This window comes from Ammospiza caudacuta, chromosome 1 (genome assembly GCF_027887145.1).
Source record: "Ammospiza caudacuta isolate bAmmCau1 chromosome 1, bAmmCau1.pri, whole genome shotgun sequence".
In the NCBI taxonomy this organism is placed as follows: Eukaryota; Metazoa; Chordata; class Aves; order Passeriformes; family Passerellidae; genus Ammospiza; species Ammospiza caudacuta.
The window spans coordinates 37,390,599-37,654,234 of record NC_080593.1 but is presented as its reverse complement, the minus strand read 5'-3'; the positions used below and the strand labels follow the sequence as shown (position 1 = coordinate 37,654,234).

At 36.6% G+C, this 263,636-nt stretch overlaps 1 protein-coding gene across 1 annotated transcript; it reads right to left on the bottom strand.

Moving 5' to 3' along the window:
• Positions 1 to 77,290: 77,290 nt before the first annotated feature.
• On the bottom strand, positions 77,291 to 252,977 carry KCNH8 (potassium voltage-gated channel subfamily H member 8). Its single transcript, XM_058809446.1, has 16 exons — positions 252,902 to 252,977; positions 196,904 to 197,137; positions 182,339 to 182,470; positions 167,372 to 167,499; positions 164,941 to 165,181; positions 149,748 to 149,905; positions 144,415 to 144,622; positions 122,156 to 122,353; positions 117,249 to 117,448; positions 115,252 to 115,501; positions 110,723 to 110,937; positions 95,972 to 96,010; positions 93,911 to 94,266; positions 89,888 to 89,994; positions 88,718 to 88,794; positions 77,291 to 78,001 (listed from the first exon to the last, which is right to left on the bottom strand). Exons 1-16 carry the CDS (start codon positions 252,975 to 252,977, stop codon positions 77,291 to 77,293), a joined length of 3,330 nt encoding a protein of 1,109 aa, XP_058665429.1.
• Positions 252,978 to 263,636: the final 10,659 nt, after the last annotated feature.

Genomic DNA, 263,636 nt, shown 5'->3' with positions numbered 1-263,636 from the left:
AGATATTCACGGCCTGTCAAAGATTATTATCATATCATGGCATTTTTCCTTTCTTCTCACGTTCCATAATTCTTGTCAACAGAGATCTGGTTGTGGCAAAGTATTTGAGATGTTTGACCGTTCATGTGAGAAAGTGCTTTACAGTCCAATAGTAAGAAAGGTAAATAGCAATAGGTGTGGGTTCTCAAGTGTTGTCATGAAATAGACTCCATAAAAACCTATAGGTTAAGAAGTGCTAGAAATGAATGTCCAGTTTGTGGTAGAGGGCTCCTATTCTTTATGCAACCTTATGACTCTTACTTAATAGTATTCAGCTTTCACAATGAGGAAAAAAGTATGGATATTGAGAGGTGTTTATGTAATAAACATTACATTGCTGAGTAGTCAGAAAAGTTTGTGAGGGCTTTCAGAGAGCCCTCATTTAATTTCATTTGTGACCAGTGTGGTTTCTTGGAAAGAGGGAGAGTTGTTAATAGGAAACCCTTAACGATTATTATGCAAATCTCAATGAATAGATGTAAAGTCCAATAAGAATAAATAATGGAAAGAAAATAATATGAAAACATGCAACTGTGAGTGGGAATGTTCACTCTTCTTCTACAGTACTGAACTTTGATGTAAAACAGATGGAAATTTCTCACTATTAACAGTGAGAAATATTACTTCTAGGCTTTCAAATGCAAATGAAAGATCCTTGTCCAATGTAATCTTAATATACAGGATTTAAAGAAGGATGCTATTTTGTCACCTATTAGTGTTTTAAATACCTTAGTAAGATTTGGAGAATGTTGCCAGCCAAAAGCATTACTGAGTTTTACAACGCAAGTAAAGGTTTCTTTTGTTAAATTCTAGAAATGCACATGTAATGCCAGTTTAATGTTTTAGTTCCTTCTTCTGTTGCGTTTAAGATTCCTCTTTTGCCTATGTTCTAGGAGCTGTCATTTACATGTAACTTGCTTGTTACATGAGATCTGCAAGCCAGACCCTTTTGTACATTTTTTTTTTGTAGCATTAACAGGAGCTGTCTTACATCAAGTAGGAAGAATTTGCTTTGTGGTATCTCCAAGGAGCAGGTGGTGGAAATGCTGCTTGATGAAGGCAACTTCTTTCCTGCTGTGAATGAATGTTCTGCACTGTTGCTGCCTTGCCTCCCCATCCTTCTAGAACTCTCTGCATCCTTCTAGAACTCAGAAGCATGCAGGAAGCAGACTGACTGTCCCAAGTGGAACCATGGAAGAAAGATAAATGTCCAGCTGATTACAATTGAATTTACAATGTTAGAATTTTACCACCTTCAGTGAAACCCTCCAAAGCTTATTTTCTGCTCATATTATGTGGGAAGGAAGAATCCTTTACCTTTGTGGCAGTGAACTTTCAAAAGCACTGGAGAGAATTACTTTAGAAAAAACAAAATATTTTTCCTCTTCAATAGAAGATTGTAGATGAAATACTCAAGCTCATGTCAGGGGAAAATGGAAAAAAACTTACTGTATCTGTGTGTATGTATTTATGTATGTGTATACATATGAGATCTGTTCTGTTTGTTCAGCAGCTTGAAATTCTGTGAACTTTTTTTTATTCTACCATAAAGTACTCACTTGCACTCCTCTTTCAGTAGAATCCTTTCCTTTGTCAGTGAAATTGAGTTAATGTTGTTCTTGGTCAGTCTGCTAAATAAGTTTTGAGTAAAGAAGACTGCTAAATCATGGTTTCATTTTTTGTGAGTATGTTTGTAACCACAGGCTAAAGATTTTTTTTTCAGGTTTGGGTTTGAAATTACCCCTCTGAAGCTTGAAAAAATAAATTACTGAAAAGACCTATAAATTCTGCTTGTAGATACTTGTTTTGCATCGCCATACTGACTAAGAAGCCCCTGAAAGATTTAATCACTATGACACAGTGACTTCTCAGGAGTTCCCCAATTCTTTTGCTTCCTTTTGTGAAACAGTTTGTGTACACAGAGCTTTGGTGCAGGTTTTTCTGTTTCATGTCTGTCTGACTTTCCAATATGTGAATTCAATGACATGTTTTTAGACTTTAAAGCTGCAAGTTGTGTTCTGTAATTTTTGTGGGTCCCTCAATATATTCCAAGAGACAGAAAATACAAGGTTTGCTTTCGTTTCAGTGTGATTCTAGGTATGGAGCTTGTGTAACTAGGACAGCACACTACCTTGCACTAACCCAGGGGCTGTATCCAAAGTAAAGTTTTTGGAAAGAGATGTGAAAACAACTCAAAAGCCATGTGTCCTAAGAGTAAATGTGTAAATTTAGTGGTTGAGGCAATTTATTCTGTTAACCGTTATGTTAAAAAATCACATGTTGTCTGAGATGGTGGACAAAACTAATGAACAATAAATTGTGGCAAAGGTAAATATTTTGTCAAAAATTGGTGAGTTCTAGACATTTTGTGTCAAATTTTCTTAATAGAATTTTCATAAAAATAGACACTGGATAAAAGAGACAGCACATTCAGATACTTGTGCATTATTTCTCCATTAATCTGTTTCACTGTAATGAGTATTCCAAATAATAATATTTTTAGTAATGATGCACCTTTAATTAGTTGTGTCAAGTAAACAAAGTTCATTTTGGAGCAGATGTATTGGTTTTCAGGAGCCAAGCAGGGAGCTCTTCCTATATACAGAGATAGAGACCGGTGTTTGCTAGTCCCCAAAAGCCATGACAGGGAAACTGACTTTCAGTACCTAAAGACACCTGTAAAAGATAAGGTTGAAGATTTGAATGTGTAAAATTACTTTTCATTCATTCTGTATTTCTGGCACTTTGGAATATGAATGTACACAACTATTATGCCTTACTTGGCAGTGACTTGTGCTAAGTAAAGCAGATGTTGGACTAGATCATTCAGTTATTATTACTGTTATTATTTCAGTTCTCTAATGAAAAAATAATCATCTGTGCATTGACTTTTGTTTGACATGCTGGATGATCCAGCCCGCTGTCTTCCATAGAAATGTATGTACAGATAAATGTAGGCCTTTTCCTAGATATTATTAATAGCTAACATTATTGTATCTGTCTTAAAAAGATGTAGTGTTTTTGTTCTGTACATCAAGAGCTATTGTTTTTCAGTGATTTATCTGATCAAGTAAATTTCCTGGTCCTTTATTACCGCGACCTGTGTGGGTCGCAGTTGGTGAGAGAGAGACGGTGAATCTTGTATCTTGATCAGAAGGCTGAATTTATTAATATATGATATAATACATTATAATTATACTAAAAAGAATATAGAGAGAGGTTTGCAGAGCAGCTAGCTAAGCTGAGAAGAGATAGAAAAGAACCCACAACAAAGTTGTGGCCAAGGACTCAGTCCCCTGGCTTGAACTGGTGATTGGCTCTTAATTATAAACATAGAAAATGAGCCAATCAAGGTGAATCCTATTGCATTCCACAGCAGCTGATAATAATTGTTTACCTTCTCTTCGGGGGCCTCTGGCTCCCGAAGACGCAGAAATATGAAAGGAAGGATTTCTGTGGAGAAATGTCTGCGACAGTCCTTGAACTCATTCCTTGAAGTGAATGGCCAGTTTTGTTTGTTTACTTGATTTGTTTCTAAACAGCTGTATATAATTATTTGTGTGCTAAATAGAATGTTAATAATCTTTTATACTAAGAAGAGTACTTCAAATGGATGCCTAAGCAGAAAAGGTACTGGGGAAAAGTGTCTAGAAAGATGGCGAAAGTCTTTGTGTTGCCAACAGATGGGAGCAGGTATGATGTTTTTGGAATGACTTACACAGCCTAATTAGTTGATGTTTGCTATTAGGATGCATTTCTTTGGACAGTAGTTATTTGCATTTGACAGTCTGTCACACTGCACTATCTGCCTGAGTGGCTTCTCCTTGCTGGATGGCCAGAGTGCTTTTCTGGCAGCTAGGTACAGGTTTAGGCGTGCCAGAGAAACACTAAATGCTACCATTGTTAAATAGTTCCAATAGGATCTTTATTTCTTTACCACTCTTTAATACCTTACTAATTTTGGAGATGTCATCATAGATGATTCAAACCCATAGGAAAGATTTTGAAGTCTTTGATCAGGACTAATCTGCAAGGAGAAAGGTAGTTAAAACAGTTGCCAGTAGGTTCTGATTTCCTAAGACGGGTGCTTGCTGATTTCTGCCAGATGTGTGTGGCTTCTCTGAGGCCTGGAGGATGTAGAGAACTTGTGCATCCTGGGTCCACATGCTTAGTTCCAAATGTGGATATTTATATTCCTGGTGACACAGGTATGCGCAGCTGTGTTCTGAGATTATACCCTAAGAGATGAAGTGTTAAACTCTGTAATAAAACTAAAGAGTAAATCTGCTGTGTTCTGTGTGTTTTTGAAGGTGACTTCTTATTCCAGGGCCTATGCGTAGATGAAAATGGCAAAACTAAGACTTAATCTGAAAGAAAAGAGGACCTGAGTACCACTGACAGGTTTTAGTCATGGTGTTTGTGAAGGTTCTCTTCCTTTAGTAATAAGGATCATATGTTCTGTATCCTAAAAAAAAAATCCTGTGTGTGGTGTATATTCACTACATAAGATTCTACCACACAATCAAATCAGAAGTAGACAGAGGAGTTTAAGAACGTGTCCTTCTAGAAATAGCTTTCCTATAAGCCTTGATGTTTTCTGCAGATTCTAGAAATTGTCAAGTATTTCTTTGAATCTGGAGTGGTACAAAGGACTGAAATGAGAGTGAAGAGTTTTCAAATGGTACCAGTTAATCACAGGGTTATGATTTCTTTTTTTTTCAGTAGTTTTCAACAGATTTCAAAGACAGACATACAGAATCCCAGAAGACTGCTTTAGTAAAAATGTGTTCCTCAGTGCATGACAAAATGTAGAGTTTTCTGCTTGTGAGCAATGAATATGACATGAGAATATAATGAACATCTGCATAGGGCAGCTCAGGGGTTCTATCTAGCCCAGTGTACCGGCTGACAGTGGTCAAAAACATGTTTATGGAGAAGTAGCCCACCAGGGCAAATGCTTCAATGTTTGTTCCAAGCAGTTCACAGTGCTCCAACTACCTGAGCCTCAAGTGGTTGAAAGGCAGGAAGAACTTTTCTGAGAAGCATTCTTAACATTCAATGAATTTAAACACATTTCTCTTCATGAGCTTCCCCAGTGCAACCTTGAAACTTTGGGATGCTCTACCTTCTGCAACATCTTTTGTCATGGATTTCCATAGTTTTAGCAATACGTTGAACAGAAAACCCAGCTCTTTTGCTTATTTTAAACCTCCTTTCTAAGGTCTTAGTATGATGTAAGATGAGCAGAAACAACAAACAAATCAATTGCCAAATGCTGTCAGTGATACAGGTGTTTATAAACCTTTGTCACATCCTTCCTAAGTCGGGACTGGGGACTGCTTGCTTACCTGTTGCCTGCATAGAAATGATTTTTAAGTCTTCTTTTGACAGGTTATCTTTTTCTGAGATGTTTCTGATTCTGCAGCACATTTTCTGAGGTACCATGAGCATGGATTTAAAAGTGGCAGACAGGAGCTTTCTCTGTGCTGTCAGTTGATTTCCCCCAGTAACAGTATTGGGAATAGCCACTGTATTTCAAACATGGAAGCAGGGGCAGTTTCAAAGGAGTGCAGTGATTTTGCGCTGAGTCAGAGGTCATTGCTGAGGGCAATAACCATGTAATACACTGGTGTATGCTTACTGCAAACATAGTTCCCCATGACCTGCTTTGCTCTTATGTACTGAGTCAAGTAGGTTTGCTTCTAGATTGCATGTTGCTTGGAGAACAGAATTTGGTTCCCTTTATACACCTGGAGATGATGATACATGATTTCTTTAATAAATAAAATACTTTGGATGTGTAGGATGGAAGATGAAACCTAAAATTAAATGGCTTTGCTTTAATAAATACTCTGTTGTCCAGTTGCAGTGGGAATATATACTCGTGCTATATCTGTATTTCTTTATCTTATCCAGTGGACTTATACCAATAACAAAAGGTCACTCATACAGTGTTTCATTCAAAGGACAGTCCAGCTGAAAGCCAAATGTAAATGGGTTCCAGACTTCTGATGTTTCAATAAGAATGCCTTTTGAAGTCCTTATTTGCACGAACTTTAGAATGGAAAGCATTACAAAGAATTTCTGAGAGAAAAAACAAGCTGGTGATTAATGACTTCATTTGAGCTGGACTTAAATTGCAGTTAAAATAATAACATGATGAATAGGGATGTAGGATTGGAGGGGTTTTTGTTGGTTTGTTTTGGTTTTGTTTTTTTTCAAATCTTCTCTTCTTATTCTACAGATGGGGAAACAAAGACTCATATAACCATTTTTTTGAGAAGTGCTAAAAGCATTTGTAGCTGTGCAGCCATCTACTGAAGACAGTAGGCAATTGTCTCTGTGTACATGCAGGCATGTAATTGTCTGTCACAGACCTGGTTTTCTTTTCTAATTCAATCACACAGGCGGCTAAGTCAGGCCTTGTTAAACCACTGCAAACCCTTATTAAACCACCATCATCAATGATTAATACATCCTTGCTTGAGAGAGCCCACAGTTCACCTCCCAAGTTGCTTTGATGTGAAACCTACTGCCAGTAGCAGAGATAAGATTGAGACCAAAAGCTTAGATATCATGCCAAATATTTCTCTTCTGAATAATAGCTGTTGTTCTTAAAATTGTTTGTTTGCGTTGGGTTTGTTGTTGTTTTGTTATTTTGTATTGCTGGAAACACTATCAGTAGCCTGGGTATGTTGTCACAGAAAGTGCTGGTACTTTGTTACTGACTCATTTTTTGCTTCATTTCCCACCATTTATTGTGTTTGTCAGCTTTTCTGTTCAGACAATTTACTTCGGGCTTGTGAGATTGACATCGCTGGAGCACACAGCCTAATGGTGTTTGCAGGTGGTCAGAGATGTGCTAACAATGTTCCAGTGTCATGATTACTGGTCTTATTATTTGAGAACAAAAAGAACTGAGAGATTACTCAGTAAAATTCTGCATAACAAACATTTGTTTGTAAAACTAGGCATGGTTCAGATGAGTGGTGAGTGCTTCCCTTTCCACTGCTGCTTCACTAGAGAATTAGGGAAGCAGATTGCTATCCTGGAAAGAGCTTTGCATGAATTGAAGATTTTCTGGCCCTGGGACTTGAAAGATGTCAAGTGCCATGTCCAATTCTCCCTCCAGTTAACAGTTAACAGAATTGGTAGGGAAAACTGACTCTGTTTGGAATGAAAGGAAAAGAAATTAATGTATTGTATGCTGTTACACAGTTTTTGTGGGTTATTTCCTTCTTAAATGCAAAACCAAACCAACCAATCAAAAAAAGAATGTAGGGGGAAAGAGTGTCTCCTTTTCTATTTTGTTCCACTGAACAAGTAGAAAAAAACACAATAAGAAAAAAAAATAGGAGAATATTGGGAAATTGGAAATGAGTAATGTATAAAAAGGCCCATTTTTCTTTTCAAGAGAGATGTGCATCAAAAGGAGTTTGCTTGGTGACTTTTTTTGTGGTTGTTTTTTTGGTTTTTTTTTTTTTTTTTTTTTTTTTGATAAGAAGTACAAAAGTATGAAAATTCTTTTTGGTCAACTCCGTCCATTTCTGCCAAAGAGTCTACATGGAAGAAAGCTGTAATTCCCTAAAGGGAAATTCCTGAAAGGACATTGAACCTTTCTTGGAGTATAGCAAGGGGTTTGAGAGAAAAACACACTGTAGCTGTCAGTAGAGTGGCAGTTGTTCTGCAGTATTAAAAGATGTTTTGAAACATTGAGAGGAATATCGTGTATTGCATTGTATGACAGCAGTGTGTCAGTACAGTGTGTTCCTGATTCTTTGTTTTGAATGACTCTATAAATATAATAATAAATCACCATTCTTCCCTAAGTTGTTAGTCACGCAATAGAAGTACAGTACTTTCTTATTATCTTTAATTTCCTTGGAAACTGTAGGAATATTGATAATTATCACTTTATTGAGTGACTACTGTTAGGATGATGTAGAAAATATACTTGCCTAAATATTTTGTAGTGTTTCATACAAGTGGGAGGATATGTTGTATTACTTCAAATCCATTTTCCTGTCAGAACTGAGAGCTGCAACCACTGCATTTCTGACAAGCAAGCCGTTTGTTTGAATTTCTAGATGTCATTCACATCTTTAATTCCAGGATTCCTGGCTAGTAATCATATTCTGGAATGGTGAATCATACAAAATGGTTTTACCCAGCATTTAATAATATATTTAATTTTAAACATAAATATTATGGTAATTGAGATGTGTATTTGTGAGATAGACAGAGGGATCTTGTGCTTAATATCACCAATGGCCCTTTCTCCTTAACTGCAGGCAAACTATTGAAGCATCAACTTTCCTAAAGGTTTCTTCACATTAAAGAGAAGGAAAGATGTGAGTTTTGTGGCAGTTGAGTTTCTCAAATATTTTTCTTACTATTCAAAGACTAAGAGGAGATTTAGAATCTCTTTAAATTAAGCACATGAGCTTGGTGAATGTTTGGTGTGAGGAAGAGAAGGCTCCAGGGATACCTTAAAGTGTCCTTCCACTACTTAATGGGGGCCTACAAGAGCTGGAGAGGGACTTTTTACAAGTGCATAAAATAAAAAGATAAGGGGTGCTGGCTATAAACTGAAAGAAGGTAGCTTTGGATCAACTATTGGGAGGAAATTCTTTACTGTGAGGGTGTTGAGGCACTGGAACAGATTGCCCAGCAAAGCTGTGGATTCCCCATCACTGGGAGTGTTTGAGACCAGGCTGGATGAGATTTTGAACAACCTGGTATAATGGATGATGTCCCTGCCCATGGCAGAGAGATTGGGACTGGATGCTCTTTAGGGTCTCTTCCAAGCCAAACCGTGTTTCTATGATGTCTCTGGGCTCAGCACCTGATTTACCTTCCTCAGTCCATGGGCTGCATTTGCGCCTTCCATTTCCATGTACATTATATTATCATGTGGAAGAGAGTATTTTTCCTTAAAATTTTTTGTGAGTTTGGCCTACGACATTATTAAAAAAAAAAAAAAAACCCAAAAAACCGAAATCTTCTCTTGTAGCACGATGCTGCCTCAGCATGTGCTTTTAGTGACTGGTGCGATTTAAATCTATTGACTTATTTCTCGATGGCAGCGAAAGGAGCGAAGGGAAGCCCTTGTCCTTGATGCTGTTCAGCAGTTGGAGCTCGGCCGCGCCAGCGGCAGGCGGCGCTCCAGGATTTCCAGAGGATCCGCGGGGATGTGGGATGCTCCCGGCGGCAGGAATCGCCTGACGCCGTGTTCTCCAAGGCCAGCACCGTCACACGGGGATTCCCTCTCTGTCGAAGCCCGCAGTAATGTCATCCCTTCCTCCGCATTGAATTCTAAGGAGGGGACAGTAATTTGAGGATATTTAATGTTGCATGTTCACTCTGGTCTGTGTAACCTTGCCTGGGAGAAATGTGATTCAATAATACTGAAGAATTGTGATGTGTAAATAAATGCACTATCTTGCTTCCTCCCCTGCTATACATCTATGTAAGTAATCACGGTGGTTTTTGTAGTATATATATGACAGGATTTCAACATAATAGGCTTATACAGGTAGAAGATTTTCAGTCAAGTTCAATAAGTATTATACCAACACACAGATGTCCAGAATATTTTTGTCTGTTAGGGTTAGCATAGCTACTCTCTGCAGTAGACTTTGTTCATAGCTCAGAGATCCTCCAGAAACGTCACATTTTGTCATTGATGAAAGCAACAATGCAAATTCTATAAAAATCTATAAATATATACTTTAATATCTATGAAATATAAGCTATGTGAAAAGTTATTTTTCCTTTAATGGCAAGTTTTTTATTTGATATATATAGCAGCCACAGTGAGTGACAATTAGAATGGGAAAAAGGAAAACTCCAGAAAAGATTCTTCAAAATCAACTGCAGGTTTTTGGGTAGTATTGCAATAACAATTTACAATAACCTAATAAACATGGAAAAAGATTCATTAGTAAGTGCATGTATTAGGGAAAAACTTATGTCTTCAGTGTTAATATACAGGGTTTGATTAATCAAAAGACAAAAAATGTTGGGTTTTTTTGGTTTTGTTGTTATTATTTTGTTAAGCATTGATAATTTAAAATACTCTTGAAGTAAAATAATGGAAAAAATACTTTAAAATTACTATTTCTATTTTATTTCCAACAAACTCCCAGACTCTAAGCCAAAAGTTATCTTTCTGTAAGGTTACAGAGAAATGGAGAAAGAAAACCCATCTGAGTCTAGCAGGAGTTCTTTTACAAAAGGGTTTTTTAAGTACTGGAGATTTAACCTGCTTTCAAATTTTTTTTTTCTGGGACTACTTGAATTACTCTTCAGAAGTCTGGTATTTGAAATTGTAGGTTACCAGTGTTTTATAAAATTAAAGGCCATTAAAATTCCTCACAGAGTAACAAGATATGCTGTCACTCATAGGCAGGAGATGTTACAAGCAAAGCAATATGTCTTAACATTACTTCATCCATAATCTTCCAGTGATTCATACTCTAAATTTGTTAAAGGGATCCTGAATTTAAATTCTGCTTTTAAAGAAGTGAATATAAAGCAATAATAAAATTATGATACTTGTTTAATGACAGAGGAATTGAACCAACATCACAATTCTCTACTTGTGTATTAATAAATGATATTAATAATTTCCTGATTAATGTAGGGAAAAAAAATCAAGTCCTAGTCCTGATGTTGTCAGGTTGCCTGATATTTTAAATTTTTTTCCTTAAAAGTTGGTGAAAATTCTAAAATTTTAGCTGAAAGAGCAAACACAGCTGTAAGTGTATTTGGACTAAGTTTGAATCTACCCTTAGGGTTGAATGGGAATCATGCTTTGCTTGCAAAAGCATATCCTCTCCAGTGCCATCCAGCAAAGCACAGCACTGCCAGCACAACATTGTGGCCCTTGCAGAGAAGTGTCGGTGCTAGCAGGAGCTCTTGCCGCCGGCGGTGCTGCAGAAGGCGATGCCGGTGACACGCAGGCTGCTGACAGGCTGACACTGTGCATTAGCCTGTGGGCTAATGCTTACACATGGCCAGACCAGTGTACAAGTCACTCCAGCCACGTCGCATCCTTTGTTCGATGTGTGGGCTTGTACATGAAGTGAAAGTATTTAATTAAGGGTTATGTACCTGCCCACTGTTTTCCTAGGGTTGTTGAAAATTCAGATGCCTTCCTAAGTATAATTGATGGGGTTAACTGGAACTATTCTCTTGGAACTAGCCAAATGATGCCTTCCATTAATTTTTGCTGTTAAGTATTTGCTGCCAAGGCTGGCATCTTTAACTGTAATCTTAGACTCCCAAACTGATGCTTAATTTTAGTTCTTCCCCTTTTCTGTAAATTCTTGATTCCTGACATCTATCCCAAAGCTATGGTCTCAGGATGAAGACTTGTCTTTACAAGTCTTCCCTCTCAAACTACTCTTGTACTTTCACTTTGCTTTCTCTCCTGGGAGCACAAATTTACCAACTTACTGAGGACTTTTCTTCTTCCTTCCTTGAGCCTGTCTTGCATCAGAGTCCTTTATATGGTCCTCAGAAAATTTTGTAAAGCCTCTCTTCCCTACTTCCTGTGGCTTTTGGACAATACGTGATGAAGATGAATAAAATATGTTGAAATTTTGGGCTTAAACTAGTTACTTATAATGGAGTAATTAAGTAGTTGAGCTCATGCTTTTGTAGGATTGCTGGAGTGACCAAAGCCTCTCTGTCTTGAGGGTGAACTGTAGGACATGTGAGACCCTTGTCACAGACATCTTTTCATAAAAATCCTTTCTTTAGGATTTTCCCTTCTGGGAAGCTGAGGCCCCAGAAGAAGAATGTAAACAATGGTTATCTGCTGCTGTGGAATGCAACAGGTGCACCTGTGATTGGCCCATGTTGAATGTGTATAATTAATGGCCAACCAAGGACTGAGCTCTCTCTGGGACAGAGTCGGAGAGAGCTCCTTTGTTATTCATTCTTTTCTATTCTTAGCTTAGCTAGCCTTCTGAGAACTTTTCCTTCTATTTCTTTTAGTATAGTAATAATGTAGTATATATATAATAAAATAATAAATGAAGCCTTCTGAACATGAGATCAACATTCTCACCTCTCTCTTCACCCGCAACCCTTGTGACCACTGTCACAGACCCTCACCGATCTTCTTTTGTGAAAAATGGGTCTGCTTTGTCAAATACTTAAATGTATATTTTGTATGTGTTTTGACAGACAGAAAGAAAGTGAATAAGTCAGGTATCTGTGCTCAAGAAAATGAGGGAGAAAATATTATTTCAAAATAATTTGTGGTTAGTTTCCCCAAAGAAAAAAATGCCAAAAACATAAAGAAACCTCAGAAACTCAGGGAAAGTTGCTGGATTTCTTTGGTTGTTTGTTTCATTTCCATTGAAATGCTTTAAAGCAACATTTGCTATTGACATCTCTGAATGTCACTTCCTTTAGGTTTTAACTACCCAGGCACATGAAGCAACATCAACAGATGCAGTGGACTAAGATTAGTATTAATTCACAGGTGTAAATATTGTAAATGTCGAGACTAATAAGAAGAAAATTCTATTTTAATTTTTTAATACTCATTGTGTTTTACATGTGGCTTCTACAATGCTTTTTTATTTGTTATTTTCCTATCAACTTTTTCTAATTTTATTTTAGAAATCCATGGTAACCAAACTTGTGCTCTAAGTGCAATATTTCATGCTGTGTCCAGCCACCTCTTTTTTTATTGTATTCACCTTATTTACTTTCTCTGTTCTTCAGAACAACATGCTTTAATTCAAATACATGTTTTTGTACTTTAATTACTCATTCACTAAATCCCTAGATTAGTTGAAATCGTCAGTAAGTCTGTGTTAGTATGATTTCTGTATCCTTAAAGACAAATGTGATCCTTATATACTTTTGTAATTTTAAGTGAGGAACAAAGCTATATTTTCAACTTACATCATTGCTTTAAAGACTGAAGAAAAATAGGTTTATTGATCTACATGGCTAGGCTTGATGTGTGCCTGAGAGATGAAAAAACCTTTAAAGTAAACAATGAAGTTTTACTACTTCAAATATACAAAGGTATTGTGGGTTCATGTTCTAGTTACTAAAATTTCATAAATTGTAGTAAAATTCATAAATTTCATTTTAGTAAATTTCATGAATTTCATAAAATTCACAAAAATTAACAACATAGAGAAATCAGTAATTTTCAGCCTCTTCTGCTGTTTTACTGCAATCCTACTGAGTCCTCACTAAGACTCAGTTCCCTGATATTCCCCTGCAATCTGTTTTATTCCTTGTGCCAGGTATGTGTGCTTTAATTGCCCTGGGATGGGGTTTTAGTTTGAATAGCCTGCCCTCAGCCAGAAAGAAAATATGGTAATGTCTTTCACATGGGAAGAGTCACAGTATTAAATGTAAATAACACTCAGGTGAGAAGATGGAAACAAGAAAAAGGTTTTCTCTCCCCACAACCCCTTGTTTATCTTCAATTAGGTGGTTGGGATCTTATTCAGCTGATGTTGCTTTTATCTCCTAGTCTTGTTCATAGTGGGGGAAGAGGTAGAGATTTCTCCATCTTTGTGGTCTGGCAGAACTAGGCTTCTGCTTTCCCTTGCTCTGATGATTTTGCCTTTTTGTGGGGGGATTCCAGCTAATGCTGCAATGTTTTCATGTTAGATGGAATGAAAAGAGGTATGGGATGGTCTTTTTGTTAATTCTTGTGGTATCTATGTGGTTTATTTACTTATGTTTAAGCTACAGCTCTAGAGGTAAATGGAAGTTTTACATCTGACCTTTTTTTTCATATAAATAAAGACATTTCAAATTCTTATAGCTGTAAAGAAAAACTTGAAAGGACTACTGCAATATGCTATATGAATACTGCATTGTAGAGCTATTTTCCGAAGACTAATTGATGATGTTTTTACAAAATATGCTATGAAATGCATCAAATTCACACGCAGAATCACAGAATATTCTGAGTTATGTAAACAACCCTTGAAACTGGGACATAGGCCTGGAACTTCAGGTTCAAGATTACATATTTCCTTGTTTCTGCTTTCCCACTGGGACCCGAGAAGTTGCCTTAACAAATGTCAAAACAGACTTCATCAAAATTTATTTCTGTTGTTTCTCCTAAGCAGTTTTGTTTGTTTACTGTCATTGTTTCTGAAACTCTCAGCTGCCTATTCTCTGCAACCTCACACCACAAGTGGCACTACAGAACGCTGCCATCTGGATTTCAGAGGGCCTTCAAAACTGCTGAGTTATGAATCCTCTCCACTTCAGTGCTGCCCAGGTCAAGAACTTGGTTCTGCCTCCAGCAATGCTGGTTATAAACTGGTTGTAAACTATACGAAGCTAAATAATTTAAGGAAGTTGTCAAAAATATGAGAGCAGGGCTAATCCTTAAGTCTAGCTAAGACCAAGTGCATGATAAAAGTGGTGCCAATGCTGAGTATGTCTTGATTGGTGCAGAACCAGAGAGTGCTGCTGTCCTCAGTGGTGTCCTAGATGAGGAGTTCAGCTGCTCAGAATGAGGACATTTTATGATTTTCTGCGTGATCCTGGGAGATAGAGGATGCCCAAAATCATTATTTAGTGCCTCTGAGCTCAGTGTCTGGTCCCCATATGTTTAGGAGATTTGAGCACTGGTTATTCAGTTTAAGAGAAGGGACTATAATTCTTTAACTGAGTGGCTGCCCTGGCTTTTTATAAACTGTTGAAAACATTCATATCAGGAAAACAGTGAATCTGTTATGAATAAATGTAAAATGAACAGAAGGTGCTCAGACTTTTTTAGCTGGTAATGATGAGAAATCAGTAAACACATGGATAAAGTGATTGCAGAGCATGCTGTAGATGAGGTTGCAGAAATCCAGCTGACATGTTCCCAAAATATTCCTTAATTATTTTAATTTTTTCCTGTTACACCAAATATTTCTCACCAAGGGTAAATGTTTTAGTTAATGTCATTAATCGCCTTAGGTTTTAAATCCACATTTATGTAATATTTTCCCCTCTTTCTATCTAAATGAAAAAAAAAGTATGAATATTGGCCTTCTCTACATAAGAAAAGTACAGAGGCGTTACTTTTTGTGCCTCCTTCCCCTAAAGGAAGGGGGTGGAAAGAATGAAATTGATTCCAAATACTCTGTCTGAAACGCTGCACCTGTTCTTGCAACAAGCTTCCTAAAATGAACTATTGTAGCTATAACTTTTGTATATTGTTATTCTCTCTCAGAAGGAAAAGATTAGGAGCCCTTTTATGTAATTTTGCTTTGTTTAGTTCTGTTCTCAAGGTTTTTGCTATTACTATGGGTTTTTTGATGCTTCAGAGGGAAAGTGATGTCACACTGCTGTGATAAAACGTGTGATTTGGCAATTCTTCCCTTGTGCCCCATGAGGCAGAAGAGAACAGAATGAAAGTGCTTACTCCCATTTCATTGCAGGTAGGTGCACAGGAAAGGCAAGCAGCCATTGCTTCCTGCAAAGCAATCTGCTGCACCTTGCCCATCCAGGAATCATCTCTGCATCCTCCTTGCAGGTTCTGCTGATGTTACTTATGCACAATGGCTCCTCAGCCTCCTTACTTTGTACCCAATTCAATGCCTAGGGGCTGACTCTTATGTTTCAGAAATATTTCCTGCATGAATGATAATGTGAAGAGGACACTGTGATTACTTAATTTTTCCCTTGTACTTTCTTTCCCTAGTACTTAACTTTTCCCATATACTTAAGTCCCTTAGAAAATTAACTCTGAGGAAATGAACCAAAGTTTACTTAATGGAAGGAGCAAAAGACACTGCTCTTCTAAAATAGAGATTGTATGGATGGGAAGCAGTGTTGATTAATTCACTGCTTAAATAGGATTGTGAGCTGTGCTCCTTTTTTTTTTTCTTTTTTCACTAGATATGTTTTGGATATTTCTGAACTGATATTTACTGAACTTTTAACATTTCTTGAAGTATTTAACCTGTCTTATAGCCTGGAGTCAGAGTGCATGTATCTGTTGCCTACATCTCTCTGGACCTTTATTCCCTTAGTGACTTTTAAGGGGTCTCACTGAATAATGGGTGATAACTTGGGATTTCTTTCTGGGATCTTCTAAACTACCGGTCAGAGTCCAGCTTGCTGAACTATTCATCTTTCTGTAGTAAGAGGGGAATACTGAGAATACAATTATTGAAACAGTCCTAAAACTAAACGTCAATGTTTTAAAATTCCTACTCAAAAAAGAAAATCTACCTGATATTTCAGAGGTGGAAATGGTTGGTGTGTTGGGTGTGCATGGCCAAGCTTGTGTAGCTGGAAAGGCTACAGGGATGGCTTCTTTGAAAAGCTGCCAGAAGCTTCCTGCATGGAACAGCTCTGCAGACTAAGGTCAGTGGAGGAGAAGGTGCCAAAGGTGCTCCAGGCACTGGAGCTGAGGTTCCTCTGCAGGCTGTGGTGCAGCTGTGCCCCTGCAGTGCATGGAGATCAGTGGGCATGCAGAGATCCACCTGCAGCCCATGAGGAGCCCATGCTAGAGCAGGTGGATGCCTGAGAGGAGGCTGTGAGCCCATGGCAAGGGAGCCCGTGCTGGACCAGGGTCCTGGCAGGGATCTGCAGACCTGTGGAGAGATGAGCCCACACTTGAGCAGGTTTTCTGGAGGGACTGGTGACCCCATGCTGAAGCAGCCTGTGCCTAAAGAAAGGTCTGCACCCCATGGAAAAGGGATCCATGTTGGAGCAGTTTATTTGGAGCTGTTGCTGATGAGATGAGCTCACATTGGAGCAGTTCATGGAGAACTGTCTCCCATGGGAGGGACCCCATGCTGAAGCAGGGGAAAGACTCCTTTCCCTGAGCAGTGGGAAAACCAACATGGAATGGATTGACCATAACCCCCATTCCCCATCTCCCTGCTCTGCTGGAGGGGAGGAGGTAGAACTGGGAAGGAGCAGGGGGTGGGGGAGAATGTGTTTTTAAGGGTTTATTTTATTTCTCATTATCCTGTTCTGATGTTGTCAGTACTAAATTCAGTTAATATCCCAAATTCAAGGCTGTTTTGCCTGTGGTGGCATTTGGTGGGTGATCTTTCTTGGTCCTTAAGTCAAGAATCTTTTATTTTCTCTTCTATTCTGCCATGGAGGAGAGCGATAGAGAGGCTTTGGTGGGTCTGGCATCCAGCCAGGGTCAGCCCACTACAGTTGGAAAAGACCTTTAAGATCAGCAAATCTAGCTGGAAGACTAACTGCTTATCCAAGAGAATAAAGATGCTAGAAATGACAAGACATTAGTGAGACTGGGATTGTCTGTCTCTAGTTTATATTAAATTTTTCTCTTTCTTTCATCTAGTGTTATCTGTCACTGAGAAATAACTTGCACAAACAGAAACAAATGTAATTTTTGCCAGAGTTTTCAGCAGCCTGCCACAAATTTTGTAAAAAAGAAAAAAAGGCAGCTGTGACTAAAGCACGTGCAAGCAATTTGCATTTGCTTAGTGATGCTCTTTTTCAAGGCAGAGAAGTGGTGTTTGGGTTCTTGAACACACAATTCACCTGTAGTATTAATGAAATTATTTAAGTTCCCTTAAGAGTTTGGCATTTTAACTTGCCTGTTCAATTCCTCAGGCCAATATGGGATATAGACGAAATTTGTAAAATTCTCAGACTCTTTTGTAATAATACTTTGATTCCCCACTAAAGTCAAAACACAGACTGAAAATTTTATAATAGGAAAAAAAAAAGTGTTTCACTGAAAACATTTGCAATCAGGCAAACCCAAATTAAAATATCCAAATCTAAACAGGAGACAACTTATAGAACAACTTTCAGGGAGTAAAAGGGGACCAAAAAGCTCTTTGGCCACATGTAGCAGCTAGTGGTTTCCAAACACCATTTCTCTATTAGGCCTCTTGGAAATGTCTCACAAAGTGAGCATCTGTAGCAGTTGTGTTCCTCCAGCAATTCCCATGCCCTCTGCAGTGTAAGAGGATAAACTTGTGCAGTTGTGACTCCAGTGTTGCACTCAGTGTAAATGGATGTGAACTGCCTAAGACAATATGCTGTGGACTGTGACAGCTGGGCTCTGGGTGCTGCTTCTGGTTTTTTGAGTTTTTTAGCTCCTGCTTTGAGGGCTGCAACTGCAAGGAGCAAAATACAGAATGAAGAGCTGCAGAGAGCAACACAACAAACTACCACAACCATATTTACCAGCTTGCTGCATCTGTAATGCTCATACTTCTACTATTCAGGAGTAAGGGTAGATGCCTGTCAATGTATATCAAACTGAGATATTCACAGGGCTGTGAGAACTTTTCATTTACTATTATTAAAACCTTTCTGAATGTTCACAGCGAAGTTTTACTAAGAACTGCTGCAAAAATTAATATTGGTTGTGATTTTCTTTTATATAAAAGTCTTGCAAGTCTGGAGAATTTCCAGGAAATGGGAAGATCTCATCAGCACTTAAACAAAATAGACAAAATAACCTCGGTAACTGGGCTGGTTGCCTGGACACCGCCACTAGACAAGATGATTGAGACTGATACAGGAGGCAATCAGAGAGTAATGTTAGCGCAGCTAATGCCAATCAGCATGGTCTTATGGAAAGCAGGTTGCCTGTTGTATTTTCTGTTGAGCTGGATTGGAGGTGCTAAGTGAGACAGTCTTTGCTTACATTCATGTGTGAAATGGAGCTTGCATGCGATGTGAATTTATTGAAGCAACATATGTGCTGACAGCAGATATGAAACAGAATTATGTCAATGTATAGAAAAATAAGATGTGGAGGCATCCAGTAATGTGGATATTTTTCATATTAGAGTTTTCAAGCAGGACTTGTTCCTTTAGTTTTAATGGGTATTTTGTTGTGGAAGCATAAAGTCATTGCTGGTTTAAAGGGGGCAGGGAGAAAATGACAAAATCTGGCCCTGTGTGCTTCTGAAATGGACAGTGAAGTGAACTTGAAAGCAGTGAGGTTTTGGGATGCAGTGTATTAGCAATAATAATTACTTAAGAGACTATTTTTGGAGACTAAATACATAAATGTGCTTCACTGAAATAGAAGTCTCCAGGTACACCTATAAACATGTTTATCAAAGCACCAGTGGCAAATACTTGATAAAAGTTTCTCCTTATAAAGACATCACTGTGTTATTACTGCATGCAATGTGATTTTAATTTTCTCATTTGTATGGGCATGCAAGTCACAGAACACCAGCAGTATTAAGAATGCCTGTGTTCATTAGACAGTAATTAGTAGGTAACTCTAAACTCACTCACACCTTCTCTCTAGTACCCTTTGTGGGCTAACCCAAGCTGGATGCCCAGAGGCTGACAGATTCCAGAGATCTTGTTTCTAGCAGGCACACAAATATCCCTGTGGCTTTATCTGCTTTGCACAGCTCCTTGCTGATGCTGGTGTGTGCTGGTGGCCTTGTACAGGTTGGGCTGAGCCTTGTGGCCTGATTTCTCCAGTCATTCCAGATCCAATGGGACCATCAGTCTCTAAAGCTTATCAGTCTTTGGGAGATGGTCACACACTATCTTCCAGCAGACGCCATGGAAACATGAGCTGTTTTTCAGAGCCTTCAGCTGTACCATGTGTTTTGTCTCTTTCTGAAAACATAACACTATTTTTCACGACAATTTTTATTGTGTTTAGTAAGACTCAAAACCAAACACCTCTGCTGCCCAAAGCTTAACTGATGCTTTTCCAAAAAAACCCCCATAAAACTACAGTTTTGTTGTGATTTTTGCTAAACAACAACAAAAATCACGTATGCTGCTGACAAATTGAAGATCTAATTTATATAGTTACATTTGTGCAAGAAGGTAAAAAAGTTTTCAGATATATTGAAGCCATAGTAGAGACATTTTTCCATTTCAGAGAATGAATAAAAACTTTGGAGAAAGAAAAGCTGTGTGCTTACTGAAACTGTTGACTCATTCTTTAAGGGAAAACATCTCTGTTATAAGTTACCTGTTAGTCCTTCCACTCTGTGGTTTGTTGGTTTGGGGTTTTTTTAATGTTTAAACTTTGCTTCAGATTCTCAGTCTCATCTCAAAATTGGGATTTGAGTGGTTACTAGTTGTAGACTGCCAAATCATGATAATCCATCAAAAGCCATGTGGAAAAGGTTGGTAGTACCCTAAATGGGATGCCTGAAACAAATCTCTTCAAATTCTACAGTAGATGCTTCAAGTAGGAGCAGTTTCCTCAGATCTTTGTGGACTGAGTAAACCCATCCCAAAGGCGGTGTCGTGACTGGTCATGAAGAGGTTAAACCCTTTTTGAGCAGTCTGAGTTACTTTGTTCTAAATATATTGTCAGACAAAGGGCACTGAGACCCTGGCCAGAAAGAGACCTGTAAGGAGACATATATATATATATATATATATATATATATATATATATATATATATATATATATATGCACACACACAGATAGATAGATATAGCACAGAGGAGCTACAGAAAACAAAATGTTTGGTCAAAACAAAAGCTGTAGAAATGGCCTTTGGGGAAAAAAATTCAGAATGTCATTGGAGTAAGTGCTGCCTGAGAAGGTCCTTGGAGTAAGGAAAACTAAATTATAGTATGCCTCTTTTCCATGAATGTGGAAGAATTTGGACTAAGGTACTTTTTTTTTTTAAATGAATGCACTGAATGTAGGAAATTACTACATAAATATCTTCATTTTGAGAGTGCTTTGAGGGAGTTAGGAATTCTTTTCTGAAAACAATAGAAATAACTTTTTCTGTGGCTCTTAAATGGATCAGATAGGCCAGAGCTTTTCAAAAATTGTGGAGAAAAGGTGAATGAGATTGTGTTACATATCTGAATTTATTCATTATATAATGTCCATAAACATCTTCAACTAAGCATTGATGTTTTAAGCTTTCATAGGGATCAGGGAAGTTTAATTATATATTTCTGAGATGTGGAGCCATGCTATAAAAGTGAGCCACAAGAGTCAGCTTAAAATATAGACAGCTTGCTAAAAAAGTGGGCATCACAAAGCATGATTTAACCTAGCTTGAAAATCCTTACTTTGTTATAGCTGTAAGGAGATGGCAAACTTTAAAGGTTAAAAACTGGATCTTACAGAAAATAATTTTTCCCCAGTAAAGCTGATGTGGAAAATTCTGGTATTAATTGTTGTTGGTTTAATGCATCTTTGGTTATTTATGATTACTGTTATCAATAGCATTTCTAGAAGTATTTGCATATGATAGGGTTCATAACAATAAATTGCAGACACCAGTCTTCAGAGCAATGTGAAACCACTTGAACACTTGTAAAGTTTACTACGGCCTGGAGAAGCTGTGGTTGAAGAAAATGATCCCAGGGCTGTTTGTTGCCTTGAGAAAGGCTGTGCTTTGTTTGCTGGGTCTGTCACCTCTAAAGATCTGTAGCCTTCAGATGGCAGCAAGAGCTGCTGCAGCATCAGTCACTGTCTTTCCACACCCCTTCTGGCCTAGTCCTGCAGTAGGAGAGAACACAACCCATCCCAGTGCCAGCTGCTGCTGTGACTGAAGGACAGCTGGCAGTCACAACCAGGGGACAAATGGGAGCTGCTGCTGGTGAGGAGCAGTTCTCTGAGGCAGGTGGGGTGCAGCAGAAGACAGGTCTGCCCTAATATGAAACTCCCTAGAAAATGGGCTTATGTCACTTTTCCAAAATCAATCTCTAAAACAATACAAAAAACACCCCCAAACCAAACAGCAAACCCTCATTTAAAGGCAAACATCTGCCTTTATCAACTACTGTAACGAGATTGATTATATTATCTTCTACTGTTCCTTGTAGAAAGTGCCCAACTTTAAGCCTCTGTTCTCCTTTTTCCTGAACTTAAATGTAAACCTAAATGACGTTTTGCTTCAGAAATGTGGTACTAATCTGAATAGAATCTTTCATAGAAACTGGACCATATGTCTTCCTCTAGACAACTAGGTATTAGGTGTTTAATTGAGAAAAATCCCTGAAATCTCAGCTGCATTCAACTACATTTCCAAAAAAAGTCTCTAAAAACCCTCAACATTTAATATGAATGTTTTGTTTCCTTTTGTGATTTTATTCTGCCTTTTTTTTAAATAAAAAATTTAAAAAGTGGCATAAAGAGTGGGAGATTTTGAGGAAGTGATTCATATCTAAATGACACTGATGCAGATTAAATACCTGCAGGAGTTCTTGCAGCTCAGGTTTTGTGCAAATAGCAGAGGTCAAACTTGTTGGAAGGAAAAATGTGAGACCTCCATGGCAATCACTTAGTTATCACATGGTTATCACTTGTAGTGTCCAGGATGGATTTAACTGCTAAGTGCAAGAAGGCAAGGCTCTGTTACCCCCTGTTATCCCACACTGGGGGTGTTAGTCATTCTGAGAAGAGTGGATGGCTTTAGATTTTTGATGAAATGAGACGGGTGAGGGGACAGCTGTGGTTTGACCGCGGCACGGAAGCGTTCGTGCACAGCATCAAGCAGGACCAATGAGTAGGGGTGAGGCAAAGGGCCAGATCTATATTCCTCAGTAAATCCATGTCCGCATAAAAGAAATTCTCTGAAATCCTGTGGACTGGAACTGCTGCCAACAGGCAAGAGCTGGTGATTAAAGAAAATAATCCTTGTCTTTTGATGGCTTGTTCAGAATTTGTGCAGAGGATGAAGCAGAGCATCAAGTGCACCTAAAAGGCAAAATAGATATTTTCTGTTGGCTGACATTTGTTCTTATTTTCTTTCATTAGAATGGCTTTAAACATCCATTTGCTCAGGATTTTGTGTGATATTATGTGTGTGCTTCACATGTCTGTAAAAAGAGAGGTAACCTTTAAATCCACCACTTTTGCACAATATTAACTCAGCAATGTCCTCAAGGGGGTAAAGGCCCTGGAACTTGTAAATGAAAGGGTTGTTGAAACTCCATATGCTCTGACTTAATTCCTTCTGCATTGGAATTACGTATGTTCCTAGCTTAAACCATACTTTTATAGTGGCTTAGAATGCTCTAGCTGAATTTAATAATTCATTGAACTGAAATGTGGATGTATAGCTAAAAAATTAGCAGTATAGTAGACTTTTCCATTTTTTTTTTCCATTGGGAATGTGGCTATTTTCTACCATATTAGATGTTGCTGCTACCTTACCTGAGGTGACACATTCTGTGTTTAATAAATGGTAGTTAGGTATTGAAAGAATCATTAATTTTTTGTAATTGTTCTTATGATATTTATAACCAGGGTGATTTTTGTCTGCCTTTTGCTCTTGGTAATTTGGAAGTCGTAGTGTGGGGTTAAGGTTCTGAGGCTACTGCTCCCTATAGATGTCAAGAAATCACCACTGGAGATACCCAATTCTACTAAAGAATGCTGCTTCTCTTGCGTTGTGCTGTGGTTCAGATCACTGAACCTTTGTTGAGATCCATGCCAGCCAGAAAACAAGCAGTCTCCATGATATTATGCTACAAGACTTGCGGGGACATGAGAGCATCTTTATTACCTGTCAGCTGGCTTGGTAGGGAGTCCACTCAAATTAGCAGATTGATTTTATGCAGAGGAAGATTGAAAAAAATCTGGCTCTCTGTTTTGACATCCTCTACCCCTCAGGTGGGCTGAGTTGGCCCTACTTCATGTTTTGTTTTTCTGTGTGGCTTGGGAGTGTGGGAGTGTTTGTTGTTGTTGTTTTGGAGTTTTTTTGGTTTTTCTTTTGTTTTTTAGCATTTTCAGACAACAGTTTTGAATAGAATTTGGCTGTCTCCCAGCCCAGACTGTATGAGGACTGTAAAAACACCCTACTTGCCATTTGAAAGATTTTTACTCTATTCAGAAAAATTTTCAAGCTAAAAAGTTTCACTGCAATGACAATGCGTGAAAATCAAGAAAATGGTGGGCTCATACTGTACAGGACTGTTCCTGCATCCTGTTGCTGGTGATCTGAATCCTGCTGCACATCTCAGGACAAACTGCATTTCAATCTCTTTTCAGGCACTGCAACATAAGCCTCAGCTGTCTCAGTAGGGGTTGAGCCCTGAAAGGACTCTGCCTCCTAAGATCAGGGTCCTGGGGGGCCTGTTTGTAGTCAAAGGCTTTCTGCAACAAAGGCGGCTGATCTTTGCAAATGTGCAGCAGGATTTCCCTCCCCTGCCCCTCCTTTTGAGAATGATGATTCCCTACAATTAAAGGTCTTGCTTTCTGGTGTGCTTCAGAGAGCTAATGTTGATTTGTTTGTTTTTGTGTTAGGTTTGTTTTGTTTGTTTTTTTTCCTTGGTTTTGTTTTTTAATTCCATCTCCTCCACTCCCAGCTGTTTCCTCAGTTTGGAAAATAAAGGAGTGGATGACTCATCATTTCAGCTTTCCAATCCTTGTTTTATCTGTGATTTTTACAGCTCCTAATAAGCTGTAGGACTAAACTGTTGAGATTCCTAATAAGAAGACAAGACATTGGTATGACAAAGCAAATCAGTGGTGCTGTCTCTCATGGGGAAGGTTTCACTGACTCTAACTCCCAGAATAAGCATCAGTAATTTTATTGATACTGGCAATCAATAACTTAATTGGATTTAACTGCATACCAGTTAAATCCACTGCTATGTGCTTGCTGTTTTTCATAGTATGTCTTGTTCAAAACAGCATCGTTAGCTGTACAAATTCAATTTATGTTAAATTATATTTCAGCCTTGTGAAGAGTTGCCTACAGGAAATATCCGAGCAATTTTTTCCTTCTTTCTGTAAGAATGGAGCAGCAGTGTGGGTGCTAATGAATATTTAGAATGCTTTTATAAAAAAAAGAACAAAAGAAACAGCACCACAACCAGACACACTTTCTGACAGCATTCATTAGAATTTAATTGGAATTTTATCAAGATGAATGTGGTTAAGCACTACATTGCACTAAAGGCAAGGGGGAGCTTCCAATGGACTGTGGAACAATACCAAGAATGGGTTTGGCATGTTTTCCATATATTTACTTGAGACTGTTTGGGGCAAGGATACTCAAGAGTTAAAGGCATGAGTTTAGACAGCATAATGGAGGGAAAAGTACATCTGTGGTCCTTGTGACACTTTACAGAATTCTTAGGATCCATTTTGCATTTGTTTTGTGAATACACATGTAAATAAGCAAGTTCTTTTCTGGAAGCATTTTATAGGCAAGGAAAACCTTAGAGCAGCTGTGAAGGGACTGCACATAACCCTGGAGCAGTCATTCTGTACCAAGAAATCAACTGTAGGGGAAGTGGTCTCCTAAGACTGTGAATCCACAGAAAAATTCCTTTGTGTTTAACCTTTGAAACAAATAATGGTTCTCCACATAGCAATAATATGCTCAGCAAAATTTTGATTTACATTCACAACTTTTATTCTTACCTGTAAAGCCGTGGGAGCCTTGTGAGGGGTGTAAGGGATCTAATGAAAGGCTGGAACTGTTTAGACAAAGCAGATCCTGTTCTTGTCAAGCAGTATGGTCTCAAAGTAGGGCACTTGGCTGCAGTGCAGAAAAGTTTGGTTTTTTGCCATGCAGCAATTCTGTGATGTTTGGGAAATCTCTCCTTCCTGTATGCTTTGTTTACCTTTCTGAAAATTTGTAATGATCTCTCTTGCATGAGCATGAGCTGCACAGCTTAAAATCTAGGTAAAACAGAATATATTCTTGAGAAAACCTGCTTACAGGATTTCATGGAGCAAAGGACTTTATGCCTGACAGCCTGTTGCTTTGGAGACATGCATACATGTTCTGTATCCTGCTCAGTTTCTTGACTTAGTAGAGTCAAATATTCTTATGGTTAAGAATCAATATTGTACATGTTTGAGCAAAACACTCTGATTTAAGGCTTGCAGGCTCTATGGCTTGTCTAAAATTTTATTTTGAATGATTTTGGACAGTTTCTTTTCACTGCCTGGGACTCTGCTTCTGAAAGATGCATTTTCTGACGCCTCTGGAAATTTAATTCTCAATCATAGTTGCCTACAGAAGAAGTTAAACTTTCATTCCAGAGCATCACAAATTCTAATGTTTAGCAAGGCCACCTTCCCTCCTGTCTACCTAACCCTAAAAAGCCCTTGTTGTGCAAGTCCTTTTAACATTGCCTTTTAACATCCACTGATTTGAGGAGGTCCCAGAGACACCTTTTGTTCCCCTTCCCCAGCTAAGCCACCTGCTATTTTTTTTTGAGACTATCTTGTCTTACCTTATTATCAGGAGCCTTCCTGAGCAAATGTTTAGCTAATGAGGCTCTGGCACTGCACAACAAAAAGGGGCTACTTAAATGTTTTTAAACAAATGTTCAGGTTTTAGTAACTCCACAAAAAAACCTAGTTTTCAATGGAAGCAAATTCATATCTTTTCGAGGAGGAGAGAATTAAAATATGACACTAAAACAAGTAAAAGTCCTTTATGACATTATGGATGGACTACAGCACCAGAATACTAGAAACATCTGTATGATTATTGATAACTTATTTTTGTGCTAGATGCTACATGTGCCAGTAAACTTTTAAGCTTTTCAATCACATAAATATTGTCTGGGTTACATCTGGAAGAAGGGTAGCAGGAGGTTGATTCTTAGAGCTTACCTTATTTCCTCAAAAGTAACAACTCATAAGGAAAAACTCTTGCAAAATTCAGATTTTCTTAGCTGAATTGCTCAGCTACCCTTTAATAGAATAAAGTCTCTGAGTCATGGTTGTCCTCGGGATTGCACTCAGCAGCTGTGTGCATATGTAATAGGTTGAGGAATTCCTCCCTCTTGAAAAGTCAAATTGCTCAATTTTTTCATGAAACAAAATTAATTCTGTGAGTTTTAAATAAAATGCAGTGAATACACTCATACTGCAGTGGCAGTAGTGGTGTTGTACCCTCCCTTTTAGCCAGTGTTGGAGGACACTCAAGATTAAGAGCAGATCAGCTTGGTTCACAGATTTTTGTTGTCTAAGTCAGAACCCAGACCAAAATGCCAGTTTACTCAGATAAATGGGGACTAAAACCCCACATTCTCTTCCTGAATTTGCCAAATATTTGATTCAAAATGAACTAGAGGGAGTTCAACACAGGAATAGCATGTGTTTCATGGCAGGGATATGTGCAGAGCTAGAGAGAGGTTAGTGAATTTCTCAGCTAAATTCTGTGAGTTTTGTATGTGTTGCATGAAAGGATATCAGAAGCCATCTCTACAGCACTGCATTTCTATTCAACCAAAGTATTCCTGAGCTGGACTTGACAATTATTCTTGCAAAAAATCTGGATCAGCTATTTGTCATTTTTAATTGATAAACTATTTGCTAAAACAGGATGTCTATTCCTCAGTATCCTAATTTACAATCTAAACAGTTCTGTGCTAAGTAATAATGCTTGTATAACGTTTTACCACAGTTGAACATGATTTTTTGGACTGATGTCACCATGACATTGTGATTGATCAAGTTGGTGATATTATAATTTTTTAAGCTTTTGTGAAGTTTGTGGTTTCTCTTCAAACTAATCAACTTTTCTCTTTTTTTTTTGAGCTGTCAAAAACACTTGCAACCAAAATTGGATCCTTTTTATGATACTAATTTTGTATTGCAGAAAACTACTACTCTTTAATAAGGTCTAAGGTTTACTGAAATATAATCCTACTGTAGAATAATACAGAATCAGATATTAATACTTCCTTGTTACATATTACTTCCAAAAATACACCACTGGAGAAAAGAGAATGCTCTACTCTCTGAAAATCAACAGATTTGTGGTAGTTTAACACAGGCCAGAAATTAAATTCCAAATAAGCCATGTCTCTTTACTCTGCTCCTTCTGGTAAGAGCGGGACAAAGGTAGACTGCTGGTTGAGATAACAATTTACTGAATGTAAAACAGCAATGGAGTAAGAACCACACTCTCAGACCCCCACTGCAACCAGGATAAGCTTGTAATGCAGTTTCAGTCCTACACAGTGGCACAAAATCCCTTGCGGATAAGCCAACATCCCTTTATGTGGTCAGAGTCACCTAAGCAAGTTTACTGTTATCTCAGTTTTGCATATTCTATCATCTCCCCTGGTTTAATAATGATCAAAACCATAAAGTTTTCGCACATCATGTTATACATGGACAGAGTCCTGTGAGGCAAAGCTACTTGGCACATAATATCTTAAAAAAAGAAAATAAAAAAATAGGAAATACCAAATCAAGGCTCTGGGAAATGCATGTTCAGTAGAGATATCAAAATAACTGTAAAGGGAGACTATCAGAGTAAAGTCTATTTATAGAAAGTATGTGTCAGGAGCACAATGCACTGAATAGAAGAAGAAATCTTTGAGTTAGCAATGTGCACAGTGGCAGATATATATGTATATATAGCAGTCTTCTGTGCTCTGCAGAGGTTTTGTGATTTTTTTAAAAGTGAATATATTTTTTGAGAAAGTTGGTATAATAACACCATTAGAAAGAAAATTCCTTTGGCTACCTGCAAACAGGGGAAAGTATGAAGAAATGTCATGTTCAAGCTTTCTCTGTTAGTATTTGTTAATCCTTTTTTAAAGGTGCAGTGTAACAGATGAAACCTTGTGAGTTTTACACAATCATTTTACAATTCTAGCATTTCAGGGTGCCCATGGAGAATGTACTTGACCCAATGCCCTTCTATTTTCTTCACTAGTGCCCATGGCCTTGGAGGAGGAACATCTTAGAGCATTTATATTGGTGACTGAAAAGAACTTCAAATTTAAAGTTTGTGTGTAATGATAATGATGCTGTGAAGCAAGCATCTAAACAAGAAAAAACGTGTTAGGGGAATTGTGATGTCTCCAGTTTACCAGGTGTATTCTTGCTTTTGAAGATATTGAAAGGCTTAAAAAAAGCTAAATTTGATAATAAGTGTCTCTTTCTTCAAAGGTCCTAATAAAAGAAAGAGACAGAGGGGCAGAGTCACTATGTCCTGTCTCTAAAATAACTTGGAGGTATCCCCATCCTGAAATGTTGCTACAAAAGACTAAGTCTCCAAATATTTTGGTGCATTGACAAAATGACTAGGAGTGATCAAATTGAGGTCTTGGAGTAGTGTATGGTCTGACTATTTCTGCTGGTTTGCCAAACTTCTTCAGTCCCTAACCTGACGGCTGTCATCTGCTAGGAACTGGATTATTTCTGAAACATTGTACTATGGAAACAACTGGGTTTGGCTTCAATGAAAAAACAAAACTTTTGCATTTAAAAGAAGCCACAAAGCATTTTTCTTTCACAGCTCTCTCCTCGTATGTGGACTACATCTTTGCATATTGGTTTGGTTACAAAATATAATTCCTAGTTTTTCTTCTCTCTCTTTCAGCCAGGTTAGTGCTTATGTCTGTCTTTTTGCTGTATTTGCTTTTAATTACTGCAGTTGCACAAATTAGTCTTAACATTATATTTTTTACTATGCCTATTGTGATAAACTAGTACAGAGAATTGTAGATCAGTGCTCTGCACTGCAGTCAATTTTGCAGTGAGTGGGTTTCAGCAGCAGTAGTACATCTGTGCTCTAGAAGAGGGCAGTGGAGCTGTTTAACAGCTGCAATTGCCAATTAAGTATGAAACTTACCTGTGCAGGCATCTGATAACACCTGGATCCAGATGTTCATTTCCTGCTTTTCGCATCCTTCCCTTCAAAGATGAAGTTTCAGTGTCTGTAGTGCACGAACTGTGTGGGAAATTCTTGATCCAAACAGCAGCCTTTGTTCAAATTATTAATGAAACTGGGCTTTAGCCTATGAACATAGCAAAGTAGAGGTTTCAACATATTGCAACCCAATATGTTCTTAATTTTTATGTTCAGGATATTCATCAGCAAGTGAAGGAATCAAAAGGCTGTGTTGCAGACATATTTTCATTAAAATCCTTTCTTAGGATTTTTTCCTGCTGAAGCTGAGAAGTTTCAGCAACGAAGCATAAACAATGGTTATCTGCTGCTGTGGAATGCACCAGGTGTTTCCGTGATTGTTCTCCTGTGGAGGTTTGGATTTACCTACCACTCATGGCAGAGCTGCTCTCGCTCTCTGCCGGGACACAGATCTTTGTTATATATTCTTTTCTATTCTTAGCTTAGCTAGCCTTCTGAGAACTTTCCTTCTATCTCTTTTAGTATAGTTATAATGTAGTATATATATAATAAAATAATAAATGAAGCCTTCTGATCATGGAATCAACATTCTCGCCTCTCTTCACCTCAAAACCCTTGTGACCACCGTCATGAGGCTGGTTTTTGTAGCAAGTTCATTTGGAATATTTACATTTCCATTGGGGAAAGTTGTTCCTGCACAAGCATTTTCAGACAATCAGGAAAGATTAGTAAGTAGGAGCATTAAGACAGCAGCTGAAGAAAGAACAGCTTCTAAAAGCTAGAGGAATAATTGAAAGTGGCTGAGCAAAGTTCAATTTCAAGCCTATTGGTGCCCAAGTCCTTTGAGATACAGTTTGAAAGGAAGAAAATGTAGCTGAAGAGCTCTAAGTCAAGAGCTCAGGACTGTTAAGAGTCTAGGTGACTTGGGGTGCTGGCAGTGGAGCCCAAAACAAACCACTCAAACTGACTTTCCACAAATGCAAGGAAGGCTTGGTCTCCTTGGTTCCTTGTCTATAAACTACAAATATCTAGAATTTGAGAGGACAGTAGAGATGGGTTCTTTAAAGTTGGATAATGTAATATTTATATTCTATGAATGTTGTAATTATAAATATGTAATGTAAACTAGAAATCTGGTAGAAATGGAACGGTAAGTCTGGCCTGGGACTGAATCTCTTGAATATATGAAGTAAAGGAAATCTAGGGCTTCACATTAACCAAACAACAAGAGAACAAAATATTGCAATGAACAGGTGTCCATCTGTTTCGCAGAATAATGTGTGGAGGCTGTAGGGAGAAAAGAGAAAAATGTGGTTTTGCCAGACACTGGGATTCAGGATTCCTTTCATTCTCGTCTTTCCCCAGTTCCCTTTCAGCTTCAGACTGCTTCTGAACATAAGCAATTCAATTAATTTTTCTGGAATTGACACTCTTCAGTCTTTGCTTTCAGAGGGAGGTCATTATATGAGGATAAAGGCTACAGTTCAGTTGTCATAAGGGATGCACAGGTTCCCAGGATTCCTTGGTTTTAAACAGTTGAGTGAATTGTGCAGGTATTGTGGAAACATGTTTTGAAGGGAATTTGCATCTCATTGTCATGTGAGTCAGCCAAGTAGTAAAACCTGATAAATGGAACCTTAACAGGAAAAGAAAATTTTCTAAGAGCAAGAATAAAACCAAAACTGTCGGGAAATAGGAGACAAATGTAAAGGAAGTTTTGAGAAGCTGATGAAAATGAACCAAAGGAGAGAAGTATAGGAGGAGCGAGCTTTAGGTTAAGTTTATCGGATTGTCAGAGAGTGCAGGTAAAGGGATCAGTACTAAGTAAGCAGGCACAAAGCTTGTTTGACATGATCAGAAGTAACAAGAAAAAGGTATGAAGGGGAAAACAGGTCAATTTAATCATCAGGTACTTTTTACCACTGTCCAAATACCAGGGAAATACCATTGTAGAATCCTTCAAAAAGACATAATTTGGTATAGCTTATAGCAATACTAAATTATATTATTTGAGTACCATTGGTTGTATTTGAATTGTCAAGTCAAAAACGGTAAAAATTGTTAAGCATCAGTACTGCTATAGTGTTTATATTGTCCTCTCACCCACAATGTCAGGTCAGATGTCAAGCAGGGCATTTGAAGTCACAAAAGGAAAAGCTTGCATTTTTATCTTCTTCCAACCTTCAGTTATGCCAAATGTTAAATTGTATTACAAAAGGAGTTTTTTGGTATCCATGTAGCAGGAGATTTAAGTGTTGGTCTTGGGCAACAGCCTCGATGAACTGAGACTCTTGGAATGAATACCTTCTTGTCCATGTTAATTTTCCTTGTGTATCATTTGTATGAGCAATGCATATCTCTCATAAACGGACCTCTTTCTGACTGGGGAATGTAGAGGAAATGCTGGATTGGCAGGATAGGGAACAAATGAGACAGAGTGATGGGTAGGAGCCTTGTGTCCTGCTGCTAACAACTGTTTTCTACTGTGTGTTTTTGGCCGTTGTCTGTCCTATCCTTCGTTCTTCCTTTCAGGCCAATGGAGCAGAAGTGAGGGAAAGAAATACATGTGCAGCTCAGAAAACGACATTAAAAATAAAGAGGTTGAAATGAAAGAATGTTGAAGTTATCTCCTTTTTTATTTGCTGAGCTAATAACTTTCTTGAGCAAAGTTACTTGAATAACCAATATAAAAGATAGACATGAGCACTAAATCTAAGCTCCTATAAAAAACTGAAATGCTTAGTGACTGGAAAATATCTTTTGATTTACCTAGGGTATTTTACTTCTATAAAATTCCTTGCCTTCTCTTGGTTTCCATGGGTGTTGGATTGTTTCTCTCTTTTGTTTTTGTAGAAAACCTGACTTTTAAACTTCCATAAAGAGGAAATCAAAATTAATTCAAGCTTCCAGGCTGATACTGTCCACTTGTTCTCATACAAGCACTATAATTTATACATATCAAAGCAGTTCAGCTCATAGGTGAAAAAAATGGGATTACAGCTGCAGAGTGTTTTATGACAATATGGAAAGCTCATTTTATTGCCATCTCTTTTGTTTTTTTCTTAATATTTTTTGAAATTTAATTTCGGGTACTCTTTTTTTCCTTTCCCTTAAAGAGAATGTAATAGGTATTCGTCAACATTTGATGCTGGCATTAGAAAAGCACAGACAATTGCATGTCTATCTCAGACCTCCGGCTTCATCTGAATAAGACACATTGATTACACTAAAATATTTATCTGTCTCATGTAAAGCATGATAAACTCCCTGGGAATCTGAGCTGTAGGATGTGGTATGAGACATGAGGAGCTATCTGCTCCTTTGCTCTTAAACAGCTTTTCTCTTCCAGTACATTGCTAGTTTCATATGGGAAATCTGCTTTAGGTGTTGGATGATGAAATTTCAGGTGCTCAGGTTGGTGAGGATTCATTTTTTTTTTTGGCCAGTTCACAAAGAAATGCGGATGTATACATATAGATGAGTCAAATTAGTCTCCTAAAAACTATTGATGTAAGGTGTGTACAATCAAACCACTATGAATTTGCTGATCCAGGCTAATGTGTTTCACATTTCTTTTTAATCTGTGACTTTCTATCATACAATCAGGCAGACAGGAAACATGGTCATTTTGACTGGCAAAATCAAATGGGATTTTTCCTAACTGTGAGTTAGAGAAATTTCTAGTTGTGAGTTTCAGTAGATTTTCTGTTTGGATCGTATTAAATAGCATGCAGTGATAACAAGGTAAAAGAATGTCTTAAATGTTTTATTAGTTTGGGGGTTAATTTTGGTTATTTAAAAGTGTGCTTCAACCACCCTATTCTCTTTCCTGGTACCTCAGAAACTGCACCTACTGTGGCCTTCAAACTCTGATGTGGACAGTGACAAAAAATAGATAAAGTTTGTTGGTATTTGTTTGGTTTTATGGTTTGGGGTTCCTTTTTAGAGTGACCAGGTAAAAAGGTACTGAATCCTGAATAGAGTTGAGATCACAGCTTTCCCCATAGTGGGCCACACATACGTTGCTTTTATGGGATGGTTGCTGTCAGACAGAGTTGGGATGTTCCTAGAGTAGGAGCTGGGTTCCAGCAGAGAATTGCAAAGGTTCCTCTGGAGGAAAAAGTAGAGACACTGATGGTGGCCAGTGGGTGTTCCACCAGCCAGTCAGTACCAGATCTCCCTTTCTGTGACTCTTGTAAGCTTTGCAGTGAGTGGGGGAAAATGAGATGGATGGGATAGGCCCAGGCAGGAAAACTGTCTCCAGTGCTATCACACAGCATGCCTGGGTCTGCTGCTGACACACCAGACCTTTGATCTCCAGAGTAAGGCTGCTTTGCTCTTCATTCTTATTAGAGCCATTCTTGAGCCTGGATATGGCTCAAATGCTTCTGATCTTACTTGGATAGAAGGGGATTAAATGGCATCCAGGCAAATGGTTTGGTTTTAGAGCCCCATGTCTGTGTACTTCAGTATTTAAGCAGGTATTAGCTAAGTATTCCTCTAAAGCCCTGAGACAGTGACGTACAATTTCCTAAATGTATACAGTTTTGGAATGTCACATTATTCTGTGTGGTCTGTTCAACTCTCGTTGTGCTGTGTGGGAGTGGTACAGATGGAACTAGATTAAGATCTTGCTTTTTATTTTATGGGCTCTTCCATCTGAAACACACAACTTTATTTTTTTTCTTCCTGTTTGTGTGAATTATTAAACTACTCTTAGAAAAGTTTGTTGGTTTTTGACTTATGACATGACAGATTCTGTGTGTGTATTTTTTGTTCCTTTTTTCCTTTACTGAAATAAAAACCTGTTGTCAGAATTTTATATTCTGAAAAGTAATTTTGTGTTTCTTAAGAACATAAACATTTACTCTATTATTTTGTGAGTTGTTATGATGGATATATCAAATTCTTTTTGGGGAAAGTCTTATATTTCAATGTACATATCAGACTTCAACACAGAGTAAATAATCTGTTCTGATCTGTACTTTATGAGGCTTTTGCCACTAAAAAAATCTAGTCCTATACATTTTTGGGAGGAAGTTAAAATATTTATGTTTTCTGAAATAATACGTCTTTCAAGTATTTGCAGTTTTATTGCTAAAGCGTTCAAATAATAGTAATGCAAATGGCTCAACAGGATTTATATTTTGAAGCTGCTTCCAAGGTAGACATTGTATCCTTATTATTAATATTTCAGCCTTGTTTTTAAAAAGTCTCTTCTGCATTTTTTTCCCTAAGAAGCATAAAATATTATTTTCATACTCTCAAAATATAAAAAAATCACCCCCCTCAACCCCTTTCAATCTTCAGAGTTTTTTATTTTATTTTTAATGCATTTCTTTGAATGCTTCACAGGATAAAGAATTAAGATAGAATTTTTCATTGCTAGGATTGTGAAGCTATCCAGCATTTTAACAAAGCAATTGTTAGTGCTTTGGAAAGGCTTTTCTTTAATCAGATATTTAATGCTGCAGCAATCAGAAATCAGGATAATAGCAAGTCTTTAGCAGCTTGGAAAATTGGGACAATGGCTATTGTAGTGTGTAGCAGTGGTTCTTAACTGTCTGTCTAACACAGCTAAACACCTATTGGGAGCAAAGGAAGATGTGTTTTTCTCCCATTTTGAAGAGTTTCCATCCTCTATTACTTTTTGATGTAATACATGACAAGAATTTACTTGTTATTGCAATGATGAATATCTTATCTTGCTGTGATGGCTGAAATCTTTCCTATTTAATGGGGTAAAACCTAGAAGGGCTGTGAAAATCACCAAATCCTTTTATGACTTAGGACCATATGCCCTTTTTCTTTTAATAACTACATATTGAATGCTCTCTTCAAACTGCTTAGCTATTTAAACTACAGGTTGCAGTCTGACCCTAGAATTTTGCCAGGGAAATGTGATTAAAGTGATTTCTACATTTTCTGATTTATGTAATATGTCCTTTGTTTATAACTTAGGAAGTAACAGAGTACTGCCAAAATTTTTGCCTTCAGCAAGCACATTACAGAAGATCTTCACTGAAATCTTGTACTTTTGTCTGAAGTTTTACCTTTCTATGGCTCTATGAATAGCCACAGAAATAAGACGCCTGTGGCCACGAGGGACATAGTGAATACAGGTCTCTAAGTATTATTAACTGCATAGAAAGGAACAAATTGAAAACATGTTGTTGAAGGAGATACACCACAGAATATTTTCTAGCCAAATCAGGAAAAGAATTTCTTCTGAGAGAAGTATATTAATTTTCAAAAGCTTAGGCTAAATAAAACTTGAACTCTGGGGACCTAATTTAGATTTTTAACTAGTAGTAAGTAATGGAAAGATTACATTTAATGGAAAGACACATTTAATCGATTTTTGTTTCCAAATTTCCTTCAGCATTTTTAATTGTCTCATTTAGAAATGCTGTAAGTAAAAGTGATGTTAGATTCACTTTTCATTTAGGCTAACAAAAATAACCCATGAAAAATCTCAATTCCTTTTGGAACTGAAAGTGAATACACTGCTTACAGACAAGGCATTCCACTCTCTACTACTGGGTTAAAGATCAACGCAGATAAATATTCCAGCAGTGAAAGTTGCTTATGCATCTCCTGCAAAAATTACAACTTACATGGCACCAGTTTGTTACAGGGAAAACATCTAACTAATTCTCTTGAATGACAGAAGAGAATTCAGTTTCATCTTTGCTACACTTTAAAGACCTGGACGTGATCTACATGTATTGTATCATATCTCCCTTTTCAACACTGGAACAAGGAAAAACAGCGGAGAACTTCAGACCAGTAACTAAGGAGGGATTTTTTTGCAAGTTTTTTACTTGCTTGATACCTTTGTTAGCAATAGGATAAGTAAAAAGTCAGGTGCTTTGTAAGTGGGAGACAAATATTAACCCAACTGTGATCCTCTCCTATGAGAATAATTGAGCTTCCTCTGTATGAAGGCTGTCAGCTGTCATGTGGGATATTGGTCAGTCAGAAAAACATTTTAGTAAAACTAACTGGGTCCTGTTGGAACAAGAGCTGTAGAGATTACAGCAGTAGAATTTTCATATGCTGAATTGATGAGTTTCCCTATCTGATAGTGGAAACTTGATTGAGTGTTTAAGAAGAGATCCATGTTTTAAATAAAAAGAGGCTGGCTGACATTGAACTCTCAGTTTTGTGTAAAAGTTTTCTTTTTTCAAACAGAATATCACCTTTTCCTTTAATGAGACATTTGAGACATACTTTGTGTTCAACCAAGGATTCAAGCAGGTAGGGAAGTCAAATCATCAATAATGTCATAGGTAAGGTCAAAACCAGTGATTCACATGTTGAACTTAAAAAAAACAAACATCGAGATAGTAGGAATCTGTCTATTAATGCTGTCTGTATGAACTTTTCCATAATGGAAGCAGTAACTTCATCCTAAATCTTTGGCTACTGGAGCCAGAAACCTGGTGTTTCTCCTTTGCCCATGCTTCTAGAATGTCAGAATGCACAGCTTCCCTGCCATAGAGTATGCATTAGATTGGGTGGCTCTGCTAAAAAGAAGTGTGGAAAGTGTCTTTATTACCTCTGGGGTGGGTTAGTTACACATGAGAACAAATATTTATATGCAGGGTGCATATTATTAGTGCATATGTGTTATAAACCAACACAGACAGTGGTGCAAAGGATCCTGTGAGTGGGCAGAGTGGGTGTCTAAAGTGAGATTATCAGGTGTTCCCTCCTCAGTAAAGTACTGGGACACCTTCACTGGCACAACATGCTGTCAAACTTCTGTGACTCCCTTTCCTGAACCAGTTGCATGGTGTCTTGAGCAAGCTTATACGATGCTACTCAAAGCAAAGCAATCCTAAAAATCCACAGAAGGAAGGATATTTAGACTAATGTTTTTTAAAGGAATGTCAAGTAAAGAAAATAGTTGTTTCAGTCTGAATGGACTAAAGAAAAGATTACTGCTCTTTAATGTAAGGTCTCTGAAAGTCAGGCTAGTAAACACATTGTAAGATAACACCAGGACAGCTGGACAGCTGAGCTAGAGCATGAATAAAAAAGACTTAACCTCTAGATTTGTGCTTAGCTGAGTCTAAAGAAAGCCCTTAAAAGAAGGGGAAAAAAAGTCTTGCATTACTGCGCACATCAATTCTGTCCTTCTTTTGTGCAGGTTTGATGGGCCGTAATTGTCTTCCTGGCATTCACAGTGAATCACATTAATTTTGCTCTTAACTCTTTTGAAATTCAATAGAAAAATATGCAAATTGTTCAGAAGAAAGCACGTAATTCAAAAGAGGTGTTATATGCTGGAGTTTTTTTTCCTAACTGAAAGAACAGAGGCTTCATTGTCTTTTCAGGACTCCTTTATTTATCTTGATAAATCAGGAGTCTGTTTCCTCCAAAAAATTTGAAATTAATTTTTCCAGCTCCTGATTCTATTCTAGTGTTTCGAGTGTAGGAAGGAAGAAGGGGTTCTTGTTGCTGTTATTATGCAATTGCATACATTCCTCCATGACAAAATGGGTTGTTCCCCTATGGATTTTCTTAAAAATGAAACCACCCCAGTGATATTAACTAATTTGGTTGGCAATGTAGAGACGAGATTAGCTCTGCTCTTAGAGTCTCTTTGTGAATAAACTTGCTCCTGTAACTTTGAGATGTCAGGGCTCCAGTGTGAGATCAAGTGCATCTTATGGAAGTGGGATTTATGGAGGGTCACAGGCATAAGAGAAAGATTATAACCCTGAGCAGTGGGATGGCTTAACAGTGCTCCCATAGCTAACCATCAGATGTGCTCTCAGATAATTTCTGAAAATTTTTCTCAGATATTGTCCCCTAGCAGTCCAGTACCCTCTGTTCAAATAGTGATTCCAAACCCAAATGAGGACTTTCCCCCCTCCCCATTTTGAGCAGGATGCAATATGGATGAGATAAGGGATAGAAAAACACCCTATCAAACAACCCAACTCACAAAACCTTACCCTGTGCATGCTTATTACCTTTGGAGGGATGGTATGCATCTATTCAAACTCTTATGTTTAGCTTGATGGCAATGCAAATATAAATTGAAATCCATTGCTTGCTGCTGACCTGCTGTGAGCCGGAGATCAGGCCATACAGAAAGGCACTGGCCTCTCATCCTATGTGAGCTCCTAAGGGTTATTCAGTACTATATGGACACATTCACTTTTTTTTTTTCCAGCTTAATTCCAACAGCTGCCTTTGCCAGAATATCTTGTGAGCTGGAAAGAGAGAATAGTCTTACTGCTCCCCACTTCCTGCCATAGAGTGTCCCCCTGGAACACTTGTGTGTTTTTCTCTTATGAAATGAAGTGAGGAAGGACGGTAAAGATGCAGAAGCACCGTAAATGGCTCTTGATAGTCATTTTAATATCTCAGCTTTGACCTGGGAGCAAGCTATTATCCATCAGCTGTACTGCACTAAGGACAAAATAGAAACAAGAGGTTACTGTGAAGAAAACACCTTGTGCCAACTCTCCATCCTGTGGGAACTTCTGTTCCTAAAGCTTTGAGAAGAATGAAGCAATTAATGTCTGGGAGGCTAAAGTGGATATTGCTCATCAAGGTGTACTTCATGTGTATTTCTCCTGTTTGTATTTGTGACTAACATTGGCCCCTGGGGGCTACCTGAGGCATTGTGTTGCTGCTTTAAGCACACACTGCAGGGTAATGGCTGCTGTGGATGCCACAGGAAGCTGTAATGAAGGGGAAGGTGAGCACTGAGTGGGGGAAAGGAAAGAGATGTGGGGCAAATTGGCAATATGCCTGCTAAATAGGGAGGGAAGCAATGACATTTCTGCTCAGCAGGTGTGTTTGGTGTACCAAATCCCCCAGGCTGCATCGCCTAGAGCCTTTTGTTTTAGTCCTGTTCCCACATTTGGAGTTGCTCTCACTTCCGAGAAAGGTGTGTCTGGTGTATCTGTGCTCTCGGGGGTAGGTGTACCTTTACGATAAATCTGCAAGCAAGGGGCGTGTGGGAAATACTGAAAAATTACTGATGCTTCTAAAAGGTTTTTAGCCTTAATGCTCTTTCAGGCTGTTTCTGCCCACACCTGAGGTTCTGGGTTTGGTTGTAGAAGAGGCCTAAGTGTTGTCTTTCCCACCCAGTCTGTGAACATATACAAGAATAACAGGAGGGGTGAAGGGGGGCATATGTAAACTGAACTGTCTCAAATTTAGAAACCATTTATAAGTATTATTTTCATGCTGTGAAAGGAAGAGAGGCAATATATTATTCCACTGACAAAATTGCTTGTTTTATTTGGGGAGTGGACAGTGAGCAGCAATACAAGGTTGACATCTCTCCAAGTTAGCATTCAAAACAAAACATTCCTGGAGCCACAGCTTACATTTGTTCTTTATTTGTGTGAGAAGCCTTTTCTGTTTGTGCTGGAATTTTTAAGGCTACCTTCAGCCTTTCATGCTAACTACAAGTATGTTCCTTTAAGCTTCCTGTTGTGTCTTCACCCATTTGTATAAATACTTTGAAAAAATAGATTCATTGACTTACATGGTAAGGTGGCTTGTTGGTTCCTGCATGCTGCACCTATGCACAGGTGTGTTTTCAAGTACATTTGTCTGAAAACTTAGATCCTGCAATTTTTCCATAGCTAAGATTGAAATTTAATGTTTGATACTTCAAAGGATTTTGGTTTTGTTTCATTTTTTAAAAAGCACTGATAAAGCCCAGGTGTATGTAACAGCTACAGTGCATAAAACTCTTTGTAATGTGCAGTTACATTCAGAGTCTTGCAGGTGGTATTTTACGATGGAAAGGTTTTTGAGAATACATTTCCAAATGTGACCAAGAAGGACAACGGCTTCAACTTTGTTGTTTTAATTCAATGCATGTAAGAGTGCCAGGGCAGCAAAGCCAATTCTCAGTCATCCTCATGGCCAGTTTCACACACGTTTTTCTACCACAGCTATTAAAATGGAACAATAACAGTTAGGAAGAATGAAAATTCAAAATTTTATTAAATATGTCAATCAACTTCTGCATTTGGCAACCTGGCTTGTTGCTATCTCTGGAAGGTTTTTACACACCTGAACAGTTTGTGGAGCTGTACCACGGTTGCCTTTTTATGTAAGCAGTGTAAAAACTTCAGATTAAGGCCACAGTTACTGTTCTGGTGAAGACAAAGAAGCCTTGAATGAGAGAAAGGTGGTAGCTTTTACCAGTGAGGAGTGGGGAGATGGGAAAGGATAGAAACACTTCACAAACTGGGCTATTATTTTTCAGAAAAGCAACACGCTTGTGAATGGGATTTAAAAGCAGGCAGTTCACACCTGATTTAAGTGAAAGAGTGGAGTCTTAAACATTTGGCTCCATCCTTTCTTGATGCAGCCTTTTTCATTGGCTTTCCCTCTTTGCTCATTCTCATACATTCCAGTTTTCAATAGCCCATCTCAGGAAGGGATTTCCTTTGGCATTCTCCTTTATTGAAATAGAAATCTAAATTTCTAGGTTTACATAAATTTATTGTCAGCCTCCAGGCTTGTCTTGCTACACCTGTAGCTGAAAATGATTTGCCATACACTACTAGCAGATTGAGAATACTCTTGTGTTTCATTTTTCTTTTATTATCTGCTGCAATATAGTCTGATAAAGAAATTTTATATTTTCCATGCATAGTCATGGAAGTAAAGGAGGATTTGTCCATTCTCCTGACATGGAGGAAAATCAGAGAGAGAAGAATGAAAGTGGAAAATTTGCTTTGGACCCCTTCAGAAACAGAAATTTTACGTCACTCATAATTACATTCAAGCCCCTAGAAAAGGTACACTTGCTGAAGCTTTGGCATTCTGCAGTATAGCAACATTCAATGAAGATTTCTCTTTACTTTTGTTCCTTCCAAGTATATCACTCACATTTGGTCTCTGCTTTGTAAACAGTGTAAGTCAAGGCTGCTGCCTATCTGTTGGAATTCTTGCAGTGTTACTGAAAATCTCTTTACCTGATGACGCCTTCTCTGGGAGGAACATGAGCTAGAAATAGCAAGAAAAATATATTCTACACTTAAAACAGTAAATAGGATTTATGTCTCTGAACAGAATGCAAATACATTGAACAGTGCATTGCACAGCAATGCAAATACCCCACAAAAACTAAAAGAAAAAAAAACCTCTCTACAGTGTCAGTCTTGTTTTTGCTGTGCTTCACCTTGCTTGATGGTTTTACCTCTGTGTGACAAACCCAGGGTTCAGTTCCTTCTACTTTGAGTGCAGTGTTGGTTATCAGGAGGATTTGGAAATGTCTTTTCCATTTGTCCTTCAAGGGTTCAAGGTTCCATGTCTTTACATATACAAAATCCCCAGGTTGGTATAATTTAAGCATAATTTTTACCACCTCCCTAGTTTTATTTGTATGACAGGGAAAGGCCTCTGCCTATCCAGAAAATGTACCTACCAATACCAGCAGATACCTGTACCCTTTTTGTCTAGGTAATTCAGAGAAACCTGTTTGCCTGAAATCTCCAGGTGAATTTCCCTGTTTACTGTTGCAGGAGGTGACCTTTTCTGATTTATAGGATCTTTTTTTAAACAAATTGGACATTTCACTGTTATTGATTTTGCTATTTCAGTCATTCACACACAAAGTACAGAATTTTGGAGCCTAGACATCATGGACTCATCAGTGTCCCAATGGGTTTTGTTGTGTTGTTTTTCCCTTTTTTTCCTCATTAGAGCAGATGGAACTATAACCTGTTGGCTGTCCATCATCCCTATTGATTCTTAGTGGGTTTTAATATATTCTGAGTTAAGTTCTCTGCAGGTACTCAATACTGAATAAGTTGTTTCTGTACAAATTAAAAAAAACCAAACCAAACCTTTTTATTCCCCAGAACTAATGTGACCAGAGGGTCAGCTGAGGAAGATTCCCCTGGACCGCTACAGGGTGATTTTTCATCTCCATTAAAGGTCATGGGTTTGATTGCTTGAAGAGCTGGGCTTAGGTGTCCTGTCTGACTTTCCCCCAGCCTGGATACACTCCCTTTTCTAATGTTCTTTATTTGGCTGGATGCACGAGGGAATATCTCCTCTGAAATATCATGCCTGCTAAGTACAGAAAAAGGATATTTTACATGTTTGGATATTTTACATGCATATTCATAGGTTTTTCTGAATGCATTAATATATGTTCCCTGCCCTCTGTTCATGTGTTCTTCTGTCCTGGGGGTCTCTTTGGTGGTCCCTGGTGGTTGGTGACCCCAAAGTCATACCTGACTGCCTGGTAAAGTGGTAAAAGCTGGCATAACTGGGCTGGTTGATTTCCAGTTCTTCCTACAGAATGAATATTGTATGCCTCCATAGGCCAGTGGTTTCTGAAGAATAAGCATTATATTAACCCACCAGGTGCAAATGATTTTTCATTTGGCAGCAGCTGAGGAGTGGAAAAAATATGCTCATAGAGGGAAACTTAAAAAGATGGGTTAGATGTCCCTTATATGTTAACAGTCTGAAAGCAGATTGCTCCCCCTCAACCCTATAACATCCTATGAGTGTGTTTCCTAAACCAGCCTAGTGAATTTAGGTGAATTAATCTCAGTTCCTGAGCAGCTGGATTTATAATGTGATCTTGCAGAGGAATACACAGTCTGGTTTGATAATACAGAGCTGTCTAAACAGAAGACATGGCTTTTACACAATTCTGCTTTTCAGTGCAAGGAAGGCAGAGTCAGATGTTGTGTTCAGGAGCACAGCATGGGTATAACAGACCTGTACACCTACACAGATCTACACCCCAGGTGTGACAGCCTTCACCTAAAATGGCTGTAAATCTTCCTATTGTTCATCCAGCTCTAAATGCTCTTTTGTCTCTGAAGAGGAAAGGGACTTGTTTGTGCTGTGAGATTTGACGTATCTAACAGAGCCTTGGCTTTTAATTTACACACCTACATAATCCCTGCAGAGAAGGAGGTGGCCTGAGTTGTTTTCCTGGGATGCTTATCTTCCTGTATTGACTGAGAGATGAGATGTGGAGAGAAAGTCAATCTTCTCTTATATTTAGTTGCAAAGACATTAATATATCCCCTTCTGTCCCAATACCCATGCTGATGAATCTTTTATTCAAGCAAACTAATTTCCAGACCTGGAAAATATATGAGAAAGCATGTGGTGATTTAAAAGCCAAAAAAAGAGAAATGTCATGGAGAACAGGCAAAATGCCATATGTGTTGGTTGCAGCAGTAAAGCCCATGGAGAGAGCAGTAGGAACTAGAATTAAACAGCTTTGAAAGCCATTTCACTACTGGTGTGTAAGCTGCAAGGTGCAGTGAGAGCCAATTCTCTTATCTCAACAGCATGAGCCTCACAATCAAAGCTGTCTGGATTTTTAGTTGTCCCCTGGACTGGTTTAGTGTTCTCACACAGAAAAATGTTTGGATTTTCTTCCATGGTTGCATCTGGAGATGAAGGTGCTTATGCACATCTCTGATAGCAGGCTCCTCTGCAGTGCTCAGATGTGCTTCCAGAGGAATCATCAGGAATGGTTTGCACTCAAGAAAGTGCTTAATTTTTGTTCAGATCCCCACCTCCCTCTTTTTAACCTCTACCAAGGTCACTGTTGATCTTTGAATCAAGGGGGATGTTTTAGCAGGACTTTTTTGCTGGTATGATTGGAAAAAAAGCCTGCTTGGGTCTAGAAATGGAAATACAGGCCCTGTAAATTTTCTTGAAAATGTAAATATTTCAGTTACATCAGAAGAATTAAGTCTTTAATTGCTTTATTGATTGATATATGTGTGCTTTAGGAGGGCATATAGCATTTACCTCAACCTCCCCAATGCTACTCTGGATTTTGTGAAAAACAAAGAAAGAACTGACTATCTCAGAAAAAAACATAAATATCTTCTCTCACTATTTAATGTTATCAGCTAACAATGGCTTCAGTAAACTTTGATACAGTTAATATAAAAATCAATGCTAAGTAATTCAGAAGACAATCAAGCCCATTATGAAACCAAGTTACAAATCTCCATGAGACCACTGATATCAATGGAACCCATAACTGATTTAAAATTTGGATAAGTTTAGTGACTTTGAGTATTGGAGGTGATGCTGTCAGGATTAAAGCCAGGGCCCACTGTGGTGAAGTGGTAGCATTTAGATTTCAAATAACTTCTTTCTGTTTGAGAAGAACATATATATTTTTTCTTCTGCTCAAGAAAGGCTTGCATCCCCTAAAATCTGGACATTTTTGTTAAAATCACTGTTGTTTATAGGTACTATTTAAAATTCTAAAAATCCTTGAGCTTAGTTCTATTAATCTCTGTCCTCCTACAGACTTTTTCTTTCATGTGGTTGTTTGGGGCCATTTGAAACTATTTAAAATGCAACATGAGTAAGGTGCTACCTCTATAATACCAAGGAAATGTCTTTAATTGCCTTTTAGATAAAAGCTAAAGGTCTTGATGTCATTTTTTCACAGGCATCTTATTAGCCTGTGTGACATGTGTGGGAAACTTCTGGCTTGTAACAGTCAATTTGTATTTTTTGAAAACAGTCATGTCAAACCAATCTAACTTCTTCCAGTGGCAAGGTAACTGGTCTTTCCATAGAAAAAAGAAACAGATGTTGAATATCTTTAGTAAAGCTTTCCTGTTGATATGCACTATATTTTCACAAGCAAGCTAGATTAATACATTTAGTTGTAACCAGTAAAAAAGAACTTCAGTAGTCATGGGACAAAAAGACTGGATGAGCAAACAAAGTAGGAAGCCTAAGGAATCCATCCTGAAATACAAAGTAGGATGCTTAAGGGATCCATCATATCACAAATAAAATTCAATGCTTTTATCTGTTACTATGATGACAAAATCGAGGATGGTCGCTCGATTTTAACCTGAAGAACAACTGTGCAGTTAGGAGTTCACTAAAAATCTGGGAGGTAGCATGGATCAGAAGCTGACAGTGTCACACAACTATCAGAAGGGAAAAGGCAAATGAAAGGGAAGAGTTGGGAAAAGTGTGAGATTCTGAACATTGCAATGTGGTGGCAAGTTTTGGTTTAGAAGAGAATCATGATGGATTCTCTTACTGTGATGAGTTTCATCCAGCGCAATGTAATACAGGGGTAGTCCAGAACAGGAATCCTAGGAATGCACTGATTTTTTTATCCTTGTTCATACAAGGATATAATTTGAGGTTACTGGTAGCTAGAACTGACATTTTTCACCCACTCTTCACAGCTGTAAAGTGAGAAAAATTACTTGAAATCACAGCAGCCTACAAAATAGTACAGTTAGGCTAAATAACACATTAATTCAAAATAAATAGAACAATAATTCGAAATAGTACAATCAAGAGTGTTCACTATCTAATATCCAGTTAGGCTTCAGCAGCTCCAGAATTCTGGATTCTGCAGTTTTACTGAACTGAATGTTCAGGATAGAGGGCATAAGTGACTCCCCAACATTTATCGCTGTTCACTACAGGCAGGTTTTAAAGTATCCTAGTGATTTTAACTCCAATACCTGTTAAGCAATGAGCGCTGAAGGATTTAGTTTCCCCTTTCCTGCTGTTCCTCCTTCCCTTAGGGCTACTGCTTGCCATGGAAACACCCACACATTTAACTGTGTCACCAAAAATATAGTGACTTTCCTGAAAAACTCTGACTTAAAACATCAGGCATTTGGCACACAGGGAACCTTGGGATATAGCAAAATAACCTGAAACAGTGAAAAATAATAAAATTTATTTGTGGTAACAGCTACTGAGGAATTCTGTGCTTGGGTCAGCAGAAGCCCAGCAGATGGGTCTGTCTGTCATGTGATGAGGGAAGTAAATGAAGTTAAACTTCCCAATGCTCTGTGCCTCATCATTCCAATAGCCTGGCTAACCCTCAGAGCGGCTTCTGATGTGAAACTGGAGGATTGGGCAGTCCACCAGCTGGATCAGGGAATCACTTTCACTAGGAATATGACTTTCATTTGTTGCCAAAGAGCAATGAAATTCTTCTTTCTTAACGAGTGCCAGCAGCACTTGAACCTGCAGTGGGTAGCAGGTCCACAGGAGAGGATGTGCCAGGATTTCTCTGCTGCTCAGAAAGATGCGAATGATTAAAAAAATTTTTGTTGAGCAGCTTGCTTTCTTGTTTAGTAAACGCCAAGCTGGCCAGGCTGTGCAGTACCACAGTTTACAGTTTAATTGCAGAGGAAACACCATGGGTGTGCTGTACCTGCACTGAGGGAAAGCTGCAACTAACAAAGAACAGTTGAGGCAAAGAAAAAAATTCTGGTAAAACAGAATAAGGAAAAGAGATAGCAAGGGACTGGAAGAAATTAAACTCAGAAATAAGCAAGATGTACTCAGTGTTTTTCACAAGAGATTCTATGCACAAGCTTTGGCTTGGCACCTTAAGTCTAGGTGGCACTGCATGAGATTCTTGCTTGATGTAGAGAAATTAAAGCTGCTTTGCAATTTGGAGTAGGTGAAATCTCAGCACCTGTTGATACTTCTGAGAATGGAGATGATGAAAAGTGAAGAACAGTCTTGAGCTCTCATCCCAGCCCCTGAAGAAGGGAGCTTGGGCAGCCTTGCTGATGCTGATCTTACATGACTGCCCATCAGTGCCCTCAGTTGCTAGGCATCCAGAGCAGCATAACCTGTCTCCCCAGCTGTCAAAAGTGCATGAAGCTGCACTCACCTGTCCAGGTGCCAGGCACAGGCAATCTTGTGTTAGCAGTGCCACGTGAGCTAAAATCTTGCTTTCCTTTGAGGCAGCAGCAACCACTGGGGAGAGACACCTGTTCTCTTACTACCTGAAAACGTGTTTGACTTTGCTAGTTCTTTCATCTCTCATTGCTGGAAGGTCATTAAAAGGAAGAGCATTATTTCCTTCACATTAATGTAATCCATGCTGTCACTGTGTTTACATTCTGTAAGGACTCCAAGTCTGAATCATGAGTTTTTCAAGGTGACAAATGTATCTGCATCAAAAATGAGTTCCTTGCCTCTGTGTCTTCCTCTTCCTTAGCAAATTAAGAGAGAAGGTAAATAGGTAAAGGTAAAATATTTTACTTGTAGATACTTTATGGTATGAATCTGAGTTGTTATGGGATCTGAGCACAGTTTCATGTGTTTCCTTTCCACACACACTCCCCAGGTTGTTTGAATCTTTGAAGAATTGTGTGTCTGTATGTTTAAACCACTTTTCAGCACCTGGGATCCCATTTAATGAAATTATGTGCTGTGTTGCTGTTAAGGCTATCCCAGTGTTTTGTGGACCAAGTATAAGTTCAGTCTGTAACTTTTACAAAGGTGTCTTCCTTCTGGGATTTGCGAATTATAATAATACTTCTTAAATTTTTCCTTTGCTCTTGGTGATGAGGAAAGTTTTATGAAGACAATTATTCTTCCATCTGTAGTTATATCATTCAACTTTGTTTTTGCTGTCCTGTGTTATTCTGCCTACTACTCTCAGCATCCCTGCTCCTGCTGGTACAAGCTGTTGTCCCAGTCTGTTCCAGACGTTTAATCTGTGAATCTTGGTGTTTATTCTAAGTCCTCCTTTGCTACAGTGTCCCTGTGAGTGAGCTGCTATTGCCCTTTCTGCCCTCCCAATCCTCCAGACTAATTCCTTTCACTTCCTATTTCCATCTTTCTGCTGCTGCAAAGTAGATTGTGTTCCTGATACCATGATTTTTTCTGAGTAACTTTATGCTTTTTATCAGTGAACCCCAGCATGGTTCCTGCTGCTTGATTGGATGCCTGTGCTGACCTAGCGTGCAGCAGCAATTTATTTCTCCCTCCTGCATTGCTATTTTTGTTTCTTGCCCCCTTGATCACTGCTAGGCTTGGGTTTGGTTTTTTTTTTTTTGATTCAGCTAATGCTCATTCATATAATTTTCTTTACCTCATCCCTGTCCAATAAACCTGCTACATTTGATTTGCTCTGCCATTTATTTGGCTCCTTTGGCTATAAGTGTGCATATACACCTGTTTTATGTGGACTTGTTTTCACTTTTTCTCAAATGGCTTTTGAAAATATGGCCAATTGCAGCCATACTTTAGAGAAGTAACACTATCCAGGAAAATTAAGCTTCTACCCTTTCTGTGAAAAATGGAGCACTGGAATGGGCTCCTCAGGGAAGTGGTCACAGCACCAGCCTGTCAGAGTTCAGGAAGCATTTGGACCACACTCTGCACATGGTGTGATTCTTGGGAATGGTCCTGTGCAGGGAGAGGAGCTGGATTCAATGATCCTCATAGATTCCTTCCAGCTTAGCAAATTCTGTGATTTGTTGCGATTCTGTTACTATAGCAGAAGGCACATTCTAAAGAAGTTTTTCTAATGTATGTCTCAGTTGCCAGTATATACGGAATTTGTGTACAATTGCTGTGAAAAATTATTCAAGTTTAATTATACACAGCTGTTTAAAAAAAAATTATACCTTCTTTATCGTATAAACAAGGGTTTCTTTCCTCTGAAGGCATGTTCAGTTGGCAGACTGGTGTTTCTGTCTTTTTTGGATGTACATGACAGCTGCTTTTGACACCCTTCTTGCTTTCTCCTTGATGGGCTTCACAGGCTGCTGTTGAACAATTTCCCATACTTGAGTATCCTGAATTGCTTTCTTTTAACTGCTTTTATAATATGAATTTATTTTTAACCCTTTTAATTTTTCTCCTGTAAAAACTTTCTGGTTGAATGGAATCTCTCTTCTTTGGCTTCATCTTTCCAGAGGTTAATTTTACTGCGACTGTCAATGGAAATGCATGAAGCTGAAAAGTCTGCAACAGCAAAGTGTGGCTGTAATCATTTAGTGTCATTCTAGAGGCAATGAGGTCTTTCAGGGGTAAAATAAGTTCCCAGTTCAGGCTATAGCTATATATTATGTCTCATCCCTGGGATACATTAAAAAATGGCTTCTGTTTGAGTACACATTTCCTGGCATGGAGAATAGTGTTGGCATGGATGACAGCATCTGTTTGGATGACTGTATTTCTGCTTTCCAGAGCTCTTCAGAAAAGCTCTGTTACTCTGAGAGTTTCTGCTACAGCAATTCTTATTTTGCTTTGCTCCTTCCAAAGGTAATTTGCTTTCTCATCCATTAATTTCAGTAGTGATTTTCTACACAGAAGCTGTAAGATCAGCAGTGGGGTTGTTTTAATTGAATACAGTTGAATGAAATAAAACAAGAGGCATCAGGGCAAGGCTGTGAAAGGAAAGGACTGTACAATACAGGACTCTTGCAAATGGAGGTGAGGATGGTTGGCACAGACTATAAGGCTTGTGAGGAGCAATCCTTATCTCTGCTACTAGATTTTTCCATTTTCAAATGGTCTGTCACACACATCATCCATCTCCTTGCCTGTGTTAACCTCAAATGTAGACACCTTTCAGCCAAATTTTGCCACCAGACATTTCAGGCAAGAGTGTACAACATGTTACCTGGGAACATGCTTAATTGTCGTTTCCTGCCTAAGTTCTGTCAGGTACTTTCCTCAGCACTGTCTCTGGTGAAAGATAATCCTTCATTGCTGAAGGTGGGACTGTTCCAGATATTGTGAAATAGAAATTAGGTGTTTCCTGTTGTCTGCATTGTCACAGAATTGCAAGGATTCTTTCCCTCTGATGTTACGATGCTTTCTGAAACCAGAGATTCACAAAATACGTTCTTCAAAATTATCATGTTGGAGAGAAATAAATTTCATTGAGTGACACTTGCCTAACTCATCTTTGCTATCTGTTGTCAGTGATGGAAAGGCTCAAAACCAAATCTAGCTGAAGTTAAGCTCTCTTTCTTTAGAAGAGTCAATAAATAAAAGATTGGAAATTTATAATATCTGGCAGTTTGACATCAGAATCTCTGAGAGGGGTGTTTAAACACTTCCTTGCATGGCAATAATTTTTATCACTGCTGACTACTATGTTTCTTAAATTACCTCTAAATTTGTCTACAGCAGTGCAAAACCATGCACGTGCTTACAGAGCATTTCTTATACAACCCAAAGGAGAATGGGAGAAGAGATCCAGATCTGGGTTATCTAAGGAAGGAGGACGAAGATTTTTTTAGTGCAATACCCCAGAAAAGGACTACAAGAAGAATAAAATTTGATATGAGAAAGTTTTAAAGATTTACATTGAACCTAGCTGCAATTTTAATATCCTGTTTTATCCAGATGAGCAGTCATATTGGCAGAGTACTATAGAGAGAAAAGATGTGGAAAAAAAAGGACTTAATAGCATGGGCGAGACTCATGTTTATGACAGCTTCTGAAAGCTCTGTTCCTGTACCCGGTCAAAATAAAATTTCCATGCTAAGTTGCCTGAGATACATTCATGTACAATATAAATCTGAGATGGAGAGTGCCATAAACATAGTATAAGTTTGGCTTCTGCAGGAGAGAAATTCTCCAATCTGTAATGCAAATCTCAAAAGATGTATAACGAACATAAAGAGCAATACAAGAAAATCATATAACTTAAAATTGCTTTGGAGGAAATTATTTTTAGAATGGTGCAAGTAGGAACAATTTAAAATTACTGCGTAGTGCAAAAGATGCTTTTCCATAAGAGTTAAAATTGTGGAATGCTTGCATTACGGTTTCTGAGAGGAGACTAGAAAGAAAATCTGTATATATATGTATATATATATATATATATATATATATATATCACTATATGTGTATATATATCACTATATATATATATATATATATAGTGATTCTCTGGAATGGCAACCTTGTTGCCCTTCATGGCAGAGATCTGAAGGGACTGATTATTTCAGGGGCACCCTATAACACCTAACTCGGTCTCAGACAACTAGCAAGAAACACAATTTTCCATTAACAGAGTGTAAATGAATCAGTCTGTTTTATAGCATGCCCTCTAGTAGTTAGCCTGTGAGAAATTTCCTAAGGTAGTACAAGTAAAAGCAGCATTTTTTTTACAGTGATCAGCTATAGTGTGCTTTGTTTTTCCATAAAGAACAGAAAAACTTATTTACAGCAACATAATAATAATAATAATAATAATAATAATAATAATAATAATAATAATAATAATTATTATTATTATTATTAGTAGTAGTAGTAGTAGTAGTAGTAGTAGTCAGTATTTCACTTTCCTGCTACCAAGTTATAGGGTAGGATCTAACAGATACCTTGATCACAATACTTCCTTTTCATCTAAATCATCATCCAGCTGCATCTAAGTTTTTGTTGTCACAACAGACAGCTTCCAGTGCTGATGCACTGTCATCCCCAGCAACTGATTTTGGACATGAAGCTCCACTGGCAGGAGTGCTGTGAAGGGCAGTAGCTCTGAGCCAAGCCAGCAGGCTCATAGGCAACTTCCATGAGGCTGACCACAGGCATGTCTTCCACCAGGGCTCTCATCTAGCTGTACCGTAAGGATGAACTCATTTATGCTGGGAATCACAGAGGGAAGAGTGCTTGGAGTATTGAGCAGCAGACTGTTGATATTTCAGCAGAGGGTCTGTTGAAGGAGACCAACTGTGTGCCACAAGTACCCTGGACAAATTCTTGGTTGTGAGGGAATAATTTTTGTCCTATGCTTTAGTAAGTAAGTTTTCATTTTAAGTCCTGATGCAAGTTATGCTGAGAGTAAAATCAGCAGCATTGACCCATCTGCATAGAATTTTTTTCTGGCTCAGTGAAAGAAAGCAAGGATGCTGAGATATGGCCAATTGTCCCATGCCCTCCCATGTACTAGAGTACTAGAAGTGCTGTGAAGTTCTCAGGTATTGCCACTAGGTGTTACTCTCTCAAAAAGATGCACACTGCCTGCGTCTTTGGGTAAAACAAAGGAAAATATGGGAACCTAAGACGACAAATTACTGCTGGAAACTTTCAGATAAGAAAAAAAAAATTCTAGCTAAATACATATAATTTGAAAATTAGTCATTTTCAGGATTTTCACTGTGATCTGGGAGACAACCAGACTGATAATTGAGGGAGAGACTATGTAGTTGCAAGGATGAGGATAGGAAGTGGATTTGATTGAAGTGAAGCAGCTCATGGGGCATGGAAGTACCCCTACAGCATGCAGCTCTCAACCCTTTTGACCTATGATAGACAGTTTTTGTGGCTGATACGAAAAGAAGTTAAATGATGTAATGGCGTTTTTAAGTGGTAAACAACACTCAAGTGAAATCTAAAGACTGTGATACCTGAACAAAATATGTATTGATAGTTAACAAAAAATTATGAATACAGAACAACTCTTTTGGCAAATGCAAGGTTGTCTAAAGTCACATTTTTTTTCTCTTTGCTCTGATGCATACATGGGGAAGAACAGGTTCATGGATAACTGATTTGAGGTGGCTGACATACTGCAGCTAATTTTTATTGTGTTGTCTAAGCCCTAACAGTCTAGTTCAAATATTATAGTTCAAATACTTCGCTTGCATGTGTGACCTAAAAGATGGTCACACATTTTAAAGTAGTGCATTAAATTATTTTAGGGAGTTGATATTAGTAGTTTGTAATGTCTTTCCAGCAGTTTTGGTTTTGGCAAATTAATATTTTCTAACACTTTGTCCTCATCTATACCAAAAATAAAAGGAACCAAGACCTAGAATATTTTGTCAAAAAGATCATGACCAAACCTATCTGACACCATTTGTGTTCAGGAACTGATATGTATAAACAAACATTGATTCCATGTCACTGATCTGTTTGAAAGCTGGCTCAACATCTGTTACTGTTTGGCAGAGGGAACAGAATGTACAGATTTTTAAAGCCTTGTAAAATGCTTTCATATTTATTTAATGATTGATATTTCATTGCAATTAATAACCTGATAAAATTCTTTATGAGAGATAGGAGGACGAGAGAAGTTAACAGACAAGCACATCTGCTAGTCCTTTGGAGATCCAGAAACTTTTTAAATGAGAACCAGACTTGGAACTCCTTTCGAGTTTATTTCATCCTGAAATCTAGAGAGGATAGTAATGGGCTGAAAGGAAGCACGCTGTATTGCCATGAAATGTGCCCCAGAGGAGACTTTAAAATTGGTCTATCACCAGTTTCATTAGTCAAATGTTTTCACTGGAGAAATAATGGGAAGCTGGCTGTTTTCCTAGCAAGTGAATACCACCATCAATGACACTTCTATGCTTTAAAATATTCCATCTCACAAATGATAGTAATCATGTAGTCATAATCAGAGTGGAGAAAGACTTCTGAAAATACTGGTTAGAAATTCTGTGAGCAAGAAAGACATCAAATATTTATATATATATATATATATATATATATATATATATATATATATATATATGTATATATATATATATATATATGTATGTATATATATATATATAATTAAATGGCAGAAAAGTGAAATTTTGAAATGAAGAAAGATAATAGTAGTCATTTAAAATGTTCAAGTGTTCTATTCAAGACATTTTTGTTTACATTTGAGGTACATTGCCTTTAAATCAGATATTCAAACTTTAATGTAATTAGATGTTATCCTCAATAAGTTTCATAGTATTAAATGTCTTGCAAATGATAAGTAGATATTCCCAGGCTGATGTTAGAAGAACTCAAAACAGAGTGGTACAGTCACTCCACTGCTCTCATCCAGTTTGCAGCTTAGCCTGGCAGCATCTGGTGGAGCTGAGATTGCAGCTGGAATCGTTAGCAGCATTTTGCAGTGTTCCATGGGTGACTGCCCACTCTGCCTGGCGCCAGGCTGAGATCCCCTGCAAGAAACACAGAGCCCAGAGCTCCTACACTTCCCTGTGGAGCCTGCAGCAAAGCTGCTTTGTCTTTTCCAAGGCTAAACTGGCTGAACATGGCTAGATGCTGGCTGAACATCAGGTTCATGTCTCTGAATGGGGCACTTCAAAGAGGTGCACAGCTGTGTTCTCAGGCAACTGAATTTACAAAACCAGGGATTTAAACTTAGTTTCTCATTTAACTTAGCTAGAACTATAGCAGTCAGTGCTGAAAAAAAAATGAAAGGATAAAGACAGCTGGCAAATCTGGAAAAGTACATGTGTAGGTAAAAAAAAAAAAAGATGTTTTTATGAATACGTTTTAGAAAAAAAATTTACTATAATATATACTATAATATCATATATAATATACTATATATAATAACAACTATATAATAACATACTATAATGGTATGCAATTTAAGTTGATAAATTAAGCAGTGAAAATTGGAAAAGGCCAAGATTTAGGTTGCATGGGAGCTCTCATGAGCATGCATCATGGCACAATATTTGCTCTCCATAAGTTCTCTCAGCCTCTACTACTCCCAGTATATTCTGTAGTGGTTTTGAGTTTGAGTCATTGAGCAAGCAGCAGAGAGTGAGTTCTTCTGGGTTTAATTCCTTTCACAGAACTAATGTAGGGAAAACTGTAAAAGTTTGCACTAGAACAAGTCTAGTATAAAGAGAACTTATTGAGAAGACATACACAACAGCCTCTCTTGATCAGATGTGAAGTTATTTTTCTAGAATGCTAATAGTCATAAGTACTAGCATTCTAGAATCTGTTTGAATCTGTTTAACTATTATGTGCATTGCCTCTGCTTTAAATAATAAAAATTTTACTCAGTTATGATAAAAAGCTTTCCAATCTGAGAAAGCCATAGAAACATGTCTTCTCAACCTTGCTCTGGAAAAGCACAGAACTTGTTTTATGGTATTTTCCTAAGTTAACAAATATATTTTATTTCAAACACAAGGCTTTGAAAATTTTGGCACTGACACAAATTTTTATTAGATCAGTGAAGGAAAATGGGGGTGGATCTTATTACCAAATGATTGAATGGAACTTTTTCAGTAATGATATCCTCACTATTTCAACCCTTGAGTAGATTTGGTACTAGAAAAGCTATTTAATCTGTCATTCCCTTCCACGATAAAATTCTTTAGTAGAAGACAAATGAACTAGACTAGTTTACTAGATGTTTGCAGTCTATAATGAAGAAAAAAAATTAAAATTAAATTGGAATATTTTGATTTCAAAAGCACAAACAGTTGATGCTAAAAAGTAAAAATCATCTTCCCCAAACATGACACACATCAATTTAAGTTTAATTACAAGTAACAGCATCAATACCATCTTGATGATTGTCAGAATATTGAAGAGTTGTAGGCAGATGCTGGCAATACAGCAGTAAGTATGAATCTTTCCCTGTTGTATCATTTAATTTTTTAATGAAATCACACTGCTTACAGACTCTTCAGGTACATTCAGGCCCACAGAGTATTGTTTACACACAGCACAGCATAAGCCAACCTGTTTTCTTAGGTGAAATCTATGCAAGTCTAAAAATAACTCTATGAACATATGTGCTACAGTATTTTGAGGTAACCTTTGTTTTCTCAAAACCTAATGTAATAAATCAAAACCATAGAGCCAAGAACATGCTGCTTCAGCTCCTCTTGCACAGCCATGCATCACTTCTCAGTGCAAAAGGAAACTTCTGATTTGTGTATCATATAAAATCTGTAGAAAGTACTTATGTTAGGGTTTTAAAAAGAAATAGTAGTTGGAAAATACCATTGATAGTAAATAGTATTTGTAAAATTTGTAAATACTTACCTCTTATAAAACCCACATGCTAATGGCTGGCTGATAGGAGAGTAACTTTCTATTGAAATTTTTTACCACTTTAAGGGCTCTATACTTGTAGATCACCTGCTGGGTGTTTACTAACTGTTCATTATCGTGTGGTTTATGTTAAATGAGACCAAGGTCTGCTCACCACAAGTCTGTCTCAGAGAAACTTGAATAATACATGGGCCTTTCACATTCTTGTGGGTTTTCTTCATGGTCCAGAACTTAGCGACTGGAGCTGCTTTCATCATCAGAGGAGTAAAGCAAATTGGTATTGAAGATGAAGAAAACATTGCTCTGTTTTGGAAAGTCTAACGTGTTCTCTCTTCAGTGGGAAAAAGTTTGTCAGGTTATCACTCACAATTATTAAATTGGCTCAAGCGTTTAAAATGTGAAAGCAAATTGCTTGTGGAAAACCAACTAAGCTTGTGACTCTGACAAAACAAACAGCTGTTGTGCTTGACAATGAAGGGCTGTGGGTGCTAAAGGGAGGCTGCTGCTCATCAGCCTGACAGAAGGACTGAAGGGAAGCAGGAAGACACAAGGAAGCTGATACTAATGTCAGCAGTACTGAGAAACATTAAGGAGGCAAAAGGAAGAGCTGTGTTGGGAAGTGTAATGCATATGCAAAGTCTGCAAAGGCACCACCCATGCCCTCAAAGGCCTCCATCTACCAAATTAAAGAGTATTAACAGCTCTTAGAACAATAACAAGTAGTGCAGAAAGGGTCCTTTGGTTTTCCGGTTTGTGTGTCTTGTATCTTGACATGGTGGAACTAAGTAGCAAAGTGGAGTTCAGGTGTTTAGTTGTTTCAGCAGGGATTTGCCTTTTTTTTGGAACTGCAGTAGGCTCATGCAATGTCTTTTCTTATGACACAATGCCTTTGTCAATTAAAAAAAATCCAAATCTGCAATCTGATATTTGTCTGCAGGTCACTGAAAGAGCAGTCGTGTAATTTAGAGTTATGCCTTTTAGCTGGTTTTCCTCAAACCAGCTGAATGAGATACTACAAATGCTCTTAAGTTCTTGAAGACATTTCTCAGTGTATTTTTTTTCAAAATGGAATTTTTACATTACTGTTACAAATATGATCTGGTGTTAAAAGTATGCTTTATACAGATAAAATACATGTAGCTAAAAATGCATCAAATTCAGTTTCAGATAAAAAAATTGCTGACAGTCTATAATAAATTTAAATTAAGGCATGACTTACATTCTTTGTAAAATAATCTGCTTGTAAACTAAAAGTTTGGATTATGATGCATAGATCGAAATAATGATATGGAGTCTTTAGTAGAAGCCTGATTCAGCAGCTCATTGTGTGGGACTGACATTGTGCAGGTATTTTTGACTTGTCTTCTAGTTAAGTTCTTTATTCTTTTTAGTTTTTCTACACATTTGGCCTTCAAATATTCCTAATATCTGTGGAACGTGGTCTTTCATATGGTAGTAGCCCCTGTGTGTTGGTTTTCTCTTCCTTAGGCATGATTCTGAACTTGATGTGTTCCCTGCAATCAGAGTTTACTGCTAGTCTGAGTGATGAGGACAGCACCATGAGGCCAAGCCAGAACAAAACATGACCTTTTACTTCTGGTTTAATGGGTGCACAAAAAGCAGAAATATTATTGTGTGAGGCTGAATTTTAGCTTTAACTGAAGGGTGTCAGCAGATCAGTCTTTTGCCTTACCAGGAACTCTGACTGGAGGCTTCAGTTTCTTCAACAAAAGTAAAATATTCCACTGGTCCTGGGACAATTTTTTTAGTAAGTCCTGGTCAGCAAGTAAATATTGAAGTTCATGATATAATAGGAAAGGGAAGAAGGGGGAGATTCTTAGCTTTATTGCTCACCTGCTGGGAAAGAAGAGTTACTCGAAGGGAGATGAGAGCTGAGAACCCTTGTGAGACCTCTTGGACAGCACTGGCGCTGGTCGCAGATGAGGAAGACAGGCCATCACTGTGGGGAGTGCCAAAGTTGGCAGATATTTTGTCTGCTGTCAGAAGGTCACAACGTAGTGGGGTGATGTATTACATACAAATGCCATATGGCACCTCCTGACAATACTGCTGTAGTTAAAAATAACACCTGAACACCATTACACTACTGTGGATTTGAAGAATGCATTTTTTTCAATCTATCCTGTTAGCAAATTTTCCATTGCATTTAATCTGACTACATTCATTGAAAGGAGACAAGCATACACTTTTTAAAACATGTTTTCTAAAGTAAGTCACTAGACATTCTTGAGTATGGTAGGTAAATAAACAAACACATCTGTTTTAAGACAGTCAGCAGTCGCTCTACTGCAAATGATGTCAAGCGTAGAAAGAGACACAGTATTCCACTCCGAGTATTTAATCCCTTTCAAGACAACTTTCTTAGGTTAGGCTTAAATGCACCATGTAAAATGTTAATGCAAGTAATTCTGCTTTTGTTGCCCATGAATAATTCAGATCTGAGTATCTGCTATGTGTAGTCTGCAAGTTCACAGAAGAATCTTATCTAACTACTCTGACAGTCAATCATTAGAAGTTTTAAGGAAGTACAACATGCTCAAGTACTGTAACTCAGCTGATTGCATTAGCACAGCTCAAAGAGATACATTTGTACTGCAAAGATTATTAAGAAAAAGGTAGTTATGTGTTATGAAGGCAGGTGTTTTCAAACCACAATTACATCCAGTTAAAAATTGTCATGCAAAAGTCAGAGTTTTCTCTAAGTTATAGTTGTCTTTGCCTCTGCTGAAACACATGCCTCTTTTGAATGTATGGCATGTCTTGCAGCTATAAAAACAACTCATCAATAAGCAGTCCTTTTACAATTATTTAAAAATATTTAGATGCAGGACAAATTGATTAAAAAAAAGTAATGATCCAAGACTTGTCTTGGCACACAAAGAATTGGTTGAGTGGAAACAGCAGTGAGGTGGTAGGGACTAGACGTCTACTACTCTCCTAAGCAGTGCTTTTCACCGTTCTCCTTTCGTCTGCTTGTCATTTTTGTCATGACAGAGACGACCTACATCACCTGCATGTGTGCTGTGGTACATGGCATTGCACACTGGGTCTCGGGACAGGGGAAATTTGAATTCACGTCCCTGCAATATGAAAGCATAGAGTACGATGGCGATAATAAGGGTGCTGAGGGGAGATGGGTGTCATCATGGTCTTCTGGTTTTTTTCTTACCTCTTGTAACAGTCATTTGTGTAATGTGATGACAGAAATAATTTGGCATGTGGGGTGAACATAGGTGGATGGGTTTCTAGGAGAAAGATGTAAAGGGGAAAAAAAACATATACAGAGGGTAATGTAAGAAGTTATAAAAAAGACAACTGATACAAGTCTGTATTTCCCATGGAAAGAAAAATGACCATGAAGCTTTCAAGGAAATTGGCTTCAAAAATTTTTAATACCTTAACTCCTTATTAAAGATGGGAGAGTTGTCAGGGAAAGCAGTAGCAAGTTTGGCACAGAATTCAAAAGGCAAAAAATGTTTTGATTGACTTCTGTGACTAGCATCCTAAGCTTTATTTTGAAGGCAGCATTGCACATGACACATATAAGAATGAGTGTTGTCATAATGACTTTTCTCAGAAAAGAAAAGATTTTTTGGGCAATTTCCAAACATTTAGAGGAGAAGAAGATTTTTGGGCAATTTCCAAACATTTAGAGGTCCTGTGTTCAAGGTGCCCCAGCAGTCTGGTTGGGTGCTCCCACAATCCCACTCTGCATTCCAGTCTGCTGCAGTAAGCTCCACTATAGCAGAGTTCACCTTAATATGAAGGCCAAATGCGTTTACTTTTCAAACAAATGAAAACCTCAGTCTTTTCAAAAGGTATCAAACAATGCAAGCAGCTCCATGGCCTGCCTCTGGTTCTTGGAAGCATTTTCATGTTTGCTGTATCTAAATACTGGTTCAGACAACTGATTTCAACGTCTCATTTTTCCATGCCACCATAAAAAAATCTCTTTATGTATACAGGCTCAGGCTGTTTACCTGGTTCTGGTTTCTCTGTATATGAATTTCTCTGAATAATTTCATAAGGCAGCAAAAGGGTAAGAGGACATCACAACTCAGTTTCTAGGGTTTTTTTTTATTCACATGCTAGCCTGATATCTTTTCTGGATGTTCCTTGTTATTACAGAATCAGCTAGATTGGAAAAGATCTTTGGGATCATAAAGTCCAACCTATGACCAAACACCACCCTGTAAATTATAATGTGACACCACGTGTCACATTATACTACATCCAGGCTTTCCCTAAACATTTCTGAGCACAGTGAGTCTACCACCTCCTCCCTGGGCAGCCCAACCTAAAGCCTAGCTGCTCTTTCTGTGAAGAAGAAGCCTTGGCATCCCTTCTACTGTGACTTTATAGTTCATGTAGTGATTTTATGTGGTGTTTCTCTTGATAATTGGAATAGATTTTTCAGGAGCAGATTAACGATAAGTAAAATTGTCAGAGGCAATATGATTTGTTCTTCAGAGAGCTTAATAGATGTGGTAGACACTCAAATGAGAATTTTCTTATTCAGGGTTTTTGTGAAAGTGAGAGATGATAAATAGGCATGTTCCTTTTGAAAATCACTCAAAAATTCTTCTGTAAACAGTATTATAACAAACCATTGTTACAAGTCATTCACTACTGATGCACGAGCGAGTTAAAAGTGGCTTTGAACATGACTTATTCCTCTTGGTAACATCTACTATTCAAATAAATATTAGACAGCGTTTGAGCATAAAAAATGTGGAGGAAGAAAAATGAAAATGTGTGAAAGAAATAGAGAAATATAACTATATAATATAACTGTTGTAAGGATGTGGCAAGAGGGAGGGTACTAAAAAGAGGAAAAGTCATAGAAAAGATAGTTTTTTTTTTGTTCATTTGTTGAAATTTGTGCCTCTCAAGGGACATGACAGAAATGTGCAACTTCTTTGAACCTCAGCATCATCCCTCTAGTACATAAGAAGCAAGGGTTTCTTGTGAAAATGAAAGTTCAGTTGTGTAAATAAAAGCTATGTGGGTGTCATTCAGATTGCAAATGACTCCAGTAATGCATCATGGCCTTCAGGGATTGGCAGTCTGGAGGCTGTGAAGAGAGGGCTCAATGCTCACAACATCATCCAGGACAGGAGCAGAGGCTGGAAATTGTGCTAGGAAGAGTAAACGCTCATCCTAGAGCTATGATTTGTGTGCAGGTTTTCTTCTGCAGTGTTAAAGAGAGACTGCACAGTGCTATGTGAATTTAACACTGTGTTCATGTCAGGCAGAAAAAGAATTGTCAGTGATGGCTTTATAACTTTAATTAACTTGGTCTTTGTTTACAAACCCCCCAAAAGTTTGAAGTTACACTACAAACATGATATCACCTGTTTTTGCACTGCATGTACTCATGTAAGTCTCTGCATATGCTTTTGATCTACGTATATCAGAGCCATACACCTTGTGAAACAGGGTGCTGTCATATAATGAATTATTTGGTATTAAAAAAAATTCCAAATATCTAGATATATATGACCCTGTTAAATACCCTTATTTTATTTTAGGGTTTCTTATCACTGTAGGCCTCTAACATTTCTTCCTGTTATCCATATATTGACAGAGATACTCATAACACTTTTGTCCTAGGCACATACCTGTGTATTTTGACTTTTTTGCCTTTTTAAATTTTACCTGCTGCTTTCTGTATGGCAGGGATTGGGTGTTACTAGCATTCAAAATTACATTCAGGAAACGTGTGAATTGCCTGAAGAGCAGTAGAAAGATGATGCATCCATTTCTTACTGTAATTGAGTAACATAACAAGGGTACAGTTCTCACCTTGAGTGTCACCAGGAACTTGGGGATGGGGACTGGTACAATTTTCATATGTAACCTGTAATTCTTGGGCATTTGAATGGCTTGTGCAAGCTGTCAGGGGCCTGTCTGTTGGTGTTGGTGGCCAGCCTGTTGTTAAATAAATGCAGGATGTGCACTGGTACCAAGGTGGATTGGGTGTAAGCTGGCATGTGAAGTGTTTAGCAATGTTAGGGAGATGGTGTGTGCTGTTTGGAGGGGATCTGTCCTGTGAATCCAGATAGCTCCTGCCTGCTTCTGCTTTCCTTGCCAGACTGCTGGGTATCTCTCCCCAGCAAGTTGCTTTCCCTGTCTGTGGTGGAGCTGCTTTGGCAGTTTATGTATCTTTACTAAAAAGGAAGATTTGGTGGTACGCATTGTCACAGAGTATGCACTATGCATTTGTGCCTTGCTGTCACAAGGCATTGCTGTGAGCTGTCAAAAATCCCAGAGAATTTTCAGCTGTCAAAAGCCTTTATAATTTCCTCAGCAGAATATTTTGCTGTGGCCATTCTGTCCATTCCTGTTTGGGGATTTTTGCCTGCTTCTTGCCATTCCCAGCAATTACCAGCTCTACTGCCATTATTTTTTAACTCACACACACACACACACACACGCACGCTCCTCCCAATATTTTACTTATTGCTTCTCATGGGGTTTTCTTTGTTCCTCTCCTCCTTGCAGCAGAAGTGCCTCCCTCCCTGCAGGTTCATTGCTTCTTACCTACTGCTGTGACTTTGCTTTTGAAGGATTATCACAATTCACTAAAAATTTTTGGGTAGGAAGCAAATTAAAATGGCAGCCAAAGATCACTCAGGTTATAAAAGTTATAAAGATTACAAAGTCCTTTACATCCTGGGCATTGGAGTACTCAGCTCTGAATGACAAGACTTGTTCTGTGGGCAAAGGACCCATTGAGTCTGAGTTAACTTAGTGGAAACTGATGCAGTTGTTAATGGGCTTCCTTAAGGAAGCTAAATCTGGGGGCTGTTTGTTTCCTTCCTGTGAAATGGAGTATGGAGTGAAATGAAGCTGAGGGAAGATAGGTAGGAAGAATAAGAAAGTAGGATGAAATTTCAGCTCCAGCTGGGCCATCTGTTTTGAAGTTGCTTTCAATTTTGTCTTCTTTTTTTCCTAGGTTGGCTTGACACTGATTTTAGTCTAATCCTGAATTATTTGTAATTTAAATGTGTTTTAGTTATCATTGGCTGCAGAAGTACATAGAAGACAAACAAAAAAAAGAAAAAAAAGACGCATGCTTTTAGTTCCCTGAAAATGTAAATGCTGGGATGGGGACTATCTCACTTTGAACAAGAACAAATTAGTTCTGAAATTTTTACTGAACTGGAAGTTTGAAAATAGTTGACTTTTAAGTGGATATTCAGTGTCCTGCTTTCAGGCTTTCTACAGCTGGTCTTAAAGTGAATGGAAAGAAAAGGTTGAAACAGCAAGAAACTTGTCTTAACAGCACAGTTATATGTTTGATTCAGCACTGGAGTCTTAGAAGTCCTGTTTCCCTTGCTGGAAACTGTTAGTTAGTGATTTTACCTGAAGTGGAGCCTACCTCAGACAATTTTAGTTTTCAGTTATAATGACATTCACTTGCCATTCAAGTAACAGCTTTCTCCATGTGATGCTTAGTGGTCCCTTGGAGAGTTCAGGGACAGAGGTGAGAGAGGTGAAGTTTTTTATTGTTGTTGTGTGGATATGGTCAGGGTGGGGTCTGATTCTTTCCTTAGCTGATCATATACTCTGCTGTGACAGTTCAGGCTTCTCAGGGAACTGCACCTGATGACAAAAGTATTGTATAAATAGACAAACAGAAAACTACCTGCAGGTTGGAAATTTGTATTCCCATCCCTACAGCACATCACTTTAGAAGTGAAAGAAGCAAAAGGCAAGGAATTATCAAAAGAAAAGAAATTGTTAATAACACATAAAGTATTAGAAATTTATCTAAAAACAGTTTTAGAGAATCATGTGAAAAAGCTTTTTCTGGCAGCTTGCTGATTGTATATGTAGAGGAGAGAGAGATTGATTACATATTGTAAAGCCTTAATTGGCAGCCATCTGAGTGAAGTATTCTCTTTGAATCTAAGTTCTGCAGAAAATGTCCCTCCCTAGATAATGGGTTAATATAATTTTTCAGGTGTCCTCAAAAAGTTGTAGCTTGGAGAGTGAGCTGCTTCTCATCCTGTAATAGAGTAGAAATGCATGCTCCTGCTTGGAGCAGAAGACAATAGGGAAGTGGTATCTGTGGTTTGCAGGCTGGCTCTGCCTGCAGAGAGAACCACCCGTCCCTGACCTCCACACGCCCAGCCGGCTGAAAGCACTGGCAGAAAGAAAATGGTCTCTTCACAATAGATCAGCGAGGCAGGGGTAGGGGCCTTTCAGCATTCTATAGTAGCTACTAATGGAAAAAGAACAGCTGAAAATAATTTTCTGGAATATTCACATAGAATGAGCATAGCAAAGGAGGATACTTATTTGGTGAGGCAGCATCAATAAAGTACACCTTTGCAAGATACCTGAGAGGTGGTGCTCCAAAGCTGGAATTTCGTTCAATGAGAAATATCAGCAAGCTGGTGTTTTAGCTATATCTGAAGCAAACAGGAGATTTTAAAAAGCTTTTCAAAATCTTTTCTTATGCAGTTATTTGAAATGGAATTATTTACTAGTGTGCATATGACATAGTTTCTGAAACTTCAAAACTGAGTTCTCAAAGTCGTTGAGATTAGAAATTAGGGTCTAGGGTTCCTTAGTATCCATGATCTAAATTTCCAGTGCACCCACAGTTTGGTATCACACAGGTATACACTTCTGGTGTTGTGTATAGCAGTCTGCTACCCTGGAAGCAGACTTGGACAGCCCAAAGACTATCAAGCTTACTGTCTGGAACCTGTCTTGGTTTTGTTAAACATCAGTGGCAACTTAGATATTTTTAGAAAGCATTTTGGGCTCAGTAATTCTAAATTTTCCAGTTAAATTTGTTTCACCTGAAAATTCCCAGTGTAGCAAGTGTCTTTGACAGACCTTCTTCGCTTATAAGCACATGAAATACATTGCTGTATGTGTATTTAAGTTATTATTTTACAGCTTTTGGCCCACTAGTTTGAGTGGGCATCTAATCCTGGTGGTTTTGAGAGTTGCCTATGATTGTTGTTGAGTCACATCAATGCCAATGCTCGTTCAGCCTTGTATCCTAAAGAAGAATAAGTAGAAAGCAGAAGAAGGATATCAGTTTCTCTCATTATGTGAAGCAGAGGCTCTGTTAGCTTTAATATGATGGATAGGGATGTTCCATCTTTGATTAGCTGAAGAATATACAGTAATTTATAAAAAAATTTCTTATGGGCAACAACCAGCATGAAAGGGAATTATGCCCTGAAGGTAAAAAAAATGGAGTAACCAAACATATAGAGAAAAAATAGAAAACACTCAGAAATGCTTTTATGAAAACATAGGCTAACAAACTGGAGTGTAGATGAAGAACCTGTGTGGAAAAACAAAACTAGGACCCAAGATTAAGTAAACAGTGTCTAGTGGGAAAAATTCTTTCTGAGTAGTTGTAGTCTGATGTACTTTAAACAACCAGACAACTTTAGCAGGTTCTGGGTTTCTGTTATTGCCTTCTTTGGGTCATTAGCTGAAAATGAAGGCATCAGATTTTTGTCTGATTTTTGTTATTGACACTAACAAGAGAAGACTTCAGTGCTTAAGAAGACTTAAGTCCTGAGGTTCCTCATTTATTTCAGACAGCTCTTGTATCTATCCCAGCTTCAGGATAATGCCACAGATTTCTGATGAACCTCACATTTATAGGCTTTTGTAATCCTCTTCCTGTGTGTTGGTGATTCTTTCCCGTCCCTTGCAGTTGGTTGGTCTTTCATCGTTGTTTTGCAGCTTTTTCTTTTTAAATGTTTTCCAGCTGGCAGTGAATCATTATGTGCTACATTATCTGCTTTCCACTGCTCTGAGGGATCCTTTATTTATTAATAAGAACAATAGCAAACTGAAATGCATGTCCTTTTCATAGTCATTAGTTGCAAAGTACATTGTTCCAGGCCACCTTGCACCTCTGTCGTAAATAAAGCCTGTAACAGCCACTTAACCCAAATACAATGAATATTAAAACCAGCATTCGTTTGTCACTGATTTAAAAATAATAGATTTAGACTCTGTGTGGATCAGCAGTTTTAATATTTAGCTGAATCTGAATAGGACAATGAATTCTTTTTATCTTGCCATTAAGCCATTTATTTTATACCAATGTTGCTTACATGACAGAGTTTACACAAGCTAAGGAAACAAAACAAAACAGGCTCAGGAACTCTCTCTGTGGAGAGGAAAAAGGTTATTTCTAAGTCACCACATTCTAGTTTAAACCAAACAATAGTGGGAAAGCAGAAAGTGAGAACAGGTTCACATCAATATTAAGAATTAAGAGTTCAGTCTGGAAAGCTCAGGCTGTATGGGAGTCATACCCTGGCTGAGGAAATACAATAAAGCTGTAGTTAAGAAGTTAAGAAAAAAAAAGATTAATTTCTTCCACTGGCATTTATGACTGAAAAAACCCTTAAATGTTCTTCCACCCTGCAGAACTCAGAGCTGGCAAGAGACCCTAGAAACATTAGGATCTTGTGATAAACTCCCTAGGCTAGACTTGGATGTGTCTGGAAAGTTCAGTGCTGTTATTTGTGAGAGAGAAAGAGAACTGGGAAGTGTTTCGCTGTTGGAAACTTTCACTTCTCAAATATAGTTTGGAGAACAAATGCCACTAACAGTGGTAGGCAAAACACACATTGGAGAGACAACAGCTTGCAGATTTAATCACCAAATGGTCACTATAAAAAACAAGAGGAAGGTCCTGTACCTAGGTCTATTTTGGACTTCTAACTGGGGCATTGCAGAAGATAACCTTGGACAAACTGACCACATGTAGAGAGTTTAAATTAAATGGAAAATAAAAGTCTGAAATAATGTGCATATGACAATCTCAAGTTAGTTGAACATAATTGTTTAAGGATATGAATGTTGAGGAGGCCTTGCTTTTCTTCAAATTAAAGATACAACAAAATACCTAAACTTCCTATTCTTAGAAAAAAAACAGGGCTTTTTTGTGGCAGGTTCCAGTTTTAACATCTTCATCCACACCAGAATTTGTGTCTACATTGGCCTATTCAGCATCACCTGCCAAATCAGTCAAACATTGAATTATCCAACTGTCTTAACAATATGGAATTTGTCCAAATTTTAAAGTTGACATTTGGCTGCAAATAACTGTTAAGGACCTAATTGTTGCTGATGTGGAGAGAGCCTGTTCCCACTCCCAAAGCTGCCAGCTTTTTCCTTACCTTGTTGAGTGTCTCAGTGGATATTAAGTCATATAAAGACTATGCTGACAGGCAACATTGTATATAATTATTTCCTTTTTTTCCAAGTTTGTTTAATTTTTATTATAATGTTTCCCAAATTATTGTTGATTTCTGGTTTCAGATAGGGCCTGGCGTCTTCTGCCTACTGCTTGCACAATGATTGGGGGAGAAGGTGTAGAAGAAGCGAAAGCACAGGATGTAAAATTCCTCTCAAGGACTTGGCTGCCTGTGGTTGCAAGGGTGACTGTAGCAGCAGTGTGGCTTGCACAGCTGTGCCTGCAGAGTTAGCAGGTGTGCTGCATATTGCTGGAACACACTGTCTGCCTTCTTGCCCCTGAAAATACTTGACTGAGGCAAACTTTATCCTCATGGGTTGGTATTTTTCAGATGTGATTTTTATGTCTGATGGCAGGTTAAGGAAAAGGACTGCTGTGCTGCTTTTGCTAAGCTGGGATTGCAGGTGTGAAATAAACCTTATGCAAGGCCTTCAGAGACTTTCTTTTATTCTACCTTGCACGCACAAAGAGGCTAATTAATTATCAAACTGTCTGGCATAATTCAAACACCTGCTCTCAGAAACGTAACAAGCTCACAAACTGCTGTTGCTACGCAGCCCTCACTGCAGACAATGTCTTGTTTGTAGGTACTCTATTTTCACAGAGCATGGTCCTGAGAATCCTTTAGCATTTATGCTTGGAAACATATTCTGGTCTCCTAGGGCTCTGTTTCCTGGTGCAGCTCACACTGCTCCTCCACTGCTGGGCAGCAGGGCAGGCAGGGAGCCCACCCCTGCCTGCTGCCTCCAGGCTGGGCAGAGGGACCCATGGAGGCAGCCAGCTGTTCTGCTCCTGCCTCCCTGCAAGCCATTGGGGGGCCTTGGATAAATTTTTCATGCTCCTTTTTCTCTTTGTGCAACTCCTTTTCTTGTTTTTTTTTGTTAGGTTGAAAGCTCTCTGAACTTTGTATTATCTCCAGATACTGTGGTGACTACAACAAACCCCTGAACTCTTTTAGGTGCTCCAGTTTCTACTGCAATGTGAATAATTGCTAAACTAAGCTCCATATGATGCCATTGATTTTCAAATACAATTTTCTTATTGAAGCAAAGGGCGACCAGTGCTTCAAAAGGCTCTGTGCTGTGCTGTGGCTCTGGTAAGGATATTGTCAAATGTCCCTGAGAGTTTTTATGATGTGCCTGTTTCATTTTTCTGCTAGTAAGTAGCTATATAGACACCAGCTTTTGATAACAGCTGGTTGATTGAAGTCTCTGTTCTCACCAACATTTGAAAGAGCACAACATTTACATATTGGTATGCACCAGGAATAGGCAGCTTATCACCTTGGATGCCCTATACCTGTTACTGCTCAGAATTCGGTCCTGAAGGAGAGTATTAAGGATTGCATCGGGTCTGGCTGAGGCAGAGCTCCTTTTTGCCTCTCCTACTTACCATCCTTTTCTCAAAACCCTTATGTTCCAGGGTTTCAACCCCAAAAGGTCTAGTGGGGTGACCCTCTATGCCAGACACCCTCCAAAGCTTCTCTGTCCCTCCCCTCTGCATCTGGATAGGGGAGAAAGAACATAATGAAGGGCTCATGGATTGAGATAAGGTCTGAGATCACTCAGCAAATACTGTCAAGTTAAAAGAGACTCAATTTTGGGATATCATTTGAATTTCTTACTATGAAAATCAGAGCAGTGTAATGAGAATTAAAAACAGACCTTAAAGCACCTTCCCAGCTCTACCTCCTCCCCCTCAGCAGTGCAGGGAAGCAGGATTGTGGTCTGTTCACCACACATTGTTCCTGCTGCTGCTCAGGGTGAGGAATCTTTCCCTTGCTCCAGCCTGTGTTCCCTATGGGCAATAGCTCTCCTTGAACTTCTCCAAAGTGAGTCCACCTCACAAGCAATTCTCATGAACTGCTGTAATGCGGGTCATTTTTCCATGGGGTGCAGTTCCTCACGCACAGCTGGGTCCATCGTGGGTCCCCCACAGGGTCACAAGTCCTACCAGGAAACCTGCTCCAATGTGGGCTCCTCTGTCCTTGGGTCTGCAGGTGCCTGCCAGGAGCCTGCTCCAGTTGGGTCTCCCCCACAGCTGCAGGTGGATGTCTGCATCCCTGATGACCTCCATGGGCTGCAGGGCTACAGCTGCTTCACCCTGGTCTTCACCACAGGCTGCAGGGGAACCTCAGCTACAGTGCCTGGAGCACTCCACTGACCTTGGTGTCTGCAGAGTTGCTCCTCTCACTTATCCTTACCCTGCTTTTCTTTGGCCACAATTACATCTGTACAATAAATTTTTTGTTCCTGCTTTTTAAATCTGCTATCACAGAGGTATTCCCACCATTTCTGGTTGGCCCAGTCTTGGCCAGTGGCAGGTCTGTTCTGGAGCTGGCTGGCATTGGCTCAGCTGGACATGGAGGAAGCTTCTGGCAGCTCCTCACAGGAGCCACCCCTGCTGCCGTTGCTACCAAAATCTGGCCAGGCAAACCTAATACAAGTATAATGTTTTACAAAATACCAAGCAGCAATTTTCTTTTTTTTTTTATAAAAAGCTTTTCATGTTGTTGGACAGGTGGGGAATGAGGAATTTTTGCCTTCTCTGTGATTGTGGTACAAGTGCCAGTAACTATTTTTATGATCTATGTATACAGTCATCAGAGATTCTCTGGCACGATCTGTAACACACACTGGTAGTTCTGTATGGGAAAAAATAAGCAGGTGATTGCTTGTCTTTGAACACATTTAAGCTGCCTGACAATCATGACTCAGTAACATTTAAAAATGATGTTATGAGGTAGTATAGCATTCTGAGAGAGTGTGTGTAGCTGGTGTTCTTCCTGTCCATCCTGACCATGTCCTTGCTTCCCACAATTTCATTGCAAGCAAAGGCATAAAAGAGACCTTTTCTATTTACTTTAGGAAAATTTCAGACTACTGTGGGTGAGATGAAAAACATTTTCTATTAAAGGGTTATAATTTTCCTTTCCTATAAACAAGTACAATGCAAGAAACCTGTTCATTCATTTGCATATACTACAGACTTTAAAATTCTGCCCAAAAGCAGTTTGCATGGTTACTGAAATAATGTTGGCATTTTTCTAACAAGAATACCAGCTGTATTTCTGTGGATCAGTGCTGTGTAGGGGTGGGGAAATGAAATCCAGCAGCACTAGATATATGTGTTAGGCTAAAAAAAATCATGTAAGGAAAGTCAGGAAGTAAATGATTGACAATGCTGGCCTTTAAAAAGGTATAATTAGTCTGTAGTATTGCTGCCTATTGAGGCTTGTGCTTCCAGTTTGTCTCAGGGTGCTGCAGTTTTTGTCCTGTGTCTGACTGCAGAGTCAAGAAGGAACTGGCGCGTGGGATTTGATTGTTTGTGCATAGGGAGGTTAACACTGCGTGGGTTTTTTTTAATCTCCTTCTTGAAGGAAGCTTTGCTTTTTTTGAATAGGAAGCAAACTCTTTAAAGTGCCTTGTGAAGGCAAACCCTTCAAAATATGTGGATTTTTAGTCACTACAGTTATTTTGTATTGTATTAGGGTGAGAAGAAGAAGAAGAACATAGTCTATTTAATTCTATGAAGAAGTCAGAGGTAGACTACACTAAAAATAAAGAATCAGAATAGTTACTATGTAGGCCAGGACAGGGTCAATACATACATATAACATTACCTACTCCATATGAAATGTGCAATTTAAGGGCAGATAAAGTGTGCTTAGACATTTGGAAATTTGCACTGACTGTTCTAAAAGTCCTGAGGATTTGTGGATGTTAAATATGAAGGCCTATGAAATTTTAATTTAAAAAAATTCCTCAATATATTTGCACATTTCCCTGAGAAGTCTTCTATTGCACTTTGATTTACTTAAAAATTCCACCATTGTTTTCTAAGATGCTTGGGTTCTTCTGCACAAAGGACCCTGAGGCATCACAGTAGTTACAAACAAAATGTTTGGCAAAAGGCAAAATTGAAGTTTATGCAGCTGTTCCTACAGCTGTCATTTATGACAGTGGCAACTCTTGCACCACTTTGCATTTTGAGAGAAATCAATGTAATAGATCAAAGGCATTTGAAAAAGAGAATGAATTCAAATATTTGTCTGAAGTTGTAGCTCTTTTAGGGACTCTGTCAGACAACTTTGCATATGTGAGGTTGGTAACAGCATCTAGGATAATAAAATTTGAAAACTGAGGAAATACTTCTCAGAAGCTTGTTGGTGGAAGCATTTATTGCATGTCATATTAATTCTGTTGATATTTTATTCTATGGTTAAATACATATTAGCCATTTACAATTGTAATGTATAATTTGTAAAATTCGGTGTAATTGGAGATAAAGATCTTCACTATTTTTTTCCTACCTTTCTATTTCTTGGTCATGTCTCAAACCTTTGGATTTACCACAGCAAAAATTTCAATGGGTTCTAGAAGATCTGTGAAGAGAAAACAATTTAAATATTAATCTCTTGGAAATAAGGGCATAGACTTTAAAGACACCATCAAGGCACAAATGTAAGGATCCATACTAAATTTTGAATTTTAAAACAATTTGAAAGAAGAAGGTATGGCTTTTCCTCTTGCACAACTTTTGTGGTACCAAGTTGTGACTGACATGAGTCCTTCAATTCTTAAACATTAATAACTTGCTTCTTTGAGAGATTTCCAAAGACTTGGAAAATCAAGTGTCAAGGTACATAGATAAAATTTGCTTTTCATATTCTACTTTCTCTAAATGAAATTATCAGATCTGTGGCATTTCTTTGTGGTTTTGAAACCAGAAATTGCTGTTTCTTGTCATTGTTGTTGCCACTGACAATGTGTGATAGGAGAAATGAGGAAACCCTGGGAAGGGAATTTTATAAATTACACAGGAGATCAGTGGCTGGTCTGGGAATGATGATGTGATTTTTATACTCATCTTGAAAGGGGTGAAACTGATTTTGCATGTGGCATTATCTAATGAATGAGCAGCTGTGAATTATTTTTTACTGGTATCTAACTATTTTGACAGTTTTCAGATAATGAATGAGATGAGCTTGGATTTCTTGAGGTAAGCTACTTGATTTTCTGTGTGAAACAAAGACTCAGTACCATGCAGGTTGCTGGAATTGATGACAACTGGGTAAATTCCTGTTGCTGAGATAGGGGAGTGATCCAGAAAATCAAGCACCAGCCCTTTTCCTTTTCTTATTTCTTACTCCATTGCTAAATTACCAGCTATAACCTCATTCTTTTAAGACTGAGGTAAATTGTTATAAGTGTTTTTCTAGAACATGGCAACGTGACTAAACACTTTTTGTGGCAGTCCCAGCAGTAGAAAATATCTAAAGTGTGTCCCACTGAGAGGCATGTAAGAACCATGTGCTTTTAAGCTAAGGAAAGAAGATGCAGAAAATATTGAGATCAGTTTGTTTCAACCCAAGGCTTCATTTGTGGAACACAGGATTTTTACAAGCTACCACCTAGGTTATTGACACAGTGTGTTACAAAATTGCCTCACAAAGGGAAATGTATTGAAATCTCACCTGCAGATAGCAGATGGACTACTTAGATAGTGGTAGATAACCAGCCAATGGTCAAAGCAAGGTTATCACAAGCGCTGGCTATGATTTGTGAAAACATGATAAGTATTTGCAGAATTCGTGATAAGCTGTGCTTCTTAAATTGAATCTAGTAGTTATAGTGGGCCCAAGACAAATACTTATCTTTAATGATGTACCTGAAGCAGAAGACAAATTTCCTACTTTGGGTATTTTGATTTGTTTGTTTTCCAGTGCATCTTTTTCATGTTTTCCATTCTTTTTCCCATTCCCAGTGAAAGCAACTACAGCATTGTGAGAATATAACGTGCAGGAGATTTTGGTTAAAGTCCAGTGGTTTACTGCCTGAGTCCAGAGACCAAATATGGTGTCCTGTTGCATGACAGAGTTCAGTAACCATTTATTAGTGGCAGACTTGGGATGATTTTTAATAGAAAAATTACCAGAAAATAAAAAACACGGTTGAATTTGATGAAGTTAGAAAGAGAATATAAAACTGAATAAGTGAGAGAAAAAAATGGGGAAATAAATAGAGAGGGGAAAAGAAATACAGTTACTCTACAAAAGAAGAAATGGATGGTGATGGTAAATGCAAGAAAGGAAGGAAATGTAAAAACTTAGGAAGTAAACTGATGCAGAATTAGATGAGAAGAACAATCCATAGCAAAAAACATTTTTTTTTTTTTATTTTTCTAAAGCTTAGTGTAAAAAGGAATAAATTAAATTGTCTGAACTGGATGGTTGGATGTTAGGGTATGGGATGCTTGTATTGATTTTCATACTTAAAGTTTTTTGAAGGTAGCATGTAAATATTACAGTGCTTGTCGCTTTAATCCCATATATCCTCAATGGCCACTTTGTGTGTAGAATTATTATGTCCATGGTAATCTTGCTTGGATACTGTTCCATTTCAGAAGTATAAGCTTTCACATTTGTCCCTGTGAATTTTCATTTCACCTTCAAAAGTGAAATTTTTTGCACTGGTTGCAGATAATTTCTGCAAAAGCTGCTTGAGGAATGCTTTTCTTGGGACCTTCATACTATGATGGTGTCAGGGAGTTTAAAATAGTACAACCCTTCAAGACCATTCTCTTTCTTTCCTTGATTTTGTCCAGGTGTGCTGGTCTTGGCTGGGATTTTTAATTTGCTTCACACAGCTCTTCATTTCAGCTCTTCACAGCAGCTGGTGTGGGGCTGTGGACTGAATTTGTGCTGAAACAGGGTGATGAAAGGGTTTTTGGTACTGCTGAGCAAGGCTTACAGAGAGCCAAGGAGTTTTCTATTCCTCCCCCACCCACCAGAGGGGTGCTCAGGAAGTTGGAGGGGACACAGCCAGGACAGCTGACCCCAACTTATGATATTCCATACCATATGGTGCCATGCTGAGCATGCTAAAGCTGGAGGAAGAGGAAGGCAGGGAGGGACATTTGGAGTGATGGCATTTGTCTCCCCAAGTCACAGTTACGCACGACTGAGTCCTGCTCTCCTGGAGGTGGCTGAACACCTGCTGCCCACGGGAAGCAGTGAATTCATTCCTTGCTTTGCTTTGTTCACATGCATGGCTTTTGCTTTCCCTGTAAAACTGTCTTTAGCTCAACCCATGAGTTTTCTGGCTTTTACTTTTCCAATTTTGCTGCTTATTCTGACAGGAAGGAAATGAGTGAGTGGTGGCATGGGGCTGGGTGCTGGCTGGGGTTAAACCATAATGCTTGGAATGACGGTGTTGTTCTTGCCTTGTCTGAAGTTCCTTAAGCTTTTCCTTGGAAGGCAGAGCACTCACCTGTGTGATTCCCCTCTTACAGAATCTCTGCAATTCTGGTGTGTTCCTTGAAACTATGGCCAGTACAAACAGTGTTTGCCAGCTTTGTTTGGGATGTGCTTGACTGTTGCAGAAACAGAACAACTTAGCACTGATATCCTGGTGTTATTTCTACGTAATTACTGTACATGCCTTTTTTTATTTTATTTGAGAATAAAATGTACAATACTAAAGCTAAGGCTGTGTATGCAAAGAGGATTTTTGTGTTTCCACTGACCTTTTTAAACTTTCATACAAAACCGACACAAAAACTCCAGGACAAAACATCCAGTTTTAATCTCATGACACCACTGTTTATACTGGAAATTAAAAAACCCAATGCCAAAATCTTAATGCATATACATAATGGTTTATATGTCATAAAATGAGAAAGCAAATGCTTCTCCCTGTTTATGTGGGCAATGGAAATTGTTAAATGATATTGGGAAATAGGCATGGTGTGTTTGTGCACTCTCAGTCAGTAACTGGAATACGGTAGGCTGAGGAATCAGGATTTGTGGACAGCTGTGCAGCATGTATCAGTGCATCCCAAGGAGCTGCACCTTGTGGTGACTGTGGCTGTAGGGTGCTGAGGTGAGGTGGGGCTCCTGCCCTGGGAGTGGGGAGCAGGCAGCGTCCCCCAGCCTCCTGCCCAGTGCTGAAGTAGGATGGGCAACAGTGGACTGCTAAAGAGGAACTAGGACTGTTTGCAGAAATATCATAGAATGGTACTTGTTACTTTATTTGCTACTATCTATTATTATTTTATTATTTTAAAAAATTTCTGGGATATTCTTTATTTAATCTGTACTTCTCTATTTACCTTAAACTCAGTAAAAACTGGAATAAAGGGAAAGTAAGAAACCCTGTATACAAACACTCACATTGAGGTGTAGACACACTGGCAAAATTCAGGTAGCCCAAAATTGGAGATGACATTTCATCCCTAATTTGTACCAGTAGGAAAATGGCTGTGGAAGTATGTAGGTTGGTCACAGAGTGTCAGCTGGGGTTTGTATTCCCACACACAGCCAAATGTTAACATATATTTTGTCTTTGAAGTTTCTATTAAAAATCCCACCAAAACAACCTCTTAAGGAAGTTAAACATAAATCTGTGCTCTGTAAAAATTTTAAAAATTTTGATACCCAGCAGTTTGCATGAATTATTAAATATAACTTAGTTTACTTATCCATTTTAGGACATTTATTTTGGCTTGTGTGGTCTTTTTTTTTAGAAAGCTTGTTAAAGGATATGTAAATTTGATGTTCGCTGCACATCTTTATATATAAAAATCAAAATTCCAATGCAAATCTGTAGCCTTGGTTGCACTGTAGCAATATGTTTCTAGTACATTAAATACCAGGAAAAAAATGTTGGGGGTACATTAAGTCAGATTCTAGATTAAATAATTCACCAAATCTATAGTATTTCCTTTGAAAAAATTCTGACTAAAAATCAAAGCTAGTTTTTAGAGATGAAACAAAAAGATCAATTAATAAATAACTACTTTAATAATAAATACTTTAATCTTAATTCTTTGATTCAGACTTACTAAAATTGTAATTTTCTCCTTTAATATTCCTCAGTTTGCTCATTAGTTTTCATCCCTTTTTATGTTCTTAACCAGATATAAAGCCCCTAAACAGGAAAGTATTTTAAATTTTGACTTGGTCTTACAAATTACAATGCAATACTAAGACATAAACCAAGAATAATTAATGGTATCAGTACAACAACTCATTTTTTAAGTAGTGATACCTTATTATAGGATATAACATTTCAGCTCTTTTATTTTTTTAAATAAAATAATACCTTAATTTATTTGTATTCCACCAGAATGAGTACATTCATTGCAAATTGCATGCACATAAAAGGGAAGTCATTTGTAAACTACATGATATCTTAACAATAAATAGTATTTGATCTAATACACGATGGTAGTGCATTTCTTGTTAAAACTGCAAGCTTTTACCAAAATGAAACCAAACTCTTATTCTCTTTATAAATATTTTAAATAATTTTTAGGTACATGTTTCATACCAAGTATATAAAAATAGTATTTTAAGATAAATTAAGAGGTTTCATTTACATGACAAATAACGTGCAACATCTAAGCACTCTCTAGCAGCTCTATTTGGTTGATTGTCTAGATGACATGCAGCGAATGTCCTTTGCCTTCACAGAACTGACAAAAAGACCAGCAGGACCCACGATCACCTGAAGCAAACAGTGCCATAGATATTGTGTGGGAACAACAGTCAGACACTCAGGGAAAACCTTTGCTTCGATGAACAAAAGCCACCCACGACAGTTCTTTGCGCTAGACTTCCAGCTGCTCTGACCCTCAGGGTCTTTGGACTATCACAAAAGTCTGTCAAACAGACAGGTTATATATGTATTCAAAATGTTTTTTCAACATGCTTCTAGAATCTAGAAATTTGTTGGTTTTCCTATAGTATGAACCATTACCTTTTCTTACTTTCTATAAGTCTGAATTTTCACGTTTGTAAGTCTCCATGATCGCCAAAACGGGGATCAAATAAAGCAGTCATGCAGTACTCTCTAAAGTTAAAACTGGCAGCTGTGGAACATGCTTTGAGTACCACTTCACTGTTTCTCATACATCTATGGCTTGGCAGTCTTTATCTTTAACATCCCTCGTGCTTGTCACAATGTCTACTGGGAAATCTGGGCTCTGTGCAGAAGTTACTCCGGCTGTTCCTTCCAGGTCCCATGATCCTGGCAGGTTCTCAAGGCTTAGTGAGCTGATTGCTCCTTGGCTGAAGCTCCCTTCCTCTGATCTGCTGGGCAGCACTAGGTGCAGTGATGTCTCTGATGAAGAGCATACTGAAGGAGAAAGGGTTGCTGAAATAGACTGAAGAGGAGTCAGGGTAGTGTCTGAATGGGGAGAGGTGCATCTTAAAAATTGCAGATTGTCTTTCTGAATTACCTGATACTGGGAAGGGGAATTTTGAAGGCCTGTTGTATAATAAAATTCACCATCCATAGAATTCTGCAGGTTGGGTTCAGTCCTTTGGGGACTGCTGCCTACAGAAGACAGATCTGTATTCCAAATGTCACATAGTGTGTTTCCACGACAAAGTTGTGCTTTGGTGCAAGAGAAGTTGCCAGCTTGCATGTGAGAGCAAGGCTGATGTGTAGTCCAAGCCACTCGAGGCTGCAGACTGTCCATTGTGGGACTTCGAGATAGGCTGTGCACAGCACAGAATCCTGGAGGCTTCTGGGACATGAGCAGGTTTTCCAGAAGGTGCATCACATTCTTCATATCCTTACGTAATTGTGAGACTTCCTGACTTAAAGATGTTATCTGTTGTGAAAGGGCAAAATATCACAGTATTTATTAATGCACCATGCCTAAAATATGCACATACATCCTTCTTTTCTTTCCAGCAATAGCAACTTTCATCTTTGGCACAGTGTTTCTACACTAAAGAAATGCATTTTGCTAGTGTATATGGGAAATATTCCTTCCAGATACTTTAATTTACCTAATTTCAAATTATTCCCTGTATATAAAAAATGGTTATAGGGTCAGAACTCAGATGATTTCCAGATGCTGTATCACATCAATATTCTCTTGATCAATCATTAAATATTTTAAACCATAAAACTTTCCTATTAAACAATTTGATGCTGATGAATTATGTAAAAATGAGGTCTTGTGAAATCTTGTTTAGAAATACATATGAAGTATACTGCTGTCTTCATAGCAAAATAAAAGAAGTCCATACTCTAAGTTGCTGGATGCAAATACTAGTTAAATGAAAATCTTGTGGACTGCTACGAAAAAAAAAGGGGGGGGGGGAACCTGAAAAATCTAAAGCTCACTTGCTACCTCTAATTATTTAAAAAATATAAGACTGTGGAACAGTTTGTTTCCATGCACTTTTGGGTATGCTTGAAAGGTACTACATATAACAGACATTAATCCATTGCATGGATTTCTCTGGTGCATGTGCAAAAGGGAGAATCAGATTTTTAATTAGATTTTTTCTCTTAAATGCTGAAACAGTTGATAGCATCCATTTGGTTCCATAAAATACATGACGTCTTTCCTCAACACTGCCGTTTTGGGTGGGGATCAGATTGGCAAGTTCTGAATCTGTGTTTTAAAGCTGACTGGCATTTGAACATTAATGGGGACATTTTTTAATGCCTTTATAAGGATGTTCTGGGCAAAGAAAAGTATAGCTCAAACACAAAAGTAACCCATTCATAATTTTGAAGGATAGAAAATAAATTTGTCTCCATGATAATTATCAATCTATTTCAGGTCAAAGCACCATCATTATCAGTAAAATAGAGTTTCTCATACTGATGCTACTCTGTTGGAAAACGACATGACTGCACATTAATCTTCAAGCTACATGTCAAAAAGAAAATAGCTAATTCAAGGAGCTTTTCTTTAACATCACGTAGAGACATCACTGATTAGATGACCTACACAGACTAATTTTCATTGTTCTGTCAGGATAGTTCTGAAGAAATCTGCTGGAAATATATTTCAGGCTGAGTTTGATTGTGTTATTCCAGACATAATAATTATAAAGAAATTTGGAGAAGAAAGTAGGAAGCTCCAATACAGCTCCTATAGATCTATTTATTTTTCTCTGAGCTTAGAGGTCAAAACCAATATATTGTTTAATAATTTTGTAATGATCACACTGCCTTTGGAGATAAAATCCTTAAAGGGAGGAGACTTCTGAGTGACAGGTGACAGGATCTCTGTCTCTGCACTTCTTTCTGCCTTGTCTAATTGAGTCATGGTAGATAGAAAATACCATGAGATCCTCTTCTGTCAGCAGAGATTAAGCTTTGAATGCCTGGTAACTTCAGTTAACGTGAGAAATTAAATATGCTGCCAAAGTGTTCTGTGAGCAGGTTTCCCTTGGGGTCAAAGCAGCCGGTGAAGGTTCTTGGTACCGTCAGACTGTGAGAAAACACAGTGAGATTTCTGGACAAATCAACCTCACAAGAACTCCTATGTTCTGTCGGACATGTTGTTGTAAAACCTCCAGAAGCTTTTTTGGGTAGGATGGGGGAAGACAGACAATCAAACTCATGGCTATCTAGATTCACTGGTCATCAGTTCTTTTTAGGTTCATCACTGGCCCCTACACCTCATGGATATAGCAGTGATTTTCTGTGCATAATATCCCAACTTGCATCATTTTTTCAGGGCTTTCTGCAGATGTGCAAATAAAAATATTGACACTACCTTATGAGTATGTACCTTACCTAAACTATGAATGCTGTGTGAAAATATCCACAATTTTAAAATGTCTTTTTTGGTTTGAGCCTTGTTTTTCTTTTCCATTTCTCATCACTTATGAGCTTTTTAGAAGTTGCATCATCGTTTAGCGTATTTCTTTTGCCAAATCACTAAGAAAATACAGCAAAAATCAATCCCAGGATCAGCACTTGTGGCAGCCCTGAATTTCTGATCATTGCAACTTGCTGTAGTGCCCAGACACTCTATTTTTGATATTTCAGCTAGCTCATAGAGTGTTTTCTTCTCACAAACTTGCTCTTGTACCAACATAGGATAAACCCCTATAAAGTAGGCTTTAATCATTTCCAGTAGGATGATAGTCAGAATAGTTAAGCCAAACTTAATTCACCACTATCAGTTAGTAAGATCAGTTAGTTTGGACCTATTCTGGATGTCACATGCACAAAAAAACATGTAGCTTTCAGGATTTTACAGTGACAAGATGAATAGATTAAACCTCCCGTATCTATATTGCTATTAATTATCATATGTCTCTATATTATTGTAGTTCTATACATGCATAGCATACTATTAGTGTTCCTACCAACATTACCCTGTTAATGCTATTATTTTTATACCCTAAAGAGATCCCTGAGCAGATGCAAATAAAATGGTGTAAAAGGGGGGAAAAATGTTATCAGTATTATTAAAAATTTCACAATGTTTGAGAAAGTGCAAAATAACACGGATTAAAAGCTGAAGGAATTTTAAGTCTGTGAAAGAGACTTATTATTGCTTTCAATATGGTTTCTTCCTGAGGAAAAAGGGCTAATTCCTGGCATGCCAGTAAGGCTGCACTCTTTTCAGGAGATCACTGATTATTGCTAGGCAAAACAGCTACTGGTACAAATGGCTCCTGCTGTTCTAGGCAGACAGCTTTAAAATTATCTCTGAGATCCCAAATATACTCGAAATGCTGCCTTAACATTTCCTAGAGCTTGGAAAAGATACTGCAATGTTTCCGGGTGTAGAAACTGGGTTTTAGACAGATTTAGCTTCAAGTAGCAAGAGGTGCTTCTCAAACTGGTTGAAAGCAATGTGCTCGTGCCTTTTTAGTAGACTATGTTATCAGGAAAGAATATATTCAAAATAGAGGTTAAAATAAAAATTTTAGCAGATCTATTTTGTATTTTAAAATTACTTTGACAGTTTCAGAAGAAAGAGTTTTTTTTTTTTTTACTACCAGTATTAAACTTTTCAGCAGTTTGAGTATTTTGTTCCATGTAATTGGGTAGGAATGGTGTGATGCTTGTTGCTTGTTTAAATGGCTAAACAGATTTATTTTTCTTCCCATTATATATTCCAATATCTATGTTATAAAGACAAATTTTAAACTGGAATTCCTAGCTCTCATCACTGTTCCTGGATAATTCTGAATGTCCTAGGGTGACTTTAATAATGAACCCTAAATTTAAATAATGGATGAAATAAGACTTCTGATTAGAAACTGATTAGATTCTTATTTGTACATATTTTTTTCTCCCTCTGTTTACTCCCTTTTGAAATTCAAACTTCAGACCCAAATATCTTCCTGCTTTGACTCTTTCTGAACACCCAAAGAAATGAAGATGAATATTGGCTTCTTGAGAAATGGAAGCTGTATTTTGGCAGAGTGGAGGAATTGCCTGGCTTGGGCTGTATACGCCAGCTTCTCTATTCCCTTGCTTGGTCTTTCATTGCATCTTCTATTCTGGTTTATCATTAAGTTAGGGAGATTACCAGATAAAATGAGTTGTCTTTAAAGCTCAGATTAACTAACTGCTGGTATTCTGTTTCTTACTGACTGCATTGTTGAATGAATGAAACAAGAATTGAGCAGGGACAGACTCCTCATTGATCATCTATCAGCAGCTCTGTGGCCGTTGGAATTGTGGTGACAGATGTTTCTGATTTAATGGCTTTAGAAACAAAGCTAGTTGCAGAAAAAAAAAAAAATTCCAGTGCAGCTAATCTGAGTTCAGATTAAATCTATAGGATTTGTGCAATGATATGATGATTCAGTTTCAGCGACATAAATCCAGAAATCTGGAAGCTTGTGCAATTGGCTTTACCATCTAAGAGTAGGAAATTTTGTCATTTGCTGGCTCTCTAGCCAGCTCTTTGGTAGTTCCAGTGACCAGTTTGTCTGGGTGAATTAGGACACCAAGATTATTGCTATTAAACACACAAGGATAAACAAGAGAAGTACAAAGGACTAGAGTATTTAAATATATTCAACTTAACAGAAGTCCCATGAAATTCAGTCTAGAAAAAAGAGTTCCCAAACTGCAGTTTTAATAATAATTTGTGGCTCTTCACTGGGAGTGAATCTGGTGGGAAGGGGAGTGGAGGCAGAGCGGTATGAGAGGAAACTTGATTAGAAGTATAGAGCACCTGTCCTACAAGGAAAGGCTGAGAGAATTGGGAGTTTTCAGCCTGGAAAAGAGAAGTCTTTGAAACAACATTCTAGTACCTAAAGGGAGGTTACAAGAAAGGTGGAGAGGGATCATTTACAAGAGGATGTAGTGAGAGGACAAGCGGTAATGGCTTCAAGCTGAAAGGCAGTAGATTTAGTTTAAATATTAGGAAGAAATTCTTTACAGTGAGCGTGGTAAGGCATTGGAACAGATTGCACAGGGAGGCTGTGGGTGCCCCATCCCTCAAAGAGTTCAAGGCCAGGCTGGATGGGTCTCTGGAAAGTGGAAAGTGTCCCTGCCCCTGATAGGGGGGGTGGAAACTGGATGATCTTTATGGACCCTTCCAACCCAAACCATTTCATGATTCGATGATTGTTGGATGTGGACTTTGTCTTCTGATTGGCAAAGAATCAGGATGGTGTCAGCATAATGGTGACAATAAGGAAATCAGGTTTGGAAACTACTGCTGCAAGGAATTAAAAATTACCAGAGACAAACTGACCGACTAGCCATTGATTGAGAGAAAATGGAAAATTGTGGAAATTCCAGGTGGCTGGGAGAGGAGAAGCTGGTAATAAGTACTGATGAAAGGAAACCTGAGGTAGCATATATGATATTGGGCAAAAATATTAAGCATACAATTTCTATAAGCATCTAAACGAATAGTTAAAAGAGGACAGGCAACATTACAGCTCTTAAGAATAAACCACGGTAAAACTATAATTCTCTTAACTGAAGAGCTGTTTTAAAATATAAGAAGAAACTTTAGACGTAATATACATCTTGTCAAAAGACTTCTAAGATGTTACTGTCCATCTGACATTCTTCTAGAATTACAAGAAAATATGAAGGGGACATAACCACCATAAGCTGGATTCTTACATGATTGGAAAGATTTATGACCAATAGCTAGCTGTCATCCATGGACATTTGAAAATATCCTTTTCAGCACCCTATCCAGATCTGTTTTTATTTAATGTTTATTTTGAATGTCTAAATGGAATTCATGTTCACTTTTAAATATCAGTAATATGAAATTCAAGAAAGATAAATGTTAAACATTACATCTGAAAAGAAAATGTCAGAGGCATAAATACAATGTTCTGCTTATGCAGGGTATTATAGAAAATTGTCTATGGAGGTCTGCTAAATGACACTTTGTGGGCATCAATCATACTCCCAGGATACATAAACAGCGTATCTTCTTTAATTGAACTCTATAAGGGGGTTTTCTTCACAAGGAATTACTAAAGCTGCTTGACATTGTCTACTTTGTCGGTGAATTCAAAGAAGAGAAGACAATTCAAAAGAAAATTATACCAGTGAAGAGCTTTTAGCAAATGTAATGGGCAAAGAAAGTCAAAAGAAATTTGGTTTGCTGAGATCTGCTGGAATAGCGTGTTTCCAGAATAAATTGACTGTAGAAGGAGAACACCAATCAACTTTTTCTTATGCTCTTCTAAGCAAAAAAGAAAAAGATGTGAACTTATGAACTTGCATACCCACAGGCATTCACATTTAGATGTTGGGAAAATAGATTTTATGAGTACAGAAACATTTTGAAATGCCTGTTAGATATTAACTGGACAAATGTCATCATCTGTCATGGTAACAATATTTTTTATTCAAATTTGAAGTCAGCTTTTGGCGTCCAGATGATTTGTATACTGCATGGCTGCCTCTTGCTTAATTCCTTTGTCTCAGGTGCCTTTCCACCAAGGAAAAGTGCCAGGGGCACACCACAGCATATGGGACTTATAGCATGTATGTGCAGTGTGCTCTGGTTAAAAAAATATAATCTAGGCTTTAGAGCATCAACTATTTTTTTACCTTCATCAGCCAATGCCTATTTAACATTAAAAGAAGAAAGAAGTTAGCTGGAAAGGCTTCTCTACAGCTATCAAACTATGAGGCTAGAGAGACAAAACAACAAGCTTCTTTGGAAACATGAATATCAGTGCTAAAAGAGATGTATTTTTTAAAATCTCAGTAGGCAAAATGAATTCAGTCTGCATGTAGTGTTTAGAAAGCTTTTATTTCTTCATACAAATGATACTTGGTTTTATGTTTTTGATTTAATGTAAAATTTACATGGCTAAAATCCAAAATGAGTAGATTACTTTTAATAGTTTTCATCATCTATAAATGTCATTAATTCACTTTTTGCCACATTTTTCTTGATTGAAGGGTATTTTACAAACCAAATCACTGGGATAGCCTTGCTGCAAAGTAATTTCTCTTGTGTGCTGATAGAGTTATGAACTTCTTAAGAAGAGCATGTATTTAATTACTCTAAGTCAAGCGAGTTCATATAATGAACTCTCAAGTCGCAAATTGAACTTTAACAATATATCCCCTATGTAAAACTAGAAGCCTGACTGGCTTCACCAAATTGTCTTTAGTGGCCTTGGTTATCATTTGCATATGTTTTTAATATTAAAAATGTTTTTTTCTGTACTGAGAGGAGAATGAAATTGATTTTCGACAGCTGGAATTGAAATACATTTAAAAATAATATATGCATAAAATTTATGATTTGGAAAATAAACATATTTGTTTAGGATTGTTCCTTTTGTTAGGTGAAAGTTAAATATTCCCATGAATATATTTTCTCTGTTCTGTGTAAGTGCCAGATGCTTATTTTAAGTACTTGCATTTAAAACCTAAAATTAAAAATAGCTGAATTTCCACTAAGTGCTCCAATGTGGAGCTAAATAGAAAGTAATTATCTAGCTCAAAACCTGACCCTATTCATATTTCCTCATGTTTGTTTGTTTTTCAGTTGAATGGGAGAAATATGAGTACTGTGTTCATTATACTGTTTTAGTACTGTAATTGTGGGATCTACCAATGTGGTAAGACGTTAAGACATGGAATCAGCCCCCAGATTTCTGAAGCTGATGGAGGTTGCACTGAAGCTGGGTTGCACAACAAAGCAACTTGAGTTTGTCTTCATGCACTGTATGAGATGGCCTTTTTATCTGAGCTCAAAATCATGTACCTGTGTTTTTGAATGGAGAATGTGTATTTGTATTTAGGGGAGGAAATATGGCTAAATGTTGTGTATTTTTCTTATTTTAACTGATCTCTTGTAAATAATTCGGGTTTGGTTTTTCAAACTGAATCAAGGTATTTCTCTGCCCTTTTCTTGCAGTAGCTTTCAAATGATAGAGAGTTAAAAGCCTTAAAGGACACAGGCAATGGGAATGGGACAGTGATAGGCAAGTGCTTTAATCTAAATGTCTTGTCCATCTGTATACCTGATAAAATCTGCTTAGTGGTTTCCTATTTTTACTTTGTGGGCTCCTTAGTAGTTACCTATGATTGCATCAGATAAGTGGTGCTTCTGAAAAATATGATAAATGTTCAGATACACTCATTTGCTCAGCCTTTGCAGACAAATGCATTGGAAAGACCAGGTTACGTGTAGAGATCTCTGGAAAGGAAGGACACAGTGTTGTAAGGCAGAATACTCTTCCTGAATTCTTGCTCTGCTTAGTTTGGAGCAGGTCTTTGAATCAAGCTTTCCCCAGCTCAGAAAATGTACAATGCCAGTAAATATTTAGTAACCTAATCTTGGAACTATTGCTTAAATAACTCTGTTTTTACTAGAACAAGAACCTGAACCCCTAGCTTTCACCTGCCATGTACTGAAGTTACTGAACTATAATGAATGTCATGCCTGCCTTATTTAGTGATTATTTATTCTAAGAAGAAGGGACAAACATGGTAGGAGATAAAGTCGTCCAATTCCACTCTACCTTGCAATACTGAACTGGGAGGAAATTCCTGTATCAGCTTGAATGCTCAGTGAGCAGTGAAGTTAGGTGAGGAAGTGAAGGAGGTGATTAACTGGCTGAGCAGCCAAGCCATGGAGCTGTACAACAGCAACTAAGGGTGTGTTCAAGTCTGTCTCACATTCACTGTGCTGACTCTGGAGATTACTCTCCTTAGAGGAAGTCTGTGCATCCATTACTATTTAAGTTAACAAATCTGAGAAGTGAAATCAAGGCACTGACTACTGTTACTCTCTTAGGTAAAAGAAATGGCCTTTGGATTATGTAGTGAATGCCATATACCTAAAATACTGCCAAGAGCTCAGCTGTATTTCTAAACTAGATATAGCTAATTTTGTAGAATTTGCTCTGGGGTAGCATTTTGCTTTGCTAACAAGACATTGTATTGAAAGTCTGAATGGAAAGACACATGTCTTTTACCCCCCATGAACAGCTGAAATGTTTCTAAGCTAACTAGTGAACTGTTGTAATACAATTACCTTTCATGAAAGCAGTTATCTTTGCATTCATTCATTGATTTCTGATCTCCACTGGAAAATGTATTAATGACAGTGTTTACTGCTACTGGCTACTTGTGACCTCTTTTCTCATATTTTCTTTACCAGGAGGAGACTGCATGTCTTTAACAGAGAGCTTTGTTTCTGACTCTGCTGGTATTTTAACTACTGCTACAAGTCTGATGCAGCGTCAGTGCTAAGTTCCCATTACTGGTCAAATGATGGAATGATGAAAGCACTGGGTCTAAAAATATTCTATACTTTTTACAACAACAAAAAACTGCAAGGAGCAGCTACTGTGGATCAGCAAGGCTACCATGAGCTCAATTGGGTAAGCACCAACTCTGTACTATCACTTCAGAAACTCCAGCTGGGTATGTTTGAGTACACATAGAATACGCAATTAAGCGGCCTTTCAGTCATGCGGTTTTTCCAATGTAAATTTTCATCCATGGGAGGACTTGGAGGATACCCATCCATCTCTGGGATTTGAGCCCAGAATATTACCTATGAAATCTAAATCTAGTCCTACTGCCTGTGTTATGTTAATGTGAACGAACAAGTTGCATAATGTTTTGTTCAGATAGTATTACTAGGGCAAAATTAAAATTGCATGTGGAGAGAAATGACCTTGAACATGTGGAGGTTTTTTTTCTTTTTTTGATTAACATATTGCCCTGCTCCAAGATTTATTTATTTATCACTTTTCACCAGAAAAGCAATGAGAAACTCAGAACTGTTCCAGTTGAAATGTTTGTTTAATCCACAAGATGCCTGCCTTGGAACATCTGTCACCATGATATATTTTCCAACTGCCTCTTGCAGATAGCCATATAATACATCCTCCTATTTTAAAAATGACTGTGTTCAAAAAGGATGAATCAATATGACTTGTGTGTTTCAAAAGCATTACATAGGAAATATAATTTTCTGTCATGATGGTGGTGTCAATGAACACCTTGAAGGTTTTTTTTGAGTTTTTTGACCAAATCCTATAAAAACACATAGTTTTTCATGATCCATAGTCAATGGGTCATGAGACTTTTTTTTGAACTCCACAGTTTTACATACAAATGAGTTGATGCATCCATAGTAACTAACTAACCACACATGCAGTCTTAGCTCAAGATATTTAAGTTACCTAATCAACTTAAGCTGACTCAGGATGAAGGAGGTTTATAAGCTCAACACTTTGTAAGTGGGAAATAATAGCTAGATTAAACATACACAATGAAGAAGGAAAAAAACCCAAACTGGACATTTCTGGTAACCAAAGAGCTCAGGGAAGAAGTGAAACTGAGTGGTGGGACTTATTTAAATGTTTCCCCACGTGGAAGTATAAGGAGTTGTCTCTAATCTTTTCGCATTGAAAGACATTGTAGGCTAGGAACAGATTTTAGTATTGCAGTACCACTGTGAAGTTATCTGTTGCTTTACTCCTGTTAGCTAAAGTAGTGCCAGGGCTGGGTAAATGAAACAGTTTAGCCACAGAACATCTCCCTAGTGTTGGATTGATAGTTGATTACAGGCTTGGAGTTATTAAAAGGGAGGAATAGAAAGTGTCACTGAACACTATTGGCCCTGCATTCCTCAGGTCGTATTGCTTGAGCAGGAAGGGATGGAATTCTCTTTCATCCTAAGTAGAACACAGGTAAAGTGATTTGAATCATTCTATGTAAATTTGAACGTGAATGGATTTGCACGTCTTTCAAAGAAATTCTGTAAAAGCACAACACACATCTCAAGATAAGAAAATATGGGAGAAGGAACTTGGGGAAATAATGAGAGGAATGAGACAAATAGGGGCATACCCAGAAGAGACTAAATCCTAAGAAAACCAGATACACTAACCTCATTCTGGTTTTAGCCCAAGCACGTGACACAAACTTTTATGTAGGTTTCATGTAGAAAATTAATCTGAGAATGAATTAAAGGCCCCAAACTGCCCTACATATAGGAACCTCATCCAGTTTTCTAAGCACATTTATCATATTCCTGAGTTTTCTCCAGCATTCTTTGAATCATTGTTAATATCTTTCAACCCCCACAAAATCTTGTTACCTCATTATTAAGCCTGCTGATCTGCTGTTTGGTCTCTTCTGCTTTGATAATGAGCACAGCAGCACCAATTTCAGCCTCTGAAAAGATTCAAATTCATGTAAATGACAAGAGTATAATCACTTAGAAATTATCATACTGTTCTTGCACTACACCAATCCTTTAAATTTAAACCTGTTTTGCAGTTGGCTAGAATGAAAATTAAACCATGTATTTAATGTTCATTTTATAATGTTTGAGAGAAGTGCAATTAATAAAGTCCATACTGCTCTCTTCACTCTGGACCTGAAAGGAATGAAAACGACAACCTTGGTGCCATCCACATGACAGCTTGACATTTTTAAAAATCATAAATATGACTAAACTTAAATTATTATTTTCCTGCTTGGCTTTCAGAGAAACAATATACATCCTAGTTGCCCCCACGATAAAGGCATTTAGCTATGTGGGAGCTGTTTACTTTTGAAAGAGGGGATGCTGGAAACAGTTCCTCTGTCTCTTTTTAAAATTCTTTTCCCCCCCCATCTTGACAAATTCTATTGCTTTATGGTGCTGCTTCACCAACCTTTTCAGTTGTTGGTCATTAAGACTTCCTAAAACCCCTTGTAATTCAAGGTTTTCACTTTTTAAAAAATCTATATAGTTCCATACCCCTCCACTTCTCTAAATATCTTTAAAAATATTGAGAGCCAGGTTTACATATGGCTTTTAATTAATTGGGTAGGTTTTTTGTTTGGTTGTTTTGTTTTGTTTCTTTTGTTGGTTTTTTTGTTTTGTTTTGTTTTCTTCTTATTTATGGCTTTTTTTTTTCCCAGTTTGGTATTATAATATTTTTACATTCAGTTTTGTCCTTGTGTTTAGCACCTTCCATGACCAAAGGTTTGGGAGCATGAGGCAGATTGTACAATTCTTCTGGTAAAGCATAATGCATGAAAAACCAGTTCCTTCCACAAACTGTTTTATCATGACTGTCTGTTAGCACAAAAATAACAAATGACCTTTGGGACCTTGTTGTGGGTTTTTTTACAATTATGGCACTGAAATGGTACTGAGAGTACAAATATATGTTTAATCCATTTATGCCACTAGTGAGGATGAAAGAAATAAAGGGGAACAAAAAGCAGTTATGAAAACTGTTTTCTCTAAAAAGTGATTTTCCCAGGCGATGCTCACCTCCAGTTGTAGGAGATAACCTGGATTCCTGCCTGAGCTGATCAGAGCTGAAGTCAAAGGTTTGGCTTTCTTCGTTATGGTTTCCATCCTCAATCCCATCGACAATTCTGTTGAGAAAAATTGGAGTAATGGAGCAGTTTCATAAACATCATGTCCATAATTATGTTGTAATAATTACTCCTAAAGGGCACATTTTTAAGCAATGGTAAATTTTTCACAGCATTAAGTATAGAGAGAAGCAGAACCTATTATATTGATGTAATTTCTTACTAGTCACTAAAAATGAAAATTACTGATAATGGAAGGAATGCCAGGCCAAGTATAATTAACTGAGATTTCAAAATTTTCATGACTTTCACAGCATATTCTAGGTCCGATCCAAAACTACATGGACTATATTTTGTCTTTCATATTTACAGTAATCTGCTGCAATTCTTCTGCAACAGAGGCTTCACTATGCTCTTGTGCAACTAAAATCTCCTTGCCCATAATCGGGCTCTCATATTAGGTTTACTTAGGCAGAGCCTAAGCCTGAACGTAATATATTTATGAAAGCATCTCTGTAAACGTCAGTCAAAAGTATAATTTCCATGCAAATAGTTATTCTAAATTTCTTTAAAATGAACTAGTTCAGGCAGGGAAATCTTGTTTACAAATTTCATATAGGAAGATGCACAGACCAGTCTCCAGTGTCCCAGTTACATTAATAATGGTATTGGATCTGACTATTAGAGACCTTTTTGCCAGTTATTTCTACCCATGCATAGTAGTTATCTGTAATTTGTAGTGTCAAGAAAGCCAAAGGGAAAAAAAAAGGAACATTATTTTATACAATAATCGATTTCTGCATTCAAAGAATAGATAACAGGTATTGGAGGAATCAATATACAGTATAAAAATATATATAATTATGACAATAATTTTCTGCTCTCAGCTAAAATAAATTGTGCTATAAAGAGAACTATATTAAAGTCAATAAAAGAGAATCATACAACTGCCAGTTGACTGATATGAAGCATCAATTTCTTGTTTTGTCCAGGAACAAGCTTCATATTCTGTCTTACAGCAGACAGATGAGTTAAATACTAATCTGGAAGGGCTAAGATAGAAAATTCTTAGCCTCCCAGTCCTTTGGGATAAATTTGTCATGATGGACATTATACTTTTCATCTAATAAAGATATTTTCAGGAAAGCTTCTTGACTTGAAATGCCTGGAGAAAAAGAACAAACAACACAGAGATATCTGTGATGTATTGGGCTTGAAAGACCCATGTAACTCAGACCTTTGTATGAATACCATATGTTCTCATCTTTTTTGGCTCTTCCCGTGGATTTAGATCTCCGTGTCATGTCTGAGTGTTCATGGATGTTACTAGACTTGACTCTAATTTTAATCAGCCTCTGGTAGAAGAGGAGGCTCAAATGTGGTGCTTGAGCAGCCCTAGCCTACACTGCTGTCTGCAGCTGAAAACCAGAATGATTACTTTGTTTGAAAATTTCTATAAAACCCATTTAATGTCATTTGGCCTCACTACTTCAAAAGGCAAATTTTAAACACCAATATCACTTTTGTAGAGGTTTCTAATTATATAAAATGCTAACATTATAACTGCCTTTAAAGCACACAGGAGAAAGCTTACTCAGATGTGACTTGGAATTTATACATGCTACATTCTTTACAGTGTTTTAAGATTCAGTCTAAAAGGAAATTATATTAGCACGAATACCTAGTTAGGAGTGCCAGGCTTCTCTGTGGAAAATATATAATGTGCAATATGCTTATTCATATACAATGATCTGGCTGAGGAAGTGCATAACCTAATAAATTGAAAACATGAGGGGACAAAGGTAATTGGTAAGCCTCACCCCTCTCTGAATCAGCTGTTGTACAGCCCTGAATTCTCTCCTGAAGAAAGAAAACGCCACTCTTAGAAGCCAAAAAGTCAGAAAATATTAACATGTGACCTCTTCTATCCAGTTGCTTAGGGTTGGAGTGCACTCGTCTGTGCGGGTCTAAGGAGATTCAATTACATAAAACCTCCTCCTAGGGCTGCCTTTATTATCACTTGCATTTTCTTCCTTTTGGTGCTTTTCCACTTCACAGGCAGAACCCAAAAAGCAATTGGGAAGACCAGGGCTGTATTCTAGAAACTACAAATCTAGCTTCTGTTCCTTGCTCAAAGAGCTCTTTAAAAATTTGACCCAGTCTCTGGGCATTATTGCTTTCACTGTGGGGTACAAAGACAGAACCTGAAGCACCTGTAAAGAATTCTAATTAGTTTCCTCTAGGAAATATCCGCAGCAGAAGTTTCTTAAGAAGCTGTGGTTATACATCTCAGACAGCACTGACTGGATATTTCAATCAGAGTCTTGACTTTCCCTTGCCTTCCTTGGCCAACATTTACCAAATGTAAATGAAAATTTTAATTAAGCTCTCATAAATTTTAATTAGGGTCTCATTTGCTCCTTAATGCTCACAAGGAAACACTTAAGACTATTTTTTGAAGTGGTATTAACTTTTAAGTTTAAATATTCTAATAATATAAACTCCTTCCAGGACATAACATGAAAATGTTTTGTCTGGAAAAAAAGTCTGAAAAACATGCATATTGGTCCAGTTTTCCAGTCTATTAACAGGATTAGCCTACAATTATAAAATTATTAATGGAAACAGGAAATAATATATTCAAACATACATTTTCATATTTCCTTTTGCAGCCTTAGATGCCAACGTCTGGCTGCATAAGTTTGAGAAATAATGAGCAAGAATACATTTCAGCAGAAAATATAAAAAGTAGATTTCCCTGAATTACCACTTATTTTGTGAATGATAATGACCTTTACTCATAGCTGACTGAAACAAATTCCTATGAGATCTAGAAAAACAAATGAGAAAATATCACATAATGCTATGGTTTTGTTGGCGTAGTGGTGTTTTGTCAAAAGTTGGACCCGATCTTGGAGGTATTGTCCAACCTAAATGGTTTTGTGATTTCTATGATTTTATGAAAAAATTAATTGTTTTGTATCTGGGTACTAGTTGAAACGTGTCTGTTCATACTGTTAAAATATATGATGTGGGGGAAAGGGTTCTGTGTAATCTTCCATGTCATTTTTATAATTGCATGTCTAGGGACTCGTGCTTTGACAGAGTTAAACAAATATTGTTCAAGCTGTGGGTATTTCACATTTGCAATGGCAAGTTCCTGAAACTTCCACTCTGCCTCTAATGAATAAAGGAAGTGCTTGAACATGTAAACCACGTCAATTTATAGAAGACAAAGCTTGAACTGGAAGATGAATTACTGCATCTCCTTGTATGTATGCTTGTCATTTCCCTAAAGAACTGGCATTAAAACTAGGATTGCACTGCAGCAATTTAAGAGCAGGTTACATAAATCACTTGTAAGTAGTGTACAAATTAAAAAATGGAAATATTTTACATTTTACACTAGTAATATCTCAATGAACTGTCATACTTTTGTGTTAAAAGACACAGTGAAACAGATTTGCTAAACTCTGTATTTAATGTCTGTGTAACTTCCATTATCAGATTTCCTGTCTCCAATTAAAAAACCCTCTAAATATTTTCCAAAATTGCTTAGCAATTGTTTTCCATTATAGTTCTGTACTCCAGTAATTTTTTTTATTTTCTTGGCTATGCTATAATTTCTTTCACTTGCTTTCTAAATTTTTCTACCTCTGATGGACTCAGAAGGTTTCATAGTGCTATTGAGGAAATTAATATTATAGACAAAATGATACCATAAGGCCAGACTATTTAAATAGCCATTTTTGCAGTTGCTCGCTTTTTTTACTGTCCTTTTTGTGGGCAAAAATACTTTAGTTTACAGTAAACTTCTAAAGCCATAACATTCTGCATAGTGTGCAATGGTTCCTACAATACTGTGGGATGAACAGAAGTATAAACTATTAAAGAATAATTCTTATAGTGACAAAATGATGGTATTTTTGATAGGAGTCACATTATAGATAGGAGAATGACCATTCATAGCTATTACCTTGGGCTCAGATCAGGTGGGCCGCTGGCAGTCAGTGCTGACAGGTACAATTTAAGGTTTTTATCCTTCCTTTTGGAGTAGTAATGGATCTCTGTTTCATGTTTGGCTCGTGAGGGGTTTGAACTGCAAGCACGGATGGGGGAATGGAAGGGTACAGTTCCTGAGGCCAGCTGCTTCAAGTTTCTCCCTAGGTGGCTTTTGCTGCTTGCAGTCTTCTTCTGCTGAGAGCTATTTGTGCTTCGTGTATCAATTGGTGAAAGGGTGCTGCTTTCTTCTTCTCCCTCCTCTTCCTCATCTTCATCTTCCACAATAGAAGGGAGTCTCTTTTTTATATTTCCATTTCCCTTGAGCTCTGTCTAAAATAACAAATAATACATAGTAATATTTGTAATACGTGTAAAATTCAGAGCCTGATATTGCAGAAACACATTTTTTCTGCTGTTCATTCTGGAACAAACCCAGACCTAACACAGCTTTCATTTCTCATTAGAGAGAGCAGCTTTTGTAACTTATCCACACCTTCAGCTATGGCTGTATGTGCAGATATAAGAAAAATACAAATTAAAAAAGGTCACTCGTGATGCAGTCAGCAAACCCACTGCAATATGTTTTCTTACCAAGAAAGAGTACACAACTAGTTCTTACAAGCCATTTGCCATATGTACACTTGAGAAGATTAATTTTGTTTAGCTGAGGCATTATTTCTTGAATGTTATGCTACCGGAATCTGGGTGGTCCATAGAAGAGATCTGAGGCTGGTTATTCAAATAATACCAATTTTTCACATGGAACTTTTTATAAAGTATAAATGGCATTTGCATCAGTCAGCTCAAGCCCAATGGTCTCTGTGTCCTTCTAAATTTTTGTAACTGAAGTAATTGCTGGGATGATAGACAGATGATAGATAGACTTTTCAGTTCACTCCAAGTCCTGGTAATGCACCAATAGTGTGATGGTTTCAGCTTCAGAGCTGAGTCATCAGAAAGCAGAGCTATGTCTGGTTTTGAAAAAAAAATGCAATTTAGATGCTTGATGTTGGAATCATGGAAATTTAGAGCCAACATAGACCTGTGGTCTATAATTTATGTATTAATTAAAGCACAATGTAGGTGATCAATGGTTTTTTTGGAGTAACAAAGTATGCTGATCATGAGTGCTGACGCGTGCCAACATAGACAAGATCAGACCTTAACTCAGAAATTGTTCCATTTATTCCCATGGTACAACTTTCTCTGTATTGGTAGAAGGTGAATGGCCTAAGGCAGACTCAGGTTCTAGGTCAAATTAACAAACCAAGTGCAACTTCATGGTTTCAAAGGGAGTTGTTGTTTTTAAATTTTTTTACAGGCTAGTCTTCTTAATCAAGCTTGATTAAGGCACTGTTAGCTTTAGATAGAAAACCTCAGATGACCCTGCACAGTCAAAAATCCCACGTTCAGGCCAAGTGAGATTGGCTGGGTGAAAATACAGATTTGGGGAATTTATCCAAATATTCTAAGCCCCTATTAGCATCTGTCTAAATGTTCTGCAGCATAGGTTTAATTCTGTTACAACACACTTTTGTTGAATGTAAGCTTTTCTCTTGGTATGTGTTGACAGATTTAGTAGTATCTTTTAATTTGAGGTATATATGAAGAGGTAAGAATTCCAAGTTTTGACAGAAGGCATGTCTTTATAATATAGAAAAGCCTTGTCATCAACTGTAGTAGTCATTCAAAGGCTGTTATGATGATTTACCTGTACAGGACCTGGCACTGATACTGCCTATACTCTACAGAGAACGAGTGTTACCCATATTCAAAACTTTGCCTTGGGTAGCCATGTATCTAAAATGTAGTTGCTATAGGAGGATATTCAAATTTAGCACCTGGGAAAAAATGATCATAAGCTGTTACTCATAAAATGGGCAGTGGCAGAACTATCTGCAGGATGCTATTTGAATTCTCATTCTGAAAAAAATTGAAGTCTGTTTTCAAGAAGGAAAGGAAGGAGTTTGTTCTGGTTATAATTATGTGCATATTCAAAGTGAAGCTTGGCATAATTAAAATGTGATCAACATACCTGGGATAGTGTAGGCTTGTTGGATAATTTTGATATTACCTGCAAAAAACAAACCAAAGAGGTAGGAAGTATGTACATCTGTACAGTTTGGATTCCAACGGGATACAAACATCTAAACAAAAACATTTATGTCAATACAAGAAAAGACACTCATGATAAAATGGCTGTATTAAATTAAATGATGACATAACACTGAACTAAGGATAATCCTTGCAAACAGGTGCTGTGAGAGTAAAAAAACATTGTTTCATCTTAAATAAAAAGCGAGGTAATAAAAAATAAATTATTTTACTTTAATAAAAAGTAAATCAAGACTCCAAACCTGCAAATAAATGTAGATGTATGAAAGCATGGCTGGTAGATTTCAGTGCTGGTTTGGTGGAAGTGCAGGAGCAAGTACTCTACTTTGGCCCTGCTCAGCTTTAACTCCTGTGCCAGCCTAGTCTGTATGTGAAGATGAACTGTCTCCAGCATCTTTGAGGAATTCACAAAAGCAGTGGTGAGACTGAAGCAACTAGGAGCAAGATAGTCCTGAGGGAGAGTTGTCCAACCTATTCAAGACCCTAATATTTTCTTTTCTTGAATTACACAGAAAGTAAAACAAAAGAAAGGGAAAAATAAAAAAAATTATGCAACTTTCAAGAATAACTACTTCTAATAAAATCCACTGGAACTGCTGAGTTGTGAAAATTCTGTTGTGAAAATTCTGCTGTTTATTTGAATGGTCATACATTGACTGTGGGCAAGTCTCTGGCAGCCTATATACTATATTTATAAATATTTCAGTCTGCCAGGTAAAATTTTGATAGATTTTCTTCTCCTTTCCTAAAACCACATATCAAGGCAAAAAGTGCTGTAACCCATCAGTCAATTAATTTTTCTCCAAACATAGGTAGAAGTTAGGCATTTCTGAAAGTCATTTGAATGTCTCAGTTTGTTTGACAAATGTCTTCAGAACACCTAAATATTCAAATTTAGGCACAGATTTGAAAATAATAATTTGCTTAGCTTTATATTTCTTTATTTTGTTCCAATTCTTTCAGGTTAACCTAAAAACTGTTTTGTAGTGAGGGTACTAGTAGTGGTATATTATACTAATATAGAATATTTAAGTTTTTGTAAGCAGAAATCCTACTCCACAAAATCCAGGCCAGTGGCAGGTGTATCATTAAATGTAGAAATACTAATACTAATAACTGCCAAACAGAGCAACTGCAGTAATGAGGGTATGTAAACAAAATAACTGCTGTGTTCTTACTGAGTTAGAGTACTAGGTGATATTAGCAGAGAATGAGATGTCAGATACTGAAATCTCATAAGTGGCATTTTAATCTATGCCAACTGAAAAATCAATATCTTCAAGATTCAGGATGAGAGGAAACTAGAAATGTGCTAAAATATTAAAGTCAGGATTAGGAAGTACTACTTGCCTTCTTTGCACATATGCTTAAAATATTAGTTCAAAATTGTGCCCAGAATTCTGGGACATCAGTTTGCTTGGCTTCTAGGCACAGCAGGAATGTTAAATAGCAGCCTTAATTAAAATTCCAGGCAAATCCAAAATATTAGCAGCTTCACAAAAAACATCTCAGAAAGTATGCATTTTCCTGCTGATGGCTTTAGAAGTGACTTGTCACTTGTAATTTGTAAAGCGGGTGAAGATTTCTCTCACTTTTTGTTTCAATGTTGCTGTTTTTCCCTCCTGAATACTTGTTAATCCTGACTGTACATCTTGAAAACACAGACAGACAAAGAAATCATTATGTGGGTTTTAAGCTGTATGACCGGTTGCTAGCACTGTGCCCCTGCTCCTGGGCCTCCGTGCTGCTCCTCAGCACAGGAGCCACAGGCACGCATCGGTGCCTCTCTGCTCTGCGTCACCCTGCCTTGGCCACTGCAGCAGGGGGAAGCTGCCTGCGCAGCAAACGGGGTCAGCGGCAGCACTTGGTTGCCTTGTGACCTTCCCAAGAGAAGGGTAAAGGAATTTTTGAAGGCAGGTTGTTTTTTGCAAGGAGACGAGGGAGTGCTCTCAGGAGGCCGTGTAGCAGAAAAGAAGACTAAGTACGAACATGGAGCCCACGATGTGAGAAGCTGCTTATCAGACTCCTCCTGCTCCCCCAAACAACCTCCTTTAATCCACTGGGGACTATTTATTCTAAAATATCTATATTTTCAGACTGAAACTATGGAACAATAAACTATGGACCCATAAGCTATCTTTCCCATAGAATAAACTCCACAGTAAAAAGCTTTTTAATTGCTTCTGTATAGATACACAGCAGCCATACTCATTGCCTGTCCTGCACACACAACAGGGGCCTGGGCTTTATGGCTTAGTAGCTGAAAGCTGGCAAAAGAAACTAATCTGTGCCCAGAGAGAATTCTCAAGGATTTTGCTTCTAAACTGGTTCCAGCACCTCCTCTCTGTCTCTCCCTCCAGTCTCAAAGAGAAGAGATGAAAAAGAACTTGGACAAAGCCAGTCCAAGTGCAGTAAATTAGAAGCCCTCATTTTGCACACAGCTTTATCTTTGTAAAATTGTAGTATCAGAGTAAATAATTAGGAGGTGTTGCCCTAGTTTCTAGGACACTAAAACCTTTTATTTAGGGCAACACACTAGAGCTGTCTTCTATAAAATGCTCCATTTTCTCCTTATGCCAAGAGTGTGCAAATACCTCATATGCCTGCCTTTTAAAAGAAGTACAACTCTTAAAGGATAAGGGCTGCTGGAAGAAAAAACACAGATATTTAACTTGCTGTGCACTGAGAAAAAACGAGAAAGATTGATGTTAGCATGACTAATGTGAAATACAGTCAAAGAGCCTAAGTAAAGTATCATTTCAGCCCTGGTTTCTCTTTATGTCCTGTGAAACCAGCTATAAAATTTAATTTTACAAGACAAAACAATAATAGATCATGTACCAAAAGTAGACTCATAAAATTCTTCCATGTATGGAATCACAAATCTAGAATCTTCCAAATTTTTAATATCTTAATACAAAGATTTTAAAATTTCAGTAATCCTTAACATTGCTCATTACAAGCACAAAAAGAACATTTCTCCATCTGAAAACACAAGTGGTTTGCTGTTGAAAGCAGTGGTCTGAAAATTTTTTCAGTGTCAAGAGGCAGTAGTCATTTGTAAAGAATCTCTACCAGGAACTGGGACCAGCTCAGGTAATTAGCTATACAATGATTGAAGAAGAATTCCAATGATAAAACCCTATAGAGAAAAATATAGAGACACAGCTAAATTGGAGGCTAATTCATTATATGTCCAGTCAGTAAGTTTGCATGCTGGGGCCCAATAGAATGTTACCCATGTTTGCTGGTCTGAATCTTGTTGCATTCACAAAAAGTAGGAATAAAAATAAAAACATAATTTCACTTATTTTATTGTAATCTTTGGTACTAAAACACATGAATAATTCTTTATACTGAGGAGTCAAAAGGATAAAATACATTTTCAGGAAAGGATTTGAAATCAAACTGGAGTATCAGTGTTCTTGGTCAGCATGCCGAAATGGGAAAAGCCCATTTAGTAGCACTGGCAGGGTGGGCAAAAGCCCCAAGAGTGCACGCCAGAGGTTCTATTCTTTGCAAATTCACTGTAGGGTATTGGAAAATACACAAGTACAGAACAGGAGATTATGGTACTGCTGCAAAACCTAATGCCTCACATGTGCTCAGGCCTCAGTTTTCTGTAATTAGGAAATTTTAAATGAAATATCACAAGTCCTCTAAATCACAAAACACTTAATCACGCAGAAAGAACTTGTTAGATATAATTGTTTTATACTGAGCAATTTGCCATCCCCATCCCCTTTGTGTTTTTATTTTTTTGTTTTCTTTTTAAGACTTTCTATTGTTCATTGACTTGTTTCTGTATTTTCACAGGGTTATTCTTATCTCTCTTAATGGACAGATAAAGAAAGAGTATTTTGTGTAAGAAGGTGTTTCCAGCATTCTCATAATGCAGACTACATTGAATAGGCAGCAAAAGTTGAACAGCAGATCTGACACAGGTGTTTTGTTCGGGAGAGACAGTAAATGTGAATTGCCATAAACTCTGCAATCTCCTGTTAAGTTGCTGTCCTGAGAGTTTTGCTTCTTTGTAATTAACTTGTGTAGTTGGTACAAATGTTCTGTAACTGACTGCTTGTGGTTAGCTCTGGATAGTTTGGATAGTTTTCATTTTTTTTGCAATTGAATAGTTTCTTGGTTAAAAATTCTCACATGAGCTTTTATATTTGGTGTTCAAGTTTACTTTTCATGTATTTCTTTAAAACCTGAATGTTAACCTCACTGCATTCATTTTTTTAAAATTATACTTTAATTATTTCATTAGCAATACAGGATATATTGCATTTCTTGTTAAAAAAAGATTATAAAGAAAGCCAAAGTTAATATTTCTGCCACTTTTGCCACATTAAGAATAAATAAATGGGAAGTGTGGATGGTATAATTAGTATTTTTTACTTCTATATGCTTACATCCCTTTTCTGCACCCCAAAGCAGGAGAACAAATTAGGGTCTCAGCTGCTCTAAAAATGCATCTTTCACAGTCAATCTGTAGCTCTGTAGCAGTAAGAATTAAAAAAAAAAAAAAAAAAAGAAAAAAAAAGAAAAAAGAACAGCCTATCAATAAGATGAAAAAAAACAAAAGAAGGAATTGTTAAAACAGACAATAGACCTGGCACTGACTGTACTGTCTGGCAGGTTGTATTTTTGGAAAAGCTTTCAGATTACTGCAGAAAAAAGATATGGTTGAGAAAGCTTGTTAATACTCCTACAGTTTGATTACAGTCAAGTAAAGACTTACATAATAGGAACTACAATAAAGGCTAACACCTTCCAAAGCAATAAAACTTATATGCTTAACTTCAAGCAGCTCTAAAGTTTTAAACACAAATATTTGCATGATTGGCCCTGGATTGATATTCTGCTAGACTCCTCAATTTGAGGCTGTAGATACAGTGAAGGAGTTGTGTTTTATTGTTAGCTTTATCTTTAAATGAAACTTCATACTAGTATTTCTGTAAATTTGTATATCTAACTTCAGAGAGTGTCTTGAAAAGAACAGAGTGGGACAATGAAGTGGATATTTCAGAATAATCTCCTGTTTAATTTATTACTGCCAATTGCCTATTTGTACATATTCCCAAAGCTGGCCAGGTGTTTTGTTAGCACTCACAGCTCAAATGAGTGAATGAGTGCTAGCAAGTGCCTCCCTGAGGATTGCAGTATATCCATGGAGAATTTTTAAGAAAATTGCTTGAATTCTTTGAATTAGCATGACATAAAAAGGAACTCAGTAATAGAAATCCAGTATCAGTTTTGGACAATGGTGGAATGAACAGTGAACATAGTGTGATTAGCAATGGACTCTGCCTCTGAACGCTTGCTATCTCGGCAGCGCTCTACTGTGTATACAGTATATGTGTATAAAATGTATGTATATATTTATTATTACAATCATGTTAGTATTTGCCATTGTTTGAATTCACTGAATGTTTTCGGTGATATGGTAAACAATAACATGATCATAATAATATAATGTAATTTATGTCTTGGATATCAGATCTATTTTCAGCACAACTGTATTTGCACTTATGTAGGCTGGTTTTGTAACTCTGGTTTTACTGGGTAGAAGTAAAGATTATTAAAAAGAAAAATATGCAGATATTTTTGATATAAGTAAAACTTTGGCTGAATTTGTACATAAATAATTTTTGTTTTCATATGCTTTCGTATCTTTGAGCAGAATGGTGGGTCTAGATGACCTTCAGAGGTCCTTTCCAAGCTCTGCTATTCTACTGCTATGTTATGTTTAAAGAAAAGTTGCACTAAAAACATTACCAGTTCAAAACTGAGAACACACACTTGCATCAATGTAAAATGCCAGTTTGATACACAACTTGCACAGATTATAGACAGTTTTCTCAAAGACTACACTACATTTAGTTTTACACATTTCAGCGTGTATCCTGAGGTTATGAGGACTCTGCAAGTCATGTAGAAATGTCACCACATAAGCCACTCTGACAGAACATTAGATATCAAGATAGTCTCTGCCCTCAGAACTAATGTTTTTATAGAAGATATTGTGGTACTATAATTTTCTTCATTAATTAGTACTATATTAGCCGGAATAATAAAAGGACAAGTTATTGTAGAAGAGCTTCTAAATTTAAAGTCCCCAATGAATCAGTGCTTTATCAACACAAAATAAAAGGAATAATAATACAAAAAAATTTAAAAAGAATCCACTTTCCAAATTGATATAATTTAAAGTTTAGCTATATTAGGATTAATTCTATTTTCCATTTTCACAGTGTGGAGACAAAGATAATATTAATATTGTAAAAGTAATATTATCATGTTCCCTAAGGCACTCTGAGACATATTGGAAAAAAGTTATCCCCTAGCATGCCTGTCTAATTAAAATAGAAATATGGTTAGATTTCAAGGCAATACTCTGAAAGCCAGGAGCTTTTCCCGTCTAAAATTCTGTTTGACACAGTGTTTTATACCCTCCTCATACAACCATCTAGAAACATCAATAAGCTGCTTTGCTAGCCTGGATTTTTTTCAATGTGTTACCCTCGGGTTAAGCTTTATAATCTGATGCAGAATGTAATAATCCCAGGAAGCTGAATGAATGGGACTGGAGAGTACTCAAAAAGAATCAAAAGCTAAAATTAGAAGTAAAATTTCATCACTTATTTAAACATGTTAATTCTGGTTACTATGAAATTCTTTTGTATTTGTCAAGAAAGTGCTAAGGTCTACTTGTGAAAATCTTTTAATAAATAATGTAAAGCTTTTAATAAATACTAAAAGGCTCATAATTCCTGTCTCTTAATCCATTCACAAAAGCAAAAGAGTTGGAATTTGGGGATGAGTCACATATACCTAACATAGTCCCAGACTAATGTAAATAGGTTAATTTCCTCCCATCCTCTTTGTCCTTTTCCATATCTTCTGTGATTCACCCTTACAGTGAATTGGCCACTTGTTTTAGGTGCAAAATGGGAAAGATGTCTAAAAATCCAGAAAAAAATTTAAAAAATATTAATAGAAAAGATTTTATAATTGCTGAAATAAGTTGTGATGGGATGAATCTTCTAACTGGAAAATGACCACAAATCAGCAGAATAAATTACTAGAGACAAAACCAGACAGTGTAGGTGTCTGTGTCATTATTTTCAAAAATATTAGAATAACTGAAGGCTACAGAAATGAAACGGGAGATTATTAGTGAAAAAAGATTCTTCAGGTAAAGATACTAGGAAAGAAAAAAGGCCAACCAGTCTATCTTTCTTGAATTACATGTTTCTTCGTTGCCTTATTTCTCAGCAGCCTACCATATTGAAGAATATATTAGAAACACAACAGTGAGGTGATTGTCTTGAGAGGTACCGGGGGGAAGAGGTGGCTCAGAGGCACACATCAGGCTCACCTGTAACTGCTAGAAAAAAAGCTTTATGAGCTACCAGACCAGAAAAAAAGGCATCAGACTGGCCTGCACTATAGTTTCAGGTCAGCCTTGCTCCCGTAGTAAATGAAGAAGTTAATTGTCAAGCTGAGGGTCTGGAGAAAGAACTGACTGTAAACCTGCACAGGGAGGAGGCTATTACAGCACATTTCCTTGTTTGAAACAAGCATCCAACTCAATAGCCAAAGACCCACCAAAACATACTTACTGCTGTGAATACGGGTAGGAGACCTATGGAATGTTTTGCAGAGAGCTATTGGACAGAGCTCATTCCCAAAATACATTGCATCCATTTAATAATAAAAATGAAGTGTAAAATAGGTGAATGAACTGCTTTGATTTTGTTTGTTTTTTGCCAGTGCTCACACCCATGTACATCTACATGACTTGTTCCATAGGAATAAAGAAGCTGAGCTCATTGTGTGAGTGCTGCCTTGTTCAGCAATAGAATAACTATTTTTTTTTTCTTGTGAAGAGAAGAGAGAGAGAGGGGGAAGTAGGAAAAAATTCCAGATCGTCCCAGAAGTATAAATGAAAAATCTGAGTAGCTTGTAAGACGTGAGAGCCCTGAGTTATATTTGACAGCAACCCTAATTGGAGAGTAGTCCGTGCACAGAGGCAGGTAAGAGACCTACTCCAATGAGCATAACAGGAATCAAAGTTAATTATATGTTACCAGTTTTAAAATTAAGTTTTTGACAGTATAAGGAGCACCTTCATTCCTACACTATAATCACTGAGAACTTGAGAAGTTTATAGGCTCCATATCAAGAGGTAAAAAGGAAAAATTAATATATGTTGTCTTTCAGGCAGAAGCAGTGGCTGTTCAGCCACCAGTCACTTAGGGCTTCCACCAGAACAACCAGAGCAAAGGGAACCATGTGCATGGGGAGGAAAGAGAAAGGCCATAAACAGTTGGTTCACAGTTTATTTTAGTTGTTTGTAGGGTTTTGCTTTTTGAATAATCTAGATACTAATAATCTAAATACAAGACTTCCATTGCTTTAGGTGATTTATTCAATTCTATATTCTATCTGTTGTAATAATTGCATAGAAACACAAAACCTGGCATTGATTGGTCTCTTATTCTGCAAGATTTGTACTTACTGACAATAAACACCAGCGAGTTACAGCTGCAATAATAATACATGATCCTCTACCAGACAATCTCCTGACAAAGATGGGTGCTTAATATGCTCTAATCATATTTAAAAATTAGAAGTTTTCATCAAATTTATCCAACCCTACTGTTAAAAAAGGACTGATTGACTTTTTTAAGGTAAACCACTTCATTTTACATAGCTGCTAGGTGTTGTGAAAAAAACATCTCCTCTATTAAAAAGTTGGTTGGAATTATTTGGGAAATGTTCTATGAAAATTACTTATTATTAAAAATATTTTGCAACTTTTGACTGTCATACACGTGTGCAGGAAGAACTGGGTTCTAGGCTGGAGTAGAGGAATAGTGACTAAGTATGGCAGCACAGTAAGAGCTGATTTGGAAATTAATTTTTTCAATGCATGACTTTTATTATAAACACTCAGGTAATGCCCATGAAATAAGTTGGTTTGGGTTTTGTTTGGTTTTTTTTTTTTTTTCTTTTTACTTTGAAAGTTAAACTCATCAATAAGTGTGGCATTCACAATCTTTGAACAGAGAGACATAATTCTCTCTCTCAGGGGTTTTTCTGGGAGAAGCACAGAGACAAGAAGAGAAAAACAATTATCTCTACTTGCTGCTCCTGTTGTTTTGCACTTGTGGAATGTGTTAGGAAGATTGTTTACCTGAAGTGATTTGTCTGTTGGATTCTGCTGAGGATTATTTTTTTTCCTTGGCCAATTGGAAAAAGCTGTGTACTGACTGTCGGGAGACAGTCACAAGTTTTCTTTAGTACTCTTTGTAGTATAGTCATAGTATCGTATAATGGAATATAATATAGATTAATTAAGCAATTGTTCAGCCTTCTGAATCAATGGAGTCAGATGCCAATCATTCCCTGCATTGGGGGCACCCTGCTTTTCGATAAATAAGTAATCATGTGACTGCTTCTATCAGGTTTACTTATCTCATAAAACTTGCCAAAGTTAGAAACAACTTTATAAAAAAAAACAACTTTTTTTTTTCTTAATGTTTATAGAGTAGCAAATATAAGTTGTTTGCTTCGTTAAAGTGAAATACTATTTTCTATGCAGACAATCAGTGCATTAAAAAAATCTGAAATGTCACACTACTTTCAATGCTGATTCATAATAGATAATCAAATATATAATTGAAAGTGTTATTGCTATATTGGAAAACAGCATTCATAAATTCAGATTACCTATAGTAGAAATCTAGATCTAGAAAATGCATGACTAAACAGGCAAGAATGAATTTCTGTCAAATATGTAATCTACTAGCTGAAAACCAAAGAGTGGCAAGGCAGGATTTAATCTCAATTTTGTGCTTGCATTCAAAATATTTTTTGCTATTCATTTTCTGACAACAAGGGCAATGCCAACAGTTAGAACAAAGAAAGATAAAAGTCTTCAAATAAGCAGCTAAAATGACATGGAGAGGAATTACTCCTATGCTTTTAAAATACTTAAGGCTTAGCTCGAATGAACCAGAAAGCTCAGTATATTTTAGATTAGAATTTGTAGACATTTTTCTTCCCAAGCTGTGCCCTCTATTGTGTCCACCAGAGCTTAGAGCTATTTTCACCTTTACAAACAATTATTTGGTCAGTTGTCAGATTTTCCAATACAAAATGAGGAGCATCCCTTGGAATTTCTTAGATATTGCTAATAACAACCTGAGCTCTATTATATTAAAAATTCCTCACAACTCAGTCATTAAAATTTAATAAATTCTAAACACCAGCCTCCTCAAAGGACAAGAATTAATCTCTATTTGTAAGATAATGCTTTCCAGAGGGAAGATGGGGGCAGATTCTTTGGCTTTATCGCTTCTTGGTTGCTAGATTGCCTTTTAAAATGTATTTGTCTATTTATTTATTTTATTATCAAGGAGCCTGGCTAAGGTGCACTAAGACTCCATGTTCTCTACTGAAGAAGGAATCTACCACATTTTCATGAAACCTTGTCCTTATGTTGCATTTACACGGCAATGCGCTGATTGAATCAACCCTTCCTCATGATTCACAGAGAGAGTGTTTTCATTTTAGAGAACAGCTTCCTCTTTGGGGAGAGGGGAAGGAACAGCTTTTCTAGGAGCCAGAACACTACTTTTAAGCCTACAAAAGGAAAAGCAGATTCTTATTAATTGTAAGTCCTATCTACAAACAGAGATTTTTAGCTCTCCAGGAATATAACTTTTTGAAAATGACTCACATCGATACAGCTTTAGTGAGACAAAGATTGTGCCTGCATATGCCTTGTCTTCCTTTGGGACTAAATTAAAGCTTGATGGTATAGGTTTTTATCAGTGTGACTCTAACCAGCTTTTTATTTTTTTTAATCTGAAAAATTTTGTCTACACTGTAAATTATTTTGTGCGTATATAAGAAATAATTAGAAACAATAAACTCTCCCGAAGCCCACAAAGATATTGTCAAACATTTACTTATTCTGAGTTCTTCACAGCATATTCATAGGATAATTCAGAGTTATGAGCAGCTGCTGCTACTCTCTGAATGCATCAAATAACACATTTTCCAGGGGTGGTGGATAACAAAATAATTTCCAGTTTCTGTCATATTAATCTATGGGTATAAGATGTATCCACATACCTTTCCAGAGCCCTCTTTTGAGTGCTCAATTTTATCAAATCAGATATGGGTCATTCTCACTGCCTAATACATATGAAATCTGTAATTCATAGTGAAAAATTATACAGATAGGGTGAGGCATGTGTCAAAATCTGTGTCACTCAGCAAACTATTTCCTTACTATGACAACATAGTCACAGACCTAGATAAATTGGTAGAAATGGGTGAATCGTTTTAATGTCAACTCCAGCTACCAGAAAGATTATTATTTTCTAACTGCCCCTAATATTTGAATACATTTAAAACCACAGTTGCTGGTTTATTGATCAAAAGGAGGCAAAGAAAGTAAGGGGAAGAATAAGCAAAATCAACAAAAAGTCTCGTCTCCTAGTTCACAGCTTGCTGTGATGAAAATGTATAAAAAGATGGCAAAATAGCACTGCTAGTGTAGCTGAACACAATGGTTTAAATAATAAAACAATAACTCTTGGCTTAAGAGTTATCATGAGGAATTGTTCAAACTCTATCTCTCTGATTCTGTGTCTGTTTCTCTACCTTTTACTCATTACAGCCTGAAAGAGTTGTCTGCTCCTATACTTGAAATCTGGGCTTTCCTCCCAAGATTGCTAAACTCTTTCAGTCTATAATCAGACAGTTGCAGTTTCTACTGGTAACTGGGACAGCTGGTTGCATCTCCTCATTTTACTGGAAAGGGACACAACTATGGAAGTCCTTGAGCCTTTTCCACAGTCATACCTTAATTGGAGTTTAGTGCAGATGAACCACATCATTATATATCCTGTTAGACTTGCAAATGAATGAAGGAAACAAATTTAAAATATTTCCTGTTTGTGTAGGTGGGGAGGATATGCAATCTTCCAAGTATACAATTTTGACACTTTAAAAGAAGGACACTACAAATGATTTCTGACCCCCTTTTTGTCCATATTTTTCTAATTCAGTTCAAATCTCTGATTCAATTTTAATCAGAGCAATGAAGGTGGAAAGAGGATAGTGAACAACCAGGAATAAATTCTTATTCCTTCTCAGGATTTTAATGCTGGCTTTAAGTTTTAATAAATCTTCAACCTACAGTAGATTTTATGGACTTTGACTGAAAATGCAAAAACATTTTAGGTCAAGACTGAAATACAGCTCATAAGTCATAGTGGAGAAATTCATGTTATTTCACCCTGCAGTTCACCTGACCCTAAATACTGCTGATGATTAATTTTAAGTATTAAATTCACATTTGGCTACAGATTTACAGTCATTTAAAACATCCAAGAAAAAGAGAGTGAGAAACAGACTTATTCAAATGAATAGATCTACTGTTTAACTATGGAAAAGTTCTCAAAACTAAAAAATCCCATAAAGAAATTGCAGATACTCTCAAAAGTAAAATCTGCTTATATTAGGGAGAGGGAATTCAGATACAGCGGTCTAGCTGACAAAGCTCTCCCATAACACCATTCCTAAGTGCTGTATTTAAAAAAAAAGCCAAAAAGAAGCAAAAAGCCATATTAACACACCCACAAACTCTACATCTGAAGACTTCTTACTTTCCTCTGAGAGTAACCATCAGATAACTCCAATTTTTTCTGTTTGCAAGGATATCCCAGCTGAAGCAAAGACAGGGTACTTTCCTGCTGAAGAAAAGTGAGTGCTTGACCAGGAACACTTGCTACTGACATAGATATCTGTCCTCATTTTTGAACCCTGTTTTTGTGGTGGCACAATTTTTGGCTGCCTTATTTATGCTGTTTATCCTTATTGGTAAGTAAAATGGTTGGAAAAGAAATGAGGTGTTCTATTGCAAGAGAAGTAGTAGCTGAGGGGATAGTTAAGCAGAGGATGTAGGCAAAAGTGACACTCATAATCTGTCTTGGATTTTGTTTATCTGCCTGTGACACTGGGTGTTATTCCATGTCAGGATATTTTTTCCTTTAATTTTAAGGTAACAGATCATACAATGAAAATATGGAATAGATTCAAAACTGCTCTAAATATTTTCTACTTTAAAGCAGAAAAGTTACTTGGATGTGTCCCACATGACTTTAAATCCCTCACAGAGCCTGAAAAACACTCACCTTTAAGGCTGCTGTAGGCTCGCTCTCAGCAGAGAGTCCCTACATCACCCAGCTGACTTTAATTGGCCACAGTTGTCCCTGAATTTATAAAACCTGAATGCAGCTGAGAGGGTGACCCCCAGATTTGTCACCATACAGAAAAGCATGAAGCAACGCATTGAGGGGATCCATCATGTTCCATGACAAAACTGTAGTGGGGAATGAAATAATCTTCAAACCCTATCTTTGCATGGAGTTTTACTCCTTTTCGGATCAAATATTCCTCCCTGAGGGAAAAGTGTTAAACAAACTGATCACCAGGCTCTCAGAACAGCTGTGTAGTCTCAGCTGCTGTTTTCAGCAGCAGGAAGTTTGGAGACATTTCAAGAGACAAACAAATGAGATACCCTGGTTATTTTCCTCTCCAGAAGTACACACTTATATATGGGCTCCTTTCTGCTGCAATGGTTTAATAGAGTGTTGCTGTGGAAACACTGGCACCAAAGTGCACCTAATAGGAAGCTATGTAGAAAAATCAGCACATATATCAAGCTCATTGGGTTTTGCACTGAAAAATACTTTGGTGCACTCTCCCTTGGCATTATATTTGTCCCTTGTTTTGAGAGTATCCTAGTGAAAATTGATGTTTTTCTAATGTTACTTCTCTCTGTGTTAGGAGAAGAACACAACAGAACAAACACCTGAACTGTTAAACACCAAATGGAAAGTTTAGCTATAATTGTCTTTGAGCATTCATGTGATAAAGTCAGAAAAAGAGACATGTCATAAAAGCTTTTCTATTAAAACTATTAAAACCCAAATGTACATATTTTCTCTATAATAACGAAAGTAATCATATAATCAGTGAAATTACTTTGGTGAGTCTGTACTGAAGCCTTTCAGGAGTGCTTTATCTGGAATTTCTTCTTGTTATGTATTTGCTTGGGGTTTTTGTTTGTTTTACATTTTTTTTCAAAAATAAAATACTCGTTTAAGTGGAAAAGCACACTTTAATTGCAGTGTATGGGAAACAACTGTTTTTCATTTTCAGTGTGTGTGATGACATTCTTTACTAAAAGTGATAACCAATGATGTATGAAATGAGTGTTCATTAGGCTGGCACATGAGCTTCTACAAAAGGTATGGCTAAAACCCTTTATTTGGACACATAGCTTACATAACTATGACTTATTTTTAGACATAAACAAAAAAATATTAAAAAACCAAAGAATTTTTTTTCATGGATGATGTCATGGAAAATGAGAAGCATAGAAGTCTTTGGATATTTATGATCTGACCAACTGATAAAAAATTAAAATAGGTAATATCTGAATTATCAAACAAATGGAATCAGCGGTTCCTTCAACACAATTTACATATTATGTCTTTATTGTGGCAAAATTATAAGAAATTACTGAGGTATGTGAAACACCTGAAAGATTAGAATAACTGCAGAGACCTTTAAAGATACTTACATCACTTTCATGGCCTTCTCTTAGATTGTAAGTGAGATCATGCTGGATGTCTTCAACGAACTTGTGAGCATACTCTGGGTACAGGTCAAGCACTTCAAAGAGACCTTTGAGTATAATACATTGGAGGTCACAATATGTTAGAGCTTTAACATCTGCGTTTGTTTTAATCACTTGATCCCTAATGGATAGGTTTGCTCCAATTAAATCTCCTTTGCCTGAAAGAGAATACAAAAATAATTATATTCAAAGCTTAAATTCTTTACTTTTTTGAATCATAAAGTTGTTTGATATAGTGGTATACCTGAACCTGAAATCCCATTGTTATTAATACCTTTTTTAATTAATATTACGTTAAAGGATCATAGACTAATTTTTTTCCTCTTTTTGCAGGTGCAAACTTAGACACAATTAATTGGAGGTACAAAAACTAATTTCCAGACAGGTAACTGGCTGATTTAAGGGAGCAATAAATTAAATATGTATAAAATGAAGATTTACACCAGTAACTAATAACAAGTGCAATTATTTTTCAAAAAAGATGTTGTCAGGTGTTTTTGTGGTGTCTTAAAACATGCAGGTGTTAAGGTAGCATTTTAACATTTCTGTCAAAAGAAAAAAATGCTTAAGAAAGAATTCTTGTGCTGGTTTTGTTTTCATTTATGGGCAAGACTGCCTTAGAGCACTGTGACTCTATTAGAAACCTCAACTGACCATCGGTTGAGGAGCACAAAATTTTACAATTAGAAGTTTCCATAAACATCTGATCTAAGGTATAAATTCCAAAGTGTAGTCATTGAACCAGAGGTTTTCCTCAAAAGTTAAAGTAGATGGTCTTCGTTAAAGACCGGGACAGTGTGATGGAATGCATTCTCAGCAAGTCATGGGTGATACCAGGCTGGGGGAATTGGTTGATGATACTGAAGGACAAAGTTGCACTTAGGGGGACCTCAATGAAAGATAAAATGGCTGCTAGGAATATCATGAAGTCCAACAAAACCAAATGCCAAGTCCCGTATCTGGGATGAAAACCCTCCCTAGAGCAGTATGGACTGGGAACTGACCAGCTGGGCAGCAGCTCTGCAGGAAAGGCCCTGGGGGTCCTTTTGGACAAGCTGAACATGAGCCAACAATGTGTCCTTGCAGCAAAGGAGTTCAAGGACCTCCTGTGCAGCATTAGCAAGAGTGGAGCCAGCAAGTCCCAGGAAACGACTCTTTCCTTCTATATTTGTCATGTCTCACCTGCAGCACTGTGTCCCCTTTTAGGCTTCCCAATAGAAGACATAATATTGACAGAGTGAGTCCAAAAGAGACTACCAGGAATAAGGGACTAAAGAATATAATTTATGAGAAAAGGCTGAAAAAATGGGCTATTGCTCCATCTTACAAAGAAAAGGCAAAGGAGGGATATTATTGCTGTCTTCAACAGCCCAGCGGAAAATTGTAGAGAAAACAGAGTTAAACTTCTCTTCAGAGTGCACGGGCAACAAGATGTACTGGGCACAGGGTGCAATAATTAAATTCTCACTCCAAATCAGGAAGTGAAAGTCAAGAAATGATGGAACAGCCAGCCTAAAGAGGCTGTGGAATTGTGAGCATCCTTGGAGATGTTCAAAACTTGCCTGGACATAGTCAATACGACTAACATAAATTTGCCCTGCTTTAAGCAGGTTTAAGTTGGGTAGCTTCTGAAAGTCTGAAGATCCCTTCAATCTTACATTATTCTGTGATGAATAAATAATAAGTCAAGGCTGTCACATCGGAAAATCCACCCAGCATGTGATTCCAACTGTGTATTACACAGGAAATGGGCAGCTTACAGAGTAAGTTAAACTAATCAGTCAACCATCCCTGAACTTTCTTAAATAGGATAATTTCACACTGTAATGTATAATTTTTAGTACCTTAAAATATTTTTTTTCTTATTTATGTGGAGCTTGAACAACTTTCTTAACAGAACACGTCATAAACTCAAGGTCCCTACCTTGAGGGATTTTCTCTTATGCTAAGAATATACATATATTAATGTACTTTGGTGTCTCTTAAAAATCTCAGTTAGTATAAATGAGAACTAGAATAAGATTAGGTCAGTCTGGGAAAGAGAAATTTGATAGGTAACAATAGCATCTGTCTTTGCTCAACACAACATGTATTGCTACATAATAAAATACATCAGAAAGCAAAGCAGTTATACACTTTTACATTTTACTGTAAATATCAACAATTCCTTAGATTCTATTCTAATAGAATTAGAATAGAATATTCTATTCTATCTAGAATTCTGTATAGAATATCTATTCAATTCTTCCATTCTATTCTAATAGAATGGAAGAAATCTAAGGAATTGTAGATATTTACAGTAAAATGTAAAAGTGTATAACTGCTTTGCTTTCTGCTGTATTTTATTATGTAGCAATACATGTTGTGTTGAGCAAAGACAGATGCTATCAGTACCTTACAAATTTCTCTTTCCCAGACTGACCCAATCTCATTCTAGTTCTCATTTATACTAACTGAGACTTTTAAGTCTCAGGGCTGTCAGTGTTAATTAATTGCTTGTTGTTTGGACATTTTGTATTGCTGGACAGGGGAAAGAATTTTTCAAATATACCAAAACTGATCCTCTAACATCTTAATTAGAAACTTTTTAGATATATGAACTGTATTAGTATCCATACTTCATAAACATTTTGAAAAAATGTTAGATTTTTTTTGGATTGTAGTTAAAATTTTAGAGTAATTTCAGGATTAAAGATACTAAAATTGGTCTGCTAGTCCTCAGATATGTTTATTTTTCAAATGAAAATCATGCAGCAAAGGCTGTAGGTAATAACCTGAAGTTTCATGTAGAATTAATGAAGTGATTAACTGATTCTACCTTGAACGTCAAAATTTTTTATATAACAGAATAATTTCAGCTATTCTTAGTAGCTCTTTTCTTTTTTCTTTAATTGGATAACAAGCTTATATATACATGTTTCTCACAGACACATCTGTTTTTCAATAAATCAGGGACATGTAGTCAAAGTTATAAATGTTCTCATTATGAATATTTTTCAAATAACTTATGGCTAATATTTTTAAGAAATCAATGATATATGCTCAAACAGTACATAACTCATATTAAAACATATTTTACCATAAAATAGAAACTATCCATCATTATTAGAGATAAAGTAATAGTCTCTAGAGGAAGCAAAGATGTATTTAATGAGAGCATTTCACTGAGTTGTTGCTGCACTGCTTGTTAGTGAGAATGGTTCAGTAAACAAAAACTAATCCACTAGAATTAGAATCAGGACAGAATTCTAAAATATTCTGGGAACTGCAAGTAACTCAGCATTGTCAGGGAAAAAAACTGCTGTCTTGAATTTACATGACATCAGTAACACAATTTCCCATAGGGACCTATGTGTTTGATGCATTCACCTTCTGCTGGTGTTAGTTAGGTTTAAATTATGAAGCTCCCATTCACTGTAACGAAACATTATTTTCTGTTATGTTTATGTTTTTTGCATTATGATTTCATTAACTTCTCTCAGAAATCCTCTAATCACTTTCTTGTTGCTTTGATTGTTACCATTACACAATGATGCTTTAATTAACACTTTCAGAAGTGCCTGAAGATAGAATCATTAATGTAAAATCATATTTCCAATGAAACTACCTCTAGAACTCTTGCTGGCTTTTAGCCTATGTCTTATTTTAATTCATATTTTATACCTCTGATCTATGTGATCCAATGAAATCAAGAGATTCTTAAACTTCCTAAAAACAAACAAGAGATGGAGTGATGTGGTCTGTCAATCTAACAGAATTAAAGACTTCTGAAACAAATAAGACCTATATCACATTTATATATTCTAAAAAGGACCAATGAAATGCATTTTAGTAAAATAAATGAAATTCAATTACAGAAGACCAGAAGCTTCCATTATCAATGGTCTAGTGTAATTCCACAAAACAGGAAGAAAAGCAAAAAAGGAAATGTTATATTTAACTCTGTTTTATAAGAATATTAAAAGTTATTAGAAACAGATATTAAACAGATATTAAAATAATAATAAAATAATTCTATTCCTTTAGAGTAAAATTTTATTTTGCCAATATTTATTAATGGGAGCATTGCCTGGACACTAATTTTCATGAAAGATTTAGGCACTGATGATCAATGTTCTTTGAGCTATCAATACGACCACCAAATATAGCAGAAAGCAGCAAGCAGTGTCAATAGCTTGCAAGTACGTGTTTACACGAAAATAAGAGAGAATAAGTATAAGGAAACCAGAAGTGAAATATTGAACAGCTAACAATCTGGCAATGGAAAGCTCTTTAGGTCAAAATAGAAGGAAATTCAAACTAAAAAAAAATAAAAAAATAGGAGTTTACATAGAATAGATATTGCAGATTAAAACAAAAAAAAAAGTATTTCTCATCAGACAATTAGGACACGCTAAGCCACCAGTCAGTAGTGAAGGTTCTCCTGCACTGGGGGACAGTTCTTCCTCTGAGATCCATGATTGCGAACATACCAAGGATTGCCAGCACAGTGCTGTCCTTCAGGACTTCCATGGAACCTGAGCACACAAAGTAGATCGCTTGCAGGGCATCTCCCTGCCGCAGGAGGTATTCCCCAGGAGCACAGAAGGAGGTTTTGATGTGCAGAGACAGAGACCTGAGGCAACCACGACTGGCACACTCGAAAAGGGAAAGCTGCAAAATCTCCTTGTTCAAGTGCATGGTGATGTCTGAACGCAGCTCGTCTGGGAAGTCTTTTAAAAGCTGTCCAAAAGAGGAAAAAAATGATGAAAAAGAGAAAATTTGTAAAATTATTTGTTTCCACCTTTGCAGAAGTGGACTGATTTAGTGGTGGGGCACGTCATACTGTCGCAAATACTTCCCTCTGATTTTTCTTATCCCCTTGATGAGATGTGATATTTTAAGAAATTTTAACAATAAATTCCTGAAAAACATGAATAAATAAATGTCTTTTTACTATAAAAAAAAAAAAATCCCCAAAAGCCTCACAAAAAAAAAAACCCAAAAAAAAACCAAAAAAAAAAACACCTCAGGAAAAAAGGTCAACAATATTGTTTGTATGAATCCCCTCTAATGCACAATTTAATTTCATCGAAGTTCTTCTCTGTGATAGAACACAGTAGGCTGCTCAGGTACACCATTGTACACAGTGACATATGCAATGAAAACAGAGAATTTTATAAAATTCATCAATATGTAACATTACCTCTTCTATAGTGAAACCACTGCCACAGGAATAACTAAAAAAACCCCAGCCTTAAATGTGTTTTTTTTTCTTGTTGTTATTTTTATTTTTTTAATAATGTAACTGGACACTGAAGGAGGGGTGGGAAAGGAATGGAGACAAGTTGCACGTTCAATGGAAGAACATATGGAAACTAAAAGACCATGAGGTCTCATTTTTCCTTCCAAGCTGCAAGTCCACAAAATACAGGGTTTTTTTGTAGTTTGAAGGGATGTGGCATCTGAACAGTGCAATCAGCCAATGCTTGACCAGGTGGGCTCGGACAAGGTGCTTTATCCATAGAAGGGATATAATGAAAGACTGATGGTCTCTCCAGGAGCTGTGGTTGTAGTACAGCAGTCACTCACTTTCAGTGTGACTAAAGGTACAGAAAGTACAAAAGCTGAAGGAGATCATTAACCACATCTAGGAAAGCTTTGACATCTAAGTCATTTTTGTACCTTTGTAAATCTTACTAAGCTCCTTCTGTTGCTAAGATGCTGTTGAAAATCCCGTTCTTTGTGCTGTGCACAACACAAAAAGATTTTATCAGGAAAAGAATGTTCCAAACCCCAAATCTTTCTGCTTATTTCCACATTATCTTTAGAGACCACTGAGTTTTATAACACAGATAACAAGAAGCCTAAAGGGAGTTCTCCATTCAAATAACACTCCAGCAGAGAGAAGCCATTATTTCTCCTGCAGTACAGTAACACATAACCTGGATAAGTAATTTAAAACAAGCAAGCACAGACACTACCAGAAATATGTCTTTGATTTCACTCTCAAGTTACACTGTGCAATATTTCAAAAGGTAGTGATATAAATAATATAAAAATTCAGCCTAAATAATTTGTTTATAGTATTGGAATAAGTAAGATGAAGGAAGAAGGAAAGGGTATCAAAGTCCCTCTTTTACAAATGACCTAAAATTCCCATGTAGATGTTTTGTTTACTGAAAGATAGAAATGCCCATTATAGCATTTCTCCTGGCCTCATCTAAAAGGTTTCTGATGAATGCCTCTTCAGCATTTGAGAATCACAGAGAGACTGAATTTTTCTGCATTATCTGATGTTTTAAACCTGCTTTTTCAATTGTGTACCCTCTTCCTGGGATAATCCAGGTTCATTTTTAGGCATGGTTTTCTTTGCTATGTAACTTCACACAAGACACAGCATTACAAAAGAAAAATTACCCCCCTCTTTGCCTCATAGTCATAGTTCATAGTCAAAACAATCAAACACAAATCCCCCTTATTTGGTTACCTCGTTGGAATCAATTCCATTATTGACAGACCATGTGGTTTGGAAATATTCAAGCATCCTTTGCTTTAGCTGCTGTGGCAGGTGATGGACCCGTATAAAGTCCTTCAAATCCTTGGTTCTTGTGTGATAAAGGGACCACCTGGAGTACATCCTCTGAATTATGGCAGTCACATTGCCAAACACCAAGGCATGCATCAGAGCTAGGAAGCACAGAAATTACACGCAGTGTGGAGTGATTTGTTGATCAATAAAACTTAACACAGAACATAAACAGCATCTTCACAGAGCAAAAATTTTCTGATTAAGAGATATAAGAAAGCTTTTGAATACAAAACTCCTTGAGTAATGGTATATTGATACTGTAGTATTAATATGATTATTCATTCCTCATATTTGAGACACTACAAGTCACTGTCATAGGACAGGGTAGAACAACAACTTATTCTATCTAGTCAGGGTACCTAACAAAATAATTAAGTCAAATTAAGTTCATAGTCTAAGAGAAAAGGAAAACAGAGCACAGAATCATAGAATCATAAAATGGTTTAGGTTGGAAAGAACTTTAAAGATCATCTAGTTCCAATCACCCTGCCATGGGCAAGGATGCCTTTCACTAGACCAAGTTGCTCAAAGCGTCATCCAACCCGGCCTTAGACACAGCCAGGGATGGGGCATCCACAACTTCCCTCAGCAGCATCTTCCTGAGCCTCTCCACCCTCATAGTAAAGAATTTCTCCCAATATCTAATCTAAGCCTACTCTCAGTTTGAACCATTCCCACTTGTGCTGTCACTGCAGGCCTTTGCAAAAAGCACAGGAAGGAACACAAGTAGGCAGGTATGCTCAGAAAATAATGAGATACTCAGTATGGAAACTAGACTCAAATGGTCAACTGGAAACTACACAGAATGTAATAGATTTCAGAGAACTCATGTAAATAAAAACAATTACCAATGTAGAGGAAGGAGGTTGTAAATAACATTTTAAAATGTATCATATTCTGGGTGGGATATTTAAAAAAGTCAGAAAACAACCCCATTTTAAAGCAGAAATTCAGGCTAAAAGAATCATTTGAGGAGACAACCTGATTTCTTATGTTGCTGGACAGGGTCAAATATGGTTAAAATTGCTCTAACATCCTGGAGTTTGTCTGGAATTAGTGATTGTCTTGGGAATAAAAAGCCCAGAAGCAAAATTGAAGAAATATTTACAAATATAGGTCATCTGGGTTTGTCTGTGCAGAAATATGTTTGCTTATTTGAGTTGGAAATATCACTGCAAAAATTGTCTGTCATGTGATATTGATCTGATGTATAGAACATACACATCTACAAACTGCTGATTTAAAAAAATACTAAAAAACTTGATTATTTCTCTAAAGAGACCTCTGTCTTTATGGTGCTTGAAAGAAAGCAGACTGACTTCTCAGAGTGACAAAGGAATTGGTTTATAAATGAGACAAACAAGTTGTTGACCTTGTATGTCACTTTACAGAAGTCCAATGTAAATGAGAAGAGACAAGGTTAAATAGGAGGAGGAAAGGATGCACTTTTAAATGGTAGAAATAATAGAAATTCTGTAGTTTGGAGTGTTAGAAAACTTTTACAGGCTGAGAAAAATGCAAAGGAGTTGGTAACAATATCTATGTCCTTATTGTGAAGGAGTGCAGAAAAGTAGGTGAAGAACTGCAGTGTAGAAATAGCAGGAAAAGAAAAGGATTATGGATGTAGTAAGAATAGTAAGCCTAACTGGAAATTTATTTCTAAAAATAGTTAGCTATTACAACTAGGGGTTGCTCATGATGGTGCAGTGAATTGCTAAGTCATTAATGTCAGAAACTAGAGCAACAGAATGTGAGGGACTGGTATAATATTAGATACAGAATATTGTATTAGAAATATGACAGCTAGGTTTGAAACAATTCAGCCAGACACAGATAAATAGGTTAAAGAAATAGTGTAACCTCTTTAAGTATGCAATAATCAATTTAAAAAGGGGGTGGGATAAAGTGTTAGGTGCTGTATGAATGCAAATATAAAATTCACATGTGATATAAGTCCCTCATCAGCCTCCAAGGTTAGGAGCTGACAGTGGAGAGATCTCAGTGATGTTATTATAGGCACAAATATCACCTAGAATTTTATTATTGTGGTAGAATCTGTCCTTGCCTATATACATTGGAAGGCAACTGCTTCTTATAATGACAAGCTATTCTTGGCTGTGACAGGCATTAGAATTCTTTATCAAATAATCATACACTTATCCTACTTTCTGTAACAAAACCTATTACACCTCTCTCTAAACTCAAGTAGGACAAGTTCAAAACTTCTAGGAACTATATTTCAAGCAGTGGCCTTTATTTTAATAGGTAATTTAAATCACATTTTGCTTAGGGAACAGAGGAACACCTCTGATCCCATATAGGACTGGAGCTACTAGAGTAGGCCTCCAATCTCTTGAATGCAAAAATACACATTATTTGCTGAAAGAACATGAGAGTATAAGAAAGAAGAGTATAAGACAGAATATGGTATGATCACCTGTTGGAGGGCAGATCTGATCTATATTTTAGATGCTGGGTGTCCCAGGAATTCTGGTTACATTTTAATAAGTAAATTTTCTTTCCAACTTTAAGAAGACTTACTGTATTGAACAAGATCTTTCATCTTCAGAATATGACTTGTTAAAAATTTAAATTTCAAATTTATAAATTTCAATTTTATAAATTTCAATTTTATAAATTTCAAAATAAAAATGTATGTGAAGAGGCCAGTAAATATGAAAAAAGTATTCTATATGCAATTTATTTGTTAAGTTTACATTTTTTTCTGTCTTCAACTTTTTCAAGGTTTAATTAAATTTACTTCTTTTTTTTTTTTTCAGTTTTTAGTGCCATACATTAAAGAGATACAGCAAAATCTACTGATAAACTAACTCACCTTATCCATTACACCTGAAATTTCATTAACTAATGGCTTGGTCAAAAAGTCTGAAAATTGACACCAATTTTTCTTAGAACATCACTTTCCATTAGGGAATTTTAAAATTAAATATCAGCCAAGAAGATACACTAAAATAGGTTTTAAGGAATGATAAGACATAATGTCCTTAAGCATACAGATTAGCACTTTATTCCTAACAGAGTTTTCTAAACCATGCTCACCAATCTTCACAGTGTCATTCCACTTCTTTTATGTTTCCTTGAGTTTTCTCAAAAGTATCTAAAATATGATTCCTCAAGAAAACAGCTACAGGTTGGCCTGCTCTGCTTTTTTTACCTGGACATATCTTGTTCACTGGACCATTGCAGATATAAATTCAGTCTCCTACCTACTTGTCTTTAAGCAACTTCACCTTACAGTCATCAGTTCCCTCTTACTCCACTCACCTAACTAGTTCTTCACAATTTATTAAATATACAAGCATATTACAAGAAATAAATGTGAAATTTTGTTATAACTGGATTAAATAAATGTATAGGATACTTTTATATTCTACTCTATTATTTTTATGAAAGCTCTGCCATATTAAAGTGAATTAAATATTCATCTCTGCCTTATACAGATCTTTTGATTTCTTGATAGAAATGGAAACTCCTTCCTTCATTACAACACATTTTATGTAGTGAAAGTCCCAAAGAACAGAGACCACAGTGTATTTTAAAACTATAATTTTATGCAACCACCAAAAGAAATTGATAAGCTGCTCATGGTTTTGTGACATTGTGAAAACCAAAATTATTTCATTCTTGGATGATTCATTATATTATTGCCTCTCATTTTCAGGACTGAGCAAAAGGAAAATAATTCATTGAAAAATTATTTTACCACTTAAGGCTGCAAATATATAGGTTACATGTAATTCATCGTGTTCTCTGACTTTCAAGTGTCAAATTTCCAGTTTCTTATTGCCAGGAGAATTTATAGTGCAAAGCTAACACCCAGGGCTTTACTGACCAGCCCTGGAGAAACACCTACTAGTATTTCCAGAACAGCTAAGCCAGCAGAAATAAAAAGGGAGGACAGAGTACTCTAGCAGTGACTTGCTTTTACCCTTCATGGCCAGTGTGACACCTTTGAGTTGTATAATGTACACATCATGTATTTCATCAGCACATCAGATTTTTTGTGGGAGGATGATGAATGTATAGACAGAGCTTCTGGTACTTTCTCTGAAGGATTTGGCTTGCAAATCTCTGCTTGTTGCCCCCAGGTGCCTCAGCAGAAGGAAGGGGACCATGAATGAGCATGTGGCTTACTCCAACAGTACAACCAGGTAATCAGCATAAATAAAAATGTTACAAAGAGCTCCAAATATGACAAAAAAATTGCATTCTGATTCAATTCTGAATCAAATGTTTATCAATGACAATTGAACGGCAGTTTTAAATTTTTTTACGCTAAGGCTCACCAAACAGTCTCCTGGCTCTGTCCTGCCTCTCCTTCTGGTCTGGTCCTTCAGATGAGGATACACACCAGCTCACAGACACTTTGTCCTGCGGGCTGCACACCTCCCCTCATCACCATTCCCAGGGCTGCTGTGGGGATGGAGCTGCAGCTGGTGGGCACATCATACCTGGCTCTCTGGAAAAGTGCCTGCCACAAGTGACTGAAATCCCCAACACAGCTGGGCCACTTCCTCTGTTAGTAATGTGAACTTGCATTTCAGTGGGCAACACCATCTTTCTTCACCATAAGTGAACAAAAGTTTAGAAATATATCTGCCTGAGAGAGTCTATCTAGTGTAAACCAAACAAAGTTATTTCCTTCTTTTGCCATTTTAAATTAAATTTATTAAGCTTTCCTCTGTGTTTGTGATTTCTTTTAAGGAACTTAGCAAAATTTCAGCTTTTATTTGACTTTTTCCTACTCCTTGGAAAGGTTTTAAATGATACTTAATTGTACCTACCCCCAATCAGCATTGTGCAAATGGAGAAGATCTTTTCAGCATCAGTATTGGCTGAAACATTTCCGAAGCCAACACTGGTGAGGCTGCTGAGAGTGAAATACAGGGCAGCTATATAGGCACTTCTGATTGATGGGCCTCCAAGTGTATTATTCTCATAATAAGGAGATTCAATTCGTTTTCCTAGCTCATGAAGCCAACCTGCAAAACAAAGCATAAAAAGAGTTACTTTTTTATAATACTGACACCACCATGAAAACTTTACATTATATTAATAAAACAGTTCTAGAAACCCCCACAAATCTACTTAAAAAACATTATATTCTTCACATAACTCCAAGAATAAAAAGACCATTAAACGTTGGGAAGTTATGCAGCACTTTAAGTATTGTGTCTCTGGGATATTTATTTTTATGTGCAATTTTTTATGATAAGAATTGTATTTCTGCATTGAAATCAAGTGGTTTTGAATTGCATATTACAGGTCTAATTATATAATTTATAAAATCCATTAAGTCACTAAAAAAACATCTTCACCTAATAGCACTGCAGCAACAATGCATCATCATTTGATTCTTTCCATTAATTAATGCTTGGAAAGCTTTTTGACATTCTAAGACTAAATCATTATAATAGTAATTACATATTCAGAGCTTTTCACATGTTTCTTTTTACAGTAGAAAAGATTCAAAGAACTAAACATAACTTACAAACCAGAATTAATTTTCAAAACATGCTTCAGTAAGTATTTTCTAAATTGTTCATTAAATCTTTCCTTTCATTTTGATAAACGCATCTATGTGCACCAGAGAAAGCAGAATTAGCTACTGCCTCTGATATTTGAAAAAAAAAAACAAAACAACTCCAAAGCAACAATGCAGGAAAAAATATCCAGCTGGAAAGCACAACCTGAATGAATTGCATAAACACAATTCTTTGCAAAAATCAAGACTGGGGAAAAAAGTAGGACAAAAATCTATTTGTGTGCCCAGTTTTGCCTATTAAACAGCTTGCTTGGGAGATTGGGAATCTTCCTTGGGTATACAGGAAGAACTGCCAAAAGAAAATAGTCCTGACAGACAGTTTTATTTTTAGAAAAGTTCTTTAGGGATCCCCCTTTGTTAGATGGGACGTGACAGACTGAATCACCTCCTAAAGATTATTCTCTCTCCACTTCAGTCAGCATCCATGAATTCAGCCAGAATCCATGGAGTCATCCATTCGATGAATCCAAATATGAACTGGGGGAAATCTCTTTGCACAGAATGTCTGCAAAAGCAGGGGGTACATTTAGAGTATCTGTCCCAGCTCTTCCAATTAAGTTGGGAAGAAAATCTGTAGGAATTTAGCACCTAGAGAAGACCTGCTGAACCATGGTTGTTCCCATGCTCATCTCTATGATGCCTGGCATGCTGTTCTCCAGAGAAAGCTCAGCCAGAAGGGCTGGGTAATGGCACAGCAAGGTCTGGCCATGGCCCTGCTGATCCAGTCTGTGCAGGACAGGGAATTTGATCAAAAGCATAAATGAAAGCAATTGGCATTGTCATACAATGGCAGTAGTGAGAAGGATGTTTTACCTTGCCAACAGACAGGAAAGCATTTGAAAATCTCCTTGATTCTTCCTGGATAGATAGTATTGATCAAGTGGGGCTATTTTATATTTGTGGCTCCCAATTATTTAAAATGAAAGTAGAGCAAAATGGGAAAAAGTAAAAAAGAAGCCTAGATGAGTCAATACCTGTACTCTGTGCACTACTGTTTTTCTGAGATTACACTACATCTCCCCAACAGCAGCATGGTCCTTTGTATGGCAGATTGAACTCCTATATTTCTATAGTAGGGAATGTAACCACAAACATTAAAGAGCATAGAATAAAAACCTAAGAAAATCTCTAGCAGAGAGAGGACAAAGTTAAAAAAGTCTATCTAAGCCTAACGTAAAGTAATACAATCATAAAGTCCAAGATCAGCTCAAGATTGTTTCAGTTGCAAAACTGAAACATATAAGTTATTTTAAAGAACTGTAACTGATATGCCTTTCAGGAGAAAATCTCCTGCCTCAGAGTGTTCTAAAACCCACTGATTCTCAGCCTGTGTATTTCCATTTTTCTCACTTTTTATGCATTTCCAGTGCTATCCAGGAAAGGTGGATGACTGCATTTTTTAACTGAGAGATATATGTGAATTGGTTTCTCTACAACTCACTTCATTTTCAAGGTTTTCATCCAAGTCTAGTGAAACATTACTGCTCCTAAAGGATTCATGCTACTAATAAAAGTGAGGTACAAAGATATGTGTCTATATTGTGTCAATCAGTAGAAGTTTCTATAATATTTCTACAAAAATTTTATACTAAAGTACCAATATAATAATATTAGGATTTCTAGCAAACACTTCTGGCCAAGATACCAGTATTTGGGATGAGTTTAGTATCCAGTGTCTAGTTCTGTGGTATAACTGAAGGTCAGACAAATCATCCCCTTAGTAGGCTATATGGCTATCACTGAGCTAAACCAGCAGTAGTTAGCAATGATTAGCATTTCTTAATGATTGCTAAAATCATGCCCACAATGTAAAGAAAAGCTATGAAGTAAATGTATTTAGAGATTTAGACTTGGAATAGAAAATGTGTTTCTGAAAGGGAAAACCGCAAAAATACATTTCTCTGACTTGTAGATAAGACCATGTTTACAGCTTCTCATTTCTCTTTTGGCTGGCAGAGATTATCCTAATCAGGAACTTCTGAAAAAATTGTATAAAGTGGTGTTCCAGCCAGAGCATATAAAATGCTGCAATACCTTCCAGATCAACTGTATTTCTCATATTTGTTGATAGCGCTGCATTTTATATTTTTTTCAGTTTCAGGGTAGAGGCAAGATACAGTTGGGTGTAAATACTTTCATCAGCCAATGGAAATAGTCATGAGGTAGCATCACTGACTAATGCATTTTCCTCTTCAGTTCCTGTAGGTAACAGCTCTCAGCAGATTCTCTGGCAAGCTTGAGTAATTAATTTCTGCCCTCAGGGAAGAAGAGAAAAATAAATATACCTTGTAGTCAGAGGGAGCTTCCTAGAATTTAGCATTATGAATCGTGTCTGGTTCAGAATTAGCATTGTCTAGGCACAGCTCTCTGACTTTGAAAACATTTTAAAGCACCAATTAGCATAATTAAGAGGAAGGCCTTTCAAAGAGAAAAAGAGCACTTAAGTAATCAAGTCCCATTGGAAAAGTCAATAGGAATTGGATATCTAGCTCCATTAGGCTACTTTGAAAATTGCTGTAAGAATCTGTATTGAGTTTCATTTACTTATATCTGGGAAGTGCTCAAGTATCAGCAGAAGCCTAAAAAAAGCTTTTAAACCTCCATAGATGACATACTTTTAAACTGGATGTAAATCACATTATTTCATTTGCTAGACATCCAGAAAATCAGTCCTTCTCCTGGCTTGGTGCTTTCTCTGCCTTGGGTATGTACAATACTCCCTATAATTTGGAGCTTCATTCTATACTACTACTGAGATTTTTCCTTTTATGCCAGACACTTAACATATCAAAATACTGTCTGGTACTTAAAAAACTTAGAAATTAGTTCCTTTTTCTAATGCATTAATTAACTATAGTACTTATTTTAAAAACAAGAGCAACATTTTCTTTTCCAGTTTAAAAAAAGCCCCAGGTCTCTGGTTTATTCTGCACTACAGTGTAAAGAAGAGTAAAAAGGTGTGGATAAGAAGTGCCTCTGAAAGCATCCCTGAATGTCTGAAAGCAATAGCAGTGATGATGCTGAAAGAGAAAAGTATGAGACAAAGGCTGAGCTTCTCTCAGCTGTGATTCCACATCAAATTTAGGGATTTCAAGTATTCCTATGGGAAATATCAAGGTAGAAAAGCCTGTCTGCTCTCACATAACCACTTTTTTTGATGTCTAAACAGTATTTCAATCTCATTCAGGGCAAGACAATACCTGGCCCTTTCATGTTAGTGAGGAGAGACAATAAGCAATACTAAGCTAATAGTAGACAAAGACAAAAGGTAGTGAAAAATGCTGGAATTAACTGAAGGATATTGTGTATTGTATTTAGTGGGGATTATATTTAAGGAGTATGTCTGAGGCTGTTTTATTTTTTTGACTCAACTGAAAAGAAATAATAATAGAAAAATGTCCTGAACTCTAGCATATGCAGCCTTCTGACATTAAAAGATTTTAAGTTTTAATACAGAAGTCACTATCCTATGACTACTAATGTGTGTTGCAGTGAAAAGTTTAGTGCCATTAAGGAGAAGATAAAAACTGTACAAGAAAAATTAGATCCTTCATCACTGGAATGCATTTTTAAATGAAAATCACCGTGTAGCCTGAGAGCTGTGCTGGTTCCTACTTCAGTTGTCCCTGATCACTGCTGATAGCTCCTAATTTCAGATCTAGAGCTGTAGTTTTGCACAGCAAAGTACATCACCCTTTCATCACTTAGCAGCACCCTCTGATCTGCAAATAAACATCTCATATTTCCATTTTAAATGGGGAAAAATGGTCAAAGTTTCTGTTGATCTCAATGAACCAAGATTCCCAGTTGTATCCGTCTCTATATCTCTTTGTATTAAGCTCCACAAAATAAACCTTTAGGCAGAACAGTTATGAAGAGAGACCAAGTAGATGAATTTCCTTCTTTTTAGGTAAAAGCACATGGGATTACAGTTTCTTTGATTTTAGATGTCCAACTCACTTCCCTCAACTGTCTGTATGGTTTCCTCAGAATGTATCATAGCTAAAGTTCATTTGAAGAGGGGAGGCCAGAGCTAATATTGCATTTCAGATGAGATCTTTTAGAACAGCATAATGAATACATTTTACCATATCAAACCCTAATTATCATTCATTAGACATTAAAACAGTAGCTTCATTTTAAGATTTCTTCCAAAGAATTTTGCACAATTACTCTCTAGATGTTGCTGACTGATATAACACATTCAGAATCTAAAGGTGTATAAGATGAAATCATTTTACTTCTTGTGTGTATGACTAAATTATTGAATAATCATTGCCTCTGTTCTCATGGTGATTACTCAGATTCTTCACAAGAGCTTCAAAGTTTTTTATCTCTGTCTAGCCAAAATTTTTCTGACATGTGCAGTTTTTCCCTGCTAAAACATTTGTGGTTTTTCCCCAGACTATTAATAGACCAAACAACAGCATTCCTACTATTTCACCCTGCGGAATACTGCTGTTACTTTTTCATTGTCGCAAAACCTGATCATCTGGTTACAGGTTTGATTTATAGTGGAGCTTTGCCTGTCCTGTTAGGGGAGGCTCCCAGGTACCAGAGCAGATGGTTTTAGGATTAAAGAACACCAGAGATGACAAGAGCATCCTACCACTGCTTCTGGATGGACAGAAATGTGCCAGATGTTACTGGACTGGGTCAATAAGAAGAACGAAGAACAGGAATCAGGCTTTTCTTTCACATGAATTAGGGAAAAAATAACACACCACCCCTGTAAACCTTTCCCCTTTCCTCCCCCCCCAAAAAAACCCCACCAAACAAGACACAGTCCTGAAAATGTGACATAGTTACAGGCTCTGAGAGTGTGAAAACACAGCTCCAGCTGTGCTTAAATGGGCAGAATTGCACACTAGTAAAATAAAGGACATGAATTTATGCTCTTTTCAAAATGAAGACAATAAATAAGCCTTGTCTGTGTAAGAGGAAATCAGAAGTACGTCTATATGATATGTCAACAAGTACAGGGTACAAAGGAACAGCTCTGGCCAAGAGGATTATATTTTAAGAAAATTAGCTGGTATTCAAGATAAGTAAAAGTTAATTAGCAATGCATGAAATTTAAACTAGAGTGATTTTGATATTAATATAACAGACATAATTATAATGGCTGCAGGACAATCAGGAACAATTGGCATTAATCTAGTTCCCTTGATCTTTATTCTGCTAACACGCTTTCCTGCAAAGAGTGGACACCTAAAAAGAGAAGGAAAACAAATATGATAAAGACAATAACATATTTCTCAAGTACCGAGATGGCTTAAAAATGTTAAAGTCTCAAAATAATTTATTCTAAATACCATTTATTTTAGCTTTGAAAAATATGGTTCTTATCAGAGTGTGGTCTTTATTATGCTGAATTTAATGATTTTTTTCCTTAAACTAGAAAGACATAACATGGCTATGGATGAGACTGGTAGTGTTACAGAAGTAAAGGAACACCTACTGCAGCATTCAAATGTTGTGGAGGGAAATTTTTGCCATGGCATAAAAAAGAAACAGGTTTAACTGGGCATATATGAAACATAATTTTACCTCAGCTGCCTGTGAATGAAGTCCTTGTGGTAGAGGTGCTCTCAAGGCTGCCCTGTGTGACCCTGGGAGCAGAGCCCAGACACCAGCTGTGCTGACTTGGAGCTGCCATGTGTGCAGCAAGGATGAGGATTAGTGCTTTGGATCAATGCAAGGCAGGGGTGTCTGCCCTCCGCACATCATAGCATTGCCTTTCTCTTACCTTTGAAACCCATTTTCTGTATACTTCTAAATCTAGTTTATGTCTATTTTAGTATTTTCCCCCATTTTTCTATGTTAAGGTCATAATCCCAGATTTCTGGTGCATTGGTTGCATCAGCTAACCCAGGTAATGAAGGGCTATGTTAAATTTGTACAAGCAGATTATACTTAACCTCTGGCTGAGTAGATTTTTAAGTGCCAGAATGTGACACATGGGGATATTACTTTGATGGAAACCACACAAGATTTTCCACAGACATATATGGAAATCTATATACATTTACTTGATGCATGTGCACTTCACAGACAATAAGAAGAGAAAAGCAAACACCTCAAAACCTCCTTTAATATGTAATCAAAATTGGAGAAAAATAATCCCTTTTGCATCAAGTGCTCCATGCCTCTTTCTATTCAGCAGATAAAATCTTCAGAGGGGAGAGGACATTTTATAAGATTTCATGCTTCAGATCTCAGATGTTCACCTCTTTAAAGTCTAATCCATAAACAAAAATCGAGTCATCTTTCATGTAAGTGTTATATATCTGCATCACTTAAACATCCCTGTGATAATATTAACAGCATATTTTTGGGGAGCTTGCAAAAAATGGAAACTACAAAAATGGAATATTTTAAAATTACAAGTAAAATAGTTGAGAATTTCAAAGCCACATCAGTCTCAAAGACAAACTATGATGAGACATGTCTCCAAAATTACAGATCCCAGTAGCAACTTTGAGGATCCTTGTCATATTGGAATTCAGGTGAACACTTGGAATGGATAGATTCAATAAATATGCCATTTGATTTCCATTGCAGAGAAACTGGATAGGATTTTTATTATATCTCTTCCCAAATTAGCACATGAAGAGAGAGATGGTCATGAGCCAAAATCCAAGGCACAAACACACTCCTAATAAAGCTGACAATTCAGACCCTCGCATCTACTTTTTCTTTTTAAAATTTTTTTTAATGGATGAAATTTAAAAATCAGGGTTTGAGCATATATCAAGTGAAATTGTAATCTTCTGCCAGATTTTGGGAATTTTATCACTGGTTTTTGAGCATCTGTAACATCATCCAGGGAAAGTTTGAATTTGGACGTAATGCAGTCAGAAGAGAAAAACAATGATAAATATTAAAGGTTCCTGTATTGCTCATGAGGCTTGGACATTCAAGATACACAAACTTCTGCAGTCAAAGGCAGGTGGGTGACATGAATACCTTCATATCTGGTTCCTTTTGAGTGCCTGCCTTACCCTTTGCAGGTGCAATAATCTGGAGGACACTGTATCATCCCCAAGATCCTTAGGGAAGGTATTTACTAAGGACATACATTGACACAGATTTCTTAAATACTTTCATAACCCATAGAGCTTTCCAAGATAAATGTGAAATCCTTGCTGTGTTAGAGCGTTTTTACATACACGCTTAACCTCTGTCAGGTGCACCAAAAGTTAATTTGAGTTGAAACGTGAATTCTTTTATAAGACTAACGAATATTCTTTGTCAATAAATTGGCTTTTGTATTTCTACTTGAATGTGCACTTAGAAAGGTAGCATTAAAATAATACACTTTGCTGAGCTTCAACTCATCTAACTTGACAAAGTCATAACAAGATATTGACCCATTGTTTTCCCTGAAAATGAAACTTCCATGGTGAAATAAATACTCAATGAACTAATCAGTTTCAGTAGGAAGAGGAGCACAATCAAGGAATCAAAAAAGGAAAAAAATATCTAAGATCTAATTGCAATGTTCCTTGTAACAAGAAAAACACAGCTGAGCCCACAAAGTGCTGAAAACCTGAAAATTAGGCTTTAATTATCTGATAAAATTCAACTCTGAGTTGAATTTTATCAGATAATTTATCTGCAAGTATCACTACTTAGAACAAAAAAGTAGCATTTCTCTTTTCTCATGGTAAAATTGATGCCACCTTCAGGATATGCACAAAACTTCCTTGTAGGAAGTAATTTCTTGTCATTATTAAGGTGTGGTCTGTTAAACAATTTAAATTTCTGTTTTGGGAAGCCATAAGTGCAAGGAGAGGTACCTCCTATTTGAAGCTCGCAATCCACCCCAGTGAAGACACCATAAGATTTGTAATGCAAAAAGCCTCTGCTTGATCAGTCCTGGGCATATTTGTGGCTTAAAAATAGTAGAACAAAAGGCCTGATATTAAATATTTACAATGATAGCATTTTATTAGAAAACAATGTTGGAAAGCTATATTTTAAAATATTTAGTTACCAATGAGTTAGAACAGTCTGGAGTTTGGAATATCTTCCATCTAGTGCAAAATGCTACATAAATACTCTACAAAACACAGTCCACATGAATTACCAACAGCTTCCCACATTTCATGCCCTGCACATTTCTAGACAGAATCTAACTATATTTGAGGCACTAAATCTTAAAATTTCTAGATGATGTCCTATCTTCTTTTGTCTGCAAAATAAAGTTTTGCACTTTTATTTTTTCTCCTACTGTCAGAAATCCCTGAGGAAGAGCCCAGATAAAGTTTCACAGTCAGAGCCCTAGATGCTTCTTTGGTAGATAACTCATGTGAATTAGCTGTTTACATTTCTTCTCCACCATGTGGCAAAATATTATCTTTCCAGGTAATTTATTTCATGCCTACAAGTGGAGTTTATTCTGGTGAGAGAAGAAAGAAAGGAGTGGTACTGGTGGGAGATATCCCTTTGGGCAGAGCTTCAAGACAGTCTCCAAAAAGCCAGCAAATGCTCTGCAGGAACACAGAGGTTATCACCTCCATGAGGCTCTGGGTGAGTTGTCCCCCTCACCCCTGCACTGCATTGCTGCCTTGCTGCCTCACAAGGCTGCGGATTGCATCTCTGGGACATGCAGCTAGTATTCTGTGGGTGGCTAAACAAATCAGACAGTGCTGCTGCTCACATTTCTGAGGAGGACTCCAATACACATCTGTACCAGTCTCACAGTATAATGTAATAAAGATTCCCCTTGCAGGAGAGATACATTTATTCCAAGGCAGAGAAGCCTGTCTATATTACCTATAAGAGCTATGTATAAGGATTTTAAGAGCTGACTCAGCAGACCTGAAAGGAACACATTCCTCTTGATATTTTATGACAGTTCTCTAAACATTTAGACTTACTGTTGCAAAGAAGCTCCAGTGTGCATGGTCAGTGCACCTGCATTCCTGCAGATCTAGGTCATAACTTCCTTCAGCCTCATTTGTCAAAGAGTAATTTAGAAAAGGAATGTTCTTGAAACTGTAATCTGGGATAAGCTAGTACAGCTCTTCTCAACAGTAATTTGTTAGATGACTGTGTTTGAAAATGTGGGAGGTTTAAATCCCTCTTGCTTTTGCAAGTCAGCTGTTTACTCTCTTTCCCCACACCATTGAATCACAGAATCCACTAGATTGGAAAAGATCTCTGGACCATCAGGTCCAAAGAAAGGACAAGATGAGGAAATTTTCAATATCGACTTTCTGCAATAGTAGAAGGTAATACATGCAAAGCACTTACTATAGCTAACTATTTCTATTAAAAGTTTTATTGTTTTACTATAAATAGTTTACAAACAGCTCCAATGCTATTAACATATTTGGAGTGAAGAAAAACACTTTTTCATTTTTTGAAAATTATCTTGCTTTGTTCTCCCCAGTATGTTTTCCTAGGGTTCTTACACTAAAAAAAAATAGCAGCATAAGTAAATTAACCACTTTTTTTGCTAAAATAGTATAATGTTAATTTAATTTTTAGATTACTGGTAAATCATGCAAATCTAAATGTATTGGTAATTTGAGAAATAAAATTGCAAGGCCATATTCAGAAGTTGTAAATTATGTGAATATCATCTTCTTAAAGGAAATGCTCAGTGTCACTGCAGAAAGAGTTTCAGTATTTAACATTACTGCTCCTTAGGCAATCTGGCTGTTACTGTCTTTTTCCAGGCTATTAAATGCCTTGCAGCTAAGTTTGGAATTAGACACATTTGTGCTGGTCATCCATTCAGTGCAAAGAGCACGTCCATCTATGCCCTCTTTGCTTCCCTGTGCTCCATCAGTCTGTACCCATCTGTTAGAGCTTTTCTGATCTTATATTTAGGCTGCAATATCCTCTTGGGCAAGAGCAGCCTTTTTATTCTGTGTTAATTCAGCAATGGAGACAAGAGGGCCTTGACCCATAAGTAGCACCCCAGGTGTTCCTGCAGTAATATTGATGGTAATGAGGATTTTTTTTAATGGTGTCAGCTAAAGAGTTAGAAACCTGTTTTGCAGCTCTATGTGTTTGGAGTCCAAATCATGCCAGAAAGGTTTTGAGCTACTACAGGCAGGCTATTCGTATCTTTTTAAAGGAATAAGAACTCTCCTCCACAAGCAATAGAGATCATTTTAAAATGAAATACTTATTTTCAAATATGCCAAAATCTCCCACACAACACAGACTTGCAGAATGTAAGTTTTAAAGTTGTTACCAAAGCTTTTTGTCTAAGTGTGTGCAGCATGGCATAGTTGGTAAATTAATCTCACCTCTACCCTGCTGTTCTCACTGCTCGGGTCTCACCATCAGAGAAATACAAAATAAAATCTTTCAGTTCTTATGACTATTTCTCAGTCCTAAGAGTTAATATATTAAAGTTCTGACTCAGAACCTGCAAATAAATTCACATGGAAGGAGCGACAGTGGTAATCAACATCTTAAAATCTTTGTTAAAAAAAGTATTGTTTATTTGCAAGAGCAAGATATCAAGAGGACTATATTTTTTAGAAAATCAGTGTAATTTTCTACACATATCTTATATTTTCATTCTGTCTAACTGTCAGCAGTCTGCAAGAGTAGAGCTGTTTACTTCCAGACTCTGCTTTTTAAATGTGAGTAATGCAAGAAGTGGTCCCTGGCAGGTGGTACCTTCCCCTCTCCTGCCATCTTTCCCACAGAAATCAAGCCAACTCTCAGCACCTATTACCTGTTCAAATGCAGTCTCCCAGTTTGGCAAAACAGGGGCAGAAGCCCCAGCACAGAAACTGTTTCTTTCTGTAGGTCTAACTGCAAAGGAAAGGTTTATTGCAGAATTGCAATATAACCATACTAATTTCCATCTGAATGGCCTGCACATGATCACACAGGAGATGATAATGACAGTATGGAGTTCAGTTTGGGTCAGCACAGAGAGCTGCAGCCTGCCTGACATCCATTTCTCCTTGTCTGTTTTATTGCTGACATCCATGCTGTTTAAATAACAGCTAAATGTGCTAACCCTCGCTGCAATCCTCTCCTTGCTTGCTCCATAGATTTTACAGCATTGTCTAAATATTCCCCTTTGTGTTCTTATCTAAGGAGCCGCTGTGTTGAACAGGGACCTGCCTCTGACAGGCAGCGCTATGATAAATGGTATTAGCACTTTATTTGCTCTTGCTTTGTCTTGTTTTTTTTTTTTTTTTTTTATTCCTTGATTCTAGAACATAAGCAACATTTTTCAATTCTTTTTTTTTAATTATGTGCCACTTGAATCGAGGAAGTTTAGATCCAAACAAATCTGGCTTTTGTGAGGAGGAGATCCACAACACGGGATCTGCTACTCTGGATTATAGTTAAAGATAACAAAAAACCCCATGAATTTGCAGTGAAATAAGGGCTTGATGTAAAGAAAGAGTAAAAAGTAAAGAAGAAAGGTGGTGTCTTAATGGAAAAGTACACTACATTTTTAAAGCTGATGCAGTTCTGAAATAATACATCTGTGTCTGCACACATGACAGATCTTTTTGAAGTGTGTGACATAAGGGAATCCTAAGCATTAGCATTTTTATCTCCAGCTCTCTTAGAGCTGACAATGAAAAACAATTTAAAATAATTAGGTATAATTACTTTTACAGAATGTGTCTTGTGAAAAACTTTACATGCTGCAGAATTCATTGACATATTCTCACAGCTTCACATTGGCTTCTTTGACTGAATGTAAGTACTAGGTAACTTTAAGCACTGTCACCTGAAAGGACAAAAGGAACAGAAATATTTTACAGGGTATAGGAAAATGGAAGAGAGACTGGAAAGACTCTTGAATAATTTCTTCATTTCTGTACAGAAATAATTTTCTATTCTGGCAGCAGAAAACCCTTCTTTTATCAAGCACCTGCTCTGGTAAAGGGCAGAGAAAAAATGATAAATAAATAGAAAATAGGAATATACGCAAAGGACATCTCTACATTAAAAACTTAAGGCATGTGCTACAAAAGAAGAGAAAAGAAAAGCTATTTTCATCATAATGGGATGTCTTTGGAATGCAACATGGTTTTCTAGCACCCTAGGATCTCTACTTATGTGATGGGGCTGAAGGGCAGTCCAATCACCTATTGAAGCAGCTGCTGGAAAGATTTCAAAATACATAGCAAAGGCTTTGTGGGTTTCAACTAGATTGAAAAGTTACAGTTTGAACAGCCAAGCCACGAGCTTTAAAACAGAAGTAGGAATTTCCGAATTCTAACAGAACTTCCTATAACACCAATGTGTGAGACACTAATGCTTTAGCAAATTGTACAGAGCTCTCAGAGGAGGGTAGTGTAACCCTAGTACAAGGTGTACCCAGTCAAGGTTTTCAGGACTTGGATGGAGCAAGCTGTGTTTGACCTGATTTACTGCCTGTGATGGTCCTGATTCAACTATCTAACTGGTTTAAATAAACCCCGGAGGTTCTCTGCAGCCAAAAGATCTACAGTTCCAAGTACAGTTAAGGGTTAAAGACTCTGATGAAACTTCAAATTGATTGAACAGAGCTTCTATGCACAATATTTTCAACTTGCAATAATTATACTCTCTGGTGTTCCCATTACAGAAGCCATGTGGAAAGATCTTGGCCTGTTGGGACCACCCTCTCTTCTGGTGTGTTCACTAGGCAGATTTTTCCCCTACATGTGGCACTGAGAATTTCTGCCATGGTTGCAGAAATTGGTCCAGATACAGCTTTTCCATTGCGATGGAAACCGCTTTGTAGAATTAATAAATGATACCCAGGTAATTTGTAGTTCAATGCGGCAGGACACTTTGTCAAATCTCAGGGGGCTTCATCCGCATGCCAGATTTTTACCTTTGACTTTAAAACTGTCCAAAAATTTTTTTATTAGTTACAAAATCTTGGAAATGTATTAATAATGATGTAAAAAATTCACACTCCATTTAATAAGCTACTTTCATGCCTGCTTTTTTCTGGGCTACAAATCCAATAGGGTATCTCAGTCCCGGGCTATTTGGTGATTGCTTAAAATGGTTCAATCAGAAGGCAAAGTACGGCGTGTAAAGGAAAATACAGGTTAATCAAGGAACTAAGCCTATAGGAAAGAACAGCAGGGAAGGCTTACTAAGGCCCAGAGCAACTAAAATACAAATTGATGTTAATCTAAATGCAAAGGGAATGCTTCAGTTCAGCTCAATAAATGATATTTTAGTTTCACACACCTGCACCTCAAACACACTGGTTTGTGTTTAGAAATAGAAAATGAAAAATTTCCACAAACTTAATTTCTATGAATATTTTAAAATATAAATTTATAAGCCCTTCCAAAACCTTAATTTGTAAGTGTAGGTCTTTATCATGTGCAGACAGGTTTCCACACATACTTCCCACATATGTTCTGGTGATTACAGTTTTGCACATGAAACTCCCTTGCAGCAGTTAAATTTCTCTGTGTTCAATCTAACTGACTGACAGACACAGAAAATACTATGTGCCTCTGCTTTTATTGTGCAAAAATAATGAATAGCTATGTTTATCTGCAAATAGGATTTCTTCAAAAGCCAGATGAACTTTCTCGCATTTCTGCCTTATTCAAAAGTCTAACCGAATCAGGGAAAAAAGAAAAACTTTTCTTTCATTAATATTTCACACCACAAGATGCTCCAAATCTGGCCTCATATATAGTATTTTACATAAAAAATTATTTTCACGAATCGGTAAGATACCCAGCAGACTTTAAATAAAGATTTTTTTGGTTGTTTTGAAATACATAGTACATTAATTCTAATTTCTTCATGATTTTAATGATTTTATTTATATTTGTTCTAACAAGGCTGGATATTGTGAACCTCAAAGAATTAATGGAAAATTTACGCATTGCGTGCACAATAAAAGCATTACTTTCACAGAGGACTAAAACTTTTAAGGATAAAAACAGCAATAAAATTATTTGAAAGCATTCCAATGTTAGATATTCTCCTGGGATTAAAATTTTCTGTTTGAACTGCTTTACAGTGTTTCATCATTATGTAATGCTTCAGAATTTTGGTATATCCTTGTCTTTTTCAAAGTATGTGCAATGTAATAAGTACTGTTTGTAGTCATTTGTACGATGAGTACTTTGAAAAGTTTCATAGCTTCAAAGTGATCTTCTTGTTTTGGTTGTCTACTTTATTCCTATTACTATTTCTGCATGACACTCCAGGGGCTAATTATTTTCTATAACACTGCAAGAAACCACCCAAACTAGTTGGCTGATTCTCTCAGATATTGATACTCCAAATACTTCACAAGCGTGGTAACCATCAACCATTTCCTTCAAATATTAATTAGCAGTGAATTTTCAGCCTTGCTTCCTACAAAAAAACCACCAAAAAACTAAACAGGTGAGTATTATATAGATATTTCTATTCCACACAACAATGAACCTTCAATACAGGTACCCCAGGTCAAGAGAGCATTAAAATTGATTTTACTAAATTGAAGATACCAGCACTCATGTATGACATAAATATATATTTTAAAACTCCTTTTCTTAAAGATGCAACTTCAAAACCAGAAAGGACCATAGTTCTAGAGGAATAGGTTCTGTTATCACTAATGACTAAAAATGAAGAAAATCCATAATTGAAGCAGACTGGAAAAGAAATTAAAAGTCAAACATTCAGGTAGAGAGATGACAGACTGAAGTGAACAATTGATCACTGCTGGGGAACGAGCTAGCACTATAATATTTTATACACTATAATATCTGTGCAGTGCTGTGCAGTGTAGTCAGCATGATGTTCTTTCTTGTTCTGCACAAGGATTCATAAATCTACACGTGTCACTTCTAACCTGATGGATGTGTGTTTGGAGCACTGAAACCAGACCAATATTTTAGCGCAGAGCACAGCTCTCTTGGCTGAGATCCTTGGAAATTTACAAGCACTCTTTCTGGCAGTGAGGAGAATTCACTAAGTTCCTACAGTGCCACAAAACAAACGGAACTGATGTTCCCACTAAGGCAGACCAGGGCATGCTGGGCACCTGTGCTGAGCCTTGCCATCTGCCAGACAGCTCAGGAGCAGGGGCCAGCTGCAGCCTTCCCCAAAGCTCCACTTGGAGATCATTAGGACCAGCTCTTCACAAGCTGAGCATTTGTTGAAATTACTGGAAGCTGTTTTGATGTAGGTCCAGGCTACAGCTCCAGAAGGTTGGTCTGGATACAGAAGTAGGTACATGTGCCTGCATGCCCCAAACATTCCCATCATCTGGGTCCAAACCCTCTTCATTCCTTAGCACTACACTTTTATCATGTGCCTTCTATTAGCTGATTTTCCTGACAGCCCCACTACCTGGAGATTTGTGATCACACAAAATCTCAGTTTTCATTTATTTTTTTTGGAACTAAATTTCTGGCCACCAACGTTGCTAAGAATGTGTTGCAAGCATGAGTCTCAAAGGGTTCAAAAGCAGACTGGTAATCCCACATTTTAAAAAATATCATTATTTTTCATATTTTTAAGATGTTTTTTAAGAATGCTTAGATTTAGTAAAAAGTCCTCATATCACATTCAAACCCAAGTTTTAAATTCTTTAGCAAAAGGAAATGTTGTACAGGGACAAAGCTGGAATGATCTAAGATTGTTAATAGTGAAGATAATTCATATATAAAAAAAGAAAAATAAACACCACCTCTATCTCAACTTTCACCCCAAGTCTTCTGTCACATCTATCCATTTAAGTAATTTTTCTTTGCAAAAATATCTTCATATTTACCTGCTTCTGCAGTACATTCTGAGACTTACTGTAATATGAAAACAGCAGGAGTTAAAAGTTAATTATTGCTTTGAAAAATTACATATTGTATTGATTGATAATGGAAAAAATGGCACTGATTTTTCCCATATGAATTCTACTGCTATTTACCTAAGGGCTATGCTGGGTCTAAGAACACCAGGAACTTGTTAGTTCACTAACATACAATATTTGTGGAAGAACTAGCAGATGCATACATACCTAAAAATAATCTTTCTTCTGAAAAGAGGATAGCCTGAGTTTTAACCTGAATAAATTCACCAATGCCACAAGTATCTATTGTGAAGGATAAGCTTAAATCTGTACCTTCAGAATTCCTGGTAAAATTGCTCAGAACCTTGTGAAAACTAAAACCAGCTGCGTCTGGTTTCTTAGCATAAACTAGGGAAAAGCTTCCTGGCACTAAAACTTCCCAGGCTGTTGAAATTCAAGAGAATTACAGGTAAATGTCTCTCTTAATGGATATTCCAGCTTGATGCTGGAATTACAAAATTCTGACAAGAGTGAAGCTATGTGGGGAGCTCAAAGGACTTGGGCAGAATTTATAAACCTGAACTCAAGGTTTTAACCTAAAGTTTGCATCTAGGATGTAGGACACCTGCATTTTGGAAAACCCATTTCAGCCAACTTCTGCCTTGGGCCAGAAGCATCACAATCTTTAAATGTTTAAGATACTTGGAGAATCTCTGCTATATGCACCACGTGGAGATCTTTCAGTACCTTGTCCCTCCATTTAAATTTACTGAAGAACTCAGTGGGGAAGACAGTATCTTGAATTAAAGCTGTTCACTTCAGTCCAACGTGAGGCACATAACACCTGACTGAAAAACCCTGAAGGCACAGTCTCATTTTCAGCCTTTCCTACTGGCACTACTCAGGCGCTGAGCACCTTTTCCTGCACCTTGCCACTGACAGCTAATTGTGAGTGTTCACTGGGAGTCAGCATCCAAGTCCTTTTAAAGGCTCTTGACTGCAAGAGTGTGATAAACAAAGTGTGTGTGGGAAGTTTTATGTTGCAGAGTATGTGGTACAAGCACATGTGAGTTCTTGTTTTCAAAGGTGCTGTACATTAAAAAACGAATATAAAATGAGTAAAAACCTGGGATGAAAATTGAGGTATTCAACGGAAATAAAGATTTAAACAGCTGAAGAACAATGCCCTTTACAGGACTGGTTTTAAAGCTTATTCCAAAGAAAACATTTATTGACTATAAAAAACACAGGTTATTTTTTTACTGTATTTTGCATTGATAACAACCCCATCCATAGCCAGAATGTTGTGTTACTGTAGGAATAATAAAAAGTTGCAGCTAAATTTCTGGTGGACAGGAAGGAATGTTTTTTTGAGACAGTGGCACAAATTATACTTGACAGTTTTGATTATCTAAGGGAGCCAGCATCCTGACTCTTGGCCCTGTCCTAATCTGCTTGCTACACTCAAGACAGCCGGGTTTCAACAGCTCACATGGTTCTCACAGAATGAATGCCTTCAGCAACAGGAAATATTTTCAATATTTTCTGTTTCCTCTAGAGTCAGGTAGAAAAATAATTTTCTCGTGTTTAATAAGATCTTTAAAGTGTATAGTATATAGCTCAGTATATATTAATGCAAAAAAGCAATCAGCAAATAAAGAGCCCATGCCTAAATCTGATGCCAATTAAACTATAGAAATGGGATCCAATGGAACTGGATTGTTATTATCAGCCAGGAGCCTAAACACAGTCTAGCCTCTACTCTGTGTCAGCAAACAGAAAATTTATTTTTTTACAGGTTGGTGGGGATCATGCCATGTCCCCTGAGACATCTGTTTCACCAGTGAAAACAAATGGGGGGAACAAGGTGAAATGTAACAGAGAGGGACCTGAAAATGCCAAAAGGGAAAAGCAGGGCAAGAACAGTACCACAGTCTCCAATGGATGGGAATTATATGTCCAGGAGTTTTGGTTTTATCAGGCATTAGAGTCAAAATGCTGCACATGGAACAACTCTTTCCTAAGATGGGAGAACTTGCTGAGGTAAAGGTTTTCAGCATCTAAAAGCACTACCCATGGTGTATATCTTCCAAATAATGTAATCAGCTAAATCTAGCAATACGAGAGCTAAGAAGAGATCCAGTTTTTAACGCTATGTCCCAATGCCCCCATGTCAGGACAGTCCATCAGTAAGAGACCCAGACATTTCACCTTTCTCACTGTACAACCAAGTGGCTAAATTTGTGAATGTAACCACGTTTTTAAATTGTTTGCCATGTGAATGTTGGCTGAATAAGGACAAAAAGTGAAATAAAGGCTTACAATTAGGTCCAGGAAGAACAAAGCAAATGCCATTTTCTGTTCTGGGTATTTTCATAGGAACAATGTTATCACTCCCATTGCCCCTATTCGAATGCAAATTAAGCACCACAGTTGTTTAAATTAGCTAGAGAAATAGATACACGAAGCAAATGCTGCTAGATCTGGGCCATGGTGCATATCTTAAGGCACAGCAAGGTTCAAAGTATTGTGTTAACAGTACTGCAGCTTTAAAATGTTTGCTTTAAGTGTTAGCAAACCTCAGTCTTGAAATCTGTGCTACAGGTTGTCTGAGGAAGCACTAAATGGGGTAAGTAAAAGCTAATAGCTTTTTTCTCCCTTTGCCTCTACCTCCCCAAAAAAAGCAGCAAACATTAAAAGCAAATTAATCTTCTTTTCATTCCAGACATGATTTTCCTTTCTTAGGACAAACCCATCCCTATACTTCAGCTTTTCCATACATTGCAGCATCCATACTCATGGTGCCATACTGTTTACAAGTGGACATCACCTGAGACATTCCAGTGAAGAATAAGAAATGGAATTTCCAAGGCAGAGACACATTTCCTTTAATTAAAAAAAAGTATAAGAATTATAATTTTTTATGGCATTTTTTAATGTTTGCCATTAGAAAGCCTCTCAAAGGCTGAAATAAACTCTGTGTATGATGCATTGATGGAAATTTGAATCTCCAGTTCTGGTATGTAGAAATTAAAAGTTAAAAAATTAAAACCTTGAAGTATAAGAGTAAGGATCATATTCTATTACTTTGCCTGCAGTAAGAAACCTCTTTTACATGCTCTTCAAAACAGCACAAATTTTTCAGTTGAGGTCTTCCTTTAGGAGAACAGAATATCCTCAGTGCCTTACAGTAATACTACCTTAATTATACTCCAAGCAAGATTTCTCCTGTGTGCATTATTTGCTTATGATTTATTATGATTTCCAGACCTCATTTTACTTTGCTTAATCACTCATACTCTAAATTACAACTACTATTCTCCCCTCAAATTATCCCCAGTGGATGCTATGAGGTGTAGTGAACTTGTCATTAGAAGTTTTCTTAAATGACAAAAAGAAAGGTTGGCTACATACAATCACCAGCATAGCAAAAGGTACACAGAGGACCAAGACTTAATTTCATTGTGTTGCATCAGCAAGTAGTTTGCATGTGGAGAGCAGTAGAATTTGTACTGATTGAAAAAATAACATAATATAAATTTTTGTGCTTATATATGTGACACATAAGCTTAACCAGAAATTTTGTCAGTGCTGGAGTGGTCCTTGCAAAACAAGTGCTTCATGACAGATATCTGGAATTTTCTCAGCCCTTTTCTTTCAACCAGTATCTAATATTTTAACATTTTAAACCTTTAACATTTTAAAACCATTTCATTTTAAAAAAACCCCACCAAACAAAAAAATCCAAACAAATCCCCAAAGCTGTAAATTATTTAACTTAGCTCTAGAACGAATATCTGTAGGAGCATTACAGGAGTCATTGCAGTATCATTTTTATTATAAATTTATAGCATCTAAATATTTTAGAGACCATCCACCACCACGAAGGTGGTGGAACAGCCATCCAGGCAAAAATGCAAACTCATACCTTTAGGAAAGAAAAACCCTAGAAGAATGCCTACCTATCTGTAAGCTCAAGAAAAGCCCTTTTTCCATGTAGAAGGTGAAAGTCTGAGAGCATGCACCACTAAGTGCTTTGGCCCACCCAATGTGGAAATGCACTGCCTACAGCTGTCCAGGGAATGTCCCTGATTGCCACAGGTTGAGGTAAGTTGGTGGTGAGGGGCTGTTAAGGAGCAATTCCAGCCTGGGAAGCCCACTGGGGGATGATCAGTTCGTGATAACCCAGATACAATCCCTGCACTGAGACACAAATGGGACTTCTGGGAAATGTCTCTGTTCCAGTTGAACTGGGGTTGGTTCTAGTGAGGCTGTTGGGACATTTGGTTATTACTGCTCTTGCCCAAGAAAGGACAAAACTGATGGGTGAAGGTTAATGTTTTCATAGTAATAAATGCCAGGAGCCCCATGAGGAGTGTTTTCTGAACATGGCCTTGCCTCAGGGAAAATGGAGCATGGGGAGCACGGCCAGCAGCCCTACCCAGGGAGCAAGGATGCAGCCCACCATCATCATTTGGACTGCAATGAATGCTTTGAAAGCAGCTATTGTTTGTGGCCTACATAAGCTGACAAAGTGCCTTCAGAGCTGCTTCTCACCACAGAGACATTATTATCATTATTATTATTATCTGGATTTGTTTCTCTGTTTGCAGTATTTGACCGATTTTTGCACAGTGGGCTTTCTTTGTATATTCTCCCCTAGAGCTGCAGTCATTTCTGTCAGAAGTTTGCTCTCTATAAGGAGTTCAGCTGCAGGTCACAGACCTGGTTTACAAATGAAAAGACAAATCAACAATCCACTTAGAAGAATAAGAAGACTCCACAAGTCTTTAAGTAACATACTGAAAAACTAGAAACACATATTTCCTGAGCTTTCTTCTTTTTCTCTTCCTGACCCAACATCTTCACTTCTTTGAGGTTAAGAACTTTTATATGATTGTTATTTTTCCCTCATATTTATCATAATTAAGTCATATTTAGACAGATGATAATGGGGGTAAGAAAAACCAAAGAATCTCCGAAAAGGAGATAAAAATAGGGCAATCTGCAGTTTGAATGCATATCACTGAGCTTTTGGTCACAGATGTTTGCACTGTTTTCCCCATACGAAATGTTTTTTCTCTTGGGGAACTGTTTTGCCTTTAGATAAACTTTGTTTATGGAAGATGTTTCATTGCAAAAAATGAAAAGCTTAAAAGCTGAAGAATTGATGTAGAACACGCAGATCACAATGAAGGCTGGGATACAAACTAAAGATTGGACCAAAACTGAGCATTCCATTAATAAACATGATAAACATTGATAAACATCTGCTCTGAAAAATCTAAGCCTGCAGATCCTCTAAACAGTAATTTCAAAGGAAGTTTTTAACTTGAAGACATTTCAGGGCCTATCTGTTTCAATGCATTGGAAGAAATAATCTGCACACTTGAGGGAATGTTTTGACTGATGAATTTTCCTAATTCGCAAAACCAGGATGAGTTGTCTAATGTAGTTGTCTACGCAGTCTGCCTAGTCATTTCCTATACAGATCCTGAATTTTGAATCACTCTTAAAAATCTAAAATCATCTCGTATTTTTTCCAACTGATTTTTATTTTAACCCGCTTCTTCAGATTGATCAGAAATTCAGAGACTGCCAGTCTCTTCCTTTTCTGTACAAACAGCACTAAATAATGGTATAAGATTGAGCAAAACCTGAAATTTTGAGTGAGTTATACATGCATTTTTATATATTTACACACATTTATGGATATATACATGTGCGTGTATACGTCGATGCGGGAAGGAAGAACTTACCTATGTCCCAAGTAAGGGGGTTGTTCTGCTCCATCTCCCTTTTCCCTATGACATACCAGATGCAGGCCATCCAGTGAGCGAGCAAGGCAAACATGGACATGAGGAGCGTGAGGACGATTGTGCTGTGCTGGGAGTAGCGATCCAGCTTCTGCAGGAGGCGCAGCAGCCGCAGCAGCCGCACGGTTTTCAGAAGGTGGACAAGGGAAACCTGGGACAACGGGGAGAGAAAACCACTTGTCAGCACCCAAACGCCTTGGCAGCAGCTAACTTCTATCACACAGACCTCTTGTTTCAAGAAAGGAAATTCTAAAGCTCTGTGAAATGTTGCCCACTCGTCATGCAGCTGCGCATCTGACTGGAATAAATCTTAAGATAGCAGAGAACAGCAAAGAAGATGTTAAAAAAAGAAATATGAAATTTTGATGTGTAAATACACAATTACTCTTTCTGATATAAACCAAGCAAACTTGAAATACTAGGATATCTTTCATGTTATCCTTTTTTCATGCAGTTTTCTTTCAGATTTATCATAAATATTTGTCCTTGTGAAAAATTGATTCTTCCCAGCTCTAGAAGAGAAACACAATTGTCAAACTAACCAAAAATCGTTTGATTGCAATATGAAATCACAAAAAGAGTATCTCCAAACACACAATGATTTTCAGCTAACAGCAGACCTAATTTAACTGTGTATGAGATGAAACCAGCCTATAATTTTGCATGGAAGAGGCAATAACAAATAGCAGATATTTTGCAGAACAACATAGCAGAGAAATTAGAGAAGCCTCAGATTTTTTCTTGAGATTTAACCTTGGCATATTTTATTGCTCTGCACTAAGTAATCGTCCAAAAAAGCTTTCATTAAAACTTCTAATACTGCTTCTTAAATTCCTTAACTAAAATATTATTGCCCTTAAAGTTTCTGTGGCAAAAGCAGCACCTAATCTGCTCAGCACCGTGAGTATACATCAGTTTATGAAGTGTATGGCTCTGGCTTTAGAGGAGTTCCAGCATAAAGCAAACAGTCTCTAGATGACCCCAACCCTTCCAGAGCATCCTGCAACTGACATCCATACCATATTGTGCACAGCCCACAGTTTTGCTGTGAATGTACTTGGCTTGTGCTTCAGCTGTTGGGCAGAGTTAGCAAACAATATACAGATCAGGATCCAAACAGTTTTAATGTATTTGTCTAAGATTAAATAGCCATAATTTTTAATAACAGTAAGCATTTTTTAGCTTCCTCCATTAATGAGACAGTAGGATTAAGGCCTGCTTGATACAGGATACCCACATCAGCTGGAAAAGTAGCATCAGACTTTATGTGTCTTGCCACAGCACTCCCAGAGCACAGTAAAGAGCTCTCCCAAAAGCAAGTCTAAAAACACAGCTCAATCAATATCCTTTTGCTTTTTCTAATCCAGAATATCCTGATGCTCAGCCTTTCTGTTACCACAGATAACAATTTGAAATCTAAATTTTATTGGTGTGCATTCACCAACAGCTAGATCTGAGGTGACCGACATATTTTGTAACATCAGGTGTTTTTGATTATTTCAAAGATTTAACAACTCATTGATTATATTACACTCTCAGGAATTAAGTATATGAGAAACCTGTAAAGAAGAAAATAAGGAACCTACAAGCAATTTTTTTTGCCACTACTGTTTTGGTTGTCCATAAGTAATTCTCCCATGAGCCTCTTCAAAGGGCAATATTTGCAGCCCATTATTTAATGTGTTTTTTTTTTTTTCTCAAGAACCATTACATTTTTTTTCATGTACATAGAAAGGAAAAAAAAAAACAACAAAAAATATGGCATTTTTCAAAAAACATTGTTAAAATAAGGTCTGACATTTGAACACACAAATATTTACAAGGTCGTTTCTTGCATTTCATTTCCATGGCATTCTCCATCTACAGTGCCAGGGAATTAGTTATGTCTGTGGCCTTAAGCCCAAGAATATCTGCAAATCTAGGGCAGAAGGCTGAAAAATACTTGAAGTAATTGCCAGGTTTATATTATTACAGTCATACAGCTTTAATTTATAGTTATTCTTTAACTGCCATGAAACTCTACCAACTGCCTCTGTTCCAGTGGTAATTAATTTCACAAAGTCTCCTTTTCTTCTCTCTCATCAGCTTGTTTGAATAAAACATGGTTCTGTTGCACTTATAACATAAATGCACTTAAACATAAATTCATGACTGGCTCTTCAAGGTGTAGCAGTAACATACAAACAATTGTATAATGTTTATTTATATAATGATTGTATGTGTGCTATGCCCTACAAATTGGACCCTTCATCTTCCCATGGGAACCTATGTTGTAAAACATCACAATTAAATAATGATTGCTTTGGTGAAATTATTTCATTCTTTTTTTAAGATTCCTACAAACAAGAAATTGCAAAAGGACTGTTATAATTCTGTGTGCCCTGCCAGTTATCAGTCTTCCCTAAATTCTGACCATTTTTGTTAAACTACAAAGACATGAATCATATATCATAATATTCTTTTTAATTTGGAAGCAGGTTTCATTTTAAGGCCTAAGGTCTGCCCCATTTCAAAATAATTTCTTCATAAAATTGAACACAGATGTAATTAATCATGTATTATTGCACTGAATTTTCTCATTAGTCATGCCAAATGCTCCTCTGGTATTGTGCCCAATATGTCATTGAAAGATCTAAAATGCCATCAGGCAGCTTCTTTTTCTATGTCACAAATTTAGGAAGACAAAATAAAGAGTCAGCACCCATACTTGTGCCTGGAAAGATTTTTCTTTGCCCACAGATATAAAATCATCAAAATTTTCCATTTTGTTAATCGTTTTAGACTAGCTGGGTTAACCTTTTTCTGTCAAAATGACAGGGACAGAATTTTATTTGAGACTAACACAAACTCAATCAGCATAGTCCTGAGAACTACTGACAACAAATAAAGTTGCTACAAACCAATGATGAAGTTCTCTGCTTGGAAGAATCATCTCCTACACAAAAAATGAATTAATGAAGAAATGGGATATAAATTTTAAGAAATGACTGGTGGGAGAGATTTTAATCATTTTTTGTCCACCTGGTTATTTGCTTTGCCTCAAATAATGATACTATTGCCCTAAAAACATTGATAGCTATTCAAAAAGGAGCAATTCAATCATTATAGCTAGGGCTTAATGGCCTGGTTTTCATGGCAACATTTGAAACCATATTTCCCTATATTAAGAGAACCTTCATGTCAGATGAACAAAGGGATGGAAGGAGCTTGGCAGGCACTGAAGATAGGCAGGAACGTGTCTGTGGTCTCAGATCTCCCAAGAGTCCCTGATTTTAACATTAAGGCAGAATCCAGGTAAGGTGTAAAGGCAGTAGAGCCAACTCATACGGTTTAACTTATGTTTCTTTCAGAATATATGCAAAACCAGCAAACGACTCCACAGCATTTATATGCACTCTGGCTCCATCAGTCTCCAGGTGGGGTGTGACAAATCTGTGCCATACATACCCAGGTATGTATGGCACTATACCTATGGCTTGCAGAATTTAGAGCGTCTCTAAAAGTTTGGCCCTTGTGCCGAGGCCTGAGCAGCAAAGGGGTGAGATGCTCCCTGATGCCCCTTCTCACCGTTCTGTTGAGGCAACATCTGAAAGTCGATGAAGTGAAAATCTGAGAACAGACATGAGGAAATGGCTTATTAAATCATGAAGTCTGGAAACAGTGTAGTGTGATTAACACCTCCCCGTGTTTTGAGACAGCTGATAAGTCATTGTTATCTTGAGGTTTATATTAACAGTTGCCAAGTCTTGTCACGACAGGAGATATGATACAGTAAGGCAATGTGTTCCCATCAAGGAATCACACAGAGGTCTCATTAAGGGAAAAAGCTTAAAAGTACGACAGGAGATGTGTATTAATCATATTATGGCAGCATTTTTAATAACGTTGATATTTTAATTGTAAAAATAATCATTGGATAGTACTTTCTTCTCCAGAATTAAATACAGAAATCTTATCAGTCCTTCCACTTGGGACAAAAATTTGTTTTCAGGTTTTTTAATTTTTTCTTTGACTGTAAAAGTAAACATGGTTAATTTAATGAAAGTTATTAATAGAAATTAAGCCAACATTATTATGTTGGCTGTTTGGTTGGAGTGCAAGGGATAAACTGAGATAGTAATATGTTGAAATAGATTACCCACTTCTTATAAGGAAACAGTGGACAATGTGAAACTAACTATCAGGTTCTAAAAAGCATCTTCACTAGCATTTGATTGATGGTTCTTTATGTAATAAATGACATGAAAAGAGAGTTCATTGAAGGAAATGAAAATAAATTATAAAATCAAGCATGACACCTCGTATGGGACCCTTCCTGGCTAGTTCTTTTCTGTTTGTTGGGGTGTTTTTTGGTATGTGTTTATCCTATCATCTCTGTACTTGTCTGTAACTCACTTGTAATGAAATTGAGATTGAGTGCATCTGTTTATGAAAGATCAAAATTATGGGAATTAGAAAGTGGACAGCTGATAACCTTAGGTTTTTATGACAAAAATCCACAAAATTAAGAAACACCTGCTGATATTTTTTTTTAAACTGAACTTTTTGATTCAGAGGGTGCATTTCTGGGGAGGGATTGTTTGCTTATTTGCTTATTGCAATTTCACTTTGTAGATCCCTACTCTACAAAATCTCTACTCTACAATGGGGCTAGCAGAATAAAAACCTTCGTGTTAACATAAGTAAGCCAACACAAATATAATCCATCATGATTGTGACATCACCTAATTTTAGAACAAACATTTTCAAAGCAGATTAAGCTTTTTGTCATTACATTCCTAAAAAAAAAAAAAAAAGATGAGTTGAAACTAAAGTCAAAGTAAGTGACAATTGTAAACAGTACATGTTAGAACATACAAAAAATTAGTAGTCATGCTGTAATTTTTTCATGAAAATTCCCACAACTGAAGAGAAAGAGGATTCCTGACTAAATAAACATGCTGACCATAACAATGATTTACTTTACCACAGTAAAGTGTATGAGTCTTGAAAAATTAAGGACTGAATTTATGCACCATAAGAAAACAAAAGTCATAGCAAACTGTGTTTGAGTAAAGTAATTAGACATGAAGCTAACATAGATGCAACTGTTTACAAAGTAAAGATAATTGAATTAAAAATTGGTGGATCCAGAATGAAAATACACCACAAAGCTGTAAAAGACACCTAGTTATTTTAGTTAATTCAGTTTCAGTCTCCAGATCTGGGGGAAAAAACCCACATCAACAAACCCCTCTTGAAAATGAGAACAGTTGAGAAGGCAAGTTAGTACTTACCACAGTGACGTTGAAAGCATAAAGAAGATCAAAAGGAAGTGCAGCAATTAAGTCAATGATAAACCACGTGGTCACATAGTGGATACAAATAGATCTTGCCTCAAATATCACTTGGCCAGACTTGCTGACATATGTTGTTCGGAAATTTAAAATAATATCTGCTTGACAAAGAATGAACAGAATCAGAGACAGTGATTTCTTAATTCCTGGGCACAGCACCAGGAATTCAGAATAATGCTGTTCGGTTTTCTTCTGCATCATAAATACCAGATGAATATTCTAATACAGAAGCAAAAAACATAGTAGTAAGAGATGTACATACACAGAGTTAAACCAATGAATACATTATTCTTTTCAAGGAATAAACAAAATGTCTAAAACATTTATCACTCCCTGATTTAAAAAGGGGGTTGATCCACACACACTGACCTTTAAACTGTACAAATATTGTTATTTTGCTAAATGAAAAAAAAGATGTTATTTTTGTCCATAAAATTTACTCACTTTTTTTGAAATAAAAATCAATAATTATTTTATTTTAAAATGTGATTTAAGCTCTTTTAGTGATAGCTACTTATCACAGATGATGAATGTCATCCTCAAGGATAACCATTTTTTTAGCAACTGAAAAATGCTGAACATGCTTGAATAAAAGGTCTTTTGGGCTATGGTGGAGATCACAAAAGTGATATGATTTGCTTGGTGGCTTGTGTATTTTGTATGCTCCCATCTAACATGCTGGGATGCGTGTCTTTCGGTATGAGATGTACTTTTGACGCGTCTTGCCAAAACACATTAGCACTCGGAAAAAACCTCAGGTCTTGACAACAAAGTCTCAATTATTTCACGTCCTACAAGACAAAGACTATAATCTGTCCTCAAGCTATGCACCCTGTTTCTACTAATATTAGTGAGAACTACTCACGTAACTTTTACAGAGTCAGAAAAGAATGCAGCCAACCATTAAGGCTGGTGTTTTACAGCAAGATAGCTTTAGGGGAAAAATGAGATTGATTTGCATTTCTCTCTAGAAGTTCTTTAGGTAGGCTACACTAAGACAATCTTTTTCCTCCCCACTGGGGCCAAAAAAGAACAAGAGAGAGGTTCAGCACACGGAGAAAATCATGCTAGATCACTCCTTTGGGGTATCAGAAAAGATTCATTTAGAGTAAATTTTGATCAAACTCCAAGTTCTAATGCTCTAGGTCTGAAGAATAATAATTTGCCAGGTTTCACTAGCAGAAAATTTTTATGCTGTCTTCTGCAGCTGGAAGCTAGACACCCTGCTATGATCATTTCCCGTACCGGATAACCTGTACTTTGCTAGTAATAAACCTATACTAATTCCAACACTTTGACCTTGGCTTCTACCTCCCTTTGACCCAGTAGAGTCAGTTAATGAAAATCCTAAATTAATGAAATCTCTGAGGAATTTCTCAGGTTTTGGGCAGAGAATAATTTGATTCTGCTTTTTTTTTTTTTTTTTTTTTTTTTTTTTTTTTTAATTTTTTTTTTTTTTTTTTAGGATTTACTGCAAAACCATAACACAAAGTGACCTAGACACATTGGCAGGTATCTGGTTCATGGACTGAGGTCTTGCAGGTTATAACTAGTTCATTATTTAAGAATGTTTTCCTTCAACCAGGTCCTCAGGCTGAAGAGAACATATAAGTGAAATCAGAGATATAATGATTTAGATTACCTCATGAAGTAGTCTCATTCCTGCATTCTTAAAGCTACAAAAATGTTATGAAATTTTCAATCATACAGCTAAAATGGGAATATAGCATAACTTCACATGGTTCATAATGAGCAAGGCAGTTTAACTCCACAGGTGCTTTTTAGAGACGGTTACTAGCCACATTTCAAGGTCAGCATGGCAACACCAGTCACATACAGAATACCTTCATGAAGATTTATTTCATAGAGATAAGAAAGATAAAGATATTTGCACCACTAGTATTTTGAAACTGCTCATTCTCATTTGTGTCACAAACTCCAAGGTGTAGTTATCAAAGTCAGAAAAAGTATTTGCTTATTTATGTCCCATTAGTGTCTGGGAAACCACTAAAGCTTTAACAGAAAAGGGGATAAATTCTTGCTTTAAATATAAATACATCCAGTACACCAAAGGCCTATCAATGTGCATATGCAATTCACTGTTCAAGATTGAGGAGATTAGAGGTTTTTCTGCACTGCACACTTTTCTGCTGTCCTATCAAGGCAATTTAGGGCAACAGCCCCAGATAATAGCTATATCAAAAAAAAAAAAAAAAATAGGAAATGTTAAGTGCTTCTTTCTGCATCCAGTTTATTAGATAAAAGTCCAGAGGGTGGGAAGTAAGTGTGACCCATCTTGCATTTCTGAACAATTTTCTGAGCTATACTTGGGTGTAAACAGCTTCTTCATCTGAGCAATCTTATTTACAGCTTAACTGCTGTGCTAAAGTACTTACTGAGATATCTGTAAGGGAAAACACAAGAAAAGAACTCCTGAAGCAAGAAACTTCTAAGACCACAACAAAATCTTTAACACAAGTTTAGAAAATGACCATTTCTTCTGAGAGATTGTATTATTTCTAAGAATTATATATTCTAAAATGTTTTTGGAGATTTCTGCTAAGAAAGTGAAGATTTCTTTTTCCTTTTTTAAATAAATATTTTCTTATCACTAATAATTTATTTACTAATGTAAAAATAGAAAATACCAATGCATTATTTAACATTTTAGAAATTGTTTGGTAATCTAACTGTGTAGCAGCTTCTACAAACTGATGAAAATTGAAAGAACAATCTGAAAATCAACACAGGCATCAATAATGTAAAGTTTTGGAGATTCCAGATAATTCAAGGGCTTCAAAACTAATGGTTTTCTCTAGTGCTGAGTTTGTTCCAAATGCTCTCAGATGAGGTGATTTTAATCATTTCCTACAACATGAAGGGCAACAATTTTAAGTTTACACCTGTAAACAAGGCAAGAGGGACATTTAATCTCTGATTCTTAAATCATATATGAAGTGACCCCAATATATTTGGATAATTAGTGGGCTAAATTTTTTCTACAAGAGATATATTTGAATATCTTTAAGTATGCTTAAAGATATTCACAAAGGTATTCAAGGGTAAAGATATTCACACTATCTTTAAGTATGTTCTAACAAAAGTTTCAGCCTGTGCAAACTTCATATTTAAAGCTGTGTTTGATTCGTTCAAGCTGGGACAAAGACTACAATCTCTCTTCTGCTTTAGCACCTCTCACCAAACATCAATAACAAAGATTATGTCTAAAGAAAAAAGAAATCTGAATTTATTTTATCTCAATTTTTTAAAATGTGAGATAGGAAAGGATCATTTTAACTGGTCTTGTGAGCCACACATCATGTGCTCAGGAAAGCAAAACAGAGCATTTAAAAATGTCTCTGACATGAGAAATGTCATTAAAAAGTTGCCTAAAACTAAAGCAGAAGGAATAGCAGAAAATATCAAACTGTTTAACTTATTGCACCTGTCTTGGAGCACAGCACACACATATCTAAAATACCATTTTTTTCTTGATGTAGAGAGGGAAAAAAAAGTGAAACATCTGTATTAGGAAAAATATGAGTTCTTATTTTGTTATATAATTCAAATTCAGTTCAAATGAGACAGAAAAAAAGTCAGGATTCAAGAAAATTAAAGCTCAGTATAGAGTCTAGACTATCCTATTGAGTTTAAGAAAAGTCCTTAAATAATGTTTAACCACATGGCCTTTTCCACAAGACTTATACTGTGTTTAAAACAGACACATGTTGTGTTAGCAAACGCCAATGTGTCTTAAGCCCGCCATGATCTCCTCCTTCCCCACTCGTTTCTGCACTCACGGCTGTGTGTGAACCTTGAGCAAAGAGTGTCAGCCTTCCAAGCAGTGAGGGGCTTTTTTTTGTCTGTTGAACACAAAGGTAAACTTGACCTGAAAGCACCCAACAGGGAGGAGCCAAGATCTCCAATTTCAGAGGCTTGGAACTAGGAATCACATCACCCTTGCACACTGTGTAGGAAAATGGACTTCTGCTCCACACACCCTCTGATCACAGTTCCCTGCTGATGCAATTGCTTTCTACTTTTTGAGTCCTGTTCCTCTGAGTCCCCTTTCTCTCTGCCCTGCAGACTGATCACCTTTTCCTACCAACCCAATAGAACACAGACCTGGAGCCCCATCAGGCAGTAAGTCCTTAAGATGCATGCAGAGATAATAAACAGTGAATTTGTGAAACCATGACTGTGATTTTTCTCCTGGTTGGATCCCACGGCTAATTAGCTCCATCTGCATGGATTCTCTCAGTCTGTTATTTCCACTACTGGTGGACACACATCCCTTAAAAAAAAAAATCTTGTAACAAATGTGATATCTCTAAAACTCATGCAAAGATACACTGAAAGATTATAGAAAATGCATTTTTATAAAAAAAACCCCAGCTTTTTCAGCCATGAAATGAATTTAAAATTGTAATCTATATACAGTTGCAGTTCCTGATTTATTTATATATTTTACTCCCATTAACTCTTACACATTATTCACACCAGTAAACACAAGAACACTGGGACCATTATCCCCCAAATGTCTTCCAAATTTGTAATTATCATGTCTACATAGGTCTTTGATATTTTCATTCCAAATACATGACAAATTCCAATAACATTCCAATAACACGATATAACTGGAAAGCTCTAAACAATTATTTCCTTATTTGAGCATTCTAATTGCTTTTACTCACCTATTGGTGACTATTTTATTTTTCACAAGCTTCCAGTGTGAAATCCACACCCTAGCAATGCTCAATTCCTAAGAAAGGGCAACTTATTTCATAACTGGGCATAAAAGAGCTGGGAAATCTAAGCAAGCTCATAAGGTTTTGAAACTGGTGGCCTCTCTTGGATTAAAGCTCTGCATGACATGCTACATCCTTCACCAAGTGGCCTTTATCTAGATTTCTACTGTGCAACACATTCACACACAGACACATTTACGCAGTGAATAGTAGGAAAACACCAACTGAAGTTGGTGTTCAGCAAAGGGAAAAAAAAATTATGTTAAAAAATGGAGGTTCTACTTAGGGTGTAATGCAGATTAGTTTCCTAAATTATATAAATGGAACAAAAGCCACAAACTGATAGTCATCATGCTAACCTATTAATCATAAGATGTTTTCCCCTTGTAAAATTTTAAATATGTGTTTTGTGGAATCTCAATTTCTAATCCCTGTTAAAAAAATAGTAATCTGGAGGCCAGCTGAGCCACTTTATCCATAAACAGGATTATTTTACCTGAAGCAGCTAATTTCCCTGTGACAACATTTTTTTCTCTCTTTAGGCATGATTGTTTAAAAATAAATCCTGCTGGGATTAAACATATGATCAAGTTATAGCGGAATAACATTTCAGGATTAGGCAGGTGAATAAATAACTGCCCATGACATAGTCTTAAATTTCAGAAAATGCAATGTAATATGCCTCAGTTTAACTGTCTTTCACTGGGAGCTAAATGAGATTAAAACCCCTGTGCCTTTAGGGCAAGTGGCATACATGTAAGCAGTGAGTTTTTGTTAGACTGCAGCCATTCAAACCTGTATTGAAAACTAGACAATTTTAGGTATGTTAAGCCCATTGATTTTCAGGGAAGACAGTTTTCTACATTATCTCCCTCTTTTGGTATGGTATGGTATGGTATGGTATGGTATGGTATGGTATGGTATGGTATGGTATGACTGACTCATCTCTAATTTCTTGTATTTTTTTTTCACTTTCCTTAAGTGATTTTACATTGGTTGTCCATAGCTAGTAATACCTTCCCCAAAGTCCAGGCTCTTTCTGATGTATCTGATTGTTTTAGCAAATTTTATTTAATGATACAAGGATAATGATATTAGAATCTGCCCATAGAGCTTTTAGGAAAGTTTCCAGGAAATGTTAGTGCCATATTGTTTGAAGAACAATTTATCTGTCCCTATATAAACTCTTATTTTTTTTATTTTACTGTTGAGATAAACATTCCTAGTAAATTTTCTAGGAACAATTTATTCAAATGGAAGCATGATTTTTCAGTTCAGCATCTTCCTTCCAGACATTTATAACCACAACTAGCTTGATGATTTTCTTTCATAGGCTGACATGATCAGGTGAGGGAGCTGGAATTGGGTTTACATAGGAATTGGGTTTACATAGGAAAAGAAAGTAATGCTCATCTTATACCATTGTGTAAGAGATTGAGCCACTATGAAATCAAGTAAAGCTTACAAGAAAAAAAAAGGCACAAGAAAGGTTAAGTGCCAATAAACTAAGTACTAAAATGTAGAAATTTTTTGTAATAGATATATAAAATATAATAAAATACATATTATATAAATAACATAATCAAAATTATGTCTTATTGAAAGCCTATTGAAGGTGGTTGAGAAACAGTATTTTTTCTTATTTTTTAGAAAGTTATACCAAAGAGTGAACAGATATTAAGTAACAACCAGTACAAACTATAGAAAATTTTTAATGAAAACCTAGACCTGTTTGAGCAAGAGAAAGAAATCACTGGTGCCCATGATGAAGGAAAAATACAGTTTTAGGAAAAAAACACTAATAGCAAACTTGAGTTCCTTTGTAAATAGTAAGGATAATGATAAATAGTTTCGTGTCATTACAAGAGAAGCTAATAATAATCTCACAGAAAGTCCAGATGCATTCAATACGTCTTATATACTTAGGTAATTTTGGAATGAAACAGCAAAGCAAGGTTGTGTCATATCAGATGATAAATTACAATCCAGTGTGCCCAAAATAAGAGTCAGAAGGAAGCAATAGTTTAAAAACCAAACACTTAACTAGATGTCACTTCTGCAGGTTGATAAAAAAACCTCCAAAAACAGAAATATGTGGTTTACAAGCCATAAGTAAATAGAGTTATGGATTCTTTAAGGTCTTTGAAGAGAGTTGATGACCTTCAGGAAAACATGCTTTATCTGAACACAGCTTCTTTAATACATGGCTTAAATATGACAGCTTCTATTTAAGACACAACTAGATGGTAAAAATTTCTAGTTCTTGTCAGAATCTTTGAGAACTGAAAGATCATACAAAACTACATATAACTGAAGTCTCAGGTGCATTGTGTTGATGAGAAAGTGAGAAAGAAGAAGTTTGACCAAATTATATACTGCTGGAACTTAAAGAAATTAAGCATCTCAAGATACAATGTCTAGATCCTAATGGACTTGGTATCTAAAATGGAACATCAAGACCCATCATTGTACTACCAGGATGGTGTTTTGTTAAGTAGAAAATTTTTTTCTCTTCTCCTGCTTAAAAAGAAAAAAAAAAAAAAAGAAAAAAGAATCTCATTGAGGAACATTATCATTCAAGAAAATTATGGAAAAGGATTAGAATTAGCCCTTAAGCAACTGTAAATTTAAAAATGTAAAATATGGCTATCGAATATACCTCTCCCTCCTATTTTCCTTTGGGCACAACCCCAAATATAATTTTCTCCTGGACACTAGCACTTGAGAATATTGTGCAAACAACCCCATTTAATTTGTGTGGGCAGTCAGAATCTGAAAAACACATTTAAGAGCCACAGTACACCTCCATTGAAAGCAGCTCTTTTTTAAAAGTCTTGTGGCTTTAGCTGGATGACTAGAGTTCGGATGAACAGCAGGAACATGGCTAAAAACTACAAATTCTTAAAATCTTTACCACAATTCACATGATATTATGTAACATGATGGACCGCTGAATAAGAGATTTCTGCTAGCATGGAGTAACTATAACTCAGAGCTTTTGCTGTTAAAGTCACAATTGAATACACTGAGCAGTTTTACCAAACTTCTCCAGTGAGAAGAGTTTATTTACCATTTGACACCAAGTTGCTTATCACTGCATGGTACATGAGGAGTGGCACGGTCCCTGTCCTAAGGCAGTGCTATGATATATGTTCTAAGCCTTGAATCATTCAAGTTTGTCAAGTAAACAACATTTTCAGTGATATTAATGGAAGAAAATTCATTTTTGGGTGTGATGGATCATAGCAGCACTGACACCCAAAATTCATCTGTAACTGACAGTCTGATTTGCTCTTCCTTACTATTTGTCCTTACAGTGGAAAGTAATGTGATATTGAAGTTACATCCAAGTGGAAATACTGTTTTTCTTGGGTAAATTACTCATTAGTACATATAAAAAAATAAATCTGAAGGCATCTTCTGAGTGGGTATTTTTATAACAAGAGTCACTCCCACCAGAAGGATGTGGTCACTAATATAGTGCACTAACATGATATGTTCTATCAAACTCCATACTTTGGCTGCTGTACACATGAACGGCCAGCATCCCAATGTCAAGAGAGGGGGGTCATTTCTTTTACCTGCTTCTTTGATTTTTAGCCTTTGGGGTTTGTCCTTTTTAGTTGCTTTCTTTGACTATGAGGGTGCCTCACTGTGATTAGCTAATCTCAGTCCCATAGCAGCTGACACACCAGGAAATCATAACATATCATGACCATTATAATAACACACTAAACTGGAAAGACTTTTTTCTTATATACTATGCTGTATCTTTTGAAAACAGACTCAATCCCTGAACATATTGAATAGCTAAAATATGTTTTATTGACTTTTCTACAAAGAAAGACTTTGGAGTCTTGAAAGAAAAGCAAAAGACTTGAAATATGTCTGAAAAATGAACTGTTAGCTCTGCTTTGAAAAGAAGCTAGTAGATGTGACTGAAGAAGTGTGAAAATTTCTTCATGGGCAATTTTCTAAATAGAACCTGCAGAAATATGGCAGAAAGAAGTAATTCCAAAGAGTGGAGAAATATCAATCACATGATATAGCTTTTCATTAAATTTAACCTATGTAAAGAAGACATGGATGTTGGGTATTTCATGAACAGATTTTCCTTCACACAAATATTGCAGTAAACAAAGCAAAGATCAAATAAATAAAATATTCAGTGGGAAGTGGCATAACTGCTTCATTCATTTCCAATTTTTGACCAATTCCAAGGGAAAACCTGAAATATTTTTCTCAGACTTACTCTATGAAGTTTGACAGCAATTCACATAGATAATAGCCATAAATCATACCAATAATAGGGAAAAAAGACCACATGCTAATTCACAAAAAGTATGGTAAACTATTAAGCATCAAATCATTTCCATGGAAATTACCTAGATTAGATTACCTAGAAAAGATTTAAACACTTTAATCTTATTGAAAAATGCAATATTGTCTTATCACTGTAGTATAGGACAGTAAATGAAAAATAAAACTTTTTTCTGATTGTAGCTCTAATAAAGAGGAGTTAGTAGAGGTAATACAAGTAAAATTTTCAGGGTGCCTCCATTACCATAACACTTATCTGCATCTACCTGAAGATACAGAAATACTTCCATGGAATGATCACTTGTGGCTTGCATTTTTCTTCTTTAGGTCGAGGTTGATATTTTTGTGCTTGGAAACAGCATCTTGTGTGCAGAAAAGCATCTCTTGTCCTTACAAGTATCCAAGGAAGCTTATTGTTAAGATTTTTGACATTATAATGGTCTTGCCTACTTGACTTTGATGTTTTGAGGGAGAATCTTTAAGAATCTTACTACTGTTTTTCAGCATATATATTTTGCATTGTTTTTTCACATTACTAGGCAATCCATAGAGCATGAACATTTTCTTATTACCTTCTCTTTCACATATTAGGTGTATCAACAATGTGACTCTGTTTACATGCTCTGTTCATATGCATTCACAGATGAGACCATTTGTTGCTTAGAAATAAATTCCCAGAGATAATTTCCAACCACTCCCTTTGTCCTTTCCTGAATTTTAGACTATTACAGCCTGAAACCACACCTTCAAAATTTCAAGACACTGCTATTTCCTTTCAAAATGCAGAAGTTTTCTTAGAGGTGTCCTCCAGACACAGAAATTGTTGATGAAATGACTTTCTGTGCACTTGCAAAGATAGGAAATGATAATCATTATAATAATGATTAAAAAGATGAAAGGAAAAAGAAAACAAACCTTCCATTTTAAAGCAATCTAATAAAATTTATAGCATTTAATACTTTCTCATCTTATTCCAATGAATTTCATTCAACACCTTATTTTCAGTACAATACATATGCTTGAATTACTGTGTAAGTCATGAATGATTATATTAATTTCTACAAGGTTTATGCCATAGTTTTAAATCTCTACATATTAAACAAGTGAGATTCAAGGAATTCATATGATTTAAAACAGTTTTTGAAAGATTTTGAGTCATTTACATTTGTGATAGATAGTAATGGCCACACAAGTCTCCTAAGTCTACAGTGTCATGCCACACAAATCAGAGCTTTAGCGCTGTTAAACATACTGCTTTAAAAACATTAATTGTTAAATAATATTTAGAGAGATAGAGAGAAAAATACAAACAAATAGAGAAAATCTTAGTGCAAATCAAGATCAATTTTTTTCTCTTGAAAATGTAAACCATAGATCAAGTCTTGAGATGCCAGTGTGTGTGTGGAGAGTGGAGGAAGGGATGGGTATAGGGTTTTTTTCCCCCCCACAGGTGGCAAAGTAGTATACTGCAGGGAATCACTTAAAATAACTCTCCAGTCTGTTCATAAAAAGTATAATTTTATGGCCATAATTAGTATCCAGTGTTTGTCTTCCACTAAAAACTAAATGATCCACAAACAGAAAATTGAGCTCTTCTCTCTATAGTTATTCTCTCTATAGTTATTCTTCTCTCTATAGTTATTCCACCTTAGATACAAAATACTCAAACCCTTTTGTTCTTATTCAGCAAATAATGCATTGCCATTACCCAGAAAGCCTGTGCATATTTTCACTGAACCATTGCACTGATCTCAACTCCTTTTGAAGGTCTCCTATTCAAATAGTCCTGTGAGTAGACAAATAAAGTACTGATAATTTTTCAGATATTACTGCTTTCTTCAATCAAGATGTTCAATAAAATTAAAAACAAACAAAATAGATAAAGAAAGGCAATATCTGAAAACTGGAATGAGACTGTTGCAGAAGTTAAAAACACTGCACTGGATAGTTATGGAAGAGTAAAATTAAACAATTGGAAGCTTATTATTAATTAAAATGAATGAACTTGGTGAGATGTTCTCCTGCCTTTCTTTTCCCAGAAGACAGAAAGCTTTAAAAATATTATTGAAAAGTAACCAAGATCCATTATGCTTCTTAGAAGTATTGATATTCAGGCTCCCAGACATACCTATCTAGAAATAAAAGACTCAGCTGCTGTCTATGCAAATATAGGAGCATAAACTTTGAAGCAAATAGTGCAATAAAACAGGAAATAACCCCCACCAGATAAAACACTTCTTAGGCTATTTTTAATGAGTTTTTAAAATACACTAAAGCTAACAAGCTTTTTTTCTGCCCTTCTTTATGGTTTTTGAATACATAAGACAACATAAAAATTGTAAAACTAAACCAATTCTACTTTATCTTTGGTTAGAGGAAGGAAAAGATTTATTTACAGGAGGATGTTAGAGAAGGTTTGCACACATAACAAAGGGAAACAGATAATGGAAGTACTCTCAAATACAACATCACACAAGTTATCATAGGAAATATCAATTGAAAAAGGTAGTTTCATATGAGACGCCCTAATTATTTTCTCCCTTCATCCTCTTCCCTGACAATGTCACAAAATGGGCTGTTATTATTGTTTATCTCTGTCTGTGTTTTAAAGAACTTTAAAGGCTAAAGCAGTTACACCTCTAGCTAGATGCTTTTCTCATGAATAATTTAATTCATATCCATGCTCTTACTTGTATCACCCCAAGTCAGAAGAACACTTTCATATGTATTTTTGTCATGCTTAAGCGCAGGTTGACACACATCACAGAATCACAGATTAAGCTGAGTTGGAAGGGACCTACCAGGATCATCAGGTCCAGTTCCTGGCCATCCACAGAACCATCCCCAGGAGGCACACCGTATGCTCAAGAATACAGTCAGTCTTGGGTAACACAGCTAGAAACCAAGACCTTGTCAAGTCCAAATGAGTGCTTATGCAAACCATGCTCATAAAAGGGATATTGCTCCATCTTCTCAGAAATATGAATAAAATCAAAGTAGATAGACTATTTCTTCAATCCATGACTATTTTGTGATACCTCAATCCATGACTACAAAGCTGTAATACAGCTGAAGATCCTATATCAGATAGATCTCCCCACTGCATTTCTGAGGCAGCAGCGTCATAAGAAGAATTTCTCTCAACATTTCTCTGGTATTTCTCAGAGAATATAGATCATCCATCAAAGATGGTCTTGTCAGAGCCACAATGCAACAAATGCCTGGAAACTTATGCTTAAATTTAAGTATGTTGTCAATCTTACTACTTTCAATGCAGTTATACATGTTCTGAGACACATTAATTCAACATTTTAACAGACAAGGAACCCTTGAGAGATGATCATAAACACACTATTTTCTTTAAATTCACTGCAGGGATTTAAAAGCAGTGTTACAATGTCTTGAAAATACTCCATAAACCTTTTCTTAGAGCTGGAGATTTAAATCAGATAATAACTCTAGAAAAAGAAAATTATTCTGGGGAAAATTTAGCTGTTATTCAAACTCTGGGGGAGGAATATCAGTATCCTACAGTACAGTGGTTACCAGTTACATGATTAATCAAAGTCTCTTCTAGTGCTCCATGCACATTTCTTTGAATGCGTCTAGTTACAGCCATAGTGTGACTACCTGGACTACAGATACAGACCTAAAAATCTAGCTAGAAAATATGAAGTAAAATTTACAGAAAATCTTTGCTTTATTTTTCTTACTCAGCCATTCTATTGATCATAGATGTGTCTTTGCTTTTGACTTACTGATATAAAGACTCCATATTTCCAGCAAAATATAAAACCAGAAAAGGAACACTGAGCAGTTTACCATCTTTCATGTTTCAAATGAATACTATATCACATAAATCAGTTAGATAAAGATTATACTCACTGGTTCTTATATTCAAATAAACACATTTATAACACAAATCAGTTATTTACACCATTATCAGAATGTTGTAACCTTGAGTCTACACTTTTTGTAAAGTCACCCAGTTACATTAAGTGGGCTTATTTGATTTAGTACTCTTAATGTAACATTAATTTATGACTAGATTAAAATTATTAGAGTCACAACCTCACGCTTTTTACACAAGACACAGGATGATGGTTGATGATCTGCATTGCAGAATGCAAGTTCCTTACTGCAGTGCTTGAGAATCTTTGAATGTGAACTGTTTGCATTAATGTGAAAGTCCACCAAGATCTAATAGTGAGCACAAAATGTACATTTAGACCTTAAGTCTAATAAAAAAACAATGACTAAAGGAGGAAACAAATATTTATTCATCATAACATCTGATTCTTCCATCAGTCATATCACCTACCAGTCTTACTGTCTACAATAAAGCTGACAGAGAAAAGGAATAAGCTTTTCAAATTTTTTCTAAGAAAATCTTCTGAGTTATTTATAAGTGTTTATGGTGCTTCAATTTTCTTTAGTTCTAGAGAAGATTGTAACATTGCTTTTAATATTTGAGCTAAGTTGTATTTTTTCACAAAAATAAGGAAGATTAAAATGGAAAGAAGCTTCAACCTGAAAACTATTTTCTTGTTTTTTTTGTTCTCTTTCTGTCTTAGGTTGCAAATGCAAGATGTGGCCAGGGGTGTGTATTCTATTGCCATCTGTCAGAACCAAGTGAGGCAGATTTTTTTAATCTCTTGCGCAACCAATCCTCCCTCCAGGGAGATTTCTTCTGTTAATGGGCCCATTGAGTGTCACTGCATGACTGATGAAATTACATCATCCCATTATGAGAAGCTCCACCCAGAGGGAGGAGCCAAGCATTCCTACCTGGATATAATCTGAGCTTTGGAACACCACAGTCACACTGGATTCCCAGAGGAAGACCAGGCCCATCTACATCACCAATGGACCTTCAGAGGAAAACTACACCCTTCATTAGGATCACTGCTTCAACAAAACCATGCTTATCACTCCAGGAGGACTGCAGCAACCATTTAATGGGACTGCTGCCAACACCCTGACCAACAGGGTGTCAGGTCATATTCTAATTCTGTCAGTGTTGTTTTGTATTACTGCATTTTAGTTTTTATTTTTCCTAATAAAGAACTGTTATTCCTACTCTCATGTCTTTACCTGAGAGCCCCTTAGTTACAAAATTATAATTTGGAGGAATGGGGTTTACATTTCCCATTTCAAGAGAGGCTCCTGCCTTCATTAGCAGACACCTGTCTTTTCAAACCAAGGCATTTTCTCAGAATCCATCTGAACCCTTTTCATGTTCAAGAAAGACATCTCCAACTTGACTTATTTCTTAAAAATTATAGCTTCTCCACCTGCAAGTAGCAACAGATCTGAGCTCTGGTTTGTCAGGGTGACAGCACTGAGTGATATTATAACAGTAAAATCTTGGGGAAAAATCTGTTTGACTCTATTCAGGGATTCTCTTCAATCTTCAGAAATAAATTGAAAAAATATACCACCAAAAAAATCCCAAACATTTCTTTGGTACAAATCTATTATTAGATATGACCTTGTCTCTTTTTTGATTGTTAAGAGATATAAGAGTTAAATGCATCACAGAAATAAAAAGTTTAGAGAATGGATCAGATGACAGACTCAAACCTCTCAAAGTCTGTCCCACTTATCAATGTAGCATATTGATATTGTATTTGTGTGTTATTGCAGTATGAGTTTAAATCTTACATTGACATTTAAAAAAATCTATTCAGCTTGTGGTCCATGACTCCTCTAAGTGTGAAATAAAATATTATCCCACAGATTGAGAACAAAACTGTAGCATTTCTAGGGCACATCCCTATACTGGGAAGGTTTGAGGCATCCCCAGGGTGAAACAAGGGGTTACAATCTTCCTTGAAATCAAAAGCCCCTGTAGATTAACAGCAGAACTTCCCAAATCAATCTAAAGTTTTTTAAAAAAAGGTGATCTAAAGTTCAGATAAAATATCAAGCCATACAGCTAAAATTGATTTTCTTTAAAGTCACAAAAAGGATGATTATTTCCTTTTCTAAAATATTATTAATTCTGTGAAAATCCTAAATGTCAGAACAGAGATCCCAAACAACAATCCCCAAACAAATCTTACCGATGATAAAGAGAATTTCCACTGCAATGTCACTGACAGTTGTGCTTCGAGTTGTAGACAGCTCATCATGGCCAATAAAGGAAACATTGTAAGGTACAGTCACAGCAACATAAAACGTTGCCAGTAAAATAAGCCAGTCCCAGCCAGCTTTAAAAGTGCTAAAATGCAGCAATATGAATTTGGATTTTTTTGCATCTGAAACTTTGTATTCAGGAAATGCTGGTTTATCTACGAAAACATTCTGAAAAAGAGAGAAAAAAGTTAAATAAGACAAAACAATTATTTGATTACAGAGAAGCATTTCTTGCAATGGAGTCCTTAGGTAGTTGATGTTTTTGTAAAAAAAATCATAATATATGCAGGCAAGAACAAAAATTACTTTTTTTCTAACCTAGACCTCACATTCATTTATACAGATGTTAATGGAATAACTTTTGTGAATGTTGAGGCAGGAAGAAGACTAATAAGTTACAGATTAAATGGAGTAAGAGGGGTTTGCGTCTGCAAAAACTGTTTCTTCCTCTGTTGAACTAATTCTCACTGCAGAGCAATATTATTCTACAGGATAGATAGGTGAGATCTTTGTATACACAAAGACATAGTACTGTAAATAGGAATATATGGAATGAAGTAACTGGTATTGAAAAAAGCATCCTGTACACAGAGATGCGAGGATTTTCTTCCAGACTATCTCTAGCCTGGTCCTAGGGACTGAACAGCTCCAGTACTGGGAGCACCTCTCCCGGTTTAACTTCATCTGCAGAAATCCATTTCATGTGAGTAAAAGCACAATTAGTAGGAATAGCTTTTAGGTTTTCTTTAAAATTGCGCTCCTGATCTAAATCAAAATATTAATCTACCATAATATGGCTCCAGAACTGACTACCTTCCTTATTAGACTAGCTTTGTCTTGAGTCTGTGTCTTACCACTATTTTATGCAATCAATATTTCAGTGTTAAACTGTCGAAATTCTTGGTTTTCACCTTTTATAGCTTTAACAAAAAAACACCTACCCTCCCCAAAAAGCAGCATGTGGGACCTGACCTGTCTTGCATTATTTACTGACAAAATTCTTGCTCACTGTTACTGTGCTCCTGGTTAATGCTGTTCCAGTAACAAAGAGCCTCCCAAAACAATATTGTGCATTCAGCAAGCTAAGATTACTTCTGATCTTGAAGTTATTCGCTATGAAATTAAAAAGACAAAACCTGCATAACCGTACACTTAACTGCACCTGCCTTGTCCGTCACAGCCTTTCTCTTTGAAATACTGATGTCATTGCCTTTTCTATTCTTGGTTCTTATTCATGAATTCAGGCAGCTGAATTCTCACTGTTCTTAGAGTCAGCCCATTTTTTAATCATGGAAAAGAAAGAATTCCTCATATTATTTCCAACTCATAGCTCCAAAAACCCATGTACTAAGGCTAGTAAATTAGTCTCAGAATAAATATTTTAACATGGTAAAATAACATCTGCACTAGCATTTTGACAGTACAGGTAAGGCATCAAAAACTATTTAAGAGTCAGGTTCCTAAAAAATATTATCGTATTACAATACAATGAAAATATCCCTGGAAGACCTGGTTATATTTTGTGGGGCTTTTTATGCTTCTTCAATATGAAACACTTGTAATTTTTTTTAAATACTATTTTTTCAATATTTAATCTTTTTTTAACATTTAAGATTTAAATTCAATGAAAGAGGCTGTTTGCCCTATGACATAAATAGCAGTTGTGTATTTTCATGCCCTTAATCTAAAGCAAGACTTTTTTAACTTTTAATTTGTACTGCACAAAGCGAGTTATTTTTTCTCATTAACATTTCTTTAGAAGTCTTTTTTTTTGCTATTATGTTGGTTTGTCTATGGTGTGATTTAGTGTTAGCAACATTCACAGCATGCTTTCTGAACTTACTCATTATTTATAGTTACTGGGGGAATACAGAATTAATTTGAAGACAGAAACATTACTACTTCATTTAGGAAATTAAAAGATAGATATCACACCATAAAGTTGGAGAAATTCACATGAAAACTTGCCTAAATGATGTGTGACCTTTTGGAGCTTAACAGCATTAAGAGTTTTTAAGAGTTTCAGCTAGAGGAAGACCTTGAATCTTTTTTTTTTTTTTTTTTTTTTTTTTTTTTTTTTTTTTTTTCCCATGGCATTCAATGTCTGTTTACAGTATGATTAAATGCACTATCTTGCTATATGGTAGCAAATTCCACAATAGGAAGAAATATGCTTCAGTGAGAAATATTTTAATCCTTGTTGCTATAAAATTGTGATCAGGATATATTTCAAATACTCTTTGACCCTTTACAGCACTTGAATTTTTTTAAGTTAGTGCAAAGGCTACTTCTTTTTCTTCTTTTTTTTTTTTTTCTTTTTCTAGGGGGGGTTTAGGGGAAGAAAAGAGTTTCACCTACGTTATTAATTTTTAATTTGTTCTTCTCTCGTCTTTGTAGATGTCCAGAGATGTGATAAAGGACAGCTCTACTCCGTCTGCGTGCCGACTCAAAATGTGATCCTGCTCTTCCTCTTCCTTTCCATTTTTCTGCAGAACAGAAGTGAGAGTGCATTAAAGATCAGGAAATAGCATTTTAATCTTTGGGACCTGAACTACTGATATTTCAGACATTGGTAGAAATGTAAATATTATGCACATATTTTCTTTTGCTCAATCTTTTGCAGCAAAGAAACAAACCCTCCCTCTCCTGAAGGGCAAATAAAAACCACTGTAAAGTTTTAATTGTCAAATGCCTTCACAGAACTCAAAAGCAAGTAATTGCAACATTTGATTTCACAGATAAGATAAATGTACTTTCTACTGTTTCAGACGAGAGGGAAGGATGTCTAGATGTAACCACTGAAAATATCCTTGAGGTGATTCTACTCTCTCTCTCACTTCACAGAAAGAAAAAAATCCCTTGCAATTTTAAAAAACAGAGAGTCTGACTTGTACTAGGCTTCCATTATGTCAGAATGTTCTAATTTGTAAGCTTGCTCATTAGTAATAGCCAATTCTTACATTCATGTGTTTAGATTCCTTTTCCCACCACATGGCCAATGGCAAAATCACGTGACATATTCCTTGGTGAAATGAAACCCATTAAGGGCAAAGACTGAACATTATTTTGGAAAGGTTTGTGGTTTTTACCTCCATTCAAATGTCTGTAGTTGTCAATCATGGGAACAAATTTTGTTCTTGCTTATAAAGCAGTAAATTCAAAGTAATTCCAGTCACTCTGATGGAATTACAGTGAATTGATGCCAGAGTAAATGAAAGCAGACTTTTTGTGATGTGTCAAGATTAAGAAAAAAGAAATTATGGGACTAAAGGAAGAAGGTCTGTCAAGGAGGTTTAATTAAAGTCAATTGAATGCATACAAATTAAGAGGAAAAAATTAGCAAAACACAAAACTAATTAGCAGAGCCAGAATTTAGAAGCAAGCAAAATAACTACATCTTGAAACCTGCCTAAAGAAGCAAGAAAGATTTGTATTATAGGAGACTGATGTATTTTTGGCTTAACAGTGCAAAACCATACATAACAAAATGTGTAGGAGGGAAAATTTTCCAAACTTCTCAGTAAAAAAGTTTTTGTGTAATTCATGCAAAAGCATGCTCTAGTTGAGGATTTTTTTTTAACTTGTCAGTAAAGAGAAGGGGGAAAAAGAAAAGTAAAAAAATAAGAAGGGAAAATCTCTGTACTGTGAAGCTAAACCACTACTCAAAAGTTGAAGGGGGCAGATGGAGAAGCCTCAAACTTTTCCATCTCCAACACACATTGGTATCAGCTACAATGAAGAAATATAGAACAAAAATACCATTATTTCAGAAATGACCCAAATAAATTAATGTTGTTTTTTTAGAAAAATAATCTCCCAATCATCAAACCACTTACACTCAAACTAAATTCTGAGTCTTCTTAAATTCTGGGTAAGAAAAAAATGCTTATGTCTTTCTCTGAGGAAAAATGAATTTAAGTCAATTGAATTTGGTCTCCACTGTAGAACTGTTCAGCTTTAGTAGTCTGGTTTTGTCATATGACTTTGAAATTCTCTTTAAACCATTTGCAGGCCTCTCTTTTTTCCCTTTCTCAACCTAAACTGCCATGTTGTACGAGGCCACCCAGTTCACTCTACTGCATCCAAAAGAAGTCAATAAAACAGGCTTCAGATCTGCTAGGAGGCAGGCAGGGAAAACACTCTTCTTGAGCTTCTCAATATTTTTGAGATGCTTCAGCTACAGGCTTCATCCTCATGCTGTACCCTATCTAATACCTGTCCTTGTCCTAAGCCCATAGAGCCTGAGGCAGTCCATGCTGGCAGATAAAACAGCCTTGGTGATGTGGTCTGTTGTGAGAGCTACACTGAGCTCTGTTCAGAAGGCAAGCCAGGTAACTTCAGGTGGAGTTTCCTTGAGTTCTTTCAACATCCCCAGCAATATGAGGCCTTTCAGCATGGAAGTGGATCTCTTTACCTCTGGTCAGTCTTGGAAATCTTTACTTCAGCTAGACCACCCATGCCATTTTAAATATATTCTTTAAACATATCCTTTCAGTAGCTATGTGCAGAACAACATGCAGCTTTCAAGCTACGGATACACGATTGCCTGGTACAATGGTGTTACACTGCTTTCAGGTTTTTTCTCTGTAACTCCTAGCCTCAGATGTGCCTTTCTCTCACATGCTGAGCACTGAGCTGAAAGCTGTCCACAATTCCATCTCTTTCCAGAAAGCCATGAGACTATGGAAACTGTCATTGTACACATATTCAGTCACTATTTCCTTTTTTCCCCATATATTTACTGACACAGAGTTTCACTCTCTATCCACTCTTTAAATGAGAACAGGTTCCTTGCAAGGTTTTAAATTTTATGTGCCAGCAGCTGGAAATTTTTGGCTTCACACAGATTCTATCTCTCCTACCTAGGTTCAGAGTTTCAGTCACTAAGGATGTTGTACTCAGTAACTTGCTCTGGCTATGGGACTTGATATGGCACTTAAAATCATACCAATTGCATGTTTTCACAGCAAGTGACTTCTATCACATGCTGATTACACGATTTGCACAGGATTAATGCTACCTCTCTGTTAATATTGGGAGTCACTCAACTCCTAAAGACAGAAAAGCATGCATCAATAAGGAAACATTACATTAATTATGAAGTAAGTAGTAGTTTTCTTACTAACCAGAAGTGGCAGAAGTTTTACGGTTGTTATTAGAAGTGAAAAAAAAATTAATTAATTGTAAGGATAAGATGCCATCAGAACACATGTCAGTAGCTTTTAAATAAGTGAATGACATATATGAATTCTTCTGCTTTCTGGTCTCCCAATGCCTTCAGGAAAGAAATCAAGCCTGAGCCTTGGCAAACTACATTGCTCAGGTGTGCATCTACATGTGTATGATTATTTTCTGTAACTACCTTCTTTTCTTGTCATACTCAGTTCACAGCTCACTATTCTGGAACAGACAGCTCATTTTTTATAAACTTCCATCTGTTTCTCTGGTTCCTCGAAAATTTAGGTACCTGAAAGATTTTATTTTTTATTTTTTTCCATGGCTGATCTTAGAAAATAAGATCCAAGAATAAAATAAAGCATAAGCAGAAAGTCACTTTAATAAAACTTGCTTCTTTTTGCCCTGTGCTTAAAATCAAAAGGATTTCTCATTTCCCCCAAAACAGTGAGAAATCTTATTCTAGAAAAATCCCAGATTTTTGGGATCTATTTCCTGGTGCTTCTACACACCCCTTCCTGTGCAAAGGTACTCCTCCCACCAAGATAGCTCTTAAAAAGGATGCTTGCAATTTAGTCTTATCTGCCCTTTATCAGAAAAGTGGTAATACATTTTTTAACCCTTACTGCTGTCCTTCTGGTTGTTCTTCTTTCAAATGAACATAGATATAGTGCCACAACCATCAGACATGACAATTACAGAATATTTTCTAAGAAAAGAAAGTAACAGAACACCTCTTTGCTAAGCTTAACATTAGTTTCCTAACAGTTTAAGACTTCTTATAATCTTGTGAGGGAAGATTGCAGCAAAAGAAAGCACATCCAGACAAAAATGTCTTTGTAACTCTTGTCTTTTCTTGTATTTTTATAGGAACATGAGGCTTCAATCATCCATTTAAGGTTAATAGAAAGAGGAGGCATAACTCTTTTCTTGTCCCTTTGGAAAAAAACAAAAGATCCACTTCTTAGGTATAAATCAGAAGTATAAACCCTGACAGCTTCTGACAAGCTTTCATAGGTATGTGCTGCCCTAGCAATGCAGAGGAACTGGAAAGTCAGCTTTACTGGTTAAATTGACACAAAATGTATGTCTGCTCTCCTTCTAAGCAGTTCATTGAATCCTAGAATAATTTAGGTTGGAAAGACCCCTAGGATCATCAATTCACAATCACTTATTGTGAACTCTGCCACTAAACCGTGTCCCCAAGTGCCACTCTGATGCATTTTTCAAATACTTTCAGGTATGGTGACTCAACCACTTCCCTAGGCTGCCTGTTCCAAGGTTGATAACACTTTTGGTGAAGTGTTCCTAAAATCAGGATAGTCAGAGCAAAGCATTAGATAGAGTCCAGAATTTATGATTTATAATGATCTCATTCTCCAGGTAAAGTCTGACACATTTATAGAATCATGGAATGGTTTGGGTTGGAAGAGACCTTAAAGATCATCTAGTTCCAACCTTTCTGCCATGGGCAGGGACACCTCCTACTAGACTCAGTTGCACAAAGCCCCATCAACCTGGCCTTGGACACTTGCAGGACTGGAACATTGACCACTTCTCTGTTCCAGTTCTCAGCTGTTCCAGTGCCTCCCCACTCTCTTAGTGAATATGACCCAGATATGACCCAGAAGCACAATGCTCCCTCCATAGCAAACAACCTGTGGCATGAGACCATGAAGTGCGTTTTTTTCCAAATACCAAACTGAGCTAACCTGCTCTGGTCAGAAAGTTTACACCTTATTTACAATAAAAGTCTCAGCCTTGGTGGTTTTTCCTCATTCATTTGTATCCTTTCAAAAGAACTGCTTTCATTTTTCTCATTCATGCATTAATTAAAACCACTACCTACCGTTCCCTCTGGTGTGATACATACCAAACATACTCTTGTATGGAAACATCTGCCAGTCTGATCATGGGTCATTACCCATGATTTTGTGCTGAAAAATTTCAATACAAGTGTGCATGGACACAAAATAGAAAATTAAGATCTAGCATTTCATTCATATGACACCGGAAAAGACACCAAGATATTTGCCCGTGTTCACCTAAAACATAGAGAATGATTTAAAGCAATCTGCACCTCTCAAATTTAACCCAGAACACAATATCCTGGCAAAATGTGAATGAAGTAGAGAGGGATGATGTAAAGTAGCCTGGGAGTTTAGTTATGGAAACACATGCACAACTGAGCAACTTTATTCAGAGATGGTATTTCTACCAAGAACCAGTGTGACAGAGTTGTCCTAAAGGCTGTGAAGCTGCAGACCCGGATGTCTAAGCAGTATTTCTGCTTAGGAAAGGAAGGTGGCCAAGGAAAGACAAGTTCACCACTAGGGACAGGACCCTGAGTCTTTGCTGCTTTTTTCTATTTCCACAAGAATTTTAGCTCCATACCCAAATTATATTCCAGATGCAACTACTTGATTGCCACCGCTGTCCTGTTTGCTTGGCATGTGGGGTTGTAAGCTTAGGGTAAGATTGATTCAGGCACATTGACTATTCCCTTCAAAGAGTGTAAATGTGACCATCTGAAGTCATGGTATGTAACCCTGACTGGACAAAAGTGGGAAAGGTAGACATAGATCTCTTTAAATACTTTGCACAAAGAGTCCTGAAGAAAAACAGTGAACATGTAACAGATGTTCACCAGATTTACATGAACTCTATAGCTCTATAGTAGGTGTTCTCCGTGAAAATTCTAAATTTTTTGTTTCTTTAGCAGTGTGGTGTACAACTTTATAAATATATTCCATAAAATAATGAGATTGCTTCATTTTAGCTATTTTGAGAGCTAAGCCAGGAGTATGAGGAATAGAAAGCTAAAAATTTTATTTTACTAGCATTTTACTCAAAGAACTAGGTAATTTGGCATAGTAGATAAGAACTTTTCATTTATTTCATTGTTTACAAAATTGAAGTCAATCATGAGATGAAACAGCAAGTAATGCCAACTCCTACCTAAGAAAATTTATCATAGAAATAGCATCATTTTGAGTGTGTAAACTAGATTTGAACAATAACACCAACAACAGAGTAGAACAGGACAAATGGACTCCATTGCCAAAAGCTATCCAGATACAGACAGACTTTAAGAAATCCATGATGCTGCTCCATGCACACACTGGAAGGAGCACTGTGAAAATGCATAGCAACCAGGTTAATGCTGTGATTTTTAATGTTGGTTGGACCCTTCCCTGCTCAAGACACAGTGGTATATTGTTGTACCTGTGTGGTCTCTCCTGCTGCTCTATTCTGAAATCAGGCAGGGAAATAAACCTCCCCCATTACCTTTCCTGCGTATATCTTTATGCTGTCACAACCACACAGCCCAGTCACACAGAGAGATGTTTTTACCTAGAATATCTTACAAGTACTGAATTGTTCCCTTTTGAACCTGAGTTTAGTGAAAGAACTTGTTAAAGAATTTGTCCCTCATTTATTCATCTTACAACTCTATTTATAAAAGGCTTCCTGTAAGAAATGCGATAAAGTTCTTTTTGTCCTTTTAACACATGTCTTGGGAAACCTTCATCACTTGCATTATAAGGTAAGAAATACCACAACAGAAAGTGTGGTCTTTGAATAGGCCACCATGAATAACTCATGCGCAATAAAATATATACAATAATGTCTATACAATAATGTTTTAACACAATGGTTAAAAACATATCCAGTATGATTCACACAAAACATAATTCATAGGCAGTCCTCAAGAAAAGCAAATCAACCAAGGAAATTCTGAAGGAGACAACGGGGGTAAAGCAACTCTGAATGAAAACAAAAAAAAATCTAAAACCAGATTATATGGAAAGCTGGTTTAATTTATTTCTAGTCTTTTAAAAAAATCTAGAAAAAATTTCAGTTATTATTCAGGGGACAACACACCAGCAGTTGCCAATAAACAGAAAACTGATGAAAGTCTTCTTTGGTGTTAATGACAGAATAAAAGCACTACCATGGGCAAGAGGCTGCAGGAGTTCTGCTGGTTGTATGACACATTCTCACTGTCAACAACAACCAACAATTCACAAAACTCTTTGCTGTATGGTGGATCCAGGCTAGCCTGTAGCTGCTTTTTTAATTCTGTTAACTGATTAATTGATTCAATAAGAAGATGTACTTAACACACATACCAGCCATACCCTGTAAACATTATTACAGAACATTTTTTAAAAGGGCAAATTTTACACAGAATCAACAGTATGATTATCATTATTTTAGTATTATGCCTTCAGAGAAAATTCACTTTGAACAGAAAGAGAAAAGAAGCAATTTTATACATAACTATTAATGCTTTTATGAATTAGAAAGAACCTAAAACAGCTTATGAGATAAAAATCCTTAACCACATTTTGGTCTGCCGATTCTTCCACTATGAAGAAAAAAAGGTGTGAGGAAAGAGACACACAAAACCAAAAGAAAGGTTCTTTCTGCTCTTTCATTTTGGTGGTTCATGGTAGTGTACAACTAAATAAATAAACAAATTTTCCTTTTTAGGTACCTGTATTTGGGCCTATCTTATAAATATAATAAAAAGAATTAGGAAAAAAATTCCTAAAGACTTACCCTTCTTCAACTGATTCAAATAGGCTGAGTTTCAGCAGAAGAGAACTCTGAAAGTGAATTACTTTATTTTCTCATTTATTAATACTGCTGCCAAAAGTTACAGAACTTTTGTAATGAAGTAAAATATTCCAGCTCAAAAATAGCTATTTCATAATACTGTAAAAATAGTTTATTTGCCTGCTTTCTACTGTTACTACTCTAGAATTGTCTCACAAATTGTAAAATTGTCATTTTTATTATGTCATCAAATTTGAGACATGTCTATTGATTCAACTGAAATGAGTGGTCATATATTGTTCTTACAAAATTAAATATAGCATTGAATTTACAGCTGGGTCATCAGTCACTTCCAGCTGTTTTTAGTGTCTCTTTTTTCCATGAATAGTTTGCATTTCCCCCAGAAAATACCCACAAAGCTCATGGGACAGTGACATGCTCATAAATCGTTATGAACAAAAATGTAACTGGAATAATAAAGAGAATATTTGAAATATTTTTCAAGAACCCCTAGAACTGAAATAAGGCCAACTATTTAACTCACCAAGAAACTTTTCATTCTCTTCAGCAAGTTTTAATATCTCTTCCTCTGCAAGTGTGCAGTATTTAAAGACACAATATCATGGAACCTGAGGGTTTTCTCTTTTCCTTTAGTTCCATAAAATTTAATAATGTATTTTATCTATTGATATTTTTTCCTCTTTTTATATTCAAAAAAATATTATAATAATTTCAAAGTCATTAGTTGCAAAAATAATTTTTTAAAAAAAATTTGCACAGATGATGATGTTAAAGTACACCTTGCTTACTCAAGTGAAAATAGTAACAAGTCCCTGAAAAATTTCTATCTTGTAAAGAAAGCATGTCTTTTGAGAATGAAGACTTGCATTCTTAATAGATTTATGTAAAATATAGAACCAGATAAATCCCCCATAAAAATGTTTAGTAATCCATGGAACTTGCCCTGAGTTAAAAGAGCAGGGGGCGGGGGAATAGATTTTTTAAAGAATAGTTTTTAAACTTAAGAAATATGTTAATTCAAAATCTTGTTATATCTGTGTATATGTTCTATGTGGCCATATAAAGACCCAGGAAGATTCTCTGATTATCCCTGAAGGAATTATATGCTCAGTCTCTGATAGTGACGGGTCCTAAGCCCAGCCTATTTTACATTTTTAAGTACAGAATTTAGGAGTGTTGTAAATCCATCTGTTCTACAGCTATGCAAAACTCAGATGTAAGAGATCTTACCTGCTGTGTCTTTACAGGGCCTCAGAATTGCTCTGAGGAGATGCAGCATGACCTAGATGCCCTATAACTCTAATTACAGTTAAATTTTGCAAGAGGCCCAAGGCCTTCTAAATGTGCTTCAGAACACAAAGTACACATGAAATGTGCATTCTAGTCCTCATGGTTCCTTAATAAAATGTAAGATACCAGGCTGTGTCTAGGCCAGTAAAAATCTTTAAAGATATTTCTCCCTTCTCAGATTTTTTTTCCCCACAGAAATAAGAAAGATTGTAAATTATATAGGAAGGTTGTAAAATGTCTGACTGGTTAAAAAATCACCTACCACACACACACTCTGAAAAACTCTGAAAAGTGCTTCAGCAACATATGTACTGAAGATTTTCCCTGTTTCTTCCATGCTTTCTCTTGTCTGTCTTACGTGGCTGATTTTTCAAACTTTAAAAGGAATATCTGAAGATACTTTTCAACAATCTGTCAGCAAAATGAAAAACAAAACAAAACAGAAACCCAGACAAACAACTTCTCCCCCACATTGATAGCCTTGTTTTCTAAGGAAAATCTGGAAGCAGTGGCATAAATTTATCTAGGAACTGGTGAGTACGAACTTTTTGGTTGCTAATGTACATATTCTCTCAACCTTCCAGAATATCCCAGAACAGTCTGCTGCTCTGCATTTGCTCAAGAATCAGACTTTGCTTGTCTTTTTTCTCATTTTCTCTCTACATATATCACAAAGGACAAGGACACTTTTCCCTCAGCTCCAGAACATGCCTTGTGCCTCTCTGGGAGCTGCTGGAATGGAGCTGCCACTCGCGTTTAACACTCAGTGCAAGGCTAAAGCAAGAGCTACAAAGATTGATACGTCTCTAAAGACTCAAGGCTCAAATAAAACTTATTTGCTTGGATAAGAAGGTGAAAAGGTGAGAGGGAGAACATCTACATGCTCACAAATGCCAAAAGGAACTGGGAGAGAAAGGCACCTCTATTTTGTCCCCTAATTATTTAAACTATGGTCTGCAGACCAGGAGGAAAGAAGTTTCTCTTTAGTGATGGCAGAAGAGTTTCAGACCCTTCTTACTTTGATGGTGAGCCAGGAGCAAAGTCATGCTAAGGGGGATTTAACTCATTGCAGAATAAATGTAATTAATTGCCGAATAAATGTAATTCATTGCAGAATAAATGCGGTCTTCCTTTGGGCAGCAGGAGTACTGGGCTAAAACTCTGTTTCTATCCCACCTCCTCCATTGATAGAACTGCATGGTGCCTGTGTATCCTGAAAAAAATTTTAGCTGCTTTGGTTACTGTAAGTCTAGGTGACTGTATGGTTATATTTCCCATCCCAACATACTGCCTTCTGACAGGCGTAAGAAGCTTTAAAATGAAAAATTGTCTCCTGAATATTCACTGCAGTAGCTTGTGCAATAATGAAGTAGCTGAGACAGTAATTAAGCAGAATAAATCAAAGTGCACACTGCAGAATTTCTTACAAGAGACCAGTACTGCTCCAAATAGACATTTTCAACATAAAAAATCTGGAATGTAAAATGTTTGGCACATGGTATTTCACTTCTGGCACACTGAAAAGAACAACTCCTCCCTCCAACAAATGATGCATAATCAAAATAAATCTGTCTCCTCAGAAATTCATATGGACCAAAGGATTACTAAGAAGCCAGAAAAAGCCAGACAGTTGAACCATAACATGCAGCTTAGTTTAATCTGTTGTGGCAGAAGGTGTAGTCCAACTTTTAATTCACATTATTTCGAGAGTGAAGGCATTTTTACCAACAGACAGACCAACCTAAAACATGAAATTCTGTTTAAGAAAAACCATTTTTTTTGCTTTGTGAAGAGTCAAAGACTGGAACAGACTGCCCAGATAAATTGTGGAGTTTCCATCCTTCATGCTTTGAGCACATATCTGCGTGTGTTCCTGGGCAATCCATTCAATCTGACCCTGCTTTGAGAAGGGGACATTGGACCAGATAATCTCCAGAGATTCCCACCACAAATATTGTGTGATTCTGTGGTTACTATATATTACGCACATTTTTATAATAATTCTGGAATAAAGTTGAGAAAATCTGTCCTAAAATAATTGCTTTCGAACAAAGAGTTCAAAATTTTCATAATAAAAAAACAAAACAAAAAAAAGTAAATAGATTATCAATATCTTTGTGAAATGAGTCAAATTAATCAGAGGAATTTTAGCAGTGACTATAGCAGTGGAATTCTATGTAATCTAAATTATTCCATGTTAGCACACAGATTAGAGGTCTAAAAATAGTCACAGAATAATTTAATTTCTTATTTTCCTACCTGGATTCCTTTATTCTCACTAAATTCCTGCATATGTTCTAGTGCCATGTGCAGAAATGAAGAAGCACTGACCCAGCTAAGCCTCACTAGAGTTCAGATTTGGAGAACAGAATTTTCAATTTAATCACTTTTCCTCCAAAAGGACAATGGAACTTCAAATCAAAAAGTAGCTCATTGTAAGTTAGGATGTTAAAATAAAATTCCATAAATCCACTTAAGAAACAGTTTCTTTAAGAAAACCAAACAAGCAAACAAACCTTTTCCTGTATATTGAAAAGACCATCAATTTTCTTAAAGTGCACAATTTTAGGAAAAAAAAGGTGGCAAGTTGCTTTTCAACAGCAAAATGATTACAGCTATTATTAAGCAGCTGGAAAGCAGAGCATATTTCTACAGTAAACTTACAGGTGGGGTAAACATATATTGTTGAAGGCAAATTAGCAATACTGAAAAACTGAAGCCTTTAAGGATATTGTCAGATTGACTTAAAAACCAAACCCAAACCAAACCAAAGAAGTGTGAAAGTTGCTGACTTTCACAGGAGTTCTTAAAGACTGTCAAACTTCTCAGGCATGTCTTTTTCCATTTTTCTTATGTGAAAGTCTTAGAAAATGTCTGCTTCTCCCAATGGTTGATAGAGTTCTTTTCACTGGAAACTTTTATAGAGAAAAGAAAAGCAGGAAAAAACCCTGTTAAATTTGTATTTAGAATGACACATTCAAAAGAAAAGGTCACAGACGACATCTGACATTTGGGCTGGGTAAAAGAAAATAAGGTAAAAAAGTGGACTTTTGCAAGGCACATTGGCACAAAGGACCAACTGAAGTTGTGTGAACAGATGAGATAAAATTGATAACAAAATGTCTGCAGAAAATCAGACAGCATTGGCTCCTGAGATTTGCAAAAGTAAATACACAATGCACAAGAAGAAAGAGGCCATAAAACCAGAAGATAAAGTTCAGGAAGGTGTCATTGTAAAAGTACAAGGAGAACAAGTTTTACAGAAGAAACAGATGATATCAAAAGTAGGAAAGACCTGAGCAAGTAGGAGTCTGGAGAAGGGTTTTGGAGGCACAACCAGTAAAAGTGTGCTACCACAAAGTGCTGGTGGCATGTCAAAGAGGCAGATTTAAGAGAAAAGGAGCATGAAAGAATTTTGTTAGATAAGTTTTCTAAGGAGTTTAGACATTAAAGTGAGATGGAATATAATTATTAATGACCCATAAAATTATAAAAGTCAGTTCTGGGAAGAAAACAGAAGAGAGCAACTGAAACAAAAACATTGCTAAAGGGGCCTTGCATGGGCAGGATAGTTTCACACTGAGAATGTTTTTGTCTAGGTTCTCCTTCCATACACAGTCTAACCTCAAGAGATATGCTAAAAAGGCAATAGAAAACTGTGCACGATGGCAACTACCTTGTAGCAATAGTTCAGTTTCAAGTACAAGTTTAAAAATTATTTGATTTTTGAAAGGACAAATTCAGTGATCTTTGAAAAAGTAAACCAATCTGTAAGCATTGAAAAGGTTTTTTCATACATCCAAAAAACCCCAACAAACTCAAGCCTTTTTTAATACAAAGTGCATTGTGCATTCCTGATAGTATTTGTGGTCTAAGTAAAGAAGCACCAATTACTTCTAGAATTTAAACATTCTGAAATCTCAGGTACTGAATGAGTTGCACAGATTGTACTGGGAATTCTTTTTGGAAATAATGAGATGATATTCACCACAGGAGGATTAGCAAATCACTCTGCAGAGGAAGAATTTTAATGCTAGTAAAAAAGACCTGGTATACCTCTACATTTATTTTTATGTAGTCAAGTGGATATACACAACATTAAAATGCTGAACTTAAAAAGAAAATTTGAATAAATGGTTAAATCTTGTTTGTTTTCTCACTCTAGTTAATAAAATGCAATAATTACCAGAGCCCCACACTAAGTGCTACTTTCTCCTTCCATGATGCTAACAACAGAAAATTATTGTCATGGTTTTAAAATTATTATGAAGCAACAGAACAACCAAGTTTCAGGATGATATTCCAAAGAATACATCAAGGAAGAAAGCCAAGCGTCCATGTTCATCGTTGTGGCAATTGAATGGGCATTTGCTGGTGTGGTGTAGCCCTGCACAAGTGTCAGCACTCAGCAGAGTTGTATTAATTTGTAAACATGCTACAGGAAATTGGAGTTAAAATCTGCTTAGATTTATAATTTGATATGAAACCACATCAAAGACCATCTTAATACATCCTAAAATAAGCACGCAGCTACAAAATGTTTATCAGATAAACAATAGCTGTCATTTTGCAAGTAATCAGCAACATACCTATTTCAAGTCATCCCTGGCATACTTAATGTGATTTCTCACTGAGTCTATCCTGAAAATTTGTATCACTTGTAAGTAAATCATTAGCCTTTAGAGCACAGATGTTCTGACAATCTCTCTCCTACATAGTTCCATGTATCAGGTTTTAAGAAATTACTTTCCTAAAACTTTTATAAGAGTAAGGTTTTTGAGGCTTAAGGAGAAACACGATAAAATATTTTTCATATTTTTATTTTTTTACTTCAGGAGATAGCAATTGGTTGAAATTGAATGTAAGGAAAAGCAGTAAAATGTACTTGTGTGCTACTTCAAAACTGTTTTTCAGTCTTCCTGCTTTGAAAATTTCACATATATTCACTGCAAGAAGTGAGAGATGAAAAACAACTCCCCCAGAAAACCTGCTAATATTCAGAGCTTGAAAATAACGTAAAAGGTGAAATTATTTGTCCAAGCATACACAAGTGGCAAACATCATAAGCATAAGTATTAATCAGCACAAGAAAGCATAGTATTTTACAGTTTAAAGTATTAAAATTTCATAAAAGAATACTGAATCCCACACCTCTGTAACTGAAATATCACTTTTTTGTTGATAAATGAACATTTAAAACCTAAAAAAGTTTAATAATTGTTCTCCTACTTTAGAAATCCACGAGGAGTAAATGTGTTCTAAGTGCTATAGCTATGTAGTTGTTGACTTATGCAGAGATCAATGGCTATCACGGGGTGAAAAACTACAATAGACCCCAGACCAGTACCAGGTTGGAAAATTCAACACCAATGGTGTTTTAAAGAATTCTGAGACCCATTCCTGGTGTCTACAGAGAAAATCTTTCTAAGCAGTTCCTTAGAGACTGAAAAATTACAAAACTAAAGAGTTGGTCCACTATACCTTTACAAAATGCCAGTCTGGAATAAGTTCACTGCCTTTGATGCACAACTCACTGCTCACTGCATAACCTTCATTCCCCTACACTGACTTTGTTTTGTGTTACCAAAATTTAGCAAACCTTAACTACACACACAGTCAAAATTATTTTACAGCGGTTGTAAGCCATTACCATAAGACAACTTTCCAGATTCATGGAACAGAATCTTTGCAGTGTTTCCTTTCAGAAGCAAACAAAAGAGAGAAATTATTTCTTATACTATTGGATAATTCTGATTATATAATAAGTCTTATAACTTAAAGTGTAATGCAAATGAGATGACACAAAAAAAAATATATGCTTACCAATAGGCAAAATAATTTCTAAAGCTGTTTTAAATTCTGCTTATTGGAAAACATGAAAAAACACATTCATTTACTCTCAGCCATGCTGAAATCAGATTCATAGATGGAACCTTTGAAAAGGTCCAAAGTTTCTCTAAAATACCAAAATATACTTCTGTAAATCCAGAAAGTAAATACATTAAATCATGGTACATAAAAACAATTTTAATTTTTAGGATAAAATACTCTGTCTCCTAAATTCCATGTTTACAGAACTGCAGCAGTATGTAAATAATAAAAATCCCAAAGAGATTATTTATCATTACATGACATATGTTAATTTCTTCTTTGGAAAAAAAAAAAAAGAGGTTTCCATATTGGATAGTGCACGTGTGAGAGAATGCTCATGCAGGTGCAATTCTTAAAAATATATAAATGTTGGTTCTTATCAATGTTTTTGCAATTCTCACAAACCTTCCTTTTTGTCTTCTGCGGCAATCTTCGCTTTTGTGTCTGTTATGTCTTTGAAAGAGGCCAGAAAGAGTACCACATCTCCTTTTTCATTCTTTATAGGAACAATATCCAGTAAGCACCAGAATGAAGACCCTGCAAGGATAAAGAATGAATTTAATTCAAACAGCTGTCTTTTGGCAGAGAGAGGGGGGGAAAAAAGTGAACTGCTTATTGAGGAGGTCAGTAGTGAGGGAATCACAGATGTTCAGCTCATGTAAATCACTTTGCATCACTGGTTGAAGCTCTGTAATACTGCTTTCTCCAGACACAAGACATTAATTTAAATGCAAAATTTATCTACAGGGATCATTAATAGCGTTTAATGAAGCTGCTTACTCCTCTGAAACCACGCTTTCCTTTGAACTCTCCACTGATGTTGCTTATTTCCGGGAATAGCTTTCACTTTGTTAACTTGGCATCTGAAGCATTCATGTCTGCTACAGAATCATTCTACCTTAATCATCTGACTTGATACTCATTAAAACCTCTTGACAGAAGACCTGCTAGTCAGAGCATCATTTCACTAATTCAAAGATATTTAAATTAATCAAATATCAGACTTAGAATTGAAACAAAACTTGTTGCACAGACAGTGAGATATATAATACCACACATCATCTCTAAAATTAATCAGCTTTAATTTCATAATGTTCATCTTTGTAAGACTGAAGTTGGACAAAACTGAGTTTGACAATATTTTTAATTCTTGTCAACTTTTCTCTGTCCACACCTGCTACATAATGATGCAGTTTATAATAAATTCTTACTGTTTACAAAGATACGTTGTTTAATTCCAATGAAATAATTCCTAAGTTTTCTATCAACACCACTTGGAAGAAGAAAATATTTAATACCTAGATACAAGCATCCTAAATCCCACTCCCATCCATTCTGGGGTAACTCAGCCCGGTACCAGACTTTTGTCTCTTCCACCCACCATCAGCCCACAAATATTATTTATAAGAGATATAAGTGTTACTAGAGAGTTTAAAATTTATTTTTGTACATCTTTACGCTTCCACAATCTGCTGCTTCACAACGTGCTATTTTTAGTGTTCATTTATAAACAAAAGTCTACTTAAATTCAGAAAAAAACCAAGACTGGTTCCCTGCACCACTGCTGCCCCAGCTGACTACTGCCAAATGATCAGCTGAGCTTTGGAGGGCTCCTTGGGCACAGCAAGCAGACTAGGCACTTCCTGCTGTGCTGTCTTCTGAAGTTTCCAGTTTTGAAAAGGAACTGGGCACAGGAAGATCACTGTTAAGTTTTATAATTTAGATTTTCAAGTGGAAGTTCCCTGGCTGCCTTTTGAACACTGTAGATGAGCATGATAGGTGAAAGAGCAGCTTTTCTTTTGAAGGACCACAACAGTTAAAGGTTAAAAAAAATGCTTCAAAGGAAATTCATCTGGCCTTCTGCGCCCTGATCAAACTTTCCAAGAGTCACACAGGCACCTTTGAGACTAACATTACTAGTTCAGCAATCTGGCAGCATTTCCACTTAAGGTATTTAAAAAAGGGACATGGAGAAATTGGAACAAGAGAAAGGAAAGCTGGAGGACAGAAAAACCTGCAGAAAGAAGCAGACTTGCTTTTTATTGGGTTTAAATATTCTTATTTTGAAGACAAAGCAAGGAAAGATTCACTTTTAAAAGAAGGTAAAACATGTTAGAATCAGAAGCAAAGCATTTCTATTGTTCTTTCTCCTACTTTGATTCTCCATTCTCCTTTTTTTTTTTTTTTTTTTACAGATTTGGCTCTATTAAAAATTTTGGGAAAAACTGCTCAGTAGCATCACTGTCAGAAATGTTTTAGAGAGTCACACTGTCCCAATCTGAAGTGGTCCATTCAAGGAAAAGAAGCATTAAGAAACTTTACTGCTTAAAAATAGAAACCTAAGTCTTTACAAAATACCATCATAACTTCTAAACTGGCCAAACTCCTACTGCCAAAATTATTTTCTACCCAGCTGCCAACTAGCAGTAGTTTCAGTGGGCAAGAAGTCTCTCTCAACTCCTTCTAAGCACCACCAAGAGGGCCAAAGGTCTTTTAAGAAGATGTTTCTATCTCCTCCAGAGGTGGAAGTATACCTTGCTCTTTTCAATTGTTTCATGTCTTTTCTACACACACACACACACATACACATTAGTCATTAAGGCCTGAAAGAAAGTTGCAGACATCAGGCATTTCAAACAAACCTAACTCAGTTACAGTAATATTGTCTGAAATGGTAATTTGTAGTTTTAAGGGAGTTATTACAACATAGTTAATCATTAGAGATAAATCTATTTAATATCTAGTGGTTTAATGCATTGTCACTTTTGTATAATCAAAATACAGTTGAATTCTTTAGAGGTTTTTCAGTCACCAGTGTTCACTAGTCACACATCCTGTCATTTAGTTTCTCTCAATCATATTTTCGGTTTTTTCTTTCTTTTCTCATTCTCCTTCTCTGTAGATATATCTGAAAATATTTTGACTAAGCAAAGCAAGCATGTATAAAATTTGGTGCCACTAAGGAAAACACATATCCAATACATTCACAGGCTACTTTTCTTCTGGAGAATTCCAGGCTAGTACCTGGTGTGGTGGGCTGTCAGTTCTGGCTGTATTTACACACTGAATCTTTAGTAGTTCTAACTAGTTGGTTTGGTGGGGTTTTCTCTGTGTTTCAATTTTATTTGCCTTTTCTCTGAAAGGAGAAAATGAATATGAAGTTGTTTTTAGACTGGGTGAGATGATCTGTTTTAGATCAGGACTAGGTCAATACAAGGTTGCATTCTGTCAAGAACAGAAGAGCTCTCTCTCTTTCACTGTTGAGGAGCATCCTCGGAAAAATAAACTGCAATGCAATCTGTTACATAGCTTTTACTGAAAGCCAGCATCACATAATTCTATAAACCAAAAGCAGAACTTTCTACACATCAAAAAAAGTAGTGCCCTATTTTGTTACGGTTCTTTTGAATGCACTCATCTGTGAGACAGAAATTCCTTCCCTGCTTCAGATGATGCATACAAAGGTTTTCTGTATTGTAAAGAGTTGCCTATCAAAGAAATTTCTTTTGGAGGTTTATTTATACACAGACTATTTTTATTGCTTCAAGCCAGCACTCTTGGAGAAAGGGTCTAATCTTTCTCTTGCATTATGAAGGGTCAAAATATATTTTAATATCCTCAAGGCTTATATAAGCACATCACAGGGAAGGAGAAAAGAAACCAAATGAAGCATAATCTTATCACAAGGCAATTTGGCTATAGTCCACCTTTTATATATACAAAAAAAGAGAGTGCTTTATGGTCACTCTCTCAACCACCCTTTCTACCTTTCCTTGTTTTGACAGCTAGAAGTCTGTCCTCAGACTGAAATGAAAACAAGGGTCAACAGACCACAGCATTTAAAAGGGAGATTTTATACAAAACTCTGTCATTAGAATGCCAGTAGCCTTCAAAACCAAGCATTCTTTTCACTAGAAGATAAAGCTTGCTTGAACCATGGGACAGACTGAGACCATTAGCTGTGTTGATGAGCTGTGTGCACTCACCGTATGATAAAAGGGAATCTGTAGTCATGCCCACCCCAGACAGAGCCCAATGAAATACTCAGAACAGAAATATCTTTGGTGGATATTTGGGTATTGGAGAGGTTTCATAATAAAGGTATGATGTGGGATGATGGTCTGCAAAGTTTATGTAATTCTTTAACAAAATAAATAAACTCTACACCCATCTTGTTAAAATTTTGCTTCATACTTTTTAAGCAATAGAAATATCTAAGAAATACTTGGAATGAGAGCTACTCATGCCAAGCTATGGCTTCCTTTGCCCTTGACAGTCTGTGAATAGTTTTGTCCAGCAAGAAAAGCTTAAAGCTTCCTTTTACTTTTTGACTGGTGTGCTTATATGCACTTCCAGACCCTCAAATCTTCAGGACTTTTCTTGCCACACTGCTTTCCAGAGGGATGCTGAGCCACTTTATGCTGTCCCTTTCATCATCAGGGCTCAGAAATAAGAAACGCACAAATTTCTGTGGTCTATCTTCACTTCTCTGTGGCACAAGGAAGAGGGATCAGCTCTTTTAAGAAGCTCTGAATCTGCACATAACATATAAAATTAACCAAATGCAATGGTTCGTAGACTAAGAGCCCAAGTATATGAAGAAAAAAAGAAAGTTTAAATGGTTTGCGTACTAGCTATAAAAGTCTTGTGTCACAAAACAATAGCTTTTCGAGGAATAATTATATATATGCATAAGAGGGCAGAATTAGGCTTCACAAGCCATCATAAATCTGGAATATTTCTTTTTGTTTAAGTAGGTGACTTAGTAAACTAAATGTTCTTGTAGGGAGATGCAAATCAAGCCTTAAAGAAAACTATTAAAACACATCACTCTATTTCCAGGGACTCATGTAGAAGACAAAGATAAAAATATTTTCATTTAGATAGCTGTAATAACTTGTCAACAAGATTGATGTTCAATCCTCAGCATTACAATCCTCAGTGTCTCATTGGTGGTTACTAATTATTAGCAAAATAAACCTGCATCATAACACCAGAGATATCTGAGCCTGATCATTTCCACTTTTCCACCACAGAAAGTATGCACTTCAAGACTGGCAGGCTGGGATGCCAAAGATTTTGTCTGAGGAAACCAAACTGTCTCTTTCATCAGCTTACCCAAAAATTCCCAGCCTCACTGATAACACTTCATTTTGAAAGTTAAGTGGTTTTGACAAGATGTCAACATTTTGTTGAGGAGAGAAAAGTGCAAAGAAAACAATGCTTAAAAAAATTGCAACTGGATTGAACAGGAAAGGAAATGAGCTGCAAGAAAACTATATCTATACATTCTTTCTCTTTTGTAAATATCATAACTTTGACAATGATCAATTAAAACAGCTAATGAAAAGTTCTGCTGCTTTAAGCAAATTATCACCTCATTCTTCTCCATTATCCCTGCAAAAATCAAATTTATAAGTTAACAAAATCTATAATTTATTTTTCTTGAATTCTGCTACTGAAGGTGTCCGCTCATCTGCTACACCTAGTGACATTGATCAGAAAAAATTGCAAAATTAAGAGCTCATGTGGGCTATGATGAAACTAACTTAAATGGGAACAGGTTGTTGAGTTGGATTTTCATACAAGTGGCAAAGAAGATTCAAGAACTTGTTTCCCCTACTTCTGTGTGATCACCAGATCATACTTGTATTCTGGAAGTCTCCTGACCAGTTTTAACAATCAATGTAAATCTGTTCCAAAATGGATTTGTAATCCATTGATGCATCCAAAATGGATCCATTCCAAAATTTATTTACATCTCAAAGCAGAATACAGTCGTGTCCCAAGAATTTGGTAGATGAAATATGATAGTAAGGTACTGTAATAACAAAGCAAAAATTGTACTTCAGTATGAATAAGTAGGGAATTAATAATCCTGTGGAGTTGATTTAAAACTTGTTAAAAATAGCTTCCTAGTCCTCTATATACCCTATGGAGTACCATGGAAAATTATTCAAATCTATCACATCTCATCAGAGATACACAAATCCACCCCTCCATGTCTTCCCAGCCTTTTCTGTGCCCAGCTCCAGCCTGTGCTCTGTCCCTTCTGCTGCCAGGTAATTCAGTGCCTCATTTGTCATATGTCTCATACTGCCCAGCATGTCCAACTTTCTCTGCCATCTCTACCATCTCATGATGGAGGGATGAAAAGAGGGAAAGGATGCCCTAAGAGAAGAGATTTTTCAACACAGCAATCTCCTATCCTTGCCTCTCCTGCAAACTGCCAATGTTAAGGAGAGAGAAGCTTAATTCACAACCCCAAAGTTTCTGTTTGTCACTTTTTGGACACAGACTGTCAGTGTTATGGCAGCTCCTAGTTTGAGTGCACGTCCTTTCCATCCTTAATGGAACAGTCTCTCCATGCAACAGCTAGTACAGTCTGCAGTGACTGTTTTATACAACTGATTTATAAGCTCCAGCACATCTACATTTCTGCTTTGTTTACTCAGCTTTCTGGTCTTTCCTTGTACAGCTCCAGTATCTCCCCTAATTAATAAAACCATTTCAAAATCCTCTAGTTACCCTGAGTTTCCTTGAACAAAATCAGAGAACTAAGCAATGCCTTTTAATGTCACGTGAGATACATTATCCTTAAGTGTACCATTTTCTTTTTGTCTGCCCTAATTTCCTTTTCCTATCTCCATCCAGATTAGAAAAGAAAATGACATTTAGGGAGATAAGTACTTCCCTGATGTAATACATTTACTGGGTTGCAGTTATGACAATTAGCAAAACACACAGGATTATCTAAAAACTAAGTTAAGTCAGTGAGATGCATTCTGTTTAAATGCAAAGAGCTTCAGGGCAGACTCATAAACATTATCAGTTTGCCACTTTCCCTCCCCCTCCAATGATAATTACTTTGTCACAGTTACATTAGTACAGGGCATTCAGCATTTGTCAACTAACTCCTGGGAAAATACTAATTGAGACAATATACTTATACAAACAAATATACAACACCTATGGCTAAAATGAAAAATCACCCAACCAAACAAAAGCAACAGAAACCAAAACAAAATGGAGTTTCTTCAATATCTCTATACAGACTGCTTCAGAAATAGTCATGCTCAATCCTTCCTGATCAGTTTAGTCTGTACTTAATTGCTTTCACTCAAGCAATTTCCAAGTAAGCCACATTTTCTTTCCACTGAATACTGTAGTTTTGAAATCTATTATTAAAACTGTGTTTATAACCTATGATCCTTATTCCTTTTGGACTTTCAGAGTCAACAGGTAGATATAAACACAGTAGTAAATATGATTTCTCAGCCTACTGAGGGTTGCACTCTTGAAAAGAGGGCAAGAAACTTTTTTAAAACAGGATGATCTCTCATATACATGATGTATGTCTGGATATATATTTGCGTATATATTCATATACATATACATGAATAAAAATGTGTTTATTATTCAGAAATTTCACCTTATATTTTCAAATCTGAAGGAGTTAAAGCACACATTCACCTAACATAAACATGTTTTCAAATTATATTATTTTGCTTTTAGCTCATTATTCTATTATTTGAAAAGAGAGACTTCAAAAAAAATGTGAAATTTACTGCAATCAAAAAACCCAGCAATCTCCAAACAGACCACTACACCTATAAAAAAAATCACATTTTCAGTTTCAAAAAACAAGCGATAATTATATAAACTAAAATATCTGCAAAATACTTTTGTGATTCTCACTTTGGTGTCTTTAACAGTGGCAGCCCCTAGAAACAGAAGTCTGGAATCTGCAGAATAAGAGATCTCCCACCATTGGAAGAGGTGCTGGCTGTAACCTCGTGCTTATTCATAAAGTTTTCTAAAGGCATGACATGGAGAAAAAGGGGATTATACTGGTTACTCATGCACTTACACTTAAAGGCTACATCTTAGAAACTGATCAAGTTATTTTACACTGCTTTTCCCACACGGTTAGGTCAGAAAATATTTTGCTTTATAATTCTTGTCTGTAATCCTTGTTTTATCTGTTCATATTATTCAGAAGTTTTCAGCAAGTTTAGAGGTTTTCTGTTGAGGTTGTGATTCAAGAACTTGAACCTGTACTTCATATGCAGCCCTTGGGCACCTTTCTGGAAGGAGGGGGCTAAAGCTGGGGCCTAAGATGGAGCTGAGTCATGGATCGGAACTGATAATCCCACCCTGTCAGGTCCAAGGGTTTTGTACAGAAGGGTTTTGAAACACACACTGAGCAATTATGTAACATGATAGAGAGGATTAATCTTCCCAATTCTCCACTTCAGCCCATGTGAGCACATGCTGTAAGCAGTTTCTGAGCCTGGCCAATGAAATTATTGTAACCCCACCAGCTGGAAAGGAGCAGGTTTTAACCTTCTAGTTATTTAACTGCTCTATGAAATCAAACTGCTTTTACAATTCCCTACCCAAATCAATGGGAGGGTTCAGAAGACAGTGCTACCATGAGCCTCCTATCACCTTCCAAAACCTATGGAGCCAAAGCAAGAACCCATCACAGTGGTCAGCACAGGGGTGGCAAATAGTCTGCATCATAATCCAGAATGTGGATTTAGGGATCAGGGACAAAATAAGGAAATGCCAGCCAAAGAGAGGCATATGGTCATTGGGAGAAATGACACTTTGAACTTTCTTTATCCAAAGAACAGCCTAACTCATGCTGAAGCACAGGCACCCAAGTCAGCTTTTACCAAAGTTTGATTTAAATCTCATTAAAAAAAAATAAAAGGCAGCAGACTCAGTGTGGCAATAAAATTGTGAGAAAAAATTTCAATAGAAAAGTGATTAGTCTGATGTCTTATGAACATCCGACTCCAAAATTAATACCAATATCTCTTACTAGAAATGGATGCATAAAAAGTAGTACAATGAAATGTCTTTTAAAAACTAAGGACAAAAAAATCATCCAGCAGTACCAACAGCCATTCATGCCATGTGCAGCTGGATGCCCAGGGTGCCTGTGTGGAAACAGTAATTGCATCTGTTAGCAGTGGAGGGCATCACGTTGTAGCAATATAACAAGGAACAGGAAAATTTCACACATATTTATTTACATATCAATGTAGTTCTAGAAGAACAAGTCTTTTCTCAGTGAATTATGCTTTTAATACATCATGCTGCTGCTGAAAGAAGCTATTAGCCAATATCACTGTGAATGCATCAGAACGACGTATCAGCGCTGCCAGTGAGCTGCAGTCTTGTTGATGTCTCATTAAATTCTAGAAAAAGACCTCAGATAGTTTAGATCACATTGTACAAAGGGGATTTTGCTGCCTTTTTTTTCTTTTGCCTTATAACTGAAATTCATTCCCTTACTTTGTCTTCTTTAAGGCTTTTGCTGACCACTTCACCCAGGCCTCTGTGCAGTTTCAGCCAGGGCCCTACAGAGGAGCACAAGCCTGCTCTGCCTTCCTCTTCTGCTGCAGAAGCTGGGGCTCTCTCTAAAACATCAAAACATTTCAGAGGTACACATTACCTTCCATCAGAAGCCATGGGTCAAGAAAATGAAGGGTTTGGAGAGAAAAGGAGACAAAACTTCCCTATTCTGAGAAGCAGAGGAAATTAAGGACATGTCTTCTGTCTATATTCTATACTGCTTTTTAAAGAGGAAGACATCCCAAAAACCAGTGAAATTTTCTAATGATTAATGAGTTATATGAAAGAGAGAAATGAAAAAGAACAAGAAAACAGAAAAAAAAACAAAAACAAGAAAAGAAGTAAAGAGAAAAAGAAAGAAAAAAAAAAAAACATATTCTTTTATAAAGTTACAAATTATTTTTTATGGCCCAGGTAATTGCAATTAAGTATTACCCTCAGATTAATCTTTCAGTGTTGCTTGCATTTTTTTTTCCCCTCCTCCTGTATTTTGTACTATAATTTAGCAAATGTGAGCAAGCCAACCACAAAAGCTTTTTAGCTTTCTTATTTTTAGATGAGGTTTTCAAGGCAGAGAAGCAGTGGAGCAGCAGTGAGGCCACATTGCTACAAACTGCTCTGTCAAGAAACTTGTCAAGGTGCTTCCTCTACATTAGTAAGTAGAAAATTGTCACTAAAAACTAGTAGAAAGTAGTCACAAGAAAATTTGAGTCTCTGTACAGAATTTTTTTACAGTCAGAAAATTCTAATAAATGCCCCTTGTCTTAATGCTGGGCTTAACTTCCAAAAGACATGATGTATTTCAAGAGTTTGTTAAAGAAGGCAGGTACTTTCTGTAGAGAAGCTTGAGGAAAATCCAATTTTCTTTCAATTCAAAAGAAATTAATTTCTCTTCCATTTCTTCATAATTCTTCTATAATTTTAAATAACATTGAACACTTTTTCTGAAAAAACACCTTTTCTGTTTTCATAACACAAGGAATGCATTAAATATAAATGATGTTGTTTAGCCTTTGCTATTCTCCAGGCAAGTTATTCAACCACAAACGTGGCAGAGGCAATGGATGGTGTCTCATGGCCTGAGCCTTATTTCATTTACCTGTGGCTGTCATTGCTAACTTCAAACAGCCTTTTGCCTGATGAATTCAGGAGCTCAGTAACAGGGTCTGACTTTCACCCTGTCTCTAGCCATACTCTGCCCATCTGAAATACCTTAATCCCAACCTTCAAGATATGGATACAGCCTTACCAAAACAGATATTCTCATGCAATGATGAGAAGAGATATAACACTTTCATTTAATCTTACTGACTTGTAATAAATGAAGAAATAAATATTGAAATTGAATACATTGTATCTTCCTTTACTTACCAAACCTTTAGGGACCAAGAACATGCCTAAGACAAAACCCAGAAAGTGTTTAAATCAGTGTACACATAGAAGCTGACAAAACGTCCCTCGAGTCCTGGTTACCTGTCACAGACAAAGCACACTCTGCTTGCACCAAAGTCCTGAGGCACCTTGTAAAGACAGTCCCAGCAACATCTCTTTGCTCCTGTCCTCTTACAGTGGGGGTTTTTAACTGTGCACAAAGGCTGCAAAACAGCCCTTTTTCTGGGGTGCACAGATATGATGGTCACCACAGTGGAGTCTCTCAAATGTCCATAAATCACAAGAGGCCACTGCTGATTGCATTGTGTTTCACACAACTTAGACATACACTGAAAGAGGCCAATTTCCTTTCAATGAGGGAAGGTTGTGGAATTATTGCATGTTTTAAAAAGTTGTGTAAGCACAGACCTCTTTTCAAACACCACAAACCTAATTTTGAGACAAAGGAAATAAATCTGATGGGGTCATAGGGAACCCAAGCTATGACCTTCTCAGCAGCTAAAGATGGAGAGCTTAGACTGGACTAGGTCACTGGTTATAGGGCTTGTTGTGGCATTATCTTAGGCTGTAATAGAAAAGGAAAAAAATCCACATAGGTGCTTAATTGTACTTCAGTTTGAGGAAATGTAAAGACCTCATTTAACTGCCTGTACTTGCTATTGACAAATTTCAGAAGAGGTCTGACAGGGAGAAAAAGAAGGGTTTATTTAAATATAATTCCACAGCATAGTGTCCAACTGCTTTTAGATTGTTCTAAACAAGGGATCCAGGAGTGAACATTTTTCTCACAACTCACTTGAATTCCAAAAGGTTAATTTGCATTTCTATTCTCATAATTGACAACTTAATTTGTTCCAGATGTTTTAAAGAAAATGTAGATATAGTAACAGAAAAAAAAAGTTTAAAAATCAGCTCCTAAGCAATATAATTTTAAAACTCTCTGAAGAAGGCAACAATCATAAAATTCCTTGTCTTTTAATAGTCTTCTTTTCTGATAGTCTTCAAGAAACTAGTATAGCTCTGTCAAAGAAAAAGCAAGAAACTTTCAGAGGAACAAAAATAAATACTGAAACTATGATGAAAAGTATATTTTGAGTTGAATTTTCAAAAGACATCTCTCTCTGAAGCTTCTGTATTGGCTGCCATGCTTCTAATATTGCTCTGTTGCTAGTATGGCAGAAAATGTTCAGGATGAGGAGTTACAACCAGTTTATCTTATTCTAAGAATTCATTAAAATTCCCAAACGAGAACACACAGAGAAAAATTTCTTATCCACTTCTTGTGGTCTCAGAAGGATTGGTCAGAGCACAACTACTTAAGATCATTTTTCCCTTGAAATTCAAACCCAAATGACAAAGAAAATGAAAGACTGTGGTTCATCCAACACAGACAAATAACCCACTTTACTCAGATTCTTGCCCAAGCCCTAGCACACTACTCTTGCTGCAGTATCAGCTCAGAGCACGCTGGAATTTCCATGAAATTGCATGTGGATTGCTGGGGTTGCTTTAGTTATAGCACTCATTCCTTTAATTAACAATTACTGAGCATAAGTGTTTTGTGAATTCTTTAATGACGGTTAAATAACTGTGAAAGGTCCGCATTCAAGCTTAATAAATTTGAATCAAAGCTGCTTGTTTAGAATGAACCGTCTAATTTAATGATAAAAACTGAATCAGCTTTGAAATAAGTTTAAATCAAATTTAAAATATTGAAAAATGTGACAATTAAGGAGTAGATGCACGTTCAGTTTTGTAACCTTGAATGTCTGCCCCAAAAAACAGGATACATATGATCTACATTTCAGACCAAATCCAGAAAAACCAACCAAGAGTAAATTATTGTATTCATACATCCATGTCTCTCATAGTAATTTTTTATCATAATATTGTACTAACTATTAAGATTTCAAGAAGAATTCTGTGAGCTCAGAATTACCCCTGAGGCTTGGGAGTGTTTATTTGGTCTTGTAGTTAGCCAACAAAGCAAAGCTGTGCCAAGTAGCAGACTAAAGGCAGATGGTGGTTCCCCTCTGCCACCCTAAAGCCCAAACAGGACATTGAAATGTGGCCCTGTGATAACTAGGCATCGCTAGCTACTTGTCTCCCAGTGACCTATGTTCCTGGCATTATATCAGCCCAAAAAATCAATGATTTTCCATATTGGATATACCGGAAAGTATCCACACAATCATTTCAAGTATATTATTCCCAAAGTTCTTATGTCTTAAAATATTTTTAAAACCTTTTTCTGGACAAAAAGTTGAATAAGTTTAACAGCTTCAGAAGTTCAATTTTTCCTCTGAGAAAAGCCCCAAACCCAACTCCAAAGCAAAAACATTTAGCTAAAACGGCTGATTTGCCAAATTTGGAGCCTGCACTTTGCAGCTCAGTTGAAAAACCAAGATTATTTTTTAAGATAAATTTAGCTTTTACACTAAGAAACTCTCATGTTATTTTAATACCTATTAATTTCTGTTACCCAGTGGTACAGAAACACATGGAAATGAAAAATATAATGGGCAGTTGGGGAAATTTATTCTTATTCAGAAAATGTATTGGGGTAGCTTCCAGTCAAATTATGCAGAGGGATGCATGTAGGATGTGTAGTGGGAATTCTTTTGGCCTCAACAATTTCTCTTTATCTATTTATCTGTGATTCAGCTACTTCTCTGATAATTGACCTGCAATCTCTCTCTGCCTGTGTTAATCATAGCTATTACAGATTTGAAGCACCCCTTCAAAATATAAAGGAATCACAATTTATCATTCAGGACAAAGACAATTTAATGAATGTCTTAGCTTTACTTCTGTAATTTAAATACCTTGAAGTATCTTCTTATCATGCTTGGTTATCACTATGGAATACTAGAAAAAAGCAGCTCTTATCCTTCCAGGTTAAAATAACTTTTCCCCTATATCCAGACATGTTTTACAACTTGGAACTACTTTATTTGCATAACCTTCCTGAAACTATTTCAGGAAACTGTGTGAGTCTCTTCTATATGCTAAAAAACAAAACCAAACACACTCACACACTCTGAAGCCTCCTCAAAAAGTCAAGACTAGGAAGCACTTAGCAGAATCTTCCAAATTAACGTCAAACTTTTATGCTATGAAGAGCAGCAATCAGGAACACAAGCCAACTAAGGAACATTCTTCCTTTTATTTTTTGCTAGTGAAACTGAAGTTGCCTTCTCCTAACACTCCAAATCACTTTGTTGTCATGCAGTAATCACTTTTAGAAAATAAGTTTTTAAAGCATATAATAGCAGTAATATTATTTGAAAGGAAAATATTTCATTTATAAAAACAGAAGAAGAGAAAACCTATGAGGAAAATGCAGTCTAGACATATGCCTATAAATTCTAGCCATGTAATAAAAGAGAAGGTGATACTCAGCAACCATGGATCCATTGAGTCCACGGATCACTGCTTCTGTTATCATGGTTGAAATCCTGTCACTATCTCAAACTTAGTGTCACCTGTTTGAAGATCACATGAATGTGGCAATAGAAATATATGGAATAAGTGCACTGATATAAACCAAAGGAGCTGTGAAGTGTGCATCATGGCCTACTGTCTTCTGTGCCTCATACAAGTTGACTAAAAAATTTTCCTCATAAATGTCTTGCCATAAGAGTCAAAACTGCTGGTGTAAATTGAAATTTCCAATAGTCTATGGGGTTGTTTAATGCCTGGATTTTTTTTTATGTGACAATACATACTTGAATATAAATTTTTCACTTTTTGAAAGTTATTATTTTATTCATGTGTAATAGCAGTTGAGAAGAAATTACATGGCTCATTCAGACATTCGAGCATTTTACTGATGGCATTGAAAAATTTACATAGCATATTTTGTGGTGAATATGAATATTTTCATTCCAACTCCAACAATAAGAAGTAAAAACTTCAGTATAAGAAGAAGAAAAAGCAGTAAAAAGAGTGTCAAAGTGACTGCAAAAAATCTCACAATGTAGTTTAGAACCCTGAATTTAATCTGTGTAGCTTTGCAACACATTCGTATAAAATCAATAACACCAATATACACATGGTCTCAATTTTACCTTACTGACATGATTCAAATCTATTCACATAGGTTTCATGATAGACAACTAAATTATTACTTAGAAATGAACATTATATATTATATGCATTTATGCTAAGTTTCTTTCTTTATGACTAACAGAACAGGAAAGAAAGACTTACCATTCTTCTTATAGAACATGATTTCTCCTTTAAATTCTATCTTTTCCTCCAACGATTTCTCAATTTGAAGAATCATCTGCTCATTTGTTTCAGCACCAAGTAAGAATTTACAGCTGCAGCTCTTCTGCATGACTTCAGTCCGTGCAAATCCAGCAAGCTCACAGAAGCCATCAGAGCAGTAAACAATGGGGAATCCCTTAGCCACCTGAGCATTTGCAAGGATAAAGTTACTATCTGCAGAGGAACACAAAAGTAAAATATGAATTAAAGTCCAAATTCTGCACCGCTTGGCACAGTACTTTCTATAACATCATAAGAAGGCACAACTGGACAGATATTGTAAAGCAAAGTCCCAACTGCCTGCAAACAAGGATATAACTTCTGGTTTCAGGCTAGTATTCTGAAATTGAGTCAAAGATCTAGTCCACAGATCATATACAATAGTTCTTCATGGCTTGGTACAAGTTGCCTCATTGTCTCCTCTAGGAATACTTTATGATATTTGCCTCTGAGATAGAAGCCAACACACTGAAACAACCATTGACCAAGGACTGGTGACAAATACCAAAATTTTGGAGAAATTTCAAATGTTATGCTGCAATTTAGACTACTCTGCGGTCTAAACAGACACAGCTACACCATAAAACCCAGAAATATCCATGGTCTCAATAAGATAATGCTGACCTATGTCAGCAAACTAATTTATTCTATAGAATTTTGCAAGGGAATCCTTAAAAACACAGTTGAGCGACACACCAGGATACGTGGAATTAAGGACATTCTAAACTACAAGGAATTATTTGTCCTTTATGGGAGGTGAGGTTGATTTTGGGGTTTTTTGTTTGGTTTGTTTTGTTTTTTGTTAATTTGTTTTTTGTTTTCTTTGTTTCTGAGGAAAAAATATTTCATTCAAAATCAGTCACCTTTCTTTTGGAGTCCCACCATACTTCTCCCATATGAAACAGGCACATCAAAGATTCACCATTCTGTTATACTTAATGCTCTTTATATTTTTTCAGTGTGTTGAAGCTGCAGTTATTGTGTATGATACATTCAAGAGTAGAATATTGACATGGACATCAATCAAATAAATGCGGTGTCTTAATTTGATTTCAAATCTTCAGTAAATCTAACAGTTGAACCTCTTGGCAGCCTAATAGCTCATTCCCATCCTTCTCTGAAATGGTTTTGAAGGCTTTGAACCTCAGAACTTCATCTTCAGCCGATGTCAACAACTCTGACCCTTTACAGCACTTTTCCATTATCAGGGAGAACCTTTCCAGATAACATATGAACTTCTGATACAAGTGTTTTGCCTGTGTATCCTTATCTTAAAGTGAAAAAAATAAAAAAGTTTTATGGGCAGAATCTGTCTACATTTCACATGGAGAAAGACTATTTTTTACCCTTTGCTTGTTAAGGAGTGTTTGCCTTACAGCTTGCTAACAGGAGCTTAGGAGCAGTCTAGTCCCAAGACAGACACATCTCATTTTTCAGACTTATGTGCAAGTGAATTCATGTGTATGTATTAAGGGGAAATACTATTAACTAACTCATAATCCCTTGATAAATTTTCATAAATTTAAAGAGAAAGAAATGAATTATTTTAATGGAAAACTCAGGTTGATATATCTAATCCCCATGTATAATTTATGATTGGGAAGGGAGGAACAGAATCCATACACTAAAATAGAGGAAAAAATAAGTCTGTTTTTCAATCTGAACTGTCACAAGAATTCTACATTTGTGAAATCCCAAAACCCAACTATGTTACTCTTTAATTACCCAAGGGATAAAACACTATGTCTTATACTGCTTTCAGTATTTTAAAGGTAATGGAGGTTTATTAAATGACCAATTTTCTCTCAAGACTTTCCTTCAGTTACCCACATTTTGTACGGATTTAATTAAATCCTTTCAATAAATGATTGTTATGTTAAAACAGTCTTTTCCCACTTACCAAATAATGTGTTTTTAAAATGCATTCTGGTTCAGTGCAGTGCTTGACTTAGCCTGTCATTTTTATTTGCCTAACTGGGGAAAAAGTATCATTACCATTCATGCACTAACATGCTGCTGCCCATGTCAACACAAAACTAAATCCCCACACTGCCAAGAGAATTAAAATCATATACTGCAGTGCATAATGAAAGTGTTACAGTGCAAGACCAGCAGATCATTCATACCAAATATATTTATAGCTGGAAAATTAATTTACTGCTCTGATTCTTGTTGTTTACAATACAATTATGTGATGCAAAGACTGCTGTAGGGTTTTGGTTTTTTTTTAATTCTAGTTGTTGAGAGTTGTATGAAGCAGAATCTGGAACACCAAAAGGACACAAAAGGTGGAGAGGATGTGAAGTAGTGAATGAATGTCAGTATGAACAGGAATACACTGGAGCTTACCAAGCATACCATGGCTTTATGAAAAATATAAGGTGGCCAAACTCTATTGTCAGTTACACCAAAATGAACCTGGAATAATTGTGGTTACTTTAACATTCATGAAATAAACCAGTTTACTTATAAATGCCAATTCAGTACCAGCTAGAATAACAGCGAATCTTTCTCTTAATATCAGCAGGTTTGTAAGCCTAATTTTACTGAACTTTTTGTAGTACAACAGCAAAGCATCAGGAAAATGCAATCAGAATTATATTTGCTGCTCTTCTTAAACTTGAATTAAAAAAATAATGAGAGATGCACCTATAATCACAAACTAAGGGCCATATCTAAATAATTTGGTGAAAAAATTCTTGTCATACTAAAAACATACAAGAAATATTATGCCCAGTAATTATATGTATAATCCAATTCTTCAGCAACATTTATAAAGGGATTAATATTTCCCTATTGCATAAAGAAAATAAAAAAAAAGCCCAACAAACCCATACCTCAAAATATTCTAGTTAAAGGTTTGCTTAGTTCTGTAATTTATTTTTATAGCTTCAAATCTTTTATATGCCTAGTTATTACTTGTGTATGTAAAACGCTATAAAATATTTCAAAAAAGAAGTATTGAGGGTGAAATTTCTATCATTCAGTGTTCATTGTGGCACAAATAACAAATCCAGCACTTAATTTCATGATCTTCAATGATAAGTAGCTGGATTTTTAAATCTAGAGTAAGATAAATGAAATATTCTTCAGAATAATTTATTAGAAACTTATGGACTGGAAGACAACATATTTTATTATTTTTGAACTTGCAGTAGGAAAGTTACAATGAGTGATACAAACCTGTTGGTCTGTATATTTTGGTATATGTTTCTGTGCAGATTGCAACACTTCCATAATAATATAGAAGTTGTTGAATTCCATATTATGCTTTCAGCACTTTGGCTGGAATATTAAGTTATTTCATTGATCAGGTTGGTTTATCAGGAGACAATATTAGATTACTGGTGGATGTTTCCTTTTAATTCAATTTTTAGATAAGAAAATGCATCCAAGCAAAATACTTGATCTATTGAGAAAGATGTAACCCAGGGCCTTTGGAGCAACAGAGTAGAGCTGCTGAAAATCTGTGTAAGAAAGAACAGATTTGGAGTATTGAGGAATAAATCTGGTGCAGGTAGCTCAGTTTGCCATCTGCTCACTGAGATGCAAAGTGAGCTTCGAGTGGGAGCCAGAGATAAGAGACCATGAGCTGCCAACCCTTTGGTCAGCAAAGGGTGCAAAGATGGGTGGATGGACTCTGGGAGACGCAGCAGGAGCAGAGGACTCAGGAGAAAGAGAGACTTGTGTGAGGAGAGACTGTGAGGGTATAAAATCCTTGGGTTTCCTTTGCTGAGGGTCCTCCTTGGAGGCATCAGCTGGGGATGTTTCTGTGTTGCTGCACCAAGAACAAATGTCTTTATGGAAAGAGTCATCTGAGCTCTGCTCTGGGAGAGCTGTAGTGGATATGGGAAGGAAACCTGATCTGACTGTGAGTGTGGGGTGTACAGGGAGTCAAGCAGGCACCTGTCAGGTCACAGGAGCCACCCACAGGGAAGGGACCTCGATGCCAGCAGTGAAAGTCTCTGAGCTGGGAGTGAGACTGCCAGAGAGTCCAGAGAATGGGCAGACTGGATGCTTTTTTAACCACTTGACCCTAGGTTTCAGCTCAGAAATTAAGTGGTGTAAGTCTCTACAAAATAAATTTTTAAAATTTCAAATTGGATATTTGTATATTGGCTTTGGATAAAAGTTCTTGATTGTTTGTTCAAGCCTGCAAGAGCTGTGTGAAGGACGATTTAAAAGTGCTTCTGCTAAGATGAGAAGAAGCCTAAACACAAAATATCCAACATTCACGAGGTTTTCCTTTAGCAGCAAGTCAGCAGAGATGGATGAATGTGAGAGAGGTCCCTGGCTTGCCAGCGCAATTTAAAAGCAGATTTCTTTCAATTGTGATTCTTTTACTTTAAGCTCATTTTCCATGAAGATCAAGTTACTTTTTCACATGAAAGTTTGAAGGAAGACTATTAGGAGCTTGCATGTCTGCCTTCATTTCAGAAGTAGAACATACTGGAGAGGATAGGACATTGATCAATGGAAGACTCGTGGTTTTCATAAATCTCTGCCAGAAATACAGCATAAAGCCAGAGACAATCAAATAAGATGAGCCAGAACCATGACAACTGTACCTTCAATCACAGGCTTAGACAATGTTGCCCTGTTTCAATGATGTGATACCCCAAAATCATAACTGGAGCGACAAAAATTTAGATCTCATGCTATCTTATACAGAGAATCTTATTCATCAAACATCCCATGATAGAGTTTTACAATTGAGATAATTAAAGAAAAAGGCTTTATACTCTTCCTCCTAATTAATGCCCACAATTTATCTGGCTGTTTGCAATGACACTGTGTTACATTTATACTCTGCACTCCCTTCATGAATCCTACTGTCAGATCCAGCAAAAAATGACAAAAGTATTTTTGCTTTAATACCGTGGCTATGTCTGATGTAAATCTCATCATTGTGCTTCTATGTTCTTTTCACAGTTCTTTTCACAGCTCTTTTCAATCAAAGTCCAGAAGTTTTCATCAGGAGAACACCTGACTTCTTTTGCAACTGAGAAAACCCAACAAGCGCTCTAATTTTATAAGTTAAATTATTTAAAAATGAAAGAGGAAGAAAAAATCCTACAACAGAAAAAATCTTTAGCAATTGAAGAAGCTGCGTTAAATAAACAAGTGACTCTCATAGTTACTCTTCATATTGTAGAGCAGTCTATAATTCTTCTAGTTGAAAGGGTGTACTGCACTTAAATTTGATTCCACAGTTTGTACACAGGCAAGTTAACAAGGGAAATCTCATTCCAGGTTCATGCAAATTACCGTGACGGAGAACACGACCACATTAACAGTTAAGATTACTGATTAATTGAACGATTAAAGCAGTGCATGAAAACATTTAGCTTTATGTCAGCACATTTAGATGCAAGTGAATTTAATTAGAGCTCAAAATCATTTGCCAGCTAGTGTCCTCTGAATCTGATTGAGACCAAGATGATTTTTATAATGCATACACTTCCAGACATTAAAATTCCTTTTGTAAAATCTCAGTACACTTGACTGGGTCACTAATGTGAGGTGAAGATTTATCTAGATCTAAATAAAAAAACCCCAAACTGATTATAATGATATTTTCTCCCACTCTTCCCTGAAAATGAATGCATATTCCAATGAATTTATAGTAGTACAGTGAGAGGAAAAAGTATTGCATTATGAAGTACAAGTATGGACTTATGAACAAATACCTACTACTGTAACTCACTGTAACCTTTAAAATTAATTTAATTGGCCTACTCATTTAATTACAAGGATTCATAAAATTGGGTAACGGCTACAAATTTAGAGTTATGAATCAGTATTTGAAGTACCCAGACCTATGGACTCAGCTAAAGGGGTGAGCTTCCATAGGTCCCACTTGACCTGAACTGACAGGAATAACTTACATTAAGTGGAAAAGTTCTGAATTCAGCAGCTAAGAAATAAACTTTTCACTTTATATTTACAAAATAATATTTAGTCTGACAGTACAAATGCTTTACTGTATACAATATTTATTGCTACAAGAGGTAATCTGCAATGCAGTTCAGCATGGAAATATCTAAGCAAAATTTGGGCATCTGGTTGCTCAATCATTTCCCAGTCTTGTTGATAAACACAAGATCTTAAGCCACTTAAGAGACTTGATGTTTAACAATCTCCAACCCAGCTTTCTTTGTCATTAGTGCATCAGGTCAATACTGGAATAATGACTGCAGCTTTCTGCATGACCAGTAAAATTACCTACTCCTGTAAGAGAGCAGACCAAAAGCCAGACTGTATCAGAGAGAAACAAAGTGAGAAACAAAAGCAGTAGTGAACCTCGTGGTGAATTGGGCTTCTGGCATATTAGCAAGGAAAAAAAAAATTTGTTCCTCCATTAGAAATCTTTGTGCATGTTCCTATTTCTTTTCCAATCTCAGTATCATTTGAATCTACCTAAACTCTAAAATACAAGACTGAGAAGGACTTGGTTGAAATAGTAGGAGTGCTGTGGCTGCTCATTTATCATCACTGAGCACCTTTCAGATAAACATGCAGTGCAATTGTAAAGGGTGTACTATAGTAAAGGGGAACAACTTTCAGTAGAGATGAATTTCAAATTCTTCAAAATTAAGCTCCACTAGCAGAAGCAAATAGCTACATATTTTCCTCAAAAGGAAATATTAATTAGTCCAAAATAAATCTTTGCTTTTGATTTTATATTTACCTGGAATTACAAACTTACGTATGTCAGCTGAATCAAGGCTGCAACAAAATATTTCTTTTCCCACTCTTTTTGGATATTAACAAAAATTTTATTTTTCAGTAAAAAACTATTACATTTGATGAACTTTATTTGTGTTATTGATTGTGCAGTGACTGCCAGTACACAGTGCAGATGTAACTAAAACAGCTGTATTGCAGCTGTCAAATATTTACATGCAGGGTTCATAGGCATTGAAGTGTTGCAAGTAAAACAGCACATGGCACTGGGGAAAAAAACCAGAAAAACTAAGACATTACCAATCAAGAGACACTGCAACTCATGAGTCACCAGCATTTTGTGACAATGTTCAGTGTCATCCAGAAGTTACTCACCAGATCCTTGTTTTTCTGAAAGAACTGAACCCCATACCCTTCATGAGGGAGTCCAGCTGCTGTACAGTGCATTCTGTGAGTGCCCACTGCACAGCAGGGTGCACAGGTTCACATTTCCAAGGGAATCATGTTTTGTAATTTCTCCAATAAAATACATGGAAATTTTAAGTTCATCCACTAGGCAGAAGAACCATTTGCTTAGCCCAGGAATATCTGATTTGCTGTTTGTTTTGTTTTCCCAGCTTTTCCATTGATTTAAGATTCACCAGGAATTTTGAAATGGAATTGCTATAAATCAAATTAACACATAGAGTTCTCATAAACTCAGATCATATAGCCCAATGATTTAAGAGCACGGGACCATGACTTGCTTTCAAGTGTTCAACTGAGAAGATTTGCAGAAAACACTCTTCCTGAATAGAAATATTTTCAAAGTCAAGGACCACATCATCAACAAATACTTATTCATGTGATCCTGTCCATACCTTCCTTTGTCACTCGTCTGAAGTAGAAATGAAATAAGGAGTTGAAAGTTGTTTGGCTTACAGCTGTATTAAGCACTATGCCAGCTATTCACAATTGGTGCTTGGTTTACAGGAGTACTAAATTTTCACCATTTCATAACATTTTGTGTGTTTAGAATCCTACACTTGCCTTTACTATACACATGCTTGATGAACCTATTTATAACGCTATTGCAGTGGATAACCCTTTAAATATTTGCACTCAGTGCCCTGCTACTGACAGTGCAATATATGAGCAGCCATATGTTACAGATTCTGCTAAGAGAAGAAAGCTAGTGGAAGAATACAGGAAAAAAGATTTACCAGGCATTATTCTTGCACAACTGAGAGGAAGAGCGTAAGGTAGACATTTTGAAACCAGTGTGAAATGGCTTTGAAAGATCACATTCCTGGCTCTTTGAAATCTAATGCTCCTTTCTTCATATGAAACTATGTTAATTATGGAGTGGTATCTCGGGGACTTGGAAAATATCTTGATATCATCTATACTGGAAACAAGAAACTAAATTTCTTTATAATGTGATGATGTGAAGTTCAAGGACTATTTACCTGTCATTGGGAAAGTTTCATCTTATCACTTGAAGTCGATATGGTCTGGAAGACTCAAAGTATCTTTTTGCAGTAAAGGACCACATAGATCAACACATAGAGAAATTGCCAGGGTTTTGAAATTAGTTTTGAGATTTCATGGAAATTTGTTTCCTCTTTAAAGTGACCATGTTAAAAAAATTGTGGCTTCTATAAATCCTATATAAAAGAATGTTATCAGTAAGGATATAAAGCAAATCTTTTCAACAGAAATATAAAAAGATATTAGTGCAAAGAGAGTGGAAAATCTTTATGGTCCTTCCACTTGCTTCCACCATGCATGGCCAGAAGGTGTTTACAGTCCACACGCTGAGCAAATGGAACTTTCAGCCACTGTTCCCAAGAATGAAGGAGAAGAAATTCCACTTGCAGCCCTGGAACTGACCATGAAAGAAACAGACCAAGCTGTTCCCTGTGGAGAGACTCCAGTGAGTCCTGAATCATAACCATACTAATTCTCCTCTGGTGACAGTGGGGCATTTTATACAAAGTTTCCTCACCTAAACAAAATTATGTATCCTCAGAATAAAACCAGACCCACATCTAGGTTTTAAATTGAAGGCAGGAGGGACAGTGGTCATCCTTCCTCGGCACCATCTGGCTAATGCAGCACTTGGGCTCCACAGAGGGTGATGCAGGATCCTCAGTTTTGCATATGACTTCCATTTTCACAGGCAGGTTACCCAAATGCCAATGCAAAAGCCACTATCTGTTCAGATACAACATGTTGCTATTATATTCTTTGAATAAGAAACATTTTCCATTTTATACAAGCGCTACACTAACCTGAAGTTGTTACTCAAAGAGGCTCAAAGCTGATTTTCATGTATACTAGCCTTTATATATAAATTCTGGGCTTTTCATTGTCACTTTTATAATCCCCTATGACTCCCATGACAATTTCATGACAGCTAGTGGTGAGTTTTACTTATTGATTTTCCCTTTTAAATATTGTACTTCAATATTAAGGTGTCAGAACTTTAAGAGTAACTGTTTCAAACCTTTGTAGTTTATATGCTCATCTCTCAATCCCTGAAATTAAAGGATAATCTTGAGTTAATTTTAATGGGGAGAAAAAGCAGACTCCCTCGTGCCCATTCCAGTGAAATGAGTTCTCTGTAAACAGCAAGGATTTCTGCACACAGTTTTCTTAGAGCAGGAACACTGATCTGAAATAATGCCTTGGAAAAGAAAGCTTATTCCAAGAATGCTCTTCTGAAAAATCGACACAAATCATATTAAAAATGGTTCATAAAATAATGACCAGTGTCCAGGAAATGTCATTTCCAGAGGGGAGAGTTGTATACTGCACTGTCTGCCATAATAAACAATTACACAGTATATCCTAAACTCACCCTTTCTGAATAAAAATATCCTAAGAATTTCAATACGGGAATCACTGACATTGTCTTGAGCAACATCTGTAAAAAAACAATATTTTGAGGGTGGAAAATGATAAGAGGGAGATTACAGGTGAGAATGTTATCATATTCAAAGGAAAAATAACCATCTTGTAGTGGATTTCTCTACTAAGAATGATCTCATAAAAATCCAGAGGAAAAATGCTAAAAATGTGTGGAAGGATGAGTTTTGTTGTAGAACAAAAAAAGTGGAATAACCTTAATGGAAAAGCAGATGTGGGAAGTAGACATGGGCTATTATTTCTTATCATAAAGTTTCTATGGACCTCCTGAAGGACTGGCATAGTTTACATCAGGAGTACCTGAGCTTGGACCTCCTGATTTATGCAAAATATACAAATAGTTACAGAAGGAGCTGCTTGGGAAATCAGAATGGTTTGACACTAACACTGCCATAAGAGGGTCTTCTGGAGAAAAATCCAGATTTTGGCTCAAGAAATGAATATGATCTGAAGATACAAAACATCTGGTACTTTGCAGTAAAGAAATATGTATATAAACACACAGTGGACTTGTCAGGGTTTTGATTACATTTGAAGGAGAAAAAAACCAAGTTTGGACTAAATATTTTCTCAATGAAAGAAATTAGGTACAGGAAGAGATTGCTATAATAAAAAATCTACTGAACTGAACCCCTAAGGACCTGAACAGTGCAGATAAGAGAGGAAATGCACCAAAATAATGACAGGACTGAAGACAGTTACTCAAATCTAGACCTTTTTTGTCTGTTGTTTTTTCTATTTCTAGTTTTTTTTTACAGGAAATAAAGAGACTAAGTATCACAGAACCAGCTTTGGTATTTCTAAAGTAAAAGTTTTATTCTGCCATGGAACAAAACCAATACTCCTTCCCACCTCTTTTTTCCAAAGCGCTGCCTAAACATAAAAAAGTCTGAACCTTACTTCAGAAAGAGACTCTCAGGAGAACAACAGGCCAGTGCTCAATAATTAATGCGAGTCCCAAACCTCCAAAATCCCAAGAAAATGTTACCTATTAACAGTACTGCAGTGAATCAGTATCATTAGGGAGCCAGGTAATGTTTCTGAGAATTCTATCAGTCAAAACATACAAACTCCGCTAGAGTTTTTAATTAAATTTTTCTAACTGGTCCAAAATATTTTAAAGTAAAAAAAATCCCAGTTGCTGGTGCTGTACTTGCTAGACAAAAGCAACACAACTTTTTGCTCCACAGGAAAAAGGTATAAGAATGCTGCAGTCTAATTCCAGTGTTGTTATGGGAGGTAGTTTTAAGTTTTGCTTAGTTTTTCTGGAGCCCAATCTGAAGAAAGTGATGAAAAGTATCTATACAAATAACAACAGGTGCTTGTATCTGGTTGCAAAGTTTTCATGCTAGAGAGAATAATTTTTTTCATTCTGAGAGTTTGGAAGTAATTTGTAGAAAGTCAGATATTTATATCTTTATCTCATCAAGTAAAAGTGGCACTGAGCAAACAGAGAAAAATACTAAAAATACAGAAATAAGGTTCCATAAATTGCACTTACTGAAAACACCAAAAGTAGAAGAAAGCTATAATTTACAACATGATTATACTGCCACATTTCCTATGCAATCTGATGTTATAAATGTGGAAATTCATTGCTGCTTTAAATACTGTTTTGAAAGTTAAAAAATAATTCAGAGACTAAAAATCAGTTGGAGAATTTGACCAACAGCATCATATACACCAGCAAAAATGATATTTGTAAAACAGGTGATCAAACCACCAAAGCAGTGTAAAACCTTACCTTTAACCTACTCAACCTCAATATTGAGGTCAGGAGCTTCAGCTCCACTGGAATGCTAGGAAGTGATATCTTCAAGGCATTACTCAGAATAAGGACTTATATTTATCATATGTGGAGGGTGTGGTGACCAAAATCCTTCAGATTTAACATCATCTTAAAGCAGAGGAAGTAGGTAACATCAACATCAAGCCAGGATAGAAATCAGAGCCCTTCTGTACTATATTTACTCAGCCAAGCTCTAAATGTTGAGTAGATGCACCTGACTATGCCCATGTCTTTCCTTCTTGTAAAGAAACGTCAAAAATCATCTGTAGGTGAGATACTGTAGAACTAATTTCTTAATTTGAAATTACTCTGAGGAAAGAGAAAAAATATACATTTTTTAGTTACTGTTTTTGGCATTTTTTTAATGCTAATTGAATAAGGTGCATGAAATAAGAGTCTGAACTTGTGGATTGTATTGTGATGTAGGAAAATTATTCTATTTCAGACCACTCTATATCTCTAAATATAAGTAAACAGGGTAATTATACACATTGTGCAAAGCAGCATAAGTTAACTTTCTTAAGTTACATTAGCAATAATGGAAACTCTGGGCAAAAATTCACAAAATCTACAACTCTTGATAAAAAATAACAAACAAAAGGTATGAAGCATGACCTTTAAAGTTAAATAACCTCACATAAGAGTAGAAAATATGACACAGTGGACTTGCATCAGAAAGAAGAACAAATGTTTTGTGGTGTCTCTGGTACCACACCCTTGGCAATACTATGGCTTTGTAACCTCTACCTGCATTATTGAGGCAGTTTTCAACTTCTGTAGGAATATTTTACCTTTATTCTCCACATACTGAAGATCTTATATCACACTTCTCCCAGCCTTGCACCTGCAAGGCTGAATAGTGGTGGCCTCTCAGAGTAAGCACCCAACACTGGTTTAAGAATGACCCCTCCATTCCCACTGCCTCCTCATCTCACTTCACGAGATATCAGTTTATCAGATAGAACTGAAACACCATGCACATGCAAGTAATTGATAATGATCTATGTATCAATAAATGTTAACCTGTAAAATGTATATACACAAACTTAACAAGCCATGAATACACATCACTGCTGGCTAATTCATCAATTGGCACTAATGCCTCATTTAATGATAACAACCAGTGGGGAAGAGAGGGAGGGAGGGTTAAACAAGGCTCTGATATAAGTGAACAGCAATAGAGAAAAAACAGGTAAAAAATCATCTACTTCACTGCCAACCACTGCACCAGAGAACTGCCCAGAGCCCTTCAATGAATACTGTCACTGCTTTCCAAGGTGGCTTCTGAATGGTTTTCCTTTTCCCTTTTCCCATTGCATTCCCTATCCTTTGTCAGTGGTAGTAACTACTTGCACTTTGTTAGATGCTTATGTTCTAGGCTGTTTTATGAGCATATCCACTTAAAAATTTATAAAGTCCTCTAAGCTGCTTTCATCATGAGCCAAAATTTAAATTCAGATACACTAAAGAAGGGAACAGAGAGAGAAAATAATTAAAAATAGGGAAAAACAATTGATTAAAAAATGGGGGTGAAATCAGGAAAGATGTTAGTGATATAATTGGCTTGCCAGATCCAGAGGACACCGTGGGATACAGATGTCTGCACAGGCCAGATTGTTAACCTCTTGGCTTCACTTCCTCATTCCATTTCATTAAAGATATTTCAAAGAGAAAAGTGCATAAGCAGTGAGTTTTAGATATAATTAAGGTATTCTTATTATTGAAGCCATCATAAGAAATATTTTTTTACAACAATACCTTGAAGTTTATTTTTTACTGTATAAAAATATGTGATTGATTAGAAGTCTTCAAAGTTAATTGGAAAACTGTCACAGGATGAAACTTTGGGCCTGTCCCAGAGCAGTGTTTCCCCCTGTTTCTAGCCCACCAACTAATTGACTATATTTCAAAGGGTTCTTCAGAAGCAGGAAGTGTATTATGTATTTCTCTGGAAGTACTACTAACTAGCTTTTACGAAACATTTAAATTTGCTTTTAAAAATGCCTTGTACAAATAATCTCTACATTGTAATAGCATGACTTCAAAAAATTATTCAAACGCATCCAAGTATTTTAAACTAAGACTAAAATGAAATAAAAATTTAATCAAAGTTTCAAGTAAATGAATTTTTATAATGAAAAAATGACTTTATAAAAAAATTTAAGAAGAAACCAAAGGTAAAAAGGATAAGCTATTTTTTTACTGTTTCATGCACCATGGTAATGAAAATATAAAACAACACACAGGGAAAAATCAATTAAGAAAAGAAATAAAGAAAAACATTTCCCAAAGCTTTTATTCTTCTCGGGATATAGCCTCTATAATGCATTAACCAACAGTTTTGTAGCATGCAGGAAAGGTAAATGTGCTTGGAGCTCTGGAAAGAAGAACACTGGTGATATTTCTGTAAAGGATTTTCAGTTTGGCATTTGATCCCCACATTTTAATGAATTAACAAATTGGTAATGTATAAATGGCATTTAGAAGACCAAATTCCATGACAAAGACATTAAATTTCATTCTCCAGAGCCACTCTCAGCAGTTCCTTTCAGTTGTAGAGGTCATCCAGGCCCTCTGCTTTAAACAGTGGTCAAACTCGTTTCTCATCTCTTTTCCCACCTCTTCTGGCCTCCACTGCCACTGCAATTCCCAAAATTATCACTATTTCCTTGGGTGGTCTGAATCCCTAGGAAAGGGGCTTTATGTTGATTATTATGGTATCTGTCTCTGACTGGATTTAGGAGACAGGAAATAACAAGAATGGGACAGAAATAGCATTTGCCTCAAACTTGAATTAAGCAAGAATCTGAGAATCACACATTCTCAATCTATGGTACTAAAAGGTTATAACACAAGGTTAGTCACGTGGACCTTTGCCTTTGCAGCATTTAACAACTAATCTCCTTCCTGAACAGCTTTCTCTTCCATTTTGGCTTTCCCAGAGAAGAATGAATAGCCTAATTAAGAGTTTGAGTCCCTTGATCTTGTCCCAGCCCTCAAGAGATACAACTAAACCAGATTATTCTGTCAGTTATATGCCCACAGTAGAAAAGTGAGTAACCTAACAATCTTTTGTATATATTTCAGCTTCGAAAAGAAGTGAAGGAAACTGTGAAATTTACATTTAATATCTTCCTGTGTAAAAAGAGGCAATGTTAAGGATTTCACTTTACAAGTATATACCATGTTACAACATTTTCAATTAAATCCAGTAACATTCACATTTTTCAATATATTTGTATGTAATTATTTGCTTATTTAATTTCTGATTATTATTTTCTCCATTTCTTACTGACATGCCAGACATCTTCAGGTACTGCTCTGAATTATGCTGAAAAAGTGGGAGCTGATGGTAATTGACCCAGTCCTATTCAGCTGTTGAATCTAAAGAGTAAGTTTTCATTTTCTGTAACTCAAACCAAACTAGAAGAGACAAATGGCCCATTTATTTTATTTCACTTCCAAACCCAGTATGAGTTCTTTCTAAAAAGAAGCTCAGACAAAAATTAAAATCTATATCTAGCCAAAAACGTCTGTTGCACGGACATGTAAGCAAGATTTGTATTGATCATGACATCCAATTTTTGTAACTGAGGTGTTTCATTTCCAAAAGGATTTTTTCTCTGCAAAGTCACAAGTAAACAGAGACCACATTCATAACAAGATTAATGTGCAATCTATAAAACTTTTCAGGAACATGATAATTCACAAGAAACCTGTTTCTCAGCTGTGAGACAGATGTGCCCCATGGATGTTCCACTGCATACAGCACCCCATCTCAGAACACAGAATTACTGATGGTTGACTGGCACCATCAGTGATGCTTTCACCCAAAAACTGTCTTGAAAGGCAAATGAAGTGCATGCAAGATTTCTGCTTTGTACTTGTGTTTCCTGGAATTGATTTCAAATTTCAGGATTATTTGCAAGGGGAAAAAAGTTCTAAGAAGCCTTTCACAACAGAGTTATAGCAAGTGAGTTATAGACATTCCTTAATTATTAGCTGTGAAACAAAAATTTGGGTTTCTTTAATGAGATTTATAAAAGAATCATGGAATTGTTTAGATTGGAAAAGACCCTAGGTCATCAGGTATATGGATGTGCAGCTCCTAGCCCCTGACTTCGTAACAGAAGTCCACTATGAAAAGAGCATCTTCCTAATTCCTTTCCTTATGCCATGTACTTAAAATCCTCTTCTTTCTCTGTTGCAGTTTTCCTTACATGTGCCCCTCATGATTCCTTCCTTTCTTCTTGAGGTCCCTATTTCAAGGAGAGTAAGCCAAGTCAAACTTCTCAGGTGCTGAGAGCCAAACAAATGGCTTGGAATACTTTCTATGGCTTCTGATTGTTTCTTCTGCAGGCCAGTTGTACAAACTTAATATTTTTTAATTCATCCTGCAAGTTCCCAAGATTACTTTCTGGGGAAAGAGAGCTGGCAGAGAATAATACAGCTCACAGCTTGTTTTCTTGGAATCAAGACAAAGAGAAATGTTTGCATTATGGTATTAACCGAATTGTAAGATGATGCAATGGTATTGCATAACGAAAATTATGAAAGTGAAAATCTCTAAACAACATCTTTTTCTTGATGCAGATTTAGATCAATTCAGATTCAGTAAAGCCTTTGTTAGAGAGTATGCTTACTTTTGGTTGGAATTGTTATAATACACTGGTTTTCCTCATCCAAAGGTGTTAGCTTTAGGTCACTGCTGTACCATGTTTTGCGCAATATAAAGGTCCAATGTATCTACTTTTGTAATTTTACTGGGCAGAAGAGCTCAAATCAGATGTGACTCTCCTATTTCAGTCACCGGGCTTTTTAGCCAGTGACTCTTTAGCCAAAAACAACCCCACTGTATTTTGTAGTTGTTGTTTGGTTTTGGTTTTGCGTTTTTTGTTTGGTTGGCTGGTTTTGGGGTTTGGGTGGTCTTTCTTGTTTGTTCATTTTGTTTTAATTTTTTTAATTAAGAAGTTTTGAACCTAATTCTTCCTTTGGGTTGTAAATCTGTTAAAAATTAAGTACCATTGATCATAATTCAAAGACACCGTATCCATAACTAAAAAGTAGTAGCTAGAATAGAAACTCTCGAGCTTGCTATTGACTGGATATGTAAATTGTAGTTACAATCCTTCATAAGATTCCTACAGGAGCTGTGAGAGCACTGAACTCCCCTTTATTTCCCATTATTATTATTTCTTCCTCTTTTTTTTTCTTTACTTCTTACTTGATTCCAAATGTATGCAAAAGCCGTCTCATATCATCTTGTTTTTCTGTCACAATATACATTAAGAAAGATTATTCTTGTAAGTGTGATATTAGCAACTCAAGGTTAAATTCTGTACTTTTGCTTCCCATAGTTATTCTCCATTTAATAGTTTCTGAATCTGTCTAAAAATACTCAGCTGAATGGATCCTGATAAAAGCTTATTCAAGTACAACCTCGTTGGTTTCCCTTGATGTCTCTTTGGAGTCATGAGTGTGCAGACCAAAATCATGTTATCAAAAAAGAATAAAGCAAATCTGCTGATGACACCAAGCTTTGCAGTTGGCATACCTGAAGAGTGGGATGACATCCAGAGAGAGCTGGGCTGACTGAGGGAGTGGGCCCTGGGAATCACATGAGTTTTGACAGGACGAAGAGCAAGGCACTCACTGCCTCTGGGTCGGGGTGACACTCCATACCAGCACAGGCTGGGCCATGAAGAGATTGAGAGCACCTCTGTCCAGAAGGACTTGGGGTGCTGCTGGATGAGAGGACATGACCCAGGAGGGTGCATTTACAGTCCAGAAACCCAATTGTATCCTGGGCCAGCAGGGCTAGGCAGGTGATGCTCCTCCTCTGCTCTGGTGAGACCCCACCTGGAAGAGTGCATCCAGCTCTGGCGTCCCCAGCACAGGAAGGACATCAACCTCTTGAGGAAGGCTACAAAGATGATTAGAGGGATGGAAGACCACTCCTAAAGGTAAAGGCTGAAAGAATTGGGATTGTTCAACATAGAAAAAGAAGGATCAAAAGTGACCCAATTGTGGCCTTCCAGTACCTGTAGGCAGCCCACAGAAAGATGGAGAGAGACTTTTTACAAGGGCATGTAGTGACAGGACAAGTGGGACTGGCTCCAAACTGGAAGAATGTAGGTTTCCATTAGAAGGAAGTTCTTTACTATGGGGGTGGCGAGATACTGGAACAGGTTGCCAAGAGAAGTTGTAGATGCCTCATTCCTGGATGTGCTTCAAGACCAGGTTAGATGGGACTCAGAACCTGTTCTAATGAAAGGTGACCCTACCCATGGCAAAAGGGTTAAAACTTAATGAACGTTAAGATCCCATCCAACCCAAGCCATACTATGATCCTATGATTCCATGGTTCTGTGTACTACTTGAAATGTACTTTACTACTCAATATGAAGGTAAGAAGAAAGATGGGAGAGGAGAGCCAAACAAAAACCCTTTTCTGATAAGCAGCATAATTTCCTCTCCTTGATTCCCTAAGAAAAACAATTCATAATGAGAAGGAATTAATGCCATTTTTATCTATATATGTTCTTCCACATTCAAATCTTCATCTTCAGAGATACATATATTTAAAATCACATTCTCCACACTCTCAGTTACTCTGGTACATCTCCAGGGCAACTCATTTAACAGTAATAAATTTATCTTATTCTAGAAAAGATGGAAATCTGGAAACTTGGATTAAGTTTTAGTACTTTTGAAAGTATTTCATTTGAATCCAGCACTTTTACCCTGGCAGCTGGCAAATTAGATTCTGATTTCAATAATATTCATTTGCATTTTGTGCAAAATATTTTCTCTGCATACTGAAGGAGACACAATGATTTTAGGATCACAATCTAGCAATTAACCAATTTTATTGAATTACATCATTATTATAAAAGAGAGCCAGTGAAACAGCAACTAAGGCAATAATCATTTTAGGTTGATGTTTTACTGTCAATAAATAGAATTTGTTTCTAAACTTCCACATTCTCTCTTTTATAAACTGTTTTGTTCCACTTTACAACAGATGTCAGATTATTTATTCTCCTGCTATTTTTAGCTTGATGATGCTTCATTTTTAAAATTATTTCTCCCTGCAAAACAAGGGTGCCGAACAGCATTAAGATGTCAATCTGAAAATATGTGACAAGTTTGAAACATGTATCAATAGGTTTTTCACCCTTTATCTGTTAAAGAGAGAAATTACAATAGTATCAAAAGGACTAATTGCTTCATAAGTTAATACCCTTAGAATATTTATAAGCTATAAAAGAAAAGCATCATTGGCATCTCTCTAAAAGCATTTTAATAGACTGTTCAAAAGATTTTTCATAGAAAAGACATTCCAGAGAGATTAAAAGTGTTATGCAAATTTTGAAATTTAATTTATAATATGATTTTCCAATCATTAATGCACAGACCATTTTGTAAAGTTTAGAATGGAGGTTTTTGTGTCTTCTGAGATCTCCCCTGCAATTTCATACTGAGTATCTACTCCCTTGATTCAATCCCTTAAAAATCCCCATCTTTTTCTCTATAAGAACTATAACAAATTCAATGTTTTCCCTGACACCAGATCAGAAGTTAATTCAAGATGCATTCATGTCAAAGCTCTGCAATATTGCATCCATCTGCAAATCACTAACAGCAGAAATATGAAAAGATTTCAGAGAGTAAAACCGTACCTTCATTGCTACTGCTAAAAGAAAAGAGAACTTCTGATGGACTTTGTTATGTGACCTGCCTCTGCATGGAACTGCTGTCTGAACTGATCCCGCTCCAGCATACAAGGCCTGCTGGAGGAAACTGTTGTTTAATACTCATTCTACAAGTCTGATTATTATTTTACAATTTTAGCAACTGATCTTTCACCAGAAGTAAAGCAAAACTGAATAAACATAAAATCCAAAACCAATCTTAACTCAGAAACAATATAGTAGATTTGTGCATGAGAATCAGTGCCCAGACTGAAATATATGAAAATGGGTTTCAGTCTTCCCCAATAAAACCCACTGGATCCATATGAATTATTATACTGGGGACAGAGATCTGTTTTTTTTGTCACATGGGATAGACTTATACTTCTGGTTTCCCTCTCTGATTTCTAGTATCTCCCCTTTTGCCTCTCTAATTTTTCTCATTTTTGTTTTTCTGACTAATTTCTCTAGCTCAGTACAAGCCATTTCTAGTCCCACATTCCCACTCAGACGATTACTGAAAAAGGATGTAAGGTGCTGCCTGCAACTTAGATGAAAGATTGAAAATATGAGTTAGTTTTTGTGTATTATTTTTGAGCTTGGAAATTAATTGTTTGTGACCTATTCACGCAGCCAGTTATAACGTGCAATATAACAGAGAGAAAAGGGTAGGTAACCTTCCTGATAGCCAACTGTATAACCCACTAATATAGCTCAATAGATCTGTGGTATAGACACAGGACATGTGCAGCTTTCCTTGCCAGTACAAACCTTCTCCTCTGACTTGCAAGAAGATTGTCACCTTGAAGAGATTCATCAAGACTGGGAAAAGCTGACTGAAGTTCATAACTTACTTTAAGCTGAGACACTGTGCTCAGCCTCAAGATTAAAAACAATATCTAGAATAAATGAAGCTGGCTTAAGCTGAAAATGTGTACTTGTATTTCTTCAAGCACATAGACAGAAATAAGTATTAATTAAGCAGTCATTATGTCACCTGCAACGACTACTTACTAATTATTTAACAATATTTTCCAAGTCAGCTAATAAAAGCTTAGAATCATAGAACTGTTTCAGCTGGAAAAGAGCTCTAAAACTGAGTTTGACCATTAAGCCATTACTTCCAAATCCACCACAGAACCAAGTTCCTGAGAGCCCCTTCTACATGTCTTTTAAATACCTCCAGGGATAGTAACGCCACCCCTTCCCTGTGCAGCCCATTCAAATGCTTGCCAGTTCTTTTAGTGAATACATTTCTAATGATAACCAATCTAAACCTCCCTTGTTGCAACTTGAGTCCCTTGCTCGTTGTTCTAGTTGTTGTTCTTACCTGAGAGAAGAGTCTCATCCCCACCTGGCCACAGCCTCTTTTCAGGCAGCTGTAGAGAGTGATAAGGTCCCCCTGCAGCCTCCTCTTCTCCAGGCTAAACAACCTCAGCTCCCTCAGTCCAGATCCTTCACTAGTGCTCCAGACCCTTCCCTAGCTTTATTGGCCTTCCTTGGACACACTCTAGACGTATGTATGAACGCAAAAATAATCTGAAATAAAACAAGTTATATAAGCAGAAATATCAATAAGTTGAGTCTGACAGGGGAGCATATTTCTAAATGAGCAGACTTCCCATTATGAATAAAGAGTTGTAGCAGGCAAACAGGACTCCCCTACTCTAAAACTGACATTTATTTGTTCTGGATTTCATTCTATGAGCGAATGAAATCAGGGTATTTCCATCAACTAAGCAGACATTTATTATGTATTCTACCCTGCCAGTTCCAATTTAAAAGCAGTGTTTATGGAGGGGCTGCATTTATTAAGCGTGCTTTGAAAGTGGTCTCTAGATACAGTGATTCAAGTTTATTACACTGTAGGAGCATAAACTTGAGTGGCAACATGAGGCATACACAAAAGAGTCACAGCAGTATGTGTCAACTATAACTTCAGCAAGCTTGGAACAAAATTAAGACTTTAAACTCACAGCCCTGTGGAACTGAGTACCCTGAGAACAGAGAACCAATTTCATCAGAAATGCTGTAGTCTGGAAATTCAGATTTTGTACAACATGAGATGCCTCCTCTTTCTAGCAGAAAAGGAGATTTGCATGCATCTTTGTCCTTGTTGCCTTCCTTCTTTTTTACCAGTAATCAGAAATTAAAAAGACTTATTCAGCATGCAGGATTTGATCCAAAATGGGTTGAATCTGTAAAATACCTGGATTATTGAATTACATATTCAATTTCTGTCTCTCAGTCCTTTCTACCCCACATGAAAGATAACATTCACTGAGTCAGAGAGTGACTGAGCTGATCACAGTCACCAATATCCCAGGATATTACACATTTTGGGTTTTAGTCACCCCTAACTCTTCTTTCTCCAGAATTTTTTTCTAATGCTAATAGACTGACTGAATTTCTTATAGAGTACATGAGAAAAAGCTGCCTTCCTTTTAAGAAGAGGGACACCACCATAGTTTCAAACGTACTATTAATCGGAACAAAGAAAAATTTTAGCCATCTTTCTTTTAAATTACCTCCTTCTGTGACATGGCTGCCATTGTAGACTCCTATATCTCCTTCACAGGTCTGACACCATAAAATCTATTGCAAGATCTAAGACAGAAACAGCAAACACTTAAGAATTTATTAGTTTTGTTATTAATTTTTTTGCAATTCTTGTATAATGAAATTAGTATTATAAACAGAGACTTCAGGATTCCATGCCCTTGCCACCCACAGAACAGTATGTTCTGACATATTTGTGTAGCAGAGTCTTTGAAGCTATTTTTTCCCCAGAGATACCTAGACAACACACATACAGGAAAGAAACAACAGCCACACACAGGAAGACAAGGTATATATTCCTTGTACTTTTAAAGAAAGTCCATTCCTTAAATCTTGGTGAAGTCTCCACTGATTCGAAATACTTCAAATCTGAACAAGACTTCTGGTCTAGTAAAGAGATCTAGAGGGATGATGGGTGTTTCCTGGTCACCTTTCATCTGTTTTACTGTAGGTGTCACAGAGAGGTCAAATGAATCATGCCCTGAAGTTATCTATTTTTATCCCCTAGTTATAAAGGGAGAAGATGGCTTTGAATTAAGGTGGATATTTAGATAAGTGGAGCAGCATATTTAATACAGTCCAAAAAGTCATGGAAAAACAGAGGTCACCTCCCTTTTATTATTACACTCTACTACTCTTTTAGAAGGTAAACCATGGTCTATGAAAATCTGGATTACAAATTTTATAAGAGTAAACTGTTGAAACTGAAAAACAATTTAAATTCAATCCTTTGAAAGGTTAAGCTCTGTTTTGTGCCTGCTTTTGCTTACAGAAGACACCTGCACAAACATTTCAGGATTCCTCTACTCCACTATAAATACAAAAGTGTTTCAAACATCCTCTGACTTGAGGTCACCCGTCACTTTGTCCTGGAACAAGCCTTCAATGCAGTCTATAGAGAAGCACCAGCTAATATGCATGGTCAAGCTTGCTGGTTCATTGTAATTTCCTGATATGTTTGGGCAGGAAAATGCCTTTCTGGCCTGGATACCTGATTCCTCTTTTCCAGGAGACTCCACACTGGCATAGCACACAGCTTCACATTGCCAAGGGAGCACATAAATCATCTACAAGTCAGGTTCTTTTTCTTAAGCAAGAACCAGCAGCCTAACCTTACCCAGTACAGTCCCACACTTCTACATGCAGTTATTCTCATGAGTCATCTTGTATGATTCATGTTGTTTATAAATAGGGGCAGAAATTCTGAATGTGCCCTTGTGTAAAACTGTTTGCAGAACAGGTCCTACATAAAATATTTTCTTACAGGCAATATGAGGCCTGACAGACAAGGCAATGGAATCAATTTTAGCTATATATGGCTTTTTTTGCTATGCAGTATGATTTATCTGGACCAAGTTCTCTGAAAAGAAGTTAATTTCAAAGATTGGCTATAAAGAACCTAGGGCTTTGGTATATCAAACAGCTAGACATGGCAAAAAAAAAGACAGGAGAACAAAGAAAATATGCCTTAAATTTGTTTAGCATCACAAGTTTCACTAGTAACACAAGTTCAGGTTTGTGCTGTGGCTTCCCACTGTCACCTACAGCATGCAATATACTTCAGGTTGTGCTCAGTGACAATATCTTGGCTTTCCCAATAGTCTAGAGAGTGTATTGGCTATTGAGAACACACTTGAAACACATTTCCTTTTCTGTCCTCAAATGCTTTTAACATATATGGCTATTTGTGAGATACACCAGCGTCTTGAATTGAGACCTGTCTTCTCTGGCAGATACTCTCTGCACCTACAAGCCAAAGAGGAGGGAGAGCTTGGGGAATCATACTCTGCAAACAGTTAGCTCAGGACATTATGTACCATCCTCTGAAACCTCTCACTATTCACTAATGACTGAACATTACACCTCTCAGGAATTTTAGTAAAATAAATTACATCTTAAAATACTAATGAAGAGTAAACCTTGCAGTCTGACTAAAATATAGACAAGGTTATTTTAAGGTGTTTTTGTTTGTTTGTTTTGGATTTGGTTTTGTTGGATTTTTTAAATCTAGAAAAAAAAAACAACCTGAGAATGAAAAAACAGTGGATTAATGATTCGCACACATTTTCTTAGAGATGATACTTTACATCCATGAAATCAATATTGGAAAATTTCAAAGCAGTTCTAGTAGTTTATGATATTATACTGAAAGATTGCAATGAAATAAAAATCTTAAATCTTACTTCTTTTTATTATAAGTTACTCTTCCTTTAAAGTCATCATGAGTCTAGATTTATAGGGAGGAAATTAATTCCACACTTGCCTGACAATTCTTTTTTCAATGTAAGAGTACAATAACAATAATGATTTCAGCGAAAGACTATAAAGAATCCTATAAAATGAAGTGAAATGCCAGTGTAAGATATATTACTGTTCAAAAATGAAAAGGAAATTAAAGCAAATAAAATCCAAGTAAAGCTTATTATTAGGATTTACAGGCATATCTGCATATATGTTCCATTCCTATTTTCCTGGTTATATATCACAAAGCATAAGTTGACCATCAACCTAAGGAATATACATACACAACCTGAACAGAAAGCTTCTACCTCAGTCCCCTGACTGGGGGCTGGACCTTTTCACAGGTTTGTAATAGCCTGTCTTGTTTAACAATGACATTTTTTAGATCAACTGGATTAGAAAGACTTTAATGTCAAAAGAAAATCACTGAGAAGGCATTTCCTGTTTTATGACTGAGCCTAAGTGCAAACAGCTTTCAAAAATTAATTTCTCAACTAAAACATTTATGGAAGATCATCATCTGTTCATGTTTGAACGAGATTCTCTTCTTGTTTACTTAACATGCAGTCTACAGCAAGATGCCAGATTTTGGCTGCTGCTGGCCAGGCAAGTTTTCCTCTCTTGACTCTCAAGCAAATATTAACAGGGCCAGTACCAACACGCTTCAGGTTCCATCCCCAAACAGAAAAGGTGTCTGAAGGGAGCATAAAGTAGAAGACTGCAGCTATGTGATGTTAATTTTCAGCAGGTGTTGAAAAGTTCACATCCTTTAAACTGCTTTAATTAACATCAAGACCACAACAACAGCACTTTCAGAATGAGAAGGTTGCATGTGGCTTTTAAATTGTGATTGCTCCATCTTCAGCATTAAACGACTCCCAGTGAAACAGACAAAAATTGTGATCGGTTATCTTCCTTAATTATCTGCAAAAGGTTCTGTAACTGAATATGTCTGATATCTTCAGCTCTGTTTCTGCTTTATGTTTACTTTGAATACATTCTTACACCATTGTAGTAATTTCATATAATTTCTCTGACTTGAAAGGCCAATGCATTACTTATAAAAAAAAGGCGTTGCTATCTCTTTTTCCCCACAAGCACATCAAAAATAGAGACATTCTAGGAAATAGTCTAAGATGCTCAATAGAAAGTATTCTACCTTCAACAACCAGAAAAAGACCCAATCCAAGAATCTATAGGGTCTTACCTGCCCCGATGAACTTGATCAAGAGTAACCCAACACAAGCTGAAGTGGACCACAGCAGCAAGAGAGGAAAACAGGGCAGGTACCTCAGCATCCTGCTGTAACATTCTGACTCCTTGATGGGTCACACCATCCTTGAGCTCCTGCCCTCTGTCTGGATGCAATAGATTGACTCTGCCTCGTGCTGTTTTCCTCTGAAAGGTCTGGGATAGCTCTGCATTTGCAGACTCACATAATTTTCTTAGCACGTATGGTTTCAAAATAAGGAAGACCCACTATAAATAACACACCAAAAATAATTGTAACAATGAAAATGATCTTGGAAAGTCAGCAGCATACTGGAAAATTCTCCAGTCCATGGCAGTTGTGATATACATATGGAGAACATGCATTTCACATAAAAAATGAAACATCACAAGAAAAATACAAGAAAGTTTAAGGTGGTATTTTTAATACCACTTGATTTTTTTTCAGTTCTTTGCCTAAGTAAGCTCAAAGTGTATTTGAGATGATGCTGTATTGAATTGGGAATTCCAGTGGGAATTGGGCCATAAGCTTAAATGAGAAAATACTATATGCTATCCTTCTAAATTAAGACATTTACAGCAAGCTTGATTATGAAAGAAGTGGTCATGTAGCTTTCCTGAAACAATCTCCTTGGTCCTGAACTCTGATAGCAGCCACAAGAACCAAGCAAAGTTCAGAAAATTAGCAGCACCCATGTGGCACCACAGAGCAACCCCTAAAGGCACGGGGACTTGACCTTGAAAAGGAAAATGTCAAAAAAGTATAATGAAAAAGTAACTTAGAAAAAACTCGAATGCATTCAAATGATTATGCTCAGACATTTTACTTCTTACCCTTACGTTTCAAGAAAATTCAGATTTAAATGAGTGAAAGATTTTATTCAGCATTGTATTTTCCTGCAAAACACTACAAGATAATCAGGAAAACAGTAAGTGCACATAAAGGGACAAATTAAAAACAAAATAATTCTATTTCCTTCAACTCAGTGAAGTCATGATATAATTCATGTAAAAGCAAATGTAGATAAGATTCTGTAAACAAGTACCTGCAGACCTGTGTTCCATTTCCTTGGAAGAAAATGGTCTGAAAACAAGAGCAGCAGCATTAAAATCTAATGCCAAAAACTGGACATGGAACTTGTCAGGTGCTAAGAACTCAGAAGCATCCTGCAGAATTTTCCACCCTATGGCCCATGAGGTACAAAGGAGGGTTGGTCATGGGCTCATTTCATATAAATACAGAATTCTTAACAGCAAATGTTATACCACTTACATGAAATACTGAATGCATAATAACATTGAAGAGGATTTCTATTTATTTTTTAAAGTTTGTTTATACTGTTCCTGAATTATTTTTAGAGACAGTTTTGATGAATGCAGCCAAACTGGCAAACCTAGACAGGAAGAGCATCTAACTGTTCCATTCTGGTGATTATGACTGAATACTTTTCGTGATGATAAACATAGGTGATTTCAACTTTTTATAATATTGATTTTTTTTCCTTCCAATTGCTTCAACTACAAATTTCGCTGGGCATGCCAGTCCCCTATGAGTATGTTTGGATTTTATTTACCACAATGTCTCTTTCCCATTTTATTGTGCTGAACTGCTGAAATATACAGCTTGTATTTCTGTCCTGGAGACTCATTTGAAGATATGGCTGTGTCATAGCTTCCTGAGTCTCCTATTTCAGAATATCAATGTAATTTTATTTAAGAGTTGAGGGAAAAACTTTAACAATTATACTTTGGAAATGCCTCTCTAGTCACAAATTATCTCCTAGTAAGTGCAGTTATTTACAAGTACATAAAAGAAATATTTCATTGAAATGTATTATAATTTCATATTTATGAATTGAATTGCCTGCATAGCTACTTATGTTAAAATAGGTCAATTTTATGTAATGTTCTTCATGTATGACAAATCCTTACTTGCTACTAAGGACACAGGAGCAGAAAAGTTCATTGTACTTAAGATACTTAAAAAATGAAATAGTTTGAAGACAAGTTTTATATAGGATGGAAGATGAAAATTCCAAACACTCATTCAAAGTACCCAAATGAAACACAATTTGTTTTGAAGAAGAAGAATTGGAAAAATGTTATATATCTAGAAACAGAAAGCAATTTAACAAATGTATAAATCACAGTTTATAACAAGGGTCACCATGACTATTTTAACTTAATAATTCCAAACTCAATATTTTTCCAAAACTACTCTTTGGCTTATTGTAAGACACATTAATATCTCATGTGTATAGACAGAAGGGATTTTGTCATCTACTTTAAACAAATGTTTTGCTTATAATATTTGTAGTTGATAAATCTGACATTGACTTTCATACTTATATTTTCATTCTCACCCTCTTGACAAAAAGACAGACCGATTCCTATACTTGCATAAAACTTCCTTATTCCTCTTTCTTAAAGGGAATGATTCTCTCTCTCCCTGTGGCTCCTAAATTAATATTATCCAACATGACACAGAGGCTTATCTTTGCACATATATGTACAGTCACAAGTCAATACTCAGCAGTTACACCACAGTCCCTTACCTTATTCTTTTTCACCTGATCATTATCATCAAAAGTCAAAGTGGAAAGAACAAAAAAAAAAGTCCTTTAGCTTTGCAGTTTAATAATGTACTTATTTAATTTCCAAGTTATTTTACTTAAAACAGTTACAAAAATACCTTAAACTTTGTCTATTTAATCTTGCACCCTCTATAAAGAAGGAGCTAGTAACAGAGGAAGAAATGTGGGAGTTTGACAGACACCAGCAGATTAAATTGAATGTTTGCTGTAGTGAATATTGCTTATGAAAGAGGTGTGGATTCAGACGAAATCTCATTTCATACCTTCAAGGAAAGAACCTCAAAGACATAACTTGAGAGTTTTGTTGCAAATCTTTCACCTAAACCCAGACCAAATTCTATTGCATATGGTTAAAAAATCCATTACTAATAAGTGAAGCAGAGTGAAATGTTTGCCTGGAATGAACAAATTAATGGAAGATCTAATTAGGCAGCAATTTCCTGCAGATTTCTTCCCTTATGAGCTGGAACATTTTTCTGACTGGGACAGGACTGGAACTTTTAGTTAGCATGATTCAATCCTGTTCTCCATGTATATTAAACACATACATCAGGATTGCGCTCACATTTATCTCCCATATATATTTCCTCTCATACACAAAGTAATAAACACAGAAATGCTTATAGAAAGTTGCATATTCAATCAGCTGGGCTGGTGGAGTATTGCTCTTGGTTCACAGCCTAACCCTGTCTTTGATAAGCAAATTGTCACAGGCTGAATCACCAGCCACAGGAGTTTTCAGAAGTAGTGTAATCTCAGACAGTCAAGATATTCACTTTTCTTTTAGGAAGTCAGCACCTCTTTTCCAAATAGGTCTGCTATCCTAACAGAAAGACATTAGGGAAAGGATTGACATTTAAAATGTGATGTAGATCTGTTGCTGTTGGGCTTTGTGTCTTTCTATTCAAACCTCTCCAAGAACATTTGCATTTGCTTAATCACAGGCATCCATGGCAGTTCAGAGTTTCAAGCCTTTATGTAAAATGCATATTTTCCTGATCAACAGCTAAAATTGATCAGTCTGTCAACACTTAAACTTTTTTAAAAAATTTCATTGGACCAAAGACTCCACTTCTAAATATTTCACTGGACAGTACTTTACTACGTGTCTTTAAATTACATGTAGGTGAGAGGCAGAAACTGTTGTTTTCTAAACATTTCTCCTCCTTACAATGGGGAAAACCTTCCATCATCTCTAATCCATCTAATATTTTATTTCATCTGCATGATGTAATCCATCAAAGTCACTCACAATCTTTTTTCAAAGAAAAGCATACTCTCCAAGTCAAACCCAAGACATTTTTATATAATGTGAAAATATTTCAAGGGATTTTTCCTCCTTTTCAATATACTAAATCTTTCAAGACACTAGTTAATAAGAAAGGTTATAATTATGGATTTCTCAAAGGGTTCACTAGAATTCAAAGATATTTTAAAAAATGGATATGTAAAGACGGAACAATAAGGATGAAATCTTACAAATACACCTTTTAAAGACTGGTAGCAAGACTTGCACCTGTAAGACTCTTCATTCTTTGTATGATTATTTTTTTGTCTCTTGATTGTATGGCATTTTGTTATGTTAAACTAACTAGTCAATGCCAAAAAAAAAAAAAAGCAAAAAAGACATAGAGCTGTAATGGAGTGATTATTGAAGCTTGCAGAACAGTAAAGGCAATGCTTGAGTCTACAGAACTTCTGAAAGGACCTCTATAAACAAAATCCAGATCAGTCTTGCCCATTGTTCTGTTTGGAACACAGGATCTCTTAGTGAGAGATGCCAACACAAACACATGTTATCTGACATTATGATGCAAGTTTCATCAAAAATAGTGTTTAGCATGTCTATTCACTGTTCCATATCTCATCTGCTAGGAAAGACTATTTACTAAAGAGTAAACATTAATAAATTTTAATTCTTTCTCTCCACCAGTTCTAATAGCATGGTAGGAGATGTAGTGACTCAAAACTATCTGTTCAGTGTTCCTTGCACGAGGACAACATATTTTTAATATTATAATAAGTAATGTTTTTGTGCCTCAGAAGCAGCTCTGCAAGAAATGGCTGATGATGTTGTTGGTTGAAGGAAAAGGTGTACAGATGGAAGAGGTGTACATATATATATATATATATATATATGTATATATAAATTCAGCTAAAATGTAAACCTTGCAGTTTAAAAAAAAAAACCAAAATAACACCTTAGAAAGTCTTTAAATCCAGTGCCCTATCTCAAAATCTCAAGGCACCACACTGGTATTACTTTAGGCACCTTGTGATGATGTTTTGTGCTTTTACCAAGGCAGTTTCCAGTAGCTCTTTCCTCTCCTTGCCAGCAGGTGTATGACCATTTCAGTTGCTGCTCATTTCCCCTACCTATGCCAGGAGCACATGGTTTAACATTCAAAGAGAAGCAGAGACTGATACCACTGCCAACAAGAAATTAAATGAAATCTTAACAGGCTAAGTCCTGCTGGAAACAGCAGACTGATTTCCCATTTTTTTCAATGGAACTGTGAATATCTGTGCTTTGTCTAGTACGTGCATTCATTATACTTGTAACCATAGCTGCATCTGCTGTAAACCTAGAAATATGTGTAGAGATATTAGAGACACAAAATATCGTTTGCATGAACATCTTACATGCCAGTTTGCAGATTAAAGCACTTTACTCAGTACTCATAGAGAATTTTAAAATCAATTTTATTCTAATGCTGTGTAAACAAGTTCCACTAAAAAATAATTGTTATACCAAAATAAAACTTACATGAAAGATTCACCAAAGCATGTAATTCATAATGTATTTTTCCATTGTTCCTTCTTCATCTTTTGCATCTGCATCATTGCTGACAGTCTGCTGTTCAGCATAATTGATATGTCAGTCCTTATTCCTACTTTTTTGGAGTCAGTAATTTTAGGACAGGTATAGAAGAATCCATGCCTTAAATACAGGTTGTGTACTTCTCTGAAAAAAAGTCTGGGATGAAATGGAGAAGAAGCTAAAGGAGGTAATAAAGGCAATGGAAAATCTTCGTTTCTGCATCAGAATGTCTACATTATGTAAAATAAATCTTTTCCCTTTATACATAGCATTTTAGTCAGCTGAAAATGACACAACTAGCTTTGTTTTGCCCTATAGAATAATTTTCAGCAATACTATTTTAATGTTGAGCATGTCTTCAAGTTACAAAAACAAGCAAAAAAAATAGCTAAGTTTTTTAAATACCATGTGGAGTCTAAATAGGAAGAGTTCAGATGACTATATTATTCTAGAGCCAGATTCTTCTCTGCAATGATACATCCAAACCCTTGGAGGGAAAATGAGTAATTCCCTTATTTATCCTTTTTAAATGTATGTGTAACCAATATGTCTTTCATTTCACATTTTTAGCTTTTTTTAAAGAAAGCTCTTACAAGTTTAGCTCACTATGCTAGGACAACTTTCCTCAGAAGCAATTTTTTAACTACAGTCTTCAGTTATTAGAGATCATAATGACAGGTCACAGATTCATAACCTTTCTGCTCAAAACTGGAAAAGACAGAATGAAATATTTTATGTACTTTTCTGTGACTTACAAGCATGATATGGAAAAGTAATATCAAGTTCATAGATTAATATTTACCCATACATCACTCCTGGGACCACAACACTTCAGTTTTAGGCAACATATTATAGTAAGAAAATTAATACTGTATTCCACCTATTTTATGATCACTTTACATAGATCTTGTCAGATAATCACGATGATTATTTTAATTTACTCTGAATATGCAAAAAGATCTGGCAACAACTACATTTGAGGTGTTTGAAGTGTTCTGTGTTGTAATTAGAGCAGGGTGAAAACCAAAACAAATTTATTTTAATTACTTCCTCAAACTTAAAAAAAAACATTGGGCCATATTCTGCATTTTTCCTTCTACACCAAATAGGTCTGAGAATTTAGTAAGTGCTCCTTCCAGTATATAAAACCTGGTTTCCATCCCCTCTTTTCTTTGTGATTTAGGGAAGGAAATAGAGAATTGGAAAGAAAGAGGAGTTGACCCTTTTCTTTTTTTCCCCTCAGCTACAGCTGGTGATGTGATGACAGAGAAAGGAGCTCTCAAGGTTTCAGTTGCTCCTTACAATTTTTCTCTACCCACCTGCCTGCCTCTGCTGAAGAAGAGCAGCACCAGAGAAAAGGCTGCTTTTCTTTGTTCAGGATTCTATTGGGAGATGGTTAGAAACCGAGCCCCACACAGATAATTTACCACAATTGTCCATCCTCATAATTTCTGTCTTGGGGTATATCTGCCCTGAAAGTGGCTCCAACTGAAATTAAAGGAGTTCTTAGTGACATAAGGTACTAAGCAAAGTCATTATATGATCAGTACTGAGTGAGCAGCCTTCCTCTTTGAATCTGTCTTCACCTGGAGAAACCACAATCCCTTGTCTCAGTTGCCATGTATTTCTCCTGAGTATTCCTCACCACCTCTCTACAAAGTAGGCAGAAATTATATTCATCTATGTTGGCTGATTTTTGCACAAAAACATATCAAGAACACTAATAATATCCATCACACTGGCTGCACTGTGAAGATCTTAATCACCCCCGAGAGAATACAAACAACATTGTAAATCAACATGGCTGTTTGTGAAATAATCATCAGACCATGGCTGAAGGGAATGACTGCAGACTCTGGCCCTGTTGTTATTATTAGTGAAGCTGGAATTAATTTAGAACCATTCTCCAGCAGACTTAGCTTGCTGGGATTGTACATGAAATGCAGACTTGACCTGAAGAGCCGGTTTTGTCCTTTTCTATAGAAATGCCATGCATGCTTCAGGCTGAAGCTGAAATTGCAACCAGCAGTGTGCTGAGATACTTCTTTTCACCACATATTGACAGGGAAAGCTCTGTAAAGAAGCTTTAAAGAGCTAGCTTGACTGCTGAGGCAAATGACTTGCAGTGGCTATTGTACAACGCAAAAATCAAAACTGTATGGAAAGGAAATGAAAGAAAAAAAAACTGAAAAACCAAATTAAAATAATTTAAAGCAGATTTTGTTCCAAAAAGAGAAAATTTCATATATTCAGAGGAAAAATAAAATCAAAATAAAATTAGAAAGACTAGAAAAGAAAATAATATTAATCCTTATCAACATTTAGAACCTACTTAAAAATACAAATTTATGACCACTATTCATGTTTATATTTTTAAAGTCTGTTTTCACAGGCTTTTCACCTCCTAAAGTTTATATACCAAATCAAAATATTTGTGACAGATTACTGTCTATTAAATATGGGTTTTTAAGTAGATTTACAATAGTATAATCTAATGCAAGTTATATATTAATAAGTACACATGTTCAATTTCTGAAGAAATCTTTGTATTTACACCTAAATGAAACAAATAATCATACATCATGGACAAATCATAATATCTTTTCCTGCTTGAGGAGTCTTTTTTCATTTAGGACTCTTTAGTTTCGTATCTATTTAACAAATCTGAAGCAGAAAACAACCATTGTGTTATTGATTTATCTCCCCTTTGAGAGAGATTGTTAAACTTTATATTATTACTTGCATTTATCATAATCTGTGTACCATCTATGTAGCTCTCACAGAAATGGTAGAACATCATGCTGGGCTGCTGTGTTGACAGCAGGTTGCCTTCAATTTCCACCTGTTACACTGTATTAAAATAGATAAGAGAGTATTAAATACAGTGGCAACACTACTTTGTGTAATTGCAGTGGGGATGTTATTCCATCATTACTGAGACACGCTGCAGTGCAGAAGATAACCCTAGGATGCAGCAGGAAGCTGGTTCTGACAAGTTCTGTAACTGAAACTAAGCCTAACAGAAACTAAATTACAAACAAGGATGTAGGTTAAGTAACAAGTGCTCCGTGAACCACATTTTCATAAATTTGAGCTAACATCACTTACTGGTTGAATTCTGTGGTTAGTTTCATCCCAGAGACTGTGACTGAAAGGGGAACAATTGTTCAAAATGTTTTGAAAGCATTTAAGATCACTGCAGCTCTGGAAACTTTTTCACAAATGCTCCAAAATTTTTTTTTTTTTTGTTTAGTTTTTAGACTCTATTAGGCTCCCCAAATTCAAAAAAATCTTTTATTTACACAGGCTTATTTCTGGTATTTCTTATAAATTTCTTTATACAAAATGAAGTTATGAAATGTGCATATGTACTTACACATACATACACAATAAATATCTAATCATCAAATTGTGATTGTGGCCAAAGAAATACAAACCCTGACTAACTGAGAAGCACCCAAGTTTATTGAGTTAAATAATATGGAAAAGTTAAAAAAAAAGAAAGATCAGACAGGTATATTAGGAGGACCATCTATTTTGTGGGGTAAAAAACAGAGACCTAATGGCCACAAAAATAATAACTATCATTTTCTTGATGAAATAAAGGGATGTATTACCTGTATTATATAGTTCTGCATTTCAAAAAAACAAATGTAAAAAAGCTGAGTAGACACAATCTAGTAAACCATAAGCTTGAGTCACCATCAGAAGAAAAAACCTATCACGTAATGTCCTTCCTTTACACTCAAGCAGAAACTAAAGAAAACAAAATGAAGGGTAAAGAGAAAAATAAAGTCTCTAGATTTGGACATACATTTCCTCTCAAGTTTCTGTTTCAGTTCTTTCTTAAATCAGGGTTTTGGCAAGTAGTTTAAGCAAAAGAATGTGATTTATCGTCCCAAAGATGTCCTCTTCCCCTTGGGATCTGATATATACAGAAACCTATTCTTAATCTCCCTACAGAGAGGACTGGAAGATACTTTGTGTGATGATAAAGCATAAGGAACAAAAAGAAAAACAACTTTGTGAGAGAAGTCAATGTGATAACAAGGCCACTTATCAAAGGAGCCAAATTGCTGAGCAGAATTTAAAACCAGCCACTGGGACACAGAACATAGGCAAAGGATTTGTCCTCTGACAAAATAATCAGAGCCCCACTTTTTTTTTTTTTTTTTTAATGTAAGATTTCAGTGTGCTGTTCAGTGCACTCAATCCCAGATGAGTGTTCCCCCCCACCCTGATTTTGCATGCACAGCACTGGCTGGTAGGGAAATACTGTTCTATTCAGGAGCCACATGTACTTCTGGGTATTTTTTTGCTGCAACTTTTAGAAACACTAAGAAGGGTAATTTCACTTTTTTCTGGTTCTTGTTGCTCCTTTCAGCATTTAAAAACTATTAATAAACAGAATATCTTTGTGGCATTTTTCTGCACTATAATTAGTCTAAATGGATAATCTGACTCTACAGGAAAGTAGAAGGTGCCTAGTGCTGCTTCACTCACCAAAAGCCCATCTGACCTACCACTTCTAAATCACACATGAAAAATGAAGAGGAATGATCCTGTAGTGATAAACAATTGGAGCACTGGGAGCCCTGCATGTCATCAAAGTATGTCATGATCACAGTTTTACTCAGTATTACACCAGAAGTTAGACATGACATCATTTGCTGTTAACTGCAATTGATTAAATAAAAGTATAATATATGCCTACTTAACAACATGCATAATGCAAGATATTTAAATATTTCTTGTTCCCTACTAAAATCAGGTATCTCCATATCATTTAATGGAGCTGGAAGACCCAAAGGCATGATGATATGTTATATTTAGGAAAACAACTTACAACTCCATGTTTAACAAATTGCCCACATATTTTATCTCTGCCTCTAGTTTTAAATTGTGTATTTTTTCAAAGCAATAGTGCAAACATGAATATAAACTATTATCAAAAGGTTTTCAGGGAGAAAGTGCTACAATCTACAAAATTTCAGAAGTGAATGGAACATTTCATCACTGGAAGAGATAACAGGGGAAGGAATGGTTTTCATCAAGCAATTCTATATATAAAATATTCTTAAGAAATCAAAGTAGTTAATTACAAAGAAGTATTCCAGATTCAAATTCACACACAAAGAAGAAAATTATTAGCTGTGATAAATCAATAACAGTGGGGAAAAAATGATGTTGCATTTTTAATCAACAGTTGAGCAGAATTTTTTGTTATACTTTTGCATTTTGATATGTTTATCATCTGATGATAATACACCCAAAAAAGTTTTCATAGACTATTGCACAGAGCACCATTACTTAACATCGTGATTTTCAGAAGTGGGGTATACATCAGCTTTTTTCCTTACTTGATTTACTAATAGTGTAGTAATATTCTCACCTAGCACTGCAATAGCTTAAGAGAAAATTAAAATCTGTATTCACAACTAAAAGTTTCTGCAGGAGACAGACACTTTTTTTCTGTGTATTAACCATTCAATTCGTCTCCTTGCTACATCAGTGTGTAGCTGTTATAATTTGAGAATAAATTTTACAAATTTTTTTGCATATATTTATCAGTGTTGCAAAAGGTTGCCTTAGAAGTCGTGCTTGCTCATTCTTGTCACAGCCATACATTATTTATTAAATGTCTGTATAATGATAGATTATTTATACTCTGATATTTATGGCACATCCTGATCTGAAAGACTGTATGAAAATGTTCAAGAAATAGCACAAACTGTAGCACATAATATGAAAACCTATTACTAAAAATGGATGGCAAACAAGACTTATAATGTTGTTTTTAAAAAAAACCCCATATTTTCTCCTCTTATCTTTCAAATAAAAATATGATTTAAGGTTCACCATTCATCATTTATTATATATATTTTTTGGCTGCACATAGGCGTAGGAGTTTTTTAAATATTTCAGTCTGAACAGTAAGCTGTTGCTGAGCAATGGTGTCCTGTAGACACTTTTCCTTCCTCTGAGGGTTTAAAGGTTAAGATTTAAATAAGCATGAACTTCTGGAATTTATCCCCATGAAATAATTATTTACTTTACAATTCAGAAGATATTTTTCTTGCCTAAGATTATGTAAGACCTTGTTTTTATATGTTTCAAAAACTATTTTTGGTGAAATCTTGAAGAATATGTTAAGATAAAGTGCCACCACTCCTGTGATTTATAGACAAAAAGTTAAAAAGTGGGCCTGGAAAAATTACTAAGCACAAAAAACGGGAAGAGACTGAGTCTTGGTCCATGATAAGTTGGGAGCCAGCAGGGTTGAGTACACTTCTTTATTAGTCAGTGAACAATTAAATTCTTCCTAGACAAGAGCAGAGCAACAGCTGGAGTGACAGCCAGCTGTGCAGCTGGAAAGGATGAGGGCCATAGAGATTTGTGATCACGCTCTCCATTGCCCATGTACACCCAGTCTCTATGGGAAAGCAAAAAAAGGCATTATAAGAATGTAAAAATATACTGAATAGTATCAAATAGATGTTAAAAAAACCAAACCAAACAAAAAAACAAAAACAAAACAAAACAAAAAAAAACCAACAACAAACCAAAAGAAGAGACTTTCGGAAGTCAAGGAAGGGAAGAAAATGGAAATTCCAGGAAAAGGCTTTCTAATAGGTCCATGATAGTAGCATTTCTCCACAATAAGTCTCTGAAAGAGTAATATATATGCATTTTTGTCTTAAGATTCAGCAGTCTTTAACAAATAGAATCTCTGGTCTTCCAGCTATTAAGTTCTCTGATCTGTCCCATCCATGCATCACTCTGACTCCTAGAAAGTGAGTGTGGAGCATTCACACATAGAATGGAAGAAAATGTAAGTACTATAACTTTAAAATGAAAATGAAGTGCTTAGAAAGGAAAAAAAAAAAGAGAAGCCTTTATAATTTGTTTCTTATTGTGATGTTTTCAAAAAAATTACATTGCATTAAGAAAGAATGGATAACTCCTACTGAAAAAAATTACAAGAAAACAAAAACCAGAGTATTTAAAACACAAAATGATAAGGAGTAATAGCAACATTATATATTAACTTTGAAAAGAACATGGAAATAAACCCTTTTCTACAACATGTTTCTGTTTCAATTAATTTGGCAATGATACCTGGAGAACATGAAACTACACAGGTATCATATATCTTCTCAAAACAAAACTAGCATCATAACTGAGAAACCGAAAGTTTCAGTTAGGCTGGAGTTAAACAAAAAATATTATAGCGTTGATATTGTTCTGTGGGTGACATTTCAGAGCAGCAGCTGGAACTTAGCACAGCCCTACTGCTCTGCCAAACAGGGTGGGGCTTTTGTGGAAATGGCCACTTACCCCAAAGGAGGTTTATGTTGGACCAGAGTAAAAATAATTTTCTTTTTTAACTTTAATTGACATCATTTTTTTTTTAAAAATTTATTTTAGAGCACTAAACAAGATAAAATAATAACAGTGTTAATGGATTTGAGAAATGAATAATTTCTTAGTAATTAAGGCCAATATTTGCAGATCATTGTACATCTTCAAGATGTTTTAAAAGCATTAAATATTCTTCAGAGCTCCCTTGCAAGTTAGGTGTACATGAAGTCTCATTTCAAGGACGGTAAAGAATTGATTTAGGGAATTTTGTTATTTACTCAGCCTTGTAACTGCCTCAAGAGCCAGAATTAAGGTATAATTTAAATCATCCAAAATGCTACCTTTCTACTCAACTCTAGAACTATCAGATATCTTAATTTCCCCTCAGATTTGCCCTCATACCACACTCAATCTTCCTACTTAGAAAGAATTTAATTTCCTATATTTTTGTGCAGTACATTGCCATGGACTTACTTCTGAAGGGGCAAGATAGAAAGCATGACCATGGGAAATCCAGAAATAGTGGGCAAAGCCTTTACTGAGGGACAGAGCAGCAATGCAACATGTGGATCATCACTTTCAGAAAACTGCAGAAATGCAGTCTACTGTGCATATTACTGTGGTTTCACTGGATCTGGCACTTTGCTACAGCACCAGCGATGCTTCCTGCCATTCCAGACCCAGAATGAACCAGGTCTCCATGCCCACTCTCCCCTTCCCACAGACTGCATGGAATTAGCAGGGCATTCTGATTGGTGTAATGCATCCAGCAATTGTGAAACACAGTGCAGATACCAGACAGGGGTCACACGTATAGGTTTTATCTACATTAAAAGACATATAGGAGACCTATTCTTAGAATCATAGAATGATTAGGGTTCAAAAGGACCTTAAAGTTCCAACCCTACTGGTATGAGCTATTCGGACCACACCTCATTTTTAATGCAACTCCTTAACAAGAGGCAAAGATGCGAGTTAGTTTGAGTTAAAGTAATAATAATGTTACAAAGCACAGACATCAAGTATTCCCATGAACCTACTGCCTGTGTATTTTCCCACTATGCAATGAAACACCTTGCACAGTTGCAAGTAGTATCAGGAGAGATGAGGATAACATTCCCATGGAAAATATTCTATCTGTGAATGATCTCATCTGTGGAGTGACATTTTCAGCCCTCTTTCCTTTTTGAAGTCTGGGCTTGCGAGTTCCTGAGGAGCAGTGAAGGAGAGCACAGTGGCAAGCAGTCAGTATTTCCAGGCTGAGAGGGCTCACCCTGAAAAGGCTTATGGTTTGGTGGGTGCACAGAGCTCCTTCTGCTTACTGGGAAACAGCTTTTTCCCTGATTATGACCATGAGAAGCATTGTTACAGGACTGCTCTGTATCACAGTAATCTCCCAAAGGTTTATGGGATTATGAGCTAACATGAGGTAAGTGGCAAACAACAACCCAGTCGCTCCTGACCCACCTGTTTCCTTTAAACCTAGAGTGGGCAGCTTCTCACTTCCATCTGCTTCTACATCTACTCTATTTACCTCTGCACTGAAAGCCTAGTGCTATACAGGGGTGTTAATTTGCAATTTAGCTTCATTAAAAACAGAATTAAGTTCAGACCTAGAGTAAAATCAGAGCAACCCTGTGAAATGCCATTCCCAGTTTTAATTTGGCACACAGCTTTCAATACATTTCTCTGCAGATGTAACCTGCTTTTGATGACAATTATGGCCAGTAGACTTAAGTTCAGATATTAATACTAACTTGGTTTGTCAGAAAGAAATTGTATCTCTGAACTGGTTTTGAATTCAATCACTGCAGCAATTAGAACTTACTGTAATATATATATAAAATATATTTTTAAAATCAATTTATTTAAAAGAATCAGGATTCTTCAATTATTGAACTTCATAACTGTGGCCATTTAAACACAGTGAAAAAACACTACTGGCGATTCCTTTTGTCTTGTCAATTTTCAGGCATTTATTCTATACTTCTGTACTCTAATCAATGGAGAGAAGGACACTTTTCAGATGGTGAAAACACCATCTGGACCCGCCTGTCCCCTTCTTATGTCTGGCAATCTATTTAGTAAGTGTGTTCCTAATAAAGACACTGAAACATTTGGTCCTCCAGAAGTTTCAAATTTTAGTTTAAAATTGACTTCATTCCTTGGACTTATCTGAAAATTATATTTCCAAGAATGAAGTCACTTATAAAAGATAATGCACTGCAAGTTATATATAACATGCTGACTCATCAGATATGGATGATTTTGTATAAAATTATTTTGTACCTATACTTTGAGATCTGTCAGGGGAACTTGTTCCTTATTGCCCCATTTCTACACATGGAAATATGAATGCAGGCCAAGGCAACCAAACTGGAGAGTTATTTTTCATTGTTAATGATAAAGCTCTGGCATTTTACAATCATTGAATCTGAAGGAATATTTAAAAGTATTTCTGTTCTGCTGATTTTTGTGTTATAAATGCATAACTTCATAACTCATCCTAACAGTGGATAAAACTATTTTGAGGTACTTAATGGCATAAAATGTTATAAATCAATGGTTCAGTTTATAGGGAAACTGCTCTGATATAATCTTTACCATTGCATACAACAACAGAGGACATAGTAAGTACATGATGTTCAGACACTGCATGCCAGATAATGCTGTTATTTTAGGAAGAAATTGTTTTCATAAGGAAAACCACAAAAGACTGCATGAAAGATTTGGAGTATTGTGCAATGTGTGATTCATTGGCAATTACATTAGTGATTATTTCAGTATTTAAAAAAACCCAAACAAACAGCAAGCAGATTTTCATGCTAATAACAAAACCAGCTAAGTTCATATTGCTTAAGTACATTTTTGGGCAAAACCAAAACTGTATTCAGCAATGTTAAAGATATTAAATAACGGAATATATACTCAAATAATGGTTTAATTATCAGAAAACACATGATGTGCATATTAAGACTGTTACCAATATCACACATATCTAAAAAAATATTCTTGATACCCAGATGGGTTAAATTCATGGCTAAAAATTTGGGTATTTTCTCAAGTGTCAGAACTATCTCCAGCTGCTTCATTTTTTGTGTTAGTATATGATTTAGCTGAAGCAGTGCAAAAATGAATGTTGTTAGAAAATTCATTTAAATGTCATTTATTTCTAAATTGTTTCAAGAAAACAAATTATTCCACTTAAGCAGTAATTTCTATTGATGAAATTAGTTCAAATTCATCTGCATGGAAAAAAATGCAAGGCAAGAAACTAGGTGACTCTGCTTTTGACCACTCTTTCACTTTCTACATCAGTTCTCTTAAGAGGTGTGCTTCTCAGGGTGTTATGCAAGATCCTTCCATAAAAGCAGAAAAAGGCAACTCTCAAACATAATTGGTTTCACTATTTGCAGATATGAGAGATTTCAGGGGAGCTATTACGAGATGCTTATAAGTTTTATGCAGCTATGAAGGGGAGTTATACAGTCTATTTTAGACTCTAATTAGAGTGCATCCAAGAAGCACTAAAGATTAGGAATGTAAGGTTCCCTCTGCAGACAAAAGAAAAAAAAGCACCTTCCTGTACTCCATTCTGCAAATAACTTGAACCAGTTCAGCAAAGAAAAATAGTGCCACATTCAGCATACCTTTCAGAGGTATTCAGTGCTAAAAAAACCTTCCTGTCTAAAATAGCAAGAAGGACAAATAGCATATATGACTATCTTCTGAGCATTTCAACTGATTTATTTTCTCCCTCACAGCAATAGACTCAGACTTAATGCATCACATTTATTTCAGGTTACTGAAGCCAAAAAATCCTTAAATTGGAAAGCTTCAAGACAGAATCAGTTAGGTGTCTATTTCAGAGTGTTCTAAAGGGTGATATTTGAACTGCAATGGATTGCCCATGCTTGCTGAATCTCTCAAGGAAGCTTTAATGTACTGCTGCTTTTTGTAATAAATAGGACTTAAGTGGCTCTGTTTCCCATACACCTCAGATTCTTCTCCCCATCTCCTCTCTTCTCAACACTAAATCCCCGGCCTATTTTCAACAATATTTATCAGGGAAGAGGAAATACAATAAGTTTTATAAAATAGCCCCAAGAAAAACGACTCGTGCCCTAATTTCACAAAATTTCAGTGTCAGCTTGACAGTACTGGATTACAGAATATTCATATAGCAGCTCAACTGCAAGGGTAAACAAGGATTCTTTGGCACACAGATTCATTTATTACCCCTTTCATATATTTGCGAGAGCTGAAGAGATTTTTATCTCTGATATTTTAGCAAATATTAAATGTTAGAATTTCAGCACTTTGTCAAATTAGGAAACAAAATTATTAATTAAAAATAAGAGAAAAGGATTATCCAAAGTAATTTGCCAGCTATCCATTTGAATTGGTACCATTTTCGCTGCATAATAAAGGTGAGCAGTCCAGGGCTAGGGCCTAATGGTTTTCATTTCTCATCACTGATTTTATATTTAAGTTATGGAGAAAAACTTGGGCTTGTGCTGCTGTTCTCACAAACCTGTTTGGAACCTGGGTATTATTTATGGAAATAAAACCTCCGAGTTCTTTTACAGTTAGCCTGGTGAACAAGGAAGCAACTAAATGTCCCCACACTTCAAGGACAACTCTCCCACACTTGGCACAAGAAATTTTCCAACTGATCTGAGCCAGGTCAAGAGCTGTCTTCGGAGAAAGTCAGGTTGGGTCACTGGTATCCAGCTGGAATGGAAGGAATTGGAAAAGATACTACACTGAAGAAGCAGCTACGTGCACTTGGTTGAAGTGTTAGGAGGTTCTGGTCTTGATGATTTAGAAAGCAGGAAAACATACTGTGACACCTTAGAGTATTCATAGTAGTTTTATTTTTACTTTCAGTGGATTGAAAACAAATTCAGCTGTCCCTCAGAAAATGCAGTTAATACCAGTAAAAGCTACTCTGTTTTTGATGCTTCCCAAAATGTGGTAGAACACAATATTGCAATCCTGAAGTTCTGAAATAAAAATATATCAATGTGATAAAATACATAAATTTATTATTGCCACATTTTCAATGATGTAAGTTTATTTGAGTTCCTCTTTTAGTCTGAGGCTTTTTTTGCCTTTTAAACATTTATGCAATTTGCTTTCTGATTTTGGTCTGAAAGCTATGTGAAAGCTGTGTCATTAGAACAACTTTTTGGAAAGTAGAGTATATTTTTAGAGGAACATTTTTTTTCCTCCTGGACATTTAAAACCACATTTATATGAAAAGGTTTTGTCTTGCTGACTGAGCGTTAATGTTCTGAAAGATATGCATTGCAAGTAAAGATAGAATTGCTCTTTATAGACGTGCTGTTTCATCATAGTGTAGGTTGTTACAAATCTCCTGTCATGAAAAATCCTCTTCATTTCTTCAAAGTCCGTGATTGAGACCATTATAAGATTAGAAAAAGCAAGATATTTTCTGTTTCTAATACAAGATGAGTTTCTGTGGCCTAGACTGCCTAGTTCCATGCTTTGTTCCTTCCTGTTTGTCATCAGTACAGTCTAAGCCAAGTTTAACATTTCCAGCTACTCTGGTCCTGTCAGGATGTCATTTTATAAGAGTAATTTTGGAAACACAGGGATGGAAATATGCTTCTCATATGCAACAATCCATTCATATAAAGGAACCATACTGGAAGGATTAAGGGTGTGAAACCTGTCCCTTTCATGGCAAGAATAGGATAGATAAGGGGCAATAGTGGTTTTTAGTGGTGAAAGTCTTGCATCTGCAACTCTTATAGTAATTTACACTTCTGAAAATAAGATACAGCCTTCACTTTTTTTACTTCTCTATTTCTCTTCTGCTGTAGTTATTATGTTCTCTAGCACCATATTTTAACAACAGAAATACCTAGATGTTACAAGAGATCTTGAAATTATTTTGGTCGTCATGACATTTCTTGTGTAACAAAATGTGAAAGGTTACTGAAAATTACTTCAAAAGCTTAAAACCTGATAAAATTTCAGGACTGATCCAAAATTTCAGATAATTAAAAACTGAAGATTTTTTTTTTTGCCTTCAGAAATATATTTTGGTTGGTTTTCTGTAATTGCACCACATGTTTGATTTTAAGTGCAAGTATAAAATTCATGTAGGAGCTATTGAGGATTTAGCAAGTGTACAAACATATCCCTCAGTATGGAGCAGCAGTGCTACCAGAAAGAAATTAAATTTCTGTAGAAAATTCGATTTATTTCTGGGGACTATTTTACTTTCTTGAAAATACAGAGAACAGCTCTTGACTCTTGTCTCACAATTCCAGCAGACAGGCCTGTGGACCATCAGACAGTGCTGTAATTTAGACCCTTTACTGCCAGGGGTCTACACTGTTTATGTAGATGCCAGCTCTGACACTTGATTTGTTATTCAAGGACTTATCTGGAAAAGAGGTTCCCAGAGCAAGAGAAGTATTGGTGCTTCCCTGCAGCAGAACAGCAAGCCCTGCAGTTGGGCTGAGCCTGGTTGAAAGACATATCCAAATTTTCATCACCAGCCCCAGAGATATTCTGCATCATGTGGCCCAAGATGGCATTGTGTTATGTGCCAAAGAAAATACTGGTCTGTCAAAAAGGAAGGATTCCATTTTATTGCACAGCCAAACTATTAGAACACTCACTGCATTATTTTGCTGCCACAAACTTTGTTTGCCAAGCCTGAAAAACCTATCAGGAAGCACCTGCTTTCAGGAGCAAACTATTCTGTTATTACATTTAGTTTATTGTGCCATTCACAGATCCTCCCTGGAAGCCATGAATTAGCCATGATAAATGAACACCAATACATTCAAGTGCTGTGCAAACTGCTACAATACTCTAAGCATTAAAACAGAGGAAATAAAATCACTGTTCTCAGCACAGCAATATGTCAAAATTTAACGGCTAGAAAAACAGCTACTATCAAACTAAGAAACAAGGATTCTTTCTCATTAACTTCACTTTAGAAAAATAGTTCATTGAATAAATAGTTATGTACATCTTAATTAAATACAATCAATTTTATAGACGCCTGAGCATCAAAAAGATTAGAAGCCAATGCCTTCATTCTATAAATGTAAAAAACTTCTTTCTTCTTCATTCTTGCTTTTCTTAGAAAGTCATACCATAAAACAGAATATGTAAAGTTGACAGAAGATGTCTCACAACCTTTAATAGAGCACCTAGAGGCATTATTTTCAATGACAGTTCATATAAACTGACATATCAACCATATCAGGCTGGGGAAAAACCTAATAATATTCTCCCAATTAATTGTAACCTCTTAGCTTTACTCGTAATTATTTCACTCAGCTCCTAAAACTCAGCTTATTAAGATCTATCCATCATGGTGTGGGTCACACAGTATTTCTACTGTTGGGCTTCCTGGCCTTTGTCTTCCTTGTGAGAGGATGTGAGAGGACCTTGCCGACACTGGACTCGTAAAAGGGAAACTTGCTTTTAAATGAAGAATAAAATGAAACTGCAAAATAATTACTATAATACCAGATTATTTATTTATTGAATGAATTTTATTTCCCTGAACTTAGTCTGCTGCTTCCCTGGAAGAGACACTCCTCATGCCTATCACTTGTGAGAGTGCCAGTTAACTATTTACCTGCACTTCACATCTGACTTATTGATGCATGAAGTGGCTGTTTTTATTTCCTCCTTTTTCTTTGAGTGATCATACCTATTTATATAAAAGTTATTGCTTCAGTAATTTGATATACTCCAGATGAGATTGTTACAGTATGAGGTTGTGATTGTTTATGCTTAAAGAGCATACCCACAAAAAGCCCCAGCAGAAATTAGCAACATTACAATAATTCACTACAAAAGACAGAAACTGAAGGTCTGTAGCTCCCCTGACAGTTCAAGCAATCATTCCCAGGATACACATATCAGCAAAAAAATTAATAAATGAAGTGCTTATCCTATCTGAAGAATGATTTCTTCTGTAATTAATGCAGGTTATCATCAGCTTATATGTTTCTCTATTTATAAGCTTATTTGAAATACTAAGTATTGAAATGTCCAGATAGATAATTGCTTTTCTGAAGATACTGTTGGCATCAAAAGGAAGCACATTTTTGATACATAACTGTATTATTGGATCAGAACAAAAGCAGGGGGGGAAGCTGCAATTCAGTTAGCTCCAACTGGATGCAGCCAGCAAAGTCTCTATTTCTCCAAGAGTTACTGCTCCCACTATCTAATTTGATGATTAGCACCGAGTTGTAATTGGAACCAAAATCCCAAATCCCCATCTGGATCCTGCTCACAGCAGTATCAACACAGTTCCACACCTGCTTGTCTTATTTGTGTAAGAATCATGACTGATGTGTTTAAATGTCTGCAGCAATTTCCGCCTGTCCATCCTGACTGTTGTTGATCACTGCCTCTGCTGCAGGGATCGATCAGCAGCGTGGGGAGGCATTTGGTTCATTCCAGAGCAATGCCTGCTGCTCACTCAGCAAGCCCATCAGTCAATCCATCTCTGCTTCTTCACAACTGCTCCCTCCTTTTTTCCTTTCTTGGCCAAACATCACTTGTACACTTTACCACCCCGGATTATCCCTTATCTCTAAAAATCAATCACCACTGAGTTCATTCTGTAAGTAAACTTTTTAAAAAAATAATCAATTTTGTGTTTAAGGTTGCTTATAATCTTGGGTTTTCAAAGGTTCTTAAAGGATAAGAGACTGCTTTTTCAAAATTCAGACATCACTTGTGGCTACTCTCTAGAGGTACAAAAATTTGTTAATTAATAATTAATTGTAATTGCTAATGAATTTGAAGAAAACAAAAACCGTTGATTCAGACAGGAAAATAGCAAGATTTTACAGGGAACTGATAATAGTTGGATGCAAATCTCCACCCTATCAGAATAAAATCTGGAAGTATGCTTTAAGCTGTAAGTGTGTAAAGGATGAACCGCGTCTGTGGTCCCACACTGCGCTGCAGTGAGTTCACATGACTGATGTGGGCGGCCAAGCCTCCCACGCCTCCCTTTCCTTAGGGAAAGTGCTCAGTGCTGTACAATGGAAGAGCATCACCTGCCCAATTCCAGGCAGGAAGACCAGGCAACAGGTCCATGGACCATCCCCTGCTCATGCTCTGCAAGGCATGCCAGCAGAGTCACTCTCCTGGTGAAGTCTAAACATGGCACATACGTCAACTAAAAATAATCCCAAACAAACCAACAACAAATAGAAATATTCCTGTAAACATGCAAAGAGGTAGCAAAGACAGTCAGGATTTCTAATGCATCCTGGTTTCTGTTTCCAGTGCAGAAGAATTCTTGAGCATGACTAAGAAGATAACTTAGTCATAGTTCTGCTTCAAAGAGGGCCATTAAAACCATGCTTTAAAAATCACAAAGACTAATTTATAGTGAGACCTTGAAAGGCCCCCAAAACATAGTGCACAACCACACTATTCTCTCACCTTTTTCCTCCCATGCTGTCACCCAATTATTACAGCACTGAAGCAGACACAACTTACAGCTATGTATATTCCTCTGTATATCAGTGATCCTGTTAATTTTCCCTAATCTTGGCAAATGCGTAGCTCAAGACCTTTCATTAATATTTATTAACTATTCTTTTCTACATTGAACTTTTAATTATTTAAATCGCTAACATATAATTCTGTAACTACACGTTTTATGAGGTGCATTCTTCTTCCCACAGTTCTGGAAGTGAAAAAAATAAAATGTTAAGTCCAAATTCCAAGCCTCAAGATCTTTTAACACAGTAAAGAAACAATCCAATTTAATAAATGCAATGAATGCCTTATCATCTCACAAACATAATTCATACAGAAAAAAGAAAGATGTGGATTGAAATACCATGTATTTTGATTTCAACCATTAAAAAACATACAAAAAGTAGAGAAAACAGCTTGCCAATGATACACTGTGATTATTATTGACTTTTGAAGGTTTTTTACTCTCCTAAGAGTCCTTTTGATCTTCCACAAAGAAGATTGTTTTTTCTGCAAAAGTACTTTCCTCTAAAATAATATAGTTTCCCTCTTGTTTTTCATATCAGTGTAAATTCCTAAACTAGATTGTGAGAAATTCCTAACTAAAAATGTAAGAAAAGGCAGAACTTATCCAAAAACACGCTCATCAATTGTCCAGGAATTATCTGACATTTAGAGGGAAAAAAAATAAAATCAAGCTATCTGTCCAAGGAAAATTTTCTCATTCCAAATATCAAATAAATGACACAAGGACCATTTCAGAATTCTCTTTCATACCTTTGGAATAAGATGCCTAGTCACATGTCATAACTCACTATTGAGTGAGATGGAAGACAAAAAGAAAAGGCCACCGAAAAAAGCTGTAACAATGAATTTCAGGTCTATTCAGCTCAGAATTAATCCTTCTATATTTCTACAAGTTTAAAAAAGAGAAAAAACCAAAATACTTCTGATGACTAGGAGTCTAGGACTAAGGACTGAGGAGAAAGCTAATTGAGTGCTGGCACACTGGAAGCTGTTTTCTCTTCAAAAGATCAACAGGGAAGACAACATATTTCTCCATAACACAAGTGTCTTCAGCTGTCCCTGAAATGATTGACAGCCAGCATTAAGCTTTAGGGATGCTCAGACGATATTTAATGTCAAGTTCAACATTGAATGCGCTTGTATTTTAAGAACAACACCTGTTCCAAAGTCTTTGAATACTACTATCAGTCCCAGAAAACAGAAGGAGCCAGAAGCTCTTGGCAAGATAAAGCACAAAAGAAGACTTTTTTCCTTGCTGTTAAGGAAATCTCTCTCCTCACTGAGATTTGAGAATGCTGTGTTGGTTTCTTATCTTGTTGTGCCTCCCCTTCCCCCACCTCCTTCTATTGCCACCCTTTCTTTTTTCCCTATTTCTTATTTATTTATTTTTAGAGTGAGTGGGCAAGAAACAAAATTACTCTGTGAGCAGGTTGTTCCTTACCTGCTTTTTCCTTTTAGTCACTTTAACACAAGGTAAGATGAGCTTGCTTGTGATGATGCAAAACTGCTGTAGCAACTGTCTTTGTTAACCTTTTCCAGGCTACAGCAAATGCAATATATGTACCTTGTTTTTCTTTCAAAAATTCATTTCCTCAGACTAGTACTAGGAGCAGTGAATGCTCTGTAAACCCCTATCTTGCCTGATATATTTTAATACATTCATGTACATCTATTTGTTTACACTCCTACATGTGCTTGAGGCAGTGTTTTTGCTGCATTTCTACTCTTTAGAGCCCTGAAAAATACTCTGAGCATCTTTCCTTTACATCCAAAAAGGCTGGGAATGCATATAGAATTGCTACCTGCACAAATAAAATAAAAATTGATAATAGAGGTTGAATGTACAAATGTAATGATAGCCATAAGAGAAATCTGTTTCTAGGGTGAATCTATTTACTCATTGAAATGCATAGACAGAGAAAAAAGTAATACATGTCTGGGGAAGGGAATAAAGGGACTTTTACAGAAACTCTCCAGTGGGAATCCAGATAATCAGCTATGGTTTAGAAACACTAAAAAATTCTTCCACTAACACAAACTACACGTTCATTCAAATATATGTAACTTCAAATATACAGATTTGAATTGATCACTGCACTGTGAATCAAGTTTCTACCCAAAAACAATACAGAAGATAATATTATTTTGCTACTAAGGAAAAAAATCCCTTATTTAATTAATATTTTCACTCTTAAATTTCAAATGCTTGCCTTGACTTCAAATACAGGGTTTATTTCTGAAGTGATGATGTGTGCTATTAGTCCAGCTTTATATTTATAATACTAATCTAAGATTAGTGTGATTACTGAATTATATAGCCTCTGAATGGAGGAACTACAGATCCTGCCTTATTTCTGTCTAGCAAAAAATAAGAGAACATCACCCAGGAATTTGAATAAATCAGTATTTTTTCTAGCAATAACATGGACTCTGAATAAAACATGCTGTAATGACCATTTTTCATGATTTTAAAGTGATTGCACATTAAAAATAATGCCTGAATACATTTTGTTTGCTTGAATCAGGTCCTTAGAACTAGAACTGAAAAATTAAGCAAAACATGGTCTTAAGATGCCTTGAAACCCTTCCAATTCCATCTTTCAGGTCCAATTTTAGCTCAAGCTAGAATCAGAATTCACTCTAACTGCTGAAAGTGAAGAAAAACAGATAAACTGACCTTAAATTATGAAGTTCTACACCACCAAAACTTGTGCCAAAAGATGAGGAAAAGATTTTCCAGTTAGCTGCCTAATCTAGCCAATTGGTTACTTCCAGCAAAAAGCAACAATACAAAACAGGTTCCAGCATCCAATCCCTGGTTTATATTAAAAATCATATTTGCCTTTTTTAGTAATGGAGCTACAGCAAGGTGCAGTGCTGATCACATCTTACAGAGAAAAGTCAAGACAGGCAAGGTCTGCTTTTCTGGGGCTCTGAGCTGAGAACAGGCAATATTCTTTCCAGTGTTGACTGTATATTTTTCCAGTGACAAATGATTAATTCACAACACCACATTATTTACTTGTTCAAGGATATGAATAAAAGCACGAAACAATTCTGGATTAACATAGGAGCAAGAATAGAAGTATCTTTGGAAATTTCCCTCTGGCCAACTCACCCCATCTCTATGACAAAGAATTTGACCAGCTTCCCTGCTCTTATTCCTTCAGAAGGACAGTTTGACAGACCACCAGATTTTCCACTGTCACTGCTTTGAATTCTCTTTGACTTTGATCAGTGCTTATCACAGTTTGAGTCACCCTTCCTTGGTCGCAGGATTTTACAGAATCTCAGAATCAACTCAGTTGGAAAATACCCCTGAGACCATCAAGTCCAACCTAGGACTGAACACCACCATGTTTACACCAAGTGTCATATCCAGTCTTTCCTTGCACACCTGCAGGGATAATGATAAATTTATTTCTAAAGCCCAACCTAAGCTTCCCCTAGGACAGCTTGAGACTGTGTCCTCTCATCCTGTCACAGTTGCCTGGGAGAAGAGACCAATCCCCACCTGGCTACAGCCTCCTTTCAGGCAGTCGTAGAGAGTGATAAGGTCTCCCTGAGACTCCTTTCTTCCAGGCTAAACAACCCTCGTTCCCTCAGCTGCTCCTCATAGGACATTCTCTCCAGACCCTTCACCAGCTTCATTTTCCTGCTCTGAACCCACTCCAGCACCTCAATGTCCTTCCTGAACTGAGGGGCCCAGAACTGGACACAGTGTTTAAGGTGCAGCCTCACCCGTGCCGTGTATGGTCTGTGATCACTGCCCTGGTCCTACTGGCCCCACAATTCCTAAAACAGGCCAGGATGTCACACACTGGCTCACGTTCAACCAGCTGTCACCCAGCACCCCAAGGGACTTTTCTGCTGGGCAGCTTTCCAGCCACTCTGCTCCCAGTGTGTAACTGGAGCATATTTTGTCTTTGTCAGGTAGAACATTCTGATCCTGGAGTCTGATGAAAAGCTTCCTCCCCCTGGAAACTCAGCTGTTGCTTCCCCTACACCTGATACTGCTGCAATTCCTTGAGCCTGTGTGAGGTAGAACCCCCAGGCAGCCAAGAAGCACTTTTCTGCTTTTGAAGTTTCTGTGATACTATTAAGCAGCACATTGACTGGTGTAGAGAGGATAGGATTCACCCTGAATGAGACAGAATTTGACAACAAAGTTACAGAAAGTGTTAGTTCATTGGTTCAACCTAGCAGACCTCACCAGTTTGTTTGTGAGACAGGAAAGCAAGTGCTGGGGGTAGCTGGGAAAGAGTGGGGGAGGAATCTGACCCTCAATGGCAATCTGCAATCTGGAAAGATCACTGCACACAAAGGCTTTCAGCTCTCTACCAACTGACAATGATGCAAAAGAGACAACTTCGTTCTACCCACAGTGCCAGCAGAAGTGTGCTGACATCACTTTTGGTACGCTTAAATCTGTATGTTCTCATCAGGTGCTTTTCAACCATATCTCAAGTGTAACTAAAACAATCAGAAAACTGATTCCATTTTATCAGGAAGGAAAAAAACCAAACAGTTCTGAAAATTGCTGTTTAGGTGCAAAGATCCTTTTGTTAGTACTTGAGCACGACTTTAATTGGAAAATATATTTGAATGTAGAAGTTGTTCAGCAAATAGAGAATTAACAAATTATCACCATTGACACTGAGCAAGAAGAAATTTACTCAGCTTGATCTTCAGGTTGGGTAGTGTAAAATTGTCAATAAGAATGTGAAGTTAATGTGGAATCTGATCACATATGACAGACAGGAGATAATTATAGAACTTCAGCTGTCATTTCATAGTATAACCATACACAAAATTGTTGGTTTTTTTTAAATAAAAATTAATAAGGCTATTTGCTGAATCTCTGTTAACTTTACTCTCCGAGAAAGTCGCACACATTTCCAGAAACCATGACTTTGGTGTGTATTTATTAAAATAAATAAATAGTGCATGAAGAACATTTATGTATGTGTGTATATACATATGAAAATAATAGAACATAATTTCCTACCATGCAACTAATTCAGAATGCTTTGCCTGATCTAAATAGGGTTAAGAAGCAACAATATGCAAATTTTCCATTCAAAAGCTTGAAGTGTAATAACTCACTTCAGACATTCAGTTTCATAATATTTCGTGGTGGGGTTAATTATAGGTTTATATTTTTAATATTTTCACACTTTAAAATGTTATTTTGTCTCGAAAATATAAAAAGCAAAACAAAACTAAACTAACAAAAACCCCTAAACCCCACACCACTCATTTGAAATGCTTGTTTTCCACATAGGCAATAAACACATTGTTCACAGAGGGGGCAAAAAGTCTTGGATGACTTAGTGTTTACATTTTGGATGGAGAGGAAAACATTGTGAGAAACCATTAACTTAAATTAAGATGCAGGACCACAAAAGATATTTTTGGGTTGGAAGAAGGTGTCTGTATGACAGCACACAGGCAGAGACAAGAGCTCTGCCATGGAAATCCAGAGAAGCAAACCTTTAATGCTGCTCTTCCACATCTGCAACACAGGTAATGGGAAATATGCAGGAGACTTCTGCAATCTCCTGCACAGCTAATAGTAAGCCCAAAATTTATCTAATTGCTTTCTTTAGCACATATTATTGGTCTTATATGTAAAGAATACTGATGTGTAACATTCTAGAAAAAAAATCTACTGGGAGAATTCTGAGCAGCTGAAGCACCTGCCAAGGACTTGTTTTATACATTTTTGAGATATGCAGTATTTCATAGTGAAATTTATAACTGCTAATTAGACATAAGTCACTGCAACAGTATAGTTTAAAAAGTTCTGTCAATGAAATTTTGAAAATTCCGTGCAAAGCAAAGCATATTTTCTAATATTATCTGGAATCCCTTCTTGCACTTTTGCCCGGAATTAGAATTATCCCTCTTCTGGATTAAAGATGCATTGGTGGATTAGTCTATCACTGATGACAACATAATATATCCTTCCCAGAGGCTTAAACTGAAAAGAGGTCTGTTAACTACAGACTGTATTAAAACAACAGCAAAAAAAAAAAAAAAGAAAAAGAAAAAAAATACATTGGACATGAGACATTATTTTAAAATTTAAATATCAGCATGTGGGAGGTCAAAGGTTGTGAAACATAACCTCAGGTTCAGTGCCATGTATCAATCCTACTCTTTCCACAGACTGTATCACCCATAAAACTAGTAAGGCATGGGACTGATTCCTGCAAGGATTAGCCATGGGTACTACTTCTAGCTTTAGCCACCTGAGCAAGCTCAGGAATACCAGCCACACAGGCAATTTAAATGAAAAATAAATTGGTTTTAACTTTTTTACTTGATGGTCAGATATGTGCACATATTTTGAAAAACTGTGCTTTTTTATTTGAAAATTTTTGGCCAGTAAAAGAAGTATTAATTTTATATTTTAATTTAGCATTTCCAAATCAACAAAGCAGGTGAGCTGTTTCTGAACTGAAATAATTTCTATTTCTGAAACTTTGTTTCAGATGACATGAAGCTGATTCATCACTTTAATGCTCTAAAGGAGATGTTACATTATTCTGTATTTTAAGAGACATGCCAGCAGTTTTCCATGGAACAGTGTCTTCCTTCAAAGTTTTTCTAGGTGTAAAACCACATAGTACATAAAACATGTTTCTGTGTGAATGTTCTGGAATATTTCACATGCCAATGATCATACAATGAGAACTTCTAGAATACACCTGTTTAATATTTAAACCAGATTCTGGAAGGCTAACTAAAAAGAAATATTTCAATGACTCAAATAGGTAATGTGCTGCACTCTCTGGTGAACTTAAACACCTAATTACATTCTTTTTCAATTATATCCCAGGAAAAAGCAGATGAGTTGTTAGCATTAAATTTCAATGTAAGATGCTGGGTTCTGGTTTTTGTTTAAGAAAAGGTCAGTCCTTCACTTTGTGAAAGCCAGCAAAATTGTCTTTAAAAGGAGCTCAGCATGAGTGTAGAATCCAGCTAAGAAAAGAGCTTTCTACCACACTCGCCTGTTGGTGTCAGTGAGAAGATGGGGATTAGACATTTTTCTGGTGTTTCATTTAATAAGAGACCTGGATGTCATCACTAATGTTGCTTGCTAAATTGAATCTTTGAAGAGCAGTATAGAATATGTGAAGTGTTTGTGTGTACAGCTCACAGGCTGTGTGCTCCATCCTTTGAAAGGAAACCATTGTGAAGGGGGAGGGTCCTGAGCACAAAGAAAAGGATTGCTTTTCTGGCAAACAGCAATATCAGCAACAAAACTCTAATAAGAGCCACATGCTCCAATACGCAGTAAATAATACCCATACACTTTGTAGAAATAAAAGGTTGGAGGAGGAGGGAAAGGACTTTGAGTCCTGTAGTCAAAGGAATTTAAAGGTACATCTAAGTAGTCTTACAAGAGACTGCTTTATAGTGAAGTATCAGTTACACACAACCCTGGATCGTAATTATCTGTGTATCCTCAGACTAGCAGAGCAGTTATAATGCAGTTCTGTGCTTCTCTGCAATTGATCTCTGTGACTGCATCATTTTCTTGACGGTTTACAACTTGCTGATTCAGTAATCACAGTTCAGCTGTCTTAATCACACGGTAATTGAACCACAGAGGGAATGCCAATAATCAAGAAGATACCAAACCAATTAGATAGCAATGTTTTCAGTCAAGAAACAGCTAACAGCAACTCAAACCTGAGTTTGTTTATTCTCCCCTGTTGATGACTAGATTTCTGAAAAGGGAATTAAAGGGAAGGCAGTCCATTTTGGCCCAAATCCGCTATCTCCCTGCTCCTTTTATTATGCGTGAGCCCCGTTGAAGAGGAAACAGAAGTCAGGACCCAGGCGGGTCCCCCCGCAGGGCCGGAGGGGGAGCGCGGCAGCCGTGCCGGGGGCGGCAGCGCCCGCCCGGGGGAGCGGAGCCGAGCCGGGCCGGGACCCGCCCGGGCCGGGACCTGTCCGTGGTGCTGCAGCCGGGCCGACACCGCTGCCACCGCCGGGGGACCCTCGGTCCCGCCCCGCCTGCCGCCACCAACCCCCTGCCGCAGCCTCCGCCACTGCCGAGCTCGACTCACAGAAATTCATCTTTTGAGGACATTTCGAACGCCTCAAGGCTGGGGGTACTCAACAAAATAGATTCCCGAAACCTCCTAGCAAAGCCCAGCCCAGGCTCTGAGCGTGCCTCTCCCGGGCGGTCTCTGGGCTGCCCGGGGCGCGGGGGACGCCCCAGCCCAGCGCGCAACTTTCCCGCAGGGAGCCGGGCTCCAGCCCCTGCGAGCCCCCGCGCAGGGCATCGCAGGCGGAGGGGACCTGGCGCTCTCCTCGCTGCAAAACTGTGGAGAAGCCAGGCAGGAGAGAGAGAGAGCCTGGGAGCTCCCTCGCCTCGCCTTCCTCATTGCCGGCTTCTGGCGCCAGGGAACCCCCGGGGGGCGGAGGGAAGGGGAAGCTCCCACCGTAGGAGCAATGCCCCCCGTGCATCCCCTTCTCCGGCAGTCCGGAGCCCCAGCCCCGACTCACGTGTGCCGTCAAACCGGGTGGCGATGGTGTCCAGGAAGGTGTTCTGGGGTGCCAATAATCCCTTCATAACCGGCATTTTTCCAGCGCGGTGCGAGGTTCCCCATCAAAGTTTGTCTACGAAGGTGGCTCGAGAAGAAAGTGCAGAGGGCGCCCGGGGGAAGGTAGGGAGGGAGGAGGCGGAGGGATAGGGAGGAGAAGGAGGATGGGGATGCCGCCGCGCCGCCTCCGGCGCCGGGAGCCCCCCGCTCGTCAGCCCCGGCCCCGCACGGCGCTCCCGCCCCGGGAGCCGCGCACAGGTGCGGGGGCGCGCACAGGTGCGGGGGCGCGCACAGGTGCGGAGGCGCGCACAGGTGCGGGGGCGCGCACAGGTGCGGGGGCGCGCCCCCGGCCGGCAGCGCCCGCGCCCCCTCCCCGCACCTCTCCCAAGGCCAGGGGAGGGGGGCGCCTGGGGAGAGCCGCCGTGAGGAAGGACGGGCTGGAGGAGAGCAGGGAGCCGGGGAAGAGCCACCTTTATCCACCTGTAGCGGAGCCGGGTGGGGCGGGGCAGCGCAGGGACCGGCGGGGCCCCGGGCGGGGAGCCTCCTCCGCCCCCGGCAGCCTCAGACACATTTCGGCTCCAGCGCCTGAGAAGGATCCCAGGTATCTCAGCTCACAGGGACCCTGCTTTGTGAGTAATGATATCGCAGGGTAAAGCGCAGCCTCTTACTTTGCTGCAAGAAGAAACACCCTTGATAGATAGCAAATGCTTCTGGAGATGCTCACTGGAAAGTGAGACTGGGACATGGATAATTCCCCACCAGTTGTGCGGCCTCAGATATTATTTGCATGGTTAGGCTATTTCATTTAAGGAATATATATTTTTCTGTGATTGTTAGTACATCCTATAATATTCTTTCAACATTCTTCCCTGAAAAATTCCTGAAATATTTGTTTTCTGCCATCCAAAGAGAGAATTAATGCATATCTTAGCCCAGAAGGTCTATTGTGTAAATTCCAATAAATAAATATGGAACAACAGTAATAAAGAAGTGGCATTCCACATTCAGATGAGTAACCTGCTCAGACTGGTATCATGACTCTTTAAAAACTGCCAGTCAATTCTCCATAGTACAGTCATTTCACTTACTGTAGCAGCAATGGAAAAACTTCCCCATGTTCTTTCAGGATTAAACGACTCTAGAGAAAAGTAGTGGGAGTACACTCCCTAATCTACAAAGTCACTGTGAAGAGGAAGCCTGTTGGGTTCTTGCTATTTTACAGTACTGCTATTTGTATTTTTTGCTATTCCTGTTTATTTAGGATTCTCTTTCTCCAGATGGTTAGAAGACTTTGATTCCCACTTTTCAGCATAAGCAGCACAGAGAGGTTACAAAAGAAAAAAAAAGGTCTTTCTTTACAACAGATAATGAAACACAGAAAGCCCCCAGAACCTCAGAAAATGCTGATACACAGGGTTTCTTGTACAATATAAAGCCTACCCATGGTAACCTCACCTTGGCTCTGGAGAATGCAGCAGTATTTTGCTGAGATCATGAATGCGTCCAGTTGCCCTTGTACTAGAAGCCTTTCACAAACTAGTTGATACAGAGCTGCCAGATCAGTTTTCAGATGTAGCACATGAACTGAGAGACTGTCTGTACAGTACTTTGGAAGTCTTCAAGATCTCAAAGTACTATCAGTTTCTTGCTACCTAATAATCTTCAAATTCATGTCAGCCTTGTCCTTAAAGTACACAATTTTTATACCAGCAATTTTAAATTTTCCTTATTATTCTCATATCTTCCAGTTCAATATAAGCAGAGTCACAAAATTAATTTCTATTCATAGTTTTCCATTTAGCCTCTCTGGCTACTTGGATTTAATGATACACGTACTCACTAGTGAAATACAGAAAATCCTATTTCAATACCTGGAAAACTCTGAAAAGCATGATCAGGTTTTCACTTCTGCCAAAGTGCTCAGCAACAGAGGTTGTTAAGATAAATCCAAAGCTTTGAAACCTGACAAAAGGCTTGCCTATGTTGTAGCCTGTGGTGCTGCAGTTATGTTTCAGTTTGCATTTTTCTCCATGGCCTGACCAAACACCGTTTAAGTAGGGATGCAGTGAAAGAGAAAGGAGTGTATTCTTACTCCTAGTACAGGCAGTCAGGAGAAGCAAACCCTCATATACACTTAAACATATAAATGTATTTTTCAATTTTGGTCATCACAAAAGGCAAAAGAGACAAGGAGAGTCAAGTTGTTGCCTGATAAGTCTGCAAGGCCATAAATGGCCACATCAAGTCTGAGCTCTAATCAAAGTGTTTTGAGGGCTGTATAACATAACAGCTTCAGTAAGTTTAGAGCTTTATTAAGAGCTCCTGGAAACTTCTTAATCATGAGACAAAAAATGTTTTAATAAAGCCTTGGGACTTAACTTGGACAAAGAATGCCAAAAAGTTATGCAAACACACAGCTCAGAAAGGATGGGTAAGTGCCAGAGGAGTTGCATGGCATATTCCATGTTGATAGGTGTGAACAGAAATTAGTTATTGAAATTCACCACTAGCCAGGGGGATGTGATAGCAATGGCAGTGAAAGGAAATTCTGCTGATGCACAAGAGGGAAAGATACCAAATGCTGCTGGAAAGCCTCTTCATCTCTGAGAACTTCAGGAAAGAGGAAGTTTGCTGCTCTTCACAAGTACTCACACTCATGCTATACTGTTACCAATTGCTTGTGGAAATGTCTACATACTATGAACAACTAGTAACAATTAAGCCCCTAAAAATTTTGTGTTTGTGTTCTGTGTATCACAAAACAACCACCCAAATGCCTTTGAAGTAAAGCTAATAAAATATATTACAAAAATAATGTACATTAAAAGGCTCAAACTACAAAAGATGAGAAATTGAAGTGCACTACCTTATTTTGCACTTGTATTTAGCAAATTCTAGAGACTTTTACTTATAAGAGTAATCCTCAATACAAAGTGGTACTTTAGAGAGCTTACTACAAAACACGGTAAACTCTTAAAGTTGCTCAAAGCAGACAAATTTAACAGGCTGAAATTTTGGTAAGCAAAGAAGAAATAGTTAAGAAAAGCAGACAAGAGCTGAACATATATAAAAGGGAGGAGTTGAAATTTTGCAACCAAAAATTATTTGGAAAATTATTTTTAAGCTTTAAATGAAAAGAAAAGGTAATCTGAATAGTCACAGATATATATTATATATATATATATATATATATGTGTGTGTGTGTGTGTGTGTGTGTGTCTGTATAAGGAAAATGAAAATAAAAACCTAAAAACCTGGGTGAATTTTAGCCTGTTTTAAGAAACCAGCTTTCAGTTTTGCTGTATCAATTTCTAATATCTGGAATATCGGACCATAGTGCCTAATAAAATATTATTTTTGCTGGAAAGGACAGGTAAGCAAGAGTTGGAATCTAACTTTGATTTTTTGTGTATTAGTCTATATCCAATTTACGTAAATAGCCCACTCCCCATATTCCTTTCTTTTTTGCTGTGGAGCATTTTGCTGAATTCAAAAGCATAAATATATGTAAAAATATATGGATATGAGATACAGATAAACAGTACCAAAGCTGAGAAATTAAGTACTGATAGCACTGCTGCTACTCTTGAGGATGCCATTAACATCCAGAGATTGCAAATGAACTTTATTCAGGGGCTTAGAGTTTAGACCAGAAGGACTATCTAAGAAAATGAGGTTTTCCACTTCAAATTACTCAACAGTATGTAAATAAAACCTCAGCATTACATTTCCCCCTACTTATCCACAGCTACTTGAGCACTCAACATATCACATTACATTGTGAGGCATGGTATAATCTATATTATTGCTTGTTACCCAGAAATGTGGGCATGGGCAGAGTTTTGCGCAAAATATAAGCAAGGAGCAGCATGTTGTAGCATTTTTTCTCATAACTTTTCCTCATTTATGATTTATCCAACAGAACTGCTCCCAAATCTTGTTATTAATATTTCACAGTATCATGAATTACCTCATGAAGCAAGAAGTCAGGAGTTGCTTCCCTGGCATAACCATTTGACCTCAACTTACCTGCTACAATTATGCAAATGAAAGGAGATAGTGAAAATCAAATTAACAAGGACTGCCTGCAGTTTACTTTTGTGCTTAAAATTGCCACCCACTTATTTGTTTGTTAACCCTGGCATGCAGTGGAAAACAAAGAAATTAAAAAGCCTGAAAATACTAGAAAATGGCAAAGAATGGCAACCTGCTGTTCATCTGCAATGAACAGGCTAATTTAGTCTGAAGTAGTGTGTGTGTTAAGAATATTATCCTGATAAATGACTATTGCACTTCAAGAAATGCTGGCCCCTGCCTTTTGTTGTGCATATGCCAACAAGAGAAATTTTCAAGAATAGAGCTGCATAATTACAACTCCAACAAACAAGGGACAGTTTGGGTTGAAGTTTAAATGCACAGCCAGCACCTCTGGCTCAGGAGGAGACTGAGTTCCTACAAACTGGATGAAGCTGCAAGCAAACAGGAGAATCCACACATGGTGGTGCTTTTATTGAAGTTAAAGATTTAAAGCTCGCTTTTCCTCTGCTCCTGGCAGACACCCATGGTACCTTTTGGCAAAAGTCTCATTTCTTTTTAGCACTGGTGTTAAAGGATGCAAACCTGATGTTCAGAGACATGCCATTCACTAAAGTACTGAAAAAGTACTGTGGTAGATGCACAAGGTCCTGATTATACTGATATCACCACCCTATTAGGCTGCAATTTATGCTTTTGTTTTCTTTTGAAATATATAGGTAATCATGGATAAGGTTTAATTCCATTATACATATTGCTCAGCTAAGTAGATGAATGATTTATACAATACTGATTTGTGTTTTGTATGGTTAGAAATCTCTTCATACATTCAGAGATCCAGGTTTCATGTCTCCGTCAGATTTACGATGAGAGAAGATGCTGCCTCTTGTTTTCTACAAAGTAGAAAATGAAGTAAGACCTAAAGGTAGCTCTGTTGTCAAAAAAAAAAAGGTGAATAGACTATCAGATCTCAAAATTAATAAGACTATAAAATTTGTTTTCCACTTTCCTGTCTATAAAAGTAGAATCACAATTTTCACCTCCAAGGATTGTGTGGATATGGTTAATGTTCACAAAACAACAAAATTTCACAAAAACCTCTGATAAAGCTAGAAACAAATTAGCAGCTGTTATTGAAAAGATTGGATAGCATTCAGAAAGTTATTGAACCACATTTCAAGTGACAAGGAATTAAGAAGACACTCAATTGCTCTCACATTAATTGAGCACCATCATGTGGGGAAAAACTCATTGTTTATTGGAAAAAAGTATACTGCATAAAGGAGTTATGCACAAAATTAACATCTAAAGCTGAATAAACAATATCTGTTTTCAATGAAGTTTGGTTTTCACCAGAAAACAAAACCAAATCCCCCAGCAAACTAAAGCCAAAGCCCTCAAAAATAATACTACTAATATAAAATAAAAAATAAAATAGCTACACTACAATTCTGGTGATGAACCTTATGTTTAACTAAATAGGAACAAATTTTCTTCTTAAAATTGTTGCAGTAAAATAAAGATAAAAAGAAAGTTAAATTCAGAAGAGACTGAGACATTGTAATGGCTTATTTCGTATTTCCTGGGTATGAAAGACATCATAAGCCTTTCACCCTCACTGTGGCACTAGAGGCAATGCTGATGCTAAAGGATGTTGTAGATTATTCCACATCTCAAAAAACGTCACCAATTCAGTTCACCTGTTAATAAGGAGTACTAATTTTCTTCCAAATTCTCTCTTTTAAAAAGGAATGAATTCACTTTCTGAATATCAAAATAGCTGTTGACAGTATTCTTTATAGTAATGCCAGAACTTCGCTTTTTTATGATCTGGAGTTTAAAATAATTTCATTATAAAATGCAATCCATTATCATTTATCTGCTTGGATTCAAAGAGTACAGAACCAGAATTATTTGCAAGGCAAGATTGTGCTCAGAGAAAACAAAGGAGAACTCAGTCCAAAAGTTTAAGAGGTGATACTGATTGTATAAGAGACACAGAAGGATGCTTTGAATACAGAATAATCACAAGCACAGCTCTAGATATGGGATTTTCTCTTAAGCCTTAAACATCACCTTCCTACATGTAGGTGTAAAAAGTGATTCCTCCCACAGATTCCTCCAAGTTAATTAGAAATTGTGCTACCATGCTTCCACACAGATATCCCCTGAACGCTGGGAAATAGCTATCTAAATTTCGTGATCACATTCTAAATACCATTATTGAAAAGCAGCTCCAAAGACAGAACAAATCCCTTCATAAGTACACCTATTTTAAAATCCTTAAACCAGATCAGTCTAAAACAATTTCTTCTTTTCCTTGCCTGGTATTTTTTGAGCACAATTTATATTCTTCTTAATCTTCTTCAACATCACCAAAATAACTCCCATGACTCAGCCATATTTTTCCTGACTTGCACCAGTGCAATGGAGAAGAGGCTGGGACACGCCAGCTGGTTTGACTTTATTAATTTTTCTGACCTGCAGAGCACCACAGATAATGCTAAAAGAATTAAGCAGTTCAGCTATGCTGGTCCCCAGCACTGTTGTGGTGCTGATGGGAATTAAGATTTTGTGACCATCCATGAAGTGACAAGAGAGCAGGAAGTGAGAGCAACATTGTTTGTTATAAATCACTGCAAGTCACGAAAGACTACCAAGACACAGAACACTCCAAAGGAAACAGAGTAGAACTTCACTAGATGTCATCTTCAGATTTATCACTGCAATTGCCTTGACAGAGGATTCATTAATAAAAAGCCTATGTGGCATTACTAGGACTTATTCTTTCTTTTCTCTTGGACTTTACTGCATTTTAAAAAGTGAAAATCTAATATTAAAATATAAGATTTATGTTTAAAACAAGTTAAAATCATTGGAAAATTCCTGACTCATAATGTACAAGTATTTTTAATTACTTCATATCATAAAGACACAGAAATTAGTGCTATGATGTATGTACTTTAAATAGACCTTTATATTAATTATAAATAAGACCTGACATCTAATTTATCTACCAAAAACTTCCTCCTAGAGAGAAACAGGTGAAAATTCTCTGATATTTAGGGATTTTGATGGTAAATATTAATACCACTCAATATATGGCTTGTTTGGGTGTTAACAGTAATAGCACATTTTCTCTAAGGTGCAATTGGCAAGCTTTGCAGAAGTCAACAGCAATAACTTGAAGTCATATATTAAATTTTGCTTTAGAAACTTCCAACAGAGAAAATGGAAGTTCTCCCCATTATATCAGTATAATCAGCATATTTTTCAGTACCTTTCATAATCTCTCAACAATAACTGGACAATGAGAACTTAATTCTTTCAGCATTGTTTTACACAGAAATAATTCAGGACCAATACTTACGGCAGGTCAAAGGTACTTTCTACTTCAAAATATATAGTAGAGTGACCTTAATTGACATGTATTTTAAAGGTATCTTGAGGTGTTTAATCTTTGCCATAGAAGATAGTAAATACAATGATCACAGAGACAAAAAAAAAGTGTATTTAATGTATTGTTAAAATATCATGAGCAGTAGCTTAAGAAAATTTCCAAATTGTTAGAGGAAAATATATTTCTATAGTTCCAAAATGCCTGTCTATAAAGTGTAAATGCACTTAAAAAACCCAAAGATGCTTTATTAGGATAAGTACAGACTCAACAAGATCAATTGCTTTGCCAAGAATTAGTTGAAGCAATAATAAATTTGTCAGACCACTGAATGTAATAATACCTTCTCCTAATTGGAGGAAGAGTGAGAGGGACAAGGAAAAAAAGGAGTACTGATATGAGGGTCTCCTCGAGCCAGGTCTTATAAGCTTTTGGAGATTTCTGTCGCACCCGATACGGCTCAGCCACCTCAGATGGCATAAAGTCAGGCAGGATGGCTTCTGTGGCAGAGTTGGAAACAGAAAAGTTTCAATAAAAGGCAAAATAACAAAGCTCTTTACAGAGAAAAATCGAGCCAGGGCAAGAGGTTCTTGCTCCTGGTAAATCACCTCACGAAAGTGATTATTTCCTTTTGTTCTCTTCTTTTTCTAGTAAATTGCTTAGGCAGGACTTTTTGGCTTCTGTCCAATTGGCTATCCTTAAGTTTTAGGTGAAGTTCCCAAGGTCCTATGAGGTGTCATTTTACCTAATTGAGGAGAGAAACTAGAGAAACTTCTGGACTTTCTTTTCTTTTTTAAGAGACAAAGGATAATTTTGTCACTCTGTCAACAGGGGACACATTACTACAGTACTACAGAGTACTGATCAAAAAAATATTTGAAGTGGTTGGAGTTTTTTCAAGAATCCTTGCATCAACTAGACTAGGTAAATTGCTTAAGATACTGCAGCACATACATTTTTTCAGAAATAGAATAAAAGCACCATTTCCCACTGATTTTAGATAAAACCCTTGTTAGCTACAGTTCAGGTTACGTGACTTTTTGACTATAACAGTGATAACTGAATTTTCTTCTACTTAAGTCAATTGCATCACTGTTTGAAAATAAATTGAAAACTCCTGAAACACAATAAATCCTCCACAACACTTTGTTTTTCAGTAAATCTTACTTCTACATAACAAGTTCTTCAGAAGACAACAGTTAAACAGCAAGTAATTAAGGAATAAGAGTCTAACTTGATCCATCGAGGCTGTAACAGATCAGCCTTAATGCTGATTGATTTGCTTTTTAATCTTCTCCAACTCATCAACTTCTTTTCCATCTTAATAAGAGTTTCATTAGTTGTTCTTCTCATGAGGCCATTTAAACAGGAGAACCAGTAGATACTTCAGTAGTCAGAAGTAATGTTTCTCTACCTAGAAGATACTCCAAATCTTCACAGATAAATAATAAAAACTACCCTGTTTTCACTGTTATAAAAAAAAAACATATATCTTGCTCCCTTATTTTGGAGAGATTTTCAAAAATGCATCTTCCCTGAAAGTGTACTTTGAGTTAGACATTTGCAAAGAGGAAGAACACTGCAAAAGGACAGAGATAGAGAAAGACTGCAGGAGAGAAGTTTTACTGTTCAGATAAAAAGAACCTCAACGACTAAGTTGAAGAATTGGCAAAGAAATCCTATGGAAGTAGGCAGTTAAGGAAATGTCTAACAGGTGGAAGTGTTTGGCAAAGGACTGAACTTTGGACTAAATCTGTTGTGCCACACTTGTGACAACAGGCAAAACAGGGCTTAAGTAGAAGGAGATGAAATCAAAGGACAGGAGAGTGGGCAGCACACCAGGTCTAAGAATGAATAGGAAGATTCAAGCAATGCTTAATCATGCAGAGACCAGGAAAAAAAAACAGAAAGAAAAGGAAAAAAAAAAAATACAGCATTTTTGCCTATAGCTGAAACAGTTGTGAGAACGTGGAAATCAGGATTAAGAGGAGTTTTATGCTGCATCCATCTAGTTTTTGTGTGCTCTTCTTCCAGCAAACCTCCAACGGGGCAGAAACAGGTTATTTTTGGACTTTGTTTGAAGAAATGAATCTTGAACTTCAGTCAGCTCCAAAATGCACTGCAAAATAGTCTGCCTGACACTTTGAACCTGAAGAATTCTTGTTTTTATTTAGATTTTGATGTATCCCAATTTTTTTCAATATTTCAAAGAATTTGGGATTTCAGATGTGTCAATCCTCTATTAGCTTACCTTCTATATAAAATATTCCTCATACTTTTGTATGTTCCATCTATAAGCAGCTCTCTGATCCCACAATGAATGCAAACAAGTAAAGCCTCAGGTGTGCAGAGCTCTCTGCGCAGGAAAATTAGTGTGACATAATAGGTAGGTGTAAGGATTAGACTGAGGATCATATTACAGGATATACATGCAATGGATTTTGTAGGAAATTACCAGCCTTGCATTAGTTGCAGCCTCAGAGTCCTATTTATAGTATAATCTGCTCCCAAGTCAGGTTGAATTAATATCCTTATCCTTTTTGCATAGACTAGTTGGTATATTCTTGGTACAATTTTCAAGACTAATCTTTTATCTAGGATGGCATTTGCTGTTACAGTGCAGTTTAGAGCTCAGTACAGAATTTGTGTCAGCACTTTTTGTCCCATAAAGAGCTGAAATTAAAACATTAAAGTAGATAATGTAGCCATGGTCCAGAAAAAAGCTCACAGCTTCTTCCAAGCTCATAATAACTGAAGAATATAAAATCCATGGGCACTTTCTAAGTATTGTTTTGGGATTTCTTGGCCATGAAAAAGGTTTCCAGGTGTTCTTCTGAAGCACATTTATTTTACAAGAAATAGCATCTTATTATGCTGCTTGTACTAAAAACCTCCTCAGATTAAGGTTTAAATTAATTTGTTTCATACTAAGGAACAGAAACCTGTGATCACATTCATGTACTTGATCTAGTGTCAAACAGCAGAGATGGGAATTATTCTATCTAGTGATTTAGTGGGATCAAATAATGTGGAATCAAATTCATAATGAGCTGAAACATTCAGTTGGGAATTCAAGATTTGTACAGAATTAGTTTTCCCACCTTTTGGTATAATTTTTTCTACTTAAGTTGTTCTACCAGGTTATTCACAGGAAACAACAATCAAAAGTCTCACAAAAATACAAGTTCACAAGCTTACTCAAGTGAACTAAGAAATATATGAACAATATGAACTTTATGTATTTCTCCACTACCTGATCATCTGA

Excerpts from the sequence above, each read along its gene's own strand:
- KCNH8 (XM_058809446.1), bottom strand. The coding sequence starts at position 252,977 with ATGCCGGTTATGAAGGGATTATTGGCACCCCAGAACACCTTCCTGGAC. Across the intron at positions 144,623-149,747 it reads ATGCTTTCAACGTCACTGTG|GTTTCCCTTGTCCACCTTCT; the intron begins GTAAGTACTAAC and ends CCGTTGTCCCAG. Across the intron at positions 122,354-144,414 it reads CCCCCTTACTTGGGACATAG|GTTGGCTTCATGAGCTAGGA; the intron begins GTAAGTTCTTCC and ends TTTGTTTTGCAG.